The sequence below is a fragment of the Lingula anatina genome, unplaced genomic scaffold (genome assembly GCF_051362555.1).
Source record: "Lingula anatina isolate TDL-2025a unplaced genomic scaffold, LinAna3.0 unanchor82, whole genome shotgun sequence".
In the NCBI taxonomy this organism is placed as follows: Eukaryota; Metazoa; Brachiopoda; class Lingulata; order Lingulida; family Lingulidae; genus Lingula; species Lingula anatina.
Window position 1 is genome coordinate 4258195 of NW_028257603.1, and position 288358 is coordinate 4546552.

General features: G+C 40.2%; 1 long non-coding RNA gene across 1 annotated transcript; it reads right to left on the reverse strand.

The window, feature by feature from the left end:
• Positions 1 to 37287: 37287 nt before the first annotated feature.
• On the reverse strand, positions 37288 to 42775 carry LOC147759250 (uncharacterized). The gene is made up of 3 exons (XR_015331647.1): positions 39279 to 42775; positions 38174 to 38217; positions 37288 to 37920 (listed from the first exon to the last, which is right to left on the reverse strand). It is a non-coding gene; the product is annotated as an uncharacterized LOC147759250 (long non-coding RNA).
• Between the last annotated feature and the right edge of the window lie 245583 nt (positions 42776 to 288358).

Genomic DNA, 288358 nt, shown 5'->3' on the forward strand with positions numbered 1-288358 from the left:
TCTTTAATGCAGGACATTCGTCTTTAATATTAATATTAAAATCCCAATACTTCCTCTAGTTATTTATCTAGATACATTTCCAATCAATGGAGACATAATAATAAAACAGAAATAATTTTACCTGTAACCCTCGCCAATTTTATAGCTGTTATATACGGTAAATCTGAAACCAATTCGTCTAAAAGACACAGAGTATTACTAGTACATGTAGAAAGCCTTCTTTCGGGAATAAACAATCCCCTTACTTCCATGTTCCAAATAATCCCCAACCATTCCAATTTGTTGACTGGTTCTAATTTACTTTTTTCAATGTTTAAAACAAAATCTGCTTTAAACAGATCCATTTTAATTTTTTTAGAATGTAGTTTTAAATGTAATATATTTTTCTAGAGAATTTTCAGACACAATACCGTCATCTAAATAAACAACAATGGGGATTCCATTTTTCTCCAATACCCAACTAAACGTCTAAGTATTTTACTAAAAATAAACGGTGCTGAAGAAAGGCCAAACGAAAGTACCAAAAAAAAAAAAAGAATTCTTTCCGTTGATTTAAAAAAGTTTGAGATGCCGGAGCAATATCTAAATGGTGAATAAATAAATAAACACAACACTAAACTGCAGAATTATCTCAACAAATATTATCTGTGGTCTTGCTCACATTCCCAAAAGTGATAGTGTAATATGCCTTTGGTCCATGCAACCAGATCTCTTGTCCTCCTTGTCTGTTCAGCCTAAAATATAAAATTGCAAGACAGCTATTTAATTCTTAATGCATAACTCTATTAAAAAGGAAAATGTCCATGATGGAAAAAACTCATTTATTTTTTCTACCTGAAGATATGGAAAATGGTGCAATAGTTTGTGTTGTTCTCATGCATATCTACTCACAGTGATTATCTTCTTTCCAAGATTTTTGCCCCATGCCAAATGTCCCACGAATGTTTTATCCCGATTCATTTTTTTTTTCTGAAATAAGAAAAATTTAGCTAAATATATAGAGAGATATAACAAAAAAATAGCAAGAATTGCAAGTAAATAATCACATACATGTAGATACATTTCACATACTAAATTTGCTTTCTAATTATTAAAGTAAGACCTAAACAGCACTTTGTACTTAAGTGTGCAACAAGGGCATCTTTGACCACTTCTGTTGCACTGATTCCTTTTTTTTTTTTTCAGGAAATCCATAGCCCTGACAAACCCTTCCTTCTCCATTACAGAGCTACTCAGCTTGGTTTCTTTCTTCCTTACAACTTCTGCTTCCAACACATCCCCTGCTCGCGCAATATTGTGCACTATGTCCTGGGCTGTCCATTCTGCCATCTACTATGAATAAATGGGATATATCAACACGGACATCATAAGTATGTGGTGCGACAATTCCTAAAACAACACTTGGTGGGATTTAGGACACATTCCTATAGACACCACAGGTCTACATTGATCGACCAGACTTGGCATGGATTTTCACTGCTATCAGCTGAATAGGTCCCCCCCCCCCCTCTAAGAAATAAAATTGTTCATGTTCCTTTTGTTGATATATATATATATATATATATATATATATATATATATATATATATATATATATATATATATATATATACAATTTCCAAAGGAATAGAGGGCAATAAGTCATACTCAAATTATATTTTAGGATGCCAACCCATGTTATTTTCATCTTACTCCTTCTCAAAGTGTGTCTTGCCTTTAAATGTAAAGCTCTATGTTATTTAATGAAAGACAATATAAGTTCCATCTGTTTAGAGATGTATGTCGGTCTGCTTTATAGCAATTAAGTCCCTGCTGTGGTTTAGGCCTACTGGTCACAACCAGAACATCAGAACCACTGCTTCCATCCACCGCTTCTACTTGTGGACATGGGTACACTTGATATAGAAACAAAACACGCATTTAGTTAAAATTTTAGATTAATCCATTTAATCCATAAAGTTTAAATAACACATTTGCAATAAAGTTTTTGATTAAGTTTTTTATCAAAATTAAAATAGATTATTGTAATAATGTTATTAAAGTATGTGCCCTTTTTCAAATGCAAAGAATGCAAAGCAACCCTTATACAGCATTGGTCAAAAAGGTTGTCCCACCCCCATTTCCATGTACTTCTATTTACAAATGATCACCTAACAGCTGTTAATTGTTAGAAATAGTGTTTTTTATTACGTATACCGTGTCTAACATGATTAATGGTTTAAAAAATACAAAATAGTGGTGAAAATATACATATTTTATACCATTTAGTAAAATTTATAAGAGGTACCCCCTCAAATCGACTGTTTCACTGTGACTTCTAAAGATGTAAAGAAATGACTATAAAATTAAAAAGACGCCATCAAATGTCACCAAATTCACACACAATTAGCATTAGGGTGTGCTCATTAAAGATCACGTGCCTAACAGCGTGTGCGTCTACCGCGTACTGCAATTATTTCCTGTAGACGGCGCGACAAGCCTTCAACTCGGGTTACAATTCTGTTTTGTGGGATATTGTATTCTTCTTCTCAAACAAGTTGGGGGAGTTGGTCCACGTTTTTATTTGGTTGGTTCTCCTTTGCATTGCACACTCCAATACATGTCACAGTTGATTAGTAAGTTTGATATCAGGGCTCAAAGATGGTGGTTCCATCCTTAGACCATTATGTTTCTTCAACAAACAGTTGCCAGGCAAGAGGTGTGAGCAAGTGTGCAGTCATGATAAAGCCTGAAGTTAACCCCAAAGTCAGTTCTTGAAGATGGAATGAGATATCAGCTGAGAATGCTACGTTCAGTGATCCCACAGGCACCTGAACCTGGCCATCCATCACTGGAAGGAAGTTGATTTTGATGCAGAATCAAATTATTTCTTGTATCCCATCGATGGTCAAAGAGGGTCCATAGACATGTTAAAAAATGCCTCTTGGAAAGGTGCGTGCAGGATAATATCGCCTGAGGTGTTAGATCAATCCGCATTTGGAGAACATTCCAAGCCCATGGTATTAGTACATTGTTCCTTTTGGAACAAAACGTAACAGGGGCATTTTGATGTAACATTCTCAACAGAAATCTCATTCCATTTGCAAGAGGTGACTTCAGGGATACTACTGGCTTCATTGTGACGACGCACTTGCTCACAGCTCTCGTCTGGCAAACGATTTGTTGCAGAAACACAGGGCTCTGAGGATGGGACAACCGTCTTTGAGTCCTGATATTAATCCTACTGAGCACCTGTGGCATAAATTGGAATGTGCATTGCAGAGGAGAACCAATTCCTAAATAATCTTGACCAATTCCGCCACGCTCTTTAGGATGAATGGGACAATATCCCACATAACAGAATTGTTACCCATGTTGAAGGCTTGTCGCGCCGTCTACAGGAGATAATTGCAGTACGCGGTAGACGCACACGCTGTTAGGCACGTGATCTTTAACGAGCACACCCTAATGCTAATTGTGTGTGAATTTGGTGACATTTGATGGCACCTTTTCAATTTTATAGACATTTCTTTACATCTGTAGAAGTAACAGTGAAACAGTCGATTTGAGGGGGTACCTCTTATAAATTTTACTAAATGGTATAAAATATGTATATTTTCACCACTATTTTGTATTTTTTTAACCATTAATCATGTTAGACACGGTATCCGTGATAAAAAGAACTATTTCAAACAGTTCACAGCTGTGAGGCGTATCATTTGTAAATAAAAGTACATGGAAATGGGGGTGGGACAACCTTTTTGACCAATGCTGTATATACACGTACCTGTATATAAATATGTTTGATAAGATCTATTGGAGATATTTAAGCACATTTAAAAGACACTCACTCAGAAACAGAGTTTTCAATATCGCTTAATTTGGGATCAGGAATGGACTTAGCAGTGGTCCTCACCCTCGCCTGAACAAAGAAGCTCAAACAAATCAAGAACAAATCAATATCCGAATAACGACGGTGATATGGCCCTGCTGGCGCATATTAATTTCGTGATCTGTAAACACAGGGAATCAGCAGTTGTAAACATTCTCTTATAGTATATTTTGAACAAGCTGTCTGTACAGGGAGGGGGGGGGGCGGGGTCGGCCCGCCCCCTTAAAATATTCCTGGATCCGCCCCTGGATCCGCCACATGGTACCTATCTGTATCTTAAAAAAAAAAAACTGCTGGTATATGATAGACGGGAAGAGGGAGCGCATGGGATATGACGGTGTAGGCCGGATCTAAAGCCTTCCACAGTTTCAGCAGTAACTTGTTGGTCACTTCGTTCATTCCACTCGGAGACTGTTCTGGTAAAGAAAGAGTTTCAAACTGGTGTGTCGCAGTGTGATTCTTGCACTTAGAGTTTGTTTTAAATCCTAATATTAGTACATAAATGTAATTTATTCTAAAATGTGAGGCCTAATAATAAGGAGCTACGGGCAAATTTCTTCAACAATCAGTTTCTTTTTCAAACTGATTGTTTGACACATCATGATAACAACGGAAACCACCAAACTTCAATTAAGATAATGAATTGTATTTATGTAGCAAATGGTTTGTTTTAGTGGTGGTATTAACTTTTTGGTAATACATCAACGTTTTGTTTATAGGAAATTAGTCTGGTTAGTTAGTAGTAGGTAGTAGGATGGTAGTTTGGGTCTTGTGTCTGCACATTTTTACCTCTAGTAGTTGACCAAGGCAAGGTGATAACAGATGTCCCGGGTTAAGGAATTTCTTAGCTGCTGTGTATCTAGGCACACACATTTGCACCCCCACCTTTAATAATTACATATTTTTTTTTAGTTACCCGCACGAAAATGCAGTAGTATCGAAGTAGCAAAGCGGCGGGAGCATATTTGCAGAATAGCCTACTGCAATTCTACTCCAAAAAGTACATAGGTTTGTACAGAGAGGAGCATAAATGCATAATTTTTTTAATTCCCATGACAAAACACCCCGGTGACTCCCTTCGCCACATAAGTTTTCATGTAATTATTAAACAGAGCAAAAAATCTCCCTATTTCTGTAGAATTATAAATTTTATGAAAGATGTTTTTGGGACTAATTCTATCGAGCTGCATTCAGTGAGAAGTCATTCAGCTTTGTAGCTCCGGAGATATTGACGGCCGCACTAAAAAATTCCTGCAAAACTGCATGAACAGAATATTTTGGTGAAACATTTCCTATTCTCATAGACAGCAGACTCACTGACGTAACTCCCAATGCCACAAAACTTAAGTGTCAAAAAGTTACTTTTCATACCGGCAGTACTGTAATTGAACATGTGCATTCTCTTGTTTGTAAACAAACCACTGCACTGCTCACAGTCGTAAGCTCCCTCCGCCAGATGTCCGAAACTGTACAGTACTGAGCCAGGTCTCGCCCAAAAATAAGAAGCAATTTAGGCCCCAACCTGGTACTTGACACCAAATTAACCACTAGCAACACACAAAAAATTGTCAGGAAAAAAACTGAAAACAATCACTAATTTTTCACGCAGAACTTCATTCAGCTATAACAGTCCGTGATTGGCCAGGTAGGGATGAAAATTTTTTTTCTTCATTATAGTGTCAGGTAGGTGTGTTCGGTCATTTGTAGTAAGAATAAAGTGCTGGAAGAGTGGTGGTGTCAACATTAAGGAAGAAATAGAGCAAAAACTCTGTCTCCCCCCCCCCTCTCAGATTCTGTTCTCAGAGCTTATTTTTGGATCATCTTTAAAGCTAGAATTGGGGGCCTTGATGAAGTGACCCGGGCGCGTTTCCACATTTTTTATGAATGACAGGTGTGGTAGATTGATTTTCGTCACTTTTTGGAAAAATCGGAGACGGGTCGATTTTTGGTGATTTTGAGTGATTTTGAACAGTGCCGGCACTGTGAGATTTCTTCAATTTTGGCCAGGTAGGGATGAAAATTTTTTTTCTTCATTATAGTGTCAGGTAGGTGTGTTCGGTCATTTGTAGTAAGAATAAAGTGCTGGAAGAGTGGTGGTGTCAACATTAAGGAAGAAATAGAGCAAAAACTCTGTCTCCCCCCCCTCCCCCTCTCAGATTCTGTTCTCAGAGCTTATTTTTGGATCATCTTTAAAGCTAGAATTGGGGGCCTTGATGAAGTGACCCGGGTGCGTTTCCACATTTTTTATGAATGACAGGTGTGGTAGATTGATTTTCGTCACTTTTTGGAAAAATTGGAGACGGGTCGATTTTTGGTGATTTTGAGTGATTTTGAACAGTGCCGGCACTGTGAGATTTCTTCAATTTTGGCCAGGTAGGGATGAAAATTTTTTTTCTTCATTATAGTGTCAGGTAGGTGTGTTCGGTCATTTGTAGTAAGAATAAAGTGCTGGAAGAGTGGTGGTGTCAACATTAAGGAAGAAATAGAGCAAAAACTCTGTCTCCCCCCCCCCCCCCCCCTCTCAGATTCTGTTCTCAGAGCTTATTTTTGGATCATCTTTAAAGCTAGAATTGGGGGCCTTGATGAAGTGACCCGGGCGCGTTTCCACATTTTTTATGAATGACAGGTGTGGTAGATTGATTTTCGTCACTTTTTGAAAAAATCGGAGACGGGTCGATTTTTGGTGATTTTGAGTGATTTTGAACAGTGCCGGCACTGTGAGATTTCTTCAATTTTGGCCAGGTAGGGATGAAAATTTTTTTTCTTCATTATAGTGTCAGGTAGGTGTGTTCGGTCATTTGTAGTAAGAATAAAGTGCTGGAAGAGTGGTGGTGTCAACATTAAGGAAGAAATAGAGCAAAAACTCTGTCTCCCCCCCCCCCCCCTCTCAGATTCTGTTCTCAGAGCTTATTTTTGGATCATCTTTAAAGCTAGAATTGGGGGCCTTGATGAAGTGACCCGGGCGCGTTTCCACATTTTTTATGAATGACAGGTGTGGTAGATTGATTTTCGTCACTTTTTGGAAAAATCGGAGACGGGTCGATTTTTGGTGATTTTGAGTGATTTTGAACAGTGCCGGCACTGTGAGATTTCTTCAATTTTGGCCAGGTAGGGATGAAAATTTTTTTTCTTCATTATAGTGTCAGGTAGGTGTGTTCGGTCATTTGTAGTAAGAATAAAGTGCTGGAAGAGTGGTGGTGTCAACATTAAGGAAGAAATAGAGCAAAAACTCTGTCTCCCCCCCCCCTCTCTCAGATTCTGTTCTCAGAGCTTATTTTTGGATCATCTTTAAAGCTAGAATTGGGGGCCTTGATGAAGTGACCCGGGCGCGTTTCCACATTTTTTATGAATGACAGGTGTGGTAGATTGATTTTCGTCACTTTTTGGAAAAATCGGAGACGGGTCGATTTTTGGTGATTTTGAGTGATTTTGAACAGTGCCGGCACTGTGAGATTTCTTCAATTTTGGCCAGGTAGGGATGAAAATTTTTTTTCTTCATTATAGTGTCAGGTAGGTGTGTTCGGTCATTTGTAGTAAGAATAAAGTGCTGGAAGAGTGGTGGTGTCAACATTAAGGAAGAAATAGAGCAAAAACTCTGTCTCCCCCCCCCCCCTCTCAGATTCTGTTCTCAGAGCTTATTTTTGGATCATCTTTAAAGCTAGAATTGGGGGCCTTGATGAAGTGACCCGGGCGCGTTTCCACATTTTTTATGAATGACAGGTGTGGTAGATTGATTTTCGTCACTTTTTGAAAAAATCGGAGACGGGTCGATTTTTGGTGATTTTGAGTGATTTTGAACAGTGCCGGCACTGTGAGATTTCTTCAATTTTGGCCAGGTAGGGATGAAAATTTTTTTTCTTCATTATAGTGTCAGGTAGGTGTGTTCGGTCATTTGTAGTAAGAATAAAGTGCTGGAAGAGTGGTGGTGTCAACATTAAGGAAGAAATAGAGCAAAAACTCTGTCTCCCCCCCCCCCCTCTCAGATTCTGTTCTCAGAGCTTATTTTTGGATCATCTTTAAAGCTAGAATTGGGGGCCTTGATGAAGTGACTCGGGCGCGTTTCCACATTTTTTATGAATGACAGGTGTGGTAGATTGATTTTCGTCACTTTTTGGAAAAATTGGAGACGGGTCGATTTTTGGTGATTTTGAGTGATTTTGAACAGTGCCGGCACTGTGAGATTTCTTCAATTTTGGCCAGGTAGGGATGAAAATTTTTTTTCTTCATTATAGTGTCAGGTAGGTGTGTTCGGTCATTTGTAGTAAGAATAAAGTGCTGGAAGAGTGGTGGTGTCAACATTAAGGAAGAAATAGAGCAAAAACTCTGTCTCCCCCCCCCCCTCTCAGATTCTGTTCTCAGAGCTTATTTTTGGATCATCTTTAAAGCTAGAATTGGGGGCCTTGATGAAGTGACCCGGGCGCGTTTCCACATTTTTTATGAATGACAGGTGTGGTAGATTGATTTTCGTCACTTTTTGAAAAAATCGGAGACGGGTCGATTTTTGGTGATTTTGAGTGATTTTGAACAGTGCCGGCACTGTGAGATTTCTTCAATTTTGGCCAGGTAGGGATGAAAATTTTTTTTCTTCATTATAGTGTCAGGTAGGTGTGTTCGGTCATTTGTAGTAAGAATAAAGTGCTGGAAGAGTGGTGGTGTCAACATTAAGGAAGAAATAGAGCAAAAACTCTGTCTCCCCCCCCCCCCTCTCAGATTCTGTTCTCAGAGCTTATTTTTGGATCATCTTTAAAGCTAGAATTGGGGGCCTTGATGAAGTGACCCGGGCGCGTTTCCACATTTTTTATGAATGACAGGTGTGGTAGATTGATTTTCGTCACTTTTTGGAAAAATCGGAGACGGGTCGATTTTTGGTGATTTTGAGTGATTTTGAACAGTGCCGGCACTGTGAGATTTCTTCAATTTTGGCCAGGTAGGGATGAAAATTTTTTTTCTTCATTATAGTGTCAGGTAGGTGTGTTCGGTCATTTGTAGTAAGAATAAAGTGCTGGAAGAGTGGTGGTGTCAACATTAAGGAAGAAATAGAGCAAAAACTCTGTCTCCCCCCCCCCCCCTCTCAGATTCTCTTCTCAGAGCTTATTTTTGGATCATCTTTAAAGCTAGAATTGGGGGCCTTGATGAAGTGACCCGGGCGCGTTTCCACATTTTTTATGAATGACAGGTGTGGTAGATTGATTTTCGTCACTTTTTGGAAAAATCGGAGACGGGTCGATTTTTGGTGATTTTGAGTGATTTTGAACAGTGCCGGCACTGTGAGATTTCTTCAATTTTGGCCAGGTAGGGATGAAAATTTTTTTTCTTCATTATAGTGTCAGGTAGGTGTGTTCGGTCATTTGTAGTAAGAATAAAGTGCTGGAAGAGTGGTGGTGTCAACATTAAGGAAGAAATAGAGCAAAAACTCTGTCTCCCCCCCCCCCCCTCTCAGATTCTGTTCTCAGAGCTTATTTTTGGATCATCTTTAAAGCTAGAATTGGGGGCCTTGATGAAGTGACCCGGGCGCGTTTCCACATTTTTTATGAATGACAGGTGTGGTAGATTGATTTTCGTCACTTTTTGAAAAAATCGGAGACGGGTCGATTTTTGGTGATTTTGAGTGATTTTGAACAGTGCCGGCACTGTGAGATTTCTTCAATTTTGGCCAGGTAGGGATGAAAATTTTTTTTCTTCATTATAGTGTCAGGTAGGTGTGTTCGGTCATTTGTAGTAAGAATAAAGTGCTGGAAGAGTGGTGGTGTCAACATTAAGGAAGAAATAGAGCAAAAACTCTGTCTCCCCCCCCCCCCTCTCAGATTCTGTTCTCAGAGCTTATTTTTGGATCATCTTTAAAGCTAGAATTGGGGGCCTTGATGAAGTGACCCGGGCGCGTTTCCACATTTTTTATGAATGACAGGTGTGGTAGATTGATTTTCGTCACTTTTTGGAAAAATCGGAGACGGGTCGATTTTTGGTGATTTTGAGTGATTTTGAACAGTGCCGGCACTGTGAGATTTCTTCAATTTTGGCCAGGTAGGGATGAAAATTTTTTTTCTTCATTATAGTGTCAGGTAGGTGTGTTCGGTCATTTGTAGTAAGAATAAAGTGCTGGAAGAGTGGTGGTGTCAACATTAAGGAAGAAATAGAGCAAAAACTCTGTCTCCCCCCCCCCCCTCTCAGATTCTGTTCTCAGAGCTTATTTTTGGATCATCTTTAAAGCTAGAATTGGGGGCCTTGATGAAGTGACCCGGGCGCGTTTCCACATTTTTTATGAATGACAGGTGTGGTAGATTGATTTTCGTCACTTTTTGGAAAAATCGGAGACGGGTCGATTTTTGGTGATTTTGAGTGATTTTGAACAGTGCCGGCACTGTGAGATTTCTTCAATTTTGGCCAGGTAGGGATGAAAATTTTTTTTCTTCATTATAGTGTCAGGTAGGTGTGTTCGGTCATTTGTAGTAAGAATAAAGTGCTGGAAGAGTGGTGGTGTCAACATTAAGGAAGAAATAGAGCAAAAACTCTGTCTCCCCCCCCCCCCTCTCAGATTCTGTTCTCAGAGCTTATTTTTGGATCATCTTTAAAGCTAGAATTGGGGGCCTTGATGAAGTGACCCGGGCGCGTTTCCACATTTTTTATGAATGACAGGTGTGGTAGATTGATTTTCGTCACTTTTTGGAAAAATCGGAGACGGGTCGATTTTTGGTGATTTTGAGTGATTTTGAGCAGTGCCGGCACTGTGAGATTTCTTCAATTTTGGCCAGGTAGGGATGAAAATTTTTTTTCTTCATTATAGTGTCAGGTAGGTGTGTTCGGTCATTTGTAGTAAGAATAAAGTGCTGGAAGAGTGGTGGTGTCAACATTAAGGAAGAAATAGAGCAAAAACTCTGTCTCCCCCCCCCCTCTCAGATTCTGTTCTCAGAGCTTATTTTTGGATCATCTTTAAAGCTAGAATTGGGGGCCTTGATGAAGTGACCCGGGCGCGTTTCCACATTTTTTATGAATGACAGGTGTGGTAGATTGATTTTCGTCACTTTTTGGAAAAATCGGAGACGGGTCGATTTTTGGTGATTTTGAGTGATTTTGAACAGTGCCGGCACTGTGAGATTTCTTCAATTTTGGCCAGGTAGGGATGAAAATTTTTTTTCTTCATTATAGTGTCAGGTAGGTGTGTTCGGTCATTTGTAGTAAGAATAAAGTGCTGGAAGTGTGGTGGTGTCAACATTAAGGAAGAAATAGAGCAAAAACTCTGTCTCCCCCCCCCCTCTCAGATTCTGTTCTCAGAGCTTATTTTTGGATCATCTTTAAAGCTAGAATTGGGGGCCTTGATGAAGTGACCCGGGCGCGTTTCCACATTTTTTATGAATGACAGGTGTGGTAGATTGATTTTCGTCACTTTTTGGAAAAATCGGAGACGGGTCGATTTTTGGTGATTTTGAGTGATTTTGAACAGTGCCGGCACTGTGAGATTTCTTCAATTTTGGCCAGGTAGGGATGAAAATTTTTTTTCTTCATTATAGTGTCAGGTAGGTGTGTTCGGTCATTTGTAGTAAGAATAAAGTGCTGGAAGTGTGGTGGTGTCAACATTAAGGAAGAAATAGAGCAAAAACTCTGTCTCCCCCCCCCCCCTCTCAGATTCTGTTCTCAGAGCTTATTTTTGGATCATCTTTAAAGCTAGAATTGGGGGCCTTGATGAAGTGACCCGGGCGCGTTTCCACATTTTTTATGAATGACAGGTGTGGTAGATTGATTTTCGTCACTTTTTGAAAAAATCGGAGACGGGTCGATTTTTGGTGATTTTGAGTGATTTTGAACAGTGCCGGCACTGTGAGATTTCTTCAATTTTGGCCAGGTAGGGATGAAAATTTTTTTTCTTCATTATAGTGTCAGGTAGGTGTGTTCGGTCATTTGTAGTAAGAATAAAGTGCTGGAAGAGTGGTGGTGTCAACATTAAGGAAGAAATAGAGCAAAAACTCTGTCTCCCCCCCCCCCCCCCCCCTCTCAGATTCTGTTCTCAGAGCTTATTTTTGGATCATCTTTAAAGCTAGAATTGGGGGCCTTGATGAAGTGACCCGGGCGCGTTTCCACATTTTTTATGAATGACAGGTGTGGTAGATTGATTTTCGTCACTTTTTGGAAAAATCGGAGACGGGTCGATTTTTGGTGATTTTGAGTGATTTTGAACAGTGCCGGCACTGTGAGATTTCTTCAATTTTGGCCAGGTAGGGATGAAAATTTTTTTTCTTCATTATAGTGTCAGGTAGGTGTGTTCGGTCATTTGTAGTAAGAATAAAGTGCTGGAAGAGTGGTGGTGTCAACATTAAGGAAGAAATAGAGCAAAAACTCTGTCTCCCCCCCCCCCCTCTCAGATTCTGTTCTCAGAGCTTATTTTTGGATCATCTTTAAAGCTAGAATTGGGGGCCTTGATGAAGTGACCCGGGCGCGTTTCCACATTTTTTATGAATGACAGGTGTGGTAGATTGATTTTCGTCACTTTTTGGAAAAATCGGAGACGGGTCGATTTTTGGTGATTTTGAGTGATTTTGAACAGTGCCGGCACTGTGAGATTTCTTCAATTTTGGCCAGGTAGGGATGAAAATTTTTTTTCTTCATTATAGTGTCAGGTAGGTGTGTTCGGTCATTTGTAGTAAGAATAAAGTGCTGGAAGAGTGGTGGTGTCAACATTAAGGAAGAAATAGAGCAAAAACTCTGTCTCCCCCCCCCCCCTCTCAGATTCTGTTCTCAGAGCTTATTTTTGGATCATCTTTAAAGCTAGAATTGGGGGCCTTGATGAAGTGACCCGGGCGCGTTTCCACATTTTTTATGAATGACAGGTGTGGTAGATTGATTTTCGTCACTTTTTGAAAAAATCGGAGACGGGTCGATTTTTGGTGATTTTGAGTGATTTTGAACAGTGCCGGCACTGTGAGATTTCTTCAATTTTGGCCAGGTAGGGATGAAAATTTTTTTTCTTCATTATAGTGTCAGGTAGGTGTGTTCGGTCATTTGTAGTAAGAATAAAGTGCTGGAAGAGTGGTGGTGTCAACATTAAGGAAGAAATAGAGCAAAAACTCTGTCTCCACCCCCCCCTCTCAGATTCTGTTCTCAGAGCTTATTTTTGGATCATCTTTAAAGCTAGAATTGGGGGCCTTGATGAAGTGACCCGGGCGCGTTTCCACATTTTTTATGAATGACAGGTGTGGTAGATTGATTTTCGTCACTTTTTGGAAAAATCGGAGACGGGTCGATTTTTGGTGATTTTGAGTGATTTTGAACAGTGCCGGCACTGTGAGATTTCTTCAATTTTGGCCAGGTAGGGATGAAAATTTTTTTTCTTCATTATAGTGTCAGGTAGGTGTGTTCGGTCATTTGTAGTAAGAATAAAGTGCTGGAAGAGTGGTGGTGTCAACATTAAGGAAGAAATAGAGCAAAAACTCTGTCTCCCCCCCCCCCTCTCAGATTCTGTTCTCAGAGCTTATTTTTGGATCATCTTTAAAGCTAGAATTGGGGGCCTTGATGAAGTGACCCGGGCGCGTTTCCACATTTTTTATGAATGACAGGTGTGGTAGATTGATTTTCGTCACTTTTTGGAAAAATCGGAGACGGGTCGATTTTTGGTGATTTTGAGTGATTTTGAACAGTGCCGGCACTGTGAGATTTCTTCAATTTTGGCCAGGTAGGGATGAAAATTTTTTTTCTTCATTATAGTGTCAGGTAGGTGTGTTCGGTCATTTGTAGTAAGAATAAAGTGCTGGAAGAGTGGTGGTGTCAACATTAAGGAAGAAATAGAGCAAAAACTCTGTCTCCCCCCCCCCCCCTCTCAGATTCTGTTCTCAGAGCTTATTTTTGGATCATCTTTAAAGCTAGAATTGGGGGCCTTGATGAAGTGACCCGGGCGCGTTTCCACATTTTTTATGAATGACAGGTGTGGTAGATTGATTTTCGTCACTTTTTGGAAAAATCGGAGACGGGTCGATTTTTGGTGATTTTGAGTGATTTTGAACAGTGCCGGCACTGTGAGATTTCTTCAATTTTGGCCAGGTAGGGATGAAAATTTTTTTTCTTCATTATAATGTCAGGTAGGTGTGTTCGGTCATTTGAAGTAAGAATAAAGTGCTGGAAGAGTGGTGGTGTCAACATTAAGGAAGAAATAGAGCAAAAACTCTGTCTCCCCCCCCCCTCTCAGATTCTGTTCTCAGAGCTTATTTTTGGATCATCTTTAAAGCTAGAATTGGGGGCCTTGATGAAGTGACCCGGGCGCGTTTCCACATTTTTTATGAATGACAGGTGTGGTAGATTGATTTTCGTCACTTTTTGGAAAAATCGGAGACGGGTCGAGTTTTTGGTGATTTTGAGTGATTTTGAACAGTGCCGGCACTGTGAGATTTCTTCAATTTTGGCCAGGTAGGGATGAAAATTTTTTTTCTTCATTATAGTGTCAGGTAGGTGTGTTCGGTCATTTGTAGTAAGAATAAAGTGCTGGAAGAGTGGTGGTGTCAACATTAAGGAAGAAATAGAGCAAAAACTCTGTCTCCCCCCCCCCCCCCCCCTCTCAGATTCTGTTCTCAGAGCTTATTTTTGGATCATCTTTAAAGCTAGAATTGGGGGCCTTGATGAAGTGACCCGGGCGCGTTTCCACATTTTTTATGAATGACAGGTGTGGTAGATTGATTTTCGTCACTTTTTGGAAAAATCGGAGACGGGTCGATTTTTGGTGATTTTGAGTGATTTTGAACAGTGCCGGCACTGTGAGATTTCTTCAATTTTGGCCAGGTAGGGATGAAAATTTTTTTTCTTCATTATAGTGTCAGGTAGGTGTGTTCGGTCATTTGTAGTAAGAATAAAGTGCTGGAAGAGTGGTGGTGTCAACATTAAGGAAGAAATAGAGCAAAAACTCTGTCTCCCCCCCCCCCCCCTCTCAGATTCTGTTCTCAGAGCTTATTTTTGGATCATCTTTAAAGCTAGAATTGGGGGCCTTGATGAAGTGACCCGGGCGCGTTTCCACATTTTTTATGAATGACAGGTGTGGTAGATTGATTTTCGTCACTTTTTGGAAAAATCGGAGACGGGTCGATTTTTGGTGATTTTGAGTGATTTTGAACAGTGCCGGCACTGTGAGATTTCTTCAATTTTGGCCAGGTAGGGATGAAAATTTTTTTTCTTCATTATAGTGTCAGGTAGGTGTGTTCGGTCATTTGTAGTAAGAATAAAGTGCTGGAAGAGTGGTGGTGTCAACATTAAGGAAGAAATAGAGCAAAAACTCTGTCTCCCCCCCCCCCTCTCAGATTCTGTTCTCAGAGCTTATTTTTGGATCATCTTTAAAGCTAGAATTGGGGGCCTTGATGAAGTGACCCGGGCGCGTTTCCACATTTTTTATGAATGACAGGTGTGGTAGATTGATTTTCGTCACTTTTTGGAAAAATCGGAGACGGGTCGATTTTTGGTGATTTTGAGTGATTTTGAACAGTGCCGGCACTGTGAGATTTCTTCAATTTTGGCCAGGTAGGGATGAAAATTTTTTTTCTTCATTATAGTGTCAGGTAGGTGTGTTCGGTCATTTGTAGTAAGAATAAAGTGCTGGAAGAGTGGTGGTGTCAACATTAAGGAAGAAATAGAGCAAAAACTCTGTCTCCCCCCCCCCCTCTCAGATTCTGTTCTCAGAGCTTATTTTTGGATCATCTTTAAAGCTAGAATTGGGGGCCTTGATGAAGTGACCCGGGCGCGTTTCCACATTTTTTATGAATGACAGGTGTGGTAGATTGAATTTCGTCACTTTTTGGAAAAATCGGAGACGGGTCGATTTTTGGTGATTTTGAGTGATTTTGAACAGTGCCGGCACTGTGAGATTTCTTCAATTTTGGCCAGGTAGGGATGAAAATTTTTTTTCTTCATTATAGTGTCAGGTAGGTGTGTTCGGTCATTTGTAGTAAGAATAAAGTGCTGGAAGAGTGGTGGTGTCAACATTAAGGAAGAAATAGAGCAAAAACTCTGTCTCCCCCCCCCCCCTCTCAGATTCTGTTCTCAGAGCTTATTTTTGGATCATCTTTAAAGCTAGAATTGGGGGCCTTGATGAAGTGACCCGGGCGCGTTTCCACATTTTTTATGAATGACAGGTGTGGTAGATTGATTTTCGTCACTTTTTGGAAAAATCGGAGACGGGTCGATTTTTGGTGATTTTGAGTGATTTTGAACAGTGCCGGCACTGTGAGATTTCTTCAATTTTGGCCAGGTAGGGATGAAAATTTTTTTTCTTCATTATAGTGTCAGGTAGGTGTGTTCGGTCATTTGTAGTAAGAATAAAGTGCTGGAAGAGTGGTGGTGTCAACATTAAGGAAGAAATAGAGCAAAAACTCTGTCTCCCCCCCCCCCCCCTCTCAGATTCTGTTCTCAGAGCTTATTTTTGGATCATCTTTAAAGCTAGAATTGGGGGCCTTGATGAAGTGACCCGGGCGCGTTTCCACATTTTTTATGAATGACAGGTGTGGTAGATTGATTTTCGTCACTTTTTGAAAAAATCGGAGACGGGTCGATTTTTGGTGATTTTGAGTGATTTTGAACAGTGCCGGCACTGTGAGATTTCTTCAATTTTGGCCAGGTAGGGATGAAAATTTTTTTTCTTCATTATAGTGTCAGGTAGGTGTGTTCGGTCATTTGTAGTAAGAATAAAGTGCTGGAAGAGTGGTGGTGTCAACATTAAGGAAGAAATAGAGCAAAAACTCTGTCTCCCCCCCCCCCTCTCAGATTCTGTTCTCAGAGCTTATTTTTGGATCATCTTTAAAGCTAGAATTGGGGGCCTTGATGAAGTGACCCGGGCGCGTTTCCACATTTTTTATGAATGACAGGTGTGGTAGATTGATTTTCGTCACTGGAAAAATCGGAGACGGGTCGATTTTTGGTGATTTTGAGTGATTTTGAACAGTGCCGGCACTGTGAGATTTCTTCAATTTTGGCCAGGTAGGGATGAAAATTTTTTTTCTTCATTATAGTGTCAGGTAGGTGTGTTCGGTCATTTGTAGTAAGAATAAAGTGCTGGAAGAGTGGTGGTGTCAACATTAAGGAAGAAATAGAGCAAAAACTCTGTCTCCCCCCCCCCCCTCTCAGATTCTGTTCTCAGAGCTTATTTTTGGATCATCTTTAAAGCTAGAATTGGGGGCCTTGATGAAGTGACCCGGGCGCGTTTCCACATTTTTTATGAATGACAGGTGTGGTAGATTGATTTTCGTCACTTTTTGGAAAAATCGGAGACGGGTCGATTTTTGGTGATTTTGAGTGATTTTGAACAGTGCCGGCACTGTGAGATTTCTTCAATTTTGGCCAGGTAGGGATGAAAATTTTTTTTCTTCATTATAGTGTCAGGTAGGTGTGTTCGGTCATTTGTAGTAAGAATAAAGTGCTGGAAGAGTGGTGGTGTCAACATTAAGGAAGAAATAGAGCAAAAACTCTGTCTCCCCCCCCCCCCTCTCAGATTCTGTTCTCAGAGCTTATTTTTGGATCATCTTTAAAGCTAGAATTGGGGGCCTTGATGAAGTGACCCGGGCGCGTTTCCACATTTTTTATGAATGACAGGTGTGGTAGATTGATTTTCGTCACTTTTTGGAAAAATCGGAGACGGGTCGATTTTTGGTGATTTTGAGTGATTTTGAACAGTGCCGGCACTGTGAGATTTCTTCAATTTTGGCCAGGTAGGGATGAAAATTTTTTTTCTTCATTATAGTGTCAGGTAGGTGTGTTCGGTCATTTGTAGTAAGAATAAAGTGCTGGAAGAGTGGTGGTGTCAACATTAAGGAAGAAATAGAGCAAAAACTCTGTCTCCCCCCCCCCCTCTCAGATTCTGTTCTCAGAGCTTATTTTTGGATCATCTTTAAAGCTAGAATTGGGGGCCTTGATGAAGTGACCCGGGCGCGTTTCCACATTTTTTATGAATGACAGGTGTGGTAGATTGATTTTCGTCACTTTTTGGAAAAATCGGAGACGGGTCGATTTTTGGTGATTTTGAGTGATTTTGAACAGTGCCGGCACTGTGAGATTTCTTCAATTTTGGCCAGGTAGGGATGAAAATTTTTTTTCTTCATTATAGTGTCAGGTAGGTGTGTTCGGTCATTTGTAGTAAGAATAAAGTGCTGGAAGAGTGGTGGTGTCAACATTAAGGAAGAAATAGAGCAAAAACTCTGTCTCCCCCCCCCCCTCTCAGATTCTGTTCTCAGAGCTTATTTTTGGATCATCTTTAAAGCTAGAATTGGGGGCCTTGATGAAGTGACCCGGGCGCGTTTCCACATTTTTTATGAATGACAGGTGTGGTAGATTGATTTTCGTCACTTTTTGGAAAAATCGGAGACGGGTCGATTTTTGGTGATTTTGAGTGATTTTGAACAGTGCCGGCACTGTGAGATTTCTTCAATTTTGGCCAGGTAGGGATGAAAATTTTTTTTCTTCATTATAGTGTCAGGTAGGTGTGTTCGGTCATTTGTAGTAAGAATAAAGTGCTGGAAGAGTGGTGGTGTCAACATTAAGGAAGAAATAGAGCAAAAACTCTGTCTCCCCCCCCCCCCCCTCTCAGATTCTGTTCTCAGAGCTTATTTTTGGATCATCTTTAAAGCTAGAATTGGGGGCCTTGATGAAGTGACCCGGGCGCGTTTCCACATTTTTTATGAATGACAGGTGTGGTAGATTGATTTTCGTCACTTTTTGGAAAAATCGGAGACGGGTCGATTTTTGGTGATTTTGAGTGATTTTGAACAGTGCCGGCACTGTGAGATTTCTTCAATTTTGGCCAGGTAGGGATGAAAATTTTTTTTCTTCATTATAGTGTCAGGTAGGTGTGTTCGGTCATTTGTAGTAAGAATAAAGTGCTGGAAGAGTGGTGGTGTCAACATTAAGGAAGAAATAGAGCAAAAACTCTGTCTCCCCCCCCCCCCCTCTCAGATTCTGTTCTCAGAGCTTATTTTTGGATCATCTTTAAAGCTAGAATTGGGGGCCTTGATGAAGTGACCCGGGCGCGTTTCCACATTTTTTATGAATGACAGGTGTGGTAGATTGATTTTCGTCACTTTTTGGAAAAATCGGAGACGGGTCGATTTTTGGTGATTTTGAGTGATTTTGAACAGTGCCGGCACTGTGAGATTTCTTCAATTTTGGCCAGGTAGGGATGAAAATTTTTTTTCTTCATTATAGTGTCAGGTAGGTGTGTTCGGTCATTTGTAGTAAGAATAAAGTGCTGGAAGAGTGGTGGTGTCAACATTAAGGAAGAAATAGAGCAAAAACTCTGTCTCCCCCCCCCCCCCTCTCAGATTCTGTTCTCAGAGCTTATTTTTGGATCATCTTTAAAGCTAGAATTGGGGGCCTTGATGAAGTGACCCGGGCGCGTTTCCACATTTTTTATGAATGACAGGTGTGGTAGATTGATTTTCGTCACTTTTTGGAAAAATCGGAGACGGGTCGATTTTTGGTGATTTTGAGTGATTTTGAACAGTGCCGGCACTGTGAGATTTCTTCAATTTTGGCCAGGTAGGGATGAAAATTTTTTTTCTTCATTATAGTGTCAGGTAGGTGTGTTCGGTCATTTGTAGTAAGAATAAAGTGCTGGAAGAGTGGTGGTGTCAACATTAAGGAAGAAATAGAGCAAAAACTCTGTCTCCCCCCCCCCCTCTCAGATTCTGTTCTCAGAGCTTATTTTTGGATCATCTTTAAAGCTAGAATTGGGGGCCTTGATGAAGTGACCCGGGCGCGTTTCCACATTTTTTATGAATGACAGGTGTGGTAGATTGATTTTCGTCACTTTTTGGAAAAATCGGAGACGGGTCGATTTTTGGTGATTTTGAGTGATTTTGAACAGTGCCGGCATTGTGAGATTTCTTCAATTTTGGCCAGGTAGGGATGAAAATTTTTTTTCTTCATTATAGTGTCAGGTAGGTGTGTTCGGTCATTTGTAGTAAGAATAAAGTGCTGGAAGAGTGGTGGTGTCAACATTAAGGAAGAAATAGAGCAAAAACTCTGTCTCCCCCCCCCCCTCTCAGATTCTGTTCTCAGAGCTTATTTTTGGATCATCTTTAAAGCTAGAATTGGGGGCCTTGATGAAGTGACCCGGGCGCGTTTCCACATTTTTTATGAATGACAGGTGTGGTAGTTTCGTCACTTTTTGGAAAAATCGGAGACGGGTCGATTTTTGGTGATTTTGAGTGATTTTGAACAGTGCCGGCACTGGGGGGGACAGAGTTTTTGCTCTATTTCTTCCTTAATGTTGACACCACCACTCTTCCAGCACTTTATTCTTACTACAAATGACCGAACACACCTACCTGACACTATAATGAAGAAAAAAAATTTTCATCCCTACCTGGCCAAAATTGAAGAAATCTCACAGTGCCGGCACTGTTCAAAATCACTCAAAATCACCAAAAATCGACCCGTCTCCGATTTTTCCAAAAAGTGACGAAAATCAATCTACCACACCTGTCATTCATAAAAAATGTGGAAACGCGCCCGGGTCACTTCATCAAGGCCCCCAATTCTAGCTTTAAAGATGATCCAAAAACAAGCTCTGAGAACAGAATCTGAGAGGGGGGGGGACAGAGTTTTTGCTCTATTTCTTCCTTAATGTTGACACCACCACTCTTCCAGCACTTTATTCTTACTACAAATGACCGAACACACCTACCTGACACTATAATGAAGAAAAAAAATTTTCATCCCTACCTGACCAAAATTGAAGAAATCTCACAGTGCCGGCACTGTTTAAAATCACTCAAAATCACCAAAAATCGACCCGTCTCCGATTTTTCCAAAAAGTGACGAAAATCAATCTACCACACCTGTCATTCATAAAAAATGTGGAAACGCGCCCGGGTCACTTCATCAAGGCCCCCAATTCTAGCTTTAAAGATGATCCAAAAATAAGCTCTGAGAACAGAATCTGAGAGGGGGGGGGGGACAGAGTTTTTGCTCTATTTCTTCCTTAATGTTGACACCACCACTCTTCCAGCACTTTATTCTTACTACAAATGACCGAACACACCTACCTGACACTATAATGAAGAAAAAAATTTTTCATCCCTACCTGGCCAAAATTGAAGAAATCTCACAGTGCCGGCACTGTTCAAAATCACTCAAAATCACCAAAAATCGACCCGTCTCCGATTTTTCCAAAAAGTGACGAAAATCAATCTACCACACCTGTCATTCATAAAAAATGTGGAAACGCGCCCGGGTCACTTCATCAAGGCCCCCAATTCTAGCTTTAAAGATGATCCAAAAATAAGCTCTGAGAACAGAATCTGAGGGGGGGGGGACAGAGTTTTTGTTCTATTTCTTCCTTAATGTTGACACCACCACTCTTCCAGCACTTTATTCTTACTACAAATGACCGAACACACCTACCTGACACTATAATGAAGAAAAAAAATTTTCATCCCTACCTGGCCAAAATTGAAGAAATCTCACAGTGCCGGCACTGTTCAAAATCACTCAAAATCACCAAAAATCGACCCGTCTCCGATTTTTCCAAAAAGTGACGAAAATCAATCTACCACACCTGTCATTCATAAAAAATGTGGAAACGCGCCCGGGTCACTTCATCAAGGCCCCCAATTCTAGCTTTAAAGATGATCCAAAAATAAGCTCTGAGAACAGAATCTGAGAGGGGGGGGGACAGAGTTTTTGCTCTATTTCTTCCTTAATGTTGACACCACCACTCTTCCAGCACTTTATTCTTACTACAAATGACCGAACACACCTACCTGACACTATAATGAAGAAAAAAAATTTTCATCCCTACCTGGCCAAAATTGAAGAAATCTCACAGTGCCGGCACTGTTCAAAATCACTCAAAATCACCAAAAATCGACCCGTCTCCGATTTTTCCAAAAAGTGACGAAAATCAATCTACCACACCTGTCATTCATAAAAAATGTGGAAACGCGCCCGGGTCACTTCATCAAGGCCCCCAATTCTAGCTTTAAAGATGATCCAAAAATAAGCTCTGAGAACAGAATCTGAGAGGGGGGGGGGGGACAGAGTTTTTGCTCTATTTCTTCCTTAATGTTGACACCACCACTCTTCCAGCACTTTATTCTTACTACAAATGACCGAACACACCTACCTGACACTATAATGAAGAAAAAAAATTTTCATCCCTACCTGGCCAAAATTGAAGAAATCTCACAGTGCCGGCACTGTTCAAAATCACTCAAAATCACCAAAAATCGACCCGTCTCCGATTTTTCCAAAAAGTGACGAAAATCAATCTACCACACCTGTCATTCATAAAAAATGTGGAAACGCGCCCGGGTCACTTCATCAAGGCCCCCAATTCTAGCTTTAAAGATGATCCAAAAATAAGCTCTGAGAACAGAATCTGAGAGGGGGGGGGGGACAGAGTTTTTGCTCTATTTCTTCCTTAATGTTGACACCACCACTCTTCCAGCACTTTATTCTTACTACAAATGACCGAACACACCTACCTGACACTATAATGAAGAAAAAAAATTTTCATCCCTACCTGGCCAAAATTGAAGAAATCTCACAGTGCCGGCACTGTTCAAAATCACTCAAAATCACCAAAAATCGACCCGTCTCCGATTTTTCCAAAAAGTGACGAAAATCAATCTACCACACCTGTCATTCATAAAAAATGTGGAAACGCGCCCGGGTCACTTCATCAAGGCCCCCAATTCTAGCTTTAAAGATGATCCAAAAATAAGCTCTGAGAACAGAATCTGAGAGGGGGGGGGGGACAGAGTTTTTGCTCTATTTCTTCCTTAATGTTGACACCACCACTCTTCTAGCACTTTATTCTTACTACAAATGACCGAACACACCTACCTGACACTATAATGAAGAAAAAAAATTTTCATCCCTACCTGGCCAAAATTGAAGAAATCTCACAGTGCCGGCACTGTTCAAAATCACTCAAAATCACCAAAAATCGACCCGTCTCCGATTTTTCCAAAAAGTGACGAAAATCAATCTACCACACCTGTCATTCATAAAAAATGTGGAAACGCGCCCGGGTCACTTCATCAAGGCCCCCAATTCTAGCTTTAAAGATGATCCAAAAATAAGCTCTGAGAACAGAATCTGAGAGGGGGGGGGGGGACAGAGTTTTTGCTCTATTTCTTCCTTAATGTTGACACCACCACTCTTCCAGCACTTTATTCTTACTACAAATGACCGAACACACCTACCTGACACTATAATGAAGAAAAAAATTTTTCATCCCTACCTGGCCAAAATTGAAGAAATCTCACAGTGCCGGCACTGTTCAAAATCACTCAAAATCACCAAAAATCGACCCGTCTCCGATTTTTCCAAAAAGTGACGAAAATCAATCTACCACACCTGTCATTCATAAAAAATGTGGAAACGCGCCCGGGTCACTTCATCAAGGCCCCCAATTCTAGCTTTAAAGATGATCCAAAAATAAGCTCTGAGAACAGAATCTGAGAGGGGGGGGGGACAGAGTTTTTGCTCTATTTCTTCCTTAATGTTGACACCACCACTCTTCCAGCACTTTATTCTTACTACAAATGACCGAACACACCTACCTGACACTATAATGAAGAAAAAAAATTTTCATCCCTACCTAGCCAAAATTGAAGAAATCTCACAGTGCCGGCACTGTTCAAAATCACTCAAAATCACCAAAAATCGACCCGTCTCCGATTTTTCCAAAAAGTGACGAAAATCAATCTACCATACCTGTCATTCATAAAAAATGTGGAAACGCGCCCGGGTCACTTCATCAAGGCCCCCAATTCTAGCTTTAAAGATGATCCAAAAATAAGCTCTGAGAACAGAATCTGAGAGGGGGGGGGGGGACAGAGTTTTTGCTCTATTTCTTCCTTAATGTTGACACCACCACTCTTCCAGCACTTTATTCTTACTACAAATGACCGAACACACCTACCTGACACTATAATGAAGAAAAAAATTTTTCATCCCTACCTGGCCAAAATTGAAGAAATCTCACAGTGCCGGCACTGTTCAAAATCACTCAAAATCACCAAAAATCGACCCGTCTCCGATTTTTCCAAAAAGTGACGAAAATCAATCTACCACACCTGTCATTCATAAAAAATGTGGAAACGCGCCCGGGTCACTTCATCAAGGCCCCCAATTCTAGCTTTAAAGATGATCCAAAAATAAGCTCTGAGAACAGAATCTGAGAGGGGGGGGGGGACAGAGTTTTTGCTCTATTTCTTCCTTAATGTTGACACCACCACTCTTCCAGCACTTTATTCTTACTACAAATGACCGAACACACCTACCTGACACTATAATGAAGAAAAAAAATTTTCATCCCTACCTGGCCAAAATTGAAGAAATCTCACAGTGCCGGCACTGTTCAAAATCACTCAAAATCACCAAAAATCGACCCGTCTCCGATTTTTCCAAAAAGTGACGAAAATCAATCTACCACACCTGTCATTCATAAAAAATGTGGAAACGCGCCCGGGTCACTTCATCAAGGCCCCCAATTCTAGCTTTAAAGATGATCCAAAAATAAGCTCTGAGAACAGAATCTGAGAGGGGGGGGGGGAGACAGAGTTTTTGCTCTATTTCTTCCTTAATGTTGACACCACCACTCTTCCAGCACTTTATTCTTACTACAAATGACCGAACACACCTACCTGACACTATAATGAAGAAAAAAAATTTTCATCCCTACCTGGCCAAAATTGAAGAAATCTCACAGTGCCGGCACTGTTCAAAATCACTCAAAATCACCAAAAATCGACCCGTCTCCGATTTTTCCAAAAAGTGACGAAAATCAATCTACCACACCTGTCATTCATAAAAAATGTGGAAACGCGCCCGGGTCACTTCATCAAGGCCCCCAATTCTAGCTTTAAAGATGATCCAAAAATAAGCTCTGAGAACAGAATCTGAGAGGGGGGGGGGAGACAGAGTTTTTGCTCTATTTCTTCCTTAATGTTGACACCACCACTCTTCCAGCACTTTATTCTTACTACAAATGACCGAACACACCTACCTGACACTATAATGAAGAAAAAAAATTTTCATCCCTACCTGGCCAAAATTGAAGAAATCTCACAGTGCCGGCACTGTTCAAAATCACTCAAAATCACCAAAAATCGACCCGTCTCCGATTTTTCCAAAAAGTGACGAAAATCAATCTACCACACCTGTCATTCATAAAAAATGTGGAAACGCGCCCGGGTCACTTCATCAAGGCCCCCAATTCTAGCTTTAAAGATGATCCAAAAATAAGCTCTGAGAACAGAATCTGAGAGGGGGGGGGGAGACAGAGTTTTTGCTCTATTTCTTCCTTAATGTTGACACCACCACTCTTCCAGCACTTTATTCTTACTACAAATGACCGAACACACCTACCTGACACTATAATGAAGAAAAAAAATTTTCATCCCTACCTGGCCAAAATTGAAGAAATCTCACAGTGCCGGCACTGTTCAAAATCACTCAAAATCACCAAAAATCGACCCGTCTCCGATTTTTCCAAAAAGTGACGAAAATCAATCTACCACACCTGTCATTCATAAAAAATGTGGAAACGCGCCCGGGTCACTTCATCAAGGCCCCCAATTCTAGCTTTAAAGATGATCCAAAAATAAGCTCTGAGAACAGAATCTGAGAGGGGGGGGGGGAGACAGAGTTTTTGCTCTATTTCTTCCTTAATGTTGACACCACCACTCTTCCAGCACTTTATTCTTACTACAAATGACCGAACACACCTACCTGACACTATAATGAAGAAAAAAAATTTTCATCCCTACCTGGCCAAAATTGAAGAAATCTCACAGTGCCGGCACTGTTCAAAATCACTCAAAATCACCAAAAATCGACCCGTCTCCGATTTTTCCAAAAAGTGACGAAAATCAATCTACCACACCTGTCATTCATAAAAAATGTGGAAACGCGCCCGGGTCACTTCATCAAGGCCCCCAATTCTAGCTTTAAAGATGATCCAAAAATAAGCTCTGAGAACAGAATCTGAGAGGGGGGGGGGAGACAGAGTTTTTGCTCTATTTCTTCCTTAATGTTGACACCACCACTCTTCCAGCACTTTATTCTTACTACAAATGACCGAACACACCTACCTGACACTATAATGAAGAAAAAAAAATTTCATCCCTACCTGGCCAAAATTGAAGAAATCTCACAGTGCCGGCACTGTTCAAAATCACTCAAAATCACCAAAAATCGACCCGTCTCCGATTTTTCCAAAAAGTGACGAAAATCAATCTACCACACCTGTCATTCATAAAAAATGTGGAAACGCGCCCGGGTCACTTCATCAAGGCCCCCAATTCTAGCTTTAAAGATGATCCAAAAATAAGCTCTGAGAACAGAATCTGAGAGGGGGGGGGGAGACAGAGTTTTTGCTCTATTTCTTCCTTAATGTTGACACCACCACTCTTCCAGCACTTTATTCTTACTACAAATGACCGAACACACCTACCTGACACTATAATGAAGAAAAAAAATTTTCATCCCTACCTGGCCAAAATTGAAGAAATCTCACAGTGCCGGCACTGTTCAAAATCACTCAAAATCACCAAAAATCGACCCGTCTCCGATTTTTCCAAAAAGTGACGAAAATCAATCTACCACACCTGTCATTCATAAAAAATGTGGAAACGCGCCCGGGTCACTTCATCAAGGCCCCCAATTCTAGCTTTAAAGATGATCCAAAAATAAGCTCTGAGAACAGAATCTGAGAGGGGGGGGGGGAGACAGAGTTTTTGCTCTATTTCTTCCTTAATGTTGACACCACCACTCTTCCAGCACTTTATTCTTACTACAAATGACCGAACACACCTACCTGACACTATAATGAAGAAAAAAAATTTTCATCCCTACCTGGCCAAAATTGAAGAAATCTCACAGTGCCGGCACTGTTCAAAATCACTCAAAATCACCAAAAATCGACCCGTCTCCGATTTTTCCAAAAAGTGACGAAAATCAATCTACCACACCTGTCATTCATAAAAAATGTGGAAACGCGCCCGGGTCACTTCATCAAGGCCCCCAATTCTAGCTTTAAAGATGATCCAAAAATAAGCTCTGAGAACAGAATCTGAGAGGGGGGGGGGGGGGGGGAGACAGAGTTTTTGCTCTATTTCTTCCTTAATGTTGACACCACCACTCTTCCAGCACTTTATTCTTACTACAAATGACCGAACACACCTACCTGACACTATAATGAAGAAAAAAATTTTCATCCCTACCTGGCCAAAATTGAAGAAATCTCACAGTGCCGGCACTGTTCAAAATCACTCAAAATCACCAAAAATCGACCCGTCTCCGATTTTTCCAAAAAGTGACGAAAATCAATCTACCACACCTGTCATTCATAAAAAAATGTGGAAACGCGCCCGGGTCACTTCATCAAGGCCCCCAATTCTAGCTTTAAAGATGATCCAAAAATAAGCTCTGAGAACAGAATCTGAGAGGGGGGGGGGGGGAGACAGAGTTTTTGCTCTATTTCTTCCTTAATGTTGACACCACCACTCTTCCAGCACTTTATTCTTACTACAAATGACCGAACACACCTACCTGACACTATAATGAAGAAAAAAAATTTTCATCCGTACCTGGCCAAAATTGAAGAAATCTCACAGTGCCGGCACTGTTCAAAATCACTCAAAATCACCAAAAATCGACCCGTCTCCGATTTTTCCAAAAAGTGACGAAAATCAATCTACCACACCTGTCATTCATAAAAAAATGTGGAAACGCGCCCGGGTCACTTCATCAAGGCCCCCAATTCTAGCTTTAAAGATGATCCAAAAATAAGCTCTGAGAACAGAATCTGAGAGGGGGGGGGGGGGGAGACAGAGTTTTTGCTCTATTTCTTCCTTAATGTTGACACCACCACTCTTCCAGCACTTTATTCTTACTACAAATGACCGAACACACCTACCTGACACTATAATGAAGAAAAAAAATTTTCATCCGTACCTGGCCAAAATTGAAGAAATCTCACAGTGCCGGCACTGTTCAAAATCACTCAAAATCACCAAAAATCGACCCGTCTCCGATTTTTCCAAAAAGTGACGAAAATCAATCTACCACACCTGTCATTCATAAAAAATGTGGAAACGCGCCCGGGTCACTTCATCAAGGCCCCCAATTCTAGCTTTAAAGATGATCCAAAAATAAGCTCTGAGAACAGAATCTGAGAGGGGGGGGGGGGGGGGAGACAGAGTTTTTGCTCTATTTCTTCCTTAATGTTGACACCACCACTCTTCCAGCACTTTATTCTTACTACAAATGACCGAACACACCTACCTGACACTATAATGAAGAAAAAAAATTTTCATCCCTACCTGGCCAAAATTGAAGAAATCTCACAGTGCCGGCACTGTTCAAAATCACTCAAAATCACCAAAAATCGACCCGTCTCCGATTTTTCCAAAAAGTGACGAAAATCAATCTACCACACCTGTCATTCATTAAAAATGTGGATACGCGCCCAGGTCACTTCATCAAGGCCCCCAATTCTAGCTTTAAAGATGATCCAAAAATAAGCTCTGAGAACAGAATCTGAGAGGGGGGGGGGGGAGACAGAGCTTTTGCTCTATTTCTTCCTTAATGTTGACACCACCACTCTTCCAGCACTTTATTCTTACTACAAATGACCGAACACACCTACCTGACACTATAATGAAGAAAAAAAATTTTCATCCCTACCTGGCCAAAATTGAAGAAATCTCACAGTGCCGGCACTGTTCAAAATCACTCAAAATCACCAAAAATCGACCCGTCTCCGATTTTTCCAAAAAGTGATGAAAATCAATCTACCACACCTGTCATTCATAAAAAATGTGGAAACGCGCCCGGGTCACTTCATCAAGGCCCCCAATTCTAGCTTTAAAGATGATCCAAAAATAAGCTCTGAGAACAGAATCTGAGAGGGGGGGGGAGACAGAGTTTTTGCTCTATTTCTTCCTTAATGTTGACACCACCACTCTTCCAGCACTTTATTCTTACTACAAATGACCGAACACACCTACCTGACACTATAATGAAGAAAAAAAATTTTCATCCCTACCTGGCCAATCACGGACTGTTATACACGAATGAAGTTCTGCGTGAAAAATTAGTGATTGTTTTCAGTTTTTTTCCTGACAATTTTTTGTGTGTTGCTAGTGGTTAATTTGGTGTCAAGTACCAGGTTGGGGCCTAAATTGCTTCTTATTTTTGGGCGAGACCTGGCTCAGTGCTGTACAGTTTCGGACATCTGGCGGAGGGAGCTTACGACTGTGAGCAGTGCAGTGGTTTGTTTACAAACAAGAGAATGCACATGTTCAATTACAGTACTGCCGGTATGAAAAGTAACTTTTTGACACTTAAGTTTTGTGGCATTGGGAGTTACGTCAGTGAGTCTGCTGTCTATGAGAATAGGAAATGTTTCACCAAAATATTCTGTTCATGCAGTTTTGCAGGAATTTTTTAGTGCGGCCGTCAATATCTCCGGAGCTACAAAGCTGAATGACTTCTCACTGAATGCAGCTCGATAGAATTAGTCCCAAAAACATCTTTCATAAAATTTATAATTCTACAGAAATAGGGAGATTTTTTGCTCTGTTTAATAATTACATGAAAACTTATGTGGCGAAGGGAGTCACCGGGGTGTTTTGTCATGGGAATTAAAAAAATTATGCATTTATGCTCCTCTCTGTACAAACCTATGTACTTTTTGGAGTAGAATTGCAGTAGGCTATTCTGCAAATATGCTCCCGCCGCTTTGCTACTTCGATACTACTGCATTTTCGTGCGGGTAACTAAAAAGAAATATGTAATTATTAAAGGTGGGGGTGCAAATGTGTGTGCCTAGATACACAGCAGCTAAGAAATTCCTTAACCCGGGACATCTGTTATCACCTTGCCTTGGTCAACTACTAGAGGTAAAAATGTGCAGACAAACTACCATCCTACTACCTACTACTAACTAACCAGACTAATTTCCTATAAACAAAACGTTGATGTATTACCAAAAAGTTAATACCACCACTAAAACAAACCATTTGCTACATAAATACAATTAATTATCTTAATTGAAGTTTGGTGGTTTCCGTTGTTATCATGATGTGTCAAACAATCAGTTTGAAAAAGAAACTGATTGTTGAAGAAATTTGCCCGTAGCTCCTTATTATTAGGCCTCACATTTTAGAATAAATTACATTTATGTACTAATATTAGGATTTAAAACAAACTCTAAGTGCAAGAATCACACTGCGACACACCAGTTTGAAACTCTTTCTTTACCAGAACAGTCTCCGAGTGGAATGAACGAAGTGACCAACAAGTTACTGCTGAAACTGTGGAAGGCTTTAGATCCGGCCTACACCGTCATTTCCCATGCGCTCCCTCTTCCCGTCTATCATATACCAGCAGTTTTTTTTTTAAGATACAGATAGGTACCATGTGGCGGATCCAGGGGCGGATCCAGGAATATTTTAAGGGGGCGGGCCGACCCCGCCCCCCCCCCCTCCCTGTACAGACAGCTTGTTCAAAATATACTATAAGAGAATGTTTACAACTGCTGATTCCCTGTGTTTACAGATCACGAAATTAATATGCGCCAGCAGGGCCATATCACCGTCGTTATTCGGATATTGATTTGTTCTTGATTTGTTTGAGCTTCTTTGTTCAGGCGAGGGTGAGGACCACTGCTAAGTCCATTCCTGATCCCAAATTAAGCGATATTGAAAACTCTGTTTCTGAGTGAGTGTCTTTTAAATGTGCTTAAATATCTCCAATAGATCTTATCAAACATATTTATATACAGGTACATGTATATACAGCATTGGTCAAAAAGGTTGTCCCACCCCCATTTCCATGTACTTTTATTTACAAATGATACGCCTCACAGCTGTGAACTGTTTGAAATAGTTCTTTTTATCACGGATACCGTGTCTAACATGATTAATGGTTAAAAAAATACAAAATAGTGGTGAAAATATACATATTTTATACCATTTAGTAAAATTTATAAGAGGTACCCCCTCAAATCGACTGTTTCACTGTTACTTCTACAGATGTAAAGAAATGTCTATAAAATTGAAAAGGTGCCATCAAATGTCACCAAATTCACACACAATTAGCATTAGGGTGTGCTCGTTAAAGATCACGTGCCTAACAGCGTGTGCGTCTACCGCGTACTGCAATTATCTCCTGTAGACGGCGCGACAAGCCTTCAACATGGGTAACAATTCTGTTATGTGGGATATTGTCCCATTCATCCTAAAGAGCGTGGCGGAATTGGTCAAGATTATTTAGGAATTGGTTCTCCTCTGCAATGCACATTCCAATTTATGCCACAGGTGCTCAGTAGGATTAATATCAGGACTCAAAGACGGTTGTCCCATCCTCAGAGCCCTGTGTTTCTGCAACAAATCGTTTGCCAGACGAGAGCTGTGAGCAAGTGCGTCGTCACAATGAAGCCAGTAGTATCCCTGAAGTCACCTCTTGCAAATGGAATGAGATTTCTGTTGAGAATGTTACATCAAAATGCCCCTGTTACGTTTTGTTCCAAAAGGAACAATGTACTAATACCATGGGCTTGGAATGTTCTCCAAATGCGGATTGATCTAACACCTCAGGCGATATTATCCTGCACGCACCCTTCCAAGAGGCATTTTTTAACATGTCTATGGACCCTCTTTGACCATCGATGGGATACAAGAAATAATTTGATTCTGCATCAAAATCAACTTCCTTCCAGTGATGGATGGCCAGGTTCAGGTGCCTGTGGGATCACTGAACGTAGCATTCTCAGCTGATATCTCATTCCATCTTCAAGAACTGACTTTGGGGTTAACTTCAGGCTTTATCATGACTGCACACTTGCTCACACCTCTTGCCTGGCAACTGTTTGTTGAAGAAACATAATGGTCTAAGGATGGAACCACCATCTTTGAGCCCTGATATCAAACTTACTAATCAACTGTGACATGTATTGGAGTGTGCAATGCAAAGGAGAACCAACCCCATAAAAACGTGGACCAACTCCCCCAACTTGTTTGAGAAGAAGAATACAATATCCCACAAAACAGAATTGTAACCCGAGTTGAAGGCTTGTCGCGCCGTCTACAGGAAATAATTGCAGTACGCGGTAGACGCACACGCTGTTAGGCACGTGATCTTTAATGAGCACACCCTAATGCTAGTTGTGTGTGAATTTGGTGACATTTGATGGCGTCTTTTTAATTTTATAGTCATTTCTTTACATCTTTAGAAGTCACAGTGAAACAGTCGATTTGAGGGGGTACCTCTTATAAATTTTACTAAATGGTATAAAATATGTATATTTTCACCACTATTTTGTATTTTTTAAACCATTAATCATGTTAGACACGGTATACGTAATAAAAAACACTATTTCTAACAATTAACAGCTGTTAGGTGATCATTTGTAAATAAAAGTACATGGAAATGGGGGTGGGACAACCTTTTTGACCAATGCTGTATAAGGGTTGCTTTGCATTCTTTGCATTTGAAAAAGGGCACATACTTTAATAACATTATTACAATAATCTATTTTAATTTTGATAAAAAACTTAATCAAAAACTTTATTGCAAATGTGTTATTTAAACTTTATGGATTAAATGGATTAATCTAAAATTTTAACTAAATGCGTGTTTTGTTTCTATATCAAGTGTACCCATGTCCACAAGTAGAAGCGGTGGATGGAAGCAGTGGTTCTGATGTTCTGGTTGTGACCAGTAGGCCTAAACCACAGCAGGGACTTAATTGCTATAAAGCAGACCGACATACATCTCTAAACAGATGGAACTTATATTGTCTTTCATTAAATAACATAGAGCTTTACATTTAAAGGCAAGACACACTTTGAGAAGGAGTAAGATGAAAATAACATGGGTTGGCATCCTAAAATATAATTTGAGTATGACTTATTGCCCTCTATTCCTTTGGAAATTGTATATATATATATATATATATATATATATATATATATATATATATATATATATATATATATATATATATATATATATATATCAACAAAAGGAACATGAACAATTTTATTTCTTAGAGGGGGGGGGGGGGGGTACCTATTCAGCTGATAGCAGTGAAAATCCATGCCAAGTCTGGTCGATCAATGTAGACCTGTGGTGTCTATAGGAATGTGTCCTAAATCCCACCAAGTGTTGTTTTAGGAATTGTCGCACCACATACTTATGATGTCCGTGTTTCGATATATCCCATTTATTCATAGTTGATGGCAGAATGGACAGCCCAGGACATAGTGCACAATATTGCGCGAGCAGGGGATGTGTTGGAAGCAGAAGTTGTAAGGAAGAAAGAAACCAAGCTGAGTAGCTCTGTAATGGAGAAGGAAGGGTTTGTCAGGGCTATGGATTTCCTGAAAAAAAAAAAAAGGAATCAGTGCAACAGAAGTGGTCAAAGATGCCCTTGTTGCACACTTAAGTACAAAGTGCTGTTTAGGTCTTACTTTAATAATTAGAAAGCAAATTTAGTATGTGAAATGTATCTACATGTATGTGATTATTTACTTGCAATTCTTGCTATTTTTTTGTTATATCTCTCTATATATTTAGCTAAATTTTTCTTATTTCAGAAAAAAAATGAATCGGGATAAAACATTCGTGGGACATTTGGCATGGGACAAAAATCTTGGAAAGAAGATAATCACTGTGAGTAGATATGCATGAGAACAACACAAACTATTGCACCATTTTCCATATCTTCAGGTAGAAAAAATAAATGAGTTTTTTCCATCATGGACATTTTCCTTTTTAATAGAGTTATGCATTAAGAATTAAATAGCTGTCTTGCAATTTTATATTTTAGGCTGAACAGACAAGGAGGACAAGAGATCTGGTTGCATGGACCAAAGGCATATTACACTATCACTTTTGGGAATGTGAGCAAGACCACAGATAATATTTGTTGAGATAATTCTGCAGTTTAGTGTTGTGTTTATTTATTTATTCACCATTTAGATATTGCTCCGGCATCTCAAACTTTTTTAAATCAACGGAAAGAATTCTTTTTTTTTTTTTTTTTTTTTTTTGGTACTTTCGTTTGGCCTTTCTTCAGCACCGTTTATTTTTAGTAAAATACTTAGACGTTTAGTTGGGTATTGGAGAAAAATGGAATCCCCATTGTTGTTTATTTAGATGACGGTATTGTGTCTGAAAATTCTCTAGAAAAATATATTACATTTAAAACTACATTCTAAAAAAATTAAAATGGATCTGTTTAAAGCAGATTTTGTTTTAAACATTGAAAAAAGTAAATTAGAACCAGTCAACAAATTGGAATGGTTGGGGATTATTTGGGACATGGAAGTAAGGGGATTGTTTATTCCCGAAAGAAGGCTTTCTACATGTACTAGTAATACTCTGTGTCTTTTAGACGAATTGGTTTCAGATTTACCGTATATAACAGCTATAAAATTGGCGAGGGTTACAGGTAAAATTATTTCTGTTTTATTATTATGTCTCCATTGATTGGAAATGTATCTAGATAAATAACTAGAGGAAGTATTGGGATTTTAATATTAATATTAAAGACGAATGTCTTGCATTAAAGAATTAATTTTTGGAAAGACAATTTAGTTTTCTTTTTTTTTTTTTAAATGAGAAAAGTCTACGTGTACAAAGCTTGCCTAGTAAGTTAAAAACGGTCTATTCAGATGCCAGAAAACCCGGTTTGGGACCATTTGTTTTAAATACGAATAAGTTTTTCATATTTAAAGGGATTTAAAGTAGATGAATAATTGGTCATCTGTTTATAGAATTTAAAACTCACTTTCTTCGAAGGAGAGATAAACAGACGATCACTGGATCATTGATATAATGGAGATGGCTTTGTTTATGTATTTCTTAGACCGATTTTGATGAATTTTTCAGGAACTGTACGAAGTGGGCCAAGGAAGAGATGATTATTTTTTGGTGGTGATCCGGATCAATAATCAATCAAAAATCAATAATAATAAAAAATCGCTGCCTTGGCGGAGGTCTACGCTCTAGTTATCAATGGGTTATCGATACAACATGCTGTAATGGAGTTCTGCAACATTGAAGGAAGGAATGGAAGAAATGGCCATTAGGATCACAATCATTGATCAATGACAGTTAACATGGACATGATTATTGTCCAGGATGAACAGAGATTATGGGAACGATTGCTAGAGTTTTGTTTTCAAAAATTTTCTTTTTTTCCTTTTTCATGTTTTCTTGATAATGCTATCCTCCAAGACGTGGAGGTTACAAGCAATAAAAGTTTGAAGGCTTTAGCAGATTCATTACCAGATGTCATTTTGAAGTCAAGAGCAGACAACACAGTGAGATAATATTCTTTCGGCTTCCAAAAATGGCTTGAACGGTGTAATACGATCGGTGTGACCTCTTTCTTTACAGCGAAAGACTCGATTGTTGCTTTTTATCTTCAAAATTTGTCACAAACTTGTAATTATTCTGCTGCGGTTTAGACATCTTTTTACACTTTAAAATGGTTTCATGGTACAGCCAACTGTAAGAAAAATCCGAAATTGCGAGTCAAAATTCGTTATTGCAGTGAAGGAAGCATCTCAGAGACGGAAAGATCATAGAGTAACAAAAAAGGAACCTGTAACTGCTAAGCACATTTCTCAATTGGTTACTAATTTTATGAGTTCTGAAGTCACTTTGAAGGATCTCCGAGTACTTTCCGTTTGTTTGATTTCATATGCTGGATTCTAATGCAGGGACTAAAGACAGACTGTTTAAGAAACACGGTAGATGGCGATCTGAAAACACAAAAGACGGTTATGTTAAGGATACTGTCGAAGAAAGATTATTAGTTTCTAAAAATTTGGGAATTTAATTTTTTTTACTTGTCTTCCTCTTTTTTTTTGCTATTTCAAATGTTTTACTTCAGTTTGGCTTCTGTGGCAAGTACTACAAGTTTTAATTGTTGCTTTTTATTTATTTGAATCAAGAGTGAAGAGATTACAAATTATTTATGAAATTGAATAGATAAATAAGAACATAATATTAATTTGTTTCACATTGCGCTCCTTCACACACACCCCCTCCCTTCTCTTGGGTACTTTTCCTTCTCTCTGTAATGTTTACGATCTTTTGTGAATACGACCAGTGTTAAAAAAGGTAAATTTATTAGTATCTCTAAAATCTTAAATTGATAACTTCAATAACTTCCCTTAATCATGGTTATTTTTATTTAACTTTGACCACGGACCCGCAGAATCTTCGAGCGGGCCAGTTTATGTCTATTACTTACAATCGACAGCCAGGGGGGCGTACAATACAATATATTTCATCCTACGCAAAGCTACTCCCCGAATGTATGAGCATCATCATTTACTTGTTATACCTATCTTCATTGCTATTTTTAGTTTTTGATTTAATATAAACTAGTTGTCCTAGAAAAATATTATGTATGGTGACAAATAGGTCTACGCGGGTAATAGCCTTGTCACAATAGTAAAATAATATTCCATAATTTCGCCGTTCTTTGAGACCAATTTCCACAGCAACTCCTCAAATGTGCCATGCACTGTACCAGTTGTAATTTGCATAAGAAAAAGTCGCGCATCGCAGTGCAAGCTATGCTCCTGGTTGGTCACTGGATAGCTAGACCCTGTAAGAAGACGACCTGCATTCATTGGTGGTTGGAAGGGTATCACGTGATACGTCAAAAGATGCGCACGCACGTCAGTCATTTGACGTTTTGCCGTCGAAGAGTGAACATCGAAAGTGAGCTCCCGGCGACGTCTTCCTGCGTCTTCGTCCAGTAAAGCATTGGCGCAACTGTGTGCGATGCATTGTTTATTGGGGCATTTGCGTAACGTTACGCCGACTTTGTTTCATTATGTATAAATGTATATAAATATAAATATGGATGCTACAAACTAATAATGAAACACTTGAAAAAATGTGCAATTTAAGATCAACAAACCGACGAGTAGAGTTGTAAAATGTCACCGTGGCATATGTATCACATCTCTGTCAGTGTGTAGGCCTACTATCCTATATACCTGTAGTGACTGTAGCTTGGGCAGAGTAAAATTTGCTGGCAATGTTGATTTGTTATTGACTTTAATTTTTCTGTGTATAATTGATAATTTCTTGTTTGAATAAGAATAATAATTAACTCTAGAAATTAAAATAGTAAATTATGACAAGTTGATAATTCAGATAACTATAAGAAAGGGCATGTGACAAAGTTTTTTTTTTTTTTTTTTTTTTTTTTTTTTTTTTTTTTTTTGTGGAAAGTAAGCTTGACCAAAGTTTAAGGCAAAGAAAATGTAAAATGACAAAATTATCATAAACAAATGGAAGAACTTTGATATGATTATAAACTTTTTATTTCACATATTTCATAAAAACATAATTAACAGTATATTTTATTTCTTATATTTTTCTTATAAATTTTATAACTCATTTAACTATTCACAAAATATTGAAATAATATAATAATACTTTTTAAATGATTTAAAAGGGTGACAACCTACAAATACATACATAGCACAGGCAAGACTGAAATCCTGATAGAATTCAGATTACTTTAAATTCGTCTTAGTCAGATTTTAATATCACTTTTTTTAAAACTATAAAATATGCCTTGAATTTCAAGTTAGTTTGCTAGATGCGTACATTACTCAGAGTGAGAAATCATGGTAAATGCATATAATAAGAGACAGAAAATGTAATGTATTATCAACATTTACAAATCCTCATATCTGACAGAAATCACAATAAACGAAGTTTTTCCAAGATCTGCAGTATTTAATTTTCTCCAAGTTCATGAGACTTACTACTCACTTTACTTAATTAATCAAAACTTAACTTACAAAAGATGAGGGGAATTCTCTATGCAGATAATACAATATTTGATATTGTGACAAACTACTAATTTAACATTTGATGACTGAGTAATTAAAAAGCAATCATGTTTATTACAATGTCACACTCCATGAAGGCACAGATTTTGGAAATAACAAACATCATTCCTGTTATCTCAAGTCTCTAATTTCAGCTACAATCCATAGGCGGTATCCCATTATGAGGTTATAAGCTGTTTCCATTCCCTGAAATTAAAAAGCAGTAAATGTTTTATATTTGATATTATTATTATTTAACTGGATAAGGCTTCAACTTTTTAGGTAACCTGTTACCATTATACTTAAATATGATTTCAATTTTTATGATAGTAAGATTAAAATGAAAGTTTAGGCAAAACAAACACAGAACATGTTTTTGTCAATGTTAACGAAATAGATGAGCAATGGAAACATAAGTCACAAGTTTACAACTATGGTATTCCGATGAATTACTTCTCACCTTTATAGTGCACAGCATTTCAAAAATAAAAATTGTAGTCCATGCTGAAAAAGATATGAGACTTATCATCAGTATTTAAAAAAAATGTTTATTTGATATGTACTTGAGCCAATTACTGTATGTGGCATAAAAGAGTGCTATTATATGGAGCTACAGTTGAGATATAATAGGCTCTTGTACATCATACACAGTGAATGACAAGTAGTTGTAACTGACTAATACCATGACTAGCCCTTCAACAGTTGTAGGAATGTGCTTGTATAGTGATCAATTTGCACATTATGCTTTAAAATACAGACAAGCATGTAAGTGATATACAAGTGCAATTATGCTGTTGTTATACATGTAAATGCTGGCTGTGGGATAACCAAAACAGTACTTTGGCATGCACTATATACAGCCTATAATTCTCAAGATCCTGGGGTGCCATTGGGTGCCATAGGCTCTTTTTGCTAACCAATATCTAAGCAACATTTCTGACAATTTTGAAAATAATTGTCCGATTGCTTTTTCAGATATTTGATTTGAAAGACGGGGTCTGCGTGATCCAAATTTCACTCAAACAAAAATGGCCGTAATTTGCCATGGCACTGCATTGTCTATATATCCCAAGACCCAGGGGTGCTGTCAGTTGCAGGCTACATATTATGTAAAAAGGTACACGAAAAACGTCAGATTAAGATTTGGAAAAAATCTACCGTTTACTTTTTCAGATATATGCTTTTTAATGAGGGAGTTTAACATTATAAAGACGCATTCCTACAAAAATGGTCGTAATTGGGTATGAAGGATTATACCGTCTATACCTCTAAAGATCCAGGGGTCCCATCGGGTGCCATCGGCACTTTTTGTCAACAAATAAATGAGCAACATTACTGAAAAGTTGGAAAAAAATCGTCCGAGTGCTTTTCGAGATATTTCACTTGAAAGAAGGCTTGTGGTGTGAAAACTTCAGTTTACAATTGTCAAACTACATATGAAGCTATGCCTAGTTTAAATTGTCATAAAAACATATACAGACCAAACACTTGAAAATCACTTCACATGAGTTAAGTTGAGATGGTACTGATCGTTGTAAATAGTAAAATGCTTTTAAAATACCCACCAAATTTATGTGCATGCCTCCTAAATAAACGATCCTCCCCGGTGCGTCGAACGTGCCATTTTGTTTACCTATAACGGAGTGTAAAATTCCTGCTTTTTTCATTGGCTCCCGAAAATCACATGATACCCTTCCACCCACCACTGACCTGCATTGAAAGTTTTCAAGTGGGTCGAGTCCATTCGATTTGAGGGGTGACAGGTGGGACGAGTCCATTCCATTTGAGGGGTGACAGGTGGGGCGAGTCCATTTCATCTTAGGGGTGACAGGTGGGGCGAGTCCATTCCATCTGAGGGGTGACAGGTGGGACGAGTCCATTCCATTTGAGGGGTGACAGGTGGGGCGAGTCCATTCGATTTGAGGGGTGACAGGTGGGGCGAGTCCATTCCATTTGAGGGGTGACAGGTGGGACGAGTCCATTCGATTTAAGGGGTGACAGGTGGGACGAGTCCATTCGATTTGAGGGGTGACAGGTGGGGCGAGTCCATTCCATTTGAGGGGTGACAGGTGGGACAAGTCCATTCGATTTGAGGGGTGACAGGTGGGGCGAGCCCATTTCTTTATATCAAAGGATCAATTTATTTTAATTATGATTTTAATGAGACATTTTCAAACATATCAGAATATGCAGTTCTAAGTTTTGGGTGGAGGAGCAAATTTCATTGTTCCCATTTCAAAAGTGTGTCAAGATCTCTTATATTTCCGTTTTAATTTAAAATTGAAGTGTTCGTCTGATGAGATGGTCGTGAAATTTGAAACAATTTTCTCTAGCAAACCAAAAACCTTAGAATATGGACTTATATTAAATTAAGAAAATTTTATCTGGGAGGATGAACTAATTTATAAATAGATATTAAAAAACCCGTCTCACTATAAAAAATGTAGGACAGATTTTTAAAAAAGCAATATCGTAAATTCATACAAATTGTATTTATAAATGTGGGCTGTTGGAAATCCTGTAGATGTATTCTTAAAATGCTCTCAATTATTTACAAAATACTGGGCATATTAACAAAACTTTTAATCCTTTCGATTTACGACATCCTCTGTTACTGGAGAAATCATCAATCCCAAACACAATGCTTACAGATCAGTTTTAGCAGATTTAATTAGAAAGTGCTCAATCAATAATATCTTTACAATTTTACCCCTAACCCTCTTTTATTATTATTATTAATATTTTATCATCATTTCATATGGAAGTGAATAAGAAAACAAGGAATGACAAACGTATTTATTCAATTTTAAAACAAAAGATGCATGGATGTGCGTAGGGTTCCAGAGGGTGAATGACAGGCTTGGTTGCCTGCAGCCAGGTGCCGTGCAGTTCTCAGTATCTCAGTGGACTTCTGAAATAAGAAAGTAATGTTAACAATATCTGACTTGTCCATAGTTCAGGCTCAGATAGCACCCCAAAAAAGCAATCGATTCTATGTTGCCTAACGCCACATTTAAGACCTGAAGTTAGTAATAAAGATATTTCAGATATCTTGCTTTGAAAAAAAAAAAATATTGAAAACACTCCTCTAGTTTGTGTAGGTTATCACTATTTATTTATTTTACCTACTATATAAAGTTGTAATATCTAAAATCGCTTTGCATCACGCGTTTGGGAACCATATTTCGCTTTAGAATAAATCATTTCCCCGTGTTTCAACACTGCTTACAAGCATTTTACAGGTACATGTATAATAAAATTAACAAACCTACTAAAACTGACTATCGTTCATGGGGCACGCTTGTCTTAGGATCAAAAGCTCGGAACTGTGACAAATACGGTACCATCATGTAAATATGTCCGTGATCTTTGTGGTAATATGCCCATTTACTAATTTGCTAAATAATATTTTGAGTGGCATAACAGAAACGACAGGCGACAGCGACAACAAAGAGTAGTAACATACCCGTAAATACTCGTCGCAAATTTCTTTGCATTTTTCTACTCTCTTTCTATCAACTGACATACGATACTGAAGAAAAAGTGCTACTTACGAAACATGCATTTGCTTCTACGCCTCATACGACTGCGTTGCGACTGCACCCGCACGTTGAACATTGCGTCTTCACCTAGCTGTGTCCTACTGCCTACTGAGCATTCGGAAATACAGCTCGCACTACGATGAGCAAGTAACTGTTATGCAAATTACAGACAGGCATGGCTCATTTCAGGCGAGGGACTGTGGTTGAAACTGTTCACGAATGTTCACGGTCTAATACATGTACATGGCGGATAAAGAGGGAGTGTCAGGGGGGATCCAGACCCCCTCCTCCCTTCGATTTCTGATAAAAAAATTACACCCAAAATCTATAGCTGAATAATAGTTATAAACCGTATCAAATGGAGATATTTTCCCTCTAAAACACCCTTTTTCGTGGCCCTCGAGCGTGCCCCAGACATAACTCCAAAGGGGTGAGGGTCGGCCTTGCACTCCGAGGCCTTGTCAATCCGTAAAAAAAAACACCACCACCCTTCCAAAAAATCCTGGATCCGCCCCAGATGTACATGTGGATTTGACTTATTCATTCACACATTAATTGATCAATAAGACCACGGGCGCTAATATACATGTATATTCCATAATACTGTAAAATGTATTCATAAATTACTGTTGTACGCGCACCGATACTCCCCCTCGTCGTTATACAATTTTCATACATAACTGTCATTGTAACTCAACGATATTATATTTAAAATAGGCCATGTAAATTTGAAAAGCTGTCGCTAGGATCGAGGCCTACCAATGAAATCTAAATATTTTCAAGAACTTTTACTGGGCATAAATACGATTTAACCCGATTTATCAAAAGCCAATTGCCACCTCTATATCTCGACTTTTCAATAAGAAACTAGGTAGCATCTAAAAGCTTAAAGCTTCAAAAATTTTGAGACCATAACAGAGTCAGCCAAGGGCACGTTTCGGTGCCACATTTGATTACGTCATGATGGATATTTACAGGTGAAGGACCAGAACAGTCTGTCGGAAACAATATAGAAACAAGGAGTCTGTTGTAACTCATTGGTAGAAATAAGAGACTGAATTTGATCTGAGGACCAGGATAGATCCGTAAATGACGCGTGTCCCATTCACTGTTCCTGAATTCTAAAATCTAGAGTAAAAATATGTACTTAAGCATTGTAGCAGGACGTAAACCAATCCACTTCAAGAGGACCCCATATCTTATCAAAATGTGAGAATAATTCTTTAGAAATACCCCAATTGTCAACATCCACACTTCTACTTATATAATTTGCATGGGTATTCTCTTCTCTCAGTATCCTTTCATTTCTATTGAATAACTCCATTAGAAGAAAAACATCTAAAATAATAGGTTGTAATTTACTCCTCATGCTACTTTTTTCTTTAATGTTTACAACATCTTTGCTATCAGAAAACCACTTCAATCTCAAAACACTCAACGTGTTTGCCATGGAGAACAGGACCCTGAAAACAGCTATCAGTTCTCTGTAAGTAGAGCTCTCCGTCGCTTCGTCAGCTGACCATTCCCCGCAACACACCCTTTCAGGTGTCTCCACACAATATCCTCCAAACCCAGTACTACTAGCATCAGAATAAACTACCTTATTGCACTGAGGTGAAAACTGTAAAATTCTGATTTACTACACCAAGGTCTAATTTGACTGCATGCTTTCACACACATTTTCTGATTCTAAGAAAAAGCACTTGAAATAACCATGCTAATATAATTTGTCATTAGTTGCGTTACACTTCCCAACACATGAGACATAGTATAATCCGACCGACATAGCCAGACCTCTGCTCACTTTCGTGCGAATATAATGTCAGATCTCTTAGCACTTGCTAATCTAATATCAAGAACTTTGATTTCCCCAATACTAATATCTATTTCGATGCCTATAAATGCCAGACTCTGTACCTACATGTACGACCAAATAGTATTCTCATATATTTACATAAAACCTGACTTAGCAATATCATCTTTGATCTCAGCACCCTGATGCTCCAATCTATCTATGTTACTGCAGTACCACAGACCGTCATCCAATTACATCGAACCATTCTTTGATTAATTGCCAAGTCAATTTTGCAAAAAAAAATATGAAGTGCTAATGATAACCCAAATGGAAGAACTAAGAATCAAAAATAAATCTGCTGATCTTGAATTTTCCATGAAAAACCTCAATAATCCGTATGAGGATAATAGATATCTAGATGTTGATTAGCTGAATCAAATTTAATCAACCAACCACACAGTTTCATAAACATAAGAGCCGTTCTCAAATGTCCGTAACTACCAGACTGCTTACAGACATGTTTGTTTACTTCTCGTACATCTAAAATCAATCTATTTTTTTCACTGCTATGCACTGCTTCTGTTTAAGGGTTATCAACAATTGGTTGTTTGCTACACCTTTTAATCAAACGCATCTTTTTCAATTCAAGAATAGCTTTTTAACAAAAAACTTATTTTTCAATGGTGAAAGCTGTTATCTTTCCTCATCCCACAGGGTGTTGCTATAAACGGAAATTTATAACCATTTTTATCAAGTCTAGAATAAAAAATGAATACCCTACTTCTTCCCAAAAACTTAAATTGGTTCTTAACCTACTTTTCACGGGTATGAATTTCTGATTTTGCTCATGTTCATAATTATGCAACTCTTGATTGAAACTAACGCACTCATACATGTACCGGGTACTTATCTATTTTTCAATGCTTCCGCCTTCTATCCCATTCCAGATGTTCCCTTATCTCTGGGGTTGGACTCTGGTAGAATAACTTTCCCCTCTGTAAGTTGGTCACTCAAGCATGAAATGGCCCTTTCCTCAACAAGCTAAGCAAAGTCACGACCCGCTGCTGCGATAAAGACTTCTCCGCTGAGAAGTATCGCCCACCACACCTATCGGTCGGTCTGCTGATATAACCTTATTTTTTTGGCTCCCTTTTTGTTTTCTTTTATTTTCTTTGTAGCTCTCTCGCTCTCAGAATCACAAGCAAGAGGATTAACAGTATGTTCCTTAACAGTGTCGAAAGTGTCAGCAATTCTGATAAGTTTGTTTCTCTTGCCAAGACTGTAAGGCACTGTCAGTTTGTTCACCACAATAATCTTATTTTCAAATACTGTTGAGTCAAATTTCTGGTGATTACCTTCTATTTTCCAAGATAAATATTGTCGACTTTCAGTTTTTACCGGCTTCGGCATTAAATGTAGACAGTCTATGGTCGAAATAGTCTTTCGTCTCTTTCTTTTTACTTTCCATTTTTTTCATTACATCAGCCAAGGTAAAGTGTTCGCCTCCACTGGACTCATCAACCATGTCGTCTACGGAGTCGTAATCATAAGCGTGTTAACAGTACCGTGTCAATCGCCTAAATGACACGAAAACTCCCCTACATCAATCCCGCCCTCTTCTGGCGTGTCATAACCAGAGAGAAATTAATTTCACTTTAATTCCTCTCGTCAACCGATTGAAATTATATTTCTATTGACTCGCTACATCGAGCTGGACGTGACGCAGTTAAGGTGGTACAGGACAAAAGATTTGTGCCAGTGGTGGATTTAGGAGGGTCGGTGGGGGCGGGGGGGGGGGGGGGGGGGAGTTTCGACCCCGACTGAATTTTTATAAATATAATGTACATTTTTTTTTAGAAAATCGAACTCCCCTACACTCGATAAAGTCAGGTTTGCTTATTTCTCAAATTCGTTCCAAGGGTTCGTTACTACTCCACTCGTTTAATTCAATAGATCAGGTGATGGTCGTCGGCGTAACACTGATTACTGTCTCATAAACAAAGGTGGCTGACCGTGATTCTTACTTCGCGTTAAAGGGTAGGTACTTTAATATTTATAAAACTTAAGTTTAAAGCTTAAATGCACAAACTATGACACAAATGCCAGATATGTAATTAACCTGTGTCCACCGAGGTCCATTGGTAGTTGCAGTGGCGGATTTGGAGGGGGGGTCAGGGGGTCCTGACCTCCTCCCCTTCAGTTTCTAAAAATAATCACACCGATGGTCCCCTTATGAAATAAGTATTTTCTCTAGCCGAATCATAGTTCTAAAAAGTACCAAATAGCACCGTTCGCCCTCTAAGATAAGGGTCGGTTTTGCATCCGTGGACCCCCCTTCAAATAATCCTGGTCCCGCCCCTGGGTTGGTCGCCCTTGTAACCTACAGCAGGTAAGTGATTCTTGCTATTGTCTGTTTTTGATAATCGCCTAAGATATCAATCAAGTTGTTGTATTTGTAGCGGCAAAAGGTTTCAATCTAACGCTCTTAATGGCTAAAATTAATCTGCAAACCACGTGCACTTAGAGCAACTGGAAATTTTAAAAGGTGGCGATTTTATAATGAGCCGCGCAACTTTTATATCTCCAAAACTAGCAGAGATATGCCCATAATCACTATTGAACTTGAATAGGCAGTCATATGCTGACAATCTGTGATCTTGAAATTGAGCTTTGACCTACTTTTTGCCATGAACTGCACTTCACAAATTTGAATTTAAACTTTTACTTTTCCTCATGATTTTGTTTTAAATGGTAATTTTCAACAAAACTATTTAGAACTTTTGCTTACTGCATGTAGAGCTTGTCAAGCACAACACTGGAGGTGGTGTCCCTTTTTTCACTTTTCTATACGAATGAGCTTACTCCAGCTGGTGGTACAATACCCTCAGGCGGTATCACCTCTCTGATCCTCTAGTTTTCATGGTTTTTCAAATTCATGCTTCATTTGACAAGATAAAGTGGCGTAATAAACAAAGCATTTTGTCCTGTCACACAAGTATGTTATTGCTTTTTAACCTCATTCACGGATCGTTGTGGAAATGAAATTAGGGGGTGTGAAAAATACATGGTTACCTAGAAATTCAGTGTTCAGACCAGGCTTTCACTTACTGCCTACCAGCTTGCTGCTTACTTTTTTTGTTTTTCTTACATTTTAGTTAAACATGTTTCAAACAACAAAAGCTCTAGATATTATAAAGGTTTGACAAACATTTTATTTCGAAACTTGTACATGTACCAGTTAAGTTTCCGTTTTGCTGATTATGTGACCATCTCCATAAATAGAATAGGCCTGCATTGGTGCACATGGACGCGGTCGCAAATTACAGTGGAATGCTTTTTTTTCCGAACAAAATTAATACACATTGCTAAGTTTAACTAGAAAAGCAAATATATAAATGGGCATTCAAGGTGTGTTTACATTATCGCTAGTAGAGTCCGAATTACTGGTTGCCTATGTGTGGACGAAAACCGCAGTGAGCCATCCTGAAGTATGTATAATTTCTTTATTTAGTATTCTTTACTGAGAAATGGACCATGTAATGCTAAATGCCATCGAACTCCTTTAGATTTTTTCCTTCAGCTGCCTTCAAATAGTGCCTCTACCCCCTACATCTAAACAGCCATACCCGAGTATGTCGTGAGATCATCTTAGATGTAGTCTGACAAGCGACTTTGCGGCATAAATCTTGCATTACTAATCATCATGCATCGTTATTTTATTTGATTTAATTTTAATGAATATTAATTCAATTAATTTATTCAATGTTAAAAATGAACCGTTCCGTCCACGTAGAAGCGGGGTCAATAAAAACTAACCACCTAGTCTTCGAAATCCTGGATTCGCCCCTGAGAGCTGTTCGTTATTGATTTCTTAATAACGATCTTGCTGCATACTGGCAATAAACACAATCGGATTTGTCATCTATTTTTAAGGATTTATGATGTTACATTCAAGTTGTAATTTTTTCTGTCCTAGATTTCTATTACAAACAGAACCGTAAAGAAAAAACAGTAATTTAAGCGCATTATACTGTAGGTGTTCAGTCACTGAACCACTGAGTGTTCAGTCACTGAACCACTGAGTAGTTCCTACAATCGCCCAAGGACAGCGTAAATTGTAGAATCTCACATTTCCAGGAGGACAAAGGCGGCAATTTCTCGCTTAAACAATGTTTTTTTGTTGTTGTTGTTTCAATTTCTTTTACGAATAGAGTGGCCCCTGAAGAAAAGATTATGTCGTCTTTGCTATCTTCTGTTAAAAACATAATTTTAGTAAAATAATTAATAAACAAATCAAGAAGAAGATGCACATATTGTATACAGTAACCACTGTTGAAGAACGAAGTGAAGTATACAGATATTTCTTAATAATCACAAAGCCGAGCTGCATACATATTAGATCGACTATGTACTTTGTTACTAAGCAGACCAACTTTGGTAATTCCCTTATTTTTCCACAATATTTCTACTGAAATGTGTCACTTTTGGGTCCCAAGAGGGTGGTGCACTTTCGGAAAAATAGTATTTCGAGAGTTTTTAGATCAATCATTGTGTTTTGTTGGTAGCAGTTTTAACCAATTGCAAAGGCTGTGAGAGAGTATCGTGGCAGGAGCTTTAAGATGCGGGTGAGGTCGATGGAGTGTAAGGGGTAGTATAGGCCTATCGGTGCGAGGGAGTAATGGTGTGGAGGAGTATCAGTGCTGAGACGGAAAGGGATCATTCACAATAATTGTCTAAACATATCAACATCTCATCATTAAATCCCCAAATTGCATCTTTATAGTACTTCAAAAAGGTCCTCAGGGGTTTGAGGTTGGGGAGGGGGATGGAAAAATATTTTTTTAATTCACAAGAAATATTTAAAAAAAAAACAATTTACCTGTGGATGGCTAGAAAAAACAAAACACACCTTCCTGACATCATTATTTTAATTATTTTAAAAAGACCCAAATTTCATCTTTATATTATTTCAAAAAGCTCCCCAGGGGCTTGAGAGTGGGAGCTGGAATTTCATCCCGTGGGAGTTCCAAGTCTCACGAAGAAAATGCTAATATGTGAAAAAAATATTTTGAAAATAATAATAATAATAAATAATAATAATGATGATAATTAAATAAATAAATAACTCTCAGAAAAAGAATGCAATCAGTTCAGTTTTCTAACTCAAGCTGTATTTCAGTCCAATTTACCTTTTCTGTAAGATTGAGATCCATGAGTAACATGGTTTTACTTAAATTGTCATCAGTGTTCAAAATGGGGTTTCTTTAACTTTGACAAAATCAGCCCAGATCATCATGTGAAATGTGATTTATGTGAAATGTGTTCAAAATAAGCATTAAAACCTGTCTTTATAGATATTGATGTTTGCTTTTAAAATCTCATTTGAGGCAGGAGTGGGGCATCCAGACAAAGTTGTTCATTTAACTAATATGCTGACAAAATCACATTACCTCATAAAGACCCAAAATAACAACATTGTGCTTTTAACCCAAAACTTGGGAAATCTGCCAAATTTGCGTAAGCACCCTCAAGTGGAAATAGCAAAATAAATAAATAAATAAATAAATAAATAAATAATGATAATAATGATAATAATTAATCAATGAATGTTCATTCATTTCTCATTATTGCCAAAAATACAAAATGCACACTCAAAGTTAATTAAGCCTTCTCTAATAATTGCAATAGTCGTTTTTCTAATTTCCAAAAAGAGATTTCAACATGATTTTAATGCATGGACTTATGGCTGTTTTTTCTTTTTAACTTCCAGATTAAGCTGCTGGTTTGTACTTTCTATACCAAGGGTTTGAAGACCCACTATGCAAGTACCAGAACCTGCTATAGACAGTTGTCTTGGAGCCTCCAGAACACTTGCAATCCATACCCCTATCATCAAGAGGTCATTTCTTCGATGACATGCTGCGGCGTGGGGCGAGTACCTTAAAGACTTTGATGCTTTTGGACCTTTAATATATTGTCCATACTGACTTACATCATACTAGTCCTTGGAAGGCTTGGAATACTTGATTTGACCCTTTGACACCGGTTTGCAAAGCTAAGACCATTTCTGCTTAATTTGACTGATGACTTGTAAAGTAGTGCTCTTCAAACTCTTTGGTGCTCCTGTGCTGTAAGTAACAGGATTCGTTTGATAGCACAGGCAAGGTGTCTCGGGAACAGTAATGGCTGCTGAAATTGCTGGAATAAAAAAGACAGACAAACTGAAAACTTTTGTTCTAAGTTTTAAAAAACTGATACGGTAATTATTTTTAAAAAGGACTATGTATATAGAAAGGCTATGGAAGCGTGTAAGGGTCACAACACCAACATCAAAAACAAAACTCACAACACCAACACCAAAAACAAACTTCACAACACCAACAACTTGGTGTTGTGAAGTTTGTTTTTGGTGTTGGTGTTGTGAGTTTTGTTTTTGGTGTTGGTGTTGTGAAGTTTGTTTTTGGTGTTGGTGTTGTGAGTTTTGTTTTTGGTGTTGGTGATGTGAGTTTTGTTTTTGGTGTTGGTGTTGTGAAGTTTGTTTTTGGTGTTGGTGTTGTGAATTTTGTTTTTGGTGTTGGTGTTGTGACCCTTACACGCTTCCATAAAAGGCATCATAAAATTCGATAAATTAAAGATAAAATAATAATATAGCAGGAATCTGTATAAATAGTTTTTGCTCTATTTATTCCATAATGTTGACACCACCACTCTTCCCGCATTTTATGCTTACTACAAATGACCAAACACACCAACCTGACACTATAATGAAAAAAAAAATTTTTTTTCATCCCTACCTGGCCAAAATTGAAGAAATCTCACATGGCTGGCAATTATGAAAATCACTCAAAATAAAAAAAAAATGTCATGAAAATCATCTATCACACCTATCATTCATAAAAAATGTGGAAATACGCCAGGGTCACTTCATCAAGGCCCCCCAATTCTATCTTTAAAAATGATCCAAAAATAAGCTCCGAGATCTGAATCGGAGAGTGGGGGAGACAGAGTTATTGTTCTATGTCTTCCTAAATGTTGACACCACCACTCTTCCAGCACTTTATTCTTACTACAAATGACCAAACACACCTACCTGACACTATAATGAAGAAAAAAAATTTTCATCCCTACCTGGCCAAAATTGAAGAAATCTCACAGTGCCGGCACTGTTCAAAATCACTCAAAATCACCAAAAATCGACCCGTCTCCGATTTTTCCAAAAAGTGACGAAAATCAATCTACCACACCTGTCATTCATAAAAAATGTGGAAACGCGCCCGGGTCACTTCATCAAGGCCCCCAATTCTAGCTTTAAAGATGATCCAAAAATAAGCTCTGAGAACAGAATCTGAGAGGGGGGGGGGGAGACAGAGTTTTTGCTCTATTTTTTCCTTAATGTTGACACCACCACTCTTCCAGCACTTTATTCTTACTACAAATGACCGAACACACCTACCTGACACTATAATGAAGAAAAAAAATATTCATCCCTACCTGGCCAAAATTGAAGAACTCTCACAGTGCCGGCACTGTTCAAAATCACTCAAAATCACCAAAAATCGACCCGTCTCCGATTTTTCCAAAAAGTGACGAAAATCAATCTACCACACCTGTCATTCATAAAAAATGTGGAAACGCGCCCGGGTCACTTCATCAAGGCTCCCAATTCTAGCTTTAAAAATGATCCAAAAATAAGCTCTGAGAACAGAATCTGAGAGGGGGGGGGGAGACAGAGTTTTTGCTCTATTTCTTCCTTAATGTTGACACCACCACTCTTCCAGCACTTTATTCTTACTACAAATGACCGAACACACCTACCTGACGCTATAATGAAGAAAAAAAATTTTCATCCCTACTTGGCCAAAATTGAAGAAATCTCACAGTGCCGGCACGGTTCAAAATCAGTCAAAATCAGCAAAAATCGACCCGTCTCTGATTTTTCCAAAAAGTGACGAAAATCAATCTACCACACCTGTCATTCATAAAAAATGTGGAAACGCGCCCGGGTCACTTCATCAAGGCCCCCAATTCTAGCTTTAAAGATGATCCAAAAATAAGCTCTGAGAACAGAGTCTGAGAGGGGGGGGGGAGACAGAGTTTTTGCTCTATTTCTTCCTTAATGTTGACACCACCACTCTTCCAGCACTTTATTCTTACTACAAATGACGGAACACACCTTCCTGACACTATAATGAAGAAACAAAATTTTCATCCCAACCTGGCCAAAATTGAAGAACTCTCACAGTGCTGGCACTGTTCAAAATCACTCAAAATCACCAAAAATCGACCCGTCTCCGATTTTTCTAAAAAGTGACGAAAATCAATCTACCACACCTGTCATTCATAAAAAATGTGGAAACGCGCCCAGGTCACTTCATCAAGGCCCCCAATTCTAGCTTTAAAGATGATCCAAAAATAAGCTCTGAGAACAGAATCTGAGAGGGGGGGGGAGGGAGACAGAGTTTTTCCTCTATTTCTTCCTTAATGTTGACACCACCACTCTTCCAGCACTTTATTCTTACTACAAATGACCGAACACACCTACCTGACACTATAATGAAGAAAAAAAATTTTCATCCCTACCTGGCCAAAATTGAAGAACTCTCACAGTGCCGGCACTGTTCAAAATCACTCAAAATCACCAAAAATCGACCCGTCTCCGATTTTTCCAAAAAGTGACGAAAATCAATCTACCACACCTGTCATTCATAAAAAATGTGGAAATGCGCCCGGGTCACTTCATCAAGGCCCCCAATTCTAGCTTTAAAGATCATCCAAAAATAAGCTCTGAGAACAGAATCTGAGAGGGGGGGGGGAGACAAAGTTTTTGCTCTATTTCTTCCTTAATGTTGACACAACCACTCTTCCAGCACTTTATTCTTACTACAAATGACCGAACACACCTACCTGACACTATAATGAAGAAAAAAAATTTTCATCCCTACCTGGCCAAAATTGAAGAACTCTCACAGTGCCGACACTGTTCAAAATCACTCAAAATCACCAAAAATCGACCCGTCTCCGATTTTTCCAAAAAGTGACGAAAATCAATCTAGATCTACCACACCTGTCATTCATAAAAAATGTGGAAACGCACCCGGGTCACTTCATCAAGGCCCCCAATTCTAGCTTTAAAGATTATCCAAAAATAAGCTCTGAGAACAGAATCTGAGAGGGGGGGGGAGACATAGTTTTTGCTCTATTTCTTCCTTAATGTTGACACCACCACTCTTCCAGCACTTTATTCTTACTACAAATGACCGAACACACCTACCTGACACTATAATGAAGAAAAAAAATTTTCATCCCTACCTGGCCAAAATTGAAGAACTCTCACAGTGCCGGCACTGTTCAAAATCACTCAAAATCACCAAAAATCGACCCGTCTCCGATTTTTCCAAAAAGTGACGAAAATCAATCTATCACACCTGTCATTCATAAAAAATGTGGAAACGCGCCCGGGTCACTTCATCAAGGCCCCCAATTCTAGCTTTAAAGATGATCCAAAAATAAGCTCTGAGAACAGAATCTGAGAGGGGGGGGGGGGAGACAGAGTTTTTGCTCTATTTCTTCCTTAATGTTGACACCACCACTCTTCCAGCACTTTATTCTTACTACAAATGACCGAACACACCTACCTGACAATATAATGAAGAAAAAAAATTTTCATCCCTACCTGGCCAAAATCGAAGAAATCTCACAGTACCGGCACTGTTCAAAATCACTCAAAATCACCAAAAATCGACCCGTCTCCGATTTTTCCAAAAAGTGACGAAAATCAATCTACCACACCTGTCATTCATAAAAAATGTGGAAACGCACCCGGGTCACTTCATCAAGGCCCCCAATTCTAGCTTTAAAGATGATCCAAAAATAAGCTCTGAGAACAGAATCTGAGAGGGGGGGGGGGGGGAGACAGAGTTTTTGCTCTATTTCTTCCTTAATGTTGACACCACCACTCTTCCAGCACTTTATTCTTACTACAAATGACCGAACACAACTACCTGACACTATAATGAAGAAAAAAAATTTTCATCCCTACCTGGCCAAAATCGAAGAAATCTCACAGTGCCGGCACTGTTCAAAATCACTCAAAATCACCAAAAATCGACCCGTCTCCGATTTTTCCAAAAAGTGACGAAAATCAATCTACCGCACCTGTCATTCATAAAAAATGTGGAAACGCGCCCGGGTCACTTCATCAAGCCCCCAATTCTAGCTTTAAAGATGATCCAAAAATAAGCTCTGAGAACAGAATCTGAGAGGGGGGGGGGGGAGACAGAGTTTTTGCTCTATTTCTTCCTTAATGTTGACACCACCACTCTTCCAGCACTTTATTCTTACTACAAATGACCGAACACACCTACCTGACACTATAATGAAGAAAAAAAATTTTCATCCCTACCTGGCCAAAATTGAAGTACTCTCACAGTGCCGGCACTGTTCAAAATCACTCAAAATCACCAAAAATCGACCCGTCTCCGATTTTTCCAAAAAGTGACGAAAATCAATCTACCACACCTGTCATTCATAAAAAATGTGGAAACGCGCCCGGGTCACTTCATCAAGGCCCCCAATTCTAGCTTTAAAGATGATCCAAAAATAAGCTCTGAGAACAGAATCTGAGAGGGGGGGGGGGGAGACAGAGTTTTTGCTCTATTTCTTCCTTAATGTTGACACCACCACTCTTCCAGCACTTTATTCTTACTACAAATGACCGAACACACCTACCTGACACTATAATGAAGAAAAAAAATTTTTAATCCCTACCTGGCCAAAATTGAAGAACTCTCACAGTGCCGGCACTGTTCAAAATCACTCAAAATCACCAAAAATTGACCCGTCTCCGATTTTTCCAAAAAGTGACGAAAATCAATCTACCACACCTGTCATTCATAAAAAATGTGGAAACGCGCCCGGGTCACTTCATCAAGGCCCCCAATTCTAGCTTTAAAGATGATCCAAAAATAAGCTCTGAGAACAGAGTCTGAGAGGGGGGGGGGAGACAGAGTTTTTGCTCTATTTCTTCCTTAATGTTGACACCACCACTCTTCCAGCACTTTATTCTTACTACAAATGACGGAACACACCTACCTGACACTATAATGAAGAAACAAAATTTTCATCCCAACCTGGCCAAAATTGAAGAACTCTCACAGTGCCGGCACTGTTCAAAATCACTCAAAATCACCAAAAATCGACCCGTCTCCGATTTTTCCAAAAAGTGACGAAAATCAATCTACCACACCTGTCATTCATAAAAAATGTGGAAACGCGCCCAGGTCACTTCATCAAGGCCCCCAATTCTAGCTTTAAAGATGATCCAAAAATAAGCTCTGAGAACAGAATCTGAGAGGGGGGGGGAGGGAGACAGAGTTTTTCCTCTATTTCTTCCTTAATGTTGACACCACCACTCTTCCAGCACTTTATTCTTACTACAAATGACCGAACACACCTACCTGACACTATAATGAAGAAAAAAAATTTTCATCCCTACCTGGCCAAAATTGAAGAACTCTCACAGTGCCGGCACTGTTCAAAATCACTCAAAATCACCAAAAATCGACCCGTCTCCGATTTTTCCAAAAAGTGACGAAAATCAATCTACCACACCTGTCATTCATAAAAAATGTGGAAATGCGCCCGGGTCACTTCATCAAGGCCCCCAATTCTAGCTTTAAAGATCATCCAAAAATAAGCTCTGAGAACAGAATCTGAGAGGGGGGGGGGGAGACAAAGTTTTTGCTCTATTTCTTCCTTAATGTTGACACCACCACTCTTCCAGCACTTTATTCTTACTACAAATGACCGAACACACCTACCTGACACTATAATGAAGAAAAAAAATTTTCATCCCTACCTGGCCAAAATTGAAGAACTCTCACAGTGCCGACACTGTTCAAAATCACTCAAAATCACCAAAAATCGACCCGTCTCCGATTTTTCCAAAAAGTGACGAAAATCAATCTAGATCTACCACACCTGTCATTCATAAAAAATGTGGAAACGCACCCGGGTCACTTCATCAAGGCCCCCAATTCTAGCTTTAAAGATTATCCAAAAATAAGCTCTGAGAACAGAATCTGAGAGGGGGGGGGGGAGACATAGTTTTTGCTCTATTTCTTCCTTAATGTTGACACCACCACTCTTCCAGCACTTTATTCTTACTACAAATGACCGAACACACCTACCTGACACTATAATGAAGAAAAAAAATTTTCATCCCTACCTGGCCAAAATTGAAGAACTCTCACAGTGCCGACACTGTTCAAAATCACTCAAAATCACCAAAAATCGACCCGTCTCCGATTTTTCCAAAAAGTGACGAAAATCAATCTACCACACCTGTCATTCATAAAAAATGTGGAAACGCACCCGGGTCACTTCATCAAGGCCCCCAATTCTAGCTTTAAAGATTATCCAAAAATAAGCTCTGAGAACAGAATATGAGAGGGGGGGGGAGACATAGTTTTTGCTCTATTTCTTCCTTAATGTTGACACCACCACTCTTCCAGCACTTTATTCTTACTACAAATGACCGAACACACCTACCTGACACTATAATGAAGAAAAAAAATTTTCATCCCTACCTGGCCAAAATTGAAGAACTCTCACAGTGCCGGCACTGTTCAAAATCACTCAAAATCACCAAAAATCGACCCGTCTCCGATTTTTCCAAAAAGTGACGAAAATCAATCTATCACACCTGTCATTCATAAAAAATGTGGAAACGCGCCCGGGTCACTTCATCAAGGCCCCCAATTCTAGCTTTAAAGATGATCCAAAAATAAGCTCTGAGAACAGAATCTGAGAGGGGGGGGGGAGACAGAGTTTTTGCTCTATTTCTTCCTTAATGTTGACACCACCACTCTTCCAGCACTTTATTCTTACTACAAATGACCGAACACACCTACCTGACAATATAATGAAGAAAAAAAATTTTCATCCCTACCTGGCCAAAATCGAAGAAATCTCACAGTACCGGCACTGTTCAAAATCACTCAAAATCACCAAAAATCGACCCGTCTCCGATTTTTCCAAAAAGTGACGAAAATCAATCTACCACACCTGTCATTCATAAAAAATGTGGAAACGCACCCGGGTCACTTCATCAAGGCCCCCAATTCTAGCTTTAAAGATGATCCAAAAATAAGCTCTGAGAACAGAATCTGAGAGGGGGGGGGGGGGGAGACAGAGTTTTTGCTCTATTTCTTCCTTAATGTTGACACCACCACTCTTCCAGCACTTTATTCTTACTACAAATGACCGAACACAACTACCTGACACTATAATGAAGAAAAAAAATTTTCATCCCTACCTGGCCAAAATCGAAGAAATCTCACAGTGCCGGCACTGTTCAAAATCACTCAAAATCACCAAAAATCGACCCGTCTCCGATTTTTCCAAAAAGTGACGAAAATCAATCTACCGCACCTGTCATTCATAAAAAATGTGGAAACGCGCCCGGGTCACTTCATCAAGCCCCCAATTCTAGCTTTAAAGATGATCCAAAAATAAGCTCTGAGAACAGAATCTGAGAGGGGGGGGGGGGGAGACAGAGTTTTTGCTCTATTTCTTCCTTAATGTTGACACCACCACTCTTCCAGCACTTTATTCTTACTACAAATGACCGAACACACCTACCTGACACTATAATGAAGAAAAAAAATTTTCATCCCTACCTGGCCAAAATTGAAGAACTCTCACAGTGCCGGCACTGTTCAAAATCACTCAAAATCACCAAAAATCGACCCGTCTCCGATTTTTCCAAAAAGTGACGAAAATCAATCTACCACACCTGTCATTCATAAAAAATGTGGAAACGCGCCCGGGTCACTTCATCAAGGCCCCCAATTCTAGCTTTAAAGATGATCCAAAAATAAGCTCTGAGAACAGAATCTGAGAGGGGGGGGGGGGAGACAGAGTTTTTGCTCTATTTCTTCCTTAATGTTGACACCACCACTCTTCCAGCACTTTATTCTTACTACAAATGACCGAACACACCTACCTGACACTATAATGAAGAAAAAAAATTTTCATCCCTACCTGGCCAAAATTGAAGAACTCTCACAGTACCGGCACTGTTCAAAATCACTCAAAATCACCAAAAATCGACCCGTCTCCGATTTTTCCAAAAAGTGACGAAAATCAATCTACCACACCTGTCATTCATAAAAAATGTGGAAACGCACCCGGGTCACTTCATCAAGGCCCCCAATTCTAGCTTTAAAGATGATCCAAAAATAAGCTCTGAGAACAGAATCTGAGAGGGGGGGGGGGGAGACAGAGTTTTTGCTCTATTTCTTCCTTAATGTTGACACCACCACTCTTCCAGCACTTTATTCTTACTACAAATGACCGAACACACCTACCTGACAATATAATGAAGAAAAAAAATTTTCATCCCTACCTGGCCAAAATCGAAGAAATCTCACAGTACCGGCACTGTTCAAAATCACTCAAAATCACCAAAAATTGACCCGTCTCCGATTTTTCCAAAAAGTGACGAAAATCAATCTACCACACCTGTCATTCATAAAAAATGTGGAAACGCACCCGGGTCACTTCATCAAGGCCCCCAATTCTAGCTTTAAAGATGATCCAAAAATAAGCTCTGAGAACAGAATCTGAGAGGGGGGGGGGGGGAGACAGAGTTTTTGCTCTATTTCTTCCTTAATGTTGACACCACCACTCTTCCAGCACTTTATTCTTACTACAAATGACCGAACACAACTACCTGACACTATAATGAAGAAAAAAAATTTTCATCCCTACCTGGCCAAAATCGAAGAAATCTCACAGTGCCGGCACTGTTCAAAATCACTCAAAATCACCAAAAATCGACCCGTCTCCGATTTTTCCAAAAAGTGACGAAAATCAATCTACCGCACCTGTCATTCATAAAAAATGTGGAAACGCGCCCGGGTCACTTCATCAAGCCCCCAATTCTAGCTTTAAAGATGATCCAAAAATAAGCTCTGAGAACAGAATCTGAGAGGGGGGGGGGGGGAGACAGAGTTTTTGCTCTATTTCTTCCTTAATGTTGACACCACCACTCTTCCAGCACTTTATTCTTACTACAAATGACCGAACACACCTACCTGACACTATAATGAAGAAAAAAAATTTTCATCCCTACCTGGCCAAAATTGAAGAACTCTCACAGTGCCGGCACTGTTCAAAATCACTCAAAATCACCAAAAATCGACCCGTCTCCGATTTTTCCAAAAAGTGACGAAAATCAATCTACCACACCTGTCATTCATAAAAAATGTGGAAACGCGCCCGGGTCACTTCATCAAGGCCCCCAATTCTAGCTTTAAAGATGATCCAAAAATAAGCTCTGAGAACAGAATCTGAGAGGGGGGGGGGGGGGGAGACAGAGTTTTTGCTCTATTTCTTCCTTAATGTTGACACCACCACTCTTCCAGCACTTTATTCTTACTACAAATGACCGAACACACCTACCTGACACTATAATGAAGAAAAAAAATTTTCATCCCTACCTGGCCAAAATTGAAGAACTCTCACAGTGCCGGCACTGTTCAAAATCACTCAAAATCACCAAAAATTGACCCGTCTCCGATTTTTCCAAAAAGTGACGAAAATCAATCTACCACACCTGTCATTCATAAAAAATGTGGAAACGCGCCTGGGTCACTTCATCAAGGCCCCCAATTCTAGCTTTAAAGATGATCCAAAAATAAGCTCTGAGAACAGAATCTGAGAGGGGGGGGGAGACAGAGTTTTTGCTCTATTTCTTCCTTAATGTTGACACCACCACTCTTCCAGCACTTTATTCTTACTACAAATGACCGAACACACCTACCTGACGCTATAATGAAGAAAAAAATTTTTCATCCCTACCTGGCCAAAATTGAAGAAATCTCACAGTGCCGGCACGGTTCAAAATCAGTCAAAATCTGCAAAAATCGACCCGTCTCTGATTTTTCCAAAAAGTGACGAAAATCAATCTACCACACCTGTCATTCATAAAAAATGTGGAAACGCGCCCAGGTCACTTCATCAAGGCCCCCAATTCTAGCTTTAAAGATGATCCAAAAATAAGCTCTGAGAACAGAGTCTGAGAGGGGGGGGGGGGGAGACAGAGTTTTTGCTCTATTTCTTCCTTAATGTTGACACCACCACTCTTCCAGCACTTTATTCTTACTACAAATGACGGAACACACCTACCTGACACTATAATGAAGAAACAAAATTTTCATCCCAACCTGGCCAAAATTGAAGAACTCTCACAGTGCCGGCACTGTTCAAAATCACTCAAAATCACCAAAAATCGACCCGTCTCCGATTTTTCCAAAAAGTGACGAAAATCAATCTACCACACCTGTCATTCATAAAAAATGTGGAAACGCGCCCAGGTCACTTCATCAAGGCCCCCAATTCTAGCTTTAAAGATGATCCAAAAATAAGCTCTGAGAACAGAATCTGAGAGGGGGGGGAGGGAGACAGAGTTTTTCCTCTATTTCTTCCTTAATGTTGACACCACCACTCTTCCAGCACTTTATTCTTACTACAAATGACCGAACACACCTACCTGACACTATAATGAAGAAAAAAAATTTTCATCCCTACCTGGCCAAAATTGAAGAACTCTCACAGTGCCGGCACTGTTCAAAATCACTCAAAATCACCAAAAATCGACCCGTCTCCGATTTTTCCAAAAAGTGACGAAAATCAATCTACCACACCTGTCATTCATAAAAAATGTGGAAATGCGCCCGGGTCACTTCATCAAGGCCCCCAATTCTAGCTTTAAAGATGATCCAAAAATAAGCTCTGAGAACAGAATCTGAGAGGGGGGGGGGGGGAGACAAAGTTTTTGCTCTATTTCTTCCTTAATGTTGACACCACCACTCTTCCAGCACTTTATTCTTACTACAAATGACCGAACACACCTACCTGACACTATAATGAAGAAAAAAAATTTTTAATCCCTACCTGGCCAAAATTGAAGAACTCTCACAGTGCCGACACTGTTCAAAATCACTCAAAATCACCAAAAATCGACCCGTCTCCGATTTTTCCAAAAAGTGACGAAAATCAATCTAGATCTACCACACCTGTCATTCATAAAAAATGTGGAAACGCACCCGGGTCACTTCATCAAGGCCCCCAATTCTAGCTTTAAAGATTATCCAAAAATAAGCTCTGAGAACAGAATCTGAGAGGGGGGGGGGGAGACATAGTTTTTGCTCTATTTCTTCCTTAATGTTGACACCACCACTCTTCCAGCACTTTATTCTTACTACAAATGACCGAACACACCTACCTGACACTATAATGAAGAAAAAAAATTTTCATCCCTACCTGGCCAAAATTGAAGAACTCTCACAGTGCCGACACTGTTCAAAATCACTCAAAATCACCAAAAATCGACCCGTCTCCGATTTTTCCAAAAAGTGACGAAAATCAATCTACCACACCTGTCATTCATAAAAAATGTGGAAACGCACCCGGGTCACTTCATCAAGGCCCCCAATTCTAGCTTTAAAGATTATCCAAAAATAAGCTCTGAGAACAGGATCTGAGAGGGGGGGGGAGACATAGTTTTTGCTCTATTTCTTCCTTAATGTTGACACCACCACTCTTCCAGCACTTTATTCTTACTACAAATGACCGAACACACCTACCTGACACTATAATGAAGAAAAAAAATTTTCATCCCTACCTGGCCAAAATTGAAGAACTCTCACAGTGCCGGCACTGTTCAAAATCACTCAAAATCACCAAAAATCGACCCGTCTCCGATTTTTCCAAAAAGTGACGAAAATCAATCTATCACACCTGTCATTCATAAAAAATGTGGAAACGCGCCCGGGTCACTTCATCAAGGCCCCCAATTCTAGCTTTAAAGATGATCCAAAAATAAGCTCTGAGAACAGAATCTGAGAGGGGGGGGGGAGACAGAGTTTTTGCTCTATTTCTTCCTTAATGTTGACACCACCACTCTTCCAGCACTTTATTCTTACTACAAATGACCGAACACACCTACCTGACAATATAATGAAGAAAAAAAATTTTCATCCCTACCTGGCCAAAATCGAAGAAATCTCACAGTACCGGCACTGTTCAAAATCACTCAAAATCACCAAAAATCGACCCGTCTCCGATTTTTCCAAAAAGTGACGAAAATCAATCTACCACACCTGTCATTCATAAAAAATGTGGAAACGCACCCGGGTCACTTCATCAAGGCCCCCAATTCTAGCTTTAAAGATGATCCAAAAATAAGCTCTGAGAACAGAATCTGAGAGGGGGGGGGGGGGGGGGGAGACAGAGTTTTTGCTCTATTTCTTCCTTAATGTTGACTCCACCACTCTTCCAGCACTTTATTCTTACTACAAATGACCGAACACACCTACCTGACACTATAATGAAGAAAAAAAATTTTCATCCCTACCTGGCCAAAATCGAAGAAATCTCACAGTGCCGGCACTGTTCAAAATCACTCAAAATCACCAAAAATCGACCCGTCTCCGATTTTTCCAAAAAGTGACGAAAATCAATCTACCGCACCTGTCATTCATAAAAAATGTGGAAACGCGCCCGGGTCACTTCATCAAGGCCCCCAATTCTAGCTTTAAAGATGATCCAAAAATAAGCTCTGAGAACAGAATCTGAGAGGGGGGGGGGGGGAGACAGAGTTTTTGCTCTATTTCTTCCTTAATGTTGACACCACCACTCTTCCAGCACTTTATTCTTACTACAAATGACCGAACACACCTACCTGACACTATAATGAAGAAAAAAAATTTTCATCCCTACCTGGCCAAAATTGAAGGACTCTCACAGTGCCGGCACTGTTCAAAATCACTCAAAATCACCAAAAATCGACCCGTCTCCGATTTTTCCAAAAAGTGACGAAAATCAATCTACCACACCTGTCATTCATAAAAAATGTGGAAACGCGCCCGGGTCACTTCATCAAGGCCCCCAATTCTAGCTTTAAAGATGATCCAAAAATAAGCTCTGAGAACAGAATCTGAGAGGGGGGGGGGGGGGGAGACAGAGTTTTTGCTCTATTTCTTCCTTAATGTTGACACCACCACTCTTCCAGCACTTTATTCTTACTACAAATGACCGAACACACCTACCTGACACTATAATGAAGAAAAAAAATTTTCATCCCTACCTGGCCAAAATTGAAGAACTCTCACAGTGCCGGCACTGTTCAAAATCACTCAAAATCACCAAAAATTGACCCGTCTCCGATTTTTCCAAAAAGTGACGAAAATCAATCTACCACACCAGTCATTCATAAAAAATGTGGAAACGCGCCTGGGTCACTTCATCAAGGCCCCCAATTCTAGCTTTAAAGATGATCCAAAAATAAGCTCTGAGAACAGAATCTGAGAGGGGGGGGGGAGACAGAGTTTTTGCTCTATTTCTTCCTTAATGTTGACACCACCACTCTTCCAGCACTTTATTCTTACTACAAATGACCGAACACACCTACCTGACACTATAATGAAGAAAAAAAATTTTCATCCCTACCTGGCCAAAATTGAAGAACTCTCACAGTGCCGGCACTGTTCAAAATCACTCAAAATCACCAAAAATCGACCCGTCTCCGATTTTTCCAAAAAGTGACGAAAATCAATCTACCACACCTGTCATTCATAAAAAATGTGGAAATGCGCCCGGGTCACTTCATCAAGGCCCCCAATTCTAGCTTTAAAGATGATCCAAAAATAAGCTCTGAGAACAGAATCTGAGAGGGGGGGGGGAGACAGAGTTTTTGCTCTATTTCCTCCTTAATGTTGACACCACCACTCTTCCAGCACTTTATTCTTACTACAAATGACCGAACACACCTACCTGACACTATAATGAAGAAAAAAAAATTTCATCCCTACCTGGCCAAAATTGAAGAACTCTCACAGTGCCGGCACTGTTCAAAATCACTCAAAATCACCAAAAATCGACCCGTCTCCGATTTTTCCAAAAAGTGACGAAAATCAATCTATCACACCTGTCATTCATAAAAAATGTGGAAACGCGCCCGGGTCACTTCATCAAGGCCCCCAATTCTAGCTTTAAAGATGATCCAAAAATAAGCTCTGAGAACAGAATCTGAGAGGGGGGGGGGGAGACAGAGTTTTTGCATTATTTCTTCCTTAATGTTGACACCACCACTCTTCCAGCACTTTATTCTTACTACAAATGACCGAACACACCTACCTGACACTATAATGAAGAAAAAAAATTTTCATCCCTACCTGGCCAAAATCGAAGAAATCTCACAGTACCGGCACTGTTCAAAATCACTCAAAATCACCAAAAATCGACCCGTCTCCGATTTTTCCAAAAAGTGACGAAAATCAATCTACCACACCTGTCATTCATAAAAAATGTGGAAACGCGCCCGGGTCACTTCATCAAGGCCCCCAATTCTAGCTTTAAAGATGATCCAAAAATAAGCTTTGAGAACAGAATCTGAGAGGGGGGGGGGGGAGACAGAGTTTTTGCTCTATTTCTTCCTTAATGTTGACACCACCACTCTTCCAGCACTTTATTCTTACTACAAATGACCGAACACACCTACCTGACACTATAATGAAGAAAAAAAATTTTCATCCCTACCTGGCCAAAATTGAAGAACTCTCACAGTGCCGGCACTGTTCAAAATCACTCAAAATCACCAAAAATTGACCCGTCTCCGATTTTTCCAAAAAGTGACGAAAATCAATCTACCACACCTGTCATTCATAAAAAATGTGGAAACGCGCCTGGGTCACTTCATCAAGGCCCCCAATTCTAGCTTTAAAGATCATCCAAAAATAAGCTCTGAGAACAGAATCTGAGAGGGGGGGGGAGACAGAGTTTTTGCTCTATTTCTTCCTTAATGTTGACACCACCACTCTTCCAGCACTTTATTCTTACTACAAATGACCGAACACACCTACCTGACACTATAATGAAGAAAAAAATTTTCATCCCTACCTGGCCAAAATTGAAGAACTCTCACAGTGCCGGCACTGTTCAAAATCACTCAAAATCACCAAAAATCGACCCGTCTCCGATTTTTCCAAAAAGTGACGAAAATCAATCTACCACACCTGTCATTCATAAAAAATGTGGAAACGCGCCCGGGTCACTTCATCAAGGCCCCCAATTCTAGCTTTAAAGATGATCCAAAAATAAGCTCTGAGAACAGAATCTGAGAGGGGGGGGGGAGACAGAGTTTTTGCTCTATTTCTTCCTTAATGTTGACACCACCACTCTTCCAGCACTTTATTCTTACTACAAATGACCGAACACACCTACCTGACACTATAATGAAGAAAAAAAATTTTCATCCCTACCTGGCCAAAATCGAAGAAATCTCACAGTGCCGGCACTGTTCAAAATCACTCAAAATCACCAAAAATCGACCCGTCTCCGATTTTTCCAAAAAGTGACGAAAATCAATCTACCACACCTGTCATTCATAAAAAATGTGGAAACGCGCCCGGGTCACTTCATCAAGGCCCCCAATTCTAGCTTTAAAGATGATCCAAAAATAAGCTCTGAGAACAGAATCTGAGAGGGGGGGGGGGGGGAGACAGAGTTTTTGCTCTATTTCTTCCTTAATGTTGACACCACCACTCTTCCAGCACTTTATTCTTACTACAAATGACCGAACACACCTACCTGACACTATAATGAAGTAAAAAAATTTTCATCCCTACCTGGCCAAAATTGAAGAAATCTCACAGTGCCGGCACTGTTCAAAATCACTCAAAATCACCAAAAATCGACCCGTCTCCGATTTTTCCAAAAAGTGACGAAAATCAATCTACCACACCTGTCATTCATAAAAAATGTGGAAACGCGCCCGGTTCACTTCATCAAGGCCCCCAATTCTAGCTTTAAAGATGATCCAAAAATAAGCTCTGAGAACAGAATCTGAGAGGGGGGGGAGACAGAGTTTTTGCTCTATTTCATCCTTAATGTTGACACCACCACTCTTCCAGCACTTTATTCTTACTACAAATGACCGAACACACCTACCTGACACTATAATGAAGAAAAAAAAATTTCATCCCTACCTGGCCAAAATTGAAGAACTCTCACAGTGCCGGCACTGTTCAAAATCACTCAAAATCACCAAAAATCGACCCGTCTCCGATTTTTCCAAAAAGTGACGAAAATCAATCTACCACACCTGTCATTCATAAAAAATGTGGAAACGCGCCCGGGTCACTTCATCAAGGCCCCCAATTCTAGCTTTAAAGATGATCCAAAAATAAGCTCTGAGAACAGAATCTGAGAGGGGGGGGGGAGACAGAGTTTTTGCTCTATTTCATCCTTAATGTTGACACCACCACTCTTCCAGCACTTTATTCTTACTACAAATGACCGAACACACCTACCTGACACTATAATGAAGAAAAAAAATTTTCATCCCTACCTGGCCAAAATTGAAGAACTCTCACAGTGCCGGCACTGTTCAAAATCACTCAAAATCACCAAAAATCGACCCGTCTCCGATTTTTCCAAAAAGTGACGAAAATCAATCTACCACACCTGTCATTCATAAAAAATGTGGAAACGCGCCCGGGTCACTTCATCAAGGCCCCCAATTCTAGCTTTAAAGATGATCCAAAAATAAGCTCTGAGAACAGAATCTGAGAGGGGGGGGGAGACAGAGTTTTTGCTCTATTTCTTCCTTAATGTTGACACCACCACTCTTCCAGCACTTTATTCTTACTACAAATGACCGAACACACCTACCTGACACTATAATGAAGAAAAATAATTTTCATCCCTACCTGGCCAAAATTGAAGAACTCTCACAGTGCTGGCACTGTTCAAAATCACTCAAAATCACCAAAAATCGACCCGTCTCCGATTTTTCCAAAAAGTGACGAAAATCAATCTACCACACCTGTCATTCATAAAAAATGTGGAAACGGGCCCGGGTCACTTCATCAAGGCCCCCAATTCTAGCTTTAAAGATGATCCAAAAATAAGCTCTGAGAACAGAATCTGAAAGGGGGGGGGGGAGACAGAGTTTTTGCTCTATTTCTTCCTTAATGATGACACCACCACTCTTCCAGCACTTTATTCTTACTACGAAAGACCGAACACACCTACCTGACACTATAATGCAGAAAAAATTTTTCATCCCTACCTGGCCAAAATTGAAGAACTCTCACAGTGCCGGCACTGTTCAAAATCACTCAAAATCACCAAAAATCGACCCGTCTCCGATTTTTCCAAAAAGTGACGAAAATCAATCTACCACACCTGTCATTCATAAAAAATGTGGAAACGCGCCCGGGTCTCTTCATTAAGGCCCCCAATTCTAGCTTTAAAGATGATCCAAAAATAAGCTCTGAGAACAGAATCTGAGAGGGGGGGGGAGATAGAGTTTTTGCTCTATTTCTTCCTTAATGTTGACACCACCACTCTTCCAGCACTTTATTCTTACTACGAATGACCGAACACACCTACCTGACACTATAATGAAGAAAAAAAATTTTCATCCCTACCTGGCCAAAATTGAAGAACTCTCACAGTACCGGCACTGTTCAAAATCACTCAAAATCACCAAAAATCGACCCGTCTCCGATTTTTCCAAAAAGTGACGAAAATCAATCTACCATACCTGTCATTCATAAAAAATGTGGAAACGCGCCCGGGTCACTTCATCAAGGCCCCCAATTCTAGCTTTAAAAATGATCCAAAAATAAGCTCTGAGAACAGAATCTGAGAGGGGGGGGGAGACAGAGTTTTTGCTCTATTTCTTCCTTAATGTTGACACCACCACTCTTCCAGCACTTTATTCTTACTACAAATGACCGAACACACCTACCTGACACTATAATGAAGAAAAAAAATTTTCATCCCTACCTGGCCAAAATTGAAGAAATCTCACAGTGCCGGCACTGTTCAAAATCACTCAAAATCACCAAAAATCGACCCGTCTCCGATTTTTCCAAAAAGTGACGAAAATCAATCTACCACACCTGTCATTCATAAAAAATGTGGAAACGCGCCCGGGTCACTTCATCAAGGCCCCCAATTCTAGCTTTAAAGATGATCCAAAAATAAGCTCTGAGAACAGAATCTGAGAGGGGGGGGGGAGACAGAGTTTTTGCTCTATTTCTTCCTTAATGTTGACACCACCACTCTTCCAGCACTTTATTCTTACTACAAATGACCGAACACACCTACCTGACACTATAATGAAGAAAAAAAATTTTCATCCCTACCTGGCCAAAATTGAAGAACTCTCACAGTGCCCGCACTGTTCAAAATCACTCAAAATCACCAAAAATCGACCCGTCTCCGATTTTTCCAAAAAGTGACGAAAATCAATCTACCACACCTGTCATTCATAAAAAATGTGGAAACGCGCCCGGGTCACTTCAAAAAAGCCCCCAATTCTAGCTTTAAAGATGATCCAAAAATAAGCTCTGAGAACAGAATCTGAGAGGGGGGGGGGAGACAGAGTTTTGCTCTATTTCTTCCTTAATGTTGACACCACCACTCTTCCAGCACTTTATTCTTACTACAAATGACCGAACACACCTACCTGACACTATAATGAAGAAAAAAAATTTTCATCCCTACCTGGCCAAAATTGAAGAAATCTCACAGTGCCGGCACTGTTCAAAATCACTCAAAATCACCAAAAATCAACCCGTCTCCGATTTTTCCAAAAAGTGACGAAAAACAATCTACCACACCTGTCATTCATAAAAAATGTGGAAACGCGCCCGGGTCACTTCATCAAGGCCCCCAATTCTAGCTTTAAAGATGATCCAAAAATAAGCTCTGAGAACAGAATCTGAGAGGGGGGGGGGAAGACAGAGTTTTTGCTCTATTTCTTCCTTAATGTCGACACCACCACTCTTCCAGCACTTTATTCTTACTACAAATGACCGAACACACCTACCTGACACTATAATGAAGAAAAAAAATTTTCATCCCTACCTGGCCAAAATTGAAGAACTCTCACAGTGCCGGCACTGTTCAAAATCACTCAAAATCACCAAAAATCGACCCGTCTCCGATTTTTCCAAAAAGTGACGAAAATCAATCTACCACACCTGTCATTCATAAAAAATGTGGAAACGCGCCCGGGTCACTTCATCAAGGCCCCCAATTCTAGCTTTAAAGATGATCCAAAAATAAGCTCTGAGAACAGAATCTGAGAGGGGGGGGGAGACAGAGTTTTTGTTCTATTTCTTCCTTAATGTTGACACCACCACTCTTCCAGCACTTTATTCTTACTACAAATGACCGAACACACCTACCTGACACTATAATGAAGAAAAATAATTTTCATCCCTACCTGGCCAAAATTGAAGAACTCTCACAGTGCCGGCACTGTTCAAAATCACTCAAAATCACCAAAAATCGACCCGTCTCTGATTTTTCCAAAAAGTGACGAAAATCAATCTACCACACCTGTCATTCATAAAAAATGTGGAAACGCGCCCGGGTCACTTCATCAAGGCCCCCAATTCTAGCTTTAAAGATGATCCAAAAATAAGCTCTGAGAACAGAATCTGAGAGGGGGGGGGAGACAGAGTTTTTGCTCTATTTCTTCCTTAATGTTGACACCACCACTCTTCCAGCACTTTATTCTTACTACAAATGACCGAACACACCTACCTGACACTATAATGAAGAAAAAAAATTTTCATCCCTACCTGGCCAAAATTGAAGAAATCTCACAGTGCCGGCACTGTTCAAAATCACTCAAAATCACCAAAAATCAACCCGTCTCCGATTTTTCCAAAAAGTGACGAAAAACAATCTACCACACCTGTCATTCATAAAAAATGTGGAAACGCGCCCGGGTCACTTCATCAAGGCCCCCAATTCTAGCTTTAAAGATGATCCAAAAATAAGCTCTGAGAACAGAATCTGAGAGGGGGGGGGGGAAGACAGAGTTTTTGCTCTATTTCTTCCTTAATGTCGACACCACCACTCTTCCAGCACTTTATTCTTACTACAAATGACCGAACACACCTACCTGACACTATAATGAAGAAAAAAAATTTTCATCCCTACCTGGCCAAAATTGAAGAAATCTCACAGTGCCGGCACTGTTCAAAATCACTCAAAATCACCAAAAATCAACCCGTCTCCGATTTTTCCAAAAAGTGACGAAAAACAATCTACCACACCTGTCATTCATAAAAAATGTGGAAACGCGCCCGAGTCACTTCATCAAGGCCCCCAATTCTAGCTTTAAAGATGATCCAAAAATAAGCTCTGAGAACAGAATCTGAGAGGGGGGGGGGAGGACAGAGTTTTTGCTCTATTTCTTCCTGAAAAAAGTGACGAAAATCAATCTACCACACCTGTCATTCATAAAAAATGTGGAAACGCGCCCGGGTCACTTCATCAAGGCCCCCAATTCTAGCTTTAAAGATGATCCAAAAATAAGCTCTGAGAACAGAATCTGAGAGGGGGGGGGGAGACAGAGTTTTTGCTCTATTTCTTCCTTAATGTTGACACCACCACTCTTCCAGCACTTTATTCTTACTACAAATGACCGAACACACCTACCTGACACTATAATGAAAAAAAAAAATTTTCATCCCTACCTGGCCAAAATTGAAGAAATCTCACAGTGCCGGCACTGTTCAAAATCACTCAAAATCACCAAAAATCGACCCGTCTCCGATTTTTCCAAAAAGTGACGAAAATAAATCTACCACACCTGTCATTCATAAAAAATGTGGAAACGCGCCCGGGTCACTTCATCAAGGCCCCCAATTCTAGCTTTAAAGATGATCCAAAAACAAGCTCTGAGAACAGAATCTGAGAGGGGGGGGGGAGACAGTTTTTGCTCTATTTCTTCCTTAATGTTGACACCACCACTCTTCCAGCACTTTATTCTTACTACAAATGACCGAACACACATACCTGACACTATAATGAAGAAAAAAATTTTCATCCCTACCTGGCCAAAATTGAAGAAATCTCACAGTGCCGGCACTGTTCAAAATCACTCAAAATCACCAAAAATCGACCCGTCTCCGATTTTTCCAAAAAGTGACGAAAATCAATCTACCACACCTGTCATTCATAAAAAATGTGGAAACGCGCCCGGGTCACTTCATCAAGGCCCCCAATTCTAGCTTTAAAGATGATCCAAAAATAAGCTCTGAGAACAGAATCTGAGAGGGGGGGGGGGGAGACAGAGTTTTTGCTCTATTTCTTCCTTAATGTTGACACCACCACTCTTCCAGCACTTTATTCTTACTACAAATGACCGAACACACCTACCTGACACTATAATGAAAAAAAAAATTTTCATCCCTACCTGGCCAAAATTGAAGAAATCTCACAGTGCCGGCACTGTTCAAAATCACTCAAAATCACCAAAAATCGACCCGTCTCCGATTTTTCCAAAAAGTGACGAAAATAAATCTACCACACCTGTCATTCATAAAAAATGTGGAAACGCGCCCGGGTCACTTCATCAAGGCCCCCAATTCTAGCTTTAAAGATGATCCAAAAATAAGCTCTGAGAACAGAATCTGAGAGGGGGGGGGAGACAGTTTTTGCTCTATTTCTTCCTTAATGTTGACACCACCACTCTTCCAGCACTTTATTCTTAATACAAATGACCGAACACACCTACCTGACACTATAATGAAGAAAAAAAATTTTCATCCCTACCGGGCCAAAATTGAAGAAATTTCACAGTGCCGGCACTGTTCAAAATCACTCAAAATCACCAAAAATCGACCCGTCTCCGATTTTTCCAAAAAGTGACGAAAATCAATCTACCACACCTGTCATTCATAAAAAATGTGGAAACGCGCCCGGGTCACTTCATCAAGGCCCCCTATTCTAGCTTTAAAGATGATCCAAAAATAAGCTCTGAGAACAGAATCTGAGAGGGGGGGGGAGACAGAGTTTTTGCTCTATTTCTTCCTTAATGTTGACACCACCACTCTTCCAGCACTTTATTCTTACTACAAATGACCGAACACACCTACCTGACACTATAATGAAGAAAAAAAATTTTCATCCCTACCGGGCCAAAATTGAAGAAATCTCACAGTGCCGGCACTGTTCAAAATCACTCAAAATCACCAAAAATCGACCCGTCTCCGATTTTTCCAAAAAGTGACGAAAATCAATCTACCACACCTGTCATTCATAAAAAATGTGGAAACGCGCCCGGGTCACTTCATCAAGGCCCCCTATTCTAGCTTTAAAGATGATCCAAAAATAAGCTCTGAGAACAGAATCGGAGAGGGGGGGGGAGACAGAGTTTTTGCTCTATTTCTTCCTTAATGTTGACACCACCACTCTTCCAGCACTTTATTCTTACTACAAATGACCGAACACACCTACCTGACACTATAATGAAGAAAAAAAATTTTCATCCCTACCGGGCCAAAATTGAAGAAATCTCACAGTGCCGGCACTGTTCAAAATCACTCAAAATCACCAAAAATCGACCCGTCTCCGATTTTTCCAAAAAGTGACGAAAATCAATCTACCACACCTGTCATTCATAAAAAATGTGGAAACGCGCCCGGGTCACTTCATCAAGGCCCCCTATTCTAGCTTTAAAGATGATCCAAAAATAAGCTCTGAGAACAGAATCTGAGAGGGGGGGGAGACAGAGTTTTTGCTCTATTTCTTCCTTAATGTTGACACCACCACTCTTCCAGCACTTTATTCTTACTACAAATGACCGAATACACATACCTGACACTATAATGAAGAAAAAAAATTTTCATCCCTACCTGGCCAAAATTGAAGAAATCTCAGAGTGCCCGCACTGTTCAAAATCACTCAAAATCACCAAAAATCGACCCGTCTCCGATTTTTCCAAAAAGTGACGAAAATCAATCTACCACACCTGTCATTCATAAAAAATGTGGAAACGGGCCCGGGTCACTTCATCAAGGCCCCCAATTCTAGCTTTAAAGATGATCCAAAAATAAGCTCTGAGAACAGAATCTGAAAGGGGGGGGGGGGAGACAGAGTTTTTGCTCTATTTCTTCCTTAATGATGACACCACCACTCTTCCAGCACTTTATTCTTACTACGAAAGACCGAACACACCTACCTGACACTATAATGCAGAAAAAAATTTTCATCCCTACCTGGCCAAAATTGAAGAACTCTCACAGTGCCGGCACTGTTCAAAATCACTCAAAATCACCAAAAATCGACCCGTCTCCGATTTTTCCAAAAAGTGACGAAAATCAATCTACCACACCTGTCATTCATAAAAAATGTGGAAACGCGCCCGGGTCTCTTCATTAAGGCCCCCAATTCTAGCTTTAAAGATGATCCAAAAATAAGCTCTGAGAACAGAATCTGAGAGGGGGGGGGAGATAGAGTTTTTGCTCTATTTCTTCCTTAATGTTGACACCACCACTCTTCCAGCACTTTATTCTTACTACGAATGACCGAACACACCTACCTGACACTATAATGAAGAAAAAAAATTTTCATCCCTACCTGGCCAAAATTGAAGAACTCTCACAGTACCGGCACTGTTCAAAATCACTCAAAATCACCAAAAATCGACCCGTCTCCGATTTTTCCAAAAAGTGACGAAAATCAATCTACCATACCTGTCATTCATAAAAAATGTGGAAACGCGCCCGGGTCACTTCATCAAGGCCCCCAATTCTAGCTTTAAAAATGATCCAAAAATAAGCTCTGAGAACAGAATCTGAGAGGGGGGGGGAGACAGAGTTTTTGCTCTATTTCTTCCTTAATGTTGACACCACCACTCTTCCAGCACTTTATTCTTACTACAAATGACCGAACACACCTACCTGACACTATAATGAAGAAAAAAAATTTTCATCCCTACCTGGCCAAAATTGAAGAAATCTCACAGTGCCGGCACTGTTCAAAATCACTCAAAATCACCAAAAATCGACCCGTCTCCGATTTTTCCAAAAAGTGACGAAAATCAATCTACCACACCTGTCATTCATAAAAAATGTGGAAACGCGCCCGGGTCACTTCATCAAGGCCCCCAATTCTAGCTTTAAAGATGATCCAAAAATAAGCTCTGAGAACAGAATCTGAGAGGGGGGGGGGAAGACAGAGTTTTTGCTCTATTTCTTCCTTAATGTCGACACCACCACTCTTCCAGCACTTTATTCTTACTACAAATGACCGAACACACCTACCTGACACTATAATGAAGAAAAAAAATTTTCATCCCTACCTGGCCAAAATTGAAGAACTCTCACAGTGCCGGCACTGTTCAAAATCACTCAAAATCACCAAAAATCGACCCGTCTCCGATTTTTCCAAAAAGTGACGAAAATCAATCTACCACACCTGTCATTCATAAAAAATGTGGAAACGCGCCCGGGTCACTTCATCAAGGCCCCCAATTCTAGCTTTAAAGATGATCCAAAAATAAGCTCTGAGAACAGAATCTGAGAGGGGGGGGGAGACAGAGTTTTTGTTCTATTTCTTCCTTAATGTTGACACCACCACTCTTCCAGCACTTTATTCTTACTACAAATGACCGAACACACCTACCTGACACTATAATGAAGAAAAATAATTTTCATCCCTACCTGGCCAAAATTGAAGAACTCTCACAGTGCCGGCACTGTTCAAAATCACTCAAAATCACCAAAAATCGACCCGTCTCTGATTTTTCCAAAAAGTGACGAAAATCAATCTACCACACCTGTCATTCATAAAAAATGTGGAAACGCGCCCGGGTCACTTCATCAAGGCCCCCAATTCTAGCTTTAAAGATGATCCAAAAATAAGCTCTGAGAACAGAATCTGAGAGGGGGGGGGAGACAGAGTTTTTGCTCTATTTCTTCCTTAATGTTGACACCACCACTCTTCCAGCACTTTATTCTTACTACAAATGACCGAACACACCTACCTGACACTATAATGAAGAAAAAAAATTTTCATCCCTACCTGGCCAAAATTGAAGAAATCTCACAGTGCCGGCACTGTTCAAAATCACTCAAAATCACCAAAAATCAACCCGTCTCCGATTTTTCCAAAAAGTGACGAAAAACAATCTACCACACCTGTCATTCATAAAAAATGTGGAAACGCGCCCGGGTCACTTCATCAAGGCCCCCAATTCTAGCTTTAAAGATGATCCAAAAATAAGCTCTGAGAACAGAATCTGAGAGGGGGGGGGGGGAAGACAGAGTTTTTGCTCTATTTCTTCCTTAATGTCGACACCACCACTCTTCCAGCACTTTATTCTTACTACAAATGACCGAACACACCTACCTGACACTATAATGAAGAAAAAAAATTTTCATCCCTACCTGGCCAAAATTGAAGAAATCTCACAGTGCCGGCACTGTTCAAAATCACTCAAAATCACCAAAAATCAACCCGTCTCCGATTTTTCCAAAAAGTGACGAAAAACAATCTACCACACCTGTCATTCATAAAAAATGTGGAAACGCGCCCGGGTCACTTCATCAAGGCCCCCAATTCTAGCTTTAAAGATGATCCAAAAATAAGCTCTGAGAACAGAATCTGAGAGGGGGGGGGGAAGACAGAGTTTTTGCTCTATTTCTTCCTGAAAAAAGTGACGAAAATCAATCTACCACACCTGTCATTCATAAAAAATGTGGAAACGCGCCCGGGTCACTTCATCAAGGCCCCCAATTCTAGCTTTAAAGATGATCCAAAAATAAGCTCTGAGAACAGAATCTGAGAGGGGGGGGGGAGACAGAGTTTTTGCTCTATTTCTTCCTTAATGTTGACACCACCACTCTTCCAGCACTTTATTCTTACTACAAATGACCGAACACACCTACCTGACACTATAATGAAAAAAAAAAATTTTCATCCCTACCTGGCCAAAATTGAAGAAATCTCACAGTGCCGGCACTGTTCAAAATCACTCAAAATCACCAAAAATCGACCCGTCTCCGATTTTTCCAAAAAGTGACGAAAATAAATCTACCACACCTGTCATTCATAAAAAATGTGGAAACGCGCCCGGGTCACTTCATCAAGGCCCCCAATTCTAGCTTTAAAGATGATCCAAAAACAAGCTCTGAGAACAGAATCTGAGAGGGGGGGGGGAGACAGTTTTTGCTCTATTTCTTCCTTAATGTTGACACCACCACTCTTCCAGCACTTTATTCTTACTACAAATGACCGAACACACATACCTGACACTATAATGAAGAAAAAAATTTTCATCCCTACCTGGCCAAAATTGAAGAAATCTCACAGTGCCGGCACTGTTCAAAATCACTCAAAATCACCAAAAATCGACCCGTCTCCGATTTTTCCAAAAAGTGACGAAAATCAATCTACCACACCTGTCATTCATAAAAAATGTGGAAACGCGCCTGGGTCACTTCATCAAGGCCCCCAATTCTAGCTTTAAAGATGATCCAAAAATAAGCTCTGAGAACAGAATCTGAGAGGGGGGGGGGAGACAGAGTTTTTGCTCTATTTCTTCCTTAATGTTGACACCACCACTCTTCCAGCACTTTATTCTTACTACAAATGACCGAACACACCTACCTGACACTATAATGAAAAAAAAAATTTTCATCCCTACCTGGCCAAAATTGAAGAAATCTCACAGTGCCGGCACTGTTCAAAATCACTCAAAATCACCAAAAATCGACCCGTCTCCGATTTTTCCAAAAAGTGACGAAAATAAATCTACCACACCTGTCATTCATAAAAAATGTGGAAACGCGCCCGGGTCACTTCATCAAGGCCCCCAATTCTAGCTTTAAAGATGATCCAAAAATAAGCTCTGAGAACAGAATCTGAGAGGGGGGGGGAGACAGTTTTTGCTCTATTTCTTCCTTAATGTTGACACCACCACTCTTCCAGCACTTTATTCTTACTACAAATGACCGAACACACCTACCTGACACTATAATGAAGAAAAAAATTTTCATCCCTACCGGGCCAAAATTGAAGAAATTTCACAGTGCCGGCACTGTTCAAAATCACTCAAAATCACCAAAAATCGACCCGTCTCCGATTTTTCCAAAAAGTGACGAAAATCAATCTACCACACCTGTCATTCATAAAAAATGTGGAAACGCGCCCGGGTCACTTCATCAAGGCCCCCTATTCTAGCTTTAAAGATGATCCAAAAATAAGCTCTGAGAACAGAATCTGAGAGGGGGGGGGAGACAGAGTTTTTGCTCTATTTCTTCCTTAATGTTGACACCACCACTCTTCCAGCACTTTATTCTTACTACAAATGACCGAACACACCTACCTGACACTATAATGAAGAAAAAAAATTTTCATCCCTACCGGGCCAAAATTGAAGAAATCTCACAGTGCCGGCACTGTTCAAAATCACTCAAAATCACCAAAAATCGACCCGTCTCCGATTTTTCCAAAAAGTGACGAAAATCAATCTACCACACCTGTCATTCATAAAAAATGTGGAAACGCGCCCGGGTCACTTCATCAAGGCCCCCTATTCTAGCTTTAAAGATGATCCAAAAATAAGCTCTGAGAACAGAATCGGAGAGGGGGGGGGAGACAGAGTTTTTGCTCTATTTCTTCCTTAATGTTGACACCACCACTCTTCCAGCACTTTATTCTTACTACAAATGACCGAACACACCTACCTGACACTATAATGAAGAAAAAAAATTTTCATCCCTACCGGGCCAAAATTGAAGAAATCTCACAGTGCCGGCACTGTTCAAAATCACTCAAAATCACCAAAAATCGACCCGTCTCCGATTTTTCCAAAAAGTGACGAAAATCAATCTACCACACCTGTCATTCATAAAAAATGTGGAAACGCGCCCGGGTCACTTCATCAAGGCCCCCTATTCTAGCTTTAAAGATGATCCAAAAATAAGCTCTGAGAACAGAATCTGAGAGGGGGGGGAGACAGAGTTTTTGCTCTATTTCTTCCTTAATGTTGACACCACCACTCTTCCAGCACTTTATTCTTACTACAAATGACCGAACACACATACCTGACACTATAATGAAGAAAAAAAATTTTCATCCCTACCTGGCCAAAATTGAAGAAATCTCACAGTGCCCGCACTGTTCAAAATCACTCAAAATCACCAAAAATCGACCCGTCTCCGATTTTTCCAAAAAGTGACGAAAATAAATCTACCACACCTGTCATTCATAAAAAATGTGGAAACGCGCCCAGGTCACTTCATCAAGGCCCCCAATTCTAGCTTTAAAGATGATCCAAAAATAAGCTCTGAGAACAGAATCTGAGAGGGGGGGGGAGACAGAGTTTTTGCTCTATTTCTTCCTTAATGTTGACACCACCACTCTTCCAGCACTTTATTCTTACTACAAATGACCGAATACACATACCTGACACTATAATGAAGAAAAAAAATTTTCATCCCTACCTGGCCAAAATTGAAGAAATCTCACAGTGCCCGCACTGTTCAAAATCACTCAAAATCACCAAAAATCGACCCGTCTCCGATTTTTCCAAAAAGTGACGAAAATAAATCTACCACACCTGTCATTCATAAAAAATGTGGAAACGCGCCCAGGTCACTTCATCAAGGCCCCCAATTCTAGCTTTAAAGATGATCCAAAAATAAGCTCTGAGAACAGAATCTGAGAGGGGGGGGGGAGACAGAGTTTTTGCTCTATTTCTTCCTTAATGTTGACACCACCACTCTTCCAGCACTTTATTCTTACTACAAATGACCGAACACACCTACCTGACACTATAATGAAGAAAAATAATTTTCATCCCTACCTGGCCAAAATTGAAGAACTCTCACAGTGCTGGCACTGTTCAAAATCACTCAAAATCACCAAAAATCGACCCGTCTCCGATTTTTCCAAAAAGTGACGAAAATCAATCTACCACACCTGTCATTCATAAAAAATGTGGAAACGCGCCCGGGTCACTTCATCAAGGCCCCCAATTCTAGCTTTAAAGATGATCCAAAAATAAGCTCTGAGAACAGAATCTGAGAGGGGGGGGGAGACAAAGTTTTTGCTCTATTTCTTCCTTAATGTTGACACCACCACTCTTCCAGCACTTTATTCTTACTACAAATGACCGAACACACCTACCTGACACTATAATGAAGAAAAAAAATTTTCATCCCTACCTGGCCAAAATTGAAGAACTCTCACAGTGCCGGCACTGTTCAAAATCACTCAAAATCACCAAAAATCGACCCGTCTCCGATTTTTCCAAAAAGTGACGAAAATCAATCTACCACACCTGTCATTCATAAAAAATGTGGAAACGCACCCGGGTCACTTCATCAAGGCCCCCAATTCTAGCTTTAAAGATTATCCAAAAATAAGCTCTGAGAACAGAATCTGAGAGGGGGGGGAGACATAGTTTTTGCTCTATTTCTTCCTTAATGTTGACACCACCACTCTTCCAGCACTTTATTCTTACTACAAATGACCGAACACACCTACCTGACACTATAATGAAGAAAAAAAATTTTCATCCCTACCTGGCCAAAATTGAAGAAATCTCACAGTGCCGGCACTGTTCAAAATCACTCAAAATCACCAAAAATCGACCCGTCTCCGATTTTTCCAAAAAGTGACGAAAATCAATCTACCACACCTGTCATTCATAAAAAATGTGGAAACGCGCCCGGGTTACTTCATCAAGGCCCCCAATTCTAGCTTTAAAGATGATCCAAAAATAAGCTCTGAGAACAGAATCTGAGAGGGGGGGGGGAGACAGAGTTTTTGCTCTATTTCTTCCTTAATGTTGACACCACCACTCTTCCAGCACTTTATTCTTACTACAAATGACCGAACACACCTACCTGACACTATAATGAAGAAAAAAAATTTTCATCCCTACCTGGCCAAAATTGAAGAAATCTCACAGTGCCGGCACTGTTCAAAATCACTCAAAATCACCAAAAATCGACCCGTCTCTGATTTTTCCAAAAAGTGACGAAAATCAATCTACCACACCTGTCATTCATAAAAAAATGTGGAAACGCGCCCGGGTCACTTCATCAAGGCCCCCAATTCTAGCTTTAAAGATGATCCAAAAATAAGCTCTGAGAACAGAATCTGAGAGGGGGGGGGGGAGACAGAGTTTTTGCTCTATTTCTTCCTTAATGTTGACACCACCACTCTTCCAGCACTTTATTCTTACTACAAACGACCAAACACACCTACCTGACACTATAATGAAGAAAAAAAATTTTCATCCCTACCTGGCCAAAATTGAAGAAATCTCACAGTGCCGGCACTGTTCAAAATCACTCAAAATCACCAAAAATCGACCCGTCTCCGATTTTTCCAAAAAGTGACGAAAATCAATCTACCACACCTGTCATTCATAAAAAATGTGGAAACGTGCCCGGGTCACTTCATCAAGGCCCGCAATTCTAGCTTTAAAGATGATCCAAAAATAAGCTCTGAGAACAGAATCTGAGAGGGGGGGGGAGACAGAGTTTTTGCTCTATTTCTTCCTTAATGTGGACACCACCACTCTTCCAGCACTTTATTCTTACTACAAATGACCGAACACACCTACCTGACACTATAATGAAGAAAAAAAATTTTCATCCCTACCTGGCCAAAATTGAAGAAATCTCACAGTGCCGGCACTGTTCAAAATCACTCAAAATCAACAAAAATCGACCCGTCTCCGATTTTTCCAAAAAGTGACGAAAATCAATCTACCACACCTGTCATTCATAAAAAAATGTGGAAACGCGCCCGGGTCACTTCATCAAGGCCCCCAATTCTAGCTTTAAAGATGATCCAAAAATAAGCTCTGAGAACAGAATCTGAGAGGGGTGGGGGGAGACAGAGTTTTTGCTCTATTTCTTCCTTAATGTTGACACCACCACTCTTCCAGCACCTTATTCTACTACAAATGACCGAACACACCTACCTGACACTATAATGAAGAAAAAAAATTTTCATCCCTACCTGGCCAAAATTGAAGAAATCTCACAGTGCCGGCACTGTTCAAAATCACTCAAAATCACCAAAAATCGACCCGTCTCCGATTTTTCCAAAAAGTGACGAAAATCAATCTACCACACCTGTCATTCATAAAAAATGTGGAAACGCACCCGGGTCACTTCATCAAGGCCCCCAATTCTAGCTTTAAAGATGATCCAAAAATAAGCTCTGAGAACAGAATCTGAGAGGGGGGGGGGAGACAGAGTTTTTGCTCTATTTCTTCCTTAATGTTGACACCACCACTCTTCCAGCACTTTATTCTTACTACAAATGACCGAACACACCTACCTGACACTATAATGAAGAAAAAAAATTTTCATCCCTACCTGGCCAAAATTGAAGAAATCTCACAGTGCCGGCACTGTTCAAAATCACTCAAAATCACCAAAAATCGACCCGTCTCCGATTTTTCCAAAAAGTGACGAAAATCAATCTACCACACCTGTCATTCATAAAAAATGTGGAAACGCGCCCGGGTCACTTCATCAAGGCCCCCAATTCTAGCTTTAAAGATGATCCAAAAATAAGCTCTGAGAACAGAATCTGAGAGGGGGGGGGAGACAGAGTTTTTGCTCTATTTCTTCCTTAATGTTGACACCACCACTCTTCCAGCACTTTATTCTTACTACAAATGACCGAACACACCTACCTGACACTATAATAAAGAAAAAAAATTTTCATCCCTACCTGGCCAAAATTGAAGAACTCTCACAGTGCCGACACTGTTCAAAATCACTCAAAATCACCAAAAATCGACCCGTCTCCGATTTTTCCAAAAAGTGACGAAAATCAATCTACCACACCTGTCATTCATAAAAAATGTGGAAACGCACCCGGGTCACTTCATCAAGGCCCCCAATTCTAGCTTTAAAGATTATCCAAAAATAAGCTCTGAGAACAGAATCTGAAAGGGGGGGGGAGACAGTTTTTGCTCTATTTCTTCCTTAATGTTGACACCACCACTCTTCCAGCACTTTATTCTTACTACAAATGACCGAACACACCTACCTGACACTATAATGAAGAAAAAAAATTTTCATCCCTACCTGGCCAAAATTGAAGAAATCTCACAGTGCCGGCACTGTTCAAAATCACTCAAAATCACCAAAAATCGACCCGTCTCCGATTTTTCCAAAAAGTGACGAAAATCAATCTACAACACCTGTCATTCATAAAAAATGTGGAAACGCGCCCGGGTCACTTCATCAAGGCCCCCAATTCTAGCTTTAAAGATGATCCAAAAATAAGCTCTGAGAACAGAATCTGAGAGGGGGGGGGGGAGACAGAGTTTTTGCTCTATTTCTTCCTTAATGTTGACACCACCACTCTTCCAGCACTTTATTCTTACTACAAATGACCGAACACACCTACCTGACACTATAATAAAGAAAAAAAATTTTCATCCCTACCTGGCCAAAATTGAAGAAATCTCACAGTGCCGGCACTGTTCAAAATCACTCAAAATCACCAAAAATCGACCCGTCTCTGATTTTTCCAAAAAGTGACGAAAATCAATCTACCACACCTGTCATTCATAAAAAAATGTGGAAACGCGCCCGGGTCACTTCATCAAGGCCCCCAATTCTAGCTTTAAAGATGATCCAAAAATAAGCTCTGAGAACAGAATCTGAGAGGGGGGGGGGAGACAGAGTTTTTGCTCTATTTCTTCCTTAATGTTGACACCACCACTCTTCCAGCACTTTATTCTTACTACAAACGACCAAACACACCTACCTGACACTATAATGAAGAAAAAAAATTTTCATCCCTACCTGGCCAAAATTGAAGAAATCTCACAGTGCCGGCACTGTTCAAAATCACTCAAAATCACCAAAAATCGACCCGTCTCCGATTTTTCCAAAAAGTGACGAAAATCAATCTACCACACCTGTCATTCATAAAAAATGTGGAAACGTGCCCGGGTCACTTCATCAAGGCCCGCAATTCTAGCTTTAAAGATGATCCAAAAATAAGCTCTGAGAACAGAATCTGAAAGGGGGGGGGAGACATAGTTTTTGCTCTATTTCTTCCTTAATGTTGACACCACCACTCTTCCAGCACTTTATTCTTACTACAAATGACCGAACACACCTACCTGACAATATAATGAAGAAAAAAAATTTTCATCCCTACCTGGCCAAAATTGAAGAAATCTCACAGTGCCGGCACTGTTCAAAATCACTCAAAATCACCAAAAATCGACCCGTCTCCGATTTTTCCAAAAAGTGACGAAAATCAATCTACAACACCTGTCATTCATAAAAAATGTGGAAACGCGCCCGGGTCACTTCATCAAGGCCCCCAATTCTAGCTTTAAAGATGATCCAAAAATAAGCTCTGAGAACAGAATCTGAGAGGGGGGGGGGGAGACAGAGTTTTTGCTCTATTTCTTCCTTAATGTTGACACCACCACTCTTCCAGCACTTTATTCTTACTACAAATGACCGAACACACCTACCTGACACTATAATAAAGAAAAAAAATTTTCATCCCTACCTGGCCAAAATTGAAGAAATCTCACAGTGCCGGCACTGTTCAAAATCACTCAAAATCACCAAAAATCGACCCGTCTCTGATTTTTCCAAAAAGTGACGAAAATCAATCTACCACACCTGTCATTCATAAAAAAATGTGGAAACGCGCCCGGGTCACTTCATCAAGGCCCCCAATTCTAGCTTTAAAGATGATCCAAAAATAAGCTCTGAGAACAGAATCTGAGAGGGGGGGGGAGACAGAGTTTTTGCTCTATTTCTTCCTTAATGTTGACACCACCACTCTTCCAGCACTTTATTCTTACTACAAACGACCAAACACACCTACCTGACACTATAATGAAGAAAAAAAATTTTCATCCCTACCTGGCCAAAATTGAAGAAATCTCACAGTGCCGGCACTGTTCAAAATCACTCAAAATCACCAAAAATCGACCCGTCTCCGATTTTTCCAAAAAGTGACGAAAATCAATCTACCACACCTGTCATTCATAAAAAATGTGGAAACGTGCCCGGGTCACTTCATCAAGGCCCGCAATTCTAGCTTTAAAGATGATCCAAAAATAAGCTCTGAGAACAGAATCTGAGAGGGGGGGGGGAGACAGAGTTTTTGCTCTATTTCTTCCTTAATGTGGACACCACCACTCTTCCAGCACTTTATTCTTACTACAAATGACCGAACACACCTACCTGACACTATAATGAAGAAAAAAAATTTTCATCCCTACCTGGCCAAAATTGAAGAAATCTCACAGTGCCGGCACTGTTCAAAATCACTCAAAATCAACAAAAATCGACCCGTCTCCGATTTTTCCAAAAAGTGACGAAAATCAATCTACCACACCTGTCATTCATAAAAAATGTGGAAACGCACCCGGGTCACTTCATCAAGGCCCCCAATTCTAGCTTTAAAGATTATCCAAAAATAAGCTCTGAGAACAGAATCTGAAAGGGGGGGGGGAGACATAGTTTTTGCTCTATTTCTTCCTTAATGTTGACACCACCACTCTTCCAGCACTTTATTCTTACTACAAATGACCGAACACACCTACCTGACACTATAATGAAGAAAAAAAATTTTCATCCCTACCTGGCCAAAATTGAAGAAATCTCACAGTGCCGGCACTGTTCAAAATCACTCAAAATCACCAAAAATCGACCCGTCTCCGATTTTTCCAAAAAGTGACGAAAATCAATCTACAACACCTGTCATTCATAAAAAATGTGGAAACGCGCCCGGGTCACTTCATCAAGGCCCCCAATTCTAGCTTTAAAGATGATCCAAAAATAAGCTCTGAGAACAGAATCTGAGAGGGGGGGGGGGAGACAGAGTTTTTGCTCTATTTCTTCCTTAATGTTGACACCACCACTCTTCCAGCACTTTATTCTTACTACAAATGACCGAACACACCTACCTGACACTATAATAAAGAAAAAAAATTTTCATCCCTACCTGGCCAAAATTGAAGAAATCTCACAGTGCCGGCACTGTTCAAAATCACTCAAAATCACCAAAAATCGACCCGTCTCCGATTTTTCCAAAAAGTGACGAAAATCAATCTACCACACCTGTCATTCATAAAAAAATGTGGAAACGCGCCCGGGTCACTTCATCAAGGCCCCCAATTCTAGCTTTAAAGATGATCCAAAAATAAGCTCTGAGAACAGAATCTGAGAGGGGGGGGGGGAGACAGAGTTTTTGCTCTATTTATTCCTTAATGTTGACACCACCACTCTTCCAGCACTTTATTCTTACTACAAACGACCAAACACACCTACCTGACACTATAATGAAGAAAAAAAATTTTCATCCCTACCTGGCCAAAATTGAAGAAATCTCACAGTGCCGGCACTGTTCAAAATCACTCAAAATCACCAAAAATCGACCCGTCTCCGATTTTTCCAAAAAGTGACGAAAATCAATCTACCACACCTGTCATTCATAAAAAATGTGGAAACGTGCCCGGGTCACTTCATCAAGGCCCGCAATTCTAGCTTTAAAGATGATCCAAAAATAAGCTCTGAGAACAGAATCTGAAAGGGGGGGGGAGACATAGTTTTTGCTCTATTTCTTCCTTAATGTTGACACCACCACTCTTCCAGCACTTTATTCTTACTACAAATGACCGAACACACCTACCTGACACTATAATGAAGAAAAAAAATTTTCATCCCTACCTGGCCAAAATTGAAGAAATCTCACAGTGCCGGCACTGTTCAAAATCACTCAAAATCACCAAAAATCGACCCGTCTCCGATTTTTCCAAAAAGTGACGAAAATCAATCTACAACACCTGTCATTCATAAAAAATGTGGAAACGCGCCCGGGTCACTTCATCAAGGCCCCCAATTCTAGCTTTAAAGATGATCCAAAAATAAGCTCTGAGAACAGAATCTGAGAGGGGGGGGGGAGACAGAGTTTTTGCTCTATTTCTTCCTTAATGTTGACACCACCACTCTTCCAGCACTTTATTCTTACTACAAATGACCGAACACACCTACCTGACACTATAATGAAGAAAAAAAATTTTCATCCCTACCTGGCCAAAATTGAAGAAATCTCACAGTGCCGGCACTGTTCAAAATCACTCAAAATCACCAAAAATCGACCCGTCTCCGATTTTTCCAAAAAGTGACGAAAATCAATCTACCACACCTGTCATTCATAAAAAATGTGGAAACGCACCCGGGTCACTTCATCAAGGCCCCCAATTCTAGCTTTAAAGATGATCCAAAAATAAGCTCTGAGAACAGAATCTGAGAGGGGGGGGGGAGACAGAGTTTTTGCTCTATTTCTTCCTTAATGTTGACACCACCACTCTTCCAGCACTTTATTCTTACTACAAATGACCGAACACACCTACCTGACACTATAATGAAGAAAAAAAATTTTCATCCCTACCTGGCCAAAATTGAAGAAATCTCACAGTGCCGGCACTGTTCAAAATCACTCAAAATCACCAAAAATCGACCCGTCTCCGATTTTTCCAAAAAGTGACGAAAATCAATCTACCACACCTGTCATTCATAAAAAATGTGGAAACGCGCCCGGGTCACTTCATCAAGGCCCCCAATTCTAGCTTTAAAGATGATCCAAAAATAAGCTCTGAGAACAGAATCTGAGAGGGGGGGGGAGACAGAGTTTTTGCTCTATTTCTTCCTTAATGTTGACACCACCACTCTTCCAGCACTTTATTCTTACTACAAATGATCGAACACACCTACCTGACACTATAATGAAGAAAAATAATTTTCATCCCTACCTGGCCAAAATTGAAGAACTCTCACAGTGCTGGCACTGTTCAACATCACTCAAAATCACCAAAAATCGACCCGTCTCTGATTTTTCCAAAAAGTGACGAAAATCAATCTACCACACCTGTCATTCATAAAAAAATGTGGAAACGCGCCCGGGTCACTTCATCAAGGCCCCCAATTCTAGCTTTAAAGATGATCCAAAAATAAGCTCTGAGAACAGAATCTGAGAGGGGGGGGGGGAGACAGAGTTTTTGCTCTATTTCTTCCTTAATGTTGACACCACCACTCTTCCAGCACTTTATTCTTACTACAAACGACCAAACACACCTACCTGACACTATAATGAAGAAAAAAAATTTTCATCCCTACCTGGCCAAAATTGAAGAAATCTCACAGTGCCGGCACTGTTCAAAATCACTCAAAATCACCAAAAATCGACCCGTCTCCGATTTTTCCAAAAAGTGACGAAAATCAATCTACCACACCTGTCATTCATAAAAAATGTGGAAACGTGCCCGGGTCACTTCATCAAGGCCCGCAATTCTAGCTTTAAAGATGATCCAAAAATAAGCTCTGAGAACAGAATCTGAAAGGGGGGGGGAGACATAGTTTTTGCTCTATTTCTTCCTTAATGTTGACACCACCACTCTTCCAGCACTTTATTCTTACTACAAATGACCGAACACACCTACCTGACACTATAATGAAGAAAAAAAATTTTCATCCCTACCTGGCCAAAATTGAAGAAATCTCACAGTGCCGGCACTGTTCAAAATCACTCAAAATCACCAAAAATCGACCCGTCTCCGATTTTTCCAAAAAGTGACGAAAATCAATCTACAACACCTGTCATTCATAAAAAATGTGGAAACGCGCCCGGGTCACTTCATCAAGGCCCCCAATTCTAGCTTTAAAGATGATCCAAAAATAAGCTCTGAGAACAGAATCTGAGAGGGGGGGGGGGGAGACAGAGTTTTTGCTCTATTTCTTCCTTAATGTTGACACCACCACTCTTCCAGCACTTTATTCTTACTACAAATGACCGAACACACCTACCTGACACAATAATAAAGAAAAAAAATTTTCATCCCTACCTGGCCAAAATTGAAGAAATCTCACAGTGCCGGCACTGTTCAAAATCACTCAAAATCACCAAAAATCGACCCGTCTCTGATTTTTCCAAAAAGTGACGAAAATCAATCTACCACACCTGTCATTCATAAAAAAATGTGGAAACGTGCCCGGGTCACTTCATCAAGGCCCCCAATTCTAGCTTTAAAGATGATCCAAAAATAAGCTCTGAGAACAGAATCTGAGAGGGGGGGGGGAGACAGAGTTTTTGCTCTATTTCTTCCTTAATGTTGACACCACCACTCTTCCAGCACTTTATTCTTACTACAAACGACCAAACACACCTACCTGACACTATAATGAAGAAAAAAAATTTTCATCCCTACCTGGCCAAAATTGAAGAAATCTCACAGTGCCGGCACTGTTCAAAATCACTCAAAATCACCAAAAATCGACCCGTCTCCGATTTTTCCAAAAAGTGACGAAAATCAATCTACCACACCTGTCATTCATAAAAAATGTGGAAACGTGCCCGGGTCACTTCATCAAGGCCCGCAATTCTAGCTTTAAAGATGATCCAAAAATAAGCTCTGAGAACAGAATCTGAGAGGGGGGGGGAGACAGAGTTTTTGCTCTATTTCTTCCTTAATGTGGACACCACCACTCTTCCAGCACTTTATTCTTACTACAAATGACCGAACACACCTACCTGACACTATAATGAAGAAAAAAAATTTTCATCCCTACCTGGCCAAAATTGAAGAAATCTCACAGTGCCGGCACTGTTCAAAATCACTCAAAATCAACAAAAATCGACCCGTCTCCGATTTTTCCAAAAAGTGACGAAAATCAATCTACCACACCTGTCATTCATAAAAAAATGTGGAAACGCGCCCGGGTCACTTCATCAAGGCCCCCAATTCTAGCTTTAAAGATGATCCAAAAATAAGCTCTGAGAACAGAATCTGAGAGGGGGGGGGGAGACAGAGTTTTTGCTCTATTTCTTCCTTAATGTTGACACCACCACTCTTCCAGCACTTTATTCTTACTACAAATGACCGAACACACCTACCTGACACTATAATGAAGAAAAAAAATTTTCATCCCTACCTGGCCAAAATTGAAGAAATCTCACAGTGCCGGCACTGTTCAAAATCACTCAAAATCACCAAAAATCGACCCGTCTCCGATTTTTCCAAAAAGTGACGAAAATCAATCTACCACACCTGTCATTCATAAAAAATGTGGAAACGCGCCCGGGTCACTTCATCAAGGCCCCCAATTCTAGCTTTAAAGATGATCCAAAAATAAGCTCTGAGAACAGAATCTGAGAGGGGGGGGGAGACAGAGTTTTTGCTCTATTTCTTCCTTAATGTTGACACCACCACTCTTCCAGCACTTTATTCTTACTACAAATGATCGAACACACCTACCTGACACTATAATGAAGAAAAATAATTTTCATCCCTACCTGGCCAAAATTGAAGAACTCTCACAGTGCTGGCACTGTTCAACATCACTCAAAATCACCAAAAATCGACCCGTCTCCGATTTTTCCAAAAAGTGACGAAAATCAATCTACCACACCTGTCATTCATAAAAAATGTGGAAACGCGCCCGGGTCACTTCATCAAGGCCCCCAATTCTAGCTTTAAAGATGATCCAAAAATAAGCTCTGAGAACAGAATCTGAGAGGGGGGGGGGGGAGACAAAGTTTTTGCTCTATTTCTTCCTTAATGTTGACACCACCACTCTTCCAGCACTTTATTCTTACTACAAATGACCAAACACACCTACCTGACACTATAATGAAGAAAAAAAATTTTCATCCCTACCTGGCCAAAATTGAAGAACTCTCACAGTGCCCGCACTGTTCAAAATCACTCAAAATCACCAAAAATCGACCCGTCTCCGATTTTTCCAAAAAGTGACGAAAATCAATCTACCACACCTGTCATTCATAAAAAATGTGGAAACGCACCCGGGTCACTTCATCAAGGCCCCCAATTCTAGCTTTAAAGATTATCCAAAAATAAGCTCTGAGAACAGAATCTGAGAGGGGGGGGGGAGACATAGTTTTTGCTCTATTTCTTCCTTAATGTTGACACCACCACTCTTCCAGCACTTTATTCTTACTACAAATGACCGAACACACCTACCTGACACTATAATGAAGAAAAAAAATTTTCATCCCTACCTGGCCAAAATTGAAGAAATCTCACAGTGCCGGCACTGTTCAAAATCACTCAAAATCACCAAAAATCGACCCGTCTCCGATTTTTCCAAAAAGTGACGAAAATCAATCTACCACACCTGTCATTCATAAAAAATGTGGAAACGCGCCCGGGTTACTTCATCAAGGCCCCCAATTCTAGCTTTAAAGATAATCCAAAAATAAGCTCTGAGAACAGAATCTGAGAGGGGGGGGGGGGAGACAGAGTTTTTGCTCTATTTCTTCCTTAATGTTGACAGCACCACTCTTCCAGCACTTTATTCTTACTACAAATGACCGAACACACCTACCTGACACTATAATAAAGAAAAAAAAATTTTCATCCCTACCTGGCCAAAATTGAAGAACTCTCACAGTGCCGACACTGTTCAAAATCACTCAAAATCACCAAAAATCGACCCGTCTCCGATTTTTCCAAAAAGTGACGAAAATCAATCTACCACACCTGTCATTCATAAAAAATGTGGAAACGCACCCGGGTCACTTCATCAAGGCCCCCAATTCTAGCTTTAAAGATTATCCAAAAATAAGCTCTGAGAACAGAATCTGAGAGGGGGGGGGAGACATAGTTTTTGCTCTATTTCTTCCTTAATGTTGACACCACCACTCTTCCAGCACTTTATTCTTACTACAAATGACCGAACACACCTACCTGACACTATAATGAAGAAAAAAAATTTTCATCCCTACCTGGCCAAAATTGAAGAAATCTCACAGTGCCGGCACTGTTCAAAATCACTCAAAATCACCAAAAATCGACCCGTCTCCGATTTTTCCAAAAAGTGACGAAAATCAATCTACCACACCTGTCATTCATAAAAAATGTGGAAACGCGCCCGGGTCACTTCATCAAGGCCCCCATTTCTAGCTTTAAAGATGATCCAAAAATAAGCTCTGAGAACAGAATCTGAGAGGGGGGGGGGGAGATAGAGTTTTTGCTCTATTTCTTCCTTAATGTTGACACCACCACTCTTCCAGCACTTTATTCTTACTACAAATGACCGAACACACCTACCTGACACTATAATAAAGAAAAAAAATTTTCATCCCTACCTGGCCAAAATTGAAGAAATCTCACAGTGCCGGCACTGTTCAAAATCACTCAAAATCACCAAAAATCGACCCGTCTCTGATTTTTCCAAAAAGTGACGAAAATCAATCTACCACACCTGTCATTCATAAAAAAATGTGGAAACGCGCCTGGGTCACTTCATCAAGGCCCCCAATTCTAGCTTTAAAGATGATCCAAAAATAAGCTCTGAGAACAGAATCTGAGAGGGGGGGGGGAGACAGAGTTTTTGCTCTATTTCTTCCTTAATGTTGACACCACCACTCTTCCAGCACTTTATTCTTACTACAAATGACCAAACACACCTACCTGACACTATAATGAAGAAAAAAAATTTTCATCCCTACCTGGCCAAAATTGAAGAAATCTCACAGTGCCGGCACTGTTCAAAATCACTCAAAATCACCAAAAATCGACCCGTCTCCGATTTTTCCAAAAAGTGACGAAAATCAATCTACCACACCTGTCATTCATAAAAAATGTGGAAACGCGCCCGGGTCACTTCATCAAGGCCCGCAATTCTAGCTTTAAAGATGATCCAAAAATAAGCTCTGAGAACAGAATCTGAGAGGGGGGGGGGGGAGACAGAGTTTTTGCTCTATTTCTTCCTTAATGTGGACACCACCACTCTTCCAGCACTTTATTCTTACTACGAATGACCGAACACACCTACCTGACACTATAATGAAGAAAAAAAATTTTCATCCCTACCTGGCCAAAATTGAAGAAATCTCACAGTGCCGGCACTGTTCAAAATCACTCAAAATCAACAAAAATCGACCCGTCTCCGATTTTTCCAAAAAGTGACGAAAATCAATCTACCACACCTGTCATTCATAAAAAATGTGGAAACGCGCCCGGGTCACTTCATCAAGGCCCCCAATTCTAGCTTTAAAGATGATCCAAAAATAAGCTCTGAGAACAGAATCTGAGAGGGGGTGGGGAGACAGAGTTTTTGCTCTATTTCTTCCTTAATGTTGACACCACCACTCTTCCAGCACCTTATTCTTACTACAAATGACCGAACACACCTACCTGACACTATAATGAAGAAAAAAAATTTTCATCCCTACCTGGCCAAAATTGAAGAAATCTCACAGTGCCGCACTGTTCAAAATCACTCAAAATCACCAAAAATCGACCCGTCTCCGATTTTTCCAAAAAGTGACGAAAATCAATCTACCACACCTGTCATTCATAAAAAATGTGGAAACGCACCCGGGTCACTTCATCAAGGCCCCCAATTCTAGCTTTAAAGATGATCCAAAAATAAGCTCTGAGAACAGAATCTGAGAGGGGGGGGGAGACAGAGTTTTTGCTCTATTTCTTCCTTAATGTTGACACCACCACTCTTCCAGCACTTTATTCTTACTACAAATGACCGAACACACCTACCTGACACTATAATGAAGAAAAAAAATTTTCATCCCTACCTGGCCAAAATTGAAGAAATCTCACAGTGCCGGCACTGTTCAAAATCACTCAAAATCAACAAAAATCGACCCGTCTCCGATTTTTCCAAAAAGTGACGAAAATCAATCTACCACACCTGTCATTCATAAAAAATGTGGAAACGCGCCCGGGTCACTTCATCAAGGCCCCCAATTCTAGCTTTAAAGATGATCCAAAAATAAGCTCTGAGAACAGAATCTGAGAGGGGGGGGGGAGACAGAGTTTTTGCTCTATTTCTTCCTTAATGTTGACACCACCACTCTTCCAGCACTTTATTCTTACTACAAATGACCGAACACACCTACCTGACACTATAATGAAGAAAAAAAATTTTCATCCCTACCGGGCCAAAATTGAAGAAATTTCACAGTGCCGGCACTGTTCAAAATCACTCAAAATCACCAAAAATCGACCCGTCTCCGATTTTTCCAAAAAGTGACGAAAATCAATCTACCACACCTGTCATTCATAAAAAATGTGGAAACGCACCCGGGTCACTTCATCAAGGCCCCCAATTCTAGCTTTAAAGATGATCCAAAAATAAGCTCTGAGAACAGAATCTGAGAGGGGGGGGGAGACAGAGTTTTTGCTCTATTTCTTCCTTAATGTTGACACCACCACTCTTCCAGCACTTTATTCTTACTACAAATGACCGAACACACCTACCTGACACTATAATGAAGAAAAAAAATTTTCATCCCTACCTGGCCAAAATTGAAGAAATCTCACAGTGCCGGCACTGTTCAAAATCACTCAAAATCACCAAAAATCGACCCGTCTCCGATTTTTCCAAAAAGTGACGAAAATCAATCTACCACACCTGTCATTCATAAAAAATGTGGAAACGCGCCCGGGTCACTTCATCAAGGCCCCCAATGCTAGCTTTAAAGATGATCCAAAAATAAGCTCTGAGAACAGAATCTGAGAGGGGGGGGGGGGGAGACACAGTTTTTGCTCTATTTCTTCCTTAATGTTGACACCACCACTCTTCCAGCACTTTATTCTTACTACAAATGACCGAACACACCTACCTGACACTATAATGAAGAAAAAAAATTTTCATCCCTACCTGGCCAAAATTGAAGAAATCTCACAGTACCAGCACTGTTCAAAATCACTCAAAATCACCAAAAATCGACCCGTCTACGATTTTTCCAAAAAGTGACGAAAATCAATCTACCACACCTGTCATTCATAAAAAATGTGGAAACGCGCCCGGGTCACTTCATCAAGGCCCCCAATTCTAGCTTTAAAGATGATCCAAAAATAAGCTCTGAGAACAGAATCTGAGAGGGGGGGGGGGAGACAGAGTTTTTGCTCTATTTCTTCCTTAATGTTGACACCACCACTCTTCCAGCACTTTATTCTTACTACAAATGACCGAACACACCTACCTGACACTATAATGAAGAAAAAAAATTTTCATCCCTACCTGGCCAAAATTGAAGAACTCTCACAGTGCTGGCACTGTTCAAAATCACTCAAAATCACCAAAAATCGAACCGTCTCCGATTTTTCCAAAAAGTGACGAAAATCAATCTACCACACCTGTCATTCATAAAAAATGTGGAAACGCGCCCGGGTCACTTCATCAAGGCCCCCAATTCTAGCTTTAAAGATGATCCAAAAATAAGCTCTGAGAACAGAATCTGAGAGGGGGGGGGAGACAGAGTTTTTGCTCTATTTCTTCCTTAATGATGACACCACCACTCTTCCAGCACTTTATTCTTACTACGAATGACCGAACACACCTACCTGACACTATAATGAAGAAAAAAAATTTTCATCCCTACCTGGCCAAAATTGAAGAACTCTCACAGTACCGGCACTGTTCAAAATCACTCAAAATCACCAAAAATCGACCCGTCTCCGATTTTTCCAAAAAGTGACGAAAATCAATCTACCACACCTGTCATTCATAAAAAATGTGGAAACGCGCCCGGGTCACTTCATCAAGGCCCCCAATTCTAGCTTTAAAGATGATCCAAAAATAAGCTCTGAGAACAGAATCTGAGAGGGGGGGGGAGACAGAGTTTTTGCTCTATTTCTTCCTTAATGTTGACACCACCACTCTTCCAGCACTTTATTCTTACTACAAATGACCGAACACACCTACCTGACACTATAATGAAGAAAAAAAATTTTCATCCCTACCTGGCCAAAATTGAAGAAATCTCACAGTACCGGCACTGTTCAAAATCACTCAAAATCACCAAAAATCGACCCATCTCCGATTTTTCCAAAAAGTGACGAAAATCAATCTACCACACCTGTCATTCATAAAAAATGTGGAAACGCGCCCGGGTCACTTCATCAAAGCCCCCAATTCTAGCTTTAAAGATGATCCAAAAATAAGCTCTGAGAACAGAATCTGAGAGGGGGGGGGGGAAACAGAGTTTTTGCTCTATTTCTTCCTTAATGTTGACACCACCACTCTTCCAGCACTTTATTCTTACTACAAATGACCGAACACACCTACCTGACACTATAATGAAGAAAAAAAATTTTCATCCCTACCTGGCCAAAATTGAAGAACTCTCACAGTGCTGGCACTGTTCAAAATCACTCAAAATCACCAAAAATCGACCCGTCTCCGATTTTTCCAAAAAGTGACGAAAATCAATCTACCACACCTGTCATTCATAAAAAATGTGGAAACGCGCCCGGGTCACTTCATCAAGGCCCCCAATTCTAGCTTTAAAGATGATCCAAAAATAAGCTCTGAGAACAGAATCTGAGAGGGGGGGGGGGGAAACAGAGTTTTTGCTCTATTTCTTCCTTAATGTTGACACCACCACTCTTCCAGCACTTTATTCTTACTACAAATGACCGAACACACCTACCTGACACTATAATGAAGAAAAAAAATTTTCATCCCTACCTGGCCAAAATTGAAGAACTCTCACAGTGCTGGCACTGTTCAACATCACTCAAAATCACCAAAAATCGACCCGTCTCCGATTTTTCCAAAAAGTGACGAAAATCAATCTACCACACCTGTCATTCATAAAAAATGTGGAAACGCGCCCGGGTCACTTCATCAAGGCCCCCAATTCTAGCTTTAAAGATGATCCAAAAATAAGCTCTGAGAACAGAATCTGAGAGGGGGGGGGGGGAGACAGAGTTTTTGCCCTATTTCTTCCTTAATGTTGACACCACCACTCTTCCAGCACTTTATTCTTACTACAAATGACCGAACACACCTACCTGACACTATAATGAAGAAAAAAAATTTTCATCCCTACCTGGCCAAAATTGAAGAAATCTCACAGTGCCGGCACTATTCAAAATCACTCAAAATCACCAAAAATCGACCCGTCTCCGATTTTTCCAAAAAGTGACGAAAATCAATCTACCACACCTGTCATTCATAAAAAATGTGGAAACGCGCCCGGGTCACTTCATCAAGGCCCCCAATTCTAGCTTTAAAGATGATCCAAAAATAAGCTCTGAGAACAAAATCTGAGAGGGGGGGGGGAGACAGAGTTTTTGCTCTATTTCTTCCTTAATGTTGACACCACAACTCTTCCAGCACTTTATTCTTACTACAAATGACCGAACACACCTACCTGACACTATAATGAAGAAAAAAAATTTTCATCCCTACCTGGCCAAAATTGAAGAAATCTCACAGTGCCGGCACTGTTCAAAATCACTCAAAATCACCAAAAATCGACCCGTCTCCGATTTTTCCAAAAAGTGACGAAAATCAATCTACCACACCTGTCATTCATAAAAAATATGGAAACGCGCGCAGGTCACTTCATCAAGGCCCCCAATTCTAGCTTTAAAGATGATCCAAAAATAAGCTCTGAGAACAGAATCTGAGAGGGGGGGGGAGACAGAGTTTTTGCTCTATTTCTTCCTTAATGTTGACACCACCACTCTTCCAGCACTTTATTCTTACTACAAATGACCGAACACACCTACCTGACACTATAATGAAGAAAAAAAATTTTCATCCCTACCTGGCCAAAATTGAAGAAATCTCACAGTGCCGGCACTGTTCAAAATCACTCAAAATCACCAAAAATCGACCCGTCTCCGATTTTTCCAAAAAGTGACGAAAATCAATCTACCACACCTGTCATTCATAAAAAATGTGGAAACGCGCCCAGGTCACTTCATCAAGGCCCCCAATTCTAGCTTTAAAGATGATCCAAAAATAAGCTCTGAGAACAGAATCTGAGAGGGGGGGGGAGACAGAGTTTTTGCTCTATTTCTTCCTTAATGTTGACACCACCACTCTTCCAGCACTTTATTCTTACTACAAATGACCGAACACACCTACCTGACACTATAATGAAGAAAAAAAATTTTCATCCCTACCTGGCCAAAATTGAAGAAATCTCACAGTGCCGGCACTGTTCAAAATCACTCAAAATCACCAAAAATCGACCCGTCTCCGATTTTTCCAAAAAGTGACGAAAATCAATCTACCACACCTGTCATTCATAAAAAATGTGGAAACGCGCCCGGGTCACTTCATCAAGGCCCCCAATTCTAGCTTTAAAGATTATCCAAAAATAAGCTCTGAGAACAGAATCTGAGAGGGGGGGGGGGAGACAGAGTTTTTGCTCTATTTCTTCCTTAATGTTGACACCACCACTCTTCCAGCACTTTATTCTTACTACAAATGACCGAACACACCTACCTGACGCTATAATGAAGAAAAAAAATTTTCATCCCTACCTGGCCAAAATTGAAGAAATCTCACAGTGCCGGCACTGTTCAAAATCACTCAAAATCACCAAAAATCGACCCGTCTCCGATTTTTCCAAAAAGTGACGAAAATCAATCTACCACACCTGTCATTCATAAAAAATGTGGAAACGCGCCCGGGTCACTTCATCAAGGCCCCCAATTCTAGCTTTAAAGATGATCCAAAAATAAGCTCTGAGAACAGAATCTGAGAGGGGGGGGGAGACAGAGTTTTTGCTCTATTTCTTCCTTAATGTTGACACCACCACTCTTCCAGCACTTTATTCTTACTACAAATGACCGAACACACCTACCTGACACTATAATGAAGAAAAAAAATTTTCATCCCTACCTGGCCAAAATTGAAGAAATCTCACAGTGCCGGCACTGTTCAAAATCACTCAAAATCACCAAAAATCGACCCGTCTCCGATTTTTCCAAAAAGTGACGAAAATCAATCTACCACACCTGTCATTCATAAAAAATGTGGAAACGCGCCCGGGTCACTTCATCAAGGCCCCCAATTCTAGCTTTAAAGATGATCCAAAAATAAGCTCTGAGAACAGAATCTGAGAGGGGGGGGGGGGGAGACAGAGTTTTTGCTCTATTTCTTCCTTAATGTTGACACCACCACTCTTCCAGCACTTTATTCTTACTACAAATGACCGAACACACCTACCTGACACTATAATGAAGAAAAAAAATTTTCATCCCTACCTGGCCAAAATTGAAGAAATCTCACAGTGCCGGCACTGTTCAAAATCACTCAAAATCACCAAAAATCGACCCGTCTCCGATTTTTCCAAAAAGTGACGAAAATCAATCTACCACACCTGTCATTCATAAAAAATGTGGAAACGCGCCCGGGTCACTTCATCAAGGCCCCCAATTCTAGCTTTAAAGATGATCCAAAAATAAGCTCTGAGAACAGAATCTGAGAGGGGGGGGGGAGACAGAGTTTTTGCTCTATTTCTTCCTTAATGTTGACACCACCACTCTTCCAGCACTTTATTCTTACTACAAATGACCGAACACACCTACCTGACACTATAATGAAGAAAAAAAATTTTCATCCCTACCTGGCCAAAATTGAAGAAATCTCACAGTGCCGGCACTGTTCAAAATCACTCAAAATCACCAAAAATCGACCCGTCTCCGATTTTTCCAAAAAGTGACGAAAATCAATCTACCACACCTGTCATTCATAAAAAATGTGGAAACACGCCCGGGTCACTTCATCAAGGCCCCCAATTCTAGCTTTAAAGATGATCCAAAAATAAGCTCTGAGAACAGAATCTGAGAGGGGGGGGGGGAGACAGAGTTTTTGCTCTATTTCTTCCTTAATGTTGACACCACCACTCTTCCAGCACTTTATTCTTACTACAAATGACCGAACACACCTACCTGACACTATAATGAAGAAAAAAAATTTTCATCCCTACCTGGCCAAAATTGAAGAAATCTCACAGTGCCTGTGTGTCAGGTAGGTGTGTTCGGTTCAAAATCACTCAAAATCACCAAAAATCGACCCGTCTCCGATTTTTCCAAAAAGTGACGAAAATCAATCTACCACACCTGTCATTCATAAAAAATGTGGAAACGCGCCCGGGTCACTTCATCAAGGCCCCCAATTCTAGCTTTAAAGATGATCCAAAAATAAGCTCTGAGAACAGAATCTGAGAGGGGGGGGGAGACAGAGTTTTTGCTCTATTTCTTCCTTAATGTTGACACCACCACTCTTCCAGCACTTTATTCTTACTACAAATGATCGAACACACCTACCTGACACTATAATGAAGAAAAAAAATTTTTATCCCTACCTGGCCAAAATTGAAGAAATCTCACAGTGCCGGCACTGTTCAAAATCACTCAAAATCACCAAAAATCGACCCGTCTCCGATTTTTCCAAAAAGTGACGAAAATCAATCTACCACACCTGTCATTCATAAAAAATGTGGAAACGCGCCCGGGTCACTTAATCAAGGCCCCCAATTCTAGCTTTAAAGATGATCCAAAAATAAGCTCTGAGAACAGAATCTGAGAGGGGGGGGGAGACAGAGTTTTTGCTCTATTTCTTCCTTAATGTTGACACCACCACTCTTCCAGCACTTTATTCTTACTACAAATGACCAAACACACCTACCTGACACTATAATGAAGAAAAAAAATTTTCATCCCTACCTGGCCAAAATTGAAGAAATCTCACAGTGCCGGCACTGTTCAAAATCACTCAAAATCACCAAAAATCGACCCGTCTCCGATTTTTCCAAAAAGTGACGAAAACCAATCTACCACACCTGTCATTCATAAAAAATGTGGAAACGCGCCCGGGTCACTTCATCAAGGCCCCCAATTCTAGCTTTAAAGATGATCCAAAAATAAGCTCTGAGAACAGAATCTGAGAGGGGGGGGGAGACAGAGTTTTTGCTCTATTTCTTCCTTAATGTTGACACCACCACTCTTCCAGCACTTTATTCTTACTACAAATGACCGAACACACCTACCTGACACTATAATGAAGAAAAAAAATTTTCATCCCTACCTGGCCAAAATTGAAGAAATCTCACAGTGCCGGCACTGTTCAAAATCACTCAAAATCACCAAAAATCGACCCGTCTCCGATTTTTCCAAAAAGTGACGAAAATCAATCTACCACACCTGTCATTCATAAAAAATGTGGAAACGCGCCCGGGTCACTTCATCAAGGCCCCCAATTCTAGCTTTAAAGATGATCCAAAAATAAGCTCTGAGAACAGAATCTGAGAGGGGGGGGGGAGACAGAGTTTTTGCTCTATTTCTTCCTTAATGTTGACACCACCACTCTTCCAGCACTTTATTCTTACTACAAATGACCGAACACACCTACCTGACACTATAATGAAGAAAAAAAATTTTCATCCCTACCTGGCCAAAATTGAAGAAATCTCACAGTGCCGGCACTGTTCAAAATCACTCAAAATCACCAAAAATCGACCCGTCTCCGATTTTTCCAAAAAGTGACGAAAATCAATCTACCACACCTGTCATTCATAAAAAATGTGGAAACGCGCCCGGGTCACTTCATCAAGGCCCCCAATTCTAGCTTTAAAGATGATCCAAAAATAAGCTCTGAGAACAGAATCTGAGAGGGGGGGGGGAGACAGAGTTTTTGCTCTATTTCTTCCTTAATGTTGACACCACCACTCTTCCAGCACTTTATTCTTACTACAAATGACCGAACACACCTACCTGACACTATAATGAAGAAAAAAAATTTTCATCCCTACCTGGCCAAAATTGAAGAAATCTCACAGTGCCGGCACTGTTCAAAATCACTCAAAATCAACAAAAATCGACCCGTCTCCGATTTTTCCAAAAAGTGACGAAAATCAATCTACCACACCTGTCATTCATAAAAAATGTGGAAACGCGCCCGGGTCACTTCATCAAGGCCCCCAATTCTAGCTTTAAAGATGATCCAAAAATAAGCTCTGAGAACAGAATCTGAGAGGGGGGGGGGGGAGACAGAGTTTTTGCTCTATTTCTTCCTTAATGTTGACACCACCACTCTTCCAGCACTTTATTCTTACTACAAATGACCGAACACACCTACCTGACACTATAATGAAGAAAAAAAATTTTCATCCCTACCTGGCCAAAATTGAAGAAATCTCACAGTGCGGGCACTGTTCAAAATCACTCAAAATCACCAAAAATCGACCCGTCTCCAATTTTTCCAAAAAGTGACGAAAATCAATCTACCACACCTGTCATTCATAAAAAATGTGGAAACGCGCCCGGGTCACTTCATCAAGGCCCCCAATTCTAGCTTTAAAGATGATCCAAAAATAAGCTCTGAGAACAGAATCTGAGAGGGGGGGGGGGGAGACAGAGTTTTTGCTCTATTTCTCCTTAATGTTGACACCACCACTCTTCCAGCACTTTATTCTTACTACAAATGACCGAACACACCTAACTGACACTATAATGAAGAAAAAAAATTTTCATCCCTACCTGGCCAAAATTGAAGAAATCTTACAGTGCCCGCACTGTTCAAAATCACTCAAAATCACCAAAAATTGACCCGTCTCCGATTTTTCCAAAAAGTGACGAAAATCAATCTACCACACCTGTCATTCATAAAAAATGTGGAAACGCGCCCGGGTCACTTCATCAAGGCCCCCAATTCTAGCTTTAAAGATGATCCAAAAATAAGCTCTGAGAACAGAATCTGAGAGGGGGGGGGGGGGGAAACAGAGTTTTTGCTCTATTTCTTCCTTAATGTTGACACCACCACTCTTCCAGCACTTTATTCTTACTACAAATGACCGAACACACCTACCTGACACTATAATGAAGAAAAAAAATTTTCATCCCTACCTGGCCAAAATTGAAGAAATCTCACAGTGCCGGCACTGTTCAAAATCACTCAAAATCAACAAAAATCGACCCGTCTCCGATTTTTCCAAAAAGTGACGAAAATCAATCTACCACACCTGTCATTCATAAAAAATGTGGAAACGCGCCCGGGTCACTTCATCAAGGCCCCCAATTCTAGCTTTAAAGATGATCCAAAAATAAGCTCTGAGAACAGAATCTGAGAGGGTGGGGGAGACAGAGTTTTTGCTCTATTTCTTCCTTAATGTTGACACCACCACTCTTCCAGCACTTTATTCTTACTACAAATGACCGAACACACCTACCTGACACTATAATGAAGAAAAAAAATTTTCATCCCTACCTGGCCAAAATTGAAGAAATCTCACAGTGCCGGCACTGTTCAAAATCACTCAAAATCACCAAAAATCGACCCGTCTCCGATTTTTCCAAAAAGTGACGAAAATCAATCTACCACACCTGTCATTCATAAAAAATGTGGAAACGCGCCCGGGTCACTTCATCAAGGCCCCCAATTCTAGCTTTAAAGATGATCCAAAAATAAGCTCTGAGAACAGAATCTGAGAGGGGGGGGGGAGACAGAGTTTTTGCTCTATTTCTTCCTTAATGTTGACACCACCACTCTTCCAGCACTTTATTCTTACTACAAATGACCGAACACACCTACCTGACACTATAATGAAGAAAAAAAATTTTCATCCCTACCTGGCCAAAATTGAAGAAATCTCACAGTGCCGGCACTGTTCAAAATCACTCAAAATCAACAAAAATCGACCCGTCTCCGATTTTTCCAAAAAGTGACGAAAATCAATCTACCACACCTGTCATTCATAAAAAATGTGGAAACGCGCCCGGGTCACTTCATCAAGGCCCCCAATTCTAGCTTTAAAGATGATCCAAATATAAGCTCTGAGAACAGAATCTGAGAGGGGGGGGGGGAGACAGAGTTTTTGCTCTATTTCTTCCTTAATGTTGACACCACCACTCTTCCAGCACTTTATTCTTACTACAAATGACCGAACACACCTACCTGACACTATAATGAAGAAAAAAAATTTTCATCCCTACCTGGCCAAAATTGAAGAAATCTCACAGTGCCGGCACTGTTCAAAATCACTCAAAATCACCAAAAATCGACCCGTCTCCGATTTTTCCAAAAAGTGACGAAAATCAATCTACCACACCTGTCATTCATAAAAAATGTGGAAACGCGCCCGGGTCACTTCATCAAGGCCCCCAATTCTAGCTTTAAAGATGATCCAAAAATAAGCTCTGAGAACAGAATCTGAGAGGGGGGGGGGGGGGAGACAGAGTTTTTGCTCTATTTCTTCCTTAATGTTGACACCACCACTCTTCCAGCACTTTATTCTTACTACAAATGACCGAACACACCTACCTGACACTATAATGAAGAAAAAAAATTTTCATCCCTACCTGGCCAAAATTGAAGAAATCTCACAGTGCCGGCACTGTTCAAAATCACTCAAAATCACCAAAAATCGACCTGTCTCCGATTTTTCCAAAAAGTGACGAAAATCAATCTACCACACCTGTCATTCATAAAAAATGTGGAAACGCGCCCGGGTCACTTCATCAAGGCCCCCAATTCTAGCTTTAAAGATGATCCAAAAATAAGCTCTGAGAACAGAATCTGAGAGGGGGGGGGAGACAGAGTTTTTGCTCTATTTCTTCCTTAATGTTGACACCACCACTCTTCCAGCACTTTATTCTTACTACAAATGACCGAACACACCTACCTGACACTATAATGAAGAAAAAAAATTTTCATCCCTACCTGGCCAAAATTGAAGCAATCTCACAGTGCCGGCACTGTTCAAAATCACTCAAAATCAACAAAAATCGACCCGTCTCCGATTTTTCCAAAAAGTGACGAAAATCAATCTACCACACCTGTCATTCATAAAAAATGTGGAAACGCGCCCGGGTCACTTCATCAAGGCCCCCAATTCTAGCTTTAAAGATGATCCAAAAATAAGCTCTGAGAACAGAATCTGAGAGGGGGGGGGAGACAGAGTTTTTGCTCTATTTCTTCCTTAATGTTGACACCACCACTCTTCCAGCACTTTATTCTTACTACAAATGACCGAACACACCTACCTGACACTATAATGAAGAAAAAAAATTTTCATCCCTACCTGGCCAAAATTGAAGAAATCTCACAGTGCCGGCACTGTTCAAAATCACTCAAAATCACCAAAAATCGACCCGTCTCCGATTTTTCCAAAAAGTGACGAAAATCAATCTACCACACCTGTCATTCATAAAAAATGTGGAAACGCGCCCGGGTCACTTCATCAAGGCCCCCAATTCTAGCTTTAAAGATGATCCAAAAATAAGCTCTGAGAACAGAATCTGAGAGGGGGGGGGAGACAGATTTTTTGCTCTATTTCTTCCTTAATGTTGACACCACCACTCTTCCAGCACTTTATTCTTACTACAAATGACCGAACACACCTACCTGACACTATAATGAAGAAAAAAAATTTTCATCCCTACCTGGCCAAAATTGAAGAAATCTCACAGTGCCGGCACTGTTCAAAATCACTCAAAATCACCAAAAATCGACCCGTCTCCGATTTTTCCAAAAAGTGACGAAAATCAATCTACCACACCTGTCATTCATAAAAAATGTGGAAACGCGCCCGGGTCACTTCATCAAGGCCCCCAATTCTAGCTTTAAAGATGATCCAAAAATAAGCTCTGAGAACAGAATCTGAGAGGGGGGGGGGAGACAGAGTTTTTGCTCTATTTCTTCCTTAATGTTGACACCACCACTCTTCCAGCACTTTATTCTTACTACAAATGACCGAACACACCTACCTGACACTATAATGAAGAAAAAAAATTTTCATCCCTACCTGGCCAAAATTGAAGAAATCTCACAGTGCCGGCACTGTTCAAAATCACTCAAAATCACCAAAAATCGACCCGTCTCCGATTTTTCCAAAAAGTGACGAAAATCAATCTACCACACCTGTCATTCATAAAAAATGTGGAAACGCGCCCGGGTCACTTCATCAAGGCCCCCAATTCTAGCTTTAAAGATGATCCAAAAATAAGCTCTGAGAACAGAATCTGAGAGGGGGGGGGGGAGACAGAGTTTTTGCTCTATTTCTTCCTTAATGTTGACACCACCACTCTTCCAGCACTTTATTCTTACTACAAATGACCGAACACACCTACCTGACACTATAATGAAGAAAAAAAATTTTCATCCCTACCTGGCCAAAATTGAAGAAATCTCACAGTGCCGGCACTGTTCAAAATCACTCAAAATCACCAAAAATCGACCCGTCTCCGATTTTTCCAAAAAGTGACGAAAATCAATCTACCACACCTGTCATTCATAAAAAATGTGGAAACGCGCCCGGGTCACTTCATCAAGGCCCCCAATTCTAGCTTTAAAGATGATCCAAAAATAAGCTCTGAGAACAGAATCTGAGAGGGGGGGGAGACAGAGTTTTTGCTCTATTTCTTCCTTAATGTTGACACCACCACTCTTCCAGCACTTTATTCTTACTACAAATGACCGAACACACCTACCTGACACTATAATGAAGAAAAAAAATTTTCATCCCTACCTGGCCAAAATTGAAGAAATCTCACAGTGCCGGCACTGTTCAAAATCACTCAAAATCACCAAAAATCGACCCGTCTCCGATTTTTCCAAAAAGTGACGAAAATCAATCTACCACACCTGTCATTCATAAAAAATGTGGAAACGCGCCCGGGTCACTTCATCAAGGCCCCCAATTCTAGCTTTAAAGATGATCCAAAAATAAGCTCTGAGAACAGAATCTGAGAGGGGGGGGGGGAGACAGAGTTTTTGCTCTATTTCTTCCTTAATGTTGACCCCACCACTCTTCCAGCACTTTATTCTTACTACAAATGACCGAACACACCTACCTGACACTATAATGAAGAAAAAAAATTTTCATCCCTACCTGGCCAAAATTGAAGAAATCTCACAGTGCCGGCACTGTTCAAAATCACTCAAAATCACCAAAAATCGACCCGTCTCCGATTTTTCCAAAAAGTGACGAAAATCAATCTACCACACCTGTCATTCATAAAAAATGTGGAAACGCGCCCGGGTCACTTCATCAAGGCCCCCAATTCTAGCTTTAAAGATGATCCAAAAATAAGCTCTGAGAACAGAATCTGAGAGGGGGGGGGGAGACAGAGTTTTTGCTCTATTTCTTCCTTAATGTTGACACCACCACTCTTCCAGCACTTTATTCTTACTACAAATGACCGAACACACCTACCTGACACTATAATGAAGAAAAAAAATTTTCATCCCTACCTGGCCAAAATTGAAGAAATCTCACAGTGCCGGCACTGTTCAAAATCACTCAAAATCACCAAAAATCGACCCGTCTCCGATTTTTCCAAAAAGTGACGAAAATCAATCTACCACACCTGTCATTCATAAAAAATGTGGAAACGCGCCCGGGTCACTTCATCAAGGCCCCCAATTCTAGCTTTAAAGATGATCCAAAAATAAGCTCTGAGAACAGAATCTGAGAGGGGGGGGGAGACAGAGTTTTTGCTCTATTTCTCCTTAATGTTGACACCACCACTCTTCCAGCACTTTATTCTTACTACAAATGACCGAACACACCTACCTGACACTATAATGAAGAAAAAAAATTTTCATCCCTACCTGGCCAAATTTGAAGAAATCTCACAGTGCCGGCACTGTTCAAAATCACTCAAAATCACCAAAAATCGACCCGTCTCCGATTTTTCCAAAAAGTGACGAAAATCAATCTACCACACCTGTCATTCATAAAAAATGTGGAAACGCGCCCGGGTCACTTCATCAAGGCCCCCAATTCTAGCTTTAAAGATGATCCAAAAATAAGCTCTGAGAACAGAATCTGAGAGGGGGGGGGAGACAGAGTTTTTGCTCTATTTCTTCCTTAATGTTGACACCACCACTCTTCCAGCACTTTATTCTTACTACAAATGACCGAACACACCTACCTGACACTATAATGAAGAAAAAAAATTTTCATCCCTACCTGGCCAAAATTGAAGAAATCTCACAGTGCCGGCACTGTTCAAAATCACTCAAAATCAACAAAAATCGACCCGTCTCCGATTTTTCCAAAAAGTGACGAAAATCAATCTACCACACCTGTCATTCATAAAAAATGTGGAAACGTGCCCGGGTCACTTCATCAAGGCCCCCAATTCTAGCTTTAAAGATGATCCAAAAATAAGCTCTGAGAACAGAATCTGAGAGGGGGGGGGGGGAGACAGAGTTTTTGCTCTATTTCTTCCTTAATGTTGACACCACCACTCTTCCAGCACTTTATTCTTACTACAAATGACCGAACACACCTAACTGACACTATAATGAAGAAAAAAAATTTTCATCCCTACCTGGCCAAAATTGAAGAAATCTTACAGTGCCCGCACTGTTCAAAATCACTCAAAATCACCAAAAATTGACCCGTCTCCGATTTTTCCAAAAAGTGACGAAAATCAATCTACCACACCTGTCATTCATAAAAAATGTGGAAACGCGCCCGGGTCACTTCATCAAGGCCCCCAATTCTAGCTTTAAAGATGATCCAAAAATAAGCTCTGAGAACAGAATCTGAGAGGGGGGGGGGGAGACAGAGTTTTTGCTCTATTTCTTCCTTAATGTTGACACCACCACTCTTCCAGCACTTTATTCTTACTACAAATGACCGAACACACCTACCTGACACTATAATGAAGAAAAAAAATTTTCATCCCTACCTGGCCAAAATTGAAGAAATCTCACAGTACCGGCACTGTTCAAAATCACTCAAAATCACCAAAAATTGACCCGTCTCCGATTTTTCCAAAAAGTGACGAAAATCAATCTACCACACCTGTCATTCATAAAAAATGTGGAAACGCGCCCTGGTCACTTCATCAAGGCCCCCAATTCTAGCTTTAAAGATGATCCAAAAATAAGCTCTGAGAACAGAATCTGAGAGGGGGGGAGACAGAGTTTTTGCTCTATTTCTTCCTTAATGTTGACACCACCACTCTTCCAGCACTTTATTCTTACTATAAATGACCGAACACACCTACCTGACACTATAATGAAGAAAAAAAATTTTCATCCCTACCTGGCCAAAACTGAAGAAATCTCAAAGTGCCGGCACTGTTCAAAATCACTCAAAATCACCAAAAATCGACCCGTCTCCGATTTTTCCAAAAAGTGACGAAAATCAATCTACCACACCTGTCATTCATAAAAAATGTGGAAACGCGCCCGGGTCACTTCATCAAGGCCCCCAATTCTAGCTTTAAAGATGATCCAAAAATAAGCTCTGAGAACAGAATCTGAGGGGGGGGGGGGGGGAGACAGAGTTTTTGCTCTATTTCATCCTTAATGTTGACACCACCACTCTTCCAGCACTTTATTCTTACTACAAATGACCGAACACACCTACCTGACACTATAATGAAGAAAAAAAAATTTCATCCCTACCTGGCCAAAATTGAAGAAATCTCACAGTGCCGGCACTGTTCAAAATCACTCAAAATCACCAAAAATCGACCCGTCTCCGATTTTTCCAAAAAATGACGAAAATCAATCTACCACACCTGTCATTCATAAAAAATGTGGAAACGCGCCCGGGTCACTTCATCAAGGCCCCCAATTCTAGCTTTAAAGATGATCCAAAAATAAGCTCTGAGAACAGAATCTGAGAGGGTGGGGTAGACAGAGTTTTTGCTCTATTTCTTCCTTAATGTTGACACCACCACTCTTCCAGCACTTTATTCTTACTACAAATGACCGAACACACCTACCTGACACTATAATGAAGAAAAAAAATTTTCATCCCTAGCTGACCAAAATTGAAGAAATCTCACAGTGCCGGCACTGTTCAAAATCACTCAAAATCACCAAAAATTGACCCGTCTCCGATTTTTCCAAAAAGTGACGAAAATCAATCTACCACACCTGTCATTCATAAAAAATGTGGAAACGCGCCCGGGTCACTTCATCAAGGCCCCCAATTCTAGCTTTAAAGATGATCCAAAAATAAGCTCTGAGAACAGAATCTGAGAGGGGGGGGAGACAGAGTTTTTGCTCTATTTCTTCCTTAATGTTGACACCACCACTCTTCCAGCACTTTATTCTTACTTCAAATGACCGAACACACCTACCTGACACTATAATGAAGAAAAAAATTTTCATCCCTACCTGACCAAAATTGAAGAAATCTCACAGTGCCGGCACTGTTCAAAATCACCAAAAATCGACCCGTCTCCGATTTTTCCAAAAAGTGACGAAAATCAATCTACCACACCTGTCATTCATAAAAAATGTGGAAACGCGCCCGGGTCACTTCATCAAGGCCCCCAATTCTAGCTTTAAAGATGATCCAAAAATAAGCTCTGAGAACAGAATCTGAGAGGGGGGGGTGAGACAGAGTTTTTGCTCTATTTCTTCCTTAATGTTGACACCACCACTCTTCCAGCACTTTATTCTTACTACAAATGACTGAACACACCTACCTGACACTATAATGAAGAAAAAAAATTTTCATCCCTACCTGGCCAAAATTGAAGAAATCTCACAGTGCCGGCACTGTTCAAAATCACTCAAAATCACCAAAAATCGACCCGTCTCCGATTTTTCCAAAAAGTGACGAAAATCAATCTACCACACCTGTCATTCATAAAAAATGTGGAAACGCGCCCGGGTCACTTCATCAAGGCCCCCAATTCTAGCTTTAAAGATGATCCAAAAATAAGCTCTGAGAACAGAATCTGAGAGGGGGGGGGGAGACAGAGTTTTTGCTCTATTTCTTCCTTAATGTTGACACCACCACTCTTCCAGCACTTTATTCTTACTACAAATGACCGAACACACCTACCTGACACTATAATGAAGAAAAAAAATTTTCATCCCTACCTGGCCAAAATTGAAGAAATCTCACAGTGCCGGCACTGTTTAAAATCACTCAAAATCACCAAAAATCGACCTGTCTCTGATTTTTCCAAAAAGTGACGAAAATCAATCTACCACACCTGTCATTCATAAAAAATGTGGAAACGCGCCCGGGTCACTTCATCAAGGCCCCCAATTCTAGCTTTAAAGATGATCCAAAAATAAGCTCTGAGAACAGAATCTGAGAGGGGGGGGGAGACAGAGTTTTTGCTCTATTTCTTCCTTAATGTTGACACCACCACTCTTCCAGCACTTTATTCTTACTACAAATGACCGAACACACCTACCTGACACTATAATGAAGAAAAAAATTTTCATCCCTACCTGGCCAAAATTGAAGAAATCTCACAGTGCCGGCACTGTTCAAAATCACTCAAAATCACCAAAAATCGACCCGTCTCCGATTTTTCCAAAAAGTGACGAAAATCAATCTACCACACCTGTCATTCATAAAAAATGTGGAAACGCGCCCGGGTCACTTCATCAAGGCCCCCAATTCTAGCTTTAAAGATGATCCAAAAATAAGCTCTGAGAACAGAATCTGAGAGGGGGGGGAGACAGAGTTTTTGCTCTATTTCTTCCTTAATGTTGACACCACCACTCTTCCAGCACTTTATTCTTACTACAAATGACCGAACACACCTACCTGACACTATAATGAAGAAAAAAAATTTTCATCCCTACCTGGCCAAAATGAAGAAATCTCACAGTGCCGGCACTGTTCAAAATCACTCAAAATCACCAAAAATCGACCCGTCTCCGATTTTTCCAAAAAGTGACGAAAATCAATCTACCACACCTGTCATTCATAAAAAATGTGGAAACGCGCCCGGGTCACTTCATCAAGGCCCCCAATTCTAGCTTTATAGATGATCCAAAAATAAGCTCTGAGAACAGAATCTGAGAGGGGGGGGGGAGACAGAGTTTTTGCTCTATTTCTTCCTTAATGTTGACACCACCACTCTTCCAGCACTTTATTCTTACTACAAATGACTGAACACACCTACCTGACACTATAATGAAGAAAAAAAATTTTCATCCCTACCTGACCAAAATTGAAGAAATCTCACAGTGCCGGCACTGTTCAAAATCACTCAAAATCACCAAAAATTGACCCGTCTCCGATTTTTCCAAAAAGTGACGAAAATCAATCTACCACACCTGTCATTCATAAAAAATGTGGAAACGCGCCCGGGTCACTTCATCAAGGCCCCCAATTCTAGCTTTAAAGATGATCCAAAAATAAGCTCTGAGAACAGAATCTGAGGGGGGGGGGGGGGGAGACAGAGTTTTTGCTCTATTTCTTCCTTAATGTTGACACCACCACTCTTCCAGCACTTTATTCTTACTACAAATGACCAAACACACCTACCTGACACTATAATGAAGAAAAAAAATTTTCATCCCTACCTGGCCAAAATTGAAGAAATCTCACAGTGCCGGCACTGTTCAAAATCACTCAAAATCACCAAAAATCGACCCGTCTCCGATTTTTCCAAAAAGTGACGAAAATCAATCTACCACACCTGTCATTCATAAAAAATGTGGAAACGCGCCCAGGTCACTTCATCAAGGCCCGCAATTCAAGCTTTAAAGATGATCCAAAAATAAGCTCTGAGAACAGAATCTGAGAGGGGGGGGGAGACAGAGTTTTTGCTCTATTTCTTCCTTAATGTGGACACCACCACTCTTCCAGCACTTTATTCTTACTACGAATGACCGAACACACCTACCTGACACTATAATGAAGAAAAAAAATTTTCATCCCTACCTGGCCAAAATTGAAGAAATCTCACAGTGCCGGCACTGTTCAAAATCACTCAAAATCACCAAAAATCGACCCGTCTCCGATTTTTCCAAAAAGTGACGAAAATCAATCTACCACACCTGTCATTCATAAAAAATGTGGAAACGCACCCGGGTCACTTCATCAAGGCCCCCAATTCTAGCTTTAAAGATGATCCAAAAATAAGCTCTGAGAACAGAATCTGAGAGGGGGGGGGAGACAGAGTTTTTGCTCTATTTCTTCCTTAATGTTGACACCACCACTCTTCCAGCACTTTATTCTTACTACAAATGACCGAACACACCTACCTGACAATATAATGAAGAAAAAAATTTTCATCCCTACCTGGCCAAAATTGAAGAAATCTCACAGTGCCGGCACTGTTCAAAATCACTCAAAATCACCAAAAATCGACCCGTCTCCGATTTTTCCAAAAAGTGACGAAAATCAATCTACCACACCTGTCATTCATAAAAAATGTGGAAACGCGCCCGGGTCACTTCATCAAGGCCCCCAATTCTAGCTTTAAAGATGATCCAAAAATAAGCTCTGAGAACAGAATCTGAGAGGGGGGGGAGACAGAGTTTTTGCTCTATTTCTTCCTTAATGTTGACACCACCACTCTTCCAGCACTTTATTCTTACTACAAATGACCGAACACACCTACCTGACACTATAATGAAGAAAAAAAATTTTCATCCCTACCTGGCCAAAATTGAAGAAATCTCACAGTGCCGGCACTGTTCAAAATCACCAAAAATCGACCCGTCTCCGATTTTTCCAAAAAGTGACGAAAATCAATCTACCACACCTGTCATTCATAAAAAATGTGGAAACGCGCCCGGGTCACTTCATCAAGGCCCCCAATTCTAGCTTTAAAGATGATCCAAAAATAAGCTCTGAGAACAGAATCTGAGAGGGGGGGGGGAGACAGAGTTTTTGCTCTATTTCTTCCTTAATGTTGACACCACCACTCTTCCAGCACTTTATTCTTACTACAAATGACCGAACACACCTACCTGACACTATAATGAAGAAAAAAAATTTTCATCCCTACCTGGCCAAAATTGAAGAAATCTCACAGTGCCGGCACTGTTCAAAATCACTCAAAATCACCAAAAATCGACCCGTCTCCGATTTTTCCAAAAAGTGACGAAAATCAATCTACCACACCTGTCATTCATAAAAAATGTGGAAACGCGCCCGGGTCACTTCATCAAGGCCCCCAATTCTAGCTTTAAAGATGATCCAAAAATAAGCTCTGAGAACAGAATCTGAGAGGGGGGGGGGGAGACAGAGTTTTTGCTCTATTTCTTCCTTAATGTTGACACCACCACTCTTCCAGCACTTTATTCTTACTACAAATGACCGAACACACCTACCTGACACTATAATGAAGAAAAAAAATTTTCATCCCTACCTGGCCAAAATTGAAGAAATCTCACAGTGCCGGCACTGTTCAAAATCACCAAAAATCGACCCGTCTCCGATTTTTCCAAAAAGTGACGAAAATCAATCTACCACACCTGTCATTCATAAAAAATGTGGAAACGCGCCCGGGTGACTTCATCAAGGCCCCCAATTCTAGCTTTAAAGATGATCCAAAAATAAGCTCTGAGAACAGAATCTGAGAGGGGGGGGGAGACAGAGTTTTTGCTCTATTTCTTCCTTAATGTTGACACCACCACTCTTCCAGCACTTTATTCTTACTACAAATGACCGAACACACCTACCTGACACTATAATGAAGAAAAAAAATTTTCATCCCTACCTGGCCAAAATTGAAGAAATCTCACAGTGCCGGCACTGTTCAAAATCACTCAAAATCACCAAAAATCGACCCGTCTCCGATTTTTCCAAAAAGTGACGAAAATCAATCTACCACACCTGTCATTCATAAAAAATGTGGAAACGCGCCCGGGTCACTTCATCAAGGCCCCCAATTCTAGCTTTAAAGATGATCCAAAAATAAGCTCTGAGAACAGAATCTGAGAGGGGGGGGGGGGAGACAGAGTTTTTGCTCTATTTCTTCCTTAATGTTGACACCACCACTCTTCCAGCACTTTATTCTTACTACAAATGACCGAACACACCTACCTGACACTATAATGAAGAAAAAAAATTTTCATCCCTACCTGGCCAAAATTGAAGAAATCTCACAGTGCCGGCACTGTTCAAAATCACTCAAAATCACCAAAAATCAACCCGTCTCCGATTTTTCCAAAAAGTGACGAAAATCAATCTACCACACCTGTCATTCATAAAAAATGTGGAAACGCGCCCGGGTCACTTCATCAAGGCCCCCAATTCTAGCTTTAAAGTTGATCCAAAAATAAGCTCTGAGAACAGAATCTGAGAGGGGGGGGGAGGCAGAGTTTTTGCTCTATTTCTTCCTTAATGTTGACACCACCACTCTTCCAGCACTTTATTCTTACTACAAATGACCGAACACACCTACCTGACACTATAATGAAGAAAAAAAATTTTCATCCCTACCTGGCCAAAATTGAAGAAATCTCACAGTGCCGGCACTGTTCAAAATCACTCAAAATCACCAAAAATCACCCTGAGCTTCAGAGCTAACTTGACACTAACCTTTTCACTGTAGCCTATCTCCATCGTGTCAAGTAACCTCTGACGAAAATAGTTTGACCTAGTTTATATAAGCCAATCAAATCCATGTTTCAAAATTTTTCACCAAAGTTTGGTGAAAACGCTGATTGGTTGACCGTCAATCGGCAATCCTCGGCTGATTCCGCAAGCTCCATACTAACAACATAGTTATTGTCGAGTGCGGAGACATCCGAGTAGTTCCGAGTGTATTACCGTACACAAAGAAAGCAAGGCGAGTGACTACGAAAAAGAATGTGTTCAGTTATCTCTTGATTCTTTGCAAAATATGAGTAAATCGGAATTGAAACCATAGGGTCTAGCAGTTTGAGGCCCTGCATCATTATCTACTGAGAGACGATGTTATTTGCGTGCTGCCCACAGGTTACGGCAAGTCCCTGATATTCAGCCTTATCTTTGATTGGTCCGGATTTGAACAAAGCGCGCTTTGACTCGTTCGCGTTCATTGGCTAGATCGTTTAATGAGTCATTGAGTGCGGGCTTTTAAATTTGATTGGCGGGCGGCGGAGGCAATCGAATCTGGTCAGAGGTTACTTGACACGATGGAGATAGGCTACAGTGAAAAGGTTAGTGTCAAGTTAGCTCTGAAGCTCAGGGTGCCAAAAATCAACCCGTCTCCGATTTTTCCAAAAAGTGACGAAAATCAATCTACCACACCTGTCATTCATAAAAAATGTGGAAACGCGCCCGGGTCACTTCATCAAGGCCCCCAATTCTAGCTTTAAAGTTGATCCAAAAATAAGCTCTGAGAACAGAATCTGAGAGGGGGGGGGAGGCAGAGTTTTTGCTCTATTTCTTCCTTAATGTTGACACCACCACTCTTCCAGCACTTTATTCTTACTACAAATGACCGAACACACCTACCTGACACTATAATGAAGAAAAAAAATTTTCATCCCTACCTGGCCAAAATTGAAGAAATCTCACAGTGCCGGCACTGTTCAAAATCACTCAAAATCACCAAAAATCGAACCGTCTCCGATTTTTCCAAAAAGTGACGAAAATCAATCTACCACACCTGTCATTCATAAAAAATGTGGAAACGCGCCCGGGTCACTTCATCAAGGCCCCCAATTCTAGCTTTAAAGATGATCCAAAAATAAGCTCTGAGAACAGAATCTGAGAGGGGGGGGGGGGGGGGAGACAGAGTTTTTGCTCTATTTCTTCCTTAATGTTGACACCACCACTCTTCCAGCACTTTATTCTTACTACAAATGACCGAACACACCTACCTGACACTATAATGAAGAAAAAAAATTTTCATCCCTACCTGGCCAAAATTGAAGAAATCTTACAGTGCCCGCACTGTTCAAAATCACTCAAAATCACCAAAAATTGACCCCTCTCCGATTTTTCCAAAAAGTGACGAAAATCAATCTACCACACCTGTCATTCATAAAAAATGTGGAAACGCGCCCGGGTCACTTCATCAAGGCCCCCAATTCTAGCTTTAAAGATGATCCAAAAATAAGCTCTGAGAACAGAATCTGAGAGGGGGGGGGGGAGACAGAGTTTTTGCTCTATTTCTTCCTTAATGTTGACACCACCACTCTTCCAGCACTTTATTCTTACTACAAATGACCGAACACACCTACCTGACACTATAATGAAGAAAAAAAATTTTCATCCCTACCTGGCCAAAATTGAAGAAATCTCACAGTACCGGCACTGTTCAAAATCACTCAAAATCACCAAAAATTGACCCGTCTCCGATTTTTCCAAAAAGTGACGAAAATCAATCTACCACACCTGTCATTCATAAAAAATGTGGAAACGCGCCCGGGTCACTTCATCAAGGCCCCCAATTCTAGCTTTAAAGATGATCCAAAAATAAGCTCTGAGAACAGAATCTGAGAGGGGGGGGAGACAGAGTTTTTGCTCTATTTCTTCCTTAATGTTGACACCACCACTCTTCCAGCACTTTATTCTTACTATAAATGACCGAACACACCTACCTGACACTATAATGAAGAAAAAAAATTTTCATCCCTACCTGGCCAAAACTGAAGAAATCTCAAAGTGCCGGCACTGTTCAAAATCACTCAAAATCACCAAAAATCGACCCGTCTCCAATTTTTCCAAAAAGTGACGAAAATCAATCTACCACACCTGTCATTCATAAAAAATGTGGAAACGCGCCCGGGTCACTTCATCAAGGCCCCCAATTCTAGCTTTAAAGATGATCCAAAAATAAGCTCTGAGAACAGAATCTGAGGGGGGGGGGGAGACAGAGTTTTTGCTCTATTTCATCCTTAATGTTGACACCACCACTCTTCCAGCACTTTATTCTTACTACAAATGACCGAACACACCTACCTGACACTATAATGAAGAAAAAAAAATTTCATCCCTACCTGGCCAAAATTGAAGAAATCTCACAGTGCCGGCACTGTTCAAAATCACTCAAAATCACCAAAAATCGACCCGTCTCCGATTTTTCCAAAAAATGACGAAAATCAATCTACCACACCTGTCATTCATAAAAAATGTGGAAACGCGCCCGGGTCACTTCATCAAGGCCCCCAATTCTAGCTTTAAAGATGATCCAAAAATAAGCTCTGAGAACAGAATCTGAGAGGGTGGGGTAGACAGAGTTTTTGCTCTATTTCTTCCTTAATGTTGACACCACCACTCTTCCAGCACTTTATTCTTACTACAAATGACCGAACACACCTACCTGACACTATAATGAAGAAAAAAAATTTTCATCCCTAGCTGACCAAAATTGAAGAAATCTCACAGTGCCGGCACTGTTCAAAATCACTCAAAATCACCAAAAATTGACCCGTCTCCGATTTTTCCAAAAAGTGACGAAAATCAATCTACCACACCTGTCATTCATAAAAAATGTGGAAACGCGCCCGGGTCACTTCATCAAGGCCCCCAATTCTAGCTTTAAAGATGATCCAAAAATAAGCTCTGAGAACAGAATCTGAGAGGGGGTGGAGACAGAGTTTTTGCTCTATTTCTTCCTTAATGTTGACACCACCACTCTTCCAGCACTTTATTCTTACTTCAAATGACCGAACACACCTACCTGACACTATAATGAAGAAAAAAATTTTCATCCCTACCTGACCAAAATTGAAGAAATCTCACAGTGCCGGCACTGTTCAAAATCACCAAAAATCGACCCGTCTCCGATTTTTCCAAAAAGTGACGAAAATCAATCTACCACACCTGTCATTCATAAAAAATGTGGAAACGCACCCGGGTCACTTCATCAAGGCCCCCAATTCTAGCTTTAAAGATGATCCAAAAATAAGCTCTGAGAACAGAATCTGAGAGGGGGGGGGAGACAGAGTTTTTGCTCTATTTCTTCCTTAATGTTGACACCACCACTCTTCCAGCACTTTATTCTTACTACAAATGACCGAACACACCTACCTGACACTATAATGAAGAAAAAAAATTTTCATCCCTACCTGGCCAAAATTGAAGAAATCTCACAGTGCCGGCACTGTTCAAAATCACTCAAAATCACCAAAAATCGACCCGTCTCCGATTTTTCCAAAAAGTGACGAAAATCAATCTACCACACCTGTCATTCATAAAAAATGTGGAAACGCGCCCGGGTCACTTCATCAAGGCCCCCAATTCTAGCTTTAAAGATGATCCAAAAATAAGATCTGAGAACAGAATCTGAGAGGGGGGGGGGGAGACAGAGTTTTTGCTCTATTTCTTCCTTAATGTTGACACCACCACTCTTCCAGCACTTTATTCTTACTACAAATGACCGAACACACCTACCTGACACTATAATGAAGAAAAAAAATTTTCATCCCTACCTGGCCAAAATTGAAGAAATCTCACAGTGCCGGCACTGTTTAAAATCACTCAAAATCACCAAAAATCGACCCGTCTCTGATTTTTCCAAAAAGTGACGAAAATCAATCTACCACACCTGTCATTCATAAAAAATGTGGAAACGCGCCCGGGTCACTTCATCAAGGCCCCCAATTCTAGCTTTAAAGATGATCCAAAAATAAGCTCTGAGAACAGAATCTGAGAGGGTGGGGTAGACAGAGTTTTTGCTCTATTTCTTCCTTAATGTTGACACCACCACTCTTCCAGCACTTTATTCTTACTACAAATGACCGAACACACCTACCTGACACTATAATGAAGAAAAAAAATTTTCATCCCTAGCTGACCAAAATTGAAGAAATCTCACAGTGCCGGCACTGTTCAAAATCACTCAAAATCACCAAAAATTGACCCGTCTCCGATTTTTCCAAAAAGTGACGAAAATCAATCTACCACACCTGTCATTCATAAAAAATGTGGAAACGCGCCCGGGTCACTTCATCAAGGCCCCCAATTCTAGCTTTAAAGATGATCCAAAAATAAGCTCTGAGAACAGAATCTGAGAGGGGGTGGAGACAGAGTTTTTGCTCTATTTCTTCCTTAATGTTGACACCACCACTCTTCCAGCACTTTATTCTTACTTCAAATGACCGAACACACCTACCTGACACTATAATGAAGAAAAAAATTTTCATCCCTACCTGACCAAAATTGAAGAAATCTCACAGTGCCGGCACTGTTCAAAATCACCAAAAATCGACCCGTCTCCGATTTTTCCAAAAAGTGACGAAAATCAATCTACCACACCTGTCATTCATAAAAAATGTGGAAACGCGCCCGGGTCACTTCATCAAGGCCCCCAATTCTAGCTTTAAAGATGATCCAAAAATAAGCTCTGAGAACAGAATCTGAGAGGGGGGGGGAGACAGAGTTTTTGCTCTATTTCTTCCTTAATGTTGACACCACCACTCTTCCAGCACTTTATTCTTACTACAAATGACCGAACACACCTACCTGACACTATAATGAAGAAAAAAAATTTTCATCCCTACCTGGCCAAAATTGAAGAAATCTCACAGTGCCGGCACTGTTCAAAATCACTCAAAATCACCAAAAATCGACCCGTCTCCGATTTTTCCAAAAAGTGACGAAAATCAATCTACCACACCTGTCATTCATAAAAAATGTGGAAACGCGCCCGGGTCGCTTCATCAAGGCCCCCAATTCTAGCTTTAAAGATGATCCAAAAATAAGCTCTGAGAACAGAATCTGAGAGGGGGGGGGGAGACAGAGTTTTTGCTCTATTTCTTCCTTAATGTTGACACCACCACTCTTCCAGCACTTTATTCTTACTACAAATGACCGAACACACCTACCTGACACTATAATGAAGAAAAAAAATTTTCATCCCTACCTGGCCAAAATTGAAGAAATCTCACAGTGCCGGCACTGTTTAAAATCACTCAAAATCACCAAAAATCGACCCGTCTCTGATTTTTCCAAAAAGTGACGAAAATCAATCTACCACACCTGTCATTCATAAAAAATGTGGAAACGCGCCCGGGTCACTTCATCAAGGCCCCCAATTCTAGCTTTAAAGATGATCCAAAAATAAGCTCTGAGAACAGAATCTGAGAGGGGGGGGAGACAGAGTTTTTGCTCTATTTCTTCCTTAATGTTGACACCACCACTCTTCCAGCACTTTATTCTTACTACAAATGACCGAACACACCTACCTGACACTATAATGAAGAAAAAAAATTTTCATCCCTACCTGGCCAAAATTGAAGAAATCTCACAGTGCCGGCACTGTTCAAAATCACTCAAAATCACCAAAAATCGACCCGTCTCCGATTTTTCCAAAAAGTGACGAAAATCAATCTACCACACCTGTCATTCATAAAAAATGTGGAAACGCGCCCGGGTCACTTCATCAAGGCCCCCAATTCTAGCTTTAAAGATGATCCAAAAATAAGCTCTGAGAACAGAATCTGAGAGGGGGGGGGAGACAGAGTTTTTGCTCTATTTCTTCCTTAATGTTGACACCACCACTCTTCCAGCACTTTATTCTTACTACAAATGACTGAACACACCTACCTGACACTATAATGAAGAAAAAAAATTTTCATCCCTACCTGACCAAAATTGAAGAAATCTCACAGTGCCGGCACTGTTCAAAATCACTCAAAATCACCAAAAATTGACCCGTCTCCGATTTTTCCAAAAAGTGACGAAAATCAATCTACCACACCTGTCATTCATAAAAAATGTGGAAACGCGCCCGGGTCACTTCATCAAGGCCCCCAATTCTAGCTTTAAAGATGATCCAAAAATAAGCTCTGAGAACAGAATCTGAGAGGGGGGGGGGGAGACAGAGTTTTTGCTCTATTTCTTCCTTAATGTTGACACCACCACTCTTCCAGCACTTTATTCTTACTACAAATGACCAAACACACCTACCTGACACTATAATGAAGAAAAAAAATTTTCATCCCTACCTGGCCAAAATTGAAGAAATCTCACAGTGCCGGCACTGTTCAAAATCACTCAAAATCACCAAAAATCGACCCGTCTCCGATTTTTCCAAAAAGTGACGAAAATCAATCTACCACACCTGTCATTCATAAAAAATGTGGAAACGCGCCCAGGTCACTTCATCAAGGCCCGCAATTCAAGCTTTAAAGATGATCCAAAAATAAGCTCTGAGAACAGAATCTGAGAGGGGGGGGGAGACAGAGTTTTTGCTCTATTTCTTCCTTAATGTGGACACCACCACTCTTCCAGCACTTTATTTTTACTACGAATGACCGAACACACCTACCTGACACTATAATGAAGAAAAAAAATTTTCATCCCTACCTGGCCAAAATTGAAGAAATCTCACAGTGCCGGCACTGTTCAAAATCACTCAAAATCACCAAAAATCGACCCGTCTCCGATTTTTCCAAAAAGTGACGAAAATCAATCTACCACACCTGTCATTCATAAAAAATGTGGAAACGCACCCGGGTCACTTCATCAAGGCCCCCAATTCTAGCTTTAAAGATGATCCAAAAATAAGCTCTGAGAACAGAATCTGAGAGGGGGGGGGAGACAGAGTTTTTGCTCTATTTCTTCCTTAATGTTGACACCACCACTCTTCCAGCACTTTATTCTTACTACAAATGACCGAACACACCTACCTGACACTATAATGAAGAAAAAAATTTTCATCCCTACCTGGCCAAAATTGAAGAAATCTCACAGTGCCGGCACTGTTCAAAATCACTCAAAATCACCAAAAATCGACCCGTCTCCGATTTTTCCAAAAAGTGACGAAAATCAATCTACCACACCTGTCATTCATAAAAAATGTGGAAACGCGCCCGGGTCACTTCATCAAGGCCCCCAATTCTAGCTTTAAAGATGATCCAAAAATAAGCTCTGAGAACAGAATCTGAGAGGGGGGGGAGACAGAGTTTTTGCTCTATTTCTTCCTTAATGTTGACACCACCACTCTTCCAGCACTTTATTCTTACTACAAATGACCGAACACACCTACCTGACACTATAATGAAGAAAAAAAATTTTCATCCCTACCTGGCCAAAATTGAAGAAATCTCACAGTGCCGGCACTGTTCAAAATCACCAAAAATCGACCCGTCTCCGATTTTTCCAAAAAGTGACGAAAATCAATCTACCACACCTGTCATTCATAAAAAATGTGGAAACGCGCCCGGGTCACTTCATCAAGGCCCCCAATTCTAGCTTTAAAGATGATCCAAAAATAAGCTCTGAGAACAGAATCTGAGAGGGGGGGGGGAGACAGAGTTTTTGCTCTATTTCTTCCTTAATGTTGACACCACCACTCTTCCAGCACTTTATTCTTACTACAAATGACCGAACACACCTACCTGACACTATAATGAAGAAAAAAAATTTTCATCCCTACCTGGCCAAAATTGAAGAAATCTCACAGTGCCGGCACTGTTCAAAATCACTCAAAATCACCAAAAATCGACCCGTCTCCGATTTTTCCAAAAAGTGACGAAAATCAATCTACCACACCTGTCATTCATAAAAAATGTGGAAACGCGCCCGGGTCACTTCATCAAGGCCCCCAATTCTAGCTTTAAAGATGATCCAAAAATAAGCTCTGAGAACAGAATCTGAGAGGGGGGGGGGGAGACAGAGTTTTTGCTCTATTTCTTCCTTAATGTTGACACCACCACTCTTCCAGCACTTTATTCTTACTACAAATGACCGAACACACCTACCTGACACTATAATGAAGAAAAAAATTTTCATCCCTACCTGGCCAAAATTGAAGAAATCTCACAGTGCCGGCACTGTTCAAAATCACTCAAAATCACCAAAAATCGACCCGTCTCCGATTTTTCCAAAAAGTGACGAAAATCAATCTACCACACCTGTCATTCATAAAAAATGTGGAAACGCGCCCGGGTCACTTCATCAAGGCCCCCAATTCTAGCTTTAAAGTTGATCCAAAAATAAGCTCTGAGAACAGAATCTGAGAGGGGGGGGGGAGGCAGAGTTTTTGCTCTATTTCTTCCTTAATGTTGACACCACCACTCTTCCAGCACTTTATTCTTACTACAAATGACCGAACACACCTACCTGACACTATAATGAAGAAAAAAAATTTTCATCCCTACCTGGCCAAAATTGAAGAAATCTCACAGTGCCGGCACTGTTCAAAATCACTCAAAATCACCAAAAATCGAACCGTCTCCGATTTTTCCAAAAAGTGACGAAAATCAATCTACCACACCTGTCATTCATAAAAAATGTGGAAACGCGCCCGGGTCACTTCATCAAGGCCCCCAATTCTAGCTTTAAAGATGATCCAAAAATAAGCTCTGAGAACAGAATCTGAGAGGGGGGGGGAGGCAGAGTTTTTGCTCTATTTCTTCCTTAATGTTGACACCACCACTCTTCCAGCACTTTATTCTTACTACAAATGACCGAACACACCTACCTGACACTATAATGAAGAAAAAAAATTTTCATCCCTACCTGGCCAAAATTGAAGAAATCTCACAGTGCGGGCACTGTTCAAAATCACTCAAAATCACCAAAAATCGACCCGTCTCCGATTTTTCCAAAAAGTGACGAAAATCAATCTACCACACCTGTCATTCATAAAAAATGTGGAAACGCGCCCGGGTCACTTCATCAAGGCCCCCAATTCTAGCTTTAAAGATGATCCAAAAATAAGCTCTGAGAACAGAATCTGAGAGGGGTGGGGAGGCAGAGTTTTTGCTCTATTTCTTCCTTAATGTTGACACCACCACTCTTCCAGCACTTTATTCTTACTACAAATGACCGAACACACCTACCTGACACTATAATGAAGAAAAAAAATTTTCATCCCTACCTGGCCAAAATTGAAGAAATCTCACAGTGCCGGCACTGTTCAAAATCACTCAAAATCACCAAAAATCGACCCGTCTCCGATTTTTCCAAAAAGTGACGAAAATCAATCTACCACACCTGTCATTCATAAAAAATGTGGAAACGCGCCCGGGTGACTTCATCAAGGCCCCCAATTCTAGCTTTAAAGATGATCCAAAAATAAGCTCTGAGAACAGAATCTGAGAGGGGGGGGAGGCAGAGTTTTTGCTCTATTTCTTCCTTAATGTTGACACCACCACTCTTCCAGCACTTTATTCTTACTACAAATGACCGAACACACCTACCTGACACTATAATGAAGAAAAAAAATGTTCATCCCTACCTGGCCAAAATTGAAGAAATCTCACAGTGCCGGCACTGTTCAAAATCACTCAAAATCACCAAAAATCGACCCGTCTCCGATTTTTCCAAAAAGTGACGAAAATCAATCTACCACACCTGTCATTCATAAAAAATGTGGAAACGCGCCCGGGTCACTTCATCAAGGCCCCCAATTCTAGCTTTAAAGATGATCCAAAAATAAGCTCTGAGAACAGAATCTGAGAGGGGGGGGGAGACAGAGTTTTTGCACTATTTCTTCCTTAATGTTGTCACCACCACTCTTCCAGCACTTTATTCTTACTACAAATGACCGAACACACCTACCTGACACTATAATGAAGAAAAAAAATTTTCATCCCTACCTGGCCAAAATTGAAGAAATCTCACAGTGCCGGCACTGTTCAAAATCACTCAAAATCACCAAAAATCGACCCGTCTCCGATTTTTCCAAAAAGTGACGAAAATCGATCTACCACACCTGTCATTCATAAAAAATGTGGAAACGCGCCTGGGTCACTTCATCAAGGCCCCCAATTCTAGCTTTAAAGATGATCCAAAAATAAGCTCTGAGAACAGAATCTGAGAGGGGGGGGGGGGAGACAGAGTTTTTGCTCTATTTCTTCCTTAATGTTGACACCACCACTCTTCCAGCACTTTATTCTTACTACAAATGACCGAACACACCTACCTGACACTATAATGAAGAAAAAAAATTTTCATCCCTACCTGGCCAAAATTGAAGAAATCTCACAGTGCCGGCACTGTTCAAAATCACTCAAAATCACCAAAAATCGACCCGTCTCCGATTTTTCCAAAAAGTGACGAAAATCAATCTACCACACCTGTCATTCATAAAAAATGTGGAAATGCGCCCGGGTCACTTCATCAAGGCCCCCAATTCTAGCTTTAAAGATGATCCAAAAATAAGCTCTGAGAACAGAATCTGAGAGGGGGGGGGAGACAGAGTTTTTGCTCTATTTCTTCCTTAATGTTGACACCACCACTCTTCCAGCACTTTATTCTTACTACAAATGACCGAACACACCTACCTGACACTATAATGAAGAAAAAAAATTTTCATCCCTACCTGGCCAAAATTGAAGAAATCTCACAGTGCCGGCACTGTTCAAAATCACTCAAAATCACCAAAAATCGACCCGTCTCCGATTTTTCCAAAAAATGATGAAAATCAATCTACCACACCTGTCATTCATAAAAAATGTGGAAACGCGCCCGGGTCACTTCATCAAGGCCCCCAATTCTAGCTTTAAAGATGATCCAAAAATAAGCTCTGAGAACAGAATCTGAGAGGGGTGGGGAGACTGAGTTTTTGCTCTATTTCTTCCTTAATGTTGACACCACCACTCTTCCAGCACTTTATTCTTACTACAAATGACCGAACACACCTACCTGACACTATAATGAAGAAAAAAAATTTTCATCCCTACCTGGCCAAAATTGAAGAAATCTTACAGTGCCGGCACTGTTCAAAATCACTCAAAATCACCAAAAATCGACCCGTCTCCGATTTTTCCAAAAAGTGACGAAAATCAATCTACCACACCTGTCATTCATAAAAAATGTGGAAACGCGCCCGGGTCACTTCATCAAGGCCCCCAATTCTAGCTTTAAAGATGATCCAAAAATAAGCTCTGAGAACAGAATCTGAGAGGGGGGGGGAGGCAGAGTTTTTGCTCTATTTCTTCCTTAATGTTGACACCACCACTCTTCCAGCACTTTATTCTTACTACAAATGACCGAACACACCTACCTGACACTATAATGAAGAAAAAAATTTTCATCCCTACCTGGCCAAAATTGAAGAAATCTCACAGTGCCGGCACTGTTCAAAATCACTCAAAATCACCAAAAATCGACCCGTCTCCGATTTTTCCAAAAAGTGACGAAAATCAATCTACCACACCTGTCATTCATAAAAAATGTGGAAACGCGCCCGGGTCACTTCATCAAGGCCCCCAATTCTAGCTTTAAAGATGATCCAAAAATAAGCTCTGAGAACAGAATCTGAGAGGGGGGGGAGACAGAGTTTTTGCTCTATTTCTTCCTTAATGTTGACACCACCACTCTTCCAGCACTTTATTCTTACTACAAATGACCGAACACACCTACCTGACACTATAATGAAGAAAAAAAATTTTCATCCCTACCTGGCCAAAATTGAAGAAATCTCACAGTGCCGGCACTGTTCAAAATCACCAAAAATCAACCCGTCTCCGATTTTTCCAAAAAGTGACGAAAATCAATCTACCACACCTGTCATTCATAAAAAATGTGGAAACGCGCCCGGGTCACTTCATCAAGGCCCCCAATTCTAGCTTTAAAGATGATCCAAAAATAAGCTCTGAGAACAGAATCTGAGAGGGGGGGGGGAGACAGAGTTTTTGCTCTATTTCTTCCTTAATGTTGACACCACCACTCTTCCAGCACTTTATTCTTACTACAAATGACCGAACACACCTACCTGACACTATAATGAAGAAAAAAAATTTTCATCCCTACCTGGCCAAAATTGAAGAAATCTCACAGTGCCGGCACTGTTCAAAATCACTCAAAATCACCAAAAATCGACCCGTCTCCGATTTTTCCAAAAAGTGACGAAAATCAATCTACCACACCTGTCATTCATAAAAAATGTGGAAACGCGCCCGGGTCACTTCATCAAGGCCCCCAATTCTAGCTTTAAAGATGATCCAAAAATAAGCTCTGAGAACAGAATCTGAGAGGGGGGGGGGGAGACAGAGTTTTTGCTCTATTTCTTCCTTAATGTTGACACCACCACTCTTCCAGCACTTTATTCTTACTACAAATGACCGAACACACCTACCTGACACTATAATGAAGAAAAAAATTTTCATCCCTACCTGGCCAAAATTGAAGAAATCTCACAGTGCCGGCACTGTTCAAAATCACTCAAAATCACCAAAAATCGACCCGTCTCCGATTTTTCCAAAAAGTGACGAAAATCAATCTACCACACCTGTCATTCATAAAAAATGTGGAAACGCGCCCGGGTCACTTTATCAAGGCCCCCAATTCTAGCTTTAAAGTTGATCCAAAAATAAGCTCTGAGAACAGAATCTGAGAGGGGGGGGGGAGGCAGAGTTTTTGCTCTATTTCTTCCTTAATGTTGACACCACCACTCTTCCAGCACTTTATTCTTACTACAAATGACCGAACACACCTACCTGACACTATAATGAAGAAAAAAAATTTTCATCCCTACCTGGCCAAAATTGAAGAAATCTCACAGTGCCGGCACTGTTCAAAATCACTCAAAATCACCAAAAATCGAACCGTCTCCGATTTTTCCAAAAAGTGACGAAAATCAATCTACCACACCTGTCATTCATAAAAAATGTGGAAACGCGCCCGGGTCACTTCATCAAGGCCCCCAATTCTAGCTTTAAAGATGATCCAAAAATAAGCTCTGAGAACAGAATCTGAGAGGGGGGGGGAGGCAGAGTTTTTGCTCTATTTCTTCCTTAATGTTGACACCACCACTCTTCCAGCACTTTATTCTTACTACAAATGACCGAACACACCTACCTGACACTATAATGAAGAAAAAAAATTTTCATCCCTACCTGGCCAAAATTGAAGAAATCTCACAGTGCCGGCACTGTTCAAAATCACTCAAAATCACCAAAAATCGACCCGTCTCCGATTTTTCCAAAAAGTGACGAAAATCAATCTACCACACCTGTCATTCATAAAAAATGTGGAAACGCGCCCGGGTCACTTCATCAAGGCCCCCAATTCTAGCTTTAAAGATGATCCAAAAATAAGCTCTGAGAACAGAATCTGAGAGGGGTGGGGAGGCAGAGTTTTTGCTCTATTTCTTCCTTAATGTTGACACCACCACTCTTCCAGCACTTTATTCTTACTACAAATGACCGAACACACCTACCTGACACTATAATGAAGAAAAAAAATTTTCATCCCTACCTGGCCAAAATTGAAGAAATCTCACAGTGCCGGCACTGTTCAAAATCACTCAAAATCACCAAAAATCGACCCGTCTCCGATTTTTCCAAAAAGTGACGAAAATCAATCTACCACACCTGTCATTCATAAAAAATGTGGAAACGCGCCCGGGTGACTTCATCAAGGCCCCCAATTCTAGCTTTAAAGATGATCCAAAAATAAGCTCTGAGAACAGAATCTGAGAGGGGGGGGAGGCAGAGTTTTTGCTCTATTTCTTCCTTAATGTTGACACCACCACTCTTCCAGCACTTTATTCTTACTACAAATGACCGAACACACCTACCTGACACTATAATGAAGAAAAAAAATGTTCATCCCTACCTGGCCAAAATTGAAGAAATCTCACAGTGCCGGCACTGTTCAAAATCACTCAAAATCACCAAAAATCGACCCGTCTCCGATTTTTCCAAAAAGTGACGAAAATCAATCTACCACACCTGTCATTCATAAAAAATGTGGAAACGCGCCCGGGTCACTTCATCAAGGCCCCCAATTCTAGCTTTAAAGATGATCCAAAAATAAGCTCTGAGAACAGAATCTGAGAGGGGGGGGGAGACAGAGTTTTTGCACTATTTCTTCCTTAATGTTGTCACCACCACTCTTCCAGCACTTTATTCTTACTACAAATGACCGAACACACCTACCTGACACTATAATGAAGAAAAAAAATTTTCATCCCTACCTGGCCAAAATTGAAGAAATCTCACAGTGCCGGCACTGTTCAAAATCACTCAAAATCACCAAAAATCGACCCGTCTCCGATTTTTCCAAAAAGTGACGAAAATCGATCTACTACACCTGTCATTCATAAAAAATGTGGAAACGCGCCTGGGTCACTTCATCAAGGCCCCCAATTCTAGCTTTAAAGATGATCCAAAAATAAGCTCTGAGAACAGAATCTGAGAGGGGGGGGGGGGAGACAGAGTTTTTGCTCTATTTCTTCCTTAATGTTGACACCACCACTCTTCCAGCACTTTATTCTTACTACAAATGACCGAACACACCTACCTGACACTATAATGAAGAAAAAAAATTTTCATCCCTACCTGGCCAAAATTGAAGAAATCTCACAGTGCCGGCACTGTTCAAAATCACTCAAAATCACCAAAAATCGACCCGTCTCCGATTTTTCCAAAAAGTGACGAAAATCAATCTACCACACCTGTCATTCATAAAAAATGTGGAAATGCGCCCGGGTCACTTCATCAAGGCCCCCAATTCTAGCTTTAAAGATGATCCAAAAATAAGCTCTGAGAACAGAATCTGAGAGGGGGGGGGAGACAGAGTTTTTGCTCTATTTCTTCCTTAATGTTGACACCACCACTCTTCCAGCACTTTATTCTTACTACAAATGACCGAACACACCTACCTGACACTATAATGAAGAAAAAAAATTTTCATCCCTACCTGGCCAAAATTGAAGAAATCTCACAGTGCCGGCACTGTTCAAAATCACTCAAAATCACCAAAAATCGACCCGTCTCCGATTTTTCCAAAAAATGATGAAAATCAATCTACCACACCTGTCATTCATAAAAAATGTGGAAACGCGCCCGGGTCACTTCATCAAGGCCCCCAATTCTAGCTTTAAAGATGATCCAAAAATAAGCTCTGAGAACAGAATCTGAGAGGGGTGGGGAGACTGAGTTTTTGCTCTATTTCTTCCTTAATGTTGACACCACCACTCTTCCAGCACTTTATTCTTACTACAAATGACCGAACACACCTACCTGACACTATAATGAAGAAAAAAAATTTTCATCCCTACCTGGCCAAAATTGAAGAAATCTTACAGTGCCGGCACTGTTCAAAATCACTCAAAATCACCAAAAATCGACCCGTCTCCGATTTTTCCAAAAAGTGACGAAAATCAATCTACCACACCTGTCATTCATAAAAAATGTGGAAACGCGCCCGGGTCACTTCATCAAGGCCCCCAATTCTAGCTTTAAAGATGATCCAAAAATAAGCTCTGAGAACAGAATCTGAGAGGGGGGGGGAGGCAGAGTTTTTGCTCTATTTCTTCCTTAATGTTGACACCACCACTCTTCCAGCACTTTATTCTTACTACAAATGACCGAACACACCTACCTGACACTATAATGAAGAAAAAAAATTTTCATCCCTACCTGGCCAAAATTGAAGAAATCTCACAGTGCCGGCACTGTTCAAAATCACTCAAAATCACCAAAAATCGACCCGTCTCCGATTTTTCCAAAAAGTGACGAAAATGAATCTACCACACCTGTCATTCATAAAAAATGTGGAAACGCGCCCGGGTCACTTCATCAAGGCCCCCAATTCTAGCTTTAAAGATGATCCAAAAATAAGCTCTGAGAACAGAATCTGAGAGGGGGGGGAGGCAGAGTTTTTGCTCTATTTCTTCCTTAATGTTGACACCACCACTCTTCCAGCACTTTATTCTTACTACAAATGACCGAACACACCTACCTGACACTATAATGAAGAAAAAAAATTTTCATCCCTACCTGGCCAAAATTGAAGAAATCTCACAGTGCCGGCACTGTTCAAAATCACTCAAAATCACCAAAAATCGACCCGTCTCGGATTTTTCCAAAAAGTGACGAAAATCAATCTACCACACCTGTCATTCATAAAAAATGTGGAAACGCGCCCGGGTCCCTTCATCAAGGCCCCCAATTCTAGCTTTAAAGATGATCCAAAAATAAGCTCTGAGAACAGAATCTGAGAGGGGGGGGGGAGGCAGAGTTTTTGCTCTATTTCTTCCTTAATGTTGACACCACCACTCTTCCAGCACTTTATTCTTACTACAAATGACCGAACACACCTACCTGACACTATAATGAAGAAAAAAAATTTTCATCCCTACCTGGCCAAAATTGAAGAAATCTCACAGTGCCGGCACTGTTCAAAATCACTCAAAATCACCAAAAATCGACCCGTCTCCGATTTTTCCAAAAAGTGACGAAAATCGATCTACCACACCTGTCATTCATAAAAAATGTGGAAACGCGCCCGGGTCACTTCATCAAGGCCCCCAATTCTAGCTTTAAAGATGATCCAAAAATAAGCTCTGAGAACAGAATCTGAGAGGGGGGGGGGGGAGACAGAGTTTTTGCTCTATTTCTTCCTTAATGTTGACACCACCACTCTTCCAGCACTTTATTCTTACTACAAATGACCGAACACACCTACCTGACACTATAATGAAGAAAAAAAATTTTCATCCCTACCTGGCCAAAATTGAAGAAATCTCACAGTGCCGGCACTGTTCAAAATCACTCAAAATCACCAAAAATCGACCCGTCTCCGATTTTTCCAAAAAATGATGAAAATCAATCTACCACACCTGTCATTCATAAAAAATGTGGAAACGCGCCCGGGTCACTTCATCAAGGCCCCCAATTCTAGCTTTAAAGATGATCCAAAAATAAGCTCTGAGAACAGAATCTGAGAGGGGGGGGGAGACTGAGTTTTTGCTCTATTTCTTCCTTAATGTTGACACCACCACTCTTCCAGCACTTTATTCTTACTACAAATGACCGAACACACCTACCTGACACTATAATGAAGAAAAAAAATTTTCATCCCTACCTGGCCAAAATTGAAGAAATCTTACAGTGCCGGCACTGTTCAAAATCACTCAAAATCACCAAAAATCGACCCGTCTCCGATTTTTCCAAAAAGTGACGAAAATCAATCTACCACACCTGTCATTCATAAAAAATGTGGAAACGCGCCCGGGTCACTTCATCAAGGCCCCCAATTCTAGCTTTAAAGATGATCCAAAAATAAGCTCTGAGAACAGAATCTGAGAGGGGGGGGGAGGCAGAGTTTTTGCTCTATTTCTTCCTTAATGTTGACACCACCACTCTTCCAGCACTTTATTCTTACTACAAATGACCGAACACACCTACCTGACACTATAATGAAGAAAAAAAATTTTCATCCCTACCTGGCCAAAATTGAAGAAATCTCACAGTGCCGGCACTGTTCAAAATCACTCAAAATCACCAAAAATCGACCCGTCTCCGATTTTTCCAAAAAGTGACGAAAATCAATCTACCACACCTGTCATTCATAAAAAATGTGGAAACGCGCCCGGGTCACTTCATCAAGGCCCCCAATTCTAGCTTTAAAGATGATCCAAAAATAAGCTCTGAGAACAGAATCTGAGAGGGGGGGGGAGGCAGAGTTTTTGCTCTATTTCTTCCTTAATGTTGACACCACCACTCTTCCAGCACTTTATTCTTACTACAAATGACCGAACACACCTACCTGACACTATAATGAAGAAAAAAAATTTTCATCCCTACCTGGCCAAAATTGAAGAAATCTCACAGTGCCGGCACTGTTCAAAATCACTCAAAATCACCAAAAATCGACCCGTCTCGGATTTTTCCAAAAAGTGACGAAAATCAATCTACCACACCTGTCATTCATAAAAAATGTGGAAACGCGCCCGGGTCCCTTCATCAAGGCCCCCAATTCTAGCTTTAAAGATGATCCAAAAATAAGCTCTGAGAACAGAAGCTGAGAGGGGGGGGGAGGCAGAGTTTTTGCTCTATTTCTTCCTTAATGTTGACACCACCACTCTTCCAGCACTTTATTCTTACTACAAATGACCGAACACACCTACCTGACACTATAATGAAGAAAAAAAAATTTCATCCCTACCTGGCCAAAATTGAAGAAATCTCACAGTGCCGGCACTGTTCAAAATCACTCAAAATCACCAAAAATCGACCCGTCTCCGATTTTTCCAAAAAGTGACGAAAATCAATCTACCACACCTGTCATTCATAAAAAATGTGGAAACGCGCCCGGGTCACTTCATCAAGGCCCCCAATTCTAGCTTTAAAGATGATCCAAAAATAAGCTCTGAGAACAGAATCTGAGAGGGGGGGGGAGACAGAGTTTTTGCTCTATTTCTTCAATAATGTTGACACCACCACTCTTCCAGCACTTTATTCTTACTACAAATGACCGAACACACCTACCTGACACTATAATGAAGAAAAAAAATTTTCATCCCTACCTGGCCAAAATTGAAGAAATCTCACAGTGCCGGCACTGTTCAAAATCACTCAAAATCACCAAAAATCGACCCGTCTCCGATTTTTCCAAAAAGTGACGAAAATCAATCTACCACACCTGTCATTCATAAAAAATGTGGAAACGCGCCCGGGTCACTTCATCAAGGCCCCCAATTCTAGCTTTAAAGATGATCCAAAAATAAGCTCTGAGAACAGAATCTGAGAGGGGGGGGGAGACAGAGTTTTTGCTCTATTTCTTCCTTAATGTTGACACCACCACTCTTCCAGCACTTTATTCTTACTACAAATGACCGAACACACCTACCTGACACTATAATGAAGAAAAAAAATTTTCATCCCTACCTGGCCAAAATTGAAGAAATCTCACAGTGCCGGCACTGTTCAAAATCACTCAAAATCACCAAAAATCGACCCGTCTCGGATTTTTCCAAAAAGTGACGAAAATCAATCTACCACACCTGTCATTCATAAAAAATGTGGAAACGCGCCCGGGTCCCTTCATCAAGGCCCCCAATTCTAGCTTTAAAGATGATCCAAAAATAAGCTCTGAGAACAGAATCTGAGAGGGGGGGGGGGAGGCAGAGTTTTTGCTCTATTTCTTCCTTAATGTTGACACCACCACTCTTCCAGCACTTTATTCTTACTACAAATGACCGAACACACCTACCTGACACTATAATGAAGAAAAAAAATTTTCATCCCTACCTGGCCAAAATTGAAGAAATCTCACAGTGCCGGCACTGTTCAAAATCACTCAAAATCACCAAAAATCGACCCGTCTCCGATTTTTCCAAAAAGTGACGAAAATCAATCTACCACACCTGTCATTCATAAAAAATGTGGAAACGCGCCCGGGTCACTTCATCAAGGCCCCCAATTCTAGCTTTAAAGATGATCCAAAAATAAGCTCTGAGAACAGAATCTGAGAGGGGGGGGGGAGACAGAGTTTTTGCTCTATTTCTTCAATAATGTTGACACCACCACTCTTCCAGCACTTTATTCTTACTACAAATGACCGAACACACCTACCTGACACTATAATGAAGAAAAAAAATTTTCATCCCTACCTGGCCAAAATTGAAGAAATCTCACAGTGCCGGCACTGTTCAAAATCACTCAAAATCACCAAAAATCGACCCGTCTCCGATTTTTCCAAAAAGTGACGAAAATCAATCTACCACACCTGTCATTCATAAAAAATGTGGAAACGCGCCCGGGTCACTTCATCAAGGCCCCCAATTCTAGCTTTAAAGATGATCCAAAAATAAGCTCTGAGAACAGAATCTGAGAGGGGGGGGGAGACAGAGTTTTTGCTCTATTTCTTCCTTAATGTTGACACCACCACTCTTCCAGCACTTTATTCTTACTACAAATGACCGAACACACCTACCTGACACTATAATGAAGAAAAAAAATTTTCATCCCTACCTGGCCAAAATTGAAGAAATCTCACAGTGCCGGCACTGTTCAAAATCACTCAAAATCACCAAAAATCGACCCGTCTCCGATTTTTCCAAAAAGTGACGAAAATCAATCTACCACACCTGTCATTCATAAAAAATGTGGAAACGCGCCCGGGTCCCTTCATCAAGGCCCCCAATTCTAGCTTTAAAGATGATCCAAAAATAAGCTCTGAGAACAGAATCTGAGAGGGGGGGGGAGGCAGAGTTTTTGCTCTATTTCTTCCTTAATGTTGACACCACCACTCTTCCAGCACTTTATTCTTACTACAAATGACCGAACACACCTACCTGACACTATAATGAAGAAAAAAAATTTTCATCCCTACCTGGCCAAAATTGAAGAAATCTCACAGTGCCGGCACTGTTCAAAATCACTCAAAATCACCAAAAATCGACCCGTCTCCGATTTTTCCAAAAAGTGACGAAAATCAATCTACCACACCTGTCATTCATAAAAAATGTGGAAACGCGCCCGGGTCACTTCATCAAGGCCCCCAATTCTAGCTTTAAAGATGATCCAAAAATAAGCTCTGAGAACAGAATCTGAGAGGGGGGGGGAGACAGAGTTTTTGCTCTATTTCTTCAATAATGTTGACACCACCACTCTTCCAGCACTTTATTCTTACTACAAATGACCGAACACACCTACCTGACACTGTAATGAAGAAAAAAAATTTTCATCCCTACCTGGCCAAAATTGAAGAAATCTCACAGTGCCGGCACTGTTCAAAATCACTCAAAATCACCAAAAATCGACCCGTCTCCGATTTTTCCAAAAAGTGACGAAAATCAATCTACCACACCTGTCATTCATAAAAAATGTGGAAACGCGCCCGGGTCACTTCATCAAGGCCCCCAATTCTAGCTTTAAAGATGATCCAAAAATAAGCTCTGAGAACAGAATCTGAGAGGGGGGAGGAGACAGAGTTTTTGCTCTATTTCTTCCTTAATGTTGACACCACCACTCTTCCAGCACTTTATTCTTACTACAAATGACCGAACACACCTACCTGACACTATAATGAAGAAAAAAAATTTTCATCCCTACCTGGCCAAAATTGAAGAAATCTCACAGTGCCGGCACTGTTCAAAATCACTCAAAATCACCAAAAATCGACCCGTCTCCGATTTTTCCAAAAAGTGACGAAAATCAATCTACCACACCTGTCATTCATAAAAAATGTGGAAACGCGCCCGGGTCACTTCATCAAGGCCCCCAATTCTAGCTTTAAAGATGATCCAAAAATAAGCTCTGAGAACAGAATCTGAGAGGGGGGGGAGACAGAGTTTTTGCTCTATTTCTTCCTTAATGTTGACACCACCACTCTTCCAGCACTTTATTCTTACTACAAATGACCGAACACATCTACCTGACACTATAATGAAGAAAAAAAATTTTCATCCCTACCTGGCCAAAATTGAAGAAATCTCACAGTGCCGGCACTGTTCAAAATCACTCAAAATCACCAAAAATCGACCCGTCTCCGATTTTTCCAACAAGTGACGAAAATCAATCTACCACACCTGTCATTCATAGAAAATGTGGAAACGCGCCCGGGTCACTTCATCAAGGCCCCCAATTCTAGCTTTAAAGATGATCCAAAAATAAGCTCTGAGAACAGAATCTGAGAGGGGGGGAGACAGAGTTTTTGCTCTATTTCTTCCTTAATGTTGACACCACCACTCTTCCAGCACTTTATTCTTACTACAAATGACCGAACACATCTACCTGACACTATAATGAAGAAAAAAAATTTTCATCCCTACCTGGCCAAAATTGAAGAAATCTCACAGTGCCGGCACTGTTCAAAATCACTCAAAATCACCAAAAATCGACCCGTCTCCGATTTTTCCAAAAAGTGACGAAAATCAATCTACCACACCTGTCATTCATAAAAAATGTGGAAACGCGCCCGGGTCACTTCATCAAGGCCCCCAATTCTAGCTTTAAAGATGATCCAAAAATAAGCTCTGAGAACAGAATCTGAGAGGGGGGGGTAGAGACAGAATTTTTGCTCTATTTCTTCCTTAATGTTGACACCCCTACTCTTCCAGCACTTTATTCTTACTACAAATGACCAACACACCTACCTGACACTATAATGAAGAAAAAAAATTTTCATCCCTACCTGGCCGAAATTGAAGAAATCTCACAGTGCCGGCACTGTTCAAAATCACTCAAAATCACCAAAAATCGACCCGTCTCCGATTTTTCCAAAAAGTGACGAAAATCAATCTACCACACCTGTCATTCATAAAAAATGTGGAAACGCGCCCGGGTCACTTCATCAAGGCCCCCAATTCTAGCTTTAAAGATGATCCAAAAATAAGCTCTGAGAACAGAATCTGAGAGGGGGGGGGGGAGACAGAGTTTTTGCTCTATCTCTTCAATAATGTTGACACCACCACTCTTCCAGCACTTTATTCTTACTACAAATGACCGAACACACCTACCTGACAGTATAATGAAGAAAAAAAATTTTCATCCCTACCTGGCCAAAATTGAAGAAATCTCACAGTGCCGGCACTGTTCAAAATCACTCAAAATCACCAAAAATCGACCCGTCTCCGATTTTTCCAAAAAGTGACGAAAATCAATCTACCACACCTGTCATTCATAAAAAATGTGGAAACGCGCCCGGGTCACTTCATCAAGGCCCCCAATTCTAGCTTTAAAGATGATCCAAAAATAAGCTCTGAGAACAGAATCTGAGAGGGGGGGGAGACAGAGTTTTTGCTCTATTTCTTCCTTAATGTTGACACCACCACTCTTCCAGCACTTTATTCTTACTACAAATGACCGAACACATCTACCTGACACTATAATGAAGAAAAAAAATTTTCATCCCTACCTGGCCAAAATTGAAGAAATCTCACAGTGCCGGCACTGTTCAAAATCACTCAAAATCACCAAAAATCGACCCGTCTCCGATTTTTCCAACAAGTGACGAAAATCAATCTACCACACCTGTCATTCATAGAAAATGTGGAAACGCGCCCGGGTCAATTCATCAAGGCCCCCAATTCTAGCTTTAAAGATGATCCAAAAATAAGCTCTGAGAACAGAATCTGAGAGGGGGGGGGGGGGAGACAGAGTTTTTGCTCTATCTCTTCAATAATGTTGACACCACCACTCTTCCAGCACTTTATTCTTACTACAAATGACCGAACACACCTACCTGACACTATAATGAAGAAAAAAAATTTTCATCCCTACCTGGCCAAAATTGAAGAAATCTCACAGTGCCGGCACTGTTCAAAATCACTCAAAATCACCAAAAATCGACCCGTCTCCGATTTTTCCAAAAAGTGACGAAAATCAATCTACCACACCTGTCATTCATAAAAAATGTGGAAACGCGCCCGGGTCACTTCATCAAGGCCCCCAATTCTAGCTTTAAAGATGATCCAAAAATAAGCTCTGAGAACAGAATCTGAGAGGGGGGGGGAGACAGAGTTTTTGCTCTATTTCTTCCTTGATGTTGACACCACCACTCTTCCAGCACTTTATTCTTACTACAAATGACCGAACACATCTACCTGACACTATAATGAAGAAAAAAAATTTTCATCCCTACCTGGCCAAAATTGAAGAACTCTCACAGTGCCGGCACTGTTCAAAATCACTTTAAATCACCAAAAATCGACCCGTCTCCGATTTTTCCAAAAAGTGACGAAAATCAATCTACCACACCTGTCATTCATAAAAAGTGTGGAAACGCGCCCGGGTCACTTCATCAAGGCCCCCAATTCTAGCTTTAAAGATGATCCAAAAATAAGCTCTGAGAACAGAATCTGAGAGGGGGGGGAGACAGAGTTTTTGCTCTATTTCTTCCTTAATGTTGACACCACCACTCTTCCAGCACTTTATTCTTACTATAAATGACCGAACACATCTACCTGACACTATAATGAAGAAAAAAAATTTTCATCCCTACCTGGCCAAAATTGAAGAAATCTCACAGTGCCGGCACTGTTCAAAATCACTCAAAATCACCAAAAATCGACCCGTCTCTGATTTTTCCAACAAGTGACGAAAATCAATCTACCACACCTGTCATTCATAGAAAATGTGGAAACGCGCCCGGGTCAATTCATCAAGGCCCCCAATTCTAGCTTTAAAGATGATCCAAAAATAAGCTCTGAGAACAGAATCTGAGAGGGGGGGAGACAGAGTTTTTGCTCTATTTCTTCCTTAATGTTGACACCACCACTCTTCCAGCACTTTATTCTTACTACAAATGACCGAACACATCTACCTGACACTATAATGAAGAAAAAAAATTTTCATCCCTACCTGGCCAAAATTGAAGAAATCTCACAGTGCCGGCACTGTTCAAAATCATTCAAAATCACCAAAAATCGACCCGTCTCCGATTTTTCCAAAAAGTGACGAAAATCAATCTACCACACCTGTCATTCATAAAAAATGTGGAAACGCGCCCGGGTCACTTCATCAAGGCCCCCAATTCTAGCTTTAAAGATGATCCAAAAATAAGCTCTGAGAACAGAATCTGAGAGGGGGGGGGGGGAGACAGAGTTTTTGCTCTATTTCTTCCTTAATGTTGACCCCACCACTCTTCCAGCACTTTATTCTTACTACAAATGACTGAACACACCTACCTGACACTATAATGAAGAAAAAAATTTTCATCCCTACCTGGCCAAAATTGAAGAAATCTCACAGTGCCGGCACTGTTCAAAATCACTCAAAATCACCAAAAATCGACCCGTCTCCGCTTTTTCCAAAAAGTGACGAAAATCAATCTACCACACCTGTCATTCATAAAAAATGAGGAAACGCGCCCGGGTCACTTCATCAAGGCCCCCAATTCTAGCTTTAAAGATGATCCAAAAATAAGCTCTGAGAACAGAATCTGAGAGGGGGGGGGAGACAGAGTTTTTGCTCTATTTCTTCCTTAATGTTGACACCACCACTCTTCCAGCACTTTATTCTTACTACAAATGACCCAACACATCTACCTGACACTATAATGAAGAAAAAAAATTTTCATCCCTACCTGGCCAAAATTGAAGAAATCTCACAGTGCCGGCACTGTTCAAAATCACTCAAAATCACCAAAAATCGACCCGTCTCCGATTTTTCCAAAAAGTGACGAAAATCAATCTACCACACCTGTCATTCATAAAAAATGTGGAAACGCGCCCGGGTCACTTCATCAAGGCCCCCAATTCTAGCTTTAAAGATGATCCAAAAATAAGCTCTGAGAACAGAATCTGAGAGGGGGGGGGGGGGGAGACAGAGTTTTTGCTCTATTTCTTCCTTAATGTTGACACCACCACTCTTCCAGCACTTTATTCTTACTGCAAATGACCGAACACACCTACCTGACACTATAATGAAGAAAAAAAATTTTCATCCCTACCTGGCCAAAATTGAAGAAATCTCACAGTGCCGGCACTGTTCAAAATCACTCAAAATCACCAAAAATCGACCCGTCTCCGATTTTTCCAAAAAGTGACGAAAATCAATCTACCACACCTGTCATTCATAAAAAATGTGGAAACGCGCCCGGGTCACTTCATCAAGGCCCCCAATTCTAGCTTTAAAGATGATCCAAAAATAAGCTCTGAGAACAGAATCTGAGAGGGGGGGGGAGACAGAGTTTTTGCTCTATTTCTTCCTTAATGTTGACACCACCACTCTTCCAGCACTTTATTCTTACTACAAATGACCGAACACACCTACCTGACACTATAATGAAGAAAAAAAATTTTCATCCCTACCTGGCCAAAATTGAAGAAATCTCACAGTGCCGGCACTGTTCAAAATCACTCAAAATCACCAAAAATCGACCCGTCTCCGATTTTTCAAAAAAGTGACGAAAATCAATCTACCACACCTGTCATTCATAAAAAATGTGGAAACGCGCCTGGGTCACTTCATCAAGGCCCCCAATTCTAGCTTTAAAGATGATCCAAAAATAAGCTCTGAGAACAGAATCTGAGAGGGGGGGGGGAGACAGAGTTTTTGCTCTATTTCTTCCTTTATGTTGACACCACCACTCTTCCAGCACTTTATTCTTACTACAAATGACCGAACACACCTACCTGACACTATAATGAAGAAAAAAAATTTTCATCCCTACCTGGCCAAAATTGAAGAAATCTCACAGTGCCGGCACTGTTCAAAATCACTCAAAATCACCAAAAATCGACCCTTCTCCGATTTTTCCAAAAAGTGACGAAAATCAATCTACCACACCTGTCATTCATAAAAAATGTGGAAACGCGCTCGGGTCACTTCATCAAGGCCCCCAATTCTAGCTTTAAAGATGATCCAAAAATAAGCTCTGAGAACAGAATCTGAGAGGGGGGGGAGACAGAGTTTTTGCTCTATTTCTTCCTTAATGTTGACACCACCACTCTTCCAGCACTTTATTCTTACTGCAAATGACCGAACACACCTACCTGACACTATAATGAAGAAAAAAAATTTTCATCCCTACCTGGCCAAAATTGAAGAAATCTCACAGTGCCGGCACTGTTCAAAATCACTCAAAATCACCAAAAATCGACCCGTCTCCGATTTTTCCAAAAAGTGACGAAAATCAATCTACCACACCTGTCATTCATAAAAAATGTGGAAACGCGCCCGGGTCACTTCATCAAGGCCCCCAATTCTAGCTTTAAAGATGATCCAAAAATAAGCTCTGAGAACAGAATCTGAGAGGGGGGGGGAGACAGAGTTTTTGCTCTATTTCTTCCTTAATGTTGACACCACCACTCTTCCAGCACTTTATTCTTACTACAAATGACCGAACACACCTACCTGACACTATAATGAAGAAAAAAAATTTTCATCCCTACCTGGCCAAAATTGAAGAAATCTCACAGTGCCGGCACTGTTCAAAATCACTCAAAATCACCAAAAATCGACCCGTCTCCGATTTTTCCAAAAAGTGACGAAAATCAATCTACCACACCTGTCATTCATAAAAAATGTGGAAACGCGCCCGGGTCACTTCATCAAGGCCCCCAATTCTAGCTTTAAAGATGATCCAAAAATAAGCTCTGAGAACAGAATCTGAGAGGGGGGGGGAGACAGAGTTTTTGCTCTATTTCTTCCTTAATGTTGACACCACCACTCTTCCAGCACTTTATTCTTACTACAAATGACCGAACACACCTACCTGACACTATAATGAAGAAAAAAAATTTTCATCCCTACCTGGCCAAAATTGAAGAAATCTCACAGTGCCGGCACTGTTCAAAATCACTCAAAATCACCAAAAATCGACCCGTCTCCGATTTTTCAAAAAAGTGACGAAAATCAATCTACCACACCTGTCATTCATAAAAAATGTGGAAACGCGCCTGGGTCACTTCATCAAGGCCCCCAATTCTAGCTTTAAAGATGATCCAAAAATAAGCTCTGAGAACAGAATCTGAGAGGGGGGGGGGAGACAGAGTTTTTGCTCTATTTCTTCCTTTATGTTGACACCACCACTCTTCCAGCACTTTATTCTTACTACAAATGACCGAACACACCTACCTGACACTATAATGAAGAAAAAAAATTTTCATCCCTACCTGGCCAAAATTGAAGAAATCTCACAGTGCCGGCACTGTTCAAAATCACTCAAAATCACCAAAAATCGACCCTTCTCCAATTTTTCCAAAAAGTGACGAAAATCAATCTACCACACCTGTCATTCATAAAAAATGTGGAAACGCGCTCGGGTCACTTCATCAAGGCCCCCAATTCTAGCTTTAAAGATGATCCAAAAATAAGCTCTGAGAACAGAATCTGAGAGGGGGGGGGAGACAGAGTTTTTGCTCTATTTCTTCCTTAATGTTGACACCACCACTCTTCCAGCACTTTATTCTTACTACAAATGACCGAACACACCTACCTGACACTATAATGAAGAAAAAAAATTTTCATCCCTACCTGGCCAAAATTGAAGAAATCTCACAGTGCCGGCACTGTTCAAAATCACTCAAAATCACCAAAAATCGACCCGTCTCCGATTTTTCCAAAAAGTGACGAAAATCAATCTACCACACCTGTCATTCATAAAAAATGTGGAAACGCACCCGGGTCACTTCAATAAGGCCCCCAATTCTAGCTTTAAAGATGATCCAAAAATAAGCTCTGAGAACAGAATCTGAGAGGGGGGGGGGAGACAGAGTTTTTGCTCTATTTCTTCCTTAATGTTGACACCACCACTCTTCCAGCACTTTATTCTTACTACAAATGACCGAACACACCTACCTGACACTATAATGAAGAAAAAAAATTTTCATCCCTACCTGGCCAAAATTGAAGAAATCTCACAGTGCCGGCACTGTTCAAAATCACTCAAAATCACCAAAAATCGACCCGTCTCCGATTTTTCCAAAAAGTGACGAAAATCAATCTACCACACCTTTCATTCAAAAAAAATGTGGAAACGCGCCCGGGTCACTTCATCAAGGCCCCCAATTCTAGCTTTAAAGATGATCCAAAAATAAGCTCTGAGAACAGAATCTGAGAGGGTGGGGGAGACAGAGTTTTTGCTCTATTTCTTCCTTAATGTTGACACCACCACTCTTCCAGCACTTTATTCTTACTACAAATGACCGAACACACCTACCTGACACTATAATGAAGAAAAAAAATTTACATCCCTACCTGGCCAAAATTGAAGAAATCTCACAGTGCCGGCACTGTTCAAAATCACTCAAAATCACCAAAAATCGACCCGTCTCCGATTTTTCCAAAAAGTGACGAAAATCAATCTACCACACCTGTCATTCATAAAAAATGTGGAAACGCGCCCAGGTGACTTCATCAAGGCCCCCAATTCTAGCTTTAAAGATGATCCAAAAATAAGCTCTGAGAACAGAATCTGAGAGGGGGGGGGGGGGGAGACAGAGTTTTTGCTCTATTTCTTCCTTAATGTTGACACCACCACTCTTCCAGCACTTTATTCTTACTACAAATGACCGAACACACCTACCTGACACTATAATGAAGAAAAAAAATTTACATCCCTACCTGGCCAAAATTGAAGAAATCTCACAGTGCCGGCACTGTTCAAAATCACTCAAAATCACCAAAAATCGACCCGTCTCCAATTTTTCCAAAAAGTGACGAAAATCAATCTACCACACCTGTCATTCATAAAAAATGTGGAAACGCGCCCAGGTGACTTCATCAAGGCCCCCAATTCTAGCTTTAAAGATGATCCAAAAATAAGCTCTGAGAACAGAATCTGAGAGGGGGGGGGGAGACAGAGTTTTTGCTCTATTTCTTCCTTAATGTTGACACCACCACTCTTCCAGCACTTTATTCTTACTACAAATGACCGAACACACCTACCTGACACTATAATGAAGAAAAAAAATTTTCATCCCTACCTGGCCAAAATTGAAGAAATCTCACAGTGCCGGCACTGTTCAAAATCACTCAAAATCACCAAAAATCGACCCGTCTCCGATTTTTCCAAAAAGTGACGAAAATCAATCTACCACACCTGTCATTCATAAAAAATGTGGAAACGCGCCCGGGTCACTTCATCAAGGCCCCCAATTCTAGCTTTAAAGATGATCCAAAAATAAGCTCTGAGAACAGAATCTGAGAGGGGGGGGGGGGAGACAGAGTTTTTGCTCTATTTCTTCCTTTATGTTGACACCACCACTCTTCCAGCACTTTATTCTTACTACAAATGACCGAACACACCTACCTGACACTATAATGAAGAAAAAAAATTTTCATCCCTACCTGGCCAAAATTGAAGAAATCTCACAGTGCCGGCACTGTTCAAAATCACTCAAAATCACCAAAAATCGACCCGTCTCCTATTTTTCCAAAAAGTGACGAAAATCAATCTACCACACCTGTTATTCATAAAAAATGTGGAAACGCGCCCGGGTCACTTCATCAAGGCCCCCAATTCTAGCTTTAAAGATGATCCAAAAATAAGCTCTGAGAACAGAATCTGAGAGGGGGGGGGGGGAGACAGAGTTTTTGCTATATTTTTTCCTTAATGTTGACACCACCACTCTTCCAGCACTTTATTCTTTCTACAAATGACCGAACACACCTACCTGACACTATAATGAAGAAAAAAAATTTTCATCCCTACCTGGCCAAAATTGAAGACATCTCACAGTGCCGGCACTGTTCAAAATCACTCAAAATCACCAAAAATCGACCCGTCTCCGATTTTTGCAAAAAGTGACGAAAATCAATCTACCACACCTGTCATTCATAAAAAATGTGGAAACGCGCCCGGGTCACTTCATCAAGGCCCCCAATTCTAGCTTTAAAGATGATCCAAAAATAAGCTCTGAGAACAGAATCTGAGAGGGGGGGGGGGAGACAGAGTTTTTGCTCTATTTCTTCCTTAATGTTGACACCACCACTCTTCCAGCACTTTATTCTTACTACAAATGACCGAACACACCTACCTGACACTATAATGAAGAAAAAAAATTTTCATCCCTACCTGGCCAAAATTGAAGAAATCTCACAGTGCCGGCACTGTTCAAAATCACTCAAAATCACCAAAAATCGACCCGTCTCCGATTTTTCCAAAAAGTGACGAAAATCAATCTACCACACCTGTCATTCATAAAAAATGTGGAAACGCGCCCAGGTCACTTCATCAAGGCCCCCAATTCTTGCTTTAAAGATGATCCAAAAATAAGCTCTGAGAACAGAATCTGAGAGGGGGGGGGGGAGACAGAGTTTTTGCTCTATTTCTTCCTTAATGTTGACACCACCACTCTTCCAGCACTTTATTCTTACTACAAATGACTGAACACACCTACCTGACACTATAATGAAGAAAAAAAATTTTCATCCCTACCTGGCCAAAATTGAAGAAATCTCACAGTGCCGGCACTGTTCAAAATCACTCAAAATCACCAAAAATCGACCCGTCTCCGATTTTTCCAAAAAGTGACGAAAATCAATCTACCACACCTGTCATTCATAAAAAATGTGGAAACGCGCCCGGGTCACTTCATCAAGGCCCCCAATTCTAGCTTTAAAGATGATCCAAAAATAAGCTCTGAGAACAGAATCTGAGAGGGGGGGGGGAGACAGAGTTTTTGCTCTATTTCTTCCTTAATGTTGACACCACCACTCTTCCAGCACTTTATTCTTACTACAAATGACCGAACACACCTACCTGACACTATAATGAAGAAAAAAAATTTTCATCCCTACCTGGCCAAAATTGAAGAAATCTCACAGTGCCGGCACTGTTCAAAATCACTCAAAATCACCAAAAATCGACCCGTCTCCGATTTTTCCAAAAAGTGACGAAAATCAATCTACCACACCTGTCATTCATAAAAAATGTGGAAACGCACCCGGGTCACTTCATCAAGGCCCCCAATTCTAGCTTTAAAGATGATCCAAAAATAAGCTCTGAGAACAGAATCTGAGAGGGGGGGGGGAGACAGAGTTTTTGCTCTATTTCTTCCTTAATGTTGACACCACCACTCTTCCAGCACTTTATTCTTACTACAAATGACCGAACACACCTACCTGACACTATAATGAAGAAAAAAAATTTTCATCCCTACCTGGCCAAAATTGAAGAAATCTCACAGTGCCGGCACTGTTCAAAATCACTCAAAATCACCAAAAATCGACCCGTCTCCGATTTTTCCAAAAAGTGACGAAAATCAATCTACCACACCTGTCATTCATAAAAAATGTGGAAACGCGCCCGGGTCACTTCATCAAGGCCCCCAATTCTAGCTTTAAAGATGATCCAAAAATAAGCTCTGAGAACAGAATCTGAGAGGGGGGGGGGGAGACAGAGTTTTTGCTCTATTTCTTCCTTAATGTTGACACCACCACTCTTCCAGCACTTTATTCTTACTACAAATGACCGAACACACCTACCTGACACTATAATGAAGAAAAAAAATTTTCATCCCTACCTGGCCAAAATTGAAGAAATCTCACAGTGCCGGCACTGTTCAAAATCACTCAAAATCACCAAAAATCGACCCGTCTCCGATTTTTCCAAAAAGTGACGAAAATCAATCTACCACACCTGTTATTCATAAAAAATGTGGAAACGCGCCCGGGTCACTTCATCAAGGCCCCCAATTCTAGCTTTAAAGATGATCCAAAAATAAGCTCTGAGAACAGAATCTGAGAGGGGGGGGGGGGGAGACAGAGTTTTTGCTCTATCTCTTCAATAATGTTGACACCACCACTCTTCCAGCACTTTATTCTTACTACAAATGACCGAACACACCTACCTGACAGTATAATGAAGAAAAAAAATTTTCATCCCTACCTGGCCAAAATTGAAGAAATCTCACAGTGCCGGCACTGTTCAAAATCACTCAAAATCACCAAAAATCGACCCGTCTCCGATTTTTCCAAAAAGTGACGAAAATCAATCTACCACACCTGTCATTCATAAAAAATGTGGAAACGCGCCCGGGTCACTTCATCAAGGCCCCCAATTCTAGCTTTAAAGATGATCCAAAAATAAGCTCTGAGAACAGAATCTGAGAGGGGGGGGGGGAGACAGAGTTTTTGCTCTATTTCTTCCTTAATGTTGACACCACCACTCTTCCAGCACTTTATTCTTACTACAAATGACCGAACACACCTACCTGACACTATAATGAAGAAAAAAAATTTTCATCCCTACCTGGCCAAAATTGAAGAAATCTCACAGTGCCGGCACTGTTCAAAATCACTCAAAATCACCAAAAATCGACCCGTCTCCGATTTTTCCAAAAAGTGACGAAAATCAATCTACCACACCTGTCATTCATAAAAAATGTGGAAACGCGCCCGGGTCACTTCATCAAGGCCCCCAATTCTAGCTTTAAAGATGATCCAAAAATAAGCTCTGAGAACAGAATCTGAGAGGGGGGGGGGGGGGGGGAGACAGAGTTTTTGCTCTATTTCTTCCTTAATGTTGATACCACCACTCTTCCAGCACTTTATTCTTACTACAAATGACCGAACACACCTACCTGACACTATAATGAAGAAAAAAAATTTTCATCCCTACCTGGCCAAAATTGAAGAAATCTCACAGTGCCGGCACTGTTCAAAATCACTCAAAATCACCAAAAATCGACCCGTCTCCGATTTTTCCAAAAAGTGACGAAAATCAATCTACCACACCTGTCATTCATAAAAAATGTGGAAACGCGCCCGGGTCACTTCATCAAGGCCCCCAATTCTAGCTTTAAAGATGATCCAAAAATAAGCTCTGAGAACAGAATCTGAGAGGGGGGGGGGGGAGACAGAGTTTTTGCTCTATTTCTTCCTTTATGTTGACACCACCACTCTTCCAGCACTTTATTCTTACTACAAATGACCGAACACACCTACCTGACAGTATAATGAAGAAAAAAAATTTTCATCCCTACCTGGCCAAAATTGAAGAAATCTCACAGTGCCGGCACTGTTCAAAATCACTCAAAATCACCAAAAATCGAACCGTCTCCGATTTTTCCAAAAAGTGACGAAAATCAATCTACCACACCTGTCATTCATAAAAAATGTGGAAACGCGCCCAGGTCACTTCATCAAGGCCCCCAATTCTAGCTTTAAAGATGATCCAAAAATAAGCTCTGAGAACAGAATCTGAGAGGGGGGGGGGGAGACAGAGTTTTTGCTCTATTTCTTCCTTAATGTTGACACCACCACTCTTCCAGCACTTTATTCTTACTACAAATGACTGAACACACCTACCTGACACTATAATGAAGAAAAAAAATTTTCATCCCTACCTGGCCAAAATTGAAGAAATCTCACAGTGCCGGCACTGTTCAAAATCACTCAAAATCACCAAAAATCGACCCGTCTCCGATTTTTCCAAAAAGTGACGAAAATCAATCTACCACACCTGTCATTCATAAAAAATGTGGAAACGCGCCCGGGTCACTTCATCAAGGCCCCCAATTCTAGCTTTAAAGATGATCCAAAAATAAGCTCTGAGAACAGAATCTGAGAGGGGGGGGGAGACAGAGTTTTTGCTCTATTTCTTCCTTAATGTTGACACCACCACTCTTCTAGCACTTTATTCTTACTACAAATGACCGAACACACCTACCTGACACTATAATGAAGAAAAAAAATTTACATCCCTACCTGGCCAAAATTGAAGAAATCTCACAGTGCCGGCACTGTTCAAAATCACTCAAAATCACCAAAAATCGACCCGTCTCCGATTTTTCCAAAAAGTGACGAAAATCAATCTACCACACCTGTCATTCATAAAAAATGTGGAAACGCGCCCGGGTCACTTCATCAAGGCCCCCAATTCTAGCTTTAAAGATGATCCAAAAATAAGCTCTGAGAACAGAATCTGAGAGGGGGGGGTGGAGACAGAGATTTTGCTCTATTTCTTCCTTAATGTTGACACCACCACTCTTCCAGCACTTTATTCTTACTACAAATGACCGAACACACCTACCTGACACTATAATGAAGAAAAAAAATTTTCATCCCTACCTGGCCAAAATTGAAGAAATCTCACAGTGCCGGCACTGTTCAAAATCACTCAAAATCACCAAAAATCGACCCGTCTCCGATTTTTCCAAAAAGTGACGAAAATCAATCTACCACACCTGTCATTCATAAAAAATGTGGAAACGCGCCCGGGTCACTTCATCAAGGCCCCCAATTCTAGCTTTAAAGATGATCCAAAAATAAGCTCTGAGAACAGAATCTGAGAGGGGGGGGTGGAGACAGAGTTTTTGCTCTATTTCTTCCTTAATGTTGACACCACCACTCTTCCAGCACTTTATTCTTACTACAAATGACCGAACACACCTACCTGACACTATAATGAAGAAAAAAAATTTTCATCCCTACCTGGCCAAAATTGAAGAAATCTCACATTGCCGGCACTGTTCAAAATCACTCAAAATCACCAAAAATCGACCCGCGCCGATTTTTCCAAAAAGTGACGAAAATCAATCTACCACACCTGTCATTCATAAAAAATGTGGAAACGCGCCCGGGTCACTTCATCAAGGCCCCCAATTCTAGCTTTAAAGATGATCCAAAAATAAGCTCTGAGAACAGAATCTGAGAGGGGGGGGGGGAGACAGAGTTTTTGCTCTATTTCTTCCTTAATGTTGACACCACCACTCTTCCAGCACTTTATTCTTACTACAAATGACCGAACACACCTACCTGACACTATAATGAAGAAAAAAAATTTTCATCCCTACCTGGCCAAAATTGAAGAAATCTCACAGTGCCGGCACTGTTCAAAATCACTCAAAATCACCAAAAATTGACCCGTCTCCGATTTTTCCAAAAAGTGACGAAAATCAATCTACCACACCTGTCATTCATAAAAAATGTGGAAACGCGCCCGGGTCACTTCATCAAGGCCCCCAATTCTAGCTTTAAAGATGATCCAAAAATAAGCTCTGAGAACAGAATCTGAGAGGGGGGGGGAGACAGAGTTTTTGCTCTATTTCTTCCTTAATGTTGACACCACCACTCTTCCAGCACTTTATTCTTACTACAAATGACCGAACACACCTACCTGACACTATAATGAAGAAAAAAAATTTTCATCCCTACCTGGCCAAAATTGAAAAAATCTCACAGTGCCGGCACTGTTCAAAATCACTCAAAATCACCAAAAATCGACCCGTCTCCGATTTTTCCAAAAAGTGACGAAAATCAATCTACCACACCTGTCATTCATAAAAAATGTGGAAACGCGCCCGGGTCAATTCATCAAGGCCCCCAATTCTAGCTTTAAAGATGATCCAAAAATAAGCTCTGAGAACAGAATCTGAGAGGGGGGGGGAGACAGAGTTTTTGCTCTATTTCTTCCTTAATGTTGACACCACCACTCTTCCAGCACTTTATTCTTACTACAAATGACCGAACACACCTACCTGACACTATAATGAAGAAAAAAAATTTTCATCCCTACCTGGCCAAAATTGAAGAAATTTCACAGTGCCGGCACTGTTCAAAATCACTCAAAATCACCAAAAATCGACCCGTCTCCGATTTTTCCAAAAAGTGACGAAAATCAATCTACCACACCTGTCATTCATAAAAAATGTGGAAACGCGCCCGGGTCACTTCATCAAGGCCCCCAATTCTAGCTTTAAAGATGATCCGAAAATAAGCTCTGAGAACAGAATCTGAGAGGGGGGGGGGGAGACAGAGTTTTTGCTCTATTTCTTCCTTAATGTTGACACCACCACTCTTCCAGCACTTTATTCTTACTACAAATGACCGAACACACCTACCTGACACTATAATGAAGAAAAAAAATTTTCATCCCTACCTGGCCAAAATTGAAGAAATCTCACAGTGCCGGCACTGTGCAAAATCACTCAAAATCACCAAAAAATCGACCCGTCTCCGATTTTTCCAAAAAGTGACGAAAATCAATCTACCACACCTGTCATTCATAAAAAATGTGGAAACGCGCCCGGGTCACTTCATCAAGGCCCCCAATTCTAGCTTTAAAGATGATCCAAAAATAAGCTCTGAGAACAGAATCTGAGAGGTGGGGGGGGGAGACAGAGTTTTTGCTCTATTTCTTCCTTAATGTTGACACCACCACTCTTCCAGCACTTTATTCTTACTACAAATGACCGAACACACCTACCTGACACTATAATGAAGAAAAAAAATTTTCATCCCTACCTGGCCAAAATTGAAGAAATCTCACAGTGACGGCACTGTTCAAAATCACTCAAAATCACCAAAAATCGACCCGTCTCCGATTTTTCCAAAAAGTGACGAAAATCAATCTACCACACCTGTCATTCATAAAAAATGTGGAAACGCGCCCGGGTCACTTCATCAAGGCCCCCAATTCTAGCTTTAAAGATGATCCAAAAATAAGCTCTGAGAACAGAATCTGAGAGGGGGGGAGACAGAGTTTTTGCTCTATTTCTTCCTTAATGTTGACACCACCACTCTTCCAGCACTTTATTCTTACTACAAATGACCGAACACACCTACCTGACACTATAATGAAGAAAAAAAATTTTCATCCCTACCTGGCCAAAATTGAAGAAATCTCACAGTGCCGGCACTGTTCAAAATCACTCAAAATCACCAAAAATCGACCCGTCTCCGATTTTTCCAAAAAGTGACGAAAATCAATCTACCACACCTGTCATTCATAAAAAATGTGGAAACGCGCCCGGGTCACTTCATCAAGGCCCCCAATTCTAGCTTTAAAGATGATCCAAAAATAAGCTCTGAGAACAGAATCTGAGAGGGGGGGGGGGGGGAGACAGAGTTTTTGCTCTATTTCTTCCTTAATGTTGACACCACCACTCTTCCAGCACTTTATTCTTACTACAAATGACCGAACACACCTACCTGACACTATAATGAAGAAAAAAAATTTTCATCCCTACCTGGCCAAAATTGAAGAAATCTCACAGTGCCGGCACTGTTCAAAATCACTCAAAATCACCAAAAATCGACCCGTCTCCGATTTTTCCAAAAAGTGACGAAAATCAATCTACCACACCTGTCATTCATAAAAAATGTGGAAACGCGCCCGGGTCACTTCATCAAGGCCCCCAATTCTAGCTTTAAAGATGATCCAAAAATAAGCTCTGAGAACAGAATCTGAGAGGGGGGGGGGGAGACAGAGTTTTTGCTCTATTTCTTCCTTAATGTTGACACCACCACTCTTCCAGCACTTTATTCTTACTACAAATGACCGAACACACCTACCTGACACTATAATGAAGAAAAAAAATTTTCATCCCTACCTGGCCAAAATTGAAGAAATCTCACAGTGCCGGCACTGTTCAAAATCACTCAAAATCACCAAAAATCGACCCGTCTCCGATTTTTCCAAAAAGTGACGAAAATCAATCTACCACACCTGTTATTCATAAAAAATGTGGAAACGCGCCCGGGTCACTTCATCAAGGCCCCCAATTCTAGCTTTAAAGATGATCCAAAAATAAGCTCTGAGAACAGAATCTGAGAGGGGGGGGGGGGAGACAGAGTTTTTGCTCTATCTCTTCAATAATGTTGACACCACCACTCTTCCAGCACTTTATTCTTACTACAAATGACCGAACACACCTACCTGACAGTATAATGAAGAAAAAAAATTTTCATCCCTACCTGGCCAAAATTGAAGAAATCTCACAGTGCCGGCACTGTTCAAAATCACTCAAAATCACCAAAAATCGACCCGTCTCCGATTTTTCCAAAAAGTGACGAAAATCAATCTACCACACCTGTCATTCATAAAAAATGTGGAAACGCGCCCGGGTCACTTCATCAAGGCCCCCAATTCTTGCTTTAAAGATGATCCAAAAATAAGCTCTGAGAACAGAATCTGAGAGGGGGGGGAGACAGAGTTTTTGCTCTATTTCTTCCTTAATGTTGACACCACCACTCTTCCAGCACTTTATTCTTACTACAAATAACCGAAAACACCTACCTGACACTATAATGAAGAAAAAAAATTTTCATCCCTACCTGGCCAAAATTGAAGAAATCTCACAGTGCCGGCACTGTTCAAAATCACTCAAAATCACCAAAAATCGACCCGTCTCCGATTTTTCCAAAAAGTGACGAAAATCAATCTACCACACCTGTCATTCATAAAAAATGTGGAAACGCGCCCGGGTCACTTCATCAAGGCCCCCAATTCTAGCTTTAAAGATGATCCAAAAATAAGCTCTGAGAACAGAATCTGAGAGGGGGGGGGGAGACAGAGTTTTTGCTCTATTTCTTCCTTAATGTTGACACCACCACTCTTCCAGCACTTTATTCTTACTACAAATGACCGAACACACCTACCTGACACTATAATGAAGAAAAAAAATTTTCATCCCTACCTGGCCAAAATTGAAGAAATCTCACAGTGCCGGCACTGTTCAAAATCACTCAAAATCACCAAAAATCGACCCGTCTCCGATTTTTCCAAAAAGTGACGAAAATCAATCTACCACACCTGTCATTCATAAAAAATGTGGAAACGCGCCCAGGTCACTTCATCAAGGCCCCCAATTCTAGCTTTAAAGATGATCCAAAAATAAGCTCTGAGAACAGAATCTGAGAGGGGGGGGGAGACAGAGTTTTTGCTCTATTTCTTCCTTAATGTTGACACCACCACTCTTCCAGCACTTTATTCTTACTACAAATGACTGAACACACCTACCTGACACTATAATGAAGAAAAAAAATTTTCATCCCTACCTGGCCAAAATTGAAGAAATCTCAAAGTGCCGGCACTGTTCAAAATCACTCAAAATCACGAAAAATCGACCCGTCTCCGATTTTTCCAAAAAGTGACGAAAATCAATCTACCACACCTGTCATTCATAAAAAATGTGGAAACGCGCCCAGGTCACTTCATCAAGGCCCCCAATTCTAGCTTTAAAGATGATCCAAAAATAAGCTCTGAGAACAGAATCTGAGAGTTGGGGGGGAGACAGAGTTTTTGCTCTATTTCTTCCTTAATGTTGACACCACCACTCTTCCAGCACTTTATTCTTACTACAAATGACCGAACACACCTACCTGACACTATAATGAAGAAAAAAATTTTCATCCCTACCTGGCCAAAATTGAAGAAATCTCACAGTGCCGGCACTGTTCAAAATCACTCAAAATCACCAAAAATCGACCCGTCTCCGATTTTTCCAAAAAGTGACGAAAATCAATCTACCACACCTGTCATTCATAAAAAATGTGGAAACGCGCCCGGGTCACTTCATCAAGGCCCCCAATTCTTGCTTTAAAGATGATCCAAAAATAAGCTCTGAGAACAGAATCTGAGAGGGGGGGGAGACAGAGTTTTTGCTCTATTTCTTCCTTAATGTTGACACCACCACTCTTCCAGCACTTTATTCTTACTACAAATAACCGAAAACACCTACCTGACACTATAATGAAGAAAAAAAATTTTCATCCCTACCTGGCCAAAATTGAAGAAATCTCACAGTGCCGGCACTGTTCAAAATCACTCAAAATCACCAAAAATCGACCCGTCTCCGATTTTTCCAAAAAGTGACGAAAATCAATCTACCACACCTGTCATTCATAAAAAATGTGGAAACGCGCCCGGGTCACTTCATCAAGGCCCCCAATTCTAGCTTTAAAGATGATCCAAAAATAAGCTCTGAGAACAGAATCTGAGAGGGGGGGGGGGAGACAGAGTTTTTGCTCTATTTCTTCCTTAATGTTGACACCACCACTCTTCCAGCACTTTATTCTTACTACAAATGACCGAACATACCTACCTGACACTATAATGAAGAAAAACATTTTTCATCCCTACCTGGCCAAAATTGAAGAAATCTCACAGTGCCGGCACTGTTCAAAATCACTCAAAATCACCAAAAATCGACCTGTCTCCGATTTTTCCAAAAAGTGACGAAAATCAATCTACCACACCTGTCATTCATAAAAAATGTGGAAACGCGCCCGGGTCACTTCATCAAGGCCCCCAATTCTAGCTTTAAAGATGATCCAAAAATAAGCTCTGAGAACAGAATCTGAGAGGGGGGGGAGACAGAGTTTTTGCTCTATTTCTTCCTTAATGTTGACACCACCACTCTTCCAGCACTTTATTCTTACTACAAATGACCAAACACACCTACCTGACACTATAATGAAGAAAAAAAATTTTCATCCCTACCTGGCCAAAATTGAAGAAATCTCACAGTGCCGGCACTGTTCAAAATCACTCAAAATCACCAAAAATCGACCCGTCTCCGATTTTTCCAAAAAGTGACGAAAATCAATCTACCACACCTGTCATTCATAAAAATGTGGAAACGCGCCCGGGTCACTTCATCAAGGCCCCCAATTCTAGCTTTAAAGATGATCCAAAAATAAGCTCTGAGAACAGAATCTGAGAGGGGGGGGAGACAGAGTTTTTCCTCTATTTCTTCCTTAATGTTGACACCACCACTCTTCCAGCACTTTATTCTTACTACAAATGACCGAACACACCTACCTGACACTATAATGAAGAAAAAAAATTTTCATCCCTACCTGGCCAAAATTGAAGAAATCTCACAGTGCCGGCACTGTTCAAAATCACTCAAAATCACCAAAAATCGACCCGTCTCCGATTTTTCCAAAAAGTGACGAAAATCAATCTACCACACCTGTCATTCATAAAAAATGTGGAAACGCGCCCGGGTCACTTCATCAAGGCCCCCAATTCTAGCTTTAAAGATGATCCAAAAATAAGCTCTGAGAACAGAATCTGAGAGTTGGGGGGGAGACAGAGTTTTTGCTCTATTTCTTCCTTAATGTTGACACCACCACTCTTCCAGCACTTTATTCTTACTACAAATGACCGAACACATCTACCTGACACTATAATGAAGAAAAAAAATTTTCATCCCTACCTGGCCAAAATTGAAGAAATCTCACAGTGCCGGCACTGTTCAAAATCACTCAAAATCACCAAAAATCAACCCGTCTCCGATTTTTCCAAAAAGTGACGAAAATCAATCTACCACACCTGTCATTCATAAAAAATGTGGAAACGCGCCCGGGTCACTTCATCAAGGCCCCCAATTCTAGCTTTAAAGATGATCCAAAAATAAGCTCTGAGAACAGAATCTGAGAGGGGGGGGGGGGAGACAGAGTTTTTGCTCTATTTCTTCCTTAATGTTGACACCACCACTCTTCCAGCACTTTATTCTTACTACAAATGACCGAACACATCTACCTGACACTATAATGAAGAAAAAAAATTTTCATCCCTACCTGGCCAAAATTGAAGAAATCTCACAGTGCCGGCACTGTTCAAAATCACTCAAAATCACCAAAAATCGACCCGTCTCCGATTTTTCCAAAAAGTGACGAAAATCAATCTACCACACCTGTCATTCATAAAAAATGTGGAAACGCGCCCGGGTCACTTCATCAAGGCCCCCAATTCTAGCTTTAAAGATGATCCAAAAATAAGCTCTGAGAACAGAATCTGAGAGGGGGGGGAGACAGAGTTTTTGCTCTATTTCTTCCTTAATGTTGACACCACCACTCTTCCAGCACTTTATTCTTACTACAAATGACCGAACACACCTACCTGACACTATAATGAAGAAAAAAAATTTTCATCCCTACCTGGCCAAAATTGAAGAAATCTCACAGTGCCGGCACTGTTCAAAATCACTCAAAATCACCAAAAATCGACCCGTCTCCGATTTTTCCAAAAAGTGACGAAAATCAATCTACCACACCTGTCATTCATAAAAAAATGTGGAAACGCGCCCAGGTCACTTCATCAAGGCCCCCAATTCTAGCTTTAAATATGATCCAAAAATAAGCTCTGAGAACAGAATCTGAGAGGGGGGGGGAGACAGAGTTTTTGCTCTATTTCTTCCTTAATGTTGACACCACCACTCTTCCAGCACTTTATTCTTACTACAAATGACCGAACACATCTACCTGACACTATAATGAAGAAAAAAAATTTTCATCCCTACCTGGCCAAAATTGAAGAAATCTCACAGTGCCGGCACTGTTCAAAATCACTCAAAATCACCAAAAATCGACCCGTCTCCGATTTTTCCAAAAAGTGACGAAAATCAATCTACCACACCTGTCATTCATAAAAAATGTGGAAACGCGCCCGGGTCACTTCATCAAGGCCCCCAATTCTAGCTTTAAAGATGATCCAAAAATAAGCTCTGAGAACAGAATCTGAGAGGGGGGGGAGACAGAGTTTTTGCTCTATTTCTTCCTTAATGTTGACACCACCACTCTTCCAGCACTTTATTCTTACTACAAATGACCGAACACATCTACCTGACACTATAATGAAGAAAAAAAATTTTCATCCCTACCTGGCCAAAATTGAAGAAATCTCATAGTGCCGGCACTGTTCAAAATCACTCAAAATCACCAAAAATCGACCCGTCTCCGATTTTTCCAAAAAGTGACGAAAATCAATCTACCACACCTGTCATTCATAAAAAATGTGGAAACGCGCCCGGGTCACTTCATCAAGGCCCCCAATTCTAGCTTTAAAGATGATCCAAAAATAAGCTCTGAGAACAGAATCTGAGAGGGGGGGGTGGAGACAGAGTTTTTGCTCTATTTCTTCCTTAATGTTGACACCACCACTCTTCCAGCACTTTATTCTTACTACAAATGACCGAACACACCTACCTGACACTATAATGAAGAAAAAAAATTTTCATCCCTACCTGGCCAAAATTGAAGAAATCTCACAGTGCCGGCACTGTTCAAAATCACTCAAAATCACCAAAAATCGACCCGTCTCCGATTTTTCCAAAAAGTGACGAAAATCAATCTACCACACCTGTCATTCATAAAAAATGTGGAAACGCGCCCGGGTCACTTCATCAAGGCCCCCAATTCTAGCTTTAAAGATGATCCAAAAATAAGCTCTGAGAACAGAATCTGAGAGGGGGGGGGGGGGAGACAGAGTTTTTGCTCTATTTCTTCCTTAATGTTGACACCACCACTCTTCCAGCACTTTATTCTTACTACAAATGACCGAACACATCTACCTGACACTATAATGAAGAAAAAAAATTTTCTTCCCTACCTGGCCAAAATTGAAGAAATCTCACAGTGCCGGCACTGTTCAAAATCACTCAAAATCACCAAAAATCGACCCGTCTCCGATTTTTCCAAAAAGTGACGAAAATCAATCTACCACACCTGTCATTCATAAAAAATGTGGAAACGCGCCCGGGTCACTTCATCAAGGCCCCCAATTCTAGCTTTAAAGATGATCCAAAAATAAGCTCTGAGAACAGAATCTGAGAGGGGGGGGGGGGAGACAGAGTTTTTGCTCTATTTCTTCCTTAATGTTGACACCACCACTCTTCCAGCACTTTATTCTTACTACAAATGACCGAACACATCTACCTGACACTATAATGAAGAAAAAAAATTTTCATCCCTACCTGGCCAAAATTGAAGAAATCTCACAGTGCCGGCACTGTTCAAAATCATTCAAAATCACCAAAAATCGACCCGTCTCCGATTTTTCCAAAAAGTGACGAAAATCAATCTACCACACCTGTCATTCATAAAAAATGTGGAAACGCGCCCGGGTCACTTCATCAAGGCCCCCAATTCTAGCTTTAAAGATGATCCAAAAATAAGCTCTGAGAACAGAATTTGAGAGGGGGGGGAGACAGAGTTTTTGCTCTATTTCTTCCTTAATGTTGACACCACCACTCTTCCAGCACTTTATTCTTACTACAAATGACCGAACACACCTACCTGACACTATAATGAAGAAAAAAAATTTTCATCCCTACCTGGCCAAAATTGAAGAAATCTCACAGTGCCGGCACTGTTCAAAATCACTCAAAATCACCAAAAATCGACCCGTCTCCGATTTTTCCAAAAAGTGACGAAAATCAATCTACCACACCTGTCATTCATAAAAAAATGTGGAAACGCGCCCAGGTCACTTCATCAAGGCCCCCAATTCTAGCTTTAAAGATGATCCAAAAATAAGCTCTGAGAACAGAATCTGAGAGGGGGGGGGAGACAGAGTTTTTGCTCTATTTCTTCCTTAATGTTGACACCACCACTCTTCCAGCACTTTATTCTTACTACAAATGACCGAACACATCTACCTGACACTATAATGAAGAAAAAAAATTTTCATCCCTACCTGGCCAAAATTGAAGAAATCTCACAGTGCCGGCACTGTTCAAAATCACTCAAAATCACCAAAAATCGACCCGTCTCCGATTTTTCCAAAAAGTGACGAAAATCAATCTACCACACCTGTCATTCATAAAAAATGTGGAAACGCGCCCGGGTCACTTCATCAAGGCCCCCAATTCTAGCTTTAAAGATGATCCAAAAATAAGCTCTGAGAACAGAATCTGAGAGGGGGGGGAGACAGAGTTTTTGCTCTATTTCTTCCTTAATGTTGACACCACCACTCTTCCAGCACTTTATTCTTACTACAAATGACCGAACACATCTACCTGACACTATAATGAAGAAAAAAAATTTTCATCCCTACCTGGCCAAAATTGAAGAAATCTTATAGTGCCGGCACTGTTCAAAATCACTCAAAATCACCAAAAATCGACCCGTCTCCGATTTTTCCAAAAAGTGACGAAAATCAATCTACCACACCTGTCATTCATAAAAAATGTGGAAACGCGCCCGGGTCACTTCATCAAGGCCCCCAATTCTAGCTTTAAAGATGATCCAAAAATAAGCTCTGAGAACAGAATCTGAGAGGGGGGGGTGGAGACAGAGTTTTTGCTCTATTTCTTCCTTAATGTTGACACCACCACTCTTCCAGCACTTTATTCTTACTACAAATGACCGAACACACCTACCTGACACTATAATGAAGAAAAAAAATTTTCATCCCTACCTGGCCAAAATTGAAGAAATCTCACAGTGCCGGCACTGTTCAAAATCACTCAAAATCACCAAAAATCGACCCGTCTCCGATTTTTCCAAAAAGTGACGAAAATCAATCTACCACACCTGTCATTCATAAAAAATGTGGAAACGCGCCCGGGTCACTTCATCAAGGCCCCCAATTCTAGCTTTAAAGATGATCCAAAAATAAGCTCTGAGAACAGAATCTGAGAGGGGGGGGGGGGGAGACAGAGTTTTTGCTCTATTTCTTCCTTAATGTTGACACCACCACTCTTCCAGCACTTTATTCTTACTACAAATGACCGAACACATCTACCTGACACTATAATGAAGAAAAAAAATTTTCTTCCCTACCTGGCCAAAATTGAAGAAATCTCACAGTGCCGGCACTGTTCAAAATCACTCAAAATCACCAAAAATCGACCCGTCTCCGATTTTTCCAAAAAGTGACGAAAATCAATCTATCACACCTGTCATTCATAAAAAATGTGGAAACGCGCCCGGGTCACTTCATCAAGGCCCCTAATTCTAGCTTTAAAGATGATCGAAAAATAAGCTCTGAGAACAGAATCTGAGAGGGGGGGGAGACAGAGTTTTTGCTCTATTTCTTCCTTAATGTTGACACCACCACTCTTCCAGCACTTTATTCTTACTACAAATGACCGAACACACCTACCTGACACTATAATGAAGAAAAAAAATTTTCATCCCTACCTGGCCAAAATTGAAGAAATCTCACAGTGCCGGCACTGTTCAAAATCACTCAAAATCACCAAAAATCGACCCGTCTCCGATTTTTCCAAAAAGTGACGAAAATCAATCTACCACACCTGTCATTCATAAAAAAATGTGGAAACGCGCCCAGGTCACTTCATCAAGGCCCCCAATTCTAGCTTTAAAGATGATCCAAAAATAAGCTCTGAGAACAGAATCTGAGAGGGGGGGGGGAGACAGAGTTTTTGCTCTATTTCTTCCTTAATGTTGACACCACCACTCTTCCAGCACTTTATTCTTACTACAAATGACCGAACACATCTACCTGACACTATAATGAAGAAAAAAAATTTTCATCCCTACCTGGCCAAAATTGAAGAAATCTCACAGTGCCGGCACTGTTCAAAATCACTCAAAATCACCAAAAATCGACCCGTCTCCGATTTTTCCAAAAAGTGACGAAAATCAATCTACCACACCTGTCATTCATAAAAAATGTGGAAACGCGCCCGGGTCACTTCATCAAGGCCCCCAATTCTAGCTTTAAAGATGATCCAAAAATAAGCTCTGAGAACAGAATCTGAGAGGGGGGGGAGACAGAGTTTTTGCTCTATTTCTTCCTTAATGTTGACACCACCACTCTTCCAGCACTTTATTCTTACTACAAATGACCGAACACATCTACCTGACACTATAATGAAGAAAAAAAATTTTCATCCCTACCTGGCCAAAATTGAAGAAATCTCACAGTGCCGGCACTGTTCAAAATCACTCAAAATCACCAAAAATCGACCCGTCTCCGATTTTTCCAAAAAGTGACGAAAATCAATCTACCACACCTGTCATTCATAAAAAATGTGGAAACGCGCCCGGGTCACTTCATCAAGGCCCCCAATTCTAGCTTTAAAGATGATCCAAAAATAAGCTCTGAGAACAGAATCTGAGAGGGGGGGGGGAGACAGAGTTTTTGCTCTATTTCTTCCTTAATGTTGACACCACCACTCTTCCAGCACTTTATTCTTACTACAAATGACCGAACACATCTACCTGACACTATAATGAAGAAAAAAAATTTTCATCCCTACCTGGCCAAAATTGAAGAAATCTCACAGTGCCAGCACTGTTCAAAATCACTCAAAATCACCAAAAATCGACCCGTCTCCGATTTTTCCAAAAAGTGACGAAAATCAATCTACCACACCTGTCATTCATAAAAAATGTGGAAACGCGCCCGGGTCACTTCATCAAGGCCCCCAATTCTAGCTTTAAAGATGATCCAAAAATAAGCTCTGAGAACAGAATCTGAGAGGGGGGGGGAGACAGAGTTTTTGCTCTATTTCTTCCTTAATGTTGACACCACCACTCTTCCAGCACTTTATTCTTACTACAAATGACCGAACACATCTACCTGACACTATAATGAAGAAAAAATATTTTCATCCCTACCTGGCCAAAATTGAAGAAATCTCACAGTGCCGGCACTGTTCAAAATCACTCAAAATCACCAAAAATCAACCCGTCTCCGATTTTTCCAAAAAGTGGCGAAAATCAATCTACCACACCTGTCATTCATAAAAAATGTGGAAACGCGCCCGGGTCACTTCATCAAGGCCCCCAATTCTAGCTTTAAAGATGATCCAAAAATAAGCTCTGAGAACAGAATCTGAGAGGGGGGGGGGGAGACAGAGTTTTTGCTCTATTTCTTCCTTAATGTTGACACCACCACTCTTCCAGCACTTTATTCTTACTACAAATGACCGAACACATCTACCTGACACTATAATGAAGAAAAAAAATTTTCATCCCTACCTGGCCAAAATTGAAGAAATCTCACAGTGCCGGCACTGTTCAAAATCACTCAAAATCACCAAAAATCGACCCGTCTCCGATTTTTCCAAAAAGTGACGAAAATCAATCTACCACACCTGTCATTCATAAAAAATGTGGAAACGCGCCCGGGTCACTTCATCAAGGCCCCCAATTCTAGCTTTAAAGATGATCCAAAAATAAGCTCTGAGAACAGAATCTGAGAGGGGGGGGGAGACAGAGTTTTTGCTCTATTTCTTCCTTAATGTTGACACCACCACTCTTCCAGCACTTTATTCTTACTACAAATGACCGAACACATCTACCTGACACTATAATGAAGAAAAAATATTTTCATCCCTACCTGGCCAAAATTGAAGAAATCTCACAGTGCCGGCACTGTTCAAAATCACTCAAAATCACCAAAAATCAACCCGTCTCCGATTTTTCCAAAAAGTGACAAAAATCAATCTACCACACCTGTCATTCATAAAAAAATGTGGAAACGCGCCCAGGTCACTTCATCAAGGCCCCCAATTCTAGCTTTAAAGATGATCCAAAAATAAGCTCTGAGAACAGAATCTGAGAGGGGGGGGGGGGAGACAGAGTTTTTGCTCTATTTCTTCCTTAATGTTGACACCACCACTCTTCCAGCACTTTATTCTTACTACAAATGACCGAACACATCTACCTGACACTATAATGAAGAAAAAAAATTTTCATCCCTACCTGGCCAAAATTGAAGAAATCTCACAGTGCCAGCACTGTTCAAAATCACTCAAAATCACCAAAAATCGACCCGTCTCCGATTTTTCCAAAAAGTGACGAAAATCAATCTACCACACCTGTCATTCATAAAAAATGTGGAAACGCGCCCGGGTCACTTCATCAAGGCCCCCAATTCTAGCTTTAAAGATGATCCAAAAATAAGCTCTGAGAACAGAATCTGAGAGGGGGGGGAGACAGAGTTTTTGCTCTATTTCTTCCTTAATGTTGACACCACCACTCTTCCAGCACTTTATTCTTACTACAAATGACCGAACACACCTACCTGACACTATAATGAAGAAAAAAAATTTTCATCCCTACCTGGCCAAAATTGAAGAAATCTCACAGTGCCGGCACTGTTCAAAATCACTCAAAATCACCAAAAATCGACCCGTCTCCGATTTTTCCAAAAAGTGACGAAAATCAATCTACCACACCTGTCATTCATAAAAAATGTGGAAACGCGCCCTGGTCACTTCATCAAGGCCCCCAATTCTAGCTTTAAAGATGATCCAAAAATAAGCTCTGAGAACAGAATCTGAGAGGGGGGGGGAGACAGAGTTTTTGCTCTATTTCTTCCTTAATGTTGACACCACCACTCTTCCAGCACTTTATTCTTACTACAAATGACCGAACACATCTACCTGACACTATAATGAAGAAAAAAAATTTTCATCCCTACCTGGCCAAAATTGAAGAAATCTCACAGTGCCGGCACTGTTCAAAATCACTCAAAATCACCAAAAATCGACCCGTCTCCGATTTTTCCAAAAAGTGACGAAAATCAATCTACCACACCTGTCATTCATAAAAAATGTGGAAACGCGCCCGGGTCACTTCATCAAGGCCCCCAATTCTAGCTTTAAAGATGATCCAAAAATAAGCTCTGAGAACAGAATCTGAGAGTTGGGGGGGAGACAGAGTTTTTGCTCTATTTCTTCCTTAATGTTGACACCACCACTCTTCCAGCACTTTATTCTTACTACAAATGACCAAACACATCTACCTGACACTATAATGAAGAAAAAAAATTTTCATCCCTACCTGGCCAAAATTGAAGAAATCTCACAGTGCCGGCACTGTTCAAAATCACTCAAAATCACCAAAAATCGACCCGTCTCCGATTTTTCCAAAAAGTGACGAAAATCAATCTACCACACCTGTCATTCATAAAAAATGTGGAAACGCGCCCGGGTCACTTCATCAAGGCCCCCAATTCTAGCTTTAAAGATGATCCAAAAATAAGCTCTGAGAACAGAATCTGAGAGGGGGGGGGAGACAGAGTTTTTGCTCTATTTCTTCCTTAATGTTGACACCACCACTCTTCCAGCACTTTATTCTTACTACAAATGACCGAACACATCTACCTGACACTATAATGAAGAAAAAATATTTTCATCCCTACCTGGCCAAAATTGAAGAAATCTCACAGTGCCGGCACTGTTCAAAATCACTCAAAATCACCAAAAATCAACCCGTCTCCGATTTTTCCAAAAAGTGACAAAAATCAATCTACCACACCTGTCATTCATAAAAAATGTGGAAACGCGCCCGGGTCACTTCATCAAGGCCCCCAATTCTAGCTTTAAAGATGATCCAAAAATAAGCTCTGAGAACAGAATCTGAGAGGGGGGGGGGAGACAGAGTTTTTGCTCTATTTCTTCCTTAATGTTGACACCACCACTCTTCCAGCACTTTATTCTTACTACAAATGACCGAACACATCTACCTGACACTATAATGAAGAAAAAAAATTTTCATCCCTACCTGGCCAAAATTGAAGAAATCTCACAGTGCCGGCACTGTTCAAAATCACTCAAAATCACCAAAAATCGACCCGTCTCCGATTTTTCCAAAAAGTGACGAAAATCAATCTACCACACCTGTCATTCATAAAAAATGTGGAAACGCGCCCGGGTCACTTCATCAAGGCCCCCAATTCTAGCTTTAAAGATGATCCAAAAATAAGCTCTGAGAACAGAATCTGAGAGGGGGGGGAGACAGAGTTTTTGCTCTATTTCTTCCTTAATGTTGACACCACCACTCTTCCAGCACTTTATTCTTACTACAAATGACCGAACACACCTACCTGACACTATAATGAAGAAAAAAAATTTTCATCCCTACCTGGCCAAAATTGAAGAAATCTCACAGTGCCGGCACTGTTCAAAATCACTCAAAATCACCAAAAATCGATCCGTCTCCGATTTTTCCAAAAAGTGACGAAAATCAATCTACCACACCTGTCATTCATAAAAAAATGTGGAAACGCGCCCAGGTCACTTCATCAAGGCCCCCAATTCTAGCTTTAAAGATGATCCAAAAATAAGCTCTGAGAACAGAATCTGAGAGGGGGGGGGGGAGACAGAGTTTTTGCTCTATTTCTTCCTTAATGTTGACACCACCACTCTTCCAGCACTTTATTCTTACTACAAATGACCGAACACATCTACCTGACACTATAATGAAGAAAAAAAATTTTCATCCCTACCTGGCCAAAACTGAAGAAATCTCACAGTGCCGGCACTGTTCAAAATCACTCAAAATCACCAAAAATCGACCCGTCTCCGATTTTTCCAAAAAGTGACGAAAATCAATCTACCACACCTGTCATTCATAAAAAATGTGGAAACGCGCCCGGGTCACTTCATCAAGGCCCCCAATTCTAGCTTTAAAGATGATCCAAAAATAAGCTCTGAGAACAGAATCTAAGAGGGGGGGGGGAGACAGAGTTTTTGCTCTATTTCTTCCTTAATATTGACACCACCACTCTTCCAGCACTTTATTCTTACTACAAATGACCGAACACATCTACCTGACACTATAATGAAGAAAAAAATTTTCATCCCTACCTGGCCAAAATTGAAGAAATCTCACAGTGCCGGCACTGTTCAAAATCACTCAAAATCACCAAAAATCGACCCGTCTCCGATTTTTCCAAAAAGTGACGAAAATCAATCTACCACACCTGTCATTCATAAAAAATGTGGAAACGCGCCCAGGTCACTTCTTCAAGGCCCCCAATTCTAGCTTTAAAGATGATCTAAAAATAAGCTCTGAGAACAGAATCTGAGAGGGGGGGGGGGAGACAGAGTTTTTGCTCTATTTCTTCCTTAATGTTGACACCACCACTCTTCCAGCACTTTATTCTTACTACAAATGACCGAACACACCTACCTGACACTATAATGAAGAAAAAAAATTTTCATCCGTACCTGGCCAAAATTGAAGAAATCTCACAGTGCCGGCACTGTTCAAAATCACTCAAAATCACCAAAAATCGACCCGTCTCCGATTTTTCCAAAAAGTGACGAAAATCAATCTACCACACCTGTCATTCATAAAAAATGTGGAAACGCGCCCGGGTCACTTCATCAAGGCCCCCAATTCTAGCTTTAAAGATGATCCAAAAATAAGCTCTGAGAACAGAATCTGAGAGGGGGGGGGGAGACAGAGTTTTTGCTCTATTTCTTCCTTAATGTTGACACCACCACTCTTCCAGCACTTTATTCTTACTACAAATGACCGAACACACCTACCTGACACTATAATGAAGAAAAAAAATTTTCATCCGTACCTGGCCAAAATTGAAGAAATCTCACAGTGCCGGCACTGTTCAAAATCACTCAAAATCACCAAAAATCGACCCGTCTCCGATTTTTCCAAAAAGTGACGAAAATCAATCTACCACACCTGTCATTCATAAAAAATGTGGAAACGCGCCCGGGTCACTTCATCAAGGCCCCCAATTCTAGCTTTAAAGATGATCCAAAAATAAGCTCTGAGAACAGAATCTGAGAGGGGGGGGGAGACAGAGTTTTTGCTCTATTTCTTCCTTAATGTTGACACCACCACTCTTCCAGCACTTTATTCTTACTACAAATGACCGAACACATCTACCTGACACTATAATGAAGAAAAAAAATTTTCATCCCTACCTGGCCAAAACTGAAGAAATCTCACAGTGCCGGCACTGTTCAAAATCACTCAAAATCACCAAAAATCAACCAGTCTCCGATTTTTCCAAAAAGTGACGAAAATCAATCTACCACACCTGTCATTCATAAAAAATGTGGAAACGCACCCGGGTCACTTCATCAAGGCCCCCAATTCTAGCTTTAAAGATGATCTAAAAATAAGCTCTGAGAACAGAATCTGAGAGGGGGGGGGGGGAGACAGAGTTTTTGCTCTATTTCTTCCTTAATGTTGACACCACCACTCTTCCAGCACTTTATTCTTACTACAAATGACCGAACACACCTACCTGACACTATAATGAAGAAAAAAAATTTTCATCCGTACCTGGCCAAAATTGAAGAAATCTCACAGTGCCGGCACTGTTCAAAATCACTCAAAATCACCAAAAATCGACCCGTCTCCGATTTTTCCAAAAAGTGACGAAAATCAATCTACCACACCTGTCATTCATAAAAAATGTGGAAACGCGCCCGGGTCACTTCATCAAGGCCCCCAATTCTAGCTTTAAAGATGATCCAAAAATAAGCTCTGAGAACAGAATCTGAGAGGGGGGGGGAGACAGAGTTTTTGCTCTATTTCTTCCTTAATGTTGACACCACCACTCTTCCAGCACTTTATTCTTACTACAAATGACCGAACACACCTACCTGACACTATAATGAAGAAAAAAAATTTTCATCCGTACCTGGCCAAAATTGAAGAAATCTCACAGTGCCGGCACTGTTCAAAATCACTCAAAATCACCAAAAATCGACCCGTCTCCGATTTTTCCAAAAAGTGACGAAAATCAATCTACCACACCTGTCATTCATAAAAAATGTGGAAACGCGCCCGGGTCACTTCATCAAGGCCCCCAATTCTAGCTTTAAAGATGATCCAAAAATAAGCTCTGAGAACAGAATCTGAGAGGGGGGGGGAGACAGAGTTTTTGCTCTATTTCTTCCTTAATGTTGACACCACCACTCTTCCAGCACTTTATTCTTACTACAAATGACCGAACACATCTACCTGACACTATAATGAAGAAAAAAAATTTTCATCCCTACCTGGCCAAAACTGAAGAAATCTCACAGTGCCGGCACTGTTCAAAATCACTCAAAATCACCAAAAATCAACCAGTCTCCGATTTTTCCAAAAAGTGACGAAAATCAATCTACCACACCTGTCATTCATAAAAAATGTGGAAACGCACCCGGGTCACTTCATCAAGGCCCCCAATTCTAGCTTTAAAGATGATCCAAAAATAAGCTCTGAGAACAGAATCTAAGAAGGGGGGGGGGGAGACAGAGTTTTTGCTCTATTTCTTCCTTAATGTTGACACCACCACTCTTCCAGCACGTTATTCTTACTACAAATGACCGAACACATCTACCTGACACTATAATGAAGAAAAAAAATTTTCATCCCTACCTGGCCAAAATTGAAGAAATCTCACAGTGCCGGCACTGTTCAAAATCACTCAAAATCACCAAAAATCGACCCGTCTCCGATTTTTCCAAAAAGTGACGAAAATCAATCTACCACACCTGTCATTCATAAAAAATGTGGAAACGCGCCCGGGTCACTTCATCAAGGCCCCCAATTCTAGCTTTAAAGATGATCCAAAAATAAGCTCTGAGAACAGAATCTGAGAGGGGGGGAGACAGAGTTTTTGCTCTATTTCTTCCTTAATGTTGACACCACCACTCTTCCAGCACTTTATTCTTACTACAAATGACCGAACACACCTACCTGACACTATAATGAAGAAAAAAAATTTTCATCCCTACCTGGCCAAAATTGAAGAAATCTCACAGTGCCGGCACTGTTCAAAATCACTCAAAATCACCAAAAATCGACCCGTCTCCGATTTTTCCAAAAAGTGACGAAAATCAATCTACCACACCTGTCATTCATAAAAAATGTGGAAACGCGCCCGGGTCACTTCATCAAGGCCCCCAATTCTAGCTTTAAAGATGATCCAAAAATAAGCTCTGAGAACAGAATCTGAGAGGGGGGGGGGGAGACAGAGTTTTTGCTCTATTTCTTCCTTAATGTTGACACCACCACTCTTCCAGCACTTTATTCTTACTACAAATGACCGAACACATCTACCTGACACTATAATGAAGAAAAAAAATTTTCATCCCTACCTGGCCAAAATTGAAGAAATCTCACAGTGCCGGCACTGTTCAAAATCACTCAAAATCACCAAAAATCGACCCGTCTCCGATTTTTCCAAAAAGTGACGAAAATCAATCTACCACACCTGTCATTCATAAAAAATGTGAAAACGCGCCCGGGTCACTTCATCAAGGCCCCCAATTCTAGCTTTAAAGATGATCCAAAAATAAGCTCTGAGAACAGAATCTGAGAGGGAGGGGGGGGAGACAGAGTTTTTGCTCTATTTCTTCCTTAATGTTGACACCACCACTCTTCCAGCACTTTATTCTTACTACAAATGACCGAACACACCTACCTGACACTATAATGAAGAAAAAAAATTTTCATCCGTACCTGGCCAAAACTGAAGAAATCTCACAGTGCCGGCACTGTTCAAAATCACTCAAAATCACCAAAAATCGACCCGTCTCCGATTTTTCCAAAAAGTGACGAAAATCAATCTACCACACCTGTCATTCATAAAAAATGTGGAAACGCGCCCGGGTCACTTCATCAAGGCCCCCAATTCTAGCTTTAAATATGATCCAAAAATAAGCTCTGAGAACAGAATCTGAGAGGGGGGGGGGAGACAGAGTTTTTGCTCTATTTCTTCCTTAATGTTGACACCACCACTCTTCCAGCACTTTATTCTTACTACAAATGACCGAACACACCTACCTGACACTATAATGAAGAAAAAAAATTTTCATCCGTACCTGGCCAAAATTGAAGAAATCTCACAGTGCCGGCACTGTTCAAAATCACTGAAAATCGCCAAAAATCGACCCGTCTCCGATTTTTCCAAAAAGTGACGAAAATCAATCTACCACACCTGTCATTCATAAAAAATGTGCAAACGCGCCCGGGTCACTTCATCAAGGCCCCCAATTCTAGCTTTAAAGATGATCCAAAAATAAGCTCTGAAAACAGAATCTGAGAGGGGGGGGGAGACAGAGTTTTTGCTCTATTTCTTCCTTAATGTTGACACCACCACTCTTCCAGCACTTTATTCTTACTACAAATGACCGAACACATCTACCTGACACTATAATGAAGAAAAAAAATTTTCATCCCTACCTGGCCAAAATTGAAGAAATCTCACAGTGCCGGCACTGTTCAAAATCACTCAAAATCACCAAAAATCGACCCGTCTCCGATTTTTCCAAAAAGTGACGAAAATCAATCTACCACACCTGTCATTCATAAAAAATGTGGAAACGCGCCCGGGTCACTTCATCAAGGCCCCCAATTCTAGCTTTAAAGATGATCCAAAAATAAGCTCTGAGAACAGAATCTGAGAGGGTGGGGGGGAGACAGAGTTTTTGCTCTATTTCTTCCTTAATGTTGACACCACCACTCTTCCAGCACTTTATTCTTACTACAAATGACCGAACACACCTACCTGACACTATAATGAAGAAAAAAAATTTTCATCCGTACCTGGCCAAAATTGAAGAAATCTCACAGTGCCGGCACTGTTCAAAATCACTCAAAATCACCAAAAATCGACCCGTCTCCGATTTTTCCAAAAAGTGACGAAAATCAATCTACCACACCTGTCATTCATAAAAAATGTGCAAACGCGCCCGGGTCACTTCATCAAGGCCCCCAATTCTAGCTTTAAAGATGATCCAAAAATAAGCTCTGAGAACAGAATCTGAGAGGGGGGGGGGAGACAGAGTTTTTGCTCTATTTCTTCCTTAATGTTGACACCACCACTCTTCCAGCACTTTATTCTTACTACAAATGACCGAACACATCTACCTGACACTATAATGAAGAAAAAAAATTTTCATCCCTACCTGGCCAAAATTGAAGAAATCTCACAGTGCCGGCACTGTTCAAAATCACTCAAAATCACCAAAAATCGACCCGTCTCCGATTTTTCCAAAAAGTGACGAAAATCAATCTACCACACCTGTCATTCATAAAAAATGTGGAAACGCGCCCAGGTCACTTCATCAAGGCCCCCAATTCTAGCTTTAAAGATGATCCAAAAATAAGCTCTGAGAACAGAATCTGAGAGGGGGGGGGGAGACAGAGTTTTTGCTCTATTTCTTCCTTAATGTTGACACCACCACTCTTCCAGCACTTTATTCTTACTACAAATGACCGAACACACCTACCTGACACTATAATGAAGAAAAAAAATTTTCATCCCTACCTGGCCAAAATTGAAGAAATCTCACAGTGCCGGCACTGTTCAAAATCACTCAAAATCACCAAAAATCGACCCGTCTCCGATTTTTCCAAAAAGTGACGAAAATCAATCTACCACACCTGTCATTCATAAAAAATGTGGAAACGCGCCCGGGTCACTTCATCAAGGCCCCCAATTCTAGCTTTAAAGATGATCCAAAAATAAGCTCTGAGAACAGAATCTGAGAGGGGGGGGGGAGACAGAGTTTTTGCTCTATTTCTTCCTTAATGTTGACACCACCACTTTTCCAGCACTTTATTCTTACTACAAATGACCGAACACACCTACCTGACACTATAATGAAGAAAAAAAATTTTCATCCGTACCTGGCCAAAATTGAAGAAATCTCACAGTGCCGGCACTGTTCAAAATCATTCAAAATCACCAAAAATCGACCCGTCTCCGATTTTTCCAAAAAGTGACGAAAATCAATCTACCACACCTGTCATTCATAAAAAATGTGGAAACACGCCCGGGTCACTTCATCAAGGCCCCCAATTCTAGCTTTAAAGATGATCCAAAAATAAGCTCTGAGAACAGAATCTGAGAGGGGGGGGGGGGGGAGACAGAGTTTTTGCTCTATTTCTTCCTTAATGTTGACACCACCACTCTTCCAGCACTTTATTCTTACTACAAATGACCGAACACACCTACCTGACACTATAATGAAGAAAAAAAATTTTCATCCCTACCTGGCCAAAATTGAAGAAATCTCACAGTGCCGGCACTGTTCAAAATCACTCAAAATCACCAAAAATCGACCCGTCTCCGATTTTTCCAAAAAGTGACGAAAATCAATCTACCACACCTGTCATTCATAAAAAATGTGGAAACGCGCCCGGGTCACTTCATCAAGGCCCCCAATTCTAGCTTTAAAGATGATCCAAAAATAAGCTCTGAGAACAGAATCTGAGAGGGGGGGGGGGGAGACAGAGTTTTTGCTCTATTTCTTCCTTAATGTTGACACCACCACTCTTCCAGCACTTTATTCTTACTACAAATGACCGAACACACCTACCTGACACTATAATGAAGAAAAAAAATTTTCATCCGTACCTGGCCAAAATTGAAGAAATCTCACAGTGCCGGCACTGTTCAAAATCACTCAAAATCACCAAAAATCGACCCGTCTCCGATTTTTCCAAAAAGTGACGAAAATCAATCTACCACACCTGTCATTCATAAAAAATGTGGAAACGCGCCCGGGTCACTTCATCAAGGCCCCCAATTCTAGCTTTAAAGATGATCCAAAAATAAGCTCTGAGAACAGAATCTGAGAGGGGGGGGGAGACAGAGTTTTTGCTCTATTTCTTCCTTAATGTTGACACCACCACTCTTCCAGCACTTTATTCTTACTACAAATGACCGAACACACCTACCTGACACTATAATGAAGAAAAAAAATTTTCATCCCTACCTGGCCAAAATTGAAGAAATCTCACAGTGCCGGCACTGTTCAAAATCACTCAAAATCACCAAAAATCGACCCGTCTCCGATTTTTCCAAAAAGTGACGAAAATCAATCTACCACACCTGTCATTCATAAAAAATGTGGAAACGCGCCCGGGTCACTTCATCAAGGCCCCCAATTCTAGCTTTAAAGATGATCCAAAAATAAGCTCTGAGAACAGAATCTGAGAGGGGGGGGGGGAGACAGAGTTTTTGCTCTATTTCTTCCTTAATGTTGACACCACCACTCTTCCAGCACTTTATTCTTACTACAAATGACCGAACACACCTACCTGACACTATAATGAAGAAAAAAAATTTTCATCCGTACCTGGCCAAAATTGAAGAAATCTCACAGTGCCGGCACTGTTCAAAATCACTCAAAATCACCAAAAATCGACCCGTCTCCGATTTTTCCAAAAAGTGACGAAAATCAATCTACCACACCTGTCATTCATAAAAAATGTGGAAACGCGCCCGGGTCACTTCATCAAGGCCCCCAATTCTAGCTTTAAAGATGATCCAAAAATAAGCTCTGAGAACAGAATCTGAGAGGGGGGGGGGGGGGAGACAGAGTTTTTGCTCTATTTCTTCCTTAATGTTGACACCACCACTCTTCCAGCACTTTATTCTTACTACAAATGACCGAACACACCTACCTGACACTATAATGAAGAAAAAAATTTTCATCCCTACCTGGCCAAAATTGAAGAAATCTCACAGTGCCGGCACTGTTCAAAATCACTCAAAATCACCAAAAATCGACCCGTCTCCGATTTTTCCAAAAAATGACGAAAATCAATCTACCACACCTGTCATTCATAAAAAAATGTGGAAACGCGCCCGGGTCACTTCATCAAGGCCCCCAATTCTAGCTTTAAAGATGATCCAAAAATAAGCTCTGAGAACAGAATCTGAGAGGGGGGGGGGGGGGGAGACAGAGTTTTTGCTCTATTTCTTCCTTAATGTTGACACCACCACTCTTCCAGCACTTTATTCTTACTACAAATGACCGAACACACCTACCTGACACTATAATGAAGAAAAAAAATTTTCATCCGTACCTGGCCAAAATTGAAGAAATCTCACAGTGCCGGCACTGTTCAAAATCACTCAAAATCACCAAAAATCGACCCGTCTCCGATTTTTCCAAAAAGTGACGAAAATCAATCTACCACACCTGTCATTCATAAAAAATGTGGAAACGCGCCCGGGTCACTTCATCAAGGCCCCCAATTCTAGCTTTAAAGATGATCCAAAAATAAGCTCTGAGAACAGAATCTGAGAGGGGGGGGGGGGAGGGGGGAGACAGAGTTTTTGCTCTATTTCTTCCTTAATGTTGACACCACCACTCTTCCAGCACTTTATTCTTACTACAAATGACCGAACACACCTACCTGACACTATAATGAAGAAAAAAAATTTTCATCCGTACCTGGCCAAAATTGAAGAAATCTCACAGTGCCGGCACTGTTCAAAATCACTCAAAATCACCAAAAATCGACCCGTCTCCGATTTTTCCAAAAAGTGACGAAAATCAATCTACCACACCTGTCATTCATAAAAAATGTGGAAACGCGCCCGGGTCACTTCATCAAGGCCCCCAATTCTAGCTTTAAAGATGATCCAAAAATAAGCTCTGAGAACAGAATCTGAGAGGGGGGGGGGGGGGAGACAGAGTTTTTGCTCTATTTCTTCCTTAATGTTGACACCACCACTCTTCCAGCACTTTATTCTTACTACAAATGACCGAACACACCTACCTGACACTATAATGAAGAAAAAAAATTTTCATCCCTACCTGGCCAAAATTGAAGAAATCTCACAGTGCCGGCACTGTTCAAAATCACTCAAAATCACCAAAAATCGACCCGTCTCCGATTTTTCCAAAAAGTGACAAAAATCAATCTACCACACCTGTCATTCATTAAAAATGTGGATACGCGCCCGGGTCACTTCATCAAGGCCCCCAATTCTAGCTTTAAAGATGATCCAAAAATAAGCTCTGAGAACAGAATCTGAGAGGGGGGGGGGGAGACAGAGCTTTTGCTCTATTTCTTCCTTAATGTTGACACCACCACTCTTCCAGCACTTTATTCTTACTACAAATGACCGAACACACCTACCTGACACTATAATGAAGAAAAAAAATTTTCATCCCTACCTGGCCAAAATTGAAGAAATCTCACAGTGCCGGCACTGTTCAAAATCATTCAAAATCACCAAAAATCGACCCGTCTCCGATTTTTCCAAAAAGTGACGAAAATCAATCTACCACACCTGTCATTCATAAAAAATGTGGAAACGCGCCCGGGTCACTTCATCAAGGCCCCCAATTCTAGCTTTAAAGATGATCCAAAAATAAGCTCTGAGAACAGAATCTGAGAGGGGGGGGGGGGAGACAGAGTTTTTGCTCTATTTCTTCCTTAATGTTGACACCACCACTCTTCCAGCACTTTATTCTTACTACAAATGACCGAACACACCTACCTGACACTATAATGAAGAAAAAAAATTTTCATCCGTACCTGGCCAAAATTGAAGAAATCTCACAGTGCCGGCACTGTTCAAAATCACTCAAAATCACCAAAAATCGACCCGTCTCCGATTTTTCCAAAAAGTGACGAAAATCAATCTACCACACCTGTCATTCATAAAAAATGTGGAAACGCGCCCGGGTCACTTCATCAAGGCCCCCAATTCTAGCTTTAAAGATGATCCAAAAATAAGCTCTGAGAACAGAATCTGAGAGGGGGGGGGGGGGGGAGACAGAGTTTTTGCTCTATTTCTTCCTTAATGTTGACACCACCACTCTTCCAGCACTTTATTCTTACTACAAATGACCGAACACACCTACCTGACACTATAATGAAGAAAAAAATTTTCATCCCTACCTGGCCAAAATTGAAGAAATCTCACAGTGCCGGCACTGTTCAAAATCACTCAAAATCACCAAAAATCGACCCGTCTCCGATTTTTCCAAAAAGTGACGAAAATCAATCTACCACACCTGTCATTCATAAAAAAATGTGGAAACGCGCCCGGGTCACTTCATCAAGGCCCCCAATTCTAGCTTTAAAGATGATCCAAAAATAAGCTCTGAGAACAGAATCTGAGAGGGGGGGGGGGGGAGACAGAGTTTTTGCTCTATTTCTTCCTTAATGTTGACACCACCACTCTTCCAGCACTTTATTCTTACTACAAATGACCGAACACACCTACCTGACACTATAATGAAGAAAAAAAATTTTCATCCGTACCTGGCCAAAATTGAAGAAATCTCACAGTGCCGGCACTGTTCAAAATCACTCAAAATCACCAAAAATCGACCCGTCTCCGATTTTTCCAAAAAGTGACGAAAATCAATCTACCACACCTGTCATTCATAAAAAAATGTGGAAACGCGCCCGGGTCACTTCATCAAGGCCCCCAATTCTAGCTTTAAAGATGATCCAAAAATAAGCTCTGAGAACAGAATCTGAGAGGGGGGGGGGGGGGAGACAGAGTTTTTGCTCTATTTCTTCCTTAATGTTGACACCACCACTCTTCCAGCACTTTATTCTTACTACAAATGACCGAACACACCTACCTGACACTATAATGAAGAAAAAAAATTTTCATCCGTACCTGGCCAAAATTGAAGAAATCTCACAGTGCCGGCACTGTTCAAAATCACTCAAAATCACCAAAAATCGACCCGTCTCCGATTTTTCCAAAAAGTGACGAAAATCAATCTACCACACCTGTCATTCATAAAAAATGTGGAAACGCGCCCGGGTCACTTCATCAAGGCCCCCAATTCTAGCTTTAAAGATGATCCAAAAATAAGCTCTGAGAACAGAATCTGAGAGGGGGGGGGGGGGGGGAGACAGAGTTTTTGCTCTATTTCTTCCTTAATGTTGACACCACCACTCTTCCAGCACTTTATTCTTACTACAAATGACCGAACACACCTACCTGACACTATAATGAAGAAAAAAAATTTTCATCCCTACCTGGCCAAAATTGAAGAAATCTCACAGTGCCGGCACTGTTCAAAATCACTCAAAATCACCAAAAATCGACCCGTCTCCGATTTTTCCAAAAAGTGACGAAAATCAATCTACCACACCTGTCATTCATTAAAAATGTGGATACGCGCCCAGGTCACTTCATCAAGGCCCCCAATTCTAGCTTTAAAGATGATCCAAAAATAAGCTCTGAGAACAGAATCTGAGAGGGGGGGGGGGAGACAGAGCTTTTGCTCTATTTCTTCCTTAATGTTGACACCACCACTCTTCCAGCACTTTATTCTTACTACAAATGACCGAACACACCTACCTGACACTATAATGAAGAAAAAAAATTTTCATCCCTACCTGGCCAAAATTGAAGAAATCTCACAGTGCCGGCACTGTTCAAAATCACTCAAAATCACCAAAAATCGACCCGTCTCCGATTTTTCCAAAAAGTGATGAAAATCAATCTACCACACCTGTCATTCATAAAAAATGTGGAAACGCGCCCGGGTCACTTCATCAAGGCCCCCAATTCTAGCTTTAAAGATGATCCAAAAATAAGCTCTGAGAACAGAATCTGAGAGGGGGGGGGAGACAGAGTTTTTGCTCTATTTCTTCCTTAATGTTGACACCACCACTCTTCCAGCACTTTATTCTTACTACAAATGACCGAACACACCTACCTGACACTATAATGAAGAAAAAAAATTTTCATCCCTACCTGGCCAATCACGGACTGTTATACACGAATGAAGTTCTGCGTGAAAAATTAGTGATTGTTTTCAGTTTTTTTCCTGACAATTTTTTGTGTGTTGCTAGTGGTTAATTTGGTGTCAAGTACCAGGTTGGGGCCTAAATTGCTTCTTATTTTTGGGCGAGACCTGGCTCAGTGCTGTACAGTTTCGGACATCTGGCGGAGGGAGCTTACGACTGTGAGCAGTGCAGTGGTTTGTTTACAAACAAGAGAATGCACATGTTCAATTACAGTACTGCCGGTATGAAAAGTAACTTTTTGACACTTAAGTTTTGTGGCATTGGGAGTTACGTCAGTGAGTCTGCTGTCTATGAGAATAGGAAATGTTTCACCAAAATATTCTGTTCATGCAGTTTTGCAGGAATTTTTTAGTGCGGCCGTCAATATCTCCGGAGCTACAAAGCTGAATGACTTCTCACTGAATGCAGCTCGATAGAATTAGTCCCAAAAACATCTTTCATAAAATTTATAATTCTACAGAAATAGGGAGATTTTTTGCTCTGTTTAATAATTACATGAAAACTTATGTGGCGAAGGGAGTCACCGGGGTGTTTTGTCATGGGAATTAAAAAAATTATGCATTTATGCTCCTCTCTGTACAAACCTATGTACTTTTTGGAGTAGAATTGCAGTAGGCTATTCTGCAAATATGCTCCCGCCGCTTTGCTACTTCGATACTACTGCATTTTCGTGCGGGTAACTAAAAAGAAATATGTAATTATTAAAGGTGGGGGTGCAAATGTGTGTGCCTAGATACACAGCAGCTAAGAAATTCCTTAACCCGGGACATCTGTTATCACCTTGCCTTGGTCAACTACTAGAGGTAAAAATGTGCAGACAAACTACCATCCTACTACCTACTACTAACTAACCAGACTAATTTCCTATAAACAAAACGTTGATGTATTACCAAAAAGTTAATACCACCACTAAAACAAACCATTTGCTACATAAATACAATTAATTATCTTAATTGAAGTTTGGTGGTTTCCGTTGTTATCATGATGTGTCAAACAATCAGTTTGAAAAAGAAACTGATTGTTGAAGAAATTTGCCCGTAGCTCCTTATTATTAGGCCTCACATTTTAGAATAAATTACATTTATGTACTAATATTAGGATTTAAAACAAACTCTAAGTGCAAGAATCACACTGCGACACACCAGTTTGAAACTCTTTCTTTACCAGAACAGTCTCCGAGTGGAATGAACGAAGTGACCAACAAGTTACTGCTGAAACTGTGGAAGGCTTTAGATCCGGCCTACACCGTCATTTCCCATGCGCTCTCTCTTCCCGTCTATCATATACCAGCAGTTTTTTATTTTTTTTAAGATACAGATAGGTACCATGTGGCGGATCCAGGGGCGGATCCAGGAATATTTGAAGGGGGCGGGCCGACCCCGCCCCCCCCCCCTCCCTGTACAGACAGCTTGTTCAAAATATACTATAAGAGAATGTTTACAACTGCTGATTCCCTGTGTTTACAGATCACGAAATTAATATGCGCCAGCAGAGCCATATCACCGTCGTTATTCGGATATTGATTTGTTCTTGATTTGTTTGAGCTTCTTTGTTCAGGCGAGGGTGAGGACCACTGCTAAGTCCATTCCTGATCCCAAATTAAGCGATATTGAAAACTCTGTTTCTGAGTGAGTGTCTTTTAAATGTGCTTAAATATCTCCAATAGATCTTATCAAACATATTTATATACAGGTACATGTATATACAGCATTGGTCAAAAAGGTTGTCCCACCCCCATTTCCATGTACTTTTATTTACAAATGATACGCCTCACAGCTGTGAACTGTTTGAAATAGTGCTTTTTATCACGGATACCGTGTCTAACATGATTAATGGTTTAAAAAATACAAAATAGTGGTGAAAATATACATATTTTATACCATTTAGTAAAATTTATAAGAGGTACCCCCTCAAATCGACTGTTTCACTGTTACTTCTACAGATGTAAAGAAATGTCTATAAAATTGAAAAGGTGCCATCAAATGTCACCAAATTCACACACAATTAGCATTAGGGTGTGCTCGTTAAAGATCACGTGCCTAACAGCGTGTGCGTCTACCGCGTACTGCAATTATCTCCTGTAGACGGCGCGACAAGCCTTCAACATGGGTAACAATTCTGTTATGTGGGATATTGTCCCATTCATCCTAAAGAGCATGGCGGAATTGGTCAAGATTATTTAGGAATTGGTTCTCCTCTGCAATGCACATTCCAATTTATGCCACAGGTGCTCAGTAGGATTAATATCAGGACTCAAAGACGGTTGTCCCATCCTCAGAGCCCTGTGTTTCTGCAACAAATCGTTTGCCAGACGAGAGCTGTGAGCAAGTGCGTCGTCACAATGAAGCCAGTAGTATCCCTGAAGTCACCTCTTGCAAATGGAATGAGATTTCTGTTGATAATGTTACATCAAAATGCCCCTGTTACGTTTTGTTCCAAAAGGAACAATGTACTAATACCATGGGCTTGGAATGTTCTCCAAATGCGGATTGATCTAACACCTCAGGCGATATTATCCTGCACGCACCCTTCCAAGAGGCATTTTTTAACATGTCTATGGACCCTCTTTGACCATCGATGGGATACAAGAAATAATTTGATTCTGCATCAAAATCAACTTCCTTCCAGTGATGGATGGCCAGGTTCAGGTGCCTGTGGGATCACTGAACGTAGCATTCTCAGCTGATATCTCATTCCATCTTCAAGAACTGACTTTGGGGTTAACTTCAGGCTTTATCATGACTGCACACTTGCTCACACCTCTCGCCTGGCAACTGTTTGTTGAAGAAACATAATGGTCTAAGGATGGAACCACCATCTTTGAGCCCTGATATCAAACTTACTAATCAACTGTGACATGTATTGGAGTGTGCAATGCAAAGGAGAACCAACCTCATAAAAACGTGGACCAACTCCCCCAACTTGTTTGAGAAGAAGAATACAATATCCCACAAAACAGAATTGTAACCCGAGTTGAAGGCTTGTCGCGCCGTCTACAGGAAATAATTGCAGTACGCGGTAGACGCACACGCTGTTAGGCACGTGATCTTTAATGAGCACACCCTAATGCTAATTGTGTGTGAATTTGGTGACATTTGATGGCGTCTTTTTAATTTTATAGTCATTTCTTTACATCTTTAGAAGTCACAGTGAAACAGTCGATTTGAGGGGGTACCTCTTATAAATTTTACTAAATGGTATAAAATATGTATATTTTCACCACTATTTTGTATTTTTTAAACCATTAATCATGTTAGACACGGTATACGTAATAAAAAACACTATTTCTAACAATTAACAGCTGTTAGGTGATCATTTGTAAATAAAAGTACATGGAAATGGGGGTGGGACAACCTTTTTGACCAATGCTGTATAAGGGTTGCTTTGCATTCTTTGCATTTGAAAAAGGGCACATACTTTAATAACATTATTACAATAATCTATTTTAATTTTGATAAGAAACTTAATCAAAAACTTTATTGCAAATGTGTTATTTAAACTTTATGGATTAAATGGATTAATCTAAAATTTTAAATAAATGCGTGTTTTGTTTCTATATCAAGTGTACCCATGTCCACAAGTAGAAGCGGTGGATGGAAGCAGTGGTTCTGATGTTCTGGTTGTGACCAGTAGGCCTAAACCACAGCAGGGACTTAATTGCTATAAAGCAGACCGACATACATCTCTAAACAGATGGAACTTATATTGTCTTTCATTAAATAACATAGAGCTTTACATTTAAAGGCAAGACACACTTTGAGAAGGAGTAAGATGAAAATAACATGGGTTGGCATCCTAAAATATAATTTGAGTATGACTTATTACCCTCTATTCCTTTGGAAATTATATATATATATATATATATATATATATATATATATATATATATATATATATATATATATATATATATATATATATATCAACAAAAGGAACATGAACAATTTATTTCTTAGAGGGGGGGGGTTACCTATTCAGCTGATAGCAGTGAAAATCCATGCCAAGTCTGGTCGATCAATGTAGACCTGTGGTGTCTATAGGAATGTGTCCTAAATCCCACCAAGTGTTGTTTTAGGAATTGTCGCACCACATACTTATGATGTCCGTGTTTCGATATATCCCATTTATCCATAGTTGATGGCAGAATGGACAGCCCAGGACATAGTGCACAATATTGCGCGAGCATTATTGTTGACTATGAAACAGGGGATGTGTTGGAAGCAGAAGTTGTAAGGAAGAAAGAAACCAAGCTGAGTAGCTCTGTAATGGAGAAGGAAGGGTTTGTCAGGGCTATGGATTTCCTGAAAAAAAAAAGGAATCAGTGCAACAGAAGTGGTCAAAGATGCCCTTGTTGCACACTTGAGTACAAAGTGCTGTTTAGGTTTTACTTTAATAATTAGAAAGCAAATTTAGTATGTGAAATGTATCTACATGTATGTGATTATTTACTTGCAATTCTTGCTATTTTTTTGTTATATCTCTCTATATATTTAGCTAAATTTTTCTTATTTCAGAAAAAAAAAATGAATCGGGATAAAACATTCGTGGGACATTTGGCATGGGGCAAAAATCTTGGAAAGAAGATAATCACTGTGAGTAGATATGCATGAGAACAACACAAACTATTGCACCATTTTCCATATCTTCAGGTAGAAAAAATAAATGAGTTTTTTCCATCATGGACATTTTCCTTTTTAATAGAGTTATGCATTAAGAATTAAATAGCTGTCTTGCAATTTTATATTTTAGGCTGAACAGACAAGGAGGACAAGAGATCTGGTTGCATGGACCAAAGGCATATTACACTCTCACTTTTGGGAATGTGAGCAAGACCACAGATAATATTTGTTGAGATAATTCTGCAGTTTAGTGTTGTGTTTATTTATTTAATCACCATTTAGATATTGCTCCGGCATCTCAAACGTTTTTAAATCAACGGAAAGAATTCTTTTTTTTTTTTTTTTGGTACTTTCGTTTGGCCTTTCTTCAGCACCGTTTATTTTTAGTAAAATACTTAGACGTTTAGTTGGGTATTGGAGAAAAATGGAATCCCCATTGTTGTTTATTTAGATGACGGTATTGTGTCTGAAAATTCTCTAGAAAAATATATTACATTTAAAACTACATTCTAAAAAAATTAAAATGGATCTGTTTAAAGCAGATTTTGTTTTAAACGCTGAAAAAAGTAAATTAGAACCAGTCAACAAATTGGAATGGTTGGGGATTATTTGGGACATGGAAGTAAGGGGATTGTTTATTCCCGAAAGAAGGCTTTCTACATGTACTAGTAATACTCTGTGTCTTTTAGACGAATTGGTTTCAGATTTACCGTATATAACAGCTATAAAATTGGCGAGGGTTACAGGTAAAATTATTTCTGTTTTATTATTATGTCTCCATTGATTGGAAATGTATCTAGATAAATAACTAGAGGAAGTATTGGGATTTTAATATTAATATTAAAGACGAATGTCTTGCATTAAAGAATTAATTTTTGGAAAGACAATTTAGTTTTCTTTTTTTTTTTTAAATGAGAAAAGTCTACGTGTACAAAGCTTGCCTAATAAGTTAAAAACGGTCTATTCAGATGCCAGAAAACCCGGTTTGGGACCATTTGTTTTAAATACGAATAAGTTTTTCATATTTAAAGGGATTTAAAGTAGATGAATAATTGGTCATCTGTTTATAGAATTTAAAACTCACTTTCTTCGAAGGAGAGATAAACAGACGATCACTGGATCATTGATATAATCGAGATGGCTTTGTTTATGTATTTCTTAGACCGATTTTGATGAATTTTTCAGGAACTGTACGAAGTGGGCCAAGGAAGAGATGATTATTTTTTGGTGGTGATCTGGATCAATAATCAATCAAAAATCAATAATAATAAAAAATCGCTGCCTTGGCGGAGGTCTGCGCTCTAGTTATCAATGGGTTATCGATACAACATGCTGTAATGGAGTTCTGCAACATTGAAGGAAGGAATGGAAGAAATGGCCATTAGGATCACAATCATTGATCAATGACAGTTAACATGGACATGATTATTGTCCAGGATGAACAGAGATTATGGGAACGATTGCTAGAGTTTTGTTTTCAAAATTTTTCTTTTTTTCCTTTTTCATGTTTTCTTGATAATGCTATCCTCCAAGACGTGGAGGTTACAAGCAATAAAAGTTTGAAGGCTTTAGCAGATTCATTACCAGATGTCATTTTGAAGTCAAGAGCAGACAACACAGTGAGAAAATATTCTTACGGCTTCCAAAAATGGCTTGAACGGTGTAATACGATCGGTGTGACCTCTTTCTTTACAGCGAAAGACTCGATTGTTGCTTTTTATCTTCAAAATTTGTCACAAACTTGTAATTATTCTGCTGCGGTTTAGACATCTTTTTACACTTTAAAATGGTTTCATGGTACAGCCAACTGTAAGAAAAATCCGAAATTGCGAGTCAAAATTCGTTATTGCAGTGAAGGAAGCATCTCAGAGACGGAAAGATCATAGAGTAACAAAAAAGGAACCTGTAACTGCTAAGCACATTTCTCAATTGGTTACTAATTTTATGAGTTCTGAAGTCACTTTGAAGGATCTCCGAGTACTTTCCGTTTGTTTGATTTCATATGCTGGATTCTAATGCAGGGACTAAAGACAGACTGTTTAAGAAACACGGTAGATGGCGATCTGAAAACACAAAAGACGGTTATGTTAAGGATACTGTCGAAGAAAGATTATTAGTTTCTAAAAATTTGGGAATTTAATTTTTTTTACTTGTCTTCCTCTTTTTTTTGCTATTTCAAATGTTTCACTTCAGTTTGGCTTCTGTGGCAAGTACTGCAAGTTTTAATTGTTGCTTTTTATTTATTTGAATCAAGAGTGAAGAGATTACAAATTATTTATGAAATTGAATAGATAAATAAGAACATAATATTAATTTGTTTCACATTGCGCTCCTTCACACACCCCCCCCCTCCCTTCTCTTGGGTACTTTTCCTTCTCTCTGTAATGTTTACGATCTTTTGTGAATACGACCAGTGTTAAAAAAGGTAAATTTATTAGTATCTCTAAAATCTTAAATTGATAACTTCAATAACTTCCCTTAATCATGGTTATTTTTATTTAACTTTGACCACGGACCCGCAGAATCTTCGAGCGGGCCAGTTTATGTCTATTACTTACAATCGACAGCCAGGGGGGCGTACAATACAAAATATTTCATCCTACGCAAAGCTACTCCCCGAATGTATGAGCATCATCATTTACTTGTTATACCTATCTTCATTGCTATTTTTAGTTTTTGATTTAATATAAACTAGTTGTCCTAGAAAAATATTATGTATGGTGACAAATAGGTCTACGCGGGTAATAGCCTTGTCACAATAGTAAAATAATATTCCATAATTTCGCCGTTCTTTGAGACCAATTTCCACAGCAACTCCTCAAATGTGCCATGCACTGTACCAGTTGTAATTTGCATAAGAAAAAGTCGCGCATCGCAGTGCAAGCTATGCTCCTGGTTGGTCACTGGATAGCTAGACCCTGTAAGAAGACGACCTGCATTCATTGGTGGTTGGAAGGGTATCACGTGATACGTCAAAAGATGCGCACGCACGTCAGTCATTTGACGTTTTGCCGTCGAAGAGTGAACATCGAAAGTGAGCTACCGGCGACGTCTTCCTGCGACTTCGTCCAGTAAAGCGTTGGCGCAACTGTGTGCGATGCATTGTTTATTGGGGCATTTGCGTAACGTTAGGCCGACTTTGTTTCATTATGTATAAATGTATATAAATATAAATATGGATGCTACAAACTAATAATGAAACACTTGAAAAAATGTGCAATTTATGATCAACAAACCGACGAGTAGAGTTGTAAAATGTCACCGTGGCATAGGTATCACATCTCTGTCAGTGTGTAGGCCTACTATCCTATATACCTGTAGTGACTGTAGCTTGGGCAGAGTAAAATTTGCTGGCAATGTTGATTTGTTATTGACTTTAATTTTTCTGTGTATAATTGATAATTTCTTGTTTGAATAAGAATAATAATTAACTCTAGAAATTAAAATAGTAAATTATGACAAGTTGATAATTCAGATAACTATAAGAAAGGGCATGTGACAAAGTTTTTTTTTTTTTTTTTTTTTTTTTTTTTTTTTTTTTTTTTTTTTGTGGAAAGTAAGCTTGACCAAAGTTTAAGGCAAAGAAAATGTAAAATGACAAAATTATCATAAACAAATGGAAGAACTTTGATATGATTATAAACTTTTTATTTCACATATTTCATAAAAACATAATTAACAGTATATTTTATTTCTTACATTTCTCTTATAAATTTTATAACTCATTTAACTATTCACAAAATATTGAAATAATATAATAATACTTTTTAAATGATTTAAAAGGGTGACAACCTACAAATACATACATAGCACAGGCAAGACTGAAATCCTGATAGAATTCAGATTACTTTAAATTCGTCTTGGTCAGATTTTAATATCACTTTTTTTAAAACTATAAAATATGCCTTGAATTTCAAGTTAGTTTGCCAGATGCGTACATTACTCAGAGTGAGAAATCATGGTAAATGCATATAATAAGAGACAGAAAATGTAATGTATTATCAACATTTACAAATCCTCATATCTGACAGAAATCACAATAAACGAAGTTTTTCCAAGATCTGCAGTATTTAATTTTCTCCAAGTTCATGAGACTTACTACTCACTTTACTTAATTAATCAAAACTTAACTTACAAAAGATGAGGGGAATTCTCTATGCAGATAATACAATATTTGATATTGTGACAAACTACTAATTTAACATTTGATGACTGAGTAATTAAAAAGCAATCATGTTTATTACAATGTCACACTCCATGAAGGCACAGATTTTGGAAATAACAAACATCATTCCTGTTATCTCAAGTCTCTAATTTCAGCTACAATCCATAGGCGGTATCCCATTATGAGGTTATAAGCTGTTTCCATTCCCTGAAATTAAAAAGCAGTAAATGTTTTATATTTGATATTATTATTATTTAACTGGATAAGGCTTCAACTTTTTAGGTAACCTGTTACCATTATACTTAAATATGATTTCAATTTTTATGATAGTAAGATTAAAATGAAAGTTTAGGCAAAACAAACACAGAACATGTTTTTGTCAATGTTAACGAAATAGATGAGCAATGGAAACATAAGTCACAAGTTTACAACTATGGTATTCCGATGAATTACTTCTCACCTTTATAGTGCACAGCATTTCAAAAATAAAAATTGTAGTCCATGCTGAAAAAGATATGAGACTTATCATCAGTATTTTAAAAAAATGTTTATTTGATATGTACTTGAGCCAATTACTGTATGTGGCATAAAAGAGTGCTATTATATGGAGCTACAGTTGAGATATAATAGGCTCTTGTACATCATACACAGTGAATGACAAGTAGTTGTAACTGACTAATACCATGACTAGCCCTTCAACAGTTGTAGGAATGTGCTTGTATAGTGATCAGATTGCACATTATGCTTTAAAATACAGACAAGCATGTAAGTGATATACAAGTGCAATTATGCTGTTGTTATACATGTAAATGCTGGCTGTGGGATAACCAAAACAGTACTTTGGCATGCACTATATACAGCCTATAATTCTCAAGATCCTGGGGTGCCATTGGGTGCCACAGGCTCTTTTTGCTAACCAATATCTAAGCAACATTTCTGACAATTTTGAAAATAATTGTCCGATTGCTTTTTCAGATATTTGATTTGAAAGACGGGGTCTGCGTGATCCAAAATTCACTCAAACAAAAATGGCCGTATATGCTTTTTAATGAGGGAGTTTAACATTATAAAGACGCATTCCTACAAAAATGGTCGTAATTGGGTATGAAGGATTATACCGTCTATATCTCTAAAGATCCAGGGGTGCCATCGGGTGCCATCGGCACTCTTTGTCAACAAATAAATGAGCAACATTACTGAAAAGTTGGAAAAAAATCGTCCGAGTGCTTTTCGAGATATTTCACTTGAAAGAAGGCTTGTGGTGTGAAAACTTCAGTTTACAATTGTCAAACTACATATGAAGCTATGCCTAGTTTAAATTGTCATAAAAACATAAACAGACCAAACACTTGAAAATCACTTCACATGAGTTAAGTTGAGATGGTACTGATCGTTGTAAATAGTAAAATGCTTTTAAAATACCCACCAAATTTATGTGCATGCCTCCTAAATAAACGATCCTCCCCGGTGCGTCGAACGTGCCATTTTGTTTACCTATAACGGAGTGTAAAATTCCTGCTTTTTTCATTGGCTCCCGAAAATCACGTGATACCCTTCCACCCACCACTGACCTGCATTGAAAGTTTTCAAGTGGGTCGAGTCCATTCGATTTGAGGGGTGACAGGTGGAACGAGTCCATTCCATTTGAGGGGTGACAGGTGGGGCGAGTCCATTTCATCTTAGGGGTGACAGGTGGGGCGAGTCCATTTCATCCGAGGGGTGACAGGTGGGGCGAGTCCATTTCATCTTAGGGGTGACAGGTGGGGCGAGTCCATTCCATCTGAGGGGTGACAGGTGGGACGAGTCCATTCCATTTGAGGGGTGACAGGTGGGGCGAGTCCATTCGATTTGAGGGGTGACAGGTGGGGCGAGTCCATTCCATTTGAGGGGTGACAGGTGGGACGAGTCCATTCGATTTAAGGGGTGACAGGTGGGACGAGTCCATTCGATTTGAGGGGTGACAGGTGGGGCGAGTCCATTCCATTTGAGGGGTGACAGGTGGGACAAGTCCATTCGATTTGAGGGGTGACAGGTGGGGCGAGCCCATTTCTTTATATCAAAGGATCAATTTATTTTAATTATGATTTTAATGAGACATTTTCAAACATATCAGAATATGCAGTTCTAAGTTTTGGGTGGAGGAGCAAATTTCATTGTTCCCATTTCAAAAGTGTGTCAAGATCTCTTATATTTCCGTTTTAATTTAAAATTGAAGTGTTCGTCTGATGATAAGGTCGTGAAATTTGAAACAATTTTCTCTAGCAAACCAAAAACCTTAGAATATGGACTTATATTAAATTAAGAAAATTTTATCTGGGAGGATGAACTAATTTATAAATAGATATTAAAAAACCCGTCTCACTATAAAAAATGTAGGACAGATTTTTAAAAAAGCAATATCGTAAATTCATACAAATTGTATTTATAAATGTGGGCTGTTGGAAATCCTGTAGATGTATTCTTTAAATGCTCTCAATTATTTACAAAATACTGGGCATATTAACAAAACCTTTCGATTTACGACATCCTCTGTTACTGGAGAAATCATCAATCCCAAACACAATGCTTACAGATCAGTTTTAGCAGATTTAATTAGAAAGTGCTCAAACAATAATATCTTTACAATTTTACCCCTAACCCTCTATTATTATTATTATTAATATTTTATCATCATTTCATATGGAAGTAAATAAGAAAACAAGGAATGACAAACGTATTTATTCAATTTTAAAACAAAAGATGCATGGATGTGCGTAGGGTTCCAGAGGGTGAATGACAGGCTTGGTTGCTAGCAGCCAGGTGCCGTGCAGTTCTCAGTATCTCAGTGGACTTCTGAAATAAGAAGGTAATGTTAACAATATCTGACTTGTCCATAGTTCAGGCTCAGATAGCACCCCAAAAAAGCAATCGATTCTATGTTGCCTAACGCCACATTTAAGACCTGAAGTTAGTAATAAAGATATTTCAGATATCTTGCTTTAAAAAAAAATATTGAAAACACTCCTCTAGTTTGTGTAGGTTATCACTATTTATTTATTTTACCTACTATATAAAGTTGTAATATCTAAAATAGCTTTGCATCACGCGTTTGGGAACCATATTTCGCTTTAGAATAAATCATTTCCCCGTGTTTCAACACTGCTTACAAGCATTTTACAGGTACATGTATAATAAAATTAACAAACCTACTAAAACTGACTATCGTTCATGGGGCACGCTTGTCTTAGGATCAAAAGCTCGGAACTGTGACAAGTACGGTACCATCATGTAAATATATCCGTGATCTTTGTGGTAATATGCCCATTTACTAATTTGCTAAATAATATTTTGAGTGGCATAACAGAAACGACAGGCGACAGCGACAACAAAGAGTAGTAACATACCCGTAAATACTCGTCGCAAATTTCTTTGCATTTTTCTACTCTCTTTCTATCAACTGACATACGATACTGAAGAAAAAGTGCTACTTACGAAACATGCATTTGCTTCTACGCCTCATACGACTGCGTTGCGACTGCACCCGCACGTTGAACATTGCGTTTTCACCTAGCTGTGTCCTACTGCCTACTGAGCATTCGGAAATACAGCTCGCACTACGATGAGCAAGTAACTGTTATGCAAATTACAGACAGGCATGGCTCATTTCAGGCGAGGGACTGTGGTTGAAACTGTTCACGAATGTTCACGGTCTAATACATGTACATGGCGGATAAAGAGGGAGTGTCAGGGGGGATCCAGACCCCCTCCTCCCTTCGATTTCTGATAAAAAAATTACACCCAAAATCTATAGCTGAATAATAGTTATAAACCGTATCAAATGGAGATATTTTCCCTCTAAAACACCCTTTTTCGTGGCCCTCGAGCGTGCCCCAGACATAACTCCAAAGGGGTGAGGGTCGGCCTTGCACTCCGAGGCCTTGTCAATCCGTAAAAAAAACACCACCACCCTTCCAAAAAATCCTGGATCCGCCCCAGATGTACATGTGGATTTGACTTCTTCATTCACACATTAATTGATCAATAAGACCACGGGCGCTAATATACATGTATATTCCATAATACTGTAAAATGTATTCATAAATTACTGTTGTACGCGCACCGATACTCCCCCTCGTCGTTATACAATTTTCATACATAACTGTCATTGTAACTCAACGATATTATATTTAAAATAGGCCATGTAAATTTGAAAAGCTGTCGCTAGGATCGAGGCCTACCAATGAAATCTAAATATTTTCAAGAACTTTTACTGGGCATAAATACGATTTAACCCGATTTATCAAAAGCCAATTGCCACCTCTATATCTCGACTTTTCAATAAGAAACTAGGTAGCATCTAAAAGCTTAAAGCTTCAAAAATTTTGAGACCATAACAGAGTCAGCCAAGGGCACGTTTCGGTGCCACATTTGATTACGTCATGATGGATATTTACAGGTGAAGGACCAGAACAGTCTGTCGGAAACAATATAGAAACAAGGAGTCTGTTGTAACTCATTGGTAGAAATAAGAGACTGAATTTGATCTGAGGACCAGGATAGATCCGTAAATGACGCGTGTCCCATTCACTGTTCCTGAATTCTAAAATCTAGAGTAAAAATATGTACTTAAGCATTGTAGCAGGACGTAAACCAATCCACTTCAAGAGGACCCCATATCTTATCAAAATGTGAGAATAATTCTTTAGAAATACCCCAATTGTCAACATCCACACTTCTACTTATATAATCTGCATGGGTATTCTCTTCTCTCAGTATCCTTTCATTTCTATTGAATAACTCCATTAGAAGAAAAACATCTAAAATAATAGGTTGTAATTTACTCCTCATGCTACTTTTTTCTTTAATGTTTACAACATCTTTGCTATCAGAAAACCACTTCAATCTCAAAACACTCAACGTGTTTGCCATGGAGAACAGGACCCTGAAAACAGCTATCAGTTCTCTGTAAGTAGAGCTCTCCGTCGCTTCGTCAGCTGACCATTCCCCGCAACACACCCTTTTAGGTGTCTCCACACAATGTCCTCCAAACCCAGTACTACTAGCATCAGAATAAACTACCTTATTGCACTGAGGTGAAAACTGTAAAATTCTGATTTACTACACCAAGGTCTAATTTGACTGCATGCTTTCACACACATTTTCTGATTCTAAGAAAAAGCACTTGAAATAACCATGCTAATATAATTTGTCATTAGTTGCGTTACACTTCCCAACACATGAGACATAGTATAATCCGACCGACATAGCCAGACCTCTGCTCACTTTCGTGCGAATATAATGTCAGATCTCTAAGCACTTGCTAATCTAATATCAAGAACTTTGATTTCCCCAATACTAATATCTATTTCGATGCCTATAAATGCCAGACTCTGTACCTACGACCAAATAGTATTCTCATATATTTACATAAAACCTGACTTAGCAATATCATCTTTGATCTCAGCACCCTGATGCTCCAATCTATCTATGTTACTGCAGTACCACAGACCGTCATCCAATTACATCGAACCATTCTTTGATTAATTGCCAAGTCAATTTTGAAAAAAATATTAAGTGCTAATGATAACCCAAATGGAAGAACTAAGAATCAAAAATAAATCTGCTGATCTTGAATTTTCCATGAAAAACCTCAATAATCCGTATGAGGATAACAGATATCTAGATGTTGATTAGCTGAATCAAATTTAATCAACCAACCACACAGTTTCATAAACATAAGAGCCGTTCTCAAATGTCCGTAACTACCAGACTGCTTACAGACATGTTTGTTTACTTCTCGTACATCTAAAATCAATCTATTTTTTTCACTGCTATGCACTGCTTCTGTTTAAGGGAATAAGGTTTATCAACAATTGGTTGTTTGCTACACCTTTTAATCAAACGCATCTTTTTCAATTCAAGAATAGCTTTTTAACAAAAAACTTATTTTTCAATGGTGAAAGCTGTTATCTTTCCTCATCCCACAGGGTGTTGCTATAAACGGAAATTTATAACCATTTTTATCAAGTCTAGAATAAAAAATGAATACCCTACTTCTTCCCAAAAACTTAAATTGGTTCTTAACCTACTTTTCACGGGTATGAATTTCTGATTTTGCTCATGTTCATAATTATGCAACTCTTGATTGAAACTAACGCACTCATACATGTACCGGGTACTTATCTATTTTTCAATGCTTCCGCCTTCTATCCCATTCCAGATGTTCCCTTATCTCTGGGGTTGGACTCTGGTAGAATAACTTTCCCCTCTGTAAGTTGGTCACTCAAGCATGAAATGGCCCTTTCCTCAACAAGCTAAGCAAAGTCGCGACCCGCTGCTGCGATAAAGACTTCTCCGCTGAGAAGTATCGCCCACCACACCTATCGGTCGGTCTGCTGATATAACCTTATTTTTTTGGCTCCCTTTTTGTTTTCTTTTATTTTCTTTGTAGCTCTCTCGCTCTCAGAATCACAAGCAAGAGGATTAACAGTATGTTCCTTAACAGTGTCGAAAGTGTCAGCAATTCTGATAAGTTTGTTTCTCTTGCCAAGACTGTAAGGCACTGTCAGTTTGTTCACCACAATAATCTTATTTTCAAATACTGTTGAGTCAAATTGCTGGTGATTACCTTCTATTTTCCAAGATAAATATTGTCGACTTTCAGTTTTTACCGGCTTCGGCATTAAATGTAGACAGTCTATGGTCGAAATAGTCTTTCGTCTCTTTCTTTTTATTTTCCATTTTTTTCATTACATCAGCCAAGGTAAAGTGTTCGCCTCCACTGGACTCATCAACCATGTCGTCTACGGAGTCGTAATCATAAGCGTGTTAACAGTACCGTGTCAATCGCCTAAATGACACGAAAACTCCCCTACATCAATCCCGCCCTCTTCTGGCGTGTCATAACCAGAGAGAAATTAATTTCACTTTAATTCCTCTCGTCAACCGATTGAAATTATATTTCTATTGACTCGCTACATCGAGCTGGACGTGACGCAGTTAAGGTGGTACAGGACAAAAGATTTGTGCCAGTGGTGGATTTAGGAGGGTCGGTGGGGGCGGGGGGGGGGGGGAGAGTTTCGACCCCGACTGAATTTTTATAAATATAATGTACATTTTTTTTAGAAAATCGAACTCCCCTACACTCGATAAAGTCAGGTTTGCTTATTTCTCAAATTCGTTCCAAGGGTTCGTTACTACTCCATTCGTTTAATTCAATAGATCAGGTGATGGTCGTCGGCGTAACACTGATTACTGTCTCATAAACAAAGGTGGCTGACCGTGATTCTTACTTCGCGTTAAAGGGTAGGTACTTTAATATTTATAAAACTTAAGTTTAAAGCTTAAATGCACAAACTATGACACAAATGCCAGATATGTAATTAACCTGTGTCCACCGAGGTCCATTGGTAGTTGCAGTGGCGGATTGGGAGGGGGGGTCAGGGGGTCCTGACCTCCTCCCCTTCAGTTTCTAAAAATAATCACACCGATGGTCCCCTTATGAAATAAGTATTTTCTCTAGCCGAATCATAGTTCTAAAAAGTACCAAATAGCACCGTTCGCCCTCTAAGATAAGGGTCGGTTTTGCATCCGTGGACCCCCCTTCAAATAATCCTGGTCCCACCCCTGGGTTGGTCGCCCTTGTAACCTACAGCAGGTAAGTGATTCTTGCTATTGTCTGTTTTTGATAATCGCCTAAGATATCAATCAAGTTGTTGTATTTGTAGCGGCAAAAGGTTTCAATCTAACGCTCTTAATGGCTAAAATTAATCTGCAAACCACGTGCACTTAGTGCAACTGGAAATTTTAAAAGGTGGCGATTTTATAATGAGCCGCGCAACTTTGCAACTTTTCTATCTCCAAAACTAGCAGAGATATGCCCATAATCACTATTGAACTTGAATAGGCAGTCATATGCTGACAATCTGTGATCTTGAAATTGAGCTTTGACCTACTTTTTGCCATGAACTGCACTTCACAAATTTGAATTTAAACTTTTACTTTTCCTCATGATTTTGTTTTAAATGGTAATTTTCAACAAAACTATTTAGAACTTTTGCTTACTGCATGTAGAGCTTGTCAAGCACAACACTGGAGGTGGTGTCCCTTTTTTCACTTTTCTATACGAATGAGCTTACTCCAGCTGGTGGTACAATACCCTCAGGCGGTATCACCTCTCTGATCCTCTAGTTTTCATGGTTTTTCAAATTCATGCTTCATTTGACAAGATAAAGTGGCGTAATAAACAAAGCATTTTGTCCTGTCACACAAGTATGTTATTGCTTTTTAACCTCATTCACGGATCGTTGTGGAAATGAAATTAGGGGGTGTGAAAAATACATGGTTACCTAGAAATTCAGTGTTCAGACCAGGCTTTCACTTACTGCCTACCAGCTTGCTGCTTACTTTTTTCGTTTTTCTTACATTTTAGTTAAACATGTTTCAAACAACAAAAGCTCTAGATATTATAAAGGTTTGACAAACATTTTATTTCGAAACTTGTACATGTACCAGTTAAGTTTCCGTTTTGCTGATTATGTGACCATCTCCATAAATAGAATAGGCCTGCATTGGTGCACATGGACGCGGTCGCAAATTACAGTGGAATGCTTTTTTTTTCGAACAAAATTAATACACATTGCTAAGTTTAACTAGAAAAGCAAATATATAAATGGGCATTCAAGGTGTGTTTACATTATCGCTAGTAGAGTCCGAATTACTGGTTGCCTATGTGTGGACGAAAACCGCAGTGAGCCATCCTGAAGTATGTATAATTTCTTTATTTAGTATTCTTTACTGAGAAATGGACCATGTAATGCTAAATGCCATCGAACTCCTTTCGATTTTTTCCTTCAGCTGCCTTCAAATAGTGCCTCTACCCCCTACATCTAAACAGCCATACCCGAGTATGTCGTGAGATCATCTTAGATGTAGTCTGACAAGCGACTTTGCGGCATAAATCTTGCATTACTAATCATCATGCATCGTTATTTTATTTGATTTAATTTTAATGAATATTAATACAATTAATTTATTCAATGTTAAAAATGAACCGTTCCGTCCACGTAGAAGCGGGGTCAATAAAAACTAACCACCTAGTCTTCGAAATCCTGGATTCGCCCCTGAGAGCTGTTCGTTATTGATTTCTTAATAACGATCTTGCTGCATACTGGCAATAAACACAATCGGATTTGTCATCTATTTTTAAGGATTTATGATGTTACATTCAAGTTGTAATTTTTCCTAGATTTCTATTACAAACAGAACCGTAAAGAAAAAACAGTAATTTAAGCGCATTATACTGTAGGTGTTCAGTCACTGAACCACTGAGTGTTCAGTCACTGAACCACTGAGAATAATCACAAAGCCGAGCTGCATACATATTAGATCGACTATGTACTTTGTTACTAAGCAGACCAACTTTAGTAATTCCCTTATTTTTCCACAATATTTCTACTGAAATGTGTCACTTTTGGGTCCCAAGAGGGTGGTGCACTTTCGGAAAAATAGTATTTCGAGAGTTTTTAGATCAATCATTGTGTTTTGTTGGTAGCAGTTTTAACCAATTGCAAAGGCTGTGAGAGAGTATCGTGGCAGGAGCTTTAAGATGCGGGTGAGGTCGATGGAGTGTAAGGGGTAGTATAGGCCTATCGGTGCGAGGGAGTAATGGTGTGGAGGAGTATCAGTGCTGGGACGGAAAGGGATCATTCACAATAATTGTCTAAACATATCAACATCTCATCATTAAATCCCCAAATTGCATCTTTATAGTACTTCAAAAAGCTCCTCAGGTTGGGGAGGGGGATGGAAAAATATTTTTTTAATTCACAAGAAATATTAAAAAAAAAAAAAAACAATTTACCTGTGGATGGCTAGAAAAAACAAAACACACCTTCCTGACATCATTATTTTAATTATTTTAAAAAGACCCAAATTTCATCTTTATATTATTTCAAAAAGCTCCCCAGGGGCTTGAGAGTGGGAGCTGGAATTTCATCCCGTGGGAGTTCCAAGTCTCACGAAGAAAATGCTAATATGTGAAAAAAAAATATTTTGAAAATAATGATAATAATAAATAATAATAATGATGATAATTAAATAAATAAATAACTCTCAGAAAAAGAATGCAATCAGTTCAGTTTCTAACTCAAGCTGTATTTCAGTCCAATTTACCTTTTCTGTAAGATTGAGATCCATGAGTAACATGGTTTTACTTAAATTGTCATCAGTGTTCAAAATGGGGTTTCTTTAACTTTGACAAAATCAGCCCAGATCATCATGTGAAATGTGATTTATGTGAAATGTGTTCAAAATAAGCATTAAAACCTGTCTTTATAGATATTGATGTTTGCTTTTAAAATCTCATTTGAGGCAGGAGTGGGGCATCCAGACAAAGTTGTTCATTTAACTAATATGCTGACAAAATCACATTACCTCATAAAAACCCAAAATAACAACATTGTGCTTTTAACCCAAAACTTGGGAAATCTGCCAAATTTGCGTAAGCACCCTCAAGTGGAAATAGCAAAAAAAAAAAAAAAAAAAATAAATAAATAAATAAATAAATAAATAATGATAATAATTAATCAATGAATGTTCATTCATTTCTCATTATTGCCAAAAATACAAAATGCACACTCAAAGTTAATTAAGCCTTCTCTAATAATTGCAATAGTCGTTTTTCTAATTTCCAAAAAGAGATTTCAACATGATTTTAATGCATGGACTTATGGCTGTTTTTTCTTTTTAACTTCCAGATTAAGCTGCTGGTTTGTACTTTCTATACCAAGGGTTTGAAGACCCACTATACAAGTACCAGAACCTGCTATAGACAGTTGTCTTGGAGCCTCCAGAACACTTGCAATCCATACCCCTATCATCAAGGGGTCATTTCTTCGATGACATGCTGCGGCGTGGGGCGAGTACCTTAAAGACTTTGATGCTTTTGGACCTTTAATATATTGTCCATACTGACTTACATCATACTAGTCCTTGGAAGGCTTGGAATACTTGATTTGACCCTTTGACACCGGTTTGCAAAGCTAAGACCATTTCTGCTTAATTTGACTGATCACTTGTAAAGCACGTATACTCTTCAAACTCTTTGGTGCTCCTGTGCTGTAAGTAACAGGATTCGTTTGATAGCACAGGCAAGGTGTCTCGGGAACAGTAATGGCTGCTGAAATTGCTGGAATAAAAAAGACAGACAAACTGAAAACTTTTGTTCTAAGTTTTAAAAAACTGATACGGTAATTATTTTAAAAAAGGACTATGTATATAGGAAAGGCTATGGAAGCATGTAAGGGTCACAACACCAACACCAAAAACAAAACTCACAACACCAACACCAAAAACAAACTTCACAACACCAACAACTTGGTGTTGTGAAGTTTGTTTTTGGTGTTGGTGTTGTGAGTTTTGTTTTTGGTGTTGGTGTTGTGAAGTTTCTTTTTGGTGTTGGTGTTGTGAGTTTTGTTTTTGGTGTTGGTGTTGTGAGTTTTGTTATTGGTGTTGGTGATGTGAGTTTTGTTTTTGGTGTTGGTGTTGTGAAGTTTGTTTTTGGTGTTGGTGTTGTGATTTTTGTTTTTGGTGTTGGTGTTGTGAGTTTTGTTTTTGGTGTTGGTGTTGTGACCCTTACACGCTTCCATAAAAGGCATCATAAAATTCGATAAATTAAAGATAAAATAATAATATAGCAGGAATCTGTATAAATAGTTTTTGCTCTATTTCTTCCATAATGTTGACACCACCACTCTTCCCGCATTTTATGCTTACTACAAATGACCAAACACACCAACCTGACACTATAATGAAAAAAAAAATTTTTTTCATCCCTACCTGGCCAAAATTGAAGAAATCTCACATGGCTGGCAATTATGAAAATCACTCAAAATAAAAAAAAAATGTCATGAAAATCATCTATCACACCTATCATTCATAAAAAATGTGGAAATACGCCCGGGTCACTTCATCAAGGCCCCCCAATTCTATCTTTAAAAATGATCCAAAAATAAGCTCCGAGATCTGAATTGGAGAGTGGGGGAGACAGAGTTATTGTTCTATGTCTTCCTTAATGTTGACACCACCACTCTTCCAGCACTTTATTCTTACTACATATGACCGAACACACCTACCTGACACTATGATGAAGAAAAAAAATTTTCATCCCTACCTGGCCAAAATTGAAGAAATCTCACAGTGCCGGCACTGTTCAAAATCACTCAAAATCACCAAAAATCGACCCGTCTCCGATTTTTCCAAAAAGTGACGAAAATCAATCTACCACACCTGTCATTCATAAAAAATGTGGAAACGCGCCCGGGTCACTTCATCAAGGCCGACAATTCTAGCTTTAAAGATGATCCGAAAATAAGCTCTGAGAACAGAATCTGAGAGGGGGGGGGAGACAGAGTTTTTTCTCTATTTCTTCCTTAATGTTGACACCACCACTCTTCCAGCACTTTATTCTTACTACAAATGACCGAACACACCTACCTGACACTATAATGAAGAAAAAGATTTTCATCCCTACATGGCCAAAATTGAAGAAATCTCACAGTGCGGGCACTGTTCAAAATCACTCAAAATCACCAAAAATCGACCCGTCTCCGATTTTTCCAAAAAGTGACGAAAATCAATCTACCACACCTGTCATTCATAAAAAATGTGGAAACGCGCCCAGGTCACTTCATCAAGGCCCCCAATTCTAGCTTTAAAGATGATCCAAAAATAAGCTCTTAGAACAGAATCTGGTGGGGGGGGGGAGACAGAGTTTTTGCTCTATTTCTTCCTTAATGTTGACACCACCAGTCTTCCAGCACTTTATTCTTACTACAAATGACCGAACACACCTACCTGACACTATAATAAAGAAAAAAAATTTTCATCCCTACCTGGCCAAAATTGAAGAAATCTCACAGTGCCGGCACTGTTCAAAATCGCTCAAAATCACCAAAAATCAACCCGTCTCCGATTTTTCCAAAAAGTGACGAAAATCAATCTACCACACCTGTCATTCATAAAAAATGTGGAAACGTGCCCGGGTCACTTCATCAAGGCCCCCAATTCTAGCTTTAAAGATGATCCAAAAATAAGCTCTGAGAACAGAATCTGAGAGGGGGGGGGGAGACAGAGTTTTTGCTCTATTTCTTCCTTAATGTTGACACCAATACTCTTCCAGCACTTTATTCTTACTACATATGACCGAACACACCTACCTGACACTATAATGAAGAAAAAAAATTTTCATCCCTACCTGGCCAAAATTGAAGAAATCTCACAGTGCCGGCACTGTTCAAAATCACTCAAAATCACCAAAAATCGACCCGTCTCCGATTTTTCCAAAAAGTGACGAAAATCAATCTACCACACCTGTCATTCATAAAAAATGTGGAAACGCGCCCGGGTCACTTCATCAAGGCCCCCAATTCTAGCTTTAAAGATGATCCGAAAATAAGCTCTGAGAACAGAATCTGAGAGGGGGGGGGAGACAGAGTTTTTGCTCTATTTCTTCCTTAATGTTGACAACACCACTCTTCCAGCACTTTATTCTTACTACAAATGACCGAACACATCTACCTGACGCTATAATGAAGAAAAAAATTTTCATCCCTACCTGGCCAAAATTGAAGAAATCTCACAGTGCCGGCACTGCTCAAAATCACTCAAAATCACCAAAAATCGACCCGTCTCTACGATTTTTCCAAAAAGTGACGAAAATCAATCTACCACACCTGTAATTCATAAAAAATGTGGAAACGCGCCCGGGTCACTTCATCAAGGCCCCTAATTCTAGCTTTAAAGATGATCCAAAAATAAGCTCTGAGAATAGAATCTGAGAGGGGGGGGGGGGGGAAGACAGAGTTTTTGCTCTATTTCTTCCTTAATGTTGATATCACCACTCTTCCAGCACTTTATTCTTACTACAAATGACCGAACACACCTACCTGACACTATAATGAAGAAAAAATTTTTTCATCCCTACCTGGCCAAAATTGAAGAAATCTCACAGTGCCGGCACTGTTCAAAATCACCAAAAATCGACCCGTCTCCGATTTTTCCAAAAAGTGACGAAAATCAATCTACCACACCTGTCATTCATAAAAAATGAGGAAAAGCGCCCGGGTCACTTCATCAAGGTCCCCAATTCTAGCTTTAAAGATGATCCAAAAATAAGCTCTGAGAACAGAATTTGAGAGGGGGGGGGAGACAGAGTTTTTGCTCTATTTCTTCCTTAATGTTGATATCACCACTCTTCCAGCACTTTATTTTTACTACAAATGACCGAACACACCTACCTGACACTATGATGAAGAAAAAAAAATTTCATCCCTACCTGGCCAAAATTGAAGAAATCTCACAGTGCCGGCACTGTTCAAAATCACTCAAAATCACCAAAAATCGACCCGTCTCCGATTTTTCCAAAAAGTGACGAAAATCAATCTACCACACCTGTCATTCATAAAAAATGTGGAAACGCGCCCGGGTCACTTCATCAAGGCCCCCAATTCTAGCTTTAAAGATGATCCAAAAATAAGCTCTAAGAACAGAATCTGAGAGGGGGGGGAGACAGAGTTTTTGCTCTATTTCTTCCTTAATGTTGACAACACCACTCTTCCAGCACTTTATTCTTACTACAAATGACCGAACACACCTACCTGACACTATAATGAAGAAAAAAAATTTTCATCCCTACCTGGCCAAAATTGAAGAAATCTCACAGTGCCGGCACTGTTCAAAATCACTCAAAATCACCAAAAATCAACCCGTCTCCGATTTTTCCAAAAAGTGACGAAAATCAATCTACCACACCTGGCATTCATAAAAAATGTGGAAACGCGCCCGGGTCACTTCATCAAGGCCCCCAATTCTAGCTTTAAAGATGATCCAAAAATAAGCTCTGAGAACAGAATCTGAGAGGGGGGGGGAGACAGAGTTTTTGCTCTGTTTCTTCCTTTATGTTGACACCACCACTCTTCCAGCACTTTATTCTTACTACAAATGACCGAACACACCTACCTGACACTATAATGAAGAAAAAAAATTTTCATCCCTACCTGGCCAAAATTGAAGAAATCTCACAATGCCGGCACTGTTCAAAATCACTCAAAATCACCAAAAATCGACCCGTCTCCGATTTTTCCAAAAAGTGACGAAAATCAATCTACCACACCTGTCATTCATAAAAAATGTGGAAACGCGCCCGGGTCACTTCATCAAGGCCCCTAATTCTAGCTTTAAAGATGATCCAAAAATAAGCTCTGAGAACAGAATCTGAGAGGGGGGGGGGGACAGAGTTTTTGCTCTATTTCTTCCTTAATGTTGACAACACCACTCTTCCAGCACTTTATTCTTACTACAAATGACCGAACACACCTACCTGACACTATAATGAAGAAAAAAAATTTTCATCCCTACCTGGCCAAAATTGAAGAAATCTCACAGTGCCGGCACTGTTCAAAATCACTCAAAATCACCAAAAATCAACCCGTCTCCGATTTTTCCAAAAAGTGACGAAAATCAATCTACCACACCTGTCATTCATAAAAAATGTGGAAACGCGCCCGGGTCACTTCATCAAGGCCCCCAATTCTAGCTTTAAAGATGATCCAAAAATAAGCTCTGAGATCAGGATCTCAGAGGGGGGGGGGGGGGGGGGGGCAGACAGAGTTTTTGCTCTATTTCTTCCTTAATGTTGACACCACCACTCTTCCAGCACTTTATTCTTACTACAAATGACGGAACACACCTACCTGACACTATAATGAAGAAAAAAAATTTTCATCCCTACCTGGCCAAAATTGAAGAAATCTCACAGTGCCGGCACTGTTCAAAATCACTCAAAATCACCAAAAATCGACCCGTCTCCGATTTTTCCAAAAAGTGACGAAAATCAATCTACCACACCTGTCATTCATAAAAAATGTGGAAACGCGCCCGGGTCACTTCATCAAGGCCCCCAATTCTAGCTTCAAAGATGAACCAAAAATAAGCTCTAAGAACAGAATCTGAGAGGGGGGGGGGGGGGGGAAGACAGAGTTTTTGCTCTATTTCTTCCTTAATGTTGACACCACCACTCTTCCACCACTTTATTCTTACTACAAATGACCGAACACACCTACCTGACACTATAATGAAGAAAAAAAATTTTCATCCCTACCTGGCCAAAATTGAAGAAATCTCACAGTGCCGGCACTGTTCAAAATCACTCAAAATCACCAAAAATCAACCCGTCTCCGATTTTTCCAAAAAGTGACGAAAATCAATCTACCACACCTGTCATTCATAAAAAATGTGGAAACGTGCCCGGGTCACTTCATCAAGGCCCCCAATTCTAGCTTTAAAGATGATCCAAAAATAAGCTCTGAGAACAGAATCTGAGGGGGGGGGGTGGAAGACAGAGTTTTTGCTCTATTTCTTCCTTAATATTGACACCACCACTCTTCCAGCACTTTATTCTTACTACAAATGACCGAAAACACCTACCTGACACTATAATGAAGAAAAAAAATTTTCACTCCTACCTGGCCAAAATTGAAGAAATCTCACAGTGCCGGCACTGTTCAAAATCACTCAAAATCACCAAAAATCGACCCGTCTCCGATTTTTCCAAAAAGTGACGAAAATCAATCTACCACACCTGTCATTCATAAAAAATGTGGAAACGTGCCCGGGTCACTTCATCAAGGCCCCCAATTCTAGCTTTAAAGATTATCCAAAAATAAGCTCTGAGAACAGAATCTGAGAGGGGGGGGGGGGGGAAGACAGAGTTTTTGCTCTATTTCTTCCTTTATGTTGACACCACCACTCTTCCAGCACTTTATTCTTACTACAAATGACCGAACACACCTACCTGACACTATAATGAAGAAAAAAAATTTTCATCCCTACCTGGCCAAAATTGAAGAAATCTCACAGTGCCGGCACTGTTCAAAATCACTCAAAATCACCAAAAATCGACCCGTCTCCGATTTTTCCAAAAAGTGACGAAAATCAATCTACCAAACCTGTCATTCATAAAAAATGTGGAATCGCGCCCGGGTCACTTCATCAAGGCCCCCAATTCTAGCTTTAAAGATGATCCAAAAATAAGCTCTGAGAACAGAATCTGAGAGGGGGGGGGGGGGGAAGACAGAGTTTATGCTCTATTTCTTCCTTAATGTTGACACCACCACTCTTCCAGCACTTTATTCTTACTACAAATGACCGAACACACCTACCTGACACTATAATGAAGAAAAAAAATTTTCATCCCTACCTGGCCAAAATTGAAGAAATCTCACAGTGCCGGCACTGTTCAAAATCACTCAAAATCACCAAAAATCGACCCGTCTCCGATTTTTCCAAAAAGTGACGAAAATCAATCTACCACACCTGTCATTCATAAAACATGTGGAAACGTGCCCGGGTCACTTCATCAAGGCCCCCAATTCTAGCTTTAAAGATGATCCAAAAATAAGCTCTGAGAACAGAATCTGAGAGGGGGGGGGAAGACAGAGTTTTTGCTCTATTTCTTCCTTAATGTTGACACCACCACTCTTCCAGCACTTTATTCTTACTACAAATGACCGAACACACCTACCTGACACTATAATGAAGAAAAAAAATTTTCACTCCTACCTGGCCAAAATTGAAGAAATCTCACAGTGCCGGCACTGTTCAAAATCACTCAAAATCACCAAAAATCGACCCGTCTCCGATTTTTCCAAAAAGTGACGAAAATCAATCTACCACACCTGTCATTCATAAAAAATGTGGAAACGTGCCCGGGTCACTTCATCAAGGCCCCCAATTCTAGCTTTAAAGATGATCCAAAAATAAGCTCTGAGAACAGAATCTGAGAGGGGGGGGGGGGGGAAGACAGAGTTTTTGCTCTATTTCTTCCTTTATGTTGACACCACCACTCTTCCAGCACTTTATTCTTACTACAAATGACCGAACACACCTACCTGACACTATAATGAAGAAAAAAAATTTTCATCCCTACCTGGCCAAAATTGAAGAAATCTCACAGTGCCGGCACTGTTCAAAATCACTCAAAATCACCAAAAATCGACCCGTCTCCGATTTTTCCAAAAAGTGACGAAAATCAATCTACCAAACCTGTCATTCATAAAAAATGTGGAATCGCGCCCGGGTCACTTCATCAAGGCCCCCAATTCTAGCTTTAAAGATGATCCAAAAATAAGCTCTGAGAACAGAATCTGAGAGGGGGGGGGGGAAGACAGAGTTTATGCTCTATTTCTTCCTTAATGTTGACACCACCACTCTTCCAGCACTTTATTCTTACTACAAATGACCGAACACACCTACCTGACACTATAATGAAGAAAAAAAATTTTCATCCCTACCTGGCCAAAATTGAAGAAATCTCACAGTGCCGGCACTGTTCAAAATCACTCAAAATCACCAAAAATCGACCCGTCTCCGATTTTTCCAAAAAGTGACGAAAATCAATCTACCACACCTGTCATTCATAAAACATGTGGAAACGTGCCCGGGTCACTTCATCAAGGCCCCCAATTCTAGCTTTAAAGATGATCCAAAAATAAGCTCTGAGAACAGAATCTGAGAGGGGGGGGGAAGACAGAGTTTTTGCTCTATTTCTTCCTTAATGTTGACACCACCACTCTTCCAGCACTTTATTCTTACTACAAATGACCGAACACACCTACCTGACACTATAATGAAGAAAAAAAATTTTCACTCCTACCTGGCCAAAATTGAAGAAATCTCACAGTGCCGGCACTGTTCAAAATCACTCAAAATCACCAAAAATCGACCCGTCTCCGATTTTTCCAAAAAGTGACGAAAATCAATCTACCACACCTGTCATTCATAAAAAATGTGGAAACGCGCCCGGGTCACTTCATCAAGGCCCCCAATTCTAGCTTTAAAGATGATCCAAAAATAAGCTCTGAGAACAGAATCTGAGAGGGGGGGGGGACAGAGTTTTTGCTCTATTTCTTCCTTGATGTTGACACCACCACTCTTCCAGCACTTTATTCTTACTACAAATGACCGAACACACCTACCTGACACTATAATGAAGAAAAAAAATTTTCATCCCTACCTGGCCAAAATTTAAGAAATCTCACAGTGCCGGCACTGTTCAAAATCACTCAAAATCACCAAAAATCGACCCGTCTCCGATTTTTCCAAAAAGTGACGAAAATCAATCTACCACACCTGTCATTCATAAAAAATGTGGAAACGCGCCCGGGTCACTTCATCAAGGCCCCCAATTCTAGCTTTAAAGATGATCCAAAAATAAGCTCTGAGAACAGAATCTGAGAGGGGGGGGGGGGAAGACAGAGTTTTTGCTCTATTTCTTCCTTAATGTTGACACCATCACTCTTCCAGCACTTTATTCATACTACAAATGACCGAACACACCTACCTGACACTATAATGAAGAAAAAAAATTTTCATCCCTACCTGGCCAAAATTGAAGAAATCTCACAGTGCCGGCACTGTTCAAAATCACTTAAAATCACCAAAAATCGACCCGTCTCCGATTTTTCCAAAAAGTGACGAAAATCAATCTACCACACCTGTCATTCATAAAAAATGTGGAAACGCGCCCGGGTCACTTCATCAAGGCCCCCAATTCTAGCTTTAAAGATGATCCAAAAATAAGCTCTGAGAACAGAATCTGAGAGGGGGGGGGGGGACAGAGTTTTTGCTCTATTTCTTCCTTAATGTTGACACCACCACTCTTCCAGCACTTTATTCTTACTACAAATGACCGAACACACCTACCTGACACTATAATGAAGAAAAAAAAATTTCATCCCTACCTGGCCAAAATTGAAGAAATCTCACAGTGCCGGCACTGTTCAAAATCACTCAAAATCACCAAAAATCAACCCGTCTCCGATTTTTCCAAAAAGTGACGAAAATCAATCTACCACACCTGTCATTCATAAAAAATGTGGAAACGCGCCCGGGTCACTTCATCAAGGCCCCCAATTCTAGCTTTAAAGATGATCCAAAAATAAGCTCTGAGAACAGAATCTGAGAGGGGGGGGGGGGAAAGACAGAGTTTTTGCTCTATTTCTTCCTTAATGTTGACACCACCACTCTTCCAGCACTTTATTCTTACTACAAATGACCGAACACACCTACCTGACACTATAATGAAGAAAAAAAATTTTCATCCCTACCTGGCCAAAATTGAAGAAATCTCACAGTGCCGGCACTGTTCAAAATCACTCAAAATCACAAAAAATCGACCCGTCTCCGATTTTTCCAAAAAGTGACGAAAATCAATCTACCACACCTGTCATTCATAAAAAATGTGGAAACGCGCCCGGGTCACTTCATCAAGGCCCCCAATTCTAGCTTTAAAGATGATCCAAAAATAAGCTCTGAGAACAGAATCTGAGAGGGGGGGGGGGGACAGAGTTTTTGCTCTATTTCTTCCTTAATGTTGACACCACCACTCTTCCAGCACTTTATTCTTACTACAAATGACCGAACACACCTACCTGACACTATAATGAAGAAAAAAATTTTTCATCCCTACCTGGCCAAAATTGAAGAAATCTCACAGTGCCGGCACTGTTCAAAATCACTCAAAATCACCAAAAATCGACCCGTCTCCGATTTTTCCAAAAAGTGACGAAAATCAATCTACCACACCTGTCATTCATAAAAAATGTGGAAACGCGCCCGGGTCACTTCATCAAGGCCCCCAATTCTAGCTTTAAAGATGATCCAAAAATAAGCTCTGAGAACAGAATCTGAGAGGGGGGGGGGACAGAGTTTTTGCTCTATTTCTTCCTTAATGTTGACACCACCACTCTTCCAGCACTTTATTCTTACTACAAATGACCGAACACACCTACCTGACACTATAATGAAGAAAAAAAATTTTCATCTCTACCTGGCCAAAATTGAAGAAATCTCACAGTGCTGGCACTGTTCAAAATCACTCAAAATCACCAAAAATCGACCCGTCTCCGATTTTTCTAAAAAGTGACGAAAATCAATCGACCACACCTGTCATTCATAAAAAATGTGGAAACGCGCCCAGGTCACTTCATCAAGGCCCCCAATTCTAGCTTTAAAGATGATCCAAAAATAAGCTCTGAGAACAGAATCTGAGAGGGGGGGGGACAGAGTTTTTGCTCTATTTCTTCCTTAATGTTGACACCACCACTCTTCCAGCACTTTATTCTTACTACAAATGACCGAACACACCTACCTGACACTATGATGAAGAAAAAAAATTTTCATCCCTACCTGGCCAAAATTGAAGAAATCTCACAGTGCCGGCACTGTTCAAAATCACACAAAATCACCAAAATTCGACCCGTCTCCGATTTTTCCAAAAAGTGACGAAAATCAATCTACCACACCTGTCATTCATAAAAAATGTGGAAACGCGCCCGGGTCACTTCATCAAGGCCCCCAATTCTAGCTTTAAAGATGATCCAAAAATAAGCTCTGAGAACAGAATCTGAGAGGGGGGGGGGAAGACAGAGTTTTTGCTCTATTTCTTCCTTAATGTTGACACCACCACTCTTCCAGCACTTTATTCTTACTACAAATGACCGAACACACCTACCTGACACTATAATGAAGAAAAAAAATTTTCATCCCTACCTGGCCAAAATTGAAGAAATCTCACAGTGCCGGCACTGTTCAAAATCACTCAAAATCACCAAAAATCGACCCGTCTCCGATTTTTCCAAAAAGTGACGAAAATCAATCTACCACACCTGTCATTCATAAAAAATGTGGAAACGCGCCCGGGTCACTTCATCAAGGCCCCCAATTCTAGCTTTAAAGATGATCCAAAAATAAGCTCTGAGATCAGGATCTCAGAGGGGGGGGGGGGGGAGAGACAGAGTTTTTGCTCTATTTCTTCCTTAATGTTGACACCACCACTCTTCCAGCACTTTATTCTTACTACAAATGACCGAACACACCTACCTGACACTATAATGAAGAAAAAAAATTTTCATCCCTACCTGGCCAAAATTGAAGAAATCTCACAGTGCCGGCACTGTTCAAAATCACTCAAAATCACCAAAAATCGACCCGTCTCCGATTTTTCCAAAAAGTGACGAAAATCAATCTACCACACCTGTCATTCATAAAAAATGTGGAATCGCGCCCGGGTCACTTCATCAAGGCCCCCAATTCTAGCTTTAAAGATGATCCAAAAATAAGCTCTGAGAACAGAATCTGAGAGGGGGGGGGGAAGACAGAGTTTTTGCTCTATTTCTTCCTTAATGTTGACACCACCACTCTTCCAGCACTTTATTCTTACTACAAATGACCGAACACACCTACCTGACACTATAATGAAGAAAAAAAATTTTCATCCCTACCTGGCCAAAATTGAAGAAATCTCACAGTGCCGGCACTGTTCAAAATCACTTAAAATCACCAAAAATCGACCCGTCTCCGATTTTTCCAAAAAGTGACGAAAATCAATCGACCACACCTGTCATTCATAAAAAATGTGGAAACGCGCCCGGGTCACTTCATCAAGGCCCCCAATTCTAGCTTTAAAGATGATCCAAAAATAAGCTCTGAGAACAGAATCTGAGAGGGGGGGGGGGACAGAGTTTTTGCTCTATTTCTTCCTTAATGTTGACACCACCACTCTTCCAGCACTTTATTCTTACTACAAATGACCGAACACACCTACCTGACACTATAATGAAGAAAAAAATTTTCATCCCTACCTGGCCAAAATTGAAGAAATCTCACAGTGCCGGCACTGTTCAAAATCACTCAAAATCACCAAAAATCGACCCGTCTCCGATTTTTCCAAAAAGTGACGAAAATCAATCTACCACACCTGTCATTCATAAAAAATGTGGAAACGCGCCCGGGTCACTTCATCAAGGCCCCCAATTCTAGCTTTAAAGATGATCCAAAAATAAGCTCTGAGAACAGAATCTGAGAGGGGGGGGGGGACAGAGTTTTTGCTCTATTTCTTCATTAATGTTGACACCACCACTCTTCCAGCACTTTATTCTTACTACAAATGACCGAACACACCTACCTGACACTATAATGAAGAAAAAAAATTTTCATCCCTACCTGGCCAAAATTGAAGAAATCTCACAGTGCCGGCACTGTTCAAAATCACTCAAAATAACCAAAAATCGACCCGTCTCCGATTTTTCCAAAAAGTGACGAAAATCAATCTACCACACCTGTCATTCATAAAAAATGTGGAAACGCGCCCGGGTCACTTCATCAAGGCCCCCAATTCTAGCTTTAAAGATGATCCAAAAATAAGCTCTAAGAACAGAATCTGAGAGGGGGGGGGGACAGAGTTTTTGCTCTATTTCTTCCTTAATGTTGACACCACCACTCTTCCAGCACTTTATTCTTACTACAAATGACCGAACACACCTACAGTGCCGGCACTGTTCAAAATCACTCAAAATCACAAAAAATCGACCCGTCTCCGATTTTTCCAAAAAGTGACGAAAATCAATCTACCACACCTGTCATTCATAAAAAATGTGGAAACGCGCCCGGGTCACTTCATCAAGGCCCCCAATTCTAGCTTTAAAGATGATCCAAAAATAAGCTCTGAGAACAGAATCTGAGAGGGGGGGGGGGGACAGAGTTTTTGCTCTATTTCTTCATTAATGTTGACACCACCACTCTTCCAGCACTTTATTCTTACTACAAATGACCGAACACACCTACCTGACACTATAATGAAGAAAAAAATTTTCATCCCTACCTGGCCAAAATTGAAGAAATCTCACAGTGCCGGCACTGTTCAAAATCACTCAAAATCACAAAAAATCGACCCGTCTCCGATTTTTCCAAAAAGTGACGAAAATCAATCTACCACACCTGTCATTCATAAAAAATGTGGAAACGCGCCCGGGTCACTTCATCAAGGCCCCCAATTCTAGCTTTAAAGATGATCCAAAAATAAGCTCTGAGAACAGAATCTGAGAGGGGGGGGGGGGGGGGGACAGAGTTTTTGCTCTATTTCTTCATTAATGTTGACACCACCACTCTTCCAGCACTTTATTCTTACTACAAATGACCGAACACACCTACCTGACACTATAATGAAGAAAAAAAATTTTCATCCCTACCTGGCCAAAACTGAAGAAATCTCACAGTGCTGGCACTGTTCAAAATCACTCAAAATCACCAAAAATCGACCCGTCTCCGATTTTTCTAAAAAGTGACGAAAATCAATCTACCACACCTGTCATTTATAAAAAATGTGGAAACGCGCCCGGGTCACTTCATCAAGGCCTCCAATTCTAGCTTTAAAGATGATCCAAAAATAAGCTCTGAGATCAGAATCTGAGAGGGGGGGGGGGAAGACAGAGTTTTTGCTCTATTTCTTCCTTAATGTTGACACCACCACTCTTCCAGCACTTTATTCTTACTACAAATGACCGAACACACCTACCTGACACTATAATGAAGAAAAAAAATTTTCATCCCTACCTGGCCAAAATTGAAGAAATCTCACAGTGCCGGCACTGTTCAAAATCACTCAAAATCACCAAAAATCGACCCGTCTCCGATTTTTCCAAAAAGTGACGAAAATCAATCTACCACACCTGTCATTCATAAAAAATGTGGAAACGCGCCCGGGTCACTTCATCAAGGCCCCCAATTCTAGCTTTAAAGATGATCCAAAAATAAGCTCTGAGAACAGAATCTGAGAGGGAGGGGGGGACAGAGTTTTTGCTCTATTTCTTCCTTAATGTTGACACCACCACTCTTCCAGCACTTTATTCTTACTACAAATGACCGAACACACCTACCTGACACTATAATGAAGAAAAAAAATTTTCATCCCTACCTGGCCAAAATTGAAGAAATCTCACAGTGCCGGCACTGTTCAAAATCACTCAAAATCACCAAAAATCGACCCGTCTCCGATTTTTCCAAAAAGTGACGAAAATCAATCTACCACACCTGTCATTCATAAAAAATGTGGAAACGCGCCCGGGTCACTTCATCAAGGCCCCCAATTCTAGCTTTAAAGATTATCCAAAAATAAGCTCTGAGAACAGAATCTGAGAGGGGGGGGGGCAGAGTTTTTGCTCTATTTCTTCCTTAATGTGGACACCACCACTCTTCCAGCACTTTATTCTTACTACAAATGACCGAACACACCTACCTGACACTATAATGAAGAAAAAAAATTTTCATCCCTACCTGGCCAAAATTGAAGAAATCTCACAGTGCCGGCACTGTTCAAAATCACTCAAAATAACCAAAAATCGACCCGTCTCCGATTTTTCCAAAAAGTGACGAAAATCAATCTACCACACCTGTCATTCATAAAAAATGTGGAAACGCGCCCGGGTCACTTCATCAAGGCCCCCAATTCTAGCTTTAAAGATGATCCAAAAATAAGCTCTAAGAACAGAATCTGAGAGGGGGGGGGGACAGAGTTTTTGCTCTATTTCTTCCTTAATGTTGACACCACCACTCTTCCAGCACTTTATTCTTACTACAAATGACCGAACACACCTACCTGACACTATAATGAAGAAAAAATATTTTCATCCCTACCTGGCCAAAATTGAAGAAATCTCAAAGTGCCGGCACTGTTCAAAATCACTCAAAATCACCAAAAATCGACCCGTCACCGATTTTTCCAAACAGTGACGAAAATCTATCTACCACACCTGTCATTCATAAAAAATGTGGAAACGCGCCCGGGTCACTTCATCAAGGCCCCCAATTCTAGCTTTAAAGATGATCCAAAAATAAGCTCTGAGAACAGAATCTGAGAAGGGGGGGGGGGACAGAGTTTTTGCTCTATTTCTTCCTTAATGTTGACACCACCACTCTTCCAGCACTTTATTCTTACTACAAATGACCGAACACACCTACCTGACACTATAATGAAGAAAAAAAATTTTCATCCCTACCTGGCCAAAATTGAAGAAATCTCACAGTGCCGGCACTGTTCAAAATCACTCAAAATCACAAAAAATCGACCCGTCTCCGATTTTTCCAAAAAGTGACGAAAATCAATCTACCACACCTGTCATTCATAAAAAATGTGGAAACGCGCCCGGGTCACTTCATCAAGGCCCCCAATTCTAGCTTTAAAGATGATCCAAAAATAAGCTCTGAGAACAGAATCTGAGAGGGGGGGGGGAAGACAGAGTTTTTGCTCTATTTCTTCCTTAATGTTGACACCACCACTCTTCCAGCACTTTATTCTTACTACAAATGACCGAACACACCTACCTGACACTATAATGAAGAAAAAATATTTTCATCCCTACCTGGCCAAAATTGAAGAAATCTCACAGTGCCGGCACTGTTCAAAATCACTCAAAATCACCAAAAATCGACCCGTCACCGATTTTTCCAAACAGTGACGAAAATCTATCTACCACACCTGTCATTCATAAAAAATGTGGAAACGCGCCCGGGTCACTTCATCAAGGCCCCCAATTCTAGCTTTAAAGATGATCCAAAAATAAGCTCTGAGAACAGAATCTGAGAGGGGGGGGGGACAGAGTTTTTGCTCTATTTCTTCCTTAATGTTGACACCACCACTCTTCCAGCACTTTATTCTTACTACAAATGACCGAACACACCTACCTGACACTATAATGAAGAAAAAAAATTTTCATCCCTACCTGGCCAAAATTGAAGAAATCTCACAGTGCCGGCACTGTTCAAAATCACTCAAAATCACAAAAAATCGACCCGTCTCCGATTTTTCCAAAAAGTGACGAAAATCAATCTACCACACCTGTCATTCATAAAAAATGTGGAAACGCGCCCGGGTCACTTCATCAAGGCCCCCAATTCTAGCTTTAAAGATGATCCAAAAATAAGCTCTGAGAACAGAATCTGAGAGGGGGGGGGGAAGACAGAGTTTTTGCTCTATTTCTTCCTTAATGTTGACACCACCACTCTTCCAGCACTTTATTCTTAATACAAATGACCGAACACACCTACCTGACACTATAATGAAGAAAAAAATTTTCATCCCTACCTGGCCAAAATTGAAGAAATCTCACAGTGCCGGCACTGTTCAAAATCACTCAAAATCACAAAAAATCGACCCGTCTCCGATTTTTCCAAAAAGTGACGAAAATCAATCTACCACACCTGTCATTCATAAAAAATGTGGAAACGCGCCCGGGTCACTTCATCAAGGCCCCCAATTCTAGCTTTAAAGATGATCCAAAAATAAGCTCTGAGAACAGAATCTGAGAGGGGGGGGGGGGGGGAGAGAGTTTTTGCTCTATTTCTTCCTTAATGTTGACACCACCACTCTTCCAGCACTTTATTCTTACTACAAATGACCGAACACACCTACCTGACACTATAATGAAGAAAAAAATTTTTCATCCCTACCTGGCCAAAATTGAAGAAATCTCACAGTGCCGGCAATGTTCAAAATCACTCAAAATCACCAAAAATCGACCCGTCTCCGATTTTTCCAAAAAGTGACGAAAATCAATCTACCACATATGTCATTCATAAAAAATGTGGAAACGCGCCCGGGTCACTTCATCAAGGCCCCCAATTCTAGCTTTAAAGATGATCCAAAAATAAGCTCTGAGAACAGAATCTGAGAGGGGGGGGGGACAGAGTTTTTGCTCTATTTCTTCATTAATGTTGACACCACCACTCTTCCAGCACTTTATTCTTACTACAAATGACCGAACACACCTACCTGACACTATAATGAAGAAAAAAAATTTTCATCCCTACCTGGCCAAAATTGAAGAAATCTCACAGTGCTGGCACTGTTCAAAATCACTCAAAATCACCAAAAATCGACCCGTCTCCGATTTTTCTAAAAAGTGACGAAAATCAATCTACCACACCTGTCATTTATAAAAAATGTGGAAACGCGCCCGGGTCACTTCATCAAGGCCTCCAATTCTAGCTTTAAAGATGATCCAAAAATAAGCTCTGAGATCAGAATCTGAGAGGGGGGGGGGGAAGACAGAGTTTTTGCTCTATTTCTTCCTTAATGTTGACACCACCACTCTTCCAGCACTTTATTCTTACTACAAATGACCGAACACACCTACCTGACACTATAATGAAGAAAAAAAATTTTCATCCCTACCTGGCCAAAATTGAAGAAATCTCACAGTGCCGGCACTGTTCAAAATCACTCAAAATCACCAAAAATCGACCCGTCTCCGATTTTTCCACAAAGTGACGAAAATCAATCTACCACACCTGTCATTCATAAAAAATGTGGAAACGCGCCCGGGTCACTTCATCAAGGCCCCCAATTCTAGCTTTAAAGATGATCCAAAAATAAGCTCTGAGAACAGAATCTGAGAGGGAGGGGGGGACAGAGTTTTTGCTCTATTTCTTCCTTAATGTTGACACCACCACTCTTCCAGCACTTTATTCTTACTACAAATGACCGAACACACCTACCTGACACTATAATGAAGAAAAAAAATTTTCATCCCTACCTGGCCAAAATTGAAGAAATCTCACAGTGCCGGCACTGTTCAAAATCACTCAAAATCACCAAAAATCGACCCGTCTCCGATTTTTCCAAAAAGTGACGAAAATCAATCTACCACACCTGTCATTCATAAAATATGTGGAAACACGCCCGGGTCACTTCATCAAGGCCCCCAATTCTAGCTTTAAAGATGATCCAAAAATAAGCTCTGAGAACAGAATCTGAGAGGGAGGGGGGGACAGAGTTTTTGCTCTATTTCTTCCTTAATGTTGACACCACCACTCTTCCAGCACTTTATTCTTACTACAAATGACCGAACACACCTACCTGACACTAATGAAGAAAAAAAATTTTCATCCCTACCTGGCCAAAATTGAAGAAATCTCACAGTGCCGGCACTGTTCAAAATCACTCAAAATCACCAAAATTCGACCCGTCTCCGATTTTTCCAAAAAGTGACGAAAATCAATCTACCACACCTGTCATTCATAAAAAATGTGGAAACGCGCCCGGGTCACTTCATCAAGGCCCCCAATTCTAGCTTTAAAGATGATCCAAAAATAAGCTCTGAGATCAGAATCTCAGAGGGGGGGGGGGGGGGGGAAGACAGAGTTTTTGCTCTATTTCTTCCTTAATGTTGACACCACCACTCTTCCAGCACTTTATTCTTACTACAAATGACCGAACACACCTACCTGACACTATAATGAAGAAAAAAAATTTTCATCCCTACCTGGCCAAAATTGAAGAAATCTCACAGTGCCGGCACTGTTCAAAATCACTCAAAATCACCAAAAATCGACCCGTCTCCGATTTTTCCAAAAAGTGACGAAAATCAATCTACCACACCTGTCATTCATAAAAAATGTGGAAACGCGCCCAGGTCACTTCATCAAGGCCCCCAATTCTAGATTTAAAGATGATCCAAAAATAAGCTCTGAGAACAGAATCTGAGAGGGGGGGGGGACAGAGTTTTTGCTCTATTTCTTCCTTAATGTTGACACCACCACTCTTCCAGCACTTTATTCTTACTACAAATGACCAAACACACCTACCTGACACTATAATGAAGAAAAAAAATTTTCATCCCTACCTGGCCAAAATTGAAGAAATCTCACAGTGCCGGCACTGTTCAAAATCACTCAAAATCACCAAAAATCGACCCGTCTCCGATTTTTCCAAAAAGTGACGAAAATCAATCTACCACACCTGTCATTCATAAAATATGTGGAAACACGCCCGGGTCACTTCATCAAGGCCCCCAATTCTAGCTTTAAAGATGATCCAAAAATAAGCTCTGAGAACAGAATCTGAGAGGGAGGGGGGGACAGAGTTTTTGCTCTATTTCTTCCTTAATGTTGACACCACCACTCTTCCAGCACTTTATTCTTACTACAAATGACCGAACACACCTACCTGACACTATAATGAAGAAAAAAAATTTTCATCCCTACCTGGCCAAAATTGAAGAAATCTCACAGTGCCGGCACTGTTCAAAATCACTCAAAATCACCAAAATTCGACCCGTCTCCGATTTTTCCAAAAAGTGACGAAAATCAATCTACCACACCTGTCATTCATAAAAAATGTGGAAACGCGCCCGGGTCACTTCATCAAGGCCCCCAATTCTAGCTTTAAAGATGATCCAAAAATAAGCTCTGAGATCAGAATCTCAGAGGGGGGGGGGGGGGGGAAGACAGAGTTTTTGCTCTATTTCTTCCTTAATGTTGACACCACCACTCTTCCAGCACTTTATTCTTACTACAAATGACCGAACACACCTACCTGACACTATAATGAAGAAAAAAAATTTTCATCCCTACCTGGCCAAAATTGAAGAAATCTCACAGTGCCGGCACTGTTCAAAATCACTCAAAATCACCAAATATCGACCCGTCTCCGATTTTTCCAAAAAGTGACGAAAATCAATCTACCACACCTGTCATTCATAAAAAATGTGGAATCGCGCCCAGGTCACTTCATCAAGGCCCCCAATTGTAGCTTTAAAGATGATCCAAAAATAAGCTCTGAGAACAGAATCTGAGAGGGGGGGGAGACAGAGTTTTTGCTCTATTTCTTCCTTAATGTTGACACCACCACTCTTCCAGCACTTTATTCTTACTACAAATGACCGAACACACCTACCTGACACTATAATGAAGAAAAAAAATTTTCATCCCTACCTGGCCAAAATTGAAGAAATCTCACAGTGCCGGCACTGTTCAAAATCACTCAAAATCACCAAAAATCGACCCGTCTCCGATTTTTCCAAAAAGTGACGAAAATCAATCTACCACACCTGTCATTCATAAAAAATGTGGAAACGCGCCCGGGTCACTTCATCAAGGCCCCCAATTCTAGCTTTAAAGATGATCCAAAAATAAGCTCTGAGATCAGAATCTGAGAGGGGGGGGGGGGGAAGACAGAGTTTTTGCTCTATTTCTTCCTTAATGTTGACACCACCACTCTTCCAGCACTTTATTCTTACTACAAATGACCGAACACACCTACCTGACACTATAATGAAGAAAAAAAATTTTCATCCCTACCTGGCCAAAATTGAAGAAATCTCACAGTGCCGGCACTGTTCAAAATCACTCAAAATCACCAAAAATCGACCCGTCTCCGATTTTTCCAAAAAGTGACGAAAATCAATCTACCACACCTGTCATTCATAAAAAATGTGGAAATGCGCCCGGGTCACTTCATCAAGGCCCCCAATTCTAGCTTTAAAGATGATCCAAAAATAAGCTCTGAGAACAGAATCTGAGAGGGGGGGGGACAGAGTTTTTGCTCTATTTCTTCCTTAATGTTGACACCACCACTCTTCCAGCACTTTATTCTTACTACAAATGACCAAACACACCTACCTGACACTATAATGAAGAAAAAAAATTTTCATCCCTACCTGGCCAAAATTGAAGAAATCTCACAGTGCCGGCACTGTTCAAAATCACTCAAAATCACCAAAAATCGACCCGTCTCCGATTTTTCCAAAAAGTGACGAAAATCAATCTACCACACCTGTCATTCATAAAAAATGTGGAAACGCGCCCGGGTCACTTCATCAAGGCCCCCAATTCTAGCTTTAAAGATGATCCAAAAATAAGCTCTGAGATCAGGATCTCAGAGGGGGGGGGGGGGGAGACAGAGTTTTTGCTCTATTTCTTCCTTAATGTTGACACCACCACTCTTCCAGCACTTTATTCTTACTACAAATGACCGAACACACCTACCTGACACTATAATGAAGAAAAAAAATTTTTATCCCTACCTGGCCAAAATTGAAGAAATCTCACAGTGCCGGCACTGTTCAAAATCACTCAAAATCACCAAAAATCGACCCGTCTCCAATTTTTCCAAAAAGTGACGAAAATCAATCTACCACACCTGTCATTCATAAAAAATGTGGAATCGCGCCCGGGTCACTTCATCAAGGCCCCCAATTCTAGCTTTAAAGATGATCCAAAAATAAGCTCTGAGAACAGAATCTGAGAGGGGGGGGAGACAGAGTTTTTGCTCTATTTCTTCCTTAATGTTGACACCACCACTCTTCCAGCACTTTATTCTTACTACAAATGACCAAACACACCTACCTGACACTATAATGAAGAAAAAAAATTTTCATCCCTACCTGGCCAAAATTGAAGAAATCTCACAGTGCCGGCACTGTTCAAAATCACTCAAAATCACCAAAAATCGACCCGTCTCCAATTTTTCCAAAAAGTGACGAAAATCAATCTACCACACCTGTCATTCATAAAAAATGTGGAATCGCGCCCGGGTCACTTCATCAAGGCCACCAATTCTAGCTTTAAAGATGATCCAAAAATAAGCTCTGAGAACAGAATCTGAGAGGGGGGGGAGACAGAGTTTTTGCTCTATTTCTTCCTTAATGTTGACACCACCACTCTTCCAGCACTTTATTCTTACTACAAATGACCAAACACACCTACCTGACACTATAATGAAGAAAAAAAATTTTCATCCCTACCTGGCCAAAATTGAAGAAATCTCACAGTGCCGGCACTGTTCAAAATCACTCAAAATCACCAAAAATCGACCCGTCTCCGATTTTTCCAAAAAGTGACGAAAATCAATCTACCACACCTGTCATTCATAAAAAATGTGGAAACCCGCCCGGGTCACTTCATCAAGGCCCCCAATTCTAGCTTTAAAGATGATCCAAAAATAAGCTCTGAGATCAGAATCTGAGAGGGGGGGGGGGAAGACAGAGTTTTTGCTCTATTTCTTCCTTAATGTTCACACCACCACTCTTCCAGCACTTTATTCTTACTACAAATGACCGAACACACCTACCTGACACTATAATGAAGAAAAAAAATTTTCATCCCTACCTGGACAAAATTGAAGAAATCTCACAGTGCCGGCACTGTTCAAAATCACTCAAAATCACCAAAAATCGACCCGTCTCCGATTTTTCCAAAAAGTGACGAAAATCAATCTACCACACCTGTCATTCATAAAAAATGTGGAAACGCGCCCGGGTCACTTCATCAAGGCCCCCAATTCTAGCTTTAAAGATGATCCAAAAATAAGCTCTGAGAACAGAATCTGAGAGGGGGGAGGGGGGGGGGACAGAGTTTTTGCTTTATTTCTTCCTTAATGTTGACACCACCACTCTTCCAGCACTTTATTCTTACTACAAATGACCGAACACACCTACCTGACACTATAATGAAGAAAAAAAATTTTCATCCCTACCTGGCCAAAACTGAAGAAATCTCACAGTGCCGGCACTGTTCAAAATCACTCAAAATCACCAAAAATCGACCCGTCTCCGATTTTTCCAAAAAGTGACGAAAATCAATCTACCACACCTGTCATTCATAAAAAATGTGGAAACGCGCCCGGGTCACTTCATCAAGGCCCCCAATTCTAGCTTTAAAGATGATCCAAAAATAAGCTCTGAGAACAGAATCTGAGAGGGGGGGGGGACAGAGTTTTTGCTCTATTTCTTCCTTAATGTTGACACCACCACTCTTCCAGCACTTTATTCTTACTACAAATGACCGAACACACCTACCTGACACTATAATGAAGAAAAAAAATTTTCATCCCTACCTGGCCAAAATTGAAGAAATCTCACAGTGCCGGCACTGTTCAAAATCACTCAAAATCACCAAAAATCGACCCGTCTCCGATTTTTCCAAAAAGTGACGAAAATCAATCTACCACACCTGTCATTCATAAAAAATGTGGAAACGCGCCCGGGTCACTTCATCAAGGCCCCCAATTCTAGCTTTAAAGATGATCCAAAAATAAGCTCTGAGAACAGAATCTGAGAGGGGGGGGGGGGACAGAGTTTTTGCTCTATCTTCCTTAATGTTGACACCACCACTCTTCCAGCACTTTATTCTTACTACAAATGACCGAACACACCTACCTGACACTATAATGAAGAAAAAAAATTTTCATCCCTACCTGGCCAAAATTGAAGAAATCTCACAGTGCCGGCACTGTTCAAAATCACTCAAAATCACCAAAAATCGACCCGTCTCCGATTTTTCCAAAATGTGACGAAAATCAATCTACCACACCTGTCATTCATAAAAAATGTGGAAATGCGCCCAGGTCACTTCATCAAGGCCCCCAATTCTAGCTTTAAAGATGATCCAAAAATAAGCTCTGAGAACAGAATCTGAGAGGGGGGGGGGACAGAGTTTTTGCTCTATTTCTTCCTTAATGTTGACACCACCACTCTTCCAGCACTTTATTCTTACTACAAATGACTGAACACACCACCTGACACTATAATGAAGAAAAAAAATTTTCATCCCTACCTGGCCAAAATTGAAGAAATCTCACAGTGCCGGCACTGTTCAAAATCACTCAAAATCACCAAAAATCGACCCGTCTCCGATTTTTCCAAAAAGTGACGAAAATCAATCTACCACACCTGTCATTCATAAAAAAAGTGGAAACGCGCCCGGGTCACTTCATCAAGGCCCCCAATTCTAGCTTTAAAGATGATCCAAAAATAAGCTCTGAGAACAGAATCTGAGAGGGGGGGGGGACAGAGTTTTTGCTCTATTTCTTCCTTAATGTTGACACCACCACTCTTCCAGCACTTTATTCTTACTACAAATGACCGAACACACCTACCTGACACTATAATGAAGAAAAAAAATTTTCATCCCTACCTGGCCAATATTGAAGAAATCTCACAGTGCCGGCACTGTTCAAAATCACTCAAAATCACCAAAAATCGACCCGTCTCCGATTTTTCCAAAAAGTGACGAAAATCAATCTACCACACCTGTCATTCATAAAAAATGTGGAAACGCGCCCGGGTCACTTCATCAAGGCCCCCAATTCTAGCTTTAAAGATGATCCAAAAATAAGCTCTGAGAACAGAATCTGAGAGGGGAGGGGGGGGGGGCAGAGTTTTTGCTCTATTTCTTCCTTAATGTTGACACCACCACTCTTCCAGCACTTTATTCTTACTACAAATGACCGAACACACCTACCTGACACTATAATGAAGAAAAAAAATTTTCATCCCTACCTGGCCAAAATTGAAGAAATCTCACAGTGCCGGCACTGTTCAAAATCACTCAAAATCACCAAAAATCGACCCGTCTCCGATTTTTCCAAAAAGTGACGAAAATCAATCTACCACACCTGTCATTCATAAAAAATGTGGAAACGCGCCCGGGTCACTTCATCAAGGCCCCCAATTCTAGCTTTAAAGATGATCCAAAAATAAGCTCTGAGAACAGAATCTGAGAGGGGGGGGGACAGAGTTTTTGCTCTATTTCTTCCTTAATGTTGACACCACCACTCTTCCAGCACTTTATTCTAACTACAAATGACCGAACACACCTACCTGACACTATAATGAAGAAAAAAAATTTTCATCCCTACCTGGCCAAAATTGAAGAAATCTCACAGTGCCGGCACTGTTCAAAATCACTCAAAATCACCAAAAATCGACCCGTCTCCGATTTTTTCAAAAAGTGATGAAAATCAATATACAACACCTGTAATTCAAAAAAAATGTGGAAACGCGCCCGGGTCACTTCATCAAGGCCCCCAATTCTAGCTTTAAAGATGATCCAAAAATAAGCCCTGAGAACAGAATCTGAGAGGGGGGGGGGGACAGAGTTTTTGCTCTATTTCTTCCTTAATGTTGACACCACCACTCTTCCAGCACTTTATTCTTACTACAAATGACCAAACACACCTACCTGACACTATAATGAAGAAAAAAAATTTCATCCCTACCTGGCCAAAATTGAAGAAATCTCACAGTGCTGGCACTGTTCAAAATCACTCAAAATCACCAAAAATCGACCCGTCTCCGATTTTTCCAAAAAGTGACGAAAATCAATCTACCACACCTGTCATTCATAAAAAATGTGGAAACGCGCCCGGGTCACTTCATCAAGGCCCCCAATTCTAGCTTTAAAGATGATCCAAAAATAAGCTCTGAGAACAGAATCTGAGAGGGGGGGGGGGAGACAGAGTTTTTGCTCTATTTCTTCCTTAATGTTGACACCACCACTCTTCCAGCACTTTATTCTTACTACAAATGACCGAACACACCTACCTGACACTATAATGAAGAAAAAAAATTTTCATCCCTACCTGGCCAAAATTGAAGAAATCTCACAGTGCCGGCACTGTTAAAAACCACTCAAAATCACCAAAAATCGACCCGTCTCCGATTTTTCTAAAAAGTGAGGAAAATCAATCTACCACACCTGTCATTCATAAAAAATGTGGAAACCCGCCCGGGTCACTTCATCAAGGCCCCCAATTCTAGCTTTAAAGATGATCCAAAAATAAGCTCTGAGATCAGAATCTGAGAGGGGGGGGGGGGAAGACAGAGTTTTTGCTCTATTTCTTCCTTAATGTTCACACCACCACTCTTCCAGCACTTTATTCTTACTACAAATGACCGAACACACCTACCTGACACTATAATGAAGAAAAAAAATTTTCATCCCTACCTGGCCAAAATTGAAGAAATCTCACAGTGCCGGCACTGTTCAAAATCACTCAAAATCACCAAAAATCGACCCGTCTCCGATTTTTCCAAAAAGTGACGAAAATCAATCTACCACACCTGTCATTCATAAAAAATGTGGAAACGTGCCCGGGTCACTTCATCAAGGCCCCCAATTCTAGCTTTAAAGATGATCCAAAAATAAGCTCTGAGAACAGAATCTGAGAGGGGGGAGGGGGGGGGACAGAGTTTTTGCTTTATTTCTTCCTTAATGTTGACACCACCACTCTTCCAGCACTTTATTCTTACTACAAATGACCGAACACACCTACCTGACACTATAATGAAGAAAAAAAATTTTCATCCCAACCTGGCCAAAACTGAAGAAATCTCACAGTGCCGGCACTGTTCAAAATCACTCAAAATCACCAAAAATCGACCCGTCTCCGATTTTTCCAAAAAGTGACGAAAATCAATCTACCACACCTGTCATTCATAAAAAATGTGGAAACGCGCCCGGGTCACTTCATCAAGGCCCCCAATTCTAGCTTTAAAGATGATCCAAAAATAAGCTCTGAGAACAGAATCTGAGAGGGGGGGGGGACAGAGTTTTTGCTCTATTTCTTCCTTAATGTTGACACCACCACTCTTCCAGCACTTTATTCTTACTACAAATGACCGAACACACCTACCTGACACTATAATGAAGAAAAAAAATTTTCATCCCTACCTGGCCAAAATTGAAGAAATCTCACAGTGCCGGCACTGTTCAAAATCACTCAAAATCACCAAAAATCGACCCGTCTCCGATTTTTCCAAAAAGTGACGAAAATCAATCTACCACACCTGTCATTCATAAAAAATGTGGAAACGCGCCCGGGTCACTTCATCAAGGCCCCCAATTCTAGCTTTAAAGATGATCCAAAAATAAGATCTGAGAACAGAATCTGAGAGGGGGGGGGGGGGACAGAGTTTTTGCTCTATTTCTTCCTTAATGTTGACACCACCACTCTTCCAGCACTTTATTCTTACTACAAATGACCGAACACACCTACCTGACACTATAATGAAGAAAAAAAATTTTCATCCCTACCTGGCCAAAATTGAAGAAATCTCACAGTGCCGGCACTGTTCAAAATCACTCAAAATCACCAAAAATCGACCCGTCTCCGATTTTTCCAAAATGTGACGAAAATCAATCTACCACACCTGTCATTCATAAAAAATGTGGAAACGCGCCCAGGTCACTTCATCAAGGCCACCAATTCTAGCTTTAAAGATGATCCAAAAATAAGCTCTGAGAACAGAATCTGAGAGGGGGGGGGGACAGAGTTTTTGCTCTATTTCTTCCTTAATGTTGACACCACCACTCTTCCAGCACTTTATTCTTACTACAAATGACTGAACACACCACCTGACACTATAATGAAGAAAAAAAATTTTCATCCCTACCTGGCCAAAATTGAAGAAATCTCACAGTGCCGGCACTGTTCAAAATCACTCAAAATCACCAAAAATCGACCCGTCTCCGATTTTTCCAAAAAGTGACGAAAATCAATCTACCACACCTGTCATTCATAAAAAATGTGGAAACGCGCCCGGGTCACTTCATCAAGGCCCCCAATTCTAGCTTTAAAGATGATCCAAAAATAAGCTCTGAGAACAGAATCTGAGAGGGGGGGGGGGACAGAGTTTTTGCTCTATTTCTTCCTTAATGTTGACACCACCACTCTTCCAGCACTTTATTCTTACTACAAATGACCGAACACACCTACCTGACACTATAATGAAGAAAAAAAATTTTCATCCCTACCTGGCCAAAATTGAAGAAATCTCACAGTGCCGGCACTGTTCAAAATCACTCAAAATCACCAAAAATCGACCCGTCTCCGATTTTTCCAAAAAGTGACGAAAATCAATCTACCACACCTGTCATTCATAAAAAATGTGGAAACGCGCCCGGGTCACTTCATCAAGGCCCCCAATTCTAGCTTTAAAGATGATCCAAAAATAAGCTCTGAGAACAGAATCTGAGAGGGGGGGGGGCAGAGTTTTTGCTCTATTTCTTCCTTAATGTTGACACCACCACTCTTCCAGCACTTTATTCTTACTACAAATGACCGAACACACCTACCTGACACTATAATGAAGAAAAAAAATTTTCATCCCTACCTGGCCAAAATTGAAGAAATCTCACAGTGCCGGCACTGTTCAAAATCACTCAAAATCACCAAAAATCGACCCGTCTCCGATTTTTCCAAAAAGTGACGAAAATCAATCTACCACACCTGTCATTCATAAAAAATGTGGAAACGCGCCCGGGTCACTTCATCAAGGCCCCCAATTCTAGCTTTAAAGATGATCCAAAAATAAGCTCTGAGAACAGAATCTGAGAGGGGGGGGGACAGAGTTTTTGCTCTATTTCTTCCTTAATGTTGACACCACCACTCTTCCAGCACTTTATTCTTACTACAAATGACCGAACACACCTACCTGACACTATAATGAAGAAAAAAAATTTTCATCCCTACCTGGCCAAAATTGAAGAAATCTCACAGTGCCGGCACTGTTCAAAATCACTCAAAATCACCAAAAATCGACCCGTCTCCGATTTTTCCAAAAAGTGATGAAAATCAATATACCACACCTGTCATTCAAAAAAAAATGTGGAAACGCGCCCAGGTCACTTCATCAAGGCCCCCAATTCTAGCTTTAAAGATGATCCAAAAATAAGCTCTGAGAACAGAATCTGAGAGGGGGGGGGGACAGAGTTTTTGCTCTATTTCTTCCTTAATGTTGACACCACCACTCTTCCAGCACTTTATTCTTACTACAAATGACCGAACACACCTACCTGACACTATAATGAAGAAAAAAAATTTTCATCCCTACCTGGCCAAAATTGAAGAAATCTCACAGTGCTGGCACTGTTCAAAATCACTCAAAATCACCAAAAATCGACCCGTCTCCGATTTTTCCAAAAAGTGACGAAAATCAATCTACCACACCTGTCATTCATAAAAAATGTGGAAACGCGCCCGGGTCACTTCATCAAGGCCCCCAATTCTAGCTTTAAAGATGATCCAAAAATAAGCTCTGAGAACAGAATCTGAGAGGGGGGGGGGACAGAGTTTTTGCTCTATTTCTTCCTTAATGTTGACACCACCACTCTTCCAGCACTTTATTCTTACTACAAATGACCGAACACACCTACCTGACACTATAATGAAGAAAAAAAATTTTCATCCCTACCTGGCCAAAATTGAAGAAATCTCACAGTGCCGGCACTGTTCAAAATCACTCAAAATCACCAAAAATCGACCCGTCTCCGATTTTTCCAAAAAGTGACGAAAATCAATCTACCACACCTGTCATTCATAAAAAATGTGGAAACGCGCCCGGGTCACTTCATCAAGGCCCCCAATTCTAGCTTTAAAGATGATCCAAAAATAAGCTCTGAGAACAGAATCTGAGAGGGGGGGGGACAGAGTTTTTGCTCTATTTCTTCCTTAATGTTGACACCACCACTCTTCCAGCACTTTATTCTTACTACAAATGACCGAACACACCTACCTGACACTATAATGAAGAAAAAAAATTTTCATCCCTACCTGGACAAAATTGAAGAAATCTCACAGTGCTGGCACTGTTCAAAATCACTCAAAATCACCAAAAATCGACCCGTCTCCGATTTTTCCAAAAAGTGACGAAAATCAATCTACCACACCTGTCATTCATAAAAAATGTGGAAACGCGCCCGGGTCACTTCATCAAGGCCCCCAATTCTAGCTTTAAAGATGATCCAAAAATAAGCTCTGAGAACAGAATCTGAGAGGGGGGGGGGACAGAGTTTTTGCTCTATTTCTTCCTTAATGTTGACACCACCACTCTTCCAGCACTTTATTCTTACTACAAATGACCGAACACACCTACCTGACACTATAATGAAGAAAAAAAATTTTCATCCCTACCTGGCCAAAATTGAAGAAATCTCACAGTGCCGGCACTGTTCAAAATCACTCAAAATCACCAAAAATCGACCCGTCTCCGATTTTTCCAAAAAGTGACGAAAATCAATCTACCACACCTGTCATTCATAAAAAATGTGGAAACGCGCCCGGGTCACTTCATCAAGGCCCCCAATTCTAGCTTTAAAGATGATCCAAAAATAAGCTCTGAGAACAGAATCTGAGAGGGGGGGGGACAGAGTTTTTGCTCTATTTCTTCCTTAATGTTGACACCACCACTCTTCCAGCACTTTATTCTTACTACAAATGACCGAACACACCTACCTGACACTATAATGAAGAAAAAAAATTTTCATCCCTACCTGGCCAAAATTGAAGAAATCTCACAGTGCCGGCACTGTTCAAAATCACTCAAAATCACCAAAAATCGACCCGTCTCCGATTTTTCCAAAAAGTGACGAAAATCAATCTACCACACCTGTCATTCATAAAAAATGTGGAAACGCGCCCGGGTCACTTCATCAAGGCCCCCAATTCTAGCTTTAAAGATGATCCAAAAATAAGCTCTGAGAACAGAATCTGAGAGGGGGGGGGGGGCAGAGTTTTTGCTCTATTTCTTCCTTAATGTTGACACCACCACTCTTCCAGCACTTTATTCTTACTACAAATGACCGAACACACCTACCTGACACTATAATGAAGAAAAAAAATTTTCATCCCTACCTGGCCAAAATTGAAGAAATCTCACAGTGCCGGCACTGTTCAAAATCACTCAAAATCACCAAAAATCGACCCGTCTCCGATTTTTCCAAAAAGTGACGAAAATCAATCTACCACACCTGTCATTCATAAAAAATGTGGAAACGCGCCCGGGTCACTTCATCAAGGCCCCCAATTCTAGCTTTAAAGATGATCCAAAAATAAGCTCTGAGAACAGAATCTGAGAGGGGGGGGGGACAGAGTTTTTGCTCTATTTCTTCCTTAATGTTGACACCACCACTCTTCCAGCACTTTATTCTAACTACAAATGACCGAACACACCTACCTGACACTATAATGAAGAAAAAAAATTTTCATCCCTACCTGGCCAAAATTGAAGAAATCTCACAGTGCCGGCACTGTTCAAAATCACTCAAAATCACCAAAAATCGACCCGTCTCCGATTTTTTCAAAAAGTGATGAAAATCAATATACAACACCTGTCATTCAAAAAAAATGTGGAAACGCGCCCGGGTCACTTCATCAAGGCCCCCAATTCTAGCTTTAAAGATGATCCAAAAATAAGCCCTGAGAACAGAATCTGAGAGGGGGGGGGGGACAGAGTTTTTGCTCTATTTCTTCCTTAATGTTGACACCACCACTCTTCCAGCACTTTATTCTTACTACAAATGACCAAACACACCTACCTGACACTATAATGAACAAAAAAAAATTTCATCCCTACCTGGCCAAAATTGAAGAAATCTCACAGTGCTGGCACTGTTCAAAATCACTCAAAATCACCAAAAATCGACCCGTCTCCGATTTTTCCAAAAAGTGACGAAAATCAATCTACCACACCTGTCATTCATAAAAAATGTGGAAACGCGCCCGGGTCACTTCATCAAGGCCCCCAATTCTAGCTTTAAAGATGATCCAAAAATAAGCTCTGAGAACAGAATCTGAGAGGGGGGGGGGGAGACAGAGTTTTTGCTCTATTTCTTCCTTAATGTTGACACCACCACTCTTCCAGCACTTTATTCTTACTACAAATGACCGAACACACCTACCTGACACTATAATGAAGAAAAAAAATTTTCATCCCTACCTGGCCAAAATTGAAGAAATCTCACAGTGCCGGCACTGTTCAAAATCACTCAAAATCACCAAAAATCGACCCGTCTCCGATTTTTCCAAAAAGTGACGAAAATCAATCTACCACACCTGTCATTCATAAAAAATGTGGAAACGCGCCCGGGTCACTTCATCAAGGCCCCCAATTCTAGCTTTAAAGATGATCCAAAAATAAGCTCTGAGAACAGAATCTGAGAGGGGGGGGGGGGCAGAGTTTTTGCTCTATTTCTTCCTTAATGTTGACACCACCACTCTTCCAGCACTTTATTCTTACTACAAATGACCGAACACACCTACCTGACACTATAATGAAGAAAAAAAATTTTCATCCCTACCTGGCCAAAATTGAAGAAATCTCACAGTGCCGGCACTGTTCAAAATCACTCAAAATCACCAAAAATCGACCCGTCTCCGATTTTTCCAAAAAGTGACGAAAATCAATCTACCACACCTGTCATTCATAAAAAATGTGGAAACGCGCCCGGGTCACTTCATCAAGGCCCCCAATTCTAGCTTTAAAGATGATCCAAAAATAAGCTCTGAGAACAGAATCTGAGAGGGGGGGGGGACAGAGTTTTTGCTCTATTTCTTCCTTAATGTTGACACCACCACTCTTCCAGCACTTTATTCTAACTACAAATGACCGAACACACCTACCTGACACTATAATGAAGAAAAAAAATTTTCATCCCTACCTGGCCAAAATTGAAGAAATCTCACAGTGCCGGCACTGTTCAAAATCACTCAAAATCACCAAAAATCGACCCGTCTCCGATTTTTTCAAAAAGTGATGAAAATCAATATACAACACCTGTCATTCAAAAAAAATGTGGAAACGCGCCCGGGTCACTTCATCAAGGCCCCCAATTCTAGCTTTAAAGATGATCCAAAAATAAGCCCTGAGAACAGAATCTGAGAGGGGGGGGGGGACAGAGTTTTTGCTCTATTTCTTCCTTAATGTTGACACCACCACTCTTCCAGCACTTTATTCTTACTACAAATGACCAAACACACCTACCTGACACTATAATGAACAAAAAAAAATTTCATCCCTACCTGGCCAAAATTGAAGAAATCTCACAGTGCTGGCACTGTTCAAAATCACTCAAAATCACCAAAAATCGACCCGTCTCCGATTTTTCCAAAAAGTGACGAAAATCAATCTACCACACCTGTCATTCATAAAAAATGTGGAAACGCGCCCGGGTCACTTCATCAAGGCCCCCAATTCTAGCTTTAAAGATGATCCAAAAATAAGCTCTGAGAACAGAATCTGAGAGGGGGGGGGGGGAGACAGAGTTTTTGCTCTATTTCTTCCTTAATGTTGACACCACCACTCTTCCAGCACTTTATTCTTACTACAAATGACCGAACACACCTACCTGACACTATAATGAAGAAAAAAAATTTTCATCCCTACCTGGCCAAAATTGAAGAAATCTCACAGTGCCGGCACTGTTCAAAATCACTCAAAATCACCAAAAATCGACCCGTCTCCGATTTTTCCAAAAAGTGACGAAAATCAATCTACCACACCTGTCATTCATAAAAAATGTGGAAACGTGCCCGGGTCACTTCATCAAGGACCCAATTCTAGCTTTAAAGATGATCCAAAAATAAGCTCTGAGAACAGAATCTGAGAGGGGGGAGGGGGGGGGACAGAGTTTTTGCTTTATTTCTTCCTTAATGTTGACACCACCACTCTTCCAGCACTTTATTCTTACTACAAATGACCGAACACACCTACCTGACACTATAATGAAGAAAAAAAATTTTCATCCCAACATGGCCAAAACTGAAGAAATCTCACAGTGCCGGCACTGTTCAAAATCACTCAAAATCACCAAAAATCGACCCGTCTCCGATTTTTCCAAAAAGTGACGAAAATCAATCTACCACACCTGTCATTCATAAAAAATGTGGAAACGCGCCCGGGTCACTTCATCAAGGCCCCCAATTCTAGCTTTAAAGATGATCCAAAAATAAGCTCTGAGAACAGAATCTGAGAGGGGGGGGGGGACAGAGTTTTTGCTCTATTTCTTCCTTAATGTTGACACCACCACTCTTCCAGCACTTTATTCTTACTACAAATGACCGAACACACCTACCTGACACTATAATGAAGAAAAAAAATTTTCATCCCTACCTGGCCAAAATTGAAGAAATCTCACAGTGCCGGCACTGTTAAAAATCACTCAAAATCACCAAAAATCGACCCGTCTCCGATTTTTCCAAAAAGTGACGAAAATCAATCTACCACACCTGTCATTCATAAAAAATGTGGAAACGCGCCCGGGTCACTTCATCAAGGCCCCCAATTCTAGCTTTAAAGATGATCCAAAAATAAGATCTGAGAACAGAATCTGAGAGGGGGGGGGGGGACAGAGTTTTTGCTCTATTTCTTCCTTAATGTTGACACCACCACTCTTCCAGCACTTTATTCTTACTACAAATGACCGAACACACCTACCTGACACTATAATGAAGAAAAAAAATTTTCATCCCTACCTGGCCAAAATTGAAGAAATCTCACAGTGCCGGCACTGTTCAAAATCACTCAAAATCACCAAAAATCGACCCGTCTCCGATTTTTCCAAAATGTGACGAAAATCAATCTACCACACCTGTCATTCATAAAAAATGTGGAAACGCGCCCAGGTCACTTCATCAAGGCCACCAATTCTAGCTTTAAAGATGATCCAAAAATAAGCTCTGAGAACAGAATCTGAGAGGGGGGGGGGGGGGACAGAGTTTTTGCTCTATTTCTTCCTTAATGTTGACACCACCACTCTTCCAGCACTTTATTCTTACTACAAATGACTGAACACACCACCTGACACTATAATGAAGAAAAAAAATTTTCATCCCTACCTGGCCAAAATTGAAGAAATCTCACAGTGCCGGCACTGTTCAAAATCACTCAAAATCACCAAAAATCGACCCGTCTCCGATTTTTCCAAAAAGTGACGAAAATCAATCTACCACACCTGTCATTCATAAAAAATGTGGAAACGCGCCCGGGTCACTTCATCAAGGCCCCCAATTCTAGCTTTAAAGATGATCCAAAAATAAGCTCTGAGAACAGAATCTGAGAGGGGGGGGGACAGAGTTTTTGCTTTATTTCTTCCTTAATGTTGACACCACCACTCTTCCAGCACTTTATTCTTACTACAAATGACCGAACACACCTACCTGACACTATAATGAAGAAAAAAAATTTTCATCCCTACCTGGCCAAAATTGAAGAAATCTCACAGTGCCGGCACTGTTCAAAATCACTCAAAATCACCAAAAATCGACCCGTCTCCGATTTTTCCAAAAAGTGACGAAAATCAATCTACCACACCTGTCATTCATAAAAAATGTGGAAACGCGCCCGGGTCACTTCATCAAGGCCCCCAATTCTAGCTTTAAAGATGATCCAAAAATAAGCTCTGAGAACAGAATCTGAGAGGGGGGGGGGGCAGAGTTTTTGCTCTATTTCTTCCTTAATGTTGACACCACCACTCTTCCAGCACTTTATTCTTACTACAAATGACCGAACACACCTACCTGACACTATAATGAAGAAAAAAAATTTTCATCCCTACCTGGCCAAAATTGAAGAAATCTCACAGTGCCGGCACTGTTCAAAATCACTCAAAATCACCAAAAATCGACCCGTCTCCGATTTTTCCAAAAAGTGACGAAAATCAATCTACCACACCTGTCATTCATAAAAAATGTGGAAACGCGCCCGGGTCACTTCATCAAGGCCCCCAATTCTAGCTTTAAAGATGATACAAAAATAAGCTCTGAGAACAGAATCTGAGAGGGGGGGGACAGAGTTTTTGCTCTATTTCTTCCTTAATGTTGACACCACCACTCTTCCAGCACTTTATTCTTACTACAAATGACCGAACACACCTACCTGACACTATAATGAAGAAAAAAAATTTTCATCCCTACCTGGCCAAAATTGAAGAAATCTCACAGTGCCGGCACTGTTCAAAATCACTCAAAATCACCAAAAATCGACCCGTCTCCGATTTTTCCAAAAAGTGATGAAAATCAATATACCACACCTGTCATTCAAAAAAAATGTGGAAACGCGCCCAGGTCACTTCATCAAGGCCCCCAATTCTAGCTTTAAAGATGATCCAAAAATAAGCTCTGAGAACAGAATCTGAGAGGGGGGGGGGGACAGAGTTTTTGCTCTATTTCTTCCTTAATGTTGACACCACCACTCTTCCAGCACTTTATTCTTACTACAAATGACCGAACACACCTACCTGACACTATAATGAAGAAAAAAAATTTTCATCCCTACCTGGCCAAAATTGAAGAAATCTCACAGTGCTGGCACTGTTCAAAATCACTCAAAATCACCAAAATTCGACCCGTCTCCGATTTTTCCAAAAAGTGACGAAAATCAATCTACCACACCTGTCATTCATAAAAAATTTGGAAACGCGCCCGGGTCACTTCATCAAGGCCCCCAATTCTAGCTTTAAAGATGATCCAAAAATAAGCTCTGAGAACAGAATCTGAGAGGGGGGGGGGGACAGAGTTTTTGCTCTATTTCTTCCTTAATGTTGACACCACCACTCTTCCAGCACTTTATTCTTACTACAAATGACTGAACACACCACCTGACACTATAATGAAGAAAAAAAATTTTCATCCCTACCTGGCCAAAATTGAAGAAATCTCAAAGTGCCGGCACTGTTCAAAATCACTCAAAATCACCAAAAATCGACCCGTCTCCGATTTTTCCAAAAAGTGACGAAAATCAATCTACCACACCTGTCATTCATAAAAAAAGTGGAAACGCGCCCGGGTCACTTCATCAAGGCCCCCAATTCTAGCTTTAAAGATGATCCAAAAATAAGCTCTGAGAACAGAATCTGAGAGGGGGGGGGGACAGAGTTTTTGCTCTATTTCTTCCTTAATGTTGACACCACCACTCTTCCAGCACTTTATTCTTACTACAAATGACCGAACACACCTACCTGACACTATAATGAAGAAAAAAAATTTTCATCCCTACCTGGCCAAAATTGAAGAAATCTCACAGTGCCGGCACTGTTCAAAATCACTCAAAATCACCAAAAATCGACCCGTCTCCGATTTTTCCAAAAAGTGACGAAAATCAATCTACCACACCTGTCATTCATAAAAAATGTGGAAACGCGCCCGGGTCACTTCATCAAGGCCCCCAATTCTAGCTTTAAAGATGATCCAAAAATAAGCTCTGAGAACAGAATCTGAGAGGGGGGGACAGAGTTTTTGCTCTATTTCTTCCTTAATGTTGACACCACCACTCTTCCAGCACTTTATTCTTACTACAAATGACCGAACACACCTACCTGACACTATAATGAAGAAAAAAAATTTTCATCCCTACCTGGCCAAAATTGAAGAAATCTCACAGTGCCGGCACTGTTCAAAATCACTCAAAATCACCAAAAATCGACCCGTCTCCGATTTTTCCAAAAAGTGATGAAAATCAATATACTACACCTGTCATTCAAAAAAAATGTGGAAACGCGCCCAGGTCACTTCATCAAGGCCCCCAATTCTAGCTTTAAAGATGATCCAAAAATAAGCTCTGAGAACAGAATCTGAGAGGGGGGGGGGGGACAGAGTTTTTGCTCTATTTCTTCCTTAATGTTGACACCACCACTCTTCCAGCACTTTATTCTTACTACAAATGACCGAACACACCTACCTGACACTATAATGAAGAAAAAAAATTTTCATCCCTACCTGGCCAAAATTGAAGAAATCTCACAGTGCTGGCACTGTTCAAAATCACTCAAAATCACCAAAAATCGACCCGTCTCCGATTTTTCCAAAAAGTGACGAAAATCAATCTACCACACCTGTCATTCATAAAAAATGTGGAAACGCGCCCGGGTCACTTCATCAAGGCCCCCAATTCTAGCTTTAAAGATGATCCAAAAATAAGCTCTGAGAACAGAATCTGAGAGGGGGGGGGGACAGAGTTTTTGCTCTATTTCTTCCTTAATGTTGACACCACCACTCTTCCAGCACTTTATTCTTACTACAAATGACCGAACACACCTACCTGACACTATAATGAAGAAAAAAAATTTTCATCCCTACCTGGCCAAAATTGAAGAAATCTCACAGTGCCGGCACTGTTCAAAATCACTCAAAATCACCAAAAATCGACCCGTCTCCGATTTTTCCAAAAAGTGACGAAAATCAATCTACCACACCTGTCATTCATAAAAAATGTGGAAACGCGCCCGGGTCACTTCATCAAGGCCCCCAATTCTAGCTTTAAAGATGATCCAAAAATAAGCTCTGAGAACAGAATCTGAGAGGGGGGGGGACAGAGTTTTTGCTCTATTTCTTCCTTAATGTTGACACCACCACTCTTCCAGCACTTTATTCTTACTACAAATGACCGAACACACCTACCTGACACTATAATGAAGAAAAAAAATTTTCATCCCTACCTGGCCAAAATTTAAGAAATCTCACAGTGCCGGCACTGTTCACAATCACTCAAAATCACCAAAAATCGACCCGTCTCCGTTTTTTCCAAAAAGTGACGAAAATCAATCTACCACACCTGTCATTCATAAAAAATGTGGAAACGCGCCCGGAACACTTCATCAAGGCCCCCAATTCTAGCTTTAAAGATGATCCAAAAATAAGCTCTGAGAACAGAATCTGAGAGGGGGGGGGGACAGAGTTTTTGCTCTATTTCTTCCTTAATGTTGACACCACCACTCTTCCAGCACTTTATTCTTACTACAAATGACCGAACACACCTACCTGACACTATAATGAAGAAAAAAAATTTTCATCCCTACCTGGCCAAAATTGAAGAAATCTCACAGTGCCGGCACTGTTCAAAATCACTCAAAATCACCAAAAATTGACCAGTCTCCGATTTTTCCAAAAAGTGACGAAAATCAATCTACCACACCTGTCATTCATAAAAAATGTGGAAACGCGCCCGGGTCACTTCATCAAGGCCCCCAATTCTAGCTTTAAAGATGATCCAAAAATAAGATCTGAGAACAGAATCTGAGAGGGGGGGGGGACAGAGTTTTTGCTCTATTTCTTCCTTAATGTTGACACCACCACTCTTCCAGCACTTTATTCTTACTACAAATGACCGAACACACCTACCTGACACTATAATGAAGAAAAAAAATTTTCATCCCTACCTGGCCAAAATTGAAGAAATCTCACAGTGCCGGCACTGTTCAAAATCACTCAAAATCACCAAAAATCGACCCGTCTCCGATTTTTCCAAAAAGTGATGAAAATCAATATACCACACCTGTCATTCAAAAAAAATGTGGAAACGCGCCCAGGTCACTTCATCAAGGCCCCCAATTCTAGCTTTAAAGATGATCCAAAAATAAGCTCTGAGAACAGAATCTGAGAGGGGGGGGGGAAGACAGAGTTTTTGCTCTATTTCTTCCTTAATGTTGACACCACCACTCTTCCAGCACTTTATTCTTACTACAAATGACCGAACACACCTACCTGACACTATAATGAAGAAAAAAAATTTTCATCCCTACCTGGCCAAAATTGAAGAAATCTCACAGTGCTGGCACTGTTCAAAATCACTCAAAATCACCAAAAATCGACCCGTCTCCGATTTTTCCAAAAAGTGACGAAAATCAATCTACCACACCTGTCATTCATAAAAAATGTGGAAACGCGCCCGGGTCACTTCCTCAAGGCCCCCAATTCTAGCTTTAAAGATGATCCAAAAATAAGCTCTGAGAACAGAATCTGAGAGGGGGGGGGGACAGAGTTTTTGCTCTATTTCTTCCTTAATGTTGACACCACCACTCTTCCAGCACTTTATTCTTACTACAAATGACCGAACACACCTACCTGACACTATAATGAAGAAAAAAAATTTTCATCCCTACCTGGCCAAAATTGAAGAAATCTCACAGTGCCGGCACTGTTCAAAATCACTCAAAATCACCAAAAATCGACCCGTCTCCGATTTTTCCAAAAAGTGACGAAAATCAATCTACCACACCTGTCATTCATAAAAAATGTGGAAACGCGCCCGGGTCACTTCATCAAGGCCCCCAATTCTAGCTTTAAAGATGATCCAAAAATAAGCTCTGAGAACAGAATCTGAGAGGGGGGGGGACAGAGTTTTTGCTCTATTTCTTCCTTAATGTTGACACCACCACTCTTCCAGCACTTTATTCTTACTACAAATGACCGAACACACCTACCTGACACTATAATGAAGAAAAAAAATTTTCATCCCTACCTGGCCAAAATTTAAGAAATCTCACAGTGCCGGCACTGTTCACAATCACTCAAAATCACCAAAAATCGACCCGTCTCCGTTTTTTCCAAAAAGTGACGAAAATCAATCTACCACACCTGTCATTCATAAAAAATGTGGAAACGCGCCCGGGTCACTTCATCAAGGCCCCCAATTCTAGCTTTAAAGATGATCCAAAAATAAGCTCTGAGAACAGAATCTGAGAGGGGGGGGGGGGACAGAGTTTTTGCTCTATTTCTTCCTTAATGTTGACACCACCACTCTTCCAGCACTTTATTCTTACTACAAATGACCGAACACACCTACCTGACACTATAATGAAGAAAAAAAATTTTCATCCCTACATGGCCAAAATTGAAGAAATCTCAAAGTGCCGGCACTGTTCAAAATCACTCAAAATCACCAAAAATTGACCCGTCTCCGATTTTTCCAAAAAGTGACGAAAATCAATCTACCACACCTGTCATTCATAAAAAATGTGGAAACGCGCCCGGGTCACTTCATCAAGGCCCCCAATTCTAGCTTTAAAGATGATCCAAAAATAAGCTCTGAGAACAGAATCTGAGAGGGGGGGGGGGACAGAGTTTTTGCTCTATTTCTTCCTTAATGTTGACACCACCACTCTTCCAGCACTTTATTCTTACTACAAATGACCGAACACACCTACCTGACACTATAATGAAGAAAAAAAATTTTCATCCCTACCTGGCCAAAATTGAAGAAATCTCACAGTGCCGGCACTGTTCAAAATCACTCAAAATCACCAAAAATCGACCCGTCTCCGATTTTTCCAAAAAGTGACGAAAATCAATCTACCACACCTGTCATTCATAAAAAATGTGGAAACGCGCCCGGGTCACTTCATCAAGGCCCCCAATTCTAGCTTTAAAGATGATCCAAAAATAAGCTCTGAGAACAGAATCTGAGAGGGGGGGGGGACAGAGTTTTTGCTCTATTTCTTCCTTAATGTTGACACCACCACTCTTCCAGCACTTTATTCTTACTACAAATGACCGAACACACCTACCTGACACTATAATGAAGAAAAAAAATTTTCATCCCTACCTGGCCAAAATTTAAGAAATCTCACAGTGCCGGCACTGTTCACAATCACTCAAAATCACCAAAAATCGACCCGTCTCCGTTTTTTCCAAAAAGTGACGAAAATCAATCTACCACACCTGTCATTCATAAAAAATGTGGAAACGCGCCCGGAACACTTCATCAAGGCCCCCAATTCTAGCTTTAAAGATGATCCAAAAATAAGCTCTGAGAACAGAATCTGAGAGGGGGGGGGACAGAGTTTTTGCTCTATTTCTTCCTTAATGTTGACACCACCACTCTTCCAGCACTTTATTCTTACTACAAATGACCGAACACACCTACCTGACACTATAATGAAGAAAAAAAATTTTCATCCCTACCTGGCCAAAATTGAAGAAATCTCACAGTGCCGGCACTGTTCAAAATCACTCAAAATCACCAAAAATTGACCCGTCTCCGATTTTTCCAAAAAGTGACGAAAATCAATCTACCACACCTGTCATTCATAAAAAATGTGGAAACGCGCCCGGGTCACTTCATCAAGGCCCCCAATTCTAGCTTTAAAGATGATCCAAAAATAAGATCTGAGAACAGAATCTGAGAGGGGGGGGGGGGGACAGAGTTTTTGCTCTATTTCTTCCTTAATGTTGACACCACCACTCTTCCAGCACTTTATTCTTACTACAAATGACCGAACACACCTACCTGACACTATAATGAAGAAAAAAATTTTTCATCCCTACCTGGCCAAAATTGAAGAAATCTCACAGTGCCGGCACTGTTCAAAATCACTCAAAATCACCAAAAATCGACCCGTCTCCGATTTTTCCAAAAAGTGATGAAAATCAATATACCACACCTGTCATTCAAAAAAAATGTGGAAACGCGCCCAGGTCACTTCATCAAGGCCCCCAATTCTAGCTTTAAAGATGATCCAAAAATAAGCTCTGAGAACAGAATCTGAGAGGGGGGGGGGGGGGACAGAGTTTTTGCTCTATTTCTTCCTTAATGTTGACACCACCACTCTTCCAGCACTTTATTCTTACTACAAATGACCGAACACACCTACCTGACACTATAATGAAGAAAAAAAATTTTCATCCCTACCTGGCCAAAATTGAAGAAATCTCACAGTGCTGGCACTGTTCAAAATCACTCAAAATCACCAAAAATCGACCCGTCTCCGATTTTTCCAAAAAGTGACGAAAATCAATCTACCACACCTGTCATTCATAAAAAATGTGGAAACGCGCCCGGGTCACTTCCTCAAGGCCCCCAATTCTAGCTTTAAAGATGATCCAAAAATAAGCTCTGAGAACAGAATCTGAGAGGGGGGGGGGGGACAGAGTTTTTGCTCTATTTCTTCCTTAATGTTGACACCACCACTCTTCCAGCACTTTATTCTTACTACAAATGACCGAACACACCTACCTGACACTATAATGAAGAAAAAAAATTATCATCTATACCTGGCCAAAATTGAAGAAATCTCACAGTGCCGGCACTGTTCAAAATCACTCAAAATCACCAAAAATCGACCCGTCTTCGATTTTTCCAAAAAGTGACGAAAATCAATCTACCACACCTGTCATTCATAAAAAATGTGGAAACGCGCCCGGGTCACTTCATCAAGGCCCCCAATTCTAGCTTTAAAGATGATCCAAAAATAAGCTCTGAGAACAGAATCTGAGAGGGGGGGGGGGACAGAGTTTTTGCTCTATTTCTTCCTTAATGTTGACACCACCACTCTTCCAGCACTTTATTCTTACTACAAATGACCGAACACACCTACCTGACACTATAATGAAGAAAAAAAATTTTCATCCCTACCTGGCCAAAATTGAAGAAATCTCACAGTGCCGGCACTGTTCAAAATCACTCAAAATCACCAAAAATCGACCCGTCTCCGATTTTTCCAAAAAGTGACGAAAATCAATCTACCACACCTGTCATTCATAAAAAATGTGGAAACGCGCCCGGGTCACTTCATCAAGGCCCCCAATTCTAGCTTTAAAGATGATCCAAAAATAAGCTCTGAGAACAGAATCTGAGAGGGGGGGGGGGGAAGACAGAGTTTTTGCTCTATTTCTTCCTTAATGTTGACACCACCACTCTTCCAGCACTTTATTCTTACTACAAATGACCGAACACACCTACCTGACACTATAAAGAAGAAAAAAAATTTTCATCCCTACCTGGCCAAAATTGAAGAAATCTCACAGTGCCGGCACTGTTCAAAATCACTCAAAATCACCAAAAATCGACCCGTCTCCGATTTTTCCAAAAAGTGATGAAAATCAATATACCACACCTGTCATTCAAAAAAAATGTGGAAACGCGCCCGGGTCACTTCATCAAGGCCCCCAATTCTAGCTTTAAAGATGATCCAAAAATAAGCTCTGAGAACAGAATCTGAGAGGGGGGGGGGGGGACAGAGTTTTTGCTCTATTTCTTCCTTAATGTTGACACCACCACTCTTCCAGCACTTTATTCTTACTACAAATGACCGAACACACCTACCTGACACTATAATGAAGAAAAAAAATTTTCATCCCTACCTGGCCAAAATTGAAGAAATCTCACAGTGCCGGCACTGTTCAAAATCACTCAAAATCACCAAAAATCGACCCGTCTCCGATTTTTCCAAAAAGTGACGAAAATCAATCTACCACACCTGTCATTCATAAAAAATGTGGAAACGCGCCCGGGTCACTTCATCAAGGCCCCCAATTCTAGCTTTAAAGATGATCCAAAAATAAGCTCTGAGAACAGAATCTGAGAGGGGGGGGGGGGGCAGAGTTTTTGCTCTATTTCTTCCTTAATGTTGACACCACCACTCTTCCAGCACTTTATTCTTACTACAAATGACCGAACACACCTACCTGACAATATAATGAAGAAAAAAAATTTTCATCCCTACCTGGCCAAAATTGAAGAAATCTCACAGTGCCGGCACTGTTCAAAATCACTCAAAATCACCAAAAATCGACCCGTCTCCGATTTTTCCAAAAAGTGACGAAAATCAATCTACCACACCTGTCATTCATAAAAAATGTGGAAACGCGCCCGGGTCACTTCATCAAGGCCCCCAATTCTAGCTTTAAAGATGATCCAAAAATAAGCTCTGAGAACAGAATCTGAGAGGGGGGGGGGACAGAGTTTTTGCTCTATTTCTTCCTTAATGTTGACACCACCACTCTTCCAGCACTTTATTCTTACTACAAATGACCGAACACACCTACCTGACACTATAATGAAGAAAAAAAATTTTCATCCCTACCTGGCCAAAATTGAAGAAATCTCACAGTGCCGGCACTGTTCAAAATCACTCAAAATCACCAAAAATCGACCCGTCTCCGATTTTTCCAAAAAGTGACGAAAATCAATCTACCACACCTGTCATTCATAAAAAATGTGGAAACGCGCCCGGGTCACTTCATCAAGGCCCCCAATTCTAGCTTTAAAGATGATCCAAAAATAAGCTCTGAGAACAGAATCTGAGAGGGGGGGGGGGGGGGGGAAGACAGAGTTTTTGCTCTATTTCTTCCTTAATGTTGACACCACCACTCTTCCAGCACTTTATTCTTACTACAAATGACCGAACACACCTACCTGACACTATAAAGAAGAAAAAAAATTTTCATCCCTACCTGGCCAAAATTGAAGAAATCTCACAGTGCCGGCACTGTTCAAAATCACTCAAAATCACCAAAAATCGACCCGTCTTCGATTTTTCCAAAAAGTGATGAAAATCAATATACCACACCTGTCATTCAAAAAAAATGTGGAAACGCGCCCGGGTCACTTCATCAAGGCCCCCAATTCTAGCTTTAAAGATGATCCAAAAATAAGCTCTGAGAACAGAATCTGAGAGGGGGGGGGGGGGACAGAGTTTTTGCTCTATTTCTTCCTTAATGTTGACACCACCACTCTTCCAGCACTTTATTCTTACTACAAATGACCGAACACACCTACCTGACACTATAATGAAGAAAAAAAATTTTCATCCCTACCTGGCCAAAATTGAAGAAATCTCACAGTGCCGGCACTGTTCAAAATCACTCAAAATCACCAAAAATCGACCCGTCTCCGATTTTTCCAAAAAATGACGAAAATCAATCTACCACACCTGTCATTCATAAAAAATGTGGAAACGCGCCCGGGTCACTTCATCAAGGCCCCCAATTCTAGCTTTAAAGATGATCCAAAAATAAGCTCTGAGAACAGAATCTGAGAGGGGGGGGGGGGAGACAGAGTTTTTGCTCTATTTCTTCCTTAATGTTGACACCACCACTCTTCCAGCACTTTATTCTTACTACAAATGACCGAACACACCTACCTGACACTATAATGAAGAAAAAAAATTTTTATCCCTACCTGGCCAAAATTGAAGAAATCTCACAGTGCCGGCACTGTTCAAAATCACTCAAAATCACCAAAAATCGACCCGTCTCCGATTTTTCCAAAAAGTGACGAAAATCAATCTACCACACCTGTCATTCATAAAAAATGTGGAAACGCGCCCGGGTCACTTCATCAAGGCCCCCAATTCTAGCTTTAAAGATGATCCAAAAATAAGCTCTGAGAACAGAATCTGAGAGGGGGGGGGGGCAGAGTTTTTGCTCTATTTCTTCCTTAATGTTGACACCACCACTCTTCCAGCACTTTATTCTTACTACAAATGACCGAACACACCTACCTGACAATATAATGAAGAAAAAAAATTTTCATCCCTACCTGGCCAAAATTGAAGAAATCTCACAGTGCCGGCACTGTTCAAAATCACTCAAAATCACCAAAAATCGACCCGTCTCCGATTTTTCCAAAAAGTGACGAAAATCAATCTACCACACCTGTCATTCATAAAAAATGTGGAAACGCGCCCGGGTCACTTCATCAAGGCCCCCAATTCTAGCTTTAAAGATGATCCAAAAATAAGCTCTGAGAACAGAATCTGAGAGGGGGGGGGACAGAGTTTTTGCTCTATTTCTTCCTTAATGTTGACACCACCACTCTTCCAGCACTTTATTCTTACTACAAATGACCGAACACACCTACCTGACACTATAATGAAGAAAAAAAATTTTCATCCCTACCTGGCCAAAATTTAAGAAATCTCACAGTGCCGGCACTGTTCAAAATCACTCAAAATCACCAAAAATCGACCCGTCTCCGATTTTTCCAAAAAGTGACGAAAATCAATCTACCACACCTGTCATTCATAAAAAATGTGGAAACGCGCCCGGGTCACTTCATCAAGGCCCCCAATTCTAGCTTTAAAGATGATCCAAAAATAAGCTCTGAGAACAGAATCTGAGAGGGGGGGGGGGGATAGAGTTTTTGCTCTATTTCTTCCTTAATGTTGACACCACCACTCTTCCAGCACTTTATTCTTACTACAAATGACCGAACACACCTACCTGACACTATAATGAAGAAAAAAAATTTTCATCCCTACCTGGCCAAAATTGAAGAAATTTCACAGTGCCGGCACTGTTCAAAATCACTCAAAATCACCAAAAATCGACCCGTCTCCGATTTTTCCAAAAAGTGACGAAAATCAATCTACCACACCTGTCATTCATAAAAAATGAGGAAACGCGCCCGGGTCACTTCATCAAGGCCCCCAATTCTAGCTTTAAAGATGATCCAAAAATAAGCTCTGAGAACAGAATCTGAGAGGGGGGGGGGGGGAAGACAGAGTTTTTGCTCTATTTCTTCCTTAATGTTGACACCACCACTCTTCCAGCACTTTATTCTTACTACAAATGACCGAACACACCTACCTGACACTATAAAGAAGAAAAAAAATTTTCATCCCTACCTGGCCAAAATTGAAGAAATCTCACAGTGCCGGCACTGTTCAAAATCACTCAAAATCACCAAAAATCGACCCGTCTCCGATTTTTCCAAAAAGTGATGAAAATCAATATACCACACCTGTCATTCAAAAAAAATGTGGAAACGCGCCCGGGTCACTTCATCAAGGCCCCCAATTCTAGCTTTAAAGATGATCCAAAAATAAGCTCTGAGAACAGAATCTGAGAGGGGGGGGGGGGGACAGAGTTTTTGCTCTATTTCTTCCTTAATGTTGACACCACCACTCTTCCAGCACTTTATTCTTACTACAAATGACCGAACACACCTACCTGACACTATAATGAAGAAAAAAAATTTTCATCCCTACCTGGCCAAAATTGAAGAAATCTCACAGTGCCGGCACTGTTCAAAATCACTCAAAATCACCAAAAATCGACCCGTCTCCGATTTTTCCAAAAAGTGACGAAAATCAATCTACCACACCTGTCATTCATAAAAAATGTGGAAACGCGCCCGGGTCACTTCATCAAGGCCCCCAATTCTAGCTTTAAAGATGATCCAAAAATAAGCTCTGAGAACAGAATCTGAGAGGGGGGGGGGGACAGAGTTTTTGCTCTATTTCTTCCTTAATGTTGACACCACCACTCTTCCAGCACTTTATTCTTACAACAAATGACCGAACACACCTACCTGACACTATAATGAAGAAAAAAAATTTTTATCCCTACCTGGCCAAAATTGAAGAAATCTCACAGTGCCGGCACTGTTCAAAATCACTCAAAATCACCAAAAATCGACCCGTCTCCGATTTTTCCAAAAAGTGACGAAAATCAATCTACCACACCTGTCATTCATAAAAAATGTGGAAACGCGCCCGGGTCACTTCATCAAGGCCCCCAATTCTAGCTTTAAAGATGATCCAAAAATAAGCTCTGAGAACAGAATCTGAGAGGGGGGGGGGCAGAGTTTTTGCTCTATTTCTTCCTTAATGTTGACACCACCACTCTTCCAGCACTTTATTCTTACTACAAATGACCGAACACACCTACCTGACAATATAATGAAGAAAAAAAATTTTCATCCCTACCTGGCCAAAATTGAAGAAATCTCACAGTGCCGGCACTGTTCAAAATCACTCAAAATCACCAAAAATCGACCCGTCTCCGATTTTTCCAAAAAGTGACGAAAATCAATCTACCACACCTGTCATTCATAAAAAATGTGGAAACGCGCCCGGGTCACTTCATCAAGGCCCCCAATTCTAGCTTTAAAGATGATCCAAAAATAAGCTCTGAGAACAGAATCTGAGAGGGGGGGGGGGGACAGAGTTTTTGCTCTATTTCTTCCTTAATGTTGACACCACCATTCTTCCAGCACTTTATTCTTACTACAAATGACCGAACACACCTACCTGACACTATAATGAAGAAAAAAAATTTTCATCCCTACCTGGCCAAAATTGAAGAAATCTCACAGTGCCGGCACTGTTCAAAATCACTCAAAATCACCAAAAATCGACCCGTCTCCGTTTTTTCCAAAAAGTGACGAAAATCAATCTACCACACCTGTCATTCATAAAAAATGTGGAAACGCGCCCGGGTCACTTCATCAAGGCCCCCAATTCTAGCTTTAAAGATGATACAAAAATAAGCTCTGAGAACAGAATCTGAGAGGGGGGGGGACAGAGTTTTTGCTCTATTTCTTCCTTAATGTTGACACCACCACTCTTACAGCACTTTATTCTTACTACAAATGACCGAACACACCTACCTGACACTATAATGAAGAAAAAAAATTTTCATCCCTACCTGGCCAAAATTGAAGAAATCTCACAGTGCCGGCACTGTTCAAAATCACTCAAAATCACCAAAAATCGACCCGTCTCCGATTTTTCCAAAAAGTGACGAAAATCAATCTACCACACCTGTCATTCATAAAAAATGTGGAAACGCGCCCGGGTCACTTCATCAAGGCCCCCAATTCTAGCTTTAAAGATGATCCAAAAATAAGCTCTGAGAACAGAATCTGAGAGGGGGGGGGGGACAGAGTTTTTGCTCTATTTCTTCCTTAATGTTGACACCACCACTCTTCCAGCACTTTATTCTTACTACAAATGACCGAACACACCTACCTGACACTATAATGAAGAAAAAAAATTTTCATCCCTACCTGGCCAAAATTGAAGAAATCTCACAGTGCCGGCACTGTTCAAAATCACTCAAAATCACCAAAAATCGACCCGTCTCCGATTTTTCCAAAAAGTGACGAAAATCAATCTACCACACCTGTCATTCATAAAAAATGTGGAAACGCGCCCGGGTCACTTCATCAAGGCCCCCAATTCTAGCTTTAAAGATGATCCAAAAATAAGCTCTGAGAACAGAATCTGAGAGGGGGGGGGACAGAGTTTTTGCTCTATTTCTTCCTTAATGTTGACACCACCACTCTTCCAGCACTTTATTCTTACTACAAATGACCGAACACACCTACCTGACACTATAATGAAGAAAAAAAATTTTCATCCCTACCTGGCCAAAATTGAAGAAATCTCACAGTGCCGGCACTGTTCAAAATCACTCAAAATCACCAAAAATCGACCCGTCTCTGATTTTTCCAAAAAGTGATGAAAATCAATCTACCACACCTGTCATTCATAAAAAATGTGGAAACGCGCCCGGGTCACTTCATCAAGGCCCCCAATTCTAGCTTTAAAGATGATCCAAAAATAAGCTCTGAGAACAGAATCTGAGAGGGGGGGGGACAGAGTTTTTGCTCTATTTCTTCCTTAATGTTGACACCACCACTCTTCCAGCACTTTATTCTTACTACAAATGACCGAACACACCTACCTGACACTATAATGAAGACAAAAAATTTTCATCCCTACCTGGCCAAAATTGAAGAAATCTCACAGTGCCGGCACTGTTCAAAATCACTCAAAATCACCAAAAATCGACCCATCTCCGATTTTTCCAAAAAGTGACGAAAATCAATCTACCACACCTGTCATTCATAAAAAATGTGGAAACGCGCCCGGGTCACTTCATCAAGGCCCCCAATTCTAGCTTTAAAGATGATCCAAAAATAAGCTCTGAGAACAGAATCTGAGAGGGGGGGGGGGGGGACAGAGTTTTTGCTCTATTTCTTCCTTAATGTTGACACCACCACTCTTCCAGCACTTTATTCTTACTACAAATGACCGAACACACCTACCTGACACTATAATGAAGAAAAAAAATTTTCATCCCTACCTGGCCAAAATTGAAGAAATCTCACAGTGCCGGCACTGTTCAAAATCACTCAAAATCACCAAAAATCGACCCGTCTCCGATTTTTCCAAAAAGTGACGAAAATCAATCTACAACACCTGTCATTCATAAAAAATGTGGAAACGCGCCCGGGTCACTTCATCAAGGCCCCCAATTCTAGCTTTAAAGATGATCCAAAAATAAGCTCTGAGAACAGAATCTGAGAGGTGGGGGGGACAGATTTTTTGCTCTATTTCTTCCTTAATGTTGACACCACCACTCTTCCAGCACTTTATTCTTACTACAAATGACCGAACACACCTACCTGACACTATAATGAAGAAAAAAAATTTTCATCCCTACCTGGCCAAAATTGAAGAAATCTCACAGTGCCGGCACTGTTCAAAATCACTCAAAATCACCAAAAATCGACCCGTCTCCGATTTTTCCAAAAAGTGACGAAAATCAATCTACAACACCTGTCATTCATAAAAAATGTGGAAACGCGCCCGGGTCACTTCATCAAGGCCCCCAATTCTAGCTTTAAAGATGATCCAAAAATAAGCTCTGAGAACAGAATCTGAGAGGTGGGGGGGACAGATTTTTTGCTCTATTTCTTCCTTAATGTTGACACCACCACTCTTCCCGCACTTTATTCTTACTACAAATGACCGAACACACCTACCTGACACTATAATGAAGAAACAAAATTTTCATCCCTACCTGGCCAAAATTGAAGAAATCTCACAGTGCCGGCACTGTTCAAAATCACTCAAAATCACCAAAAATCGACCCGTCTCCGATTTTTCCAAAAAGTGACCAAAATCAATCTACCACACCTGTCATTCATAAAAAATGTGGAAACGCGCCCGGGTCACTTCATCAAGGCCCCCAATTCTAGCTTTAAAGATGATCCAAAAATAAGCTCTGAGAACAGAATCTGAGAGGGGGGGGGGGGAGACAGAGTTTTTGCTCTATTTCTTCCTTAATGTTGACACCACCACTCTTCCAGCACTTTATTCTTACTACAAATGACCGAACACACCTACCTGACACTATAATGAAGAAAAAAAATTTTCATCCCTACCTGGCCAAAATTGAAGAAATCTCACAGTGCCGGCACTGTTCAAAATCACTCAAAATCACCAAAAATCGACCCGTCTCCGATTTTTCCAAAAAGTGACGAAAATCAATCTACCACACCTGTCATTCATAAAAAATGTGGAAACGCGCCCGGGTCACTTCATCAAGGCCCCCAATTCTAGCTTTAAAGATGATCCAAAAATAAGCTCTGAGAACAGAATCTGAGAGGGGGGGGGACAGAGTTTTTGCTCTATTTCTTCCTTAATGTTGACACCACCACTCTTCCAGCACTTTATTCTTACTACAAATGACCGAACACACCTACCTGACACTATAATGAAGAAAAAAAATTTTCATCCCTACCTGGCCAAAATTGAAGAAATCTCACAGTGCCGGCACTGTTCAAAATCACTCAAAATCACCAAAAATCGACCCGTCTCCGATTTTTCCAAAAAGTGACGAAAATCAATCTACCACACCTGTCATTCATAAAAAATGTGGAAACGCGCCCGGGTCACTTCATCAAGGCCCCCAATTCTAGCTTTAAAGATGATCCAAAAATAAGCTCTGAGAACAGAATCTGAGAGGGGGGGGGACAGAGTTTTTGCTCTATTTCTTCCTTAATGTTGACACCACCACTCTTCCAGCACTTTATTCTTACTACAAATGACCGAACACACCTACCTGACACTATAATGAAGAAAAAAAATTTTAATCCCTACCTGGCCAAAATTGAAGAAATCTCACAGTGCCGGCACTGTTCAAAATCACTCAAAATCACCAAAAATCGACCCGTCTCCGATTTTTCCAAAAAGTGACGAAAATCAATCTACCACACCTGTCATTCATAAAAAATGTGGAAACGCGCCCGGGTCACTTCATCAAGGCCCCCAATTCTAGCTTTAAAGATGATCCAAAAATAAGCTCTGAGAACAGAATCTGAGAGGGGGGGGGGACAGAGTTTTTGCTCTATTTCTTCCTTAATGTTGACACCACCACTCTTCCAGCACTTTATTCTTACTACAAATGACCGAACACACCTACCTGACACTATAATGAAGAAAAAAAATTTTCATCCCTACCTGGCCAAAATTGAAGAAATCTCACAGTGCCGGCACTGTTCAAAATCACTCAAAATCACCAAAAATCGACCCGTCTCCGATTTTTCCAAAAAGTGACGAAAATCAATCTACCACACCTGTCATTCATAAAAAATGTGGAAACGCACCCGGGTCACTTCATCAAGGCCCCCAATTCTAGCTTTAAAGATGATCCAAAAATAAGCTCTGAGAACAGAATCTGAGAGGGGGGGGGGACAGAGTTTTTGCTCTATTTCTTCCTTAATGTTGACACCACCACTCTTCCAGCACTTTATTCTTACTACAAATGACCGAACACACCTACCTGACACTATAATGAAGAAAAAAAATTTTCATCCCTACCTGGCCAAAATTGAAGAAATCTCACAGTGCCGGCACTGTTCAAAATCACTCAAAATCACCAAAAATCGACCCGTCTCCGATTTTTCCAAAAAGTGACGAAAATCAATCTACCACACCTGTCATTCATAAAAAATGTGGAAACGCGCCCGGGTCACTTCATCAAGGCCCCCAATTCTAGCTTTAAAGATGATCCAAAAACAAGCTCTGAGAACAGAATCTGAGAGGGGGGGGGACAGAGTTTTTGCTCTATTTCTTCCTTAATGTTGACACCACCACTCTTCCAGCACTTTATTCTTACTACAAATGACCGAACACACCTACCTGACACTATAATGAAGAAAAAAAATTTTCATCCCTACCTGGCCAAAATTGAAGAAATCTCACAGTGCCGGCACTGTTTAAAATCACTCAAAATCACCAAAAATCGACCCGTCTCCGATTTTTCCAAAAAGTGACGAAAATCAATCTACCACACCTGTCATTCATAAAAAATGTGGAAACGCGCCCGGGTCACTTCATCAAGGCCCCCAATTCTAGCTTTAAAGATGATCCAAAAATAAGCTCTAAGAACAGAATCTGAGAGGGGGGGGGGGGGGACAGAGTTTTTGCTCTATTTCTTCCTTAATGTTGACACCACCACTCTTCCAGCACTTTATTCTTACTACAAATGACCGAACACACCTACCTGACACTATAATGAAGAAAAAAATTTTTCATCCCTACCTGGCCAAAATTGAAGAAATCTCACAGTGCCGGCACTGTTCAAAATCACTCAAAATCACCAAAAATCGACCCGTCTCCGATTTTTCCAAAAAGTGACGAAAATCAATCTACCACACCTGTCATTCATAAAAAATGTGGAAACGCGCCCGGGTCACTTCATCAAGGCCCCCAATTCTAGCTTTAAAGATGATCCAAAAATAAGCTCTGAGAACAGAATCTGAGGGGGGGGGGGGACAGAGTTTTTGTTCTATTTCTTCCTTAATGTTGACACCACCACTCTTCCAGCACTTTATTCTTACTACAAATGACCGAACACACCTACCTGACACTATAATGAAGAAAAAAAATTTTCATCCCTACCTGGCCAAAATTGAAGAAATCTCACAGTGCCGGCACTGTTCAAAATCACTCAAAATCACCAAAAATCGACCCGTCTCCGATTTTTCCAAAAAGTGACGAAAATCAATCTACCACACCTGTCATTCATAAAAAATGTGGAAACGCGCCCGGGTCACTTCATCAAGGCCCCCAATTCTAGCTTTAAAGATGATCCAAAAATAAGCTCTGAGAACAGAATCTGAGAGGGGGGGGGACAGAGTTTTTGCTCTATTTCTTCCTTAATGTTGACACCACCACTCTTCCAGCACTTTATTCTTACTACAAATGACCGAACACACCTACCTGACACTATAATGAAGAAAAAAAATTTTCATCCCTACCTGGCCAAAATTGAAGAAATCTCACAGTGCCGGCACTGTTCAAAATCACTCAAAATCACCAAAAATCGACCCGTCTCCGATTTTTCCAAAAAGTGACGAAAATCAATCTACCACACCTGTCATTCATAAAAAATGTGGAAACGCGCCCGGGTCACTTCATCAAGGCCCCCAATTCAAGCTTTAAAGATGATCCAAAAATAAGCTCTGAGAACAGAATCTGAGAGGGGGGGGGGGGACAGAGTTTTTGCTCTATTTCTTCCTTAATGTTGACACCACCACTCTTCCAGCACTTTATTCTTACTACAAATGACCGAACACACCTACCTGACACTATAATGAAGAAAAAAAATTTTCATCCCTACCTGGCCAAAATTGAAGAAATCTCACAGTGCCGGCACTGTTCAAAATCACTCAAAATCACCAAAAATCGACCCGTCTCCGATTTTTCCAAAAAGTGACGAAAATCAATCTACCACACCTGTCATTCATAAAAAATGTGGAAACGCGCCCGGGTCACTTCATCAAGGCCCCCAATTCTAGCTTTAAAGATGATCCAAAAATAAGCTCTGAGAACAGAATCTGAGAGGGGGGGGGGGACAGAGTTTTTGCTCTATTTCTTCCTTAATGTTGACACCACCACTCTTCCAGCACTTTATTCTTACTACAAATGACCGAACACACCTACCTGACACTATAATGAAGAAAAAAAATTTTCATCCCTACCTGGCCAAAATTGAAGAAATCTCACAGTGCCGGCACTGTTCAAAATCACTCAAAATCACCAAAAATCGACCCGTCTCCGATTTTTCCAAAAAGTGACGAAAATCAATCTACAACACCTGTCATTCATAAAAAATGTGGAAACGCGCCCGGGTCACTTCATCAAGGCCCCCAATTCTAGCTTTAAAGATGATCCAAAAATAAGCTCTGAGAACAGAATCTGAGAGGTGGGGGGGACAGATTTTTTGCTCTATTTCTTCCTTAATGTTGACACCACCACTCTTCCAGCACTTTATTCTTACTACAAATGACCGAACACACCTACCTGACACTATAATGAAGAAAAAAAATTTTCATCCCTACCTGGCCAAAATTGAAGAAATCTCACAGTGCCGGCACTGTTCAAAATCACTCAAAATCACCAAAAATCGACCCGTCTCCGATTTTTCCAAAAAGTGACGAAAATCAATCTACCACACCTGTCATTCATAAAAAATGTGGAAACGCGCCCGGGTCACTTCATCAAGGCCCCCAATTCTAGCTTTAAAGATGATCCAAAAATAAGCTCTGAGAACAGAATCTGAGAGGGGGGGGGACAGAGTTTTTGCTCTATTTCTTCCTTAATGTTGACACCACCACTCTTCCAGCACTTTATTCTTACTACAAATGACCGAACACACCTACCTGACACTATAATGAAGAAAAAAAATTTTCATCCCAACCTGGCCAAAATTGAAGAAATCTCACAGTGCCGGCACTGTTCAAAATCACTCAAAATCACCAAAAATCGACCCGTCTCCGATTTTTCCAAAAAGTGACGAAAATCAATCTACCACACCTGTCATTCATAAAAAATGTGGAAACGCGCCCGGGTCACTTCATCAAGGCCCCCAATTCTAGCTTTAAAGATGATCCAAAAATAAGCTCTGAGAACAGAATCTGAGAGGGGGGGGGACAGAGTTTTTGCTCTATTTCTTCCTTAATGTTGACACCACCACTCTTCCAGCACTTTATTCTTACTACAAATGACCGAACACACCTACCTGACACTATAATGAAGAAAAAAAATTTTCATCCCTACCTGGCCAAAATTGAAGAAATCTCACAGTGCCGGCACTGTTCAAAATCACTCAAAATCACCAAAAATCGACCCGTCTCCGATTTTTCCAAAAAGTGACGAAAATCAATCTACCACACCTGTCATTCATAAAAAATGTGGAAACGCGCCCGGGTCACTTCATCAAGGCCCCCAATTCTAGCTTTAAAGATGATCCAAAAATAAGCTCTGAGAACAGAATCTGAGAGGGGGGGGACAGAGTTTTTGCTCTATTTCTTCCTTAATGTTGACACCACCACTCTTCCAGCACTTTATTCTTACTACAAATGACCGAACACACCTACCTGACACTATAATGAAGAAAAAAAATTTTCATCCCTACCTGGCCAAAATTGAAGAAATCTCACAGTGCCGGCACTGTTCAAAATCACTCAAAATCACCAAAAATCGACCCGTCTCCGATTTTTCCAAAAAGTGACGAAAATCAATCTACCACACCTGTCATTCATAAAAAATGTGGAAACGCGCCCGGGTCACTTCATCAAGGCCCCCAATTCTAGCTTTAAAGATGATCCAAAAATAAGCTCTGAGAACAGAATCTGAGAGGGGGGGGGACAGAGTTTTTGCTCTATTTCTTCCTTAATGTTGACACCACCACTCTTCCAGCACTTTATTCTTACTACAAATGACCGAACACACCTACCTGACACTATAATGAAGAAAAAAAATTTTCATCCCTACCTGGCCAAAATTGAAGAAATCTCACAGTGCCGGCACTGTTCAAAATCACTCAAAATCACCAAAAATCGACCCGTCTCCGATTTTTCCAAAAAGTGACGAAAATCAATCTACCACACCTGTCATTCATAAAAAATGTGGAAACGCGCCCGGGTCACTTCATCAAGGCCCCCAATTCTAGCTTTAAAGATGATCCAAAAACAAGCTCTGAGAACAGAATCTGAGAGGGGGGGGGACAGAGTTTTTGCTCTATTTCTTCCTTAATGTTGACACCACCACTCTTCCAGCACTTTATTCTTACTACAAATGACCGAACACACCTACCTGACACTATAATGAAGAAAAAAAATTTTCATCCCTACCTGACCAAAATTGAAGAAATCTCACAGTGCCGGCACTGTTTAAAATCACTCAAAATCACCAAAAATCGACCCGTCTCCGATTTTTCCAAAAAGTGACGAAAATCAATCTACCACACCTGTCATTCATAAAAAATGTGGAAACGCGCCCGGGTCACTTCATCAAGGCCCCCAATTCTAGCTTTAAAGATGATCCAAAAATAAGCTCTGAGAACAGAATCTGAGAGGGGGGGGGGGACAGAGTTTTTGCTCTATTTCTTCCTTAATGTTGACACCACCACTCTTCCAGCACTTTATTCTTACTACAAATGACCGAACACACCTACCTGACACTATAATGAAGAAAAAAATTTTTCATCCCTACCTGGCCAAAATTGAAGAAATCTCACAGTGCCGGCACTGTTCAAAATCACTCAAAATCACCAAAAATCGACCCGTCTCCGATTTTTCCAAAAAGTGACGAAAATCAATCTACCACACCTGTCATTCATAAAAAATGTGGAAACGCGCCCGGGTCACTTCATCAAGGCCCCCAATTCTAGCTTTAAAGATGATCCAAAAATAAGCTCTGAGAACAGAATCTGAGGGGGGGGGGACAGAGTTTTTGTTCTATTTCTTCCTTAATGTTGACACCACCACTCTTCCAGCACTTTATTCTTACTACAAATGACCGAACACACCTACCTGACACTATAATGAAGAAAAAAAATTTTCATCCCTACCTGGCCAAAATTGAAGAAATCTCACAGTGCCGGCACTGTTCAAAATCACTCAAAATCACCAAAAATCGACCCGTCTCCGATTTTTCCAAAAAGTGACGAAAATCAATCTACCACACCTGTCATTCATAAAAAATGTGGAAACGCGCCCGGGTCACTTCATCAAGGCCCCCAATTCTAGCTTTAAAGATGATCCAAAAATAAGCTCTGAGAACAGAATCTGAGAGGGGGGGGGGACAGAGTTTTTGCTCTATTTCTTCCTTAATGTTGACACCACCACTCTTCCAGCACTTTATTCTTACTACAAATGACCGAACACACCTACCTGACACTATAATGAAGAAAAAAAATTTTCATCCCTACCTGGCCAAAATTGAAGAAATCTCACAGTGCCGGCACTGTTCAAAATCACTCAAAATCACCAAAAATCGACCCGTCTCCGATTTTTCCAAAAAGTGACGAAAATCAATCTACCACACCTGTCATTCATAAAAAATGTGGAAACGCGCCCGGGTCACTTCATCAAGGCCCCCAATTCTAGCTTTAAAGATGATCCAAAAATAAGCTCTGAGAACAGAATCTGAGAGGGGGGGGGGGGGACAGAGTTTTTGCTCTATTTCTTCCTTAATGTTGACACCACCACTCTTCCAGCACTTTATTCTTACTACAAATGACCGAACACACCTACCTGACACTATAATGAAGAAAAAAAATTTTCATCCCTACCTGGCCAAAATTGAAGAAATCTCACAGTGCCGGCACTGTTCAAAATCACTCAAAATCACCAAAAATCGACCCGTCTCCGATTTTTCCAAAAAGTGACGAAAATCAATCTACCACACCTGTCATTCATAAAAAATGTGGAAACGCGCCCGGGTCACTTCATCAAGGCCCCCAATTCTAGCTTTAAAGATGATCCAAAAATAAGCTCTGAGAACAGAATCTGAGAGGGGGGGGGGGACAGAGTTTTTGCTCTATTTCTTCCTTAATGTTGACACCACCACTCTTCCAGCACTTTATTCTTACTACAAATGACCGAACACACCTACCTGACACTATAATGAAGAAAAAAAATTTTCATCCCTACCTGGCCAAAATTGAAGAAATCTCACAGTGCCGGCACTGTTCAAAATCACTCAAAATCACCAAAAATCGACCCGTCTCCGATTTTTCCAAAAAGTGACGAAAATCAATCTACCACACCTGTCATTCATAAAAAATGTGGAAACGCGCCCGGGTCACTTCATCAAGGCCCCCAATTCTAGCTTTAAAGATGATCCAAAAATAAGCTCTGAGAACAGAATCTGAGAGGGGGGGGGGGACAGAGTTTTTGCTCTATTTCTTCCTTAATGTTGACACCACCACTCTTCTAGCACTTTATTCTTACTACAAATGACCGAACACACCTACCTGACACTATAATGAAGAAAAAAAATTTTCATCCCTACCTGGCCAAAATTGAAGAAATCTCACAGTGCCGGCACTGTTCAAAATCACTCAAAATCACCAAAAATCGACCCGTCTCCGATTTTTCCAAAAAGTGACGAAAATCAATCTACCACACCTGTCATTCATAAAAAATGTGGAAACGCGCCCGGGTCACTTCATCAAGGCCCCCAATTCTAGCTTTAAAGATGATCCAAAAATAAGCTCTGAGAACAGAATCTGAGAGGGGGGGGGGGGACAGAGTTTTTGCTCTATTTCTTCCTTAATGTTGACACCACCACTCTTCCAGCACTTTATTCTTACTACAAATGACCGAACACACCTACCTGACACTATAATGAAGAAAAAAATTTTTCATCCCTACCTGGCCAAAATTGAAGAAATCTCACAGTGCCGGCACTGTTCAAAATCACTCAAAATCACCAAAAATCGACCCGTCTCCGATTTTTCCAAAAAGTGACGAAAATCAATCTACCACACCTGTCATTCATAAAAAATGTGGAAACGCGCCCGGGTCACTTCATCAAGGCCCCCAATTCTAGCTTTAAAGATGATCCAAAAATAAGCTCTGAGAACAGAATCTGAGAGGGGGGGGGGACAGAGTTTTTGCTCTATTTCTTCCTTAATGTTGACACCACCACTCTTCCAGCACTTTATTCTTACTACAAATGACCGAACACACCTACCTGACACTATAATGAAGAAAAAAAATTTTCATCCCTACCTAGCCAAAATTGAAGAAATCTCACAGTGCCGGCACTGTTCAAAATCACTCAAAATCACCAAAAATCGACCCGTCTCCGATTTTTCCAAAAAGTGACGAAAATCAATCTACCATACCTGTCATTCATAAAAAATGTGGAAACGCGCCCGGGTCACTTCATCAAGGCCCCCAATTCTAGCTTTAAAGATGATCCAAAAATAAGCTCTGAGAACAGAATCTGAGAGGGGGGGGGGGGACAGAGTTTTTGCTCTATTTCTTCCTTAATGTTGACACCACCACTCTTCCAGCACTTTATTCTTACTACAAATGACCGAACACACCTACCTGACACTATAATGAAGAAAAAAATTTTTCATCCCTACCTGGCCAAAATTGAAGAAATCTCACAGTGCCGGCACTGTTCAAAATCACTCAAAATCACCAAAAATCGACCCGTCTCCGATTTTTCCAAAAAGTGACGAAAATCAATCTACCACACCTGTCATTCATAAAAAATGTGGAAACGCGCCCGGGTCACTTCATCAAGGCCCCCAATTCTAGCTTTAAAGATGATCCAAAAATAAGCTCTGAGAACAGAATCTGAGAGGGGGGGGGGACAGAGTTTTTGTTCTATTTCTTCCTTAATGTTGACACCACCACTCTTCCAGCACTTTATTCTTACTACAAATGACCGAACACACCTACCTGACACTATAATGAAGAAAAAAAATTTTCATCCCTACCTGGCCAAAATTGAAGAAATCTCACAGTGCCGGCACTGTTCAAAATCACTCAAAATCACCAAAAATCGACCCGTCTCCGATTTTTCCAAAAAGTGACGAAAATCAATCTACCACACCTGTCATTCATAAAAAATGTGGAAACGCGCCCGGGTCACTTCATCAAGGCCCCCAATTCTAGCTTTAAAGATGATCCAAAAATAAGCTCTGAGAACAGAATCTGAGAGGGGGGGGGGACAGAGTTTTTGCTCTATTTCTTCCTTAATGTTGACACCACCACTCTTCCAGCACTTTATTCTTACTACAAATGACCGAACACACCTACCTGACACTATAATGAAGAAAAAAAATTTTCATCCCTACCTAGCCAAAATTGAAGAAATCTCACAGTGCCGGCACTGTTCAAAATCACTCAAAATCACCAAAAATCGACCCGTCTCCGATTTTTCCAAAAAGTGACGAAAATCAATCTACCATACCTGTCATTCATAAAAAATGTGGAAACGCGCCCGGGTCACTTCATCAAGGCCCCCAATTCTAGCTTTAAAGATGATCCAAAAATAAGCTCTGAGAACAGAATCTGAGAGGGGGGGGGGACAGAGTTTTTGCTCTATTTCTTCCTTAATGTTGACACCACCACTCTTCCAGCACTTTATTCTTACTACAAATGACCGAACACACCTACCTGACACTATAATGAAGAAAAAAATTTTTCATCCCTACCTGGCCAAAATTGAAGAAATCTCACAGTGCCGGCACTGTTCAAAATCACTCAAAATCACCAAAAATCGACCCGTCTCCGATTTTTCCAAAAAGTGACGAAAATCAATCTACCACACCTGTCATTCATAAAAAATGTGGAAACGCGCCCGGGTCACTTCATCAAGGCCCCCAATTCTAGCTTTAAAGATGATCCAAAAATAAGCTCTGAGAACAGAATCTGAGAGGGGGGGGGGACAGAGTTTTTGCTCTATTTCTTCCTTAATGTTGACACCACCACTCTTCCAGCACTTTATTCTTACTACAAATGACCGAACACACCTACCTGACACTATAATGAAGAAAAAAAATTTTCATCCCTACCTGGCCAAAATTGAAGAAATCTCACAGTGCCGGCACTGTTCAAAATCACTCAAAATCACCAAAAATCGACCCGTCTCCGATTTTTCCAAAAAGTGACGAAAATCAATCTACCACACCTGTCATTCATAAAAAATGTGGAAACGCGCCCGGGTCACTTCATCAAGGCCCCCAATTCTAGCTTTAAAGATGATCCAAAAATAAGCTCTGAGAACAGAATCTGAGAGGGGGGGGGGACAGAGTTTTTGCTCTATTTCTTCCTTAATGTTGACACCACCACTCTTCCAGCACTTTATTCTTACTACAAATGACCGAACACACCTACCTGACACTATAATGAAGAAAAAAAATTTTCATCCCTACCTGGCCAAAATTGAAGAAATCTCACAGTGCCGGCACTGTTCAAAATCACTCAAAATCACCAAAAATCGACCCGTCTCCGATTTTTCCAAAAAGTGACGAAAATCAATCTACCACACCTGTCATTCATAAAAAATGTGGAAACGCGCCCGGGTCACTTCATCAAGGCCCCCAATTCTAGCTTTAAAGATGATCCAAAAATAAGCTCTGAGAACAGAATCTGAGAGGGGGGGGGGGACAGAGTTTTTTCTCTATTTCTTCCTTAATGTTGACACCACCACTCTTCCAGCACTTTATTCTTACTACAAATGACCGAACACACCTACCTGACACTATAATGAAGAAAAAAAATTTTCATCCCTACCTGGCCAAAATTGAAGAAATCTCACAGTGCCGGCACTGTTCAAAATCACTCAAAATCACCAAAAATCGACCCGTCTCCGATTTTTCCAAAAAGTGACGAAAATCAATCTACCACACCTGTCATTCATAAAAAATGTGGAAACGCGCCCGGGTCACTTCATCAAGGCCCCCAATTCTAGCTTTAAAGATGATCTAAAAATAAGCTCTGAGAACAGAATCTGAGAGGGGGGGGACAGAGTTTTTGCTCTATTTCTTCCTTAATGTTGACACCACCACTCTTCCAGCACTTTATTCTTACTACAAATGACCGAACACACCTACCTGACACTATAATGAAGAAAAAAAATTTTCATCCCAACCTGGCCAAAATTGAAGAAATCTCACAGTGCCGGCACTGTTCAAAATCACTCAAAATCACCAAAAATCGACCCGTCTCCGATTTTTCCAAAAAGTGACGAAAATCAATCTACCACACCTGTCATTCATAAAAAATGTGGAAACGCGCCCGGGTCACTTCATCAAGGCCCCCAATTCTAGCTTTAAAGATGATCCAAAAATAAGCTCTGAGAACAGAATCTGAGAGGGGGGGGGACAGAGTTTTTGCTCTATTTCTTCCTTAATGTTGACACCACCACTCTTCCAGCACTTTATTCTTACTACAAATGACCGAACACACCTACCTGACACTATAATGAAGAAAAAAAATTTTCATCCCTACCTGGCCAAAATTGAAGAAATCTCACAGTGCCGGCACTGTTCAAAATATCTCAAAATCACCAAAAATCGACCCGTCTCCGATTTTTCCAAAAAGTGACGAAAATCAATCTACCACACCTGTCATTCATAAAAAATGTGGAAACGCGCCCGGGTCACTTCATCAAGGCCCCCAATTCTAGCTTTAAAGATGATCCAAAAATAAGCTCTGAGAACAGAATCTGAGAGGGGGGGGGACAGAGTTTTTGCTCTATTTCTTCCTTAATGTTGACACCACCACTCTTCCAGCACTTTATTCTTACTACAAATGACCGAACACACCTACCTGACACTATAATGAAGAAAAAAAATTTTAATCCCTACCTGGCCAAAATTGAAGAAATCTCACAGTGCCGGCACTGTTCAAAATCACTCAAAATCACCAAAAATTGACCCGTCTCCGATTTTTCCAAAAAGTGACGAAAATCAATCTACCACACCTGTCATTCATAAAAAATGTGGAAACGCGCCCGGGTCACTTCATCAAGGCCCCCAATTCTAGCTTTAAAGATGATCCAAAAATAAGCTCTGAGAACAGAATCTGACAGGGGGGGGGGGGGGGGACAGAGTTTTTGCTCTATTTCTTCCTTAATGTTGACACCACCACTCTTCCAGCACTTTATTCTTACTACAAATGACCGAACACACCTACCTGACACTATAATGAAGAAAAAAAATTTTCATCCCTACCTGGCCAAAATTGAAGAAATCTCACAGTGCCGGTGTACCATGAAAATCTGACTCCCCTAAAATGTGACTCCCCAGTCAGATTTTCATTATGAAAATGTGACTCCCCAGTCAGATTTTCATAATGAAAATGTGACTCCCCCTATGAAATTTTGACTCCCCCCCCAAAAAAAAAAAATTCTTTAATCTCATTTTATTTGAGTAAATGACTATGATTTTGTAGTATTATAATGGATGATACATTGGCACTTATTTGTAGTTTGCAGGTGAAAATTTTCATTACAAAAAAGAAAAATTAAAAATGTGCACATAATGAAAATGTGGTTCCCCTATGAAAATTTGACTCCCCTACAAAAAAACATTCATTAATCTCTAATTAATTTAGAAAATGACTATGATTTTGTAGTATGCATAATGGATGATACATTGGCACTTTTTTGTAGTTTGCAGGTGAAATTTTTCAAAAAAAAAAAAGAAAAATTAAAATTTTCACATAATGAAAATCTGACTCCCCCATGAAAATTTGACTCCCCCTCCACAAAACTTCATTATTCTTATTTTATTTTGAGTATATGACTGTGATCTTGTAGTATGGAAAATGGATGATACATTGGCACATTTTTTGTAGTTTGCAGTGAAAATTTTAATGAAAAAATGAGAAAATTGAAAATGTGATATGACTGTGACATGCTTGGTGGTAGCTTAATCATATGTCGTAGCTTAAAGGAAAAAAAATATTAAATATGAAACATTTGATTTGTAAGATGGGTCGTCAAAGTCCTTTGGGCGCAAGAATGCATACTTATTATCCTTTTTGCTTAATTAACCCCCATCTTTCATCCAGCTTTGGGGAAAATAATGGGAAAACAAAAGGAAGTGTTTTGCTGGGTATGCCATATAGGAAGAATTAAATCAAAAAGGCGATGGGGCCAATTTCTTGTCTTAAAAATGTAGTGTTTTGAAATGGGAGTGCAAAACCTACAAGAATAAAGATGGATACTTGTTTTTTAAATATTGACCAAAATTTTCATCATCAAACTTTCAAATAATGACAAAATATCCATCTCTATGTAAACAATGTGGAAAACAGTGGTATGGTCACTGAATACAAAATAGGTCCTTTTCTCCATGGGAGTCCAAATCTCATGGGTGTAAAAATAAAGATTTTCATGATTTCTTTTTAATGCTTTCACTATTTTATCAACAAACCTTTAAATATTTCCAATATATTTTTCATAAAGTATCCTAAAAGAAAAGGTGTTGAAATGATCATTGAATATTAAATAACATAGGGGAGACAATAGGCGATTAAGTGGACATTTTTAATTTTCTTATTTTTTCATGAAAATTTTCATCTGCAAATTACAAAAAAGCACCAATTTATCCTCCATTTCACATACTACAAGATCACAGTCACATACTCAAAATAAAATAAGATTTATGAAGTTTTGTGGAGGGGGAGTCATATTTTCATGGGGGAGTCAGATTTTCATTATTTGCTCATTTTTTAATTTTCTTACTTTTTCACATAATTTTTCACCTGCAAACTACAACAAATGTGCCAATCTATCCTCCTTTTTACATACTACAAGATCACAGACATATACTCAAAATAAAATAAGATTTATGAAGTTTTGTGGAGGGGGAGTCAAATTTTCATGGAGGAGTCAGATTTTCACTATGTGCACATTTTTAATTTTCTTATTCTTTCATTAAAATTTTTACTGCAAACTACAAAAAATGTGCCAATGTATTAAGTATTTTACTTACTACAAGATCACAGTCATATACCCAAAATAAGATAAGATTTATGAAGTTTTATGATGGGGGAGTCACATTTTCATGGGGGAGTCACATTTTCATTACATGCTCATTTTTCATTTTCTTATTTTTTCATTAAAATTTTCACCTTCGAACTACAAAAAATGTGCCAATGTATCCTCCATTTTACATTCTACAAGATCACAGACATATACTCAAAATAAAGAAAGTTTTATGAAGTTTTATGATGGGGGAGTTCAATTTTCACAGGGGAATCAAATTTTCCTTTTGTGCACATTTTAATTTTCTTTATTTTTCATTAAAATTTCACCTGCAAACTACAAAAAATGTGCCAATGTATCCTCCATTTTACATACTACAAGATCACAGACATATACCCAAAATAAAATAAGATTTATAAAGTTTTATGATAGGGGAGTCAGATTTTCATTATGTGCTCATTTTTAATTTTCTTATTTTTTCATTAAAATTTTCACTGCAAACTACAAAAAATGTGCCAATCTATCCTCCTTTTTACATACAACAAGATTACAGTCATATACCCAAAATAAAATAAAATTTATGAAGTTTTTTTATAGGGGAATCAAATTTTCATAGAGGAGTCAGATTTTCATTATGTGCATATTTTTAATTTTCTAATTTTTTCATTAAAATTTTCAGTGCAAACTACAAAAAATGTGCCAACGTATCATCCATTTTACATACTACAAGATCACAGTCATATACTCAAATAAAATAAGATGTATGAAGTTTTGTGGAGGGGGAGTCAAATTTTCATGGGGGGAGTCAGATTTTCATTATGAAAATCTGACTGGGGAGTCACATTTTCATAATGAAAATCTGACTGGGGAGTCACATTTTCATGGGAGTCAGATTTTCATGTTACACCGGCACTGTTCAAAATCACTCAAAATCACCAAAAATCGACCCGTCTCTGATTTTTCCAAAAAGTGACGAAAATCAATCTACCACACCTGTCATTCATAAAAAATGTGGAAACGCGCCCGGGTCACTTCATCAAGGCCCCCAATTCTAGCTTTAAAGATGATCCAAAAATAAGCTCTGAGAACAGAATCTGAGAGGGGGGGGGGGACAGAGTTTTTGCTCTATTTCTTCCTTAATGTTGACACCACCACTCTTCCAGCACTTTATTCTTACTACAAATGACCGAACACACCTACCTGACACTATAATGAAGAAAAAAAATTTTCATCCCTACCTGGCCAAAATTGAAGAAATCTCACAGTGCCGGCACTGTTCAAAATCACTCAAAATCACCAAAAATCGACCCGTCTCCGATTTTTCCAAAAAGTGACGAAAATCAATCTACCACACCTGTCATTCATAAAAAATGTGGAAACGCGCCCGGGTCACTTCATCAAGGCCCCCAATTCTAGCTTTAAAGATGATCCAAAAATAAGCTCTGAGAACAGAATCTGAGAGGGGGGGGGGGACAGAGTTTTTGCTCTATTTCTTCCTTAATGTTGACACCACCACTCTTCCAGCACTTTATTCTTACTACAAATGACCGAACACACCTACCTGACACTATAATGAAGAAAAAAAATTTTCATCCCTACCTGGCCAAAATTGAAGAAATCTCACAGTGCCGGCACTGTTCAAAATCACTCAAAATCACCAAAAATCGACCCGTCTCCGATTTTTCCAAAAAGTGACGAAAATCAATCTACCACACCTGTCATTCATAAAAAATGTGGAAACGCGCCCGGGTCACTTCATCAAGGCCCCCAATTCTAGCTTTAAAGATGATCCAAAAATAAGCTCTGAGAACAGAATCTGAGAGGGGGGGGGGGGGACAGAGTTTTTGCTCTATTTCTTCCTTAATGTTGACACCACCACTCTTCCAGCACTTTATTCTTACTACAAATGACCGAACACACCTACCTGACACTATAATGAAGAAAAAAAATTTTCATCCCTACCTGGCCAAAATTGAAGAAATCTCACAGTGCCGGCACTGTTCAAAATCACTCAAAATCACCAAAAATCGACCCGTCTCCGATTTTTCCAAAAAGTGACGAAAATCAATCTACCACACCTGTCATTCATAAAAAATGTGGAAACGCGCCCGGGTCACTTCATCAAGGCCCCCAATTCTAGCTTTAAAGATGATCCAAAAATAAGCTCTGAGAACAGAATCTGACAGGGGGGGGGGGGGGGGACAGAGTTTTTGCTCTATTTCTTCCTTAATGTTGACACCACCACTCTTCCAGCACTTTATTCTTACTACAAATGACCGAACACACCTACCTGACACTATAATGAAGAAAAAAAATTTTCATCCCTACCTGGCCAAAATTGAAGAAATCTCACAGTGCCGGCACTGTTCAAAATCACTCAAAATCACCAAAAATCGACCCGTCTCCGATTTTTCCAAAAAGTGACGAAAATCAATCTACCACACCTGTCATTCATAAAAAATGTGGAAACGCGCCCGGGTCACTTCATCAAGGCCCCCAATTCTAGCTTTAAAGATGATCCAAAAATAAGCTCTGAGAACAGAATCTGAGAGAGGGGGGGGGGACAGAGTTTTTGCTCTATTTCTTCCTTAATGTTGACACCACCACTCTTCCAGCACTTTATTCTTACTACAAATGACCGAACACACCTACCTGACACTATAATGAAGAAAAAAAATTTTCATCCCTACCTGGCCAAAATTGAAGAAATCTCACAGTGCCGGCACTGTTCAAAATCACTCAAAATCACCAAAAATCGACCCGTCTCCGATTTTTCCAAAAAGTGACGAAAATCAATCTACCACACCTGTCATTCATAAAAAATGTGGAAACGCGCCCGGGTCACTTCATCAAGGCCCCCAATTCTAGCTTTAAAGATGATCCAAAAATAAGCTCTGAGAACAGAATCTGACAGGGGGGGGGGGACAGAGTTTTTGCTCTATTTCTTCCTTAATGTTGACACCACCACTCTTCCAGCACTTTATTCTTACTACAAATGACCGAACACACCTACCTGACACTATAATGAAGAAAAAAAATTTTCATCCCTACCTGGCCAAAATTGAAGAAATCTCACAGTGCCGGCACTGTTCAAAATCACTCAAAATCACCAAAAATCGACCCGTCTCCGATTTTTCCAAAAAGTGACGAAAATCAATCTACCACACCTGTCATTCATAAAAAATGTGGAAACGCGCCCGGGTCACTTCATCAAGGCCCCCAATTCTAGCTTTAAAGATGATCCAAAAATAAGCTCTGAGAACAGAATCTGAGAGGGGGGGGGGGGGACAGAGTTTTTGCTCTATTTCTTCCTTAATGTTGACACCACCACTCTTCCAGCACTTTATTCTTACTACAAATGACCGAACACACCTACCTGACACTATAATGAAGAAAAAAAATTTTCATCCCTACCTGGCCAAAATTGAAGAAATCTCACAGTGCCGGCACTGTTCAAAATCACTCAAAATCACCAAAAATCGACCCGTCTCCGATTTTTCCAAAAAGTGACGAAAATCAATCTACCACACCTGTCATTCATAAAAAATGTGGAAACGCGCCCGGGTCACTTCATCAAGGCCCCCAATTCTAGCTTTAAAGATGATCCAAAAATAAGCTCTGAGAACAGAATCTGAGAGGGGGGGGGGACAGAGTTTTTGCTCTATTTCTTCCTTAATGTTGACACCACCACTCTTCCAGCACTTTATTCTTACTACAAATGACCGAACACACCTACCTGACACTATAATGAAGAAAAAAAATTTTCATCCCTACCTAGCCAAAATTGAAGAAATCTCACAGTGCCGGCACTGTTCAAAATCACTCAAAATCACCAAAAATCGACCCGTCTCCGATTTTTCCAAAAAGTGACGAAAATCAATCTACCACACCTGTCATTCATAAAAAATGTGGAAACGCGCCCGGGTCACTTCATCAAGGCCCCCAATTCTAGCTTTAAAGATGATCCAAAAATAAGCTCTGAGAACAGAATCTGAGAGGGGGGGGGGACAGAGTTTTTGCTCTATTTCTTCCTTAATGTTGACACCACCACTCTTCCAGCACTTTATTCTTACTACAAATGACCGAACACACCTACCTGACACTATAATGAAGAAAAAAAATTTTCATCCCTACCTGGCCAAAATTGAAGAAATCTCACAGTGCCGGCACTGTTCAAAATCACTCAAAATCACCAAAAATCGACCCGTCTCCGATTTTTCCAAAAAGTGACGAAAATCAATCTACCACACCTGTCATTCATAAAAAATGTGGAAACGCGCCCGGGTCACTTCATCAAGGCCCCCAATTCTAGCTTTAAAGATGATCCAAAAATAAGCTCTGAGAACAGAATCTGAGAGGGGGGGGGGGGACAGAGTTTTTGCTCTATTTCTTCCTTAATGTTGACACCACCACTCTTCCAGCACTTTATTCTTACTACAAATGACCGAACACACCTACCTGACACTATAATGAAGAAAAAAAATTTTCATCCCTACCTGGCCAAAATTGAAGAAATCTCAAAGTGCCGGCACTGTTCAAAATCACTCAAAATCACCAAAAATCGACCCGTCTCCGATTTTTCCAAAAAGTGACGAAAATCAATCTACCACACCTGTCATTCATAAAAAATGTGGAAACGCGCCCGGGTCACTTCATCAAGGCCCCCAATTCTAGCTTTAAAGATGATCCAAAAATAAGCTCTGAGAACAGAATCTGACAGGGGGGGGGGGGGACAGAGTTTTTGCTCTATTTCTTCCTTAATGTTGACACCACCACTCTTCCAGCACTTTATTCTTACTACAAATGACCGAACACACCTACCTGACACTATAATGAAGAAAAAAAATTTTCATCCCTACCTGGCCAAAATTGAAGAAATCTCACAGTGCCGGCACTGTTCAAAATCACTCAAAATCACCAAAAATCGACCCGTCTCCGATTTTTCCAAAAAGTGACGAAAATCAATCTACCACACCTGTCATTCATAAAAAATGTGGAAACGCGCCCGGGTCACTTCATCAAGGCCCCCAATTCTAGCTTTAAAGATGATCCAAAAATAAGCTCTGAGAACAGAATCTGAGAGGGGGGGGGGGGGACAGAGTTTTTGCTCTATTTCTTCCTTAATGTTGACACCACCACTCTTCCAGCACTTTATTCTTACTACAAATGACCGAACACACCTACCTGACACTATAATGAAGAAAAAAATTTTTCATCCCTACCTGGCCAAAATTGAAGAAATCTCACAGTGCCGGCACTGTTCAAAATCACTCAAAATCACCAAAAATCGACCCGTCTCCGATTTTTCCAAAAAGTGACGAAAATCAATCTACCACACCTGTCATTCATAAAAAATGTGGAAACGCGCCCGGGTCACTTCATCAAGGCCCCCAATTCTAGCTTTAAAGATGATCCAAAAATAAGCTCTGAGAACAGAATCTGAGAGGGGGGGGGGGGACAGAGTTTTTGCTCTATTTCTTCCTTAATGTTGACACCACCACTCTTCCAGCACTTTATTCTTACTACAAATGACCGAACACACCTACCTGACACTATAATGAAGAAAAAAAATTTTCATCCCTACCTGGCCAAAATTGAAGAAATCTCACAGTGCCGGCACTGTTCAAAATCACTCAAAATCACCAAAAATCGACCCGTCTCCGATTTTTCCAAAAAGTGACGAAAATCAATCTACCACACCTGTCATTCATAAAAAATGTGGAAACGCGCCCGGGTCACTTCATCAAGGCCCCCAATTCTAGCTTTAAAGATGATCCAAAAATAAGCTCTGAGAACAGAATCTGACAGGGGGGGGGGGACAGAGTTTTTGCTCTATTTCTTCCTTAATGTTGACACCACCACTCTTCCAGCACTTTATTCTTACTACAAATGACCGAACACACCTACCTGACACTATAATGAAGAAAAAAAATTTTCATCCCTACCTGGCCAAAATTGAAGAAATCTCACAGTGCCGGCACTGTTCAAAATCACTCAAAATCACCAAAAATCGACCCGTCTCCGATTTTTCCAAAAAGTGACGAAAATCAATCTACCACACCTGTCATTCATAAAAAATGTGGAAACGCGCCCGGGTCACTTCATCAAGGCCCCCAATTCTAGCTTTAAAGATGATCCAAAAATAAGCTCTGAGAACAGAATCTGAGAGGGGGGGGGGGGACAGAGTTTTTGCTCTATTTCTTCCTTAATGTTGACACCACCACTCTTCCAGCACTTTATTCTTACTACAAATGACCGAACACACCTACCTGACACTATAATGAAGAAAAAAAATTTTCATCCCTACCTGGCCAAAATTGAAGAAATCTCACAGTGCCGGCACTGTTCAAAATCACTCAAAATCACCAAAAATCGACCCGTCTCCGATTTTTCCAAAAAGTGACGAAAATCAATCTACCACACCTGTCATTCATAAAAAATGTGGAAACGCGCCCGGGTCACTTCATCAAGGCCCCCAATTCTAGCTTTAAAGATGATCCAAAAATAAGCTCTGAGAACAGAATCTGAGAGGGGGGGGGGGGGACAGAGTTTTTGCTCTATTTCTTCCTTAATGTTGACACCACCACTCTTCCAGCACTTTATTCTTACTACAAATGACCGAACACACCTACCTGACACTATAATGAAGAAAAAAATTTTTCATCCCTACCTGGCCAAAATTGAAGAAATCTCACAGTGCCGGCACTGTTCAAAATCACTCAAAATCACCAAAAATCGACCCGTCTCCGATTTTTCCAAAAAGTGACGAAAATCAATCTACCACACCTGTCATTCATAAAAAATGTGGAAACGCGCCCGGGTCACTTCATCAAGGCCCCCAATTCTAGCTTTAAAGATGATCCAAAAATAAGCTCTGAGAACAGAATCTGAGAGGGGGGGGGGGGACAGAGTTTTTGCTCTATTTCTTCCTTAATGTTGACACCACCACTCTTCCAGCACTTTATTCTTACTACAAATGACCGAACACACCTACCTGACACTATAATGAAGAAAAAAAATTTTCATCCCTACCTGGCCAAAATTGAAGAAATCTCACAGTGCCGGCACTGTTCAAAATCACTCAAAATCACCAAAAATCGACCCGTCTCCGATTTTTCCAAAAAGTGACGAAAATCAATCTACCACACCTGTCATTCATAAAAAATGTGGAAACGCGCCCGGGTCACTTCATCAAGGCCCCCAATTCTAGCTTTAAAGATGATCCAAAAATAAGCTCTGAGAACAGAATCTGACAGGGGGGGGGGGGGACAGAGTTTTTGCTCTATTTCTTCCTTAATGTTGACACCACCACTCTTCCAGCACTTTATTCTTACTACAAATGACCGAACACACCTACCTGACACTATAATGAAGAAAAAAAATTTTCATCCCTACCTGGCCAAAATTGAAGAAATCTCACAGTGCCGGCACTGTTCAAAATCACTCAAAATCACCAAAAATCGACCCGTCTCCGATTTTTCCAAAAAGTGACGAAAATCAATCTACCACACCTGTCATTCATAAAAAATGTGGAAACGCGCCCGGGTCACTTCATCAAGGCCCCCAATTCTAGCTTTAAAGATGATCCAAAAATAAGCTCTGAGAACAGAATCTGAGAGGGGGGGGGGGACAGAGTTTTTGCTCTATTTCTTCCTTAATGTTGACACCACCACTCTTCCAGCACTTTATTCTTACTACAAATGACCGAACACACCTACCTGACACTATAATGAAGAAAAAAAATTTTCATCCCTACCTGGCCAAAATTGAAGAAATCTCACAGTGCCGGCACTGTTCAAAATCACTCAAAATCACCAAAAATCGACCCGTCTCCGATTTTTCCAAAAAGTGACGAAAATCAATCTACCACACCTGTCATTCATAAAAAATGTGGAAACGCGCCCGGGTCACTTCATCAAGGCCCCCAATTCTAGCTTTAAAGATGATCCAAAAATAAGCTCTGAGAACAGAATCTGAGAGGGGGGGGGGGACAGAGTTTTTTCTCTATTTCTTCCTTAATGTTGACACCACCACTCTTCCAGCACTTTATTCTTACTACAAATGACCGAACACACCTACCTGACACTATAATGAAGAAAAAAAATTTTCATCCCTACCTGGCCAAAATTGAAGAAATCTCACAGTGCCGGCACTGTTCAAAATCACTCAAAATCACCAAAAATCGACCCGTCTCCGATTTTTCCAAAAAGTGACGAAAATCAATCTACCACACCTGTCATTCATAAAAAATGTGGAAACGCGCCCGGGTCACTTCATCAAGGCCCCCAATTCTAGCTTTAAAGATGATCCAAAAATAAGCTCTGAGAACAGAATCTGAGAGGGGGGGGGGGACAGAGTTTTTGCTCTATTTCTTCCTTAATGTTGACACCACCACTCTTCTAGCACTTTATTCTTACTACAAATGACCGAACACACCTACCTGACACTATAATGAAGAAAAAAAATTTTCATCCCTACCTGGCCAAAATTGAAGAAATCTCACAGTGCCGGCACTGTTCAAAATCACTCAAAATCACCAAAAATCGACCCGTCTCCGATTTTTCCAAAAAGTGACGAAAATCAATCTACCACACCTGTCATTCATAAAAAATGTGGAAACGCGCCCGGGTCACTTCATCAAGGCCCCCAATTCTAGCTTTAAAGATGATCCAAAAATAAGCTCTGAGAACAGAATCTGAGAGGGGGGGGGGGGACAGAGTTTTTGCTCTATTTCTTCCTTAATGTTGACACCACCACTCTTCCAGCACTTTATTCTTACTACAAATGACCGAACACACCTACCTGACACTATAATGAAGAAAAAAAATTTTCATCCCTACCTAGCCAAAATTGAAGAAATCTCACAGTGCCGGCACTGTTCAAAATCACTCAAAATCACCAAAAATCGACCCGTCTCCGATTTTTCCAAAAAGTGACGAAAATCAATCTACCACACCTGTCATTCATAAAAAATGTGGAAACGCGCCCGGGTCACTTCATCAAGGCCCCCAATTCTAGCTTTAAAGATGATCCAAAAATAAGCTCTGAGAACAGAATCTGAGAGGGGGGGGGGGGGGGGGACAGAGTTTTTGCTCTATTTCTTCCTTAATGTTGACACCACCACTCTTCCAGCACTTTATTCTTACTACAAATGACCGAACACACCTACCTGACACTATAATGAAGAAAAAAAATTTTCATCCCTACCTGGCCAAAATTGAAGAAATCTCACAGTGCCGGCACTGTTCAAAATCACTCAAAATCACCAAAAATCGACCCGTCTCCGATTTTTCCAAAAAGTGACGAAAATCAATCTACCACACCTGTCATTCATAAAAAATGTGGAAACGCGCCCGGGTCACTTCATCAAGGCCCCCAATTCTAGCTTTAAAGATGATCCAAAAATAAGCTCTGAGAACAGAATCTGACAGGGGGGGGGGGGGGGGGACAGAGTTTTTGCTCTATTTCTTCCTTAATGTTGACACCACCACTCTTCCAGCACTTTATTCTTACTACAAATGACCGAACACACCTACCTGACACTATAATGAAGAAAAAAAATTTTCATCCCTACCTGGCCAAAATTGAAGAAATCTCACAGTGCCGGCACTGTTCAAAATCACTCAAAATCACCAAAAATCGACCCGTCTCCGATTTTTCCAAAAAGTGACGAAAATCAATCTACCACACCTGTCATTCATAAAAAATGTGGAAACGCGCCCGGGTCACTTCATCAAGGCCCCCAATTCTAGCTTTAAAGATGATCCAAAAATAAGCTCTGAGAACAGAATCTGAGAGGGGGGGGGGGGACAGAGTTTTTGCTCTATTTCTTCCTTAATGTTGACACCACCACTCTTCCAGCACTTTATTCTTACTACAAATGACCGAACACACCTACCTGACACTATAATGAAGAAAAAAAATTTTCATCCCTACCTGGCCAAAATTGAAGAAATCTCACAGTGCCGGCACTGTTCAAAATCACTCAAAATCACCAAAAATCGACCCGTCTCCGATTTTTCCAAAAAGTGACGAAAATCAATCTACCACACCTGTCATTCATAAAAAATGTGGAAACGCGCCCGGGTCACTTCATCAAGGCCCCCAATTCTAGCTTTAAAGATGATCCAAAAATAAGCTCTGAGAACAGAATCTGAGAGGGGGGGGGGGACAGAGTTTTTTCTCTATTTCTTCCTTAATGTTGACACCACCACTCTTCCAGCACTTTATTCTTACTACAAATGACCGAACACACCTACCTGACACTATAATGAAGAAAAAAAATTTTCATCCCTACCTGGCCAAAATTGAAGAAATCTCACAGTGCCGGCACTGTTCAAAATCACTCAAAATCACCAAAAATCGACCCGTCTCCGATTTTTCCAAAAAGTGACGAAAATCAATCTACCACACCTGTCATTCATAAAAAATGTGGAAACGCGCCCGGGTCACTTCATCAAGGCCCCCAATTCTAGCTTTAAAGATGATCCAAAAATAAGCTCTGAGAACAGAATCTGAGAGGGGGGGGGGGACAGAGTTTTTGCTCTATTTCTTCCTTAATGTTGACACCACCACTCTTCTAGCACTTTATTCTTACTACAAATGACCGAACACACCTACCTGACACTATAATGAAGAAAAAAAATTTTCATCCCTACCTGGCCAAAATTGAAGAAATCTCACAGTGCCGGCACTGTTCAAAATCACTCAAAATCACCAAAAATCGACCCGTCTCCAATTTTTCCAAAAAGTGACGAAAATCAATCTACCACACCTGTCATTCATAAAAAATGTGGAAACGCGCCCGGGTCACTTCATCAAGGCCCCCAATTCTAGCTTTAAAGATGATCCAAAAATAAGCTCTGAGAACAGAATCTGAGAGGGGGGGGGGACAGAGTTTTTGCTCTATTTCTTCCTTAATGTTGACACCACCACTCTTCCAGCACTTTATTCTTACTACAAATGACCGAACACACCTACCTGACACTATAATGAAGAAAAAAAATTTTCATCCCTACCTAGCCAAAATTGAAGAAATCTCACAGTGCCGGCACTGTTCAAAATCACTCAAAATCACCAAAAATCGACCCGTCTCCGATTTTTCCAAAAAGTGACGAAAATCAATCTACCACACCTGTCATTCATAAAAAATGTGGAAACGCGCCCGGGTCACTTCATCAAGGCCCCCAATTCTAGCTTTAAAGATGATCCAAAAATAAGCTCTGAGAACAGAATCTGAGAGGGGGGGGGGGGGGACAGAGTTTTTGCTCTATTTCTTCCTTAATGTTGACACCACCACTCTTCCAGCACTTTATTCTTACTACAAATGACCGAACACACCTACCTGACACTATAATGAAGAAAAAAATTTTTCATCCCTACCTGGCCAAAATTGAAGAAATCTCACAGTGCCGGCACTGTTCAAAATCACTCAAAATCACCAAAAATCGACCCGTCTCCGATTTTTCCAAAAAGTGACGAAAATCAATCTACCACACCTGTCATTCATAAAAAATGTGGAAACGCGCCCGGGTCACTTCATCAAGGCCCCCAATTCTAGCTTTAAAGATGATCCAAAAATAAGCTCTGAGAACAGAATCTGAGAGGGGGGGGGGGGGGGACAGAGTTTTTGCTCTATTTCTTCCTTAATGTTGACACCACCACTCTTCCAGCACTTTATTCTTACTACAAATGACCGAACACACCTACCTGACACTATAATGAAGAAAAAAAATTTTCATCCCTACCTGGCCAAAATTGAAGAAATCTCACAGTGCCGGCACTGTTCAAAATCACTCAAAATCACCAAAAATCGACCCGTCTCCGATTTTTCCAAAAAGTGACGAAAATCAATCTACCACACCTGTCATTCATAAAAAATGTGGAAACGCGCCCGGGTCACTTCATCAAGGCCCCCAATTCTAGCTTTAAAGATGATCCAAAAATAAGCTCTGAGAACAGAATCTGACAGGGGGGGGGGGGGGGGGACAGAGTTTTTGCTCTATTTCTTCCTTAATGTTGACACCACCACTCTTCCAGCACTTTATTCTTACTACAAATGACCGAACACACCTACCTGACACTATAATGAAGAAAAAAAATTTTCATCCCTACCTGGCCAAAATTGAAGAAATCTCACAGTGCCGGCACTGTTCAAAATCACTCAAAATCACCAAAAATCGACCCGTCTCCGATTTTTCCAAAAAGTGACGAAAATCAATCTACCACACCTGTCATTCATAAAAAATGTGGAAACGCGCCCGGGTCACTTCATCAAGGCCCCCAATTCTAGCTTTAAAGATGATCCAAAAATAAGCTCTGAGAACAGAATCTGAGAGGGGGGGGGGGACAGAGTTTTTTCTCTATTTCTTCCTTAATGTTGACACCACCACTCTTCCAGCACTTTATTCTTACTACAAATGACCGAACACACCTACCTGACACTATAATGAAGAAAAAAAATTTTAATCCCTACCTGGCCAATCACGGACTGTTATACACGAATGAAGTTCTGCGTGAAAAATTAGTGATTGTTTCCAGTTTTTTTCCTGACAATTTTTTGTGTGTTGCTAGTGGTTAATTTGGTGTCAAGTACCAGGTTGGGGCCTAAATTGCTTCTTATTTTTGGGCGAGACCTGGTTCAGTGCTGTACAGTTTCGGACATCTGGCGGAGGGATCTTACGACTGTGAGCAGTGCAGTGGTTTGTTTACAAACAAGAGAATGCACATGTTCAATTACAGTACTGCCGGTATGAAAAGTAACTTTTTGACACTTAAGTTTTGTGGCATTGGGAGTTACGTCAGTGAGTCTGCTGTCTATGAGAATAGGAAATGTTTCACCAAAATATTCTGTTCATGCAGTTTTGCAGGAATTTTTTAGTGCGGCCGTCAATATCTCCGGAGCTACAAAGCTGAATGACTTCTCACTGAATGCAGCTCGATAGAATTAGTCCCAAAAACATCTTTCATAAAATTTATAATTCTACAGAAATAGGGAGATTTTTTGCTCTGTTTAATAATTACATGAAAACTTATGTGGCGAAGGGAGTCACCGGGGTGTTTTGTCATGGGAATTAAAAAAATTATGCATTTATGCTCCTCTCTGTACAAACCTATGTACTTTTTGGAGTAGAATTGCAGTAGGCTATTCTGCAAATATGCTCCCGCCGCTTTGCTACTTCGATACTACTGCATTTTCGTGCGGGTAACTAAAAAGAAATATGTAATTATTAAAGGTGGGGGTGCAAATGTGTGTGCCTAGATACACAGCAGCTAAGAAATTCCTTAACCCGGGACATCTGTTATCACCTTGCCTTGGTCAACTACTAAAGGTAAAAAATGTGCAGACACAAGACCCAAACTACCATCCTACTACCTACTACTAACTAACCAGACTAATTTCCTATAAACAAAACGTTGATGTATTACCAAAAAGTTAATACCACCACTAAAACAAACCATTTGCTACATAAATACAATTAATTATCTTAATTGAAGTTTGGTGGTTTCCGTTGTTATCATGATGTGTCAAACAATCAGTTTGAAAAAGAAACTGATTGTTGAAGAAATTTGCCCGTAGCTCCTTATTATTAGGCCTCACATTTTAGAATAAATTACATTTATGTACTAATATTAGGATTTAAAACAAACTCTAAGTGCAAGAATCACACTGCGACACACCAGTTTGAAACTCTTTCTTTACCAGAACAGTCTCCGAGTAGAATGAACGAAGTGACCAACAAGTTACTGCTGAAACTGTGGAAGGCTTTAGATCCGGCCTACACCGTCATTTCCCATGCGCTCCCTCTTCCCGTCTATCATATACCAGCAGTTTTTTTTTTTTTTTTTTAAGATACAGATAGGTACCATGTGGCGGATCCAGGGGCGGATCCAGGAATATTTTAAGGGGGCGGGCCGACCCCGCCCCCCCCCCCCCCTCCCTGTACAGACAGCTTGTTCAAAATATACTATAAGAGACTTGTGAAGATTCTTTTGTCTATAGCTATTTATATTAGTTTTATCTTACCATCCAATATTTCATCTGCTTGCAGTCAGATTTCATCAGGGAATGAGGTTGTGACAGGTATGACAACCTGTCACCCCCTCTGGTGTGCTATTTGAGAGAAAAACAACAAAGGCCCGAGAACATGACTGAAAAAGAAAAACCCAAAGGATATGCAGTACTACCTTACATGAAAGGGGTTAGTGAAAAGCTAAAAAGAGCATTCAGAAAAAGGAATGTAGTATTACACCATAAGGCAGGACAGACACTAAGAGGCATCCTAGTATCCCCAAAGGACAAATTAGACCCAGGAGAACAGTGTGGAGTTGTATACCAGTGTGAGTGTCAGGTGTGTGGAGAGAAATACATCGGAGAGACAGGACGTTCCTTAACTGAAAGAATCGCTGAACATCAAAAATCGATCAAAAAACATGACAAAAAATCTGCCCTCAGCCAACACCAGGAACAGACAGGGCATTGTATAACATCAACAACCATAGAAGACATAATAATCTTGGAAAGAGAGCCACGAGATCTACACCGGAAAGTTCTTGAAGCAATTAACATCCGCTTACATGGGGCTAAGTTGAATCGGAATGATGGGACTGAGCTACCCAACCTCTACCTACCACTCCTAAGGGAGGGGCAGGCAAGGGGGGGGGGGGATCTGACCAAATAGCACACCAGAGGGGGTGACAGGTTGTCATACCTGTCACAACCTCATTCCCTGATGAAATCTGACTGCAAGCAGATGAAATATTGGATGGTAAGATAAAACTAATATAAATAGCTATAGACAAAAGAATCTTCACAAGTCTATTATAATAACATAGCTAATGAAACTGTTCTACACTATACTATAAGAGAATGTTTACAACTGCTGATTCCCTGTGTTTACAGATCACGAAATTAATATGCGCCAGCAGGGCCATATCACCGTCGTTATTCGGATATTGATTTGTTCTTGATTTGTTTGAGCTTCTTTGTTCAGGCGAGGGTAGGACCACTGCTAAGTCCATTCCTGATCCCAAATTAAGCGATATTGAAAACTCTGTTTCTGAGTGAGTGTCTTTTAAATGTGCTTAAATATCTCCAATAGATCTTATCAAACATATTTATATACAGGTACATGTAAATACAGCAATGGTCAAAAAGGTTGTCCCACCCCCATTTCCATGTACTTTTATTTACAAATGATACGCCTCACAGCTGTGAACTGTTAGAAATAGTGCTTTTTATCACGGATACCGTGTCTAACATGATTAATGGTTAAAAAAATACAAAATAGTGGTGAAAATATACATATTTTATACCATTTAATAAAATTTATAAGAGGTACCCCCTCAAATCGACTGTTTCACTGTTACTTCTACAGATGTAAAGAAATGTCTATAAAATTGAAAAGGTGCCATCAAATGTCACCAAATTCACACACAATTAGCATTAGGGTGTGCTCGTTAAAGATCACGTGCCTAACAGCGTGTGCGTCTACCGCGTACTGCAATTATCTCCTGTAGACGGCGCGACAAGCCTTCAACATGGGTAACAATTCTGTTATGTGGGATATTGTCCCATTCATCCTAAAGAGCGTGGCGGAATTGGTCAAGATTATTTAGGAATTGGTTCTCCTCTGCAATGCACATTCCAATTTATGCCACAGGTGCTCAGTAGGATTAATATCAGGACTCAAAGACGGTTGTCCCATCCTCAGAGCCCTGTGTTTCTGCAACAAATCGTTTGCCAGACGAGAGCTGTGAGCAAGTGCGTCGTCACAATGAAGCCAGTACTATCCCTGAAGTCACCTCTTGCAAATGGAATGAGATTTCTGTTGAGAATGTTACATCAAAATGCCCCTGTTACGTTTTGTTCCAAAAGGAACAATGTACTAATACCATGGGCTTGGAATGTTCTCCAAATGCGGATTGATCTAACACCTCAGGCGATATTATCCTGCACGCACCCTTCCAAGAGGCATTTTTAACATGTCTATGGACCCTCTTTGACCATCGATGGGATACAAGAAATAATTTGATTCTGCATCAAAATCAACTTCCTTCCAGTGATGGATGGCCAGGTTCAGGTGCCTGTGGGATCACTGAACGTAGCATTCTCAGCTGATATCTCATTCCATCTTCAAGAACTGACTTTGGGGTTAACTTCAGGCTTTATCATGACTGCACACTTGCTCACACCTCTCGCCTGGCAACTGTTTGTTGAAGAAACATAATGGTCTAAGGATGAAACCACCATCTTTGAGCCCTGATATCAAACTTACTAATCAACTGTGACATGTATTGGAGTGTGCAATGCAAAAGAGAACCAACCCCATAAAAACGTGGACCAACTCCCCCAACTTGTTTGAGAAGAAGAATACAATATCCCACAAAACAGAATTGTAACCCGAGTTGAAGGCTTGTCGCGCCGTCTACAGGAAATAATTGCAGTACGCGGTAGACGCACACGCTGTTAGGCACGTGATCTTTAATGAGCACACCATAATGCTAATTGTGTGTGAATTTGGTGACATTGGATGGCGTCTTTTTAATTTTATAGTCATTTCTTTACATCTTTAGAAGTCACAGTGAAACAGTCGATTTGAGGGGGCACCTCTTATAAATTTTACTAAATGGTATAAAATATGTATATTTTCACCACTATTTTGTATTTTTTAAACCATTTATCATGTTAGACACGGTATACGTAATAAAAAACACTATTTCTAACAATTAACAGCTGTTAGGTGATCATTTGTAAATAAAAGTACATGGAAATGGGGGTGGGACAACCTTTTTGACCAATGCTGTATAAGGGTTGCTTTGCATTCTTTGCCTTTGAAAAAGGGCACATACTTTAATAACATTATTACAATAATCTATTTTAATTTTGATAAAAAAATTAATCAAAAACTTTATTGCAAATGTGTTATTTAAACTTTATGGATTAAATGGATTAATCTAAAATTTTAACTAAATGCATGTTTTGTTTCTATATCAAGTGTACCCATGTCCACAAGTAGAAGCGGTGGATGGAAGCAGTGGTTCTGATGTTCTGGTTGTGACCAGTAGGCCTAAACCACAGCAGGGACTTAATTGCTATAAAGCAGACCGACATACATCTCTAAACAGATGGAACTTATATTGTCTTTCATTAAATAACATAGAACTTTACATTTAAAGGCAAGACACACTTTGAGAAGGAGTAAGATGAAAATAACATGGGTTGGCATCCTAAAATATAATTTGAGTATGACTTATTACCCTCTATTCCTTTGGAAATTATATATATATATATATATATATATATATATATATATATATATATATATATATATATATATATATCAACAAAAGGAACATGAACAATTTTATTTCTTAGAGGGGGGGGGGTTACCTATTCAGCTGATAGCAGTGAAAATCCATGCCAAGTCTGGTCGATCAATGTAGACCTGTGGTGTCTATAGGAATGTGTCCTAAATCCCACCAAGTGTTGTTTTAGGAATTGTCGCACCACATACTTATGATGTCCGTGTTTCGATATATCCCATTTATTCATAGTTGATGGCAGAATGGACAGCCCAGGACATAGTGCACAATATTGCGCGAGCAGGGGATGTGTTGGAAGCAGAAGTTGTAAGGAAGAAAGAAACCAAGCTGAGTAGCTCTGTAATGGAGAAGGAAGGGTTTGTCAGGGCTATGGATTTCCAGAAAAAAAAAAGGAATCAGTGCAACAGAAGTGGTCAAAGATGCCCTTGTTGCACACTTAAGTACAAAGTGCTGTTTAGGTCTTACTTTAATAATTAGAAAGCAAATTTAGTATGTGAAATGTATCTACATGTATGTGATTATTTACTTGCAATTCTTGCTATTTTTTTGTTATATCTCTCTATATATTTAGCTAAATTTTTCTTATTTCAGAAAAAAAATGAATCGGGATAAAACATTCGTGGGACATTTGGCATGGGGCAAAAATCTTGGAAAGAAGATAATCACTGTGAGTAGATATGCATGAAAACAAAACAAACTATTGCACCATTTTCCATATCTTCAGGTAGAAAAAATAAATGAGTTTTTTCCATGATGGACATTTTCCTTTTTAATAGAGTCATGCATTAAGAATTAAATAGCTGTCTTGCAATTTTATATTTTAGGCTGAACAGACAAGGAGGACAAGAGATCTGGTTGCATGGACCAAAGGCATATTACACTCTCACTTTTGGGAATGTGAGCAAGACCACAGATAATATTTGTTGAGATAATTCTGCAGTTTAGTGTTGTGTTTATTTATTTATTCACCATTTAGATATTGCTCCGGCATCTCAAACTTTTTTAAATCAACGGAAAGAATTCTTTTTTTTTTTTTTTTTTTTTTTTTTGGTACTTTCGTTTGGCCTTTCTTCAGCACCGTTTATTTTTAGTAAAATACTTAGACGCTTAGTTGGGTATTGGAGAAAAATGGAATCCCCATTGTTGTTTACTTAGATGACGGTATTGTGTCTGAAAATTCTCTAGAAAAATATATTACATTTAAAACTACATTCTAAAAAAATTAAAATGGATCTGTTTAAAGCAGATTTTGTTTTAAACGCTGAAAAAAGTAAATTAGAACCAGTCAACAAATTGGAATGGTTGGGGATTATTTGGGACATGGAAGTAAGGGGATTGTTTATTCCCGAAAGAAGGCTTTCTACATGTACTAGTAATACTCTGTGTCTTTTAGACGAATTGGTTTCAGATTTACCGTATATAACAGCTATAAAATTGGCGAGGGTTACAGGTAAAATTATTTCTGTTTTATTATTATGTCTCCATTGATTGGAAATGTATCTAGATAAATAACTAGAGGAAGTATTGGGATTTTAATATTAATATTAAAGACGAATGTCTTGCATTAAAGAATTAATTTTTGGAAAGACAATTTAGTTTTCTTTTTTTTTTTTTTTAAATGAGAAAAGTCTACGTGTACAAAGCTTGCCTAGTAAGTTAAAAACGGTCTATTCAGATGCCAGAAAACCCGGTTTGGGACCATTTGTTTTAAATACGAATAAGTTTTTCATATTTAAAGGGATTTAAAGTAGATGAATAATTGGTCATCTGTTTATAGAATTTAAAACTCACTTTCTTCGAAGGAGAGATAAACAGACGATCACTGGATCATTGATATAATGGAGATGGCTTTGTTTATGTATTTCTTAGACCGATTTTGATGAATTTTTCAGGAACTGTACGAAGTGGGCCAAGGAAGAGATGATTATTTTTTGGTGGTGATCCGGATCAATAATCAATCAAAAATCAATAATAATAAAAAATCGCTGCCTTGGCGGAGGTCTGCGCTCTAGTTATCAATGGGTTATCGATACAACATGCTGTAATGGAGTTCTGCAACATTGAAGGAAGGAATGGAAGAAATGGCCATTAGGATCACAATCATTGATCAATGACAGTTAACATGGACATGATTATTGTCCAGGATGAACAGAGATTATGGGAACGATTGCTAGAGTTTTGTTTTCAAAAATTTTCTTTTTTTCCTTTTTCATGTTTTCTTGATAATGCTATCCTCCAAGACGTGGAGGTTACAAGTAATAAAAGTTTGAAGGCTTTAGCAGATTCATTACCAGATGTCATTTTGAAGTCAAGAGCAGACAACACAGTGAGAAAATATTCTTACGGCTTCCAAAAATGGCTTGAACGGTGTAATACGATCGGTGTGACCTCTTTCTTTACAGCGAAAGATTCGATTGTTGCTTTTTATCTTCAAAATTTGTCACAAACTTGTAATTATTCTGCTGCGGTTTAGACATCTTTTTACACTTTAAAATGGTTTCATGGTACAGCCAACTGTAAGAAAAATCCGAAATTGCGAGTCAAAATTCGTTATTGTAGTGAAGGAAGCATCTCAGAGACGGAAAGATCATAGAGTAACAAAAAAGGAACCTGTAACTGCTAAGCACATTTCTCAATTGGTTACTAATTTTATGAGTTCTGAAGTCACTTTGAAGGCTCTCCGAGTACTTTCCGTTTGTTTGATTTCATATGCTGGATTCTAATGCAGGGACTAAAGACAGACTGTTTAAGAAACACGGTAGATGGCGATCTGAAAACACAAAAGACGGTTATGTTAAGGATACTGTCGAAGAAAGATTATTAGTTTCTAAAAATTTGGGAATTTAATTTTTTTTACTTGTCTTCCTCTTTTTTTTTTGCTATTTCAAATGTTTTACTTCAGTTTGGCTTCTGTGGCAAGTACTACAAGTTTTAATTGTTGCTTTTTATTTATTTGAATCAAGAGTGAAGAGATTACAAATTATTTATGAAATTGAATAGATAAATAAGAACATAATATTAATTTGTTTCACATTGCGCTCCTTCACCCCCCCCCCCCTCCCTTCTCTTGGGTACTTTTCCTTCTCTCTGTAATGTTTACGATCTTTTGTGAATACGACCAGTGTTAAAAAAGGTAAATTTATTAGTATCTCTAAAATCTTAAATTGATAACTTCAATAACTTCCCTTAATCATGGTTATTTTTATTTAACTTTGACCACGGACCCGCAGAATCTTCGAGCGGGCCAGTTTATGTCTATTACTTACAATCGACAGCCAGGGGGGCGTACAATACAATATATTTCATCCTACGCAAAGCTACTCCCCGAATGTATGAGCATCATCATTTACTTGTTATACCTATCTCCATTGCTATTTTAGTTTTTGATTTAATATAAACTAGTTGTCCTAGAAAAATATTATGTATGGTGACAAATAGGTCTACGCGGGTAATAGCCTTGTCACAATAGTAAAATAATATTCCATAATTTCGCCGTTCTTTGAGACCAATTTCCACAGCAACTCCTCAAATGTGCCATGCACTGTACCAGTTGTAATTTGCATAAGAAAAAGTCGCGCATCGCAGTGCAAGCTATGCTCCTGGTTGGTCACTGGATAGCTAGACCCTGTAAGAAGACGACCTGCATTCATTGGTGGTTGGAAGGGTATCACGTGATACGTCAAAAGATGCGCACGCACGTCAGTCATTTGACGTTTTGCCGTCGAAGAGTGAACATCGAAAGTGAGCTCCCGGCGACGTCTTCCTGCGACTTCGTCCAGTAAAGCGTTGGCGCAACTGTGTGCGATGCATTGTTTATTGGGGCATTTGCGTAACGTTACGCCGACTTTGTTTCATTATGTATAAATGTATATAAATATAAATATGGATGCTACAAACTAATAATGAAACACTTGAAAAAATGTGCAATTTATGATCAACAAACCGACGAGTAGAGTTGTAAAATGTCACCGTGGCATAGGTATCACATCTCTGTCAGTGTGTAGGCCTACTATCCTATATACCTGTAGTGACTGTAGCTTGGGCAGAGTAAAATTTGCTGGCAATGTTGATTTGTTATTGACTTTAATTTTTCTGTGTATAATTGATAATTTCTTGTTTGAATAAGAATAATAATTAACTCTAGAAATTAAAATAGTAAATTATGACAAGTTGATAAATCAGATAACTATAAGAAAGGGCATGTGACAAAGTTTTTTTTTTTTTTTTTTTTTTTTTTTTTTTTTTTTTTTTTTTTGTGGAAAGTAAGCTTGACCAAAGTTTAAGGCAAAGAAAATGTAAAATGACAAAATTATCATAAACAAATGGAAGAACTTTGATATGATTATAAACTTTTTATTTCACATATTTCATAAAAACATAATTAACAGTATATTTTATTTCTTACATTTTTCTTATAAATTTTATAACTCATTTAACTATTCACAAAATATTGAAATAATATAATAATACTTTTTAAATGATTTAAAAGGGTGACAACCTACAAATACATACATAGCACAGGCAAGACTGAAATCCTGATAGAATTCAGATTACTTTAAATTCGTCTTGGTCAGATTTTAATATCACTTTTTTCAAAACTATAAAATATGCCTTGAATTTCAAGTTAGTTTGCCAGATGCGTACATTACTCAGAGTGAGAAATCATGGTAAATGCATATAATAAGAGACAGAAAATGTAATGTATTATCAACATTTACAAATCCTCATATCTGACAGAAATCACAATAAACGAAGTTTTTCCAAGATCTGCAGTATTTAATTTTCTCCAAACTCATGAGACTTACTACTCACTTTACTTAATTAATCAAAACTTAACTTACAAAAGATGAGGGGAATTCTCTATGCAGATAATACAATATTTGATATTGTGACAAACTAATTTAACATTTGATGACTGAGTAATTAAAAAGCAATCATGTTTATTACAATGTCACACTCCATGAAGGCACAGATTTTGGAAATAACAAACATCATTCCTGTTATCTCAAGTCTCTAATTTCAGCTACAATCCATAGGCGGTATCCCATTATGAGGTTATAAGCTGTTTCCATTCCCTGAAATTAAAAAGCAGTAAATGTTTTATATTTGATATTATTATTATTTAACTGGATAAGGCTTCAACTTTTTAGGTAACCTGTTACCATTATACTTAAATATGATTTCAATTTTTATGATAGTAAGATTAAAATGAAAGTTTAGGCAAAACAAACACAGAACATGTTTTTGTCAATGTTAACGAAATAGATGAGCAATGGAAACATAAGTCACAAGTTTACAACTATGGTATTCCGATGAATTACTTCTCACCTTTATAGTGCACAGCATTTCAAAAATAAAAATTGTAGTCCATGCTGAAAAAGATATGAGACTTATCATCAGTATTTTAAAAAAATGTTTATTTGATATGTACTTGAGCCAATTACTGTATGTGGCATAAAAGAGTGCTATTATATGGAGCTACAGTTGAGATATAATAGGCTCTTGTACATCATACACAGTGAATGACAAGTAGTTGTAACTGACTAATACCATGACTAGCCCTTCAACAGTTGTAGGAATGTGCTTGTATAGTGATCAGATTGCACATTATGCTTTAAAATACAGACAAGCATGTAAGTGATATACAAGTGCAATTATGCTGTTGTTATAAATGCTGGCTGTGGGATAACCAAAACAGTACTTTGGCATGCACTATATACAGCCTATAATTCTCAAGATCCTGGGGTGCCATTGGGTGCCATAAGCTCTTTTTGCTAACCAATATCTAAGCAACATTTCTGACAATTTTGAAAATAATTGTCCGATTGCTTTTTCAGATATTTGATTTGAAAGACGGGGTCTGCGTGATCCAAAATTCACTCAAACAAAAATGGCCGTAATTTGCCATGGCACTGCATTGTCTATATATCCCAAGACCCAGGGGTGCTGTCAGTTGCAGGCTACATATTATGTAAAAAGGTACACGAAAAACGTCAGATTAAGATTTGGAAAAATCTACCGTTTACTTTTTCAGATATATGCTTTTTAATGAGGGAGTTTAACATTATAAAGACGCATTCCTACAAAAATGGTCGTAATTGGGTATGAAGGATTATACCGTCTATATCTCCAAAGATCCAGGGGTGCCATCGGGTGCCATCGGCACTTTTTGTCAACAAATAAATGAGCAACATTACTGAAAAGTTGGAAAAAATCGTCCGAGTGCTTTTCGAGATATTTCACTTGAAAGAAGGCTTGTGGTGTGAAAACTTCAGTTTACAATTGTCAAACTACATATGAAGCTATGCCTAGTTTAAATTGTCATAAAAACATAAACAGACCAAACACTTGAAAATCACTTCACATGAGTTAAGTTGAGATGGTACTGATCGTTGTAAATAGTAAAATGCTTTTAAAATACCCACCAAATTTATGTGCATGCCTCCTAAATAAACGATCCTCCCTGGTGCGTCGAACGTGCCATTTTGTTTACCTATAACGGAGTGTAAAATTCCTGCTTTTTTCATTGGCTCCCGAAAATCACGTGATACCCTTCCACCCACCACTGACCTGCATTGAAAGTTTTCAAGTGGGTCGAGTCCATTCGATTTGAGGGGTGACAGGTGGGACGAGTCCATTCCATTTGAGGGGTGACAGGTGGGGCGAGTCCATTCCATTTGAGGGGTGACAGGTGGGGCGAGTCCATTTCATCTTAGGGGTGACAGGTGGGGCGAGTCCATTTCATCCGAGGGGTGACAGGTGGGGCGAGTCCATTTCATCTGAGGGGTGACAGGTGGGGCGAGTCCATTCCATCTGAGGGGTGACAGGTGGGACGAGTCCATTCCATTTGAGGGGTGACAGGTGGGGCGAGTCCATTCCATTTGAGGGGTGACAGGTGGGACGAGTCCATTCCATTTGAGGGGTGACAGGTGGGACGAGTCCATTCGATTTGAGGGGTGACAGGTGGGGCGAGTCCATTCCATTTGAGGGGTGACAGGTGGGACAAGTCCATTCGATTTGAGGGGTGACAGGTGGGGCGAGCCCATTTCTTTATATCAAAGGATCAATTTATTTTAATTATGATTTTAATGAGACATTTTCAAACATATCAGAATATGCAGTTCTAAGTTTTGGGTGGAGGAGCAAATTTCATTGTTCCCATTTCAAAAGTGTGTCAAGATCTCTTATATTTTCGTTTTAATTTAAAATTGAAGTGTTCGTCTGATGAGAAGGTCGTGAAATTTGAAACAATTTTCTCTAGCAAACCAAAAACCTTAGAATATGGACTTATATTAAATTAAGAAAATTTTATCTGGGAGGATGAACTAATTTATAAATAGATATTAAAAAACCCGTCTCACTATAAAAAATGTAGGACAGATTTTTAAAAAAGCAATATCGTAAATTCATACAAATTGTATTTATAAATGTGGGCTGTTGGAAATCCTGTAGATGTATTCTTAAAATGCTCTCAATTATTTACAAAATACTGGGCATATTAACAAAACTTTTAATCCTTTCGATTTACGACATCCTCTGTTACTGGAGAAATCATCAATCCCAAACACAATGCTTACAGATCAGATTTAGCAGATTTAATTAGAAAGTGCTCAAACAATAATATCTTTACAATTTTACCCCTAACCCTCTATTATTATTATTATTAATATTTTATCATCATTTCATATGGAAGTGAATAAGAAAACAAGGAATGACAAACGTATTTATTCAATTTTAAAACAAAAGATGCATGGATGTGCGTAGGGTTCCAGAGGGTGAATGACAGGCTTGGTTGCTAGCAGCCAGGTGCCGTGCAGTTCTCAGTATCTCAGTGGACTTCTGAAATAAGAAGGTAATGTTAACAATATCTGACTTGTCCATAGTTCAGGCTCAGATAGCACCCCAAAAAAGCAATCGATTCTATGTTGCCTAACGCCACATTTAAGACCTGAAGTTAGTAATAAAGATATTTCAGATATCTTGCTTTAAAAAAAAAATATTGAAAACACTCCTCTAGTTTGTGTAGGTTATCACTATTTCTTTATTTTACCTACTATATAAAGTTGTAATATCTAAAATCGCTTTGCATCACGCGTTTGGGAACCATATTTCGCTTTAGAATAAATCATTTCCCCGTGTTTCAACACTGCTTACAAGCATTTTACAGGTACATGTATAATAAAATTAACAAACCTACTAAAACTGACTATCGTTCATGGGGCACGCTTGTCTTAGGATCAAAAGCTCGGAACTGTGACAAGTACGGTACCATCATGTAAATATGTCCGTGATCTTTGTGGTAATATGCCCATTTTCTAATTTGCTAAATAATATTTTGAGTGGCATAACAGAAACGACAGGCGACAGCGACAACAAAGAGTAGTAACATACCCGTAAATACTCGTCGCAAATTTCTTTGCATTTTTCTACTCTCTTTCTATCAACTGACATACGATACTGAAGAAAAAGTGCTACTTACGAAACATGCATTTGCTTCTACGCCTCATACGACTGCGTTGCGACTGCACCCGCACGTTGAACATTGCGTCTTCACCTAGCTGTGTCCTACTGCCTACTGAGCATTCGGAAATACAGCTCGCACTACGATGAGCAAGTAACTGTTATGCAAATTACAGACAGGCATGGCTCATTTCAGGCGAGGGACTATGGTTGAAACTGTTCACGAATGTTCACGGTCTAATACATGTACATGGCGGATAAAGAGGGAGTGTCAGGGGGGATCCAGACCCCCTCCTCCCTTCGATTTCTGATAAAAAAATTACACCCAAAATCTATAGCTGAATAATAGTTATAAACCGTATCAAATGGAGATATTTTCCCTCTAAAACACCCTTTTTCGTGGCCCTCGAGCGTGCCCCAGACATAACTCCAAAGGGGTGAGGGTCGGCCTTGCACTCCGAGGCCTTGTCAATCCGTAAAAAAAACACCACCACCCTTCCAAAAAATCCTGGATCCGCCCCAGATGTACATGTGGATTTGACTTCTTCATTCACACATTAATTGATCAATAAGACCACGGGCGCTAATATACATGTATATTCCATAATACTGTAAAATGTATTCATAAATTACTGTTGTACGCGCACCGATACTCCCCCTCGTCGTTATACAATTTTCATACATAACTGTCATTGTAACTCAACGATATTATATTTAAAATAGGCCATGTAAATTTGAAAAGCTGTCGCTAGGATCGAGGCCTACCAATGAAATCTAAATATTTTCAAGAACTTTTACTGGGCATAAATACGATTTAACCCGATTTATCAAAAGCCAATTGCCACCTCTATATCTCGACTTTTCAATAAGAAACTAGGTAGCATCTAAAAGCTTAAAGCTTCAAAAATTTTGAGACCATAACAGAGTCAGCCAAGGGCACGTTTCGGTGCCACATTTGATTACGTCATGATGGATATTTACAGGTGAAGGACCAGAACAGTCTGTCGGAAACAATATAGAAACAAGGAGTCTGTTGTAACTCATTGGTAGAAATAAGAGACTGAATTTGATCTGAGGACCAGGATAGATCCGTAAATGACGCGTGTCCCATTCACTGTTCCTGAATTCTAAAATCTAGAGTAAAAATATGTGTGAAATCGTTGAGACATTGGAGAGTTTATGTTACTCATGCTTTATTTTTAAACGTTCAGTTCAGTAACCATTCACATCGCTTATGTCAATACAGTAAATGGACTAGTCAGCAGGTCAGCAGGTCAGCATGACAGCAAGCAAGCAAGCAAGCAAGCAAGCAAGCAAGGTACATAATCTAAAAAAAAACAAACAATAAATAAATAAAATGAATAAATAAATAAAGGAAACTATATAAATACTTATGCATCAAATACATAGGCCTAAGTATAATTTACTAGATATATGGAACATTACATTACATTAATTCGGTTATATATAGCGAGACTTGAAATTTGCTATATCTATACAGTAAGCAGAAATGATATGAAGTTTACCTTTTAATGCAATAATCATAATTAAAACGTTATATAATGAATTAC